Source organism: Lynx canadensis, chromosome X, assembly GCF_007474595.2.
Source record: "Lynx canadensis isolate LIC74 chromosome X, mLynCan4.pri.v2, whole genome shotgun sequence".
NCBI lineage: Eukaryota > Metazoa > Chordata > Mammalia > Carnivora > Felidae > Lynx > Lynx canadensis.
This window is the reverse complement of record NC_044321.2, coordinates 32,204,234-32,492,591: the sequence shown is the minus strand read 5'-3', so window position 1 is coordinate 32,492,591 and position 288,358 is coordinate 32,204,234. Positions and strand designations below refer to the sequence as shown.

Genomic DNA, 288,358 nt, shown 5'->3' with positions numbered 1-288,358 from the left:
TTTATTTTTATGAGGTCCCAATAGTTCATGTTTGCTTTTATTTCCCTTGCCTCTGGAGACATGTCTAGTAAGAATTTGCTGTGGTTGAGGTCAAAGAGGTTGATGCCTGCTTTCTCCTCTAGGATTTTAATGGTTTCCTGTCTTACATTTAGGCCTTTCATCCATTTTGAGTTTATTTTTGTGTATTGTGTAAGAAAGTGGTCCAGTTTCATTCTTCTGCATGTCACTGTCCAGTTTTCCCAGCGCCATTTGCTAAAGAGACTATCTTTTCTTCATTGGATATTCGTTCCTGCTGTCAAAGATTAGTTGGCTGTACATCTGTGGGTCCGTTTCTGGGCTTTCTCTTCTGTTCCACTGATGTATGTGTCTGTTTTTGTGCCAGTACCATACTGTCTTAATGATTACAGCTTTGTAATATAGCTTGAAGTCCAGGATTGTGGTGCCTCCAGATTTGATTTCCTTTTTCAACATTATTTTGGCTATTCAGAGTCTTTTCTGGTTCCATACAAATGTTAGGATTGTTTGTTCTGGCTCTATGCAGAATGCTGGTGTTCTTTTGATAGGGGTTGCTTTGAATGTGTAGATTGTTTTGGATAGACATTTAAAGAATGTTTTTTCTTCTAATCTATGAGCATGGAAAGTTTTTCCATTTCTTTGTGTCTTCTTCAATTTCTTTCATAAGCTTTCTATATTTTTCAGCATACAGATCTTCTACCTCTTTGGTTAGGTTTATCCCTAAGTATCTTACGGTTTTTTGGTGCAATTGTAAATGGGATTGCTTCCTTGATTTCTCTTTCTGCTACTTCATTATTGGTGTATACAGATACAACCAATTTCTATATGTTGATTTTATATTCTGTGTATCAGTTGTAGCAGTTTTTTGGTGAAGTCTTTTGGTTTTTCCATGTAAAGTATCATGTCATCTGCAAAGAGTGAAAGTTTGACTTCTTCCTTGCTGATTTGGTTGCCGTTTATTTCTTTTTGTTGTCTGATTGCTGAGGCTTGCACTTCCAGTACTATTTTGAACAATAGTGGTGATAGTGGACTTCCCTGTCATGTTTCTGACCTTAGAGGGAAAGCTCTAAGTTTTTCGCATGGAGGATGACATTAGTTATAGGTCTTTCATATATGGCTTTTATGATGTTGAGGTATGTTCCTTCCATCCCTACTTTCTTGAGGCCTTTTATCAAGAAAAGATGCTGTATTTTGTCAAATGCTTGTTCTGCACCTATTGAAAGGATCATATAGTTCTTATCCTTTCTTTTATTAATGTGGTGTATCACATTGATTGACTTGCAAATATTGAACCAGCCCTGCATCCCAGGAATAAATCCCACTTGATCATGGTGAATAATTCTTTTAATGTCTTTTTGGATCCGGTTGGCTAGTGTCTTGTTGAGAGTTTTTGCATCCATATTCCTTAGGGAAATTGGTCAGTAGTTCTCCTTTTTAGTGGGGTCTTTGGTTTTGGAATCAAGGTAAGGCTTGCTTTATAGAATGAGTTGGGAAACTTTCCTTCCATTTCTATTTTTTTGGAACAGTTTGAGAAGAATAGGTATTAACTCTTCTTTAAATGTCTGGTAGCATTCCCTTGGGAAGCCATGTGGCCCAGGACTATGGTTTGTTGGGAGAGTTTTGATTACTGATTCAATTTCTTTGCTTGTTATGGGCCTGTTAAAATTTTCTGTTTCTTTCCGTTTCAGTTTTGATAGTTGTGAGTTTCTAGGAATTTGTCCTTTTCTCCCAGATTGCCCAGTTTGTTGATACATAATTTTTCATACTATTCTCATAATTGTTTGCATTTCTGTGGTGTTGGTTATGATCTCTCTTCTTTCATTTGTGATTTTATCTATTTGGGTCCCCTCTCTTTTCTTTTTGAGAAGTCTGGCTAGGGGAGTTATCAGTGTTGTTTATTCTTAGCAAAAAAATGGCTTTTAGTTTCATTGGCCTGTTCTGAGGTTTTTGTTGTTGTTGTTTCTATATCATTTATTTCTTTTCTAATATTTATTATATCCCTTCTTCTGCTGGATTTGGGCTTTTTTTTCTGCTCCTTTTCTAGCTCCTTTAGAAAGTGTAAGGTTAGATTGTGTACTTGGGACCTTTCTTGCTTCTTGAGATAGGCCTGAATAATATGTACTTTCTTCTTAGGATTGCCTTTGCTGCATCCCAAAGGGTGTGGACTATCATGTTTTCATTTTCATTTGCTTCCATGTGTTTTTTATTTTTTTTTTCTTTAATTTCCTGGTTAACCCACTTATTTTCTAGTAGGATGTTCTTTAACCTCCATGTATTTGAGGGCTTTCCAAACTTTTTTTTGTGGTTGATTTCATTTCATAGCATTGTGTTCTGAAAAAATGCATAGTATGATCTCAATCTTTGTGTACCTGTTGAGGGCTGATTTTTGACCCAGTATGTGATCTATTCTGGAGAATGTTCCGTGTGTACTCAAAAAGAATGCTTATTCTGCTGATTTAGGATGAAGTGTTTTGAACATATCTTTTAAGTCCATCTGGTCCAGCGTGTCATTCAAAGCCATTGTTTCCTTGTTGATTTTCTGCTTAGATGATCCGTCCATTGCTGTAAGTGGGCTGTTAAAGTCTCTTCTTATTGTATTTTTATCAGTGAGTTTATTTATGTTTGTTATTAATTGATTTATATGTTTGGGTTCTTTCAAGTTGGGGGCATAAATATTTACAATTGTGAGATCTTCTTGATGGATAAACCCCTTAATTATGACATAATATCCTTCTTCATCTCTTGTTACAATCTTTGGCTTAAAATCTAGTTTGTCTGATATAAGTATGGCTGCTCTGGCTTTCTTTTGACCTCCATTAGCATAATAGATGGTTCTCCATCCCCTTACTTTCAATATGCAGGTGTAGTTATATCTAAAATAAGTCTCTTATAGGCAGCATATAGATGGCTCTTGGGTTTTTTTAATACATTCTGATACCCTGTATCTATTGATTGGAACATTTATTCCATTTACATTAGAGTGATTATTAAAAGCTAAGAATTTAGTTGGGCTAATTATTTTTAAGAAACTACACAGGGTACCTGGCTGGCTCAGTTGGTTAGTGTATGACTCTTGATTTCAACTCAGGTCATGACCCCAGGGTCATGGGATTGAGCCCTGTGCTGGTTTCTGCACTGAGCGTGGAGCCTGCTTAAGATTTAATCTCTCTCTCTCCCTCTCTCTTCCTCCCTCTCCCTCCCTCTCCCTCCCTCTCCCTCCCTCTCCCTCCCTCTGCCCCTGTCCCCCATTGGCGTGCTCACTCGCTCTCTCTCTCTCTCTCTCTCTAATTAAAAAATAAAATAACATAAAGAAAGAAAGAAGAAACTGCTAACACAGGAGAATCTTAGAAAACCTAGCAGATGTTGCCCTTTTGTAAGAGACATTTGTATACATATGGGAAATCTCCATTTGTAAGTGTGTCTCCCTCTCTGTACTAGTAAAAGGGGGTCTCAGTCTCTAGAAACTCTTTTCAATGGACAAGACAATGACCTAAATTTGCATAATAACTTTTACCCTTGATTATGCGTCTTTGCTTGGTAACTTCTGTAACTAACTTCCCCCTTCCCTAATATCTTCTTTTGACTTTAGCAGGAGATGGTATTTAAGGTGGTGTGGCTTAAGCCACTTTGGAGAGTTACTCAGTTTTCTTGAATCTCTCCCATGTATATAGGAGGTGTACATGTTATTAAACTCTTTTTTATTTTTCTTCTGTTAATCTGTCTTATTTCAATTTAACCATACCAGCCAAAGAAACTAGAAGGGCAGAAGAAAACTTCTTTCTCTCCTACAGTGTATGTACACACACACACACACACACACACACACACACGCTGAATTATTTCAGGTTGAAGAGGCAGATGGATGCAGCTTACTTCACCATATGTATCCTAAGGACAAGGAAATTCTCTTATAAAACCATAGCATAAATATCAAATTCAGGAAACTTAACATTAGTACTGTTAAAAAGAAAGCCACAGACCTAAAATGGTGCCATTTAGTCCAAGTCACCAAATCGGGGCTTAATACCTACTCTAATTGCAATTTCACCTTCCCTCAGAAATGTAGTTTTAACTGGCAGGTCAGGAATTTTCTGCATCAATGAGTTATTCTGTCAGATGTGGTGATGTTTTATATACTTGAGTTGTGTTCTCTTGACTCTCTGGGTCAAATAAATTAGATCTTGGTTCTAAACATTGGCCTTCTCCAACCACCCAAACTGGTAAGGTAATCTGCATGATAGGGTCACCTGTTCTTCCTCCTAAGACAAAGCTACCTTGCCTGGGATAAACCTTTTCTTTGGGTAGTAACTTCATTGCCTCACCCTCCTTCCTGTAAAAATCTTCCTTTTTGTACAATTCCTCAGAGTTTTGCTCTACTTGCTAGATGGAATTCTGCCCTATTTATTAAGCATTTAATAAAGCCAATTAGATCTTCAAATTTACTTATTGAATTTTGTTTTTTAACAATACAGTGTTATTTATCATATAATATACAGTCCTTCTCAATTTTTACCAATCATCACAATAATGACTTTCAGGCATTTCTTTTTTTTCTCCTAGATCCAGTCCAGGTTTAGGCATTGGCCATGGGTAGGATGAGAGACTTTAGGTTGTGCAGACTCTCCTCCCATGTGCTGGTTAGAACATCACACTTTTGCGTTACTCTTGATTTCAGTACGGTGCTTCTGTTTGATAGATGGCCATTTCTGTGTATGGAGGTGGTTCTCAATCCTTCATTTGGGAAGGTTGATATTTTTTGGTCAGGGTTGAGAAGAGATTTGGATTGTCTTTCCTTGTATAACTAAAACTAGTTTTCTAGAAAGTTATATAGCCCCCTGTTCCCAGCCTATTGTTCCTTGGTCAGTTCAGCTAATAACCATTGCTATTTGTGAATCTTTGTGAATGCTTCTTTTCTTTTCTTTGTTCTTTTTTTTTTTTTTTGAGAGAGAGAGAGAGCACAAGTGGGAGAGGAGCAGAAAGAGAGAAGGAGAGAGAGAATACCAAATAAGCTCCACACCCAGCACAGAACCCAACACAAGGCTCAATCCCACGAACTGTGATATCATGACCTGAGTCCAAATCAAGAGTTGGACGCTTACCCAACTGAGCCACCCAGGTGCCCTGACAGAAATATTCTTTTAAAATTTTTTAATGTTTATTTATTTTTTAGAGAGACAGGGGGAGGGAGAGAGGGAGAGAGAAACAGAGACACAGAATCTGAAGCAGGCTCCAGGCTCCAAGCTGTCAGCATAGAGCCCCACAAGGGGCTCAAACCTACAAACCGTGAGATCATGACCGGAGCCAAAGTCAGATGCTTAACCAATGGAGCCAACCAGGTACCCCAGAAATATTCTTATTTAGTGATCACCAGACTGTGTAAAAAGGTAAAATCATATGGGACCATGGGCCTTCAAATAGACATTCCATCCTCTTTAGGGCCTGTTTGGAAACTAACAAGAATCAAATAAAATGAACCAAGTACTTCTCTACAGAAATGTTTCCAGGCCTACCTTCCAAACTTCAAAATCATTTAATAATGAGTTGCTACGGGGACCAGGGCTTCTCTCACATTTTAGAATGTTATGGTTAAGAAGGACTGTCATTCGTGATGAACCTGCCAGCTGCCCCAGTTTCTCCATTACAAATGAAAATAATCTGATACGAAGAGACATATTTGGAACAAGCTTGAATTCATATGGCCTTCTGGTGAAGTGAAGTCTATTTAGCTTGCAAGGAAACAGAAGCATACATAAACTAGCAGCAGGAAAGCTCATGGGACATGGGACTGGGTCTCACAGGACTTGTAACTAGTGATGGGTTCTGTATTTAGGCCTTTTGGAAACAGACATAAGAGTTCCTACCTCTTCACCATAAAACTCCATAATTTCTTTGACTCATCTGTACTACATATGTCTGCTTCTTTCTGTTTTTTACTGACTCATTTTTTTTTATCTCCTGAAGAAAATCTGATAGGACCAGGGGTGGTGTCTTAGTTTAAGTTCTCCCAAAAGTAGATCCTGAGAAAAGGGTTTGTGTAGAAGTAGGTTATTTTCAGGGTGATACCAGGAAACAGAGAGAGGGAAAAGAGGGAAAATCAGTAATAGATTTGTTAATAAGTGGGTTATTGCTATGGAACTCAATTCTACTGGGTACTCTCTGAGAGACTCTATGGATCATACTACAGAACTGCCCCTCCAAGAGAGTGAGGAAATTGGGGATGTACCCACCAATTTCTGTCCTTTATTAATGGGGAGTCCCTCCTAGGGCATTACATTTCCTGGTACTTCTGGCCTGCTTACAAGTGGACCTAGCACATTCCTGTAGCCAGAGAACGCCCTTAGTCAGGAAAATATAGACACTCAAGTTAAGAAGTCTCTGGTGAGTATGATGAGAACAAGTAACTGTTCACTGAAGCTGCAGACAGTCTTCTGGGTGAGCTGAGGGGCAATGGTGGGACACCAAGTGAGTGATTCTACAGATAGGCACTGAGGCAAAATGGGCTAGGCATCTTACAGGGAAGATGGAGGTGCAACAGCACAACCTTGGCTGCCTAGACCAACATGTTAGCAAAGGCTATATGCAGGGTAATCCCAAAGGTAGTGATTATGAGAAGACTAGCACCCTTAAAGTCTGTCTGCTAAAGCCCCTTTCTGAACAATCTCTATAGGACCAAATAATTTCCCCATTGTTCATATATCATACACACACACACACACACAAACACACACCCACATACACATACACACACACACCAATTCTAGGAAAGCCTCATTCTCATAGTCCAGATATTCTATTTTTATATTGTCAGATCCTTAAGGGAGTAATAGGTCTGTCTACAAAAGTGACTCTTGGAATAGTTTCTTAATCAAATTTTGTCTGTCACTCTGCTAAATATTCATCACTTTTTAAGATCATGCCTTTGATGAATTTTTTAAAGTGAATTTATTACAAAAGAGCAGAAGGAATACCCTATGTGGCCTCCAGAAAATCATTCAAGTGTTCCAAATTACATGTAAGAATTTTTTTCTATTTGTACTAGAGTTGAGATAAATAAATCAGCTTTTTTTTGTTTCCTTCTTGTGTCAAAAACTAATTGAGACATAAGACACAAGAATCAAACAGATGAAGTTAAAAATGTCAGCTTTGTCACTTTAAGATTGAATTATAGAATGAAACTGAATGTGTGGCCATAATGGGTCCACTGAAACCTCTTCCTTAACAGCACATTCAAGAATTCAACTCTCCACTTGCAGGGGGAAATCATTCCCTAGGGAATCCAGCACATGGAGTTTGTAAGAGTGTATGAGTCCTTTGCTCAAATTGAATGAATGAGTGAGAGAGAGAGAGAGAGAGGGAGGAAAGGAACTGTAGAGCCACCTTGTGTTAGTTGGATCTTCTGGGAGGCCGACTCTGAGACACAGAAATGCAAAAAGCTTTTAGAACTTGGCTATAAATCCTATGAATGATAAAATGGGGAAGAAGCAGAATTGGGCGGGAGGAGCCTGGGATCTCAATGAAGATTTGACAAAATGTCAGTCAACCCGTTAGCGAGCCCCAGAGCAAACTCTACCTGTTAAAGGAGTTTCACATTGGACAGAAATGGTCAGGACTTAGCATTCCTGCTATGTTTGGTCATTGGTTGGGGCTGCCCAAAAGCATAGCCTTCAGAATCTGGGGGCTGTCAACTAACTTCATTTTTGCAACTGTTTCAGAAGTTCTTTCCTTCTTTCTTTTAGATGTTTATTTATTTTTGAGAGAGGGTGCACAAACAGGGCAGGGGCAGAAAAAGAGACAAAGAATCTGAAGCAGGCTCCAGGCTGTCAGCACAAAGCCCAATGTGGGGCTCGAACCCACAAACCATGAGATTATGACCTGAGCTGAAGTTGACCCTCAACTGACTGAGCCACCCAGGCGCCCCCTAGCAAGTTCTTTCTTGAAGGGTGATCTGAGTGGCACACTTCCATGGCTGCCACACACATCTACCATGCCCCTTTTCCTAGTGTCCCTAATCAGAAAAGTTACTCCTTCACCCTTGGAGAGGAGTGAGCAAGGGAACAAGAAGCTGGAGGTGGTGCTCCCATGTTTCTTTCTCAGTTAATGAAATGGAAACACAGAAAAAAAATACCTATGAAGGAAAAGTCTTTTATAGAAAAATGACACATAAGAAATAATGCCCCCCACACCTTGCCACTAGTAACACATAGTCCCACTTGCCTTCTAAGGAGGATGAATCCTGTTAACTGGAGAACCCTTTGGATTGCTGAGCTGGAAAGCTGGAAGGGCGCTCAACTCCATAGCAAGATGGAAGAAAAAATAAGTAGGGGTGAGAATGAGGAATGTGGAGCCAATGACAGTGGGCGTTGTATGGAGGCAGGACAGAAAGAAAATCATTGTAACAGGAGGATTAAGAAGGGACTTGAAAGAATGTAAATCTTAAATAGAATTTTTAAATTTGATTGCATTGGGTAGCATAATGTAAATTCCCTTTTGATCTCTACCATGGAATCTTAAGAAAGTCTACATTGCCCTCAAATACTTTTATAATAGTGGATTCTTCATGGTATACTCAGTGAGGCATTGCTATTTATGTCTGGATGAATATACCATGCAGTGGAGCTAAGTAACTGAGGAGTCTGCTTCAGGTCTGTATGATGCCAAAACCTGTGCTCTCAACTGATTGGCTTATACTGCTGCTGGCTGGCTTCAAGGCAGAGTTATTTTGCTCTGAATATGCCAGCATGAGGGAGCTCCTTCTTTTATAGGTTGTGTTTCAAAACAGGGGTGTGGACCCAGAGAGTACATATCCACTCTAGTTTTCCTTAGTTGCCCCCAGAGTAATTCTCCCTGGTTAACCCCTAAGGGTCCACATGACCTGACAAATACTCCTTATCCTTGCATTCAGCTGTGAGTTGTGACCATGGATTTATTTGGGTCCTCCTGAAATATGTTACATATGTAACATATATATATATATATGTATGTGTGTGTGTGTGTGTGTGTGTGTGTGTGTGTGTGTATCATCAGAAACAGCTAGTCCTTCTATGTGGAACTATAAGCTCAAGCACCCTAAACCAAAAGAAAGAAAAAGGTCTCTGGTAAAGGGCAATAGAGAGAAACCAAAAACCCAAACCATGGATACAGAAAATGAATACCCTCAAATCTCCCATCACCATCGCTATTGTTATCACTGATTGTAAATAAAATTATGTATATATTTTAAGACTCAGAAAAGGTCTGTTTTTATCTTTTTCCCATAGGCTGCAATGATTATTGCTCACCCTACTTCTGTCCAACCCCTCAGCTTCTGATACTCCTAGGTACTCATTTCCTTGCATTATTGCCCATTTTTCTTCTTCTGTTAATCCTCTTTCTCCTTTTCCACGGGCCATCCTTTGGTGTCCTCTAACAGTAAAGATAGAAGCACAGTAGACATACCGCACTGAACCACATAGACCAAGGCCAAATGAGAGTGGGGCAAGTGGTGGTCCACTTCTGGTCAGCAAGCCCTGTGTTTTTCTAATTCTCAAAAAAAAAAAACTATTAAAAGATACACCAATAAAAATAAGCCATAATCATGACGATTTTAAAATGTTACATGTTAATGGCACTTGTACCCCAATGTTCATAGCAGCACTCTCAACAATAGCCAAATTATGGAAAGAGCCTAAATGTCCATCAACTGATGAATGGATAAAGAAATTGTGGTATATATACACAATGGAGTACTATGTGGCAATGAGAAAAAATGAAATATGGCCCTTTGTAGCAACGTGGATGGAACTGGAGAGTGTAATGCTAAGTGAAATAAGCCATACAGAGAAAGACAGATACCATATGGTTTCACTCTTATGTGGATCCTGAGAAACTTAACAGGAATCCATGGGGGAGGGGAAGGAAATAAAAAAAAAAAAAGAGGTTAGAGTGGGAGAGAGCCAAAGCATAAGAGACTGTTAAAAACTGAGAACAAACTGAGGGTTGATGGGGGGTGGGAGGGAGGGGAGGGTGGGTGATGGGTATTGAGGAGGGCACCTTTTGGGATGAGCACTGGGTGTTGTATGGAAACCAATTTGTCAATAAATTTCATAAAAAAAAATAAAATAAAATAAAATGTTACATGTTAAGATTATATAAATATGGTTGCCTGATGAGGAATATTTCAGAACAGAGGTTAGCTATTTAAAATATACATTAATACCTATCCAGTACCATGGAGGGCAGGGGTGGTTGGTTTCTATAGTAGCAATTCTATTTATTCAGAAAAATTCCTATAATAGAAAATTAACTCATTAATTCATATTACCTTATTATGAATATGATTTAGAAGAAAGCAGGTGTAGCAGATGCTGTTGGTGTCCCACTCATAACACACTTGACATTTAGTGTGTCCATATATGCTACTCAACTTCCAGCTTTGCCTGAAGTCTCTCTCTAGACACTGGGGCCCTTTCTCCCCTCCTCCTTCCCAGAAGCAACCCTCACCTAATGACTGACACAGTTGCTAGATAAATATCCCAGCTTCCTTGCCTGATGATTGGGATAAAGCTGAGGCATGCTGTAGTTGTACTTAGTTATCTTGTTTGTCAGTGCAAATTTTACTGGCTTCCTTCTCTTCCCTGTTTTACTTTTTTACTTCCTTCTGATATTCCCAGGGATTATCTGCTAAATAGATACTTGCATTTAAACCATTTTCTCAGGTCACTTCTGGGAGAATATAAACCAAGAAAACAATGCCATTTATCTGATCCATTGCTTAATAAGAAACCTTCTAATTTGTAGTTTAGTTACATTAGTGGCTAATTTCTTTTTAAGTTTGTTTATTTTTGAGAGAGAGAGTGAAAAAGAGAACAAGTGTGGGTGGGGCAGAGAGAGAGAGAGAGAGAGAGAGAGAGAGAGAGAATCCCAAGCAGGCTCCACACTCTCAGTGCAGAGCCTGACATGGGGCTTGAACCCACGAACTGTGAGATGACCTGAACTGAAACCAAGAGTCGGATGCTTGAGTGACCCAGGTGCCCCAGTGGCTAATTTCTGATGTTTTATGCAGGTAATCTGTCTTAGTTATATGTGAGTCCTATCTGCAGGTGATTAATGACTTTCGGAAATATTATTGGTGTGAGTCTGTTTTATGTAGCAGGAACTGGCAGACAACAACCTGTGTGACAATTCTGACCAGGCGCTTGTTTTCATAAAAAAAGATTTTATTGGAAAATAGCCACATCCATCATTTACATATTGTCTGTGGCTGCTTTCACACTACAATAGCAGAGTTGACTAGTTGTGACAAAGACTATAAATTGTAAAATATGTACAGAAAAAGGTTCCCAACCTTACAGAAAAAGGTTCCCAATCCCTCATGTAATACCTGTTCACCTTTGGGTTTAGTGAGAAGAAGAAATTCATGAATTAATAAACATGAGGGCTAGAATGTGGACCCGTGGCATCTCAGCAAGCGGCAGCAGCTCAGTGAGACTCCCAACCTGAAATACAGACTATTCACCACACACTCAATTTGTTCCAGTGTTTGTGTATAGTACGGTCAGAATCAGGTCTTGAGATTATAGAGTAGAAGTGAGAAGGAAAGCAGGGACTACACAGGAATATTGAAAAAGTGTTTTTTTTTTTTTTAATGAGGCTCATCAGCACACTTGAAGGTAATTTCTCTCCAAAAAAAACTTCCTTTCTTGATTGACTTGGTGCTTATCATCTCATCAGTCTATTCTCTCTTGAACCCTACAGGCTCAATATTAATTATTAATTAACTTGAAACTGGTTGATAAAGTCCTCTGTAAGTGATCCTAAGCTATGTATGCCATAATTCTAATAAGCTTAAGTTTCTTCAACATAGAGACTCTTTCTGTTCTTTTTTTTATCAACCTTCTAGACCCCAACAATTGATAGAAGAGTATTCTCTGCATAATGGATGCTCAGTAAACTTTATGACTTTCCTATACCCACCACACACAGACTCCTATAAATGAGGCAACATGGTAATAAAATGGGAATCATTTGCTAAATATGAAATGATTGTGCAAAATAGTTGAGTGATAAGGAATATAGGCTTCAAAAATGCTAAAAGGGCGTGTGAAATCCTTCGTCCTGGCTACACAGTCTTATCTTCAGACATTTGAAAGGAACAAATTGCCAAGTCAAATTTTAAACCTGAACCCTTTCTGAATAGCTATTAATGAAACTAGCAAAGAAGGAAAGAAATAATATATTTAACCCATTTGGGAAATTAACTAGATTCCATGAGCTTTATGTCTTGTAAGAAATCCTTTTGGCCTGAAACTAGTTACTAAAAACTTGTTTTTGCTCTACTATCCATAATCTAGTAGGGGGATGAAATAGGTAAGCCACTAACGACATTTCAAGGCACATTTAGACATTGCGAAGAATAGCCTACCACTATGTTTATGGTCTCCACAATCTCACTTCTATCCATTCTTTAATCCACTGTGATCTGGCCTTTATTATGAATTAGTTTCACCTGACTAACCATTTTTAAAAGTACCCATTACATATATTCTAGGGCTTAAGGAGAGAAAAAAATACACGCATTTCCTGCACTCAAGGATTCCCTAATCTGTTTTTGGGGAGGAAGAAATTTCTTCTGTCCCTCTAACTGGACCAAGGATCAAATTGACATGGGCTAGATTAACAGGAGAAAATAAAATTTAGTTTTGTATATATGGAGAATCCACATAGACATGAAATTCCAAAGATGGGCAACATGAGGCTTATATGACATCCTAAGCTAAGGAAGAGGGGTAAGCATCTCAGATGCATGGGAGAGGAAGACCATTAGCAGGAAGGTGAGAGGAGGTATTTGGAAAGCAAAAGTTGCCCTAATATGTAGGTAAGTTTCTTAGGTAAAGAAGAATATCCTGGTACATTTAGGCAGTTGAGGGGGAGGTAAAAGAGCTTTTCCTAAATCTTCTGGTTTTGATTGCTTGTGACTCAAAATAATCTTCATGCCAAAGTGGCCCATCTTGGGGTAGCCTGCCCTTGGCCCCTACTGTATTGAAAGATAAACACATGTGGAAAAAGTCAGACACCATAGTAAGTGCCATTAAAAAGAAATCAAGTTGGAGTTTTGGTAACACAAAAGAGAACAGGTGATCAGCTCTGTTTAAGGGTAGATCTTGGGTTGGGGTCTCTGGAAACAGAACCTAAGACAGGGATTTATTGGAGGAGTACACTCAGGAGAAATCTGTACAGGAGTAAAGAAAGAAGAATAGGGCCAAGGAAGAACCAAGCAAGGATAATCTCAGGTAAAATCTGACCTTGGCTTGATACAAGACAGATTCTGGAGCATAAATCTCACTGTAGAGACAGGGCAAAGGGTCCAAACTTTTATGCCTCTGTCCTTGGCTTCCCCAGTTAGTCAAGGCCAATCTTTCTGAGAGGGTCACAGGTATATGCTGTTAGCTGCAGTACTCACAAACAGCTGGAGGTTTGGGTGTCCTGGCTGGTCAAGTTGATCTGGGCCAATCACCAACAGCATCTACTAAAAGAGGGTTAGAAGAACTATATGTTACATGTTATCATTTTGGGCAGTCCAATGTCTGAGCACCTTTCCTGTTGACAAAGCTCCACTTTCTGTTAAAAAGAAAACTACAGGCCAAGTCACCACACCAAGTCTTAAAACCTAATTTAACTACACTTTGAGCCTCCCTCAGAAATGTAGTCTTAATCAGTCAGAAATTTCCTGGTCAGTACCAATAAGGTAATCTGTCACGTGGACCCTCTCCATCTCCCAAAGGAAGATAAGGTCATTGACCTACTAAGACCCTTTTCTTTTGTCACCCAAAATATTCCTTTTTTTTCCTGTTTATGACTTCCTTGTCATTAAAAACCTTTCCCTTTCTGTAGCCCTTTGGAGCTCCCCTCTACTTGAAGATGGGGTGCTACCCAATTCATGAATCAATTCATAAGCCAATTAGATCTTCACATTTACTCGTTGAATTTTGCTGTTTTTTTTTTTTAATACTATGATGCTTCCAATTTTCGGGGTAAAGTTCTACATCCTTCCCAATATGTTCTAGACATCCTTCTAACAAATGTCTTTTCTGTTTTTATTAGGCAGAATCAGATTTTCCGATTTGCCACCAAGAACCCTGACAGGTTCAGAGATTAGGGAAATTATTAGGTCATAGATGATTACAGCCTAAAAAGATGGGGGCTGTTGGGTAGGAGAGGAATATATGTTCAGACTAAGAGCCAGAAATCTAGGGTGACTCTGAAATTTATTACCTGTAAGACTATGGGAAGGTCTGGCAAATCTAGGGAGAGTTTGGAGAAGGGACAGTGAGTTCATTGGGGGACTTGTTGAGTCTGAGTCTTCTGGGAACATCCATAGGGAGATGTTTCACATATAACTGTGCAAGTCTCGTAGTCAAGAAAAGAATATGGGAGGAGAGATAGACTGAGAAAGAGAGAGAGAGAGAGATAACAATATTGTCCCTGGATATGTCTGAACTCAAGGGGGAGTGTATATAAAATAAAAGTTGAAAAGGTCAATAGCAGAATCTAAAAAGGAGGGGAAGAGGAACAGAATCTTTCATCCCAAAATATGCCTCTTTGGTATATGGATTATTTTGTGCTAAAGACAGTCAAAACCCAGCAGATTCAGGAAAAGCTCTTTACCTCTTCCCCCTCCAACTCCATTGCCTGTCTGTACTAGGAAAAGAGCTATATTACTAGCTATACCTCTTAACCTAAGAAATTTATCTGCCTAACAGGGTGACCTTTGTTTTCCAAACATCTCCTTTGCCTTTCTGTGAACGGCCTTCCTCCTCTTTCTATTTCGAGACTCCTGACCTCCTTCTTTCTGATATTTTATATAAATCCCAATTATCTGGCTGCATTTTGAGCCTTGAATATTTGGAGGTCCCATTGGTATGAAATTAAATTTATTTTTCTCCTTGTTAATCTGTCTTATGTCATTTTAATTGTTTGACCAGCCACTGAAACTAGAAGAGTAGAAGAAAAATTTCCCTCCCCAACAGTGGTTAGGTCTGTATATTTTTTTTACAGATAGATCTTAAGTAAATTATGAAAAGAGAAGGCAGGGAAGGAAGGACTAGTCAACACTGCTAATTGTTACAGTGATTAAGCAAGACAAGTGCTGAAAAAAGACCAAAGGTGATATTAATTACAAAGTCAGTGATTACTTTTGAGAGAAGAGTTTTTATAGAGTTTCCTAAAAGAAAAACCTGTTCCTCCTCCTGTGTAAGGTAAATCTACCACTTCTCTTTTCCTCGTCTAGATCTTTTTTTATTAACTGTATCCCCTTACACTCCTGAATCTGTAACCTTTTCCTCTGTCTTGGCTCCTTTGCAGCAAATGAACAGAGCTGACGTACCCTTTCCTCCTTTGTCTACTTGAAAAACTCCAGTTCATCTTTCAAGACTCAGTATCACTTCCACAGTGAGTTTCCTTTCTCCCAGGTAAAATCTAGACTTCTTTCCTCTCCTGAACTCACATAGTGCTCTGTGTTTCCTCCTCTTTTAGATTTCACCCAAATAGATTGAAGGTATCTGCTTGTGTATCTGTCTTTTCCAGCATACTTCTATGTGTTGTCACCTTATATTCTTAGTGCCAAGCATAGTGCAGGACACATCACCGAATTCAATATAATTTGTTGAAAGAATGGCTGTTTGGCCAAAAAATTCACAAGTAATATGGATGCTCCTTTCCTAGAATGTTTTAATTTAGGTTTATCTTATAATTTATAGATATAAAATATATTTTATTCACTTCTCCATAAACTTTATAGAAGAATTCAACTTTTGGGAGGAAAGAAAATCATGCACAGAGAATTATCCCACAGAAAAAAAGAGTAAACCTCCTTGTTGCGTGTGGCATAGTTAATATCACATATAATAAGTTATAAACCAAACACAACATTACAAAAACTAAATGCTGAAATACAGATAAAAGGGAAGGAGTCTATTCCTCCTTAGGCAAGGCAGTAGTTTTGCATATTAATGAAATTTAAATGCCTCACAGTAAGAAAGATGATTGGAATAGATTGCACTAACTTAAAACTGAGTACACTTTAAGCAGTCTCTGTGATGAATATGTGATTGTGGAGAATCAGTCAAAAAGGCTGGTCAGGCATTGTTCCACTCTGATGCTCCCAGAAGCGGGATGACTGATGGCCCTCAATTAACAAAGGCTTATTGAGGGACTAGCAAAACTCAAGACACAGAAAGGCCACAGGCTGACTTGCTGAAATACACAAAGATGTCAGTCTGGAAGGTGACAATTGCAATACTTGTAACACTGTAAAATATTGTATCTACCCAAAGCATTCTAGAATATTTATTGAAAGTGAGAGAAAATAAAAGGAAACAGAAAACGACAAATGCATAGATGCATAGAGGCAGGTGAAAGGTTTAACATATCTGGCAGATTTAGATGAATCCAGGGCCTGTGGCAAGTTACTATCAGACATGGGCTGGTGAAGATTTTCTGTAAACGTTTTAGGCTTTGCAGGCCATATGGTCTTTGTTACAACTACTGACTGTATTGTTGTAGTGCAAATGCAGCCATTGACAATAGATAATTGAATGGGTGCAGCTCTGTTCTAATAAGACTTTGTAAAAACACATAGGGGCCAGATTTGGCTTATAGGCTGTAGTTTGCCAACCCACACTCTGAAACAAACCAGTTAATGATAGAAGAGCAGATTTGGGTAAAATTGTATGTGCATGTATGTGTGCATGCACGCGTGTGGTCAATGATTGTTGATTCAATAATTGATGTTAGCGTACATTTTTATTGTGCTTGGTCCACTACTTACTGGAGGGTGTGGCCCAGTAAGTTGTTTAAACCCATGCATCAGAATTACCTTCCAGCTCCCCAGGTGATTCCAAAATGAATGCCAAGAATGCTATTCAAAATTCAGTGTGCATATACATCATCTGGGGTCTTTAAAATGTAGATTCTTTTTTTTAGTTTTTACTTAAATTTCAGTTAGTGAACACACACTGTTGTATTAGGTTCAGGCGTACAATGTAGCGATTCAACACTTCCATATGGCACCCAGTGCTCATCACAACAAGTGCCCTCCTTAATTGCCATCACCTATTTAACCCATCCCACCAAAATTAGATTGTGATTCAGTAGGCCTGGGGTAGGGCTTAAGATTTTGAATTTCTAACAAGCTCTCAGATGACAGTGACGTGCTGGGCAGAGGACCACACTTTGGGAAGCAAGGTGTTTGCCCTGTTTTTCATGCCTGGGATGTCTAGGTCCTGCCCCAGAGACTGATACATTTGGCCTGGGATGTGGACTGGATGTTGAGAGTTCTAAACACTCCGCAGACAGTTCTAATGTGCAGCAAAGTTTGAGCACCTATGTGCTAAAGTGATTTTTCAATTTTAGTTGTTGTGCTATTAGTAGCCCTTTTGCCCATTCTCCTTTTCCAGTCCACCCATTCCACTCCATTTCAGGTTCAAATATCCAGATGATGGTGGAATCAGGATTAGCACTTCATCCTTTCTTTCCCATCTCTGAAGAGTGGAATGTTAGTTAAATTGGAAAGAGGAGGCTCAGGCAACCTGGGTTTGGGAAGAATACGCAAAAAATGTTCTAGGGGGCGATTTAAAGGGAAGGCTGATTGAAACAGCAACCCCCCTTCCAGGCTTGGGCCTGACTTTGGGGCCTGAAAACAGCAATCTACCCTCCTGACTCCTGGTGGCACCTGACAGCCAAGCAGCTACCAAGGATTTTTCCTTCTCGGTATTCAGAATGACACAGTTGGTTGAAATGCAAGAGCGACCCCCAGTGGCAAAGTACAGATGTGGAATCATCTCCCCAAAGGAACACCACCAAGAACTTAGAAGTGGATGAAGGTGGTGGTGATAAATGATGGCTTATGTGTACTCTGTGTGCCAGCCACTGTTGGAAACATTTAAACATATTCACTCATTTAATCTTCTCAGCAACCGATGGGGTTGATGCTTTTATTATCCCTCTTTTACATGGGAGGAAACGGAGGCACAGAAAAGTTAAATTACATGTCCACATTCACCCAATTTAGTAAGTGGCTAGGCCGGGATGTGAACCCAGGCAGTGTGAGGTTAAGAAACCACTATACCAACTGCTTCTCCAAAACCAGAAAGTAGAAAAGATCCCCAGTCAATTTCCAGTTTTGAAAACTCATATATTGATACTCACTCTATGCTTCCTCATATCTAGAAGAGAACAGTTATATATGTACATATAAGTATATACATATGTATTTATGTGTATATATATGTGTATGTACACACACACACACACACACACACCCCTGAGGCAATGTCAGGGGGAGCAGACAACTTCAAACCAAGCAGAGAAAGATCAAGTTTGACTAGCAAAAATAAAAGAGGTAATAACATTTTCTGGAAACAAAACTGGAAGGGCCATAATCTTCATTTTTAAGATAATGTTAAAACACAATCATGGGAAAATGTGAAAGGATATTACTGATTAGCTAAACTTGTTCATTTTTTACTAAAACTTCACAGCAATCTGTTAGCTTTAAGGAGACTCAAGCTACCCATGTATCTTTGAATATCATATACAATGCATATACATTTTTAATGTTGATCTTTGTAAACTACACTAGTATAGAAGAAACAAAATGTTTTGAGTGTTTTTTTTCAAGACATGGACAACTTTAAGGTTTACATGAGCACAGATTTCATTTGGTCAAACAGAGTATACTGCGAGAGGGAAGAGTTTATAAAAGGGGAGAGCTTAGCAGCTTTTTCACTTCATTGGAAAATCTTTTTACTAAGAGATAATTTCTTTCTACCCATAGCCATGAAGACAAGATAATAGGCTAACTTCTCACTACATCTTGAAAGCAGAAACCAAAGGCCACTCTGAGGTTAGGAACAGGCTGATTTGGGGACACTTGGAATGGGCACAGATGGTCACAGTGTGGAATGAGGTAATGGTCAGGGTGGGACCAGCAGCCCTCTGGATGTTTGAACATCTCAACCCATCCTCTAATGGTAGCTGCACTGGGCATGGGGCTGCCTGTGCCACATTCTCTATGCTCTTGTTTCTGGTGAGCTTATCTGGTCCCATGACCTCAACACCATCTGTAGCTGATGTCACCTATGTATTTCCAAACCTGACATCCCACCTGAGCTCCAGATTAATTCTTCTGACCCCCTGCATGGCAGTTCCACTTGCATATCTAATAGGCATCTCAGGTTTTACGTGACATGCCTTCCCCACCCCTCATGTTCCCCAGCAAACATCCTCAGATTAATAAATAGCATTACCATCAAGTCAGGTGTTCAAGTACAAATAGCAGAACCTAGATAATTTCTCCCATTTCTCATTTACCTCTGGTCCATAAGCAAATCTTGTTGCATCATCCAGATGCAACTAGAATTTGTCTCAGTCACCTTTTCTTCAGCTTCCTCTCCTGTTCAACCACCAGTGTCTGTCATCGGACTGGTGACAATGTCTCCTGACTGGCCTCCCAGCTTCAACTCTCCCTCACCCTCTGTATTCCTCAAAGCAGCCAGACTCACTGGCTTAACATTTAGGGGGATTTATTCTACTTCATATTCAATATCACAAATTTGACCTTAGCCTTGACCTGATATTGTTCAGCTCTTCTAATCAGGTAGCGTGGGGTTTTTTGGTACCGTATTACTCGGAGAGAAGAAAGTGTACAATTGAAGGAGAAAACTGTATTTGAATATTTTGTAAGGACACTATGTGTGTCCAGCATGGTGACCTAGGAGGTCACTCCCATGTCTATGGGAAAGTGAGCCTAAAGGCTCAATTATATTATCATTGTTGCCCAGGGTGAGCTTGTCAAAAACGATGCTCTGCCATACCTGCTTCTAAGACCCCCATGTTCCCACCCAGAAGCTCAAACATTAATGTTTGCATATTTTATTTTATTTTATTTTTTTTGTTTGCGTATTTTAGTAAATAAAAAGTCTTCGTGTAATGTTGAAGATTCCCTTTAATCCCTGCCTTATCGCATTCTTCAGTTCTTCGTTAGAGGAAACCACTATGATGAATTCTACACCATCTTTTTTTTTCTTGTAATTTCCCATGCACACCCACCCACATTCACCAGGGCCCCACCTCACACCACCCAACTCCCATCTGCCTATAGTTTAGAATGGGAAGATTAATTTTGCATTTTCCGTGGTCCCATGGAATAACTTCTTCTTTCATCTATGGAAATCCTGAGCTGTATGTGGATGAGGCATGGGTGGGTGGAGGGACTCCTGGATACCTGTTTTAAAATTTAAAAGGTTAGGGTTTTGCACACACGAATGAACCAGAGACCTTTATTTATTTAGGAACCAAATAACTTTATTGAAACCAAATAACTTCATTTATTTATGGCAAAACTGGAAGAAAAAAAACTGGAACGTTTTGCAAGTGCAATACTGCAAAATGCATGCTCGGCATGGTGACCAGGGGAAGTCAACCATGCACCCTGTGGCTATGGGAAGGCAGTCCCAACTCAGTGCTTGTCGCTGTTGCCCAGGGTGAGCTTGTCAAAGAGGTACTCTGCCAAGCCATCTTCCAGGGCCCCCATCTTGCGCAGGCTGGTGATGTAGCCCCCCAGCTCTTTGATGACCTTGACTTGGTCATGCAGGTAGTTGGTCTCCAGGAAGCTGCACAGATGGGCGTCGTTCTTGACGGTGGCCAGCTGGTGCAGGTCGAGCAGGCTCTGGTTCACGGTCTTCCCCAGATGAAAGGCGCGCTCCATGGCCTTCAGGCCGCTCTCCCAGTTGTCGCGGTTAGGCTTCATGATGTTGTGGAGGTGGATGCGGCCCCCACGCTGGTTCTGCAGCTGCATCAGCTTCTCGACACGCTTCCTCTCCTCGTGGGACTGGCGCAGGAAGAACTTGGAGAAATTCTCCAGGGCCACGTCGGCGCGGTTGAAATAGAAAGCCATGGACAGGTACACGTAGGAGGCGTAGAGCTCCAGGTTGATCTGGCTGTTGATGGCGGCCTCGCACTGCAGGTGGTAGTTCTGGCGCACTTGAGAGAACGGCGGAGTGGCCATGGCTGGCGGCACTGGCACCAAGACGAGGGCGAAGGTGACTTCGAAGTGAGGACTCCGGATTGGGCAGCGGCAAGGCCCAAGGCAGCGGCGGCGGCCTCGAAAATTGCCCAGCTTGAATGGCGAGAGGAGCCAGAGGCACTCAGTGGCAGCGGAGACCTCTAGGCAGCGTCCGTTGGGCTCGGACGCGGCAGCAGCTCTGGGACAGGACCGGAGCTGGGATCCGTTACAGGAAACGGGGGCGAGTTTCCGGTTTGGGGGAAGGGGGATAAGGGGTGGGGCGGGGCCGCGCATGCTCTGTTCCAGGTTCAGTTGGCGCCTATGTGAGGCAGGGACACCCTGCACTGAGCACCTGGCGTTTAAGTTTTTAATTTTGCGATAATATGTCTATTTCCCAAATACTTAATTTTGTTCTCCAATTCCTTCTATTGCAGCATGTTCTTATTTTATAAACCCACTGTCTTGCAAAATTCTAAGAATATGAATTTGAACTTTTTTGGTAAATTTCTATTTCTTGTAAAATATAAATACATGTGTTTGTCATCATCTCTTTTACTTTCTTGAAATACTTCAAACTTTGCACATTCATATTTAGCAATAAATGACTTATTTTATTAGCCTAGGTAATTAGCATGGGTCTGATTTACAGTCATGATGTCCATTTCACTAACAAGTTTCTCCTATGAATAGGGAGGATTGAGCATGTCAACCAGGGAGTGGTCTTCTCCTGTGGGAGTAGATGTCATGGAGCTTACAGGTAGGATAGATACTATCCCCAATGCCCAAGCATGGCATTTCTCTGACACCAAAAGGCTTGGGTAGATAGATCTTTCTTCTAGGTAGAAGTATTCTTTTGTTTTGTTTCATTTCTGCTTTGCAGGTCTTCAGTTGTCTAACGCCTATGCTAACTTGGTTTCCCTTTCTGTTCAAGTAACTCACTGTCATGGGAGTGTAGTTTAAAGAAGTCAAAGTGGTTCATTTGCCACTGTGGCTTTGTCCAATGCAAGGTTGGATGAAGGTCAGAGTGGGGGTAGGGGGGGTGGGGGGAAGATCTGTTGTTCAGAGATCAGCTCTTTAATCTCATAGTCCACCCAGGACCTCTGCTGGTCCTTGATTCTGTTCTTGAGCCTTCTTTGAGTGTGCTTGACTTTCTACTGCAGGTATTTTAGCTTCTCTGGTGTTATCAGTCTGAAAGCAACTCCTGTTTCTATCTTCCAAGCATTCTTCACGACCTCTGGTTCGCTAACTATATTCATTCTGGCTTGTGTATGTGTACATAATTGCCTTTGAGTTTAGTCCACTCCCATTATTCAATTACCACTCTTTACTTTTTAAAAATATGCTTATTTTTCAAATAATTAATGCATTCACATAGCTCAAAAAACACACAGTTCTACTCTCTGTAGGCAACTGGTGGGGTTTACTTGTTATAGTTCTGACTTGTTATAGTCAGGGAAAAAAGAAACGAAAAGAAGAAATAATGTTCATGTTTAGAAAAATCATAGAGACATAAAAGAAAGGAATCTTTAGAAACTTATTCTTTAGAAGCATATTATTTTTGAGTGCACATGGAGCATTTACCAAGACAGACCATACTCTGGGCCATACAAGTCTCAATAAACTTAAGTGGATTCAAATCATGCAAGATATGTTCTCTGACCACAATAGAATTAAACTAGAAATCACGAAGGTATCTTAAAAAAATCCCCAAATATTTGAAAACTAAGACATATACTTCTGAACAGTCCATAACTGAAAGAGACCAGGAAGTATTAAAAATTATTTGGAACTCCACGTAAGTAAAGCACAGCATATCAACATTTTTGAGATGCAGCTAAAACCAATGCTTAGATGGAAATTTATAGCACTAAATGTCTGTTTTAGGAAAGAGTAAAAGTCTCAAATAAATTATCTAACTTCCCACCTTAAAAATCCAAAAGAGGGGCGCCTGGGTGGCGCAGTCGGTTAAGCGTCCGACTTCAGCCAGGTCACGATCTCGCGGTCCGTGAGTTCGAGCCCCGCATCGGGCTGTGGGCTGATGGCTCAGAGCCTGGAGCCTGTTTCCGATTCTGTGTCTCCCTCTCTATCTGCCCCTCCCCCGTTCATGCTCTGTCTCTCTCTGTCCCAAAAATAAATAAACGTTGAAAAAAAAATCCAAAAGAATGAAGAACAAGATAAGTCCAATTAGGCAGAAGTAAGAAAGAGTTTGTCACAAGTCAGGAAATATTTTGTAGCCTGGGACAAAACCAAAATGTTGAGAACTTTGAATAAAGCAAGGGTAAAGCATGTCTACTCTTATTAGGCATTGGCCCTATGGAGAGGCCAGCAGGTCAGCTATGGGGTCTGTGGGTGGGCTGGTCATTTGGAATATAGGTCCAGATGAGAAATCTCTTTATACTGTATGGTGCCGAAGGATACTGGATCAAAGCCATGGGGCAGAGTGAGGCTTCTTGATAGGTTCCTGGCCAGGGTAAATTAAGGTGGCTACCCAAGGCTTTGTCCTTTGAATGACTTGTACCTGTATGCCTAGAACCAAGTGACTGAACAAGAAGAGCCAATTCAAAATCAAATGTTCTTTTTGTCAGTTGCCTTCCTAACTTCCTACCCCTAGGAAACAAGATAGATATCCAACAAGCAGGCTAAAATTGCACTTGAATAAGAATACTCCTTTCTAGATTTTCCTTGATATTTTTTTAAAATTTGTTTTTATCTGTGTCACAGTGTTCAGAGAGAGAGAGAGGAGAATTATCAACATGATTTCACTGGGCTCTGCGCTGGCCCTCTCACTGGAGAGTAACTACATATTTATATTTAAAAAGTGAAAAAGAATAGATAAGTGCTACTGCTCTATAGAGGTGGAATGTTGGTTTCTTCTCAGGCCAAGTTTGGCACAGAGTATGAGTTTAAAAGAGGTATGGTGGTGATGGTGGTGGTCATAGTCGTGGTTTAGCGCTGGCACGCGTGAATGCGTGTGTGTAGGACAGAGTCACTTTGTTCTCTTTTGACAAAATGGAGTCCAGAGAGCTCTAGAGAGTTCAATTCAACTGTCTTAAGACCTGTGATAAGGCCACAGAATTTAGTTAACAAGTCAAAATTACTTAGAGATTAATCATATGTGCCCATCATAGCTGAGAGTACGTTTGCCTTTCTTTACTTTCAGTCTCTCCTTCATTCTTAGTTTCACTCTCTTTCTCTTTAGTGAGTAACTAGAGATCCAGAAAATGGCGTGATTTGAGGAAAAATGGAGAACTATTTATTTAGCAAGAGAACAACCTAGGGAAAGTGGAAAATTTTAAATGTTACAGTATCAAAACGAGACAAGAAAACCACAAATAGTGCTAAGGAACAGCTGTAAAAATTATGAACAAAATATTAGCAAACTGAATTCAGCAACATATACAAATGATTATATACCACAACCAAGTGGTATTTATTTAAGGCTTGCAGTGCTGTTTCAGCATATGACGATAAATCAATGCAATATACTATTTGTTAATAGAATAAAGGACAAAAACAACATCTCAATAAATGCAGGAAAAGAATTTGAGAAGATCCATCATATTCTTATGATAAAAATAGCTAACAAACTAAGATTAGAAGGAAACTTCCTAATCCTAAAAGAGACATATACAAAAACCTACAACTAACATCATACTTGGGGTCAGAAATGAAATTTTTCCTCTAAGATTAGGAACAAGACAAAGATATCTGATCTCACCACATCTCTTCAACATTGTACTGGAGTTTCTAGCCAAGTAAATTAGGCAAGCAAAAGAAATAAAAGGCATTCAAATAGGAAAGGAAGAAGTAAAACTATTTCTATTTGCACATTACATATAGAAATCCCTAAGGATTCCACAACAAAATTTATAAAATTAATAAACAAGTTCAGCAAGGTTTTAGGATACAAAATCAATACACAAAAATCAATTGTGTTTTTTTAAGTTTATTTATTTATTGAGAGAAAGAGAGAGAAAGAATGAGCAGGGGAGGGGCAGAGGGAGAGGGAGACAGAATCCCAAGCAAGCTCCGCACTGTTGCCATGGAACCTGATGTGGGACTCAATCTCACGGACTATGAGACCACGAACTGAGCCAAAACCAAGAGCCAGATGCTTAACCAACTGAGCCACCCTCATTTGTGTTTTTAAACACCAGTAATGAACACTCTGAAAGTTAAATTGAGAAAACAATTCCATTCTCAATAGCATCAAAAAGAAGAAAATACTAAGAAATAAATTGACAAAAGAATTGCAAGATTGTACACAGAAAACTACAAAACATTGTTGCAAGAAACTGCATGAGACCTGAATAAATGTAAAGACACTCCATGTTCCTGGATCAGAAGACTTAATATTGTTAACATGACAACTCACCTGCCATCATCAATGTTATTTATTCCATAGTCAAAATGAATCCTGCTGTCTGTCATCTTTTTAATTTTACCAGTTTATTCTCAACCCTGACTATCTCATATAAATTCTTAAAAATACAGCTTCAGCATGAGTTTATACAACAAATAACTCATATATATCAAATACCGACATATCCAGTCATACCTGTATATTGTGCACATTATTTATACTCCTAGAATACCTGGGGTCGTGCATTAAGAAACATTTACTTTCTTGCACTCCTTTATTCAATATTCATGACCCAGAAGCAGATGGAAATCTTCAAAGCAATCTAAAGATTCAACACATCTCTAAAAAAACAAAAAACAAAAAACACCCAATTCGTTTGGGTTTTTATTATTATTTATTTTTCTTTGAAAAAATTAAACCACACTTAAAATTCATATGGTAATGAGAAAGGACAAAGTTGGAGGACTCACACTTCCTGATTTCAAAACTTACTACAAGGCTATGTTAATAAAGACTGTGTAGTACTAGTCTAAGAGTAGAAATGTAAATCAATGGAATAGAATTGAGGACCCAGAAATAAAACTATGCATTTATGGTCAATTGGTTTTTGACAAGGTTGCCCAAGACCATTCAGTGGGTAACAAATGATGGCTGCATTCAAAAAAATAGACTGACACCTACCTCACACCATATGCAAAAAAATAACTTATAAATGGATTATAGACTTAAATGTAAGAGGTAGCGCTATAAAACTTACAGAAAAGATAGGAGTAAATCTTTATAGCCTTGGGCTAGGCACTGGTTTCTTACATATGACTCCCAAAACATAAGAAACTGAAGTAAAAGATAGGACTACAGCAAAATTAAAGGCTTTTGTACTTTGGGACACCGAGTAAGTGTCCAACTTCAGCTCAGGTCATGATCTCACAGTTTGTTTGAGCCTTGCATTGGGCTCTGTGCTGGCAGTTCAGAGTCTGGAGCCTTTTTCAGATTCTGTGTCTCCTTCTGGCTCTCTACCCCTCCCCCGCTTGCACTCTGTCTCTGTCTCTCAAATAAATAAACATTAAAAAAAATTAAAAGAAAAAGAACTTTAAAAAAATAAAAACTTTTGTGCCTCAAAAGATAAGGAAAAGACAATGCAGAGAATGGGAAAAAACTCACAACTAAGCAATGGAAATCAAATAACCCAATAAAAATGAGCAGAGGGTTTGGATACACATGTATTCAAAGAAGACACGCAAATGGCCCATAATCACATTAAATGATGTTTAACATTAATAGCCCCCAGGAAAATTCAGTCAAAACCACAATGAGAAACCTCTTCACCCACACTAGGATGGCAATAATAAAAAAGATAGACAACAACAAGTGTTGATGAGGATGTGGAGAAATTGGAACTCTCATACCTTGCCAGTGGGATTGTAAAATTGTGTGAAACTTAGAAAACAGCCGGCAGTCCCTCAAAATGTTACATATGTTACCACATGACTCAGCAATTCCACTCCTAGGTTTATATCCCAAGAGAACTGAAAACCTATGTCCCTCCAAACTGTTGTACACAAATGTTCTGCCAGCATTATTCATAAAAACCAAAAACGGAAAACAACCCAATTGCCCATCAGCTGATGAATAGATAAACAAAATGTGGTATATCCATACTATGGAATATTACTCAACAACAAAAAAAATTGAACAAAGTACTGATGCGTGCATCAGTAAGGATAAACCTTGGAAACATGCTGAAATGAAAGAAGCCTATCACCAAAAGCTGCATACAGTATGGTTCCCCTTATATGAAATGCCAGAATAGACAAATCCATGGAAAAAGAAAGTAGACTAGTATTTTCCAGGGGCTGGAGGGAAGAGGAATGGGGAGTGACTTCTAATGGGTACACATGGGTACATGGCCTCTTTTGAAGACGTGAAAATGTTTTGAAATTATATAGTCGTCATGGTTGCACTACTCTGGGAATATACTAAAAACATTGAATTGTACACATTTAAAAATTATGTGTCATATAGTTATAATAGGGCTGTTATTTGAAAAAAGGAACAGTGTATCAGCCAAGAAGCAGGCTATATGATGGAGATCAAATTCAGAGTAGTGACTATACAGGTCATTTGTCATGAAAAGTTATTATTTTCATGTTTGGGCAATATTGAAGGAAGCAAATTTGCATGATGATGGCTTCTTATCTACCACCCAAGACTATGAAAAGATGAAAAAGGCATTCACAAAAAAGGGTTTTATGTTCCATAAGGGAAAAGGAACTTGTCTGAATGAAATCCACCAACAAATTCTCATTAATTTCTGTTTGTGAGGCTCTGTTCTAGGTATAGTGTGGAGGACAGAAACCCTTAAGAAACAATTCCTCGTCTATAAATACTGTCCTTAACATGCATTGAATTGGACTTGCACGCCACAGACGTTCTAGATATTTATTTTTTTTAAGTTTTTATTTAATCCCAGTATAGTTAACATACAGTGTAATATTAGTTTCAGATGTGTAATATAGTGATTCAGCACTTCCATACATCACCTGGTGCTTATCACAAGTGTACTCCTTCACTCCCATCACCTATTCAATCCATCTCCCCCCCCCCACTTCCCCTCTGGTAACCATCACGTTGTTCTTTATAATTAAGAGTCTGTTTTTTGGCTTATCTCTTTTTTTCTTTGTTCCTTTGGTTTGCTTCTTAAATTCCACAAGTGAAATCACTTGGTATTTGTCTTTCTCTGACTGACTTATTTCACTTAGCGTAATACTCTTTAGCTCCATCCATGTTGCTGCAAATGGCAAGATTTCATTCTTATTTATGGCTAATATTCTGTTGTATATATGTACCATTTCTTCTTTATCCATTCATCACTTGATGGACACTTGGGCTATTTCCATAATTTGGCTATTGTAGATATGCTGCTGTAAACATTGAGGTGCATGTATCCCTTTACGTTAGCATTTTTTAATGTTTTTATTTATTTTTGAGAGAGCGAGAGAGTGGAGGAGGGGCAGAGAGGGAGGCGGACAGAGGATCTGAAGCATGCTCCGCACTGACAGCAGAAAACCCAATGTGGGGCTTGAACTCAAGAACCACAAGATCATGACCTGAGACAAATTCTGACACTTAACCGACTGAGCCACCCAGGCACCCCTAAATTAGTATTTGTGTATTCTGTAAATAGTGTAATTACTGGATCAGAGGTTAGTTCTATTTTTAACTTTTTGAGGAGCCTCCATACTGTTTTCCACAGTGACTACCCAAGTTTGCATTCACACCAAAAGTGCACAAGCGTTCCCCTTTCTCTGCATCCTTGCCAAAACCTGTCGTTTCTTGTGTTGTTGATTTTCACCATTTGACAGGTGTGAGGTGGTATCTCACTGTAGTTTTCATTTGCATTTCCTTGATGATGAGTGATGTTGAACATCTTTTCATGTGTCTGTTGGTCATCTGTATGTCTTCTTGGGAAAAATGTCTATTCGTGCCTTCTGCCCATATTTTAATTGGATTATTTGTTTTTTGGGTGTTGGGTTTTATAAGTTCTTTATATATTTTGGATACCAACCCTTTATCAGATATGTCATTTGCAAATATCTCCTCCTCTTCCATAGGTTGCCCTTTAGTTTTGTTGATTGTTCCCTTCACTGTGCAGGAGCTTTTTATTTTGATGGTCACAATAGTTTATTTTTGCTTTTGTTTCCCTTGCCTCAGGAGACATAACTAGAACAAGGTGGCTACAGCCAATGTCAAATAGGTTACTTCCTGTGTTCTTCTCTAGGGTTTTATGGTTTATGGCCTCACATTTAGTTCTTTAATCCATTTGGAATTTATTTTTGTGTTTGGTATAAGAAAGTGGTATAGTTTCATTCTTTTGCATGTAGCTGTACAATTTTCCTGACACCATTTGTTGAAGAGAGCATCTTTTTCCCATTGGATATTCTTTCCTGCTTTGTTGAAGACTAATTGGCCATATAGTTGTGGGTTCATTTCTGGGTTTTCTATTCTGTTTCATTGATTTCTCTCTTTTTGTGCCAGTACCATACTGTTGTGATTGCTACTGCTTTGTAATGTAACTTGAGGTCTGCAATTATGATGCCTCCAGCTTTGCTTTGCTTTTTCAAGGTTCCTTTGGCTTTTTAGGAGCTTTTGTGGTTCCATATAAGTTTTAGGATTATTTGTTCCAGCTTTGTGAAAAATTCTATTGGTATTTTGATAGGGGTTGCATTAAATGTGTAGATTGTTTTGGGTAGTTAGTATAGACATTTTAACAATATTTGTTCTTTCAATCCATGAGCATTAAATGTCTTTCCAATTCTTTGTGTCATCTACAGTTTCTTTCATCAGTACTTTATAGTTTTCAGAGTGCAGGTCTTTTACCTCTTTGGTTAGGTTTATTCCTAGGTATCTTAATGCTTTTGGTGCAATTGTAAATGGGATTGTTTCCTTAATTTCTGTTTCTGCTGCTTCATTATTGGTGTATAGAAGTGCAACAGATTTCTGTTCATTGATTTTGTATCCTGCAACTTTATGGAATTTGCTCATTAGTTCTAGTAGTTTTTTGGTGGTCTCTTGGGTTTTCTATATAGAGTATCTTGTCATCTTTAAATAGTGAAAGTTTGACTTCTTCCTTACTGATTTGGATATATTTTATATCTCTTTGTTTTCTGATTGCTGAGGCTAGGGCTTCCAGTACTATGTTAAGTAATAGGGGGAGAGTGGACATCCTTGTCTTGTTCCTGACCTTATAGAAAAAGCTCTTAGTTTTTCCCCATTGAGGATGATATTAGCTGTGGGCTTTTCATATATAGCCCTTATTATGTTGAGGTATGTTCCCTCTAAGCCTACTTTCTTGAGGGATTTTATCATGAATGCATGTTGTACTTTGTCAAATGCTTTTTCTGCATCTATTGAGAGGATCATGTGGTTCTTATACTTTCTTCTAGGTCCCTAATTCTTTCCTCTACTTCTTCCAGCCTGATTTTTATAGCATCAAACCTGTTTCCAATCTCATTTATTGTGTTCTTCATCTCTGTAGTAAAGGTCTCTTTTTAACTCTTTTATCTCTGTAGTAAAGGTCTCATCGATGTCCTCTATTTCTCAAGCCCAGTGAGTATCCTTACGATTGTTGCTTTAAATTCTCCATCAGGTGTGTTACTTATATCTCTTTTGCTTAGATCTTTGGCCATAACCTAATCTTGTTCTTTCATTTGTGATAAATTCCTCTGTCTTGGCATTTTTTCTAAGTTTCTGCCTTCTTCTCTGTGTTAGAAAAGCCAGTTATATATCCTGCTCCTGAAAATAATGGCCTCAAGACAAAAGAAGTTCTGTAGTGTGCAGAGCATGATTCTTTAGGGAGTGTCTCCAGTGTGTGCTGCATGCACTATGCTGTGGTGTTTTGGCTGTTGTGTCCTTCAAGCCAGTCATCTGCAGGTTCTCCCTGCCTGCTGTGAGTAGTTTTTGGCCCCTGGCCTGAATGTCGTGAGTTTTAAGTAGGTGTGCTTTGGTTTGCTCGTGAAATGAGACTTAACACCAACTCCACCAGATCTGAGGCCCTGAAGAATTCTCTGGTCAGGTGACACGGTGTGGGTAGGGATCTGTGCTTGCCTTCTGGGGAAGTGGCCCACCATGCTGGGCCTGAGGCAAGCTTGACTGAGAAGGGCAATCCTGCCAGAGCACAGTGGGTGGGGCTTGGTGTAAGCAAGTTAGGCAGCCAGCGGCAGGGCTGCACTGCTTCCCCCAGGTGGCTCTGTGTTTATGGCTGGGGGGTTGGGGCAGGAAATGGCACCAGCCAGCTCCCTCTTCCTGGAGAGATGTCTCTATGAATGCTGCCCCCCAGGGTCATGCTCCAAGAAGAGCAAATAATTTCCCTTCTTTGTGTCCCAGGCATTTTTCAGATTACTGTTTCCACACTGTCTGCCTCCAGGTTGTTTGCCTGCCTTCTCTCCAGGAGCAGTGCAGTGCCCTCCAGGTTCTATTCCAGGAAGCCCACTGACCTTTAAAACTCTAGGCTTTAGGCCCTGGTTGCAAGAACTCAAAAAATGCAGCCCCTCTCATTTTCCAAGCCAGTGGCGTTGTCCTTGTGCCTTCGCTGTGTGCTCCTCTCTCTCTTGCGCTTCTCCCCAACCACAACTCCCTCCCCTCTGCAGCACCTGCAATCTGTTTCTCCCCTAAACCATGTTTCTGCACTTCCTACTTTCTTTGATGTTACTTCTTCTTTCTCTTTAGTTGTGGAGTTTGTTCTGTCAGTCTTCAGGTCGATTTCTGGGGTATTTATGATGATTTGATAGTTATCTAGTTGTGTTCATGCTGATGAGGGAGTGTGGGGCAAGCTGAGGGAAAAGTACAGGCTAACAGCAGCACCCCGCCCCCCCCCACCCCGGGTGGGATACTGAGATATGTGTGATATTCCTCGGATGCTCTTGGCTACCTAAGAACAGAGGAAAGGGGTGTAACTGCTTGCCATGGTGATGTGGGAAACTAAGGCAAATGAAAAATTAAATTCCCTTACTGCCTACAGTCCATTGACAAGTCCTTGAAACAGGCAGAGTGACCTCCCTCTAGGAGCTCAGCTGCCTTGATGATGACACTTTGCTAGGGGCAAAAGGGAATCTTGGCTTAACATTATCCCAACCTCCAGGATCCTGTAAGTCTACTTTAACATATAAAAATTCCTTTGGAAACTTCCTTTATCTCAACTCCCCCAAGATATATGCTGGCAATCATACTCCAAGCTTATGACCCCTGATATACATCTGAAGGGTCTCATGACTGATGTTTTACTAAATGGTAATAAATGATGTTTTCCTAAAAGCACCTAGCCTCTCAAGGTCCTAGAAAACTTGCTTCCAAAATTCCTTAGAGACTTACTCTATCCCTGACCCCCTCCCAACCTGAAGGGTTCAAACCCCAGTGCTGCTCTTTCTGCCCATAGGTCCTGTCCCCGTGCTTTAATAAAATCACCTTTTTGCACCAAGGACATCTTCAAGAATTCTTTCTTGGCTGTTGGCTCTGGACCACCCCACCATTACCCCCTACACCTCATCAATGTGATGATACGAGCCTTGGGTCCTTCTCCTACTCTGCTGCAATCTTCAAAATGCACCCCCCCCATTCTTGATATTTACCTATTTATTTATTCATTTATTTATCTTTGACATTCTTTACTCATCATCCATCTTGAACAATGGCTCTTGGTGGCCACTAGATGGAAGCCTAACAACACTCACATTTTCAAGTGCCTTTTTGGAAAATCACTTGATTTGTTCAAACTAGGTTTGTGGTATGAACAAAAGCTGTCACTGGCTTTTAAAATCTGAATTCTCATCTCTATTAATTGCTTAATTTCCCAGTATGAGTGATTTATTGATGTTGCTGTCAGTCACTGGAATCATCGAAGCCATAAGTCAGTTTAGGCATGGTACAGATTTGGAGACCCAAGATGGACTGAGACTAGAATCTTACCATTTACCTTTTCCATGTCACTCCTGAAACTCTGTTGTACTCTCTTTTCCCTTATGGCAGTTTATATTATTTACTCACAATTATTTCTTCCTTCCCTGCCCGCATACTTTCCTAACTCATAATTTTGAGTGTCTCATGTCATTTGTTTTGGTTAATGCTATGTAAGAAGACATAAGGTTTGCCAAATTTGACCAAAAAATGTAAATGTGTTTACATGTTTGGACTTGGCCTCTTATGTTTCTTGAATCCACCACTTGAAGAGCATATCCTGGGCATCTTGAAGAATGAGGAGACGTGTAGAGTGGACATGAACCCAACACAACCAAAGTCAATCCACAGCCAGGCCTAGCAAGTACCAGCTGAATCCTTCAAAAATAATTCTGTAGACCTGTGTGAATGACATTTCAAAGTTGTTTGTTAGATAGCTTTCCCTGCAGCAAAATTGCCTAAGACAACTCCCCAAAATGTAAGAGTTTCATACCTAGTTCTTTTACTAATGTAGTCCTCCTGCACAGAATGATAGTAGCCAAAATTTGATTACTCTCAGCTGTAAACATATAATGGCTGTTAGTCATTTTCAGGTTCCAATTCACTTCAGTAAATGCTTTAATAAAACTTTGTCAGAGAGCAAAAGTTTAACTTTATGTAGTTTCCATGACCCAATTACCATGAAAACACTAAGCTTCAAGTAGCACCATAACCTTCTATGATACTTGCAAAGAAAAAAATACCTGCTTAAGTTCAAGTTATTTGGCTTTAGTTCCTTACAGGTTGTGTCAAGTTAGTGTCTTTTATAAAGTAGCACGTGGTAGACAGAATAATAACCTCCCAAAGATGTCTACACCCCAATCCCTGGAATTTGTGAGTATGTCAGTTTATATGACAAAAAGGATTTTGCGTATATGATTAAATTAAGAGCTTTGAAATAGGGAGATTGTATTAATTATACGGGTGGGCCAAATATTATCACTTGAGTCCTTAAAAAGGGAGAAATTTTCCCAGTTATGGTCAGATGAAGATACAATTATGAAAGAAGAATAGTCACATAGATGAAGCATTGATGACTTTGAAGATTGAAGAAGAAGCCTGGAAGCCAAGGAATTTGGGCAGCCTCTAGAAGTTAGAAAAGGCAAAGAAATAGATTTTACCCAGAGGCCTCCAGAAGGTGTTAAGCCCTGCCTACACCTTGATTTTAACCAGTGAGACCTGTGTCAGACTTCTGACCTATAGAACTAAAACAGATATTTGTGCTTTTTTAAAAACAAAAATGTTTGTTTATTTATTTATTTTGAGAGAGAGAACAAGTGTGGGAGGGGCAGAGAGGGAAAGAGACTATCCCAAGTAGGCTCTGTGCTCTGAACACAGAGCCTGATGCAGGGCTCAATCCCATGACCGTAAGATCATGACCTAGGCCAAAATCAAGAGTTGGCCACTTAACCAACTGAGCCATCCAGGCACCCCTGTTTTTTGGTTTTTGGTTTTTGGTTTTCGGTTTTTTTTAATGTTTATTTATTTTTGACAGAGAGAGAGAGACAGAGCATGAGCAGGGGAGGGGCAGAGAGAGAGAGGGAGACACAGAATCCGAAGCAGGCTCCAGGCTCTGAGCTGTCAGCAGAGAGCCCGACGTGGGGCTTGAACTCACAGACCGTGAGATCATGACCTGAGCTGAAGTCAGAAGCTCAACCGACTGAGCCACCCAGGTGCCCCTGTTTTTTGTTTTTAAAAATAATTATTTTATTTTAGAGGGAGCACAAACAAGCAGGGGAGAAGGGCAGAAGGTGACAGAACCTTAAGCAGGCTCCATACTCAGTGTGACGCCCAACATGGGCTTGATTCCATGACCCTGGGATCACGACTTGAGCCAAAATCAAGAGTCAGACGCTCAACCACCTGACCCACCCACGCACCTCTGTATTACATTAGTTTCAGGTGTACAACATATTGATTCAATAATTCTATACTCAGTGCTCACCATGTAAGTGTAATTACCCATCTGTTACCATAAAACATTATTACAGTGTTAATGACTATATTCCCTATGGTGCACTTTGCATCTCTATGACTTCTTTATTTTATAACTGGATGTTTGTACCTATTAATTGCGTTTATCTGTTTCACCCATCCTCCCACTCATCTCCCCTCTGGCAACCACCAATCTGTTCTCTGTATTTCAGAGTCGGTTTGTGTTATTTTTAGATTCCACATATAAGTGAAATTACATGGTATATGTTTTTCTCTTATTTCACTTAGCATAATACCCTCTTGTCCATCCATGTTGTCACAAATGACAAGCTCTCTTTATTCTTTTTATTTTTTATGGCTGTGCAGTATTCTATTATGTATATATACCACTTCTTTTTATGCATCTTCTTTATCCATTCATCTGTCAGTGGAACTGCACTTGTTTCCATGTCTTGGCCGTTGTGAATAATGCTGCAATAGACATAGAAGTACATATATGTTTTTGAATTAGTGTTTTTGTTTTCTTTGTGGAATCACTGGGTCATGTGGTTAGAAATTTGCATTGTTTTTAAGTTACGAAGTTTGTGTTAATTTATTACAGAAGCACTAAATAACCAATACATACAGCAGTCTTTCTCTCAAAGGGATAGTTTTTAAAGTACTAAGAGCTTCTTAAAAGGCACTGATCTTCGAATCTCTTTATTATAGAAAATGCGTAGATGAAATAAAATTTTGCTGTATTGAGGATTTTTATGTGGGTTTTTTTTTCCTTTTAAGCATTTTCTAAAGGTAAAAAACACATTAGAAACATTTAGAGTTGTCTTTTATGGTATCTGTCTTGGGATATGAAGTCCAATTCTGCAAATAGCAGTGGATCCTTATTTTTCACAGATTCTATCATTTGTGAATTTAACTGTTCAGTAAAATTTATAACCTTAAATACTTTTGACACTTTTATAGGATTCACAGATGCAGAGTGGCAAAAAATTTCATGTGCTCAAGTTCACATGCCCACTCTGCCTTCTTCTTTTCTGGATTAATAAAATGAATTTATTATGAAACCAATCAATGGGAATAATAAGTCTCTTCTAACTAATACAAAGCAGTGTAAGCAGAGGTTACATTTGTCAGTTGCATTCCTGAATATCCACTACAGAATTCCATTTATCTATTTATCTATCTATCTATCTATCTATCTATCCATTTTTGAGTATAGTTGACATACAATGTTCCATTAGTTTCAGGTGTACAATTTAGTAATTTGACAAGTCTATACATTATGCTATTATGTTCACCCCAAGTATAGCTACCATCTGTCCTGTTATATCACTATTAGAGTATCATTGAGTATATTTCTCATGCTCTGCTTTTCATTCCCTTGACTTATTCATTCCATAACTAGTGGCCTGTATCTCCCTCTCCCCTGACTTATTTTGCCCAAACCACACCCCTCTCTTCTTTGGCAACCATCAGTTTGTTCTCTGTATTTATAGTTCTGATTCTGCTTTTAGTTTGCTTATTCATTTTTTTAAGATTCCATTTATGAATAGAATCATATGGCATTTTTAATTTTCTGAGGAATCTCCATACTGTTTTACAAGTGGCTGTACAAATTTACACTCCTGTCAACAGTGCACAAGTGTTCCTTTTTCTCCACATCCTCACCACTTGTTTCTTGTCTTCTTGATTTTAGCTTAACAGGCATGAGGTGATATAACTTTGTAGTTTTGACTTGTACATCCTTGGCGATTAGTAATGTTGAGCATCTTTTCATGTATCTGTTGGCAATCTGTGTCTTCTTTGGAAAAATGTCTATTCAGGTACTCTGCTCATTTATTAATGAGATTGGGGTTTTTTGTTGTTGAGTTGTATAAGTTCTTTATATACTTCAATTATTAACCCCTTATCAGAAATACCATTTGCAATTATCTTCTCCCATTCAGTATGTTGTCTTTTTGTTTTGTAGGTTGTTTCCTTTGCTGTGAAAAAGCTTTTTCTTTTGGTGTAGTCCCAATAGTTTGATTTTGTTTCTGTTTCTAGAAAAATGTTTTGTATCTAGAAAAATGTCGCTATGGCTGATGTCAAAGGAATTACTACCTATGTTCCCTTCTAGGATTTCTATGGTTTTAGGTCTTTAATCCATTTTGAATTTATTTTCATGTATGGTCTTCAAAAGTAGTCCAGTTTCATTCTTTTACATGTAGCTGTCCAGTTTTCCCAGCACCATCTATTGAAGAGACTGTCTTTTCACCATTGTATATTCTTGCCTCCTTCATCATAGATTAATTGACCATATATATGTGGGTTTATTTGGGGGTTTTCCTTTAATCTATGTGTCTATTTTTGTGACAGTACTATTCTGTTTTGATTACTACTGCTTTGTTGTATATCTTGAAATCTGGGATTGTGATACCTCTAGCTTTGTTCTTTCTCAGGATTGCTTTGGTTATTCGGGGTCTTTTGTGGCTCCATACAAATTGTAGTATGTTTCTAGTTTGGCAAAAAAAAAAAAAAATGCTGTTGTATTTTGATAGGAATTGCATTGAATCTATAGATTGCTTTGGGTAATATAGACATTTTGACAATATTGATTTTTTCAATCCATGAGTATGGAATAGCTTTCCATTTGTTTGTGTCATCTTCAATTTCTTTTATCAGTGTTTCATAGTTTCCAGAGTACAGGTCTTTAACCTCTTTGGCTAAGTTTTTTCCTAGGTATTTTATTCTTTTTGGTGCAACTGTAAATGATGTTGTTTTCTAAGTTTCTCTTTCTGAGACTTCATTTTTAGTAAATAGAATCACTACCCATTTATGGGTATTAATTTTGTATCCTACCACTTTACTGAATTCATTTATTACTTCTAGTAGTTTTTTGGTGGAATTGTTAGGATTGTCTATGTACAGTATCATGTTATCTATGACTAGTGATGGCTTAACTTCTTTACCAATACAGATGCCTCGTATTTATATTTATTTTCTGATTGCTGTGGATAGGATTTCTAGTAATAGGTTAAATAAAAATGGAATCAGTGGACATCCTTGTCTTGTTCCTGACCTTAGAGGGAAAGTTCTCAGTTTTTCACCATTGGGGATGATGTTAGCTATGGGTTTTTCATGGATGGCCTTTATTATGTTGAGGTATATTCCCTCTAACCCCATTTTTTTAGAGTTTTTATCATAAATCATTGATGAATCTTATCAGATGCTTTTTCTGCACCTATTAAGATGATCATATGATTTTTATCCTTTGTTTTATTGAAGTGGTGTATGATGTTGATTGATTTGCAAATATTGAACCACCCTTGTATCCCAGGAATAAATCCCACTTTATCATGGTGAATGATCTTTTTAATGTAATGTTATATGCAGTTTGCTAATATTTTGTTGAATAACTTTGCATCTATGTTCATCAAGGATATTGGCCTGTAGTTTTCTTATTTTGTGGTGGCTTTGTCTGGTTTTGGTATCAGGATAATGCTGGCCTTGTAGAATGTACTTGGAAGCTTCCCTCATTCTTCTATTTTTTGGAGGATAGCTTGGATAGGTATTAACTCATCTTTAATTTTTTAAGTCTTTATTTTAATTCTAATTGGTTAACATACAGTATTATATTAATTTCAGGTGTACAATATAGTGATCCCACAATCCCATATATCACCTGGTGCTCATTACCACAAGTGCACTCCTTAACCCCTATTACCTATTTAACCCATCCCCACCCACCCACTTCCCATCCGCTAACCGTTAAGTTCTCTCGTTTTTTAAATGTTTGTTTATTTTGAGAGAGAGAGGACAAGCAGGGGAGGGGCAGACAGAGAGGAAGAGAGAGGATCCCAAGCAGATGCTGTCAGCACATGGAGCCCGATGTGGGGCTTGATCCCACTACCACAAGATCATGACCTGAGCTGAAATCAAGGGTCGGATGCTTAACTGACTAAACCACCCAGGTGCTCCCATCAATTTGTTCTCTATAATTAAGAGTCTGTTTCTTGATTTGTGTCTCTTTCTTTTTTACCCTTTGTTCATTTGTTTTGTTTCTTAAATTCCACATATGAGTAAGATAATATGGTATTTGTCTTTCTCTGATTTATTTCACTTAGCATGACAATCTAGCTCCATCTATGTCATTGCAAATGGTAAGATTTCATTCTTTTTTTAAGCTAAACTGTATTCCTTCGTGTGTGTTTATGTGTGTGTGTGTGTGTGTGTGTGTGTGTGTATGTGTGTGTGTGTACACACAACACATCTGGCTAGAGGATCCTCAATTTTATTGATTTTTTTCAAAGAACCACCCTCTGGTATCACTGATCTCTTCTATTTTAGTTTTGATATCATTTGTTTTTGCTCTAATACTTACTATGTTCTTTCTTCTGGTTTGGGGCTTTGTTTTTCTTTTTCTGGCTTCTTTAGGTATAAGGTTAGGTTGTTTATTTGAAATTTTTCTTGTTTCTTAAGGTAGACCTGTATTGCTATGAACTTCCTTCTTAGAACCACTTTTGCTATATCCCAAAGATTTTGGACCATTGTATTTTCATTTTCGTTTGTTTCCATGTACTTGTTGATTTCTTCTTTGATTTCTTGAATGAATGATCCATTCATTCTTGAGTAGTATGTTATTTAATCTCCATGTATTTGTGCTCTTTTCAGATTTTTTCTTGTGGTTGATTTCTAGTTTCATACAATTATGGTCAGAAAGGATGCATGGTATGACTTTGGTCTTTTTGAACTTGTTGTGACTTGTTTTGTGACCTAACATGTGGTCTGTTCTGGAGAATGTTCCATGTGCACTTGAAAAGAATGTGTATTCTGCTGTTTTAGGTGGAATGTTCTGAATATGTATGTTAAATCCATCTGGTCCAGTGTGTCATTTAAAGCCACTATTTCCTTGTTGATTTTCTGTTTGGATGATATGTCCATCAAGGTAAGTGGAGTATAAAGTCCCCTACTGTTACTGTGTTACTACTGATTATTTCTTTTATGTTTGTTGTTAACTGATTTATATATTAGGGTACTCCCATGTTGGGTGCATAAATATTTACAATCATATCCTTTTGTTGAAATGTTCCCTTTATTATTATGTAATGTTCATCTTTGTCTTTTGTTACAATCTTTGTTTTTAAAGTGTATTTTTTCTGGTATAAGTATTACTACCTTGGCTTTCTTCTGACATCCATTTGCATGATAAATATTTCTCACTTTCAATCTCCAGGTGTCTTTGGTCTTAAATGAGTCTCCTGTAGGCAGCATATACAAGGGTCTTGGTTTTTCTCCTGTCACCCTGTGTCTTTTGATTGGAACATTTAGACCATTTACATTCTAAGTAATTATTGAGGGGCACCTGTGTGGCTCAATTGGTTGAGCATCCGACTTCAGCTTGGGTCATGATTTCACAGTTTGTGAATTCAAGCCCCACATGTGGGCTAACAGCTCAGAGCCTGGAGCCTGCTTCGGATTCTGTCTCCCTCTCTCTCTGCTCCTCCATTCATGCTCTGTTTGTCTCTCAAAAATAAATAAACATCAAAAAAATTAAAAAGCAATTACTGGTATATATGTATTTATTGCCATTTCATTCTTATTTTGTGGTTGTTTCTTTAGATTTTCTCTGATTCTTTCTTGTCTTCCTCTATTTCATGGCTTTATTTATTTTTATTTTTTTTCAATATATGAAATTTATTGTCAAATTGGTTTCCATACAACACCCAGAGCTCATCCCAAAAGGTGCCCTCCTCAATACCCATCACCCGCCCTCCCCTCCCTCTCACCCCTCATGGCTCTATTTAGTGATAACTTGGGTTCTTTTCTCTTTATTCTTTGCACATTTATGACTGGTTTTTGATTTGTGGCTGCTATTAGGTTTATATATAATATCTTCGGCATATAGCAGTCTGTATTAAGTTGATGGTTGCTTAACTTTAAACCCATTCTTGACTCCTTTCCCCCACCCTCGTCTTAGGTATATGGTGTCATATTTTCCATCCTTTTATTTTATGGATCCCTTGACTGATTTTTTCAGAAATATTTATTTTTACTGCTTTTGTGGTTTTTTACTTATCATACTCTCATTTGTGATCTTCCTTTCCACTCAAAGAGTCCCCCCTAATATCTCTTTAGGGCTGGCTTAGTGGTCATGAACTCCTTTCGTTTTCGTTTGCCTTGGAAACTTTTTATCTGTCCTCCTCTTCTGAATGGTAGCCTTGCTGGATAGAGAATTCTTGGCTGAAGATTTTACCTTTCAGCACTTTGAATATATCATGCCACTCCCTTCTGGCTTGCCAAGTTTCTGCTGAAAAATCTGCTGATAATCTTATCATTTTCCCCTTGTAGGCAACATTTTTCTTTCTTAGTGCTTTGAGATTCTCTTTTTATGTTAATCTCTGACATTTTATGTGCCATGGTGAGGTCCTCATGGTCATCTTGTTTGGAACTCTTGAGCTTCTTTTACTTGAATGTCTGTTTCCTTCCCCGGGTTAGGGAAGTTTTAAAGCTATTACTTCTTCAGATAAGTTTTGTACACCATTCTCTTTATTCTTCTTCTGGTACCCCTACAATGGGATTGTTTGTTTGCTTAATACTGTCCAAGACATCTCTTAATCCTCATTTTTAAAAATTCTTTTCTCTTTTTGCTGTTCAGCTTGTAGGCTTTCCATTACCTTATCTGCTTCTAGAGTGCTGATCCATTCTTCTGCATCCTTTAATCTACTTTTGATTCCCTGTAGTGTGTTTTTTTTCTTTCAGTTGTTATGTCATTCAACTTTTATTGGTTCTTTTTAATATTTTCTCTTTATTGAAGGTCTGAGTTCTTCCATTCTTTTTCCAGCTTGGTGAGTATCTTTACGATCATTACTTTAAATTCTTTGTCAGGGATATTGCTTATCTTTGTTTCATTTAGTTTTTTTCTGAGTTTTCTTTTTGTTCTTTTTTTTGCAGCATATTCCTCTGTCTCTCTGTTTTGCTTGATTTTCTGGGTTTTATTTCTATGGGTTATGTGGAACAGCTACTTCTCCTAAAGTTGAGGGAGTGGTCTTGTATATGGTGTCCCCCATGCAGACTGTGTGTGATTGGCGACTTTTGCTGGCTAGCTGGAGCTTTGGCTGTGTATGCTAATTACTCTTTTAAACCTTGTCTTTTTACAGAGAGAATAAGGAAAAATAATAATAAAAGAAAAAAGAAAATAATAAAAGATGAGGAAGGAGAATGAGGAAAAACAAAAGAAAAATGAAAAAAATAAAAGCAAAATAAGACAAATTTTTAAAAGTAAAAGAAATAAAAGTAAAAGCTAAAACATACACACACATGCGCACGCGCGCACACACACACACACACACACACACCCACACACACACTCACAGCTTGTTTTATATGCCCTAACATCACAGGGCAGCTGGTGTGGGCTTGTGGATCCTGGGCTCACTGAGGTCACAAGCTCACTGTGAGCCAGACCCTGCTCTGGTCTGAGCTTTTGAGGAGGAGGGGGAGCGAACATTCCTTCCCTTCTTCAGCCCTTTTAAACCATGGCTTTTTTTTCTGTGTCCCAGCATGTCTAGGGCAGGTGTGGGCTTGTAAACCCTGAGCTCACTGAAGTTGCAAGGTCATTGAGACAACTGGCTCAGCCCTTTATGGCGTCCAGACTCTGCTCCCGTCTAGGCTGGGAGGGAAGGTGGGGTGGGAATGTAAACTGTGTGGTTCTCCAATCCCTCTGACCTGGAGAGCTTTCCCATAGCTCCTCTGCCACTTGGCAGAGTTGTAGAATTGTCTATTTTATATCCTAGTTGTCCCTTATATATACTCTGGTTTCTCTTTATATCCTAGTTGTCCCTTTAAACTGAAGGGTTTTTTCTGTACCCAAGGACAAAGGGATCTGTTCCTGGTCCCTCAGTACTATTCCCATTGCTATTCACAGTGTTTTGGGGGTGGGGGTTCCCTTTGTTACCATTTCTTCATCTTTCTTATTATTCTCTTGCCATTCTCTCTGTCTTTGGTTATTCAGTATCTTTTCGGTCAGCCCTCACTTCTTCTTCAGGAGGAATTTTGTTAATAAGTGTAATTTGGTGTGTTCTACGGAGAAGGTGAGTTTCAGGGTCTTCCTACATTGCCATCTTGAACCGGAACCCCCACTCTACCTTCTTGATTCAGCTTTCATACTGAAAACAAGTGTTCTTTTCATGGTCTATTTTACACCAATTTTTTGTCTTGTTTGTGGGTTTTTTGGTGATTTAGCTGGTTAAAGTGGCCCCCAAATGTAGTGCTGAAGGACTATCTAGTGTTCCTAAGTGCAAGAAGGCTGTGATGTGCCTTACAGAGAATACATGTGTTATATAAACTTCATCAGGAATTAGTTACAGTGCTATTAACTGTGAGTACAATATTAGTGAATCAATGGCATATGTTAAAATAAGTTATGTTTAAACAGTAATACACAGAAAACAAGGTTTTGTATTGTCTCCTTGACAAAAAATATTGTGGCCAAAGAGACTTGCAGCAATTTAACCTTGTATATCCTCTAGAAGCGATGGCTTAATGTCCACTAATTTAGTGTTTACAGAGACTTTGTAGAATATAACTACTGCAAAGGACAAGAAATCAAATGTATTTAGCTGAATAACCTTCATTCGCTCAGTGTCTTCATTTCTGAGTAGTAAACTTGGGATTATAGTTTTGTTTCAGGTTTTTTTCTTCCTCTTGGGTCTAATTTTTCCTCACTTTTTACTGAAGTAAAACATACATACAGAAAGGTACACAAACATATGTGCAGGGGCGCATGGGTGGCTGAGTCGGTTAAGCATCCGACTTCGGCTCAGATCATGATCTCACGGTTCGTGAGTTCGAGCCCTGTGTTGGGCTCTGTGCTGACAGCTCAGAGCCTGAAGCCTGCTTCGGATTCTGTCTCCTTCTCTCTCTGCCCCTCTTCCTCTCATATTCATTCATTCATTCATTCATTCATCCATTCATTCATCCTCTCTCTCAAAAATAAATACACATTAAAAAAACAAAAGTGCAAAGCTCAGTACATATTTCACAAAATAGATATACTCGTGCAACCATTAAGCAGATCTCAAACTGGAACATTTCCAATACCCCAGAAGCCCATGTCTTATTTCACTTCCCACTCACCTGGGGATGGGTAAGGTGGGCGTGCCCGTGAGCTCAGCAGGCCTCTCCATCATTTCATGACATCTGTGTCCTCCCCCTGAGCCCGGGGTGGGCAGCAGGAAGGCTCAGCATAGCTGGTGGCCTAGGATGGGTGCAATGAGTAATCATATTGCAGGTCCCCTTCCCGGGAAACAGACTCTGAGATGGCGAATTCTCACCAGAACTTTATTAGGAAGTGATTTTTCAATCAAGCTTATGTGGGGAGTGAAAGAAACAGCATTGGACAGAGGGAGGAGGTGGGCCGCAGTGCAGTCACAGTACAGACCTTCGCTGCCCCCGCAGAGTACTTCGAAGCTGAGATGGCTCTGCAGAGTTGCCCCAAATTGCCCCGGTGAACTGGACCTTAGTACATTCACGTAAAACATCACTGGATGTGCACTAACATAAAGAAAGCATGACCTGAAGAAAAAGAGCTTTCTCTGGTCTAGGGAGATTAACTCCTAGAGAGGGCTGGCCGCTGAGGGTGGTCAGCCCCGCAGCCTGGCAGCTCTGAGGAGTAAGCGTTTTAGTCTCAAAGGCAAATGTGAGTGGCTCAGCAGAATGCCCACTACAAAGCTTTCTCCTAAAAGCATAGACTAGTTTATCATGTTTTCGAACATCACGTAAATGGAATTATACAATGTTTCCTTTTTTGTGTGTCTGGCTTCATTCACTCATGGCACGTTTGTGGAATTCATCCATGTTGTAGTACATAGCAATAGTTTTTTCGTTCTCATTGATTATGAAGATGCGACAAGTTAGTTTCTTGGAGGGGGATAGATTTCACATCTTTATTCCTTTAAAACCTCTGTATTTTTCTTTATAGAATTTTTTAAAACATTTGTAAAGTTTTGAAATAAAAAGGATATATATGCTTACGCTGTACAACATGATGTTTTGACATACATATACATAGTGAAATGATTATTACAGTCAAGCTAATGAACATATCCATCTCCTCACAGTTCCTGTGTGTTTGTGCATGTGTGTGCGTGCGCCTGTGCGTGTGCGTGCACGTGTATGTGTACGTGTGTCTGTGTGTGTGTGGTGGGAGCACTTAATATCTACTCTCTGTCAGAACATTTTCAGTATGTAAAAGAATATTTTTAACTATAGTCCCCCATGCTGTGCATTAGATTCTAGACTTATTCATCCTACATAAGTGCAACTTTGTAACCTTTGACCAACGTCTCCCCGTGTCCCCCACCTCCCCACCCCTGGCAACCACAGTTCTACTCTCTGCTTCTATGTATTTGACTTTTTGAGATTCCACACGTAAGTGACATCATGCATTATTTTTCTTTCTGTGTCTGAATTATTTCACTTAATATATGTCCCCCAGATTCATCCATGTTGATGCAAATAGCAGGATCTCCTTTTTTTTTTTTTTTAATTTTTTTTTAATGTTTATTTATTTTTGAGACAGAGAGAGACAGAGAGAGACAGAGCATGAATGGGGGAGGGGCAGAGAGAGAGGGAGACACAGAATCGGAAGCAGGCTCCAGGCTCTGAGCCATCAGCCCAGAGCCCGATGCGGGGCTCGAACTCACGGACCGAGAGATCGTGACCTGAGCTGAGGTCGGACGCTTAACCGACTGAGCCACCCAGGCGCCCCAGGATCTCCTTTTTAAAGCTGTGTGAATATATTTTTTCACACTCCATAATTTCTTTATCCACTCATATACCAATGAACATTTATTGATCTATCATGCTATTATTGATATTTGGATTGTTTCCAATTGGGGAATGTTAAGAATAACATTGTATTTAACTTTTGATGAAGCTATTCATACATTTTTGTTGGGTATATACTTAGGGTTAGAATTGCTAGGTCATAGGATACAGCTTCAGGACGTGTTACCAGTTCTTCAAATGGTAGTGTCAGTTTACACCCCCACAAGTAGCATAAAACTATTTTATTTGCTCCAAATCTTTTCCAGTATTTGATATTATCAATCTGTTCTTGTTAACGTGCTAGTCTTTCTTAGGAATGCTGTTGCTGCAAGTGTCCTAAATAAATCCAACATAAGCACAAAGGAGAAGTTGGTGGAAAGGCACTGAGGTATCTCCTATAAGCCTTGGGGATCACCAAATCTAGGAATCACCACCAGAATCTTCTCTTCCTATTGCAACTTTCGTCTATGTTTCTCTATGCCTAGAAGCCTAATTTTCTGTACTAGGTTCTTCCACGTGGTGGGGAGCATGGTTCCCAATATCTTGTAGGCTCAAGCTTTCACCCCCAAAGAAAAAGCTCTCTAATTTGAACAGTCCTTTCCATTCATTTTTAGGGTACTCAAAAATAACCACTGTATCTTCCAATCTGATTTTGAAACCAATTATTAGACATAGAACTCAGATGACTAAAGCATAAACTTTACATTTGTAGCTAACTACATTTCTAATACTTTACAGTATCCCAAAATAGACAAATTTATGGTGGCAGAAACTATGTTTATCAAACCCCATTTCCTTTTTCTTTTGGCCACATAACTGGACTTTATGGCCTAGCTTCCCATATAATAATGTTGAGCCTTGTTCTGAGTTTTGGCTAATGGAATATGGGGGGAAATGGCATGTGCCATCATCAGGTGTAGTTTAATAACAGCCCTCTGCACAATCCTTTGGCTTAATCGAGAAGAGGAAAAGATCTGAGATTGTGACATATACACAGTATGGAAGGAGCCTGAGTCTTTGAATGACATGTGGACAGTATTTCCCCATCACCTTGACCACCAAACTGCACTGGACTTTGATAAGAACAAAAAATGTGCTTGACAAGCCAGAGAGATTTGGATTGTTTTTTACATTTTTGTATTCTCACTAATGCTCACAGTTCTGTGAGGTAGGAATTGTTTCTTTATGATTTTCCAGCATGAGGAAACTGAAACCTAGATTATAAATTACTTGCCCAAGATGACATGGAAGCTGGATTAGAACCAGATCTGAGTTTCAACTGTACCCTTAGTGACCTGAGCCACCCCTTTCATAAATGGGGTATAAACAGGGCACTGGGCCATAGACTTCCGTGAGGCCTCTCCCAGCGTAAGTAATGTGAGAACAGACAGGTACAGACACAGGCAGGGAAAAGCTGCTGTGATTCCATAGAGTAGTGCAGGAACACCACACGCCCCCTGCCCCAGCTTTCTTGGGACTGTCCTAACCTTCAGCAAGGCAGGTCTCTCCTATTCAGCCACATAGAATAGTCTCTCTTTGCTCAGTTTCTACTAGAAAATGAGTGTAAGTTTTTAAAACTCATGAAGGGCTCTAGTTTGAGAATGAAGGATACTTTTCCTCAGAGGGGGCTGCCAAGCCTTTGGCCATGGGTGGGATGAGGGAAGTTTAGGTTATGTGGGCTCTTCTCTCATGTGCTGGCTAGAACATCACCCTTTTGTGTTACTCTTGATTTCAGTACTCTGTTCATGTTTGATAGGTGGCCATTTCTGTGTATGGAGTGGCTTTCCACCCTTCATTTGGGAAGATTGATATTTTATTGTCAGGGTAGAGAAGAGATTTGGATTGCCTTTCCTTGTAGAACTAAAACTAGTTTTCTAGAAAGTTGTTTAGCCCCCTGTTCCCAACCTGTTGTTCCTTGGTCAGTTGAGCTAATAACCATTGCTATTTGTGAATCTTTGTGAATGCTTCTTTTCTTTTCTTTTCTTTTCTTTTCTTTTCTTTTCTTTTCTTTCTTTTTTTTTTTGAGAGAGCACACGTGAGCGAGTGGGGGAGGGGCAGAGAGAAAGGGAGAGAGAAAATACCAAACAGTCTCCATGCCCAACATGGAGCCCGATGTGGGGCTCAATCCCATGAAACATGAGATCATGACCTGAGCCAAAATCAAGAGTCAGATGCTTAACTGACAGAGCCACCCACACGCCCCTGTATATGCTTATTTTCAACAAGAATGTAATTTTGTGAGGTCTCGACAATATTTTCTTCCCTCTTCCCCCTGTAAACTGTTTAGTGCGCGTAATAGGTCTCAAATAATTGCCCAGTGCATATACCTACCACTTGGATTACCTAAACCCACACTTGAAATATGGCTCACAAGTGCCCACTGTCCGTTTTTAGTCTAGGAGTGAGGCATGGGGGTGAAATGGCAAAAAAATTTTGTGGCCTGCTCTCAGCATTTACTAGCTCCCATTACACTCAAGCTCAATTTTTGCAGAAATGAGCTCAAGGAGCAGTGGAGATCATCACTGGTCCTTAATACTCTCCTGGCAGTTATTTTGTGATTGAGCACATGCAGTTCAAGTATCCCATACTGCAGTTGTACTTTCTATTCTGGAAGGACTTCAGATTATTCTTCGGTTACATTTGGCCAGAGATGGTAGCTTTCTTGTGGAGAGTTCTAGATTAGCAATGGCTCCAGTGACCTCCTACTGCTTATCAAATGATCAATTTCACCCAAAGAGGAGTGTGGAAGAAGCACTACAGGAGAATGGTGAATAGCAAAAATCTTGGTGGTAGGGGCTGCCCTGCATAAAGGTGCCACATCTTATTTTACACCCTCGAAAGCAGAGATTGGTTTCAAAAATGGCTCAAAGAATAGGATTATCTTCTAAAGAAATAAGTATGCAATATGATTTTTTCCTTTATGATTTTTTAAGAAGAAAAATATTTCTACTTTCTTATAACATGTGTTTGTCAAGCTATATAGGACAGTTGTCCTAACCTTTGGGTTGTAGTCCTTGGTAGAGCTTTGTCTGAGGACATATAATGGCTCACAAGGGACTGCTATTTTCATTAATACGTAAATACTCTTGTAATTAAGAAAATACAAATCTATTTTAAAATTTGTTGCTGGCAACTGCCCATATACCCAGGCGTACCCTGAGGTCATCTGAAGATAGTTCTTTATGCTCTCTGCCTTAGAGATTTCTCTGTCCCCAGGAATGGGCTCAGTTCATGTATGGCAGATCAGAAGGGCTGGGGAGTATTTAATGCCCATAGGAACTACCCTCATACAAGGAAGAACTGTAGTTGGTACATAAATACTCCAGGTTCTTTGTCATGGGAGGGATAATTCTTAGGTGCATAGTTCATAGTCTCTCTGAGACTCCTCATTAGGATTGAGTCCCACTTGCCTACAGCAGCAATGTGCTCATGAACTCACTGTATTAGACTTTTTCCCTTCCCTGCCTTACTTCTTTATTCTCCTATTGTTTCTTGGTGTTATCTCAAAAACAAACTACTTGGAATCAAATCTTTGTTTCAAGGGTGTACTTGAGGGAACCCTAAAACAAAACATTATTCTTTACTAGGAAATTTTCCTTATTATGGACCTTCTTATGACAACCATTACTCTTTATTCTGTGTGTGTGGGCAGGGGTAGTGGATATGAATCTTGTTTTAGTTTAAGAAGGAATCCCTAGGGGTGTCTGGGTGGCTCAGGCAGTTAAGCATCTGACTTTAGCTCAGGTCATGATCTCGCAGTTTGTGAATTGGAGCCCCGAGTCGGGCTCTGTGCTAACAGCTCAGAGCCTGGAGCCTGTTTCAGATTCTGTGTCTCCCTCTCTCTCTCTCTGCCCCTCCCCTGCTCATGCTCTGTCTCTCCTGGTCTCTCAAAAATAAATGTTAAAAAAAATTTTTTTTAAAGGAGTCCTTAAACACAGTAAAATTATGAGTATGGACTCAGAGAAAAGTGACTCTTTTGTCCTCATGAGTATTCTTACACCTAAAACTCTTTTGGACGTGAAGTTTAGCGATGTATGGATATCTCTGCTACTAATACTAAGTAAACCTTGCTCCCTCTCTTCCTCTTCCTCATTAATTGGCTATGCATTTTTTAACAGCCCTCTAACAGACAGCCCTCTAATATACATGAGTGCTAGCCAATTAAATTCTCTTTCAGAAAGAGAAATACATATAACCACCTATACCATAAATGCCATGAAGGCAAGGTCACCATTGTTTCAACAACACCCAGAGCAGGGCATGACACACAGTAGCAGCTCAATAAATATTAGATTTTTAACAAATGAATTATTTAACAAATGGACAAACCAACTGACTAATGAATGAAATCATATGCTCTGGACTTGGTGTTGGTCGGGGCAAAGCAACATCTCTCTCAAAATGTAAACTTCCACATGTCCTGGCACCCAACAGAAATCCACACTGATTTATTTTTCTTCTTCTCCCTGTGTCCCCAGATGGCTGCATCACCCTTGAACAGGTAGGTGAAGGTGGTTATAGCACGTGGGGATGTTTCTGGGGCAGAGAAAGCACTCACCTGGGGCTGCAGCCGCACGCAGAGTGAGTCTGTGCACACTGATTTTTTTTCCCGCATACATTTCCTTGTTTAGTTTTGATCACAGACCAAGTAGACTGTTAGCAGTGCTGGAAACACCTTCAGCGACAGCAGTTTGTATAATTGAATGGCTGGAGAACTTTACTGAGTAGGTTTTCTAAGTAAGAACGCTTCAAAGATAGACCCTAACATGAGTGCAGAATTGAAGCTCATGAAACCTGAATGTGTATAGAGAAAATTAACTAGGCTTCTTTGTTTTTCAAATTATGGAGTGAAGAGTCACCCTTGGAAGCTTAGAAAAGATAGTTTCGTTCAGATTAAAGAGAGCAATGCATACTTTACATAGTAGACAGGAAATGTGAAGGACGTATTTTCCCAGGAGAGTGTGCAGCTTCAAAATATTCATGACTTGAATAAACCATTAGATGAACTCATGGGTAGAAGATTACTGAGACAAGTAAAGGAGGTTTCGGGCATGATCGGGCTTTTAAAGTCAATAAAGAGAGAAAAGTACAAAATAGGGTAAAACATCAATTTGGTGCCATTAATATCATCTGGAATACTGGTTGGATAGTGTGTAGTTTTTCATATGTTATGTTGCTATGTCCTGATGAAAGTGATTAATAATACATACCTTTTTGCAAATGTGATGAAAGGCTATGAAAAGTATGTAGAGAATGAGGTCATTGAGGACATATATGAAAGTAGCCGTCAGTCTCTGGGCCCACATGCTGGAAATGAGTCACATTAACGGATCATATACCAAACCCTTGGTATTAACTGCCCGCACTCTCTTCAGTAATCACCATCAAACTGTGTCATAGAATTTAAACTTTGGGTCTGGGGTTGTGCAGGAAAATGTCACATGATAACATGTGTTAGGGGAGAGGAAGGGAGGGAGAAAAGGGTGGTGGTAGTGATTGAGGACCCTGAACTATATTGTCTCTGAGGAGAGAATAGATGGGAGAAAAGCTGCATAGAGTCTGAAGTCATGGTTCACATTTTACCAGTTGGATCCCTTAATTATGCTCACAGATTAGAAACAAAATACACTTTCTAGACTCTTCCATGTTAGGAGACAAGTTTCAAATCATATTTCATTGTTTCCAAATTCAATGCTAACTTTTTTAGTCAATGGTGCCGTATGGAATAAAATTGTTGCTTTGTAAAACTGGGAAATGGTTTAAGTAGCCATGACCTACCCGATACATTTGTTGTTTAAGGTAATAACTTGTAAAGTTACATTTTTTAATTTTTTTAAATTTTTTTAATGTTTTTTTTTATTATCTGAGAGAGAGACAGAGTCGGACAGCAAGCAGGGGAGGGGCAGAGAGGGAGGGAGACACAGAATCTGAAGCAGGCTCCAGGCTCTGAGCTGCCAGCACAGACCCCGACACAGGGTCCGAACCCACAGACCGTGAGATCATGACCTGAGCTGAAGTCGGCCGCCCAACCGACTGAGCCACCCAGGTGCCCCATAAAGTTCCATTTTTAAGTGGGACGTCAAATCATTGCCTCTCATCAGCTTTTGAAGTCTTAATTGCCAAAGGGAATTGTTTTGAGTAAAGTTAATTTTGGAAGTTAAATTTAAATAATTTTTCATATTGTCAATCAATAATTCCCCCAAAAGCATAACCATATGTTTCTTATACATAAAAATAAAAGTACACACTCTTCTATTTTCTTCAAATGTCTAAGGTAATTTTTGCATACAAGGAAAGATTTATGTATTGTTGTTTTTGTCAGGAGTAGAAAAATATTTTCTCAATGTTAAGTTATCCAACAATGGTGGTATATAAATATTTTAAAAGGCTACCAGGGAAAGTTCTGTAATCTATAAAAAATGGTACAAATACTAGAAACTCATTTCTTATGAGGTGTATAAATGTGCGGGAGAACTAAGCAGATTTTATTCTCAAGTTATATTACTTATTTTAAATAAGATTTATGACCTTAGAACAGTGCTCTATAAGGACCTTAACAATAAATATAAACATTTAAAGTTGTTTTGGCAATACTTTGTGATGACACTATACCTGCATGAAATAGTATGTTTTGTTCTATCTATATGTGCTGTGGGGGGGTAGGAGGAAACAATTATTCCTTGATTATGGTCAGTTTCAATTGTGCATAAAAGTAGAATATTACCATAAATTCCCTAGTTCCTGTCTTCCATCTTCAACAATTATTAGTTCATGGCATTATTTCTCCCCTTCCTCCCTTATTATTTTGAAGAAACTGAGATATCATATCATTTTATCCACAAATATTTCATTATGTATCTTTAAAACTGAGAACTCTTTGTTAAATCACATAATACCATGGGACCTTTAAATGTGCATTTAAAATTTTTGTATTTATAACTGGAAAGGCAAACTGATCTGTTTCAAAGATGAAAACTTTGTTGCACTTAGATGGAGCGCCTGGGTGGTTCAGTCTGTTAAGTATCGACCTCTTAGTTTCGGCTCAGGTCATAATCTCAGGGTTCATAGGTTCAAGCCCTGCATTGGGCTCTGTGGAGACAGCGCAGTACCGGTGTGGGATTCTCTCTCTCCTTGTCTCTCTTCCCCTCCCCCATTTGCTCTATCTCTCTCTCAAAATAAATAAACTAAAAAAAAAAAAATTAAAAAAAGAGTGTCTTAGTCTGGATGAGTGATTGTTGCTAAGAGATCATTTCATGTAAATCGGAAGTTCCATGAGAAACGGCTCTAAAGAACAATGCACTGCAGTCAGCAAAAGGTCATGGGCTGTGCTTTCCCTTTCTTATTGGAAAAATAAAACTGCAGACTTCATACCAGTAAACATGGAGGTGATGAAGTGCTTGCTCAAATTTCTTTTATATTTGCTATGTCAAAAGAAAAAAAAAACCCAAGAATTTCTAGGTCCCCTTTGTAAATATTAAGAAGACCAGTATCTTGCAATACTGGCCCAGTCATAAATATATTCCAGGAAGACTGGTTCTTAAGAGTTTCATATTTCCATCCCAAGTACACAAGAGCTATATAAAAGTGAGTCTTAATATTACGGGTCGGTGAAAAAAAAAATACAACTGACCTTTCAACAACGTGGGGGGTTAGGAGCACTAATCCTCTGCATAGTTAAAAATATGTGTAAAACTTGTTTTTTTAAGTTTATTTATTTATTGAGGCAGAGGGAGAATGAGCAGGGGAGGGGCAGAGAGAGAGAGAGAATCCCAAGTAGGCTCCACACTGTCAGCGCAGAGCCCGATAGGGGGCTCAATCTCATGACAGTGAGATCATGACCTGAGCCAAAATCAAGAGTCAGATGCTTAACTGACTGAGCCATTCATGCACCCCAAACTGTGCATAACTTTTGACCCCCCCAAAACTTAACTGCTAATAGCCTACTGTTGACCAGAAGCCTTACAGAAAACATAAATGGTTGCTTAACACATATATCATATCCTTACCATAAAGTAAGCTACAGAAAAGAAAATGTTATTAAGAAAATAAGAGAAAAATGTATTTTTCAATACCATAAGGTTATGCTAGATGTTATTACTAGCACTAGACATCAAAAATGAAAAGATAATGTGAAAAAGAAATTCATATTTGTTTATGGGTATATCATTCATATACTGATAATGAAGCAGCAAAACAATTGCTTTACAGTAGCCCAATGTAGTTTTATTTATTTATTTATTTATTTTTAATTTTTTTTTTCAACGTTTATTTATTTTTGGGACAGAGAGAGACAGAGCATGAACGGGGGAGGGGCAGAGAGAGAGGGAGACACAGAATCGGAAACAGGCTCCAGGCTCTGAGCCATCAGCCCAGAGCCCGACGCGGGGCTCGAACTCACGGACCGCGAGATCGTGACCTGGCTGAAGTCGGAGGCTTAACCGACTGCGCCACCCAGGCGCCCCAGTGTAGTTTTTTTTTAATCCACTTGATTTTATTTGAAATAATACAAGAAATTTCTCTAAATTTTTTTTTAAGTATTGAATTTCACACATGGTTGTAACCAGGCATTGTGAGGCAGTTATCATGTTGTGGTGATCTGGAAATGTTTTCACTTGTCAGAATGTTACAGACTTTTTTTTTTTTATTTAACTTTATTTTTTATTTTTTAAAATTTACATCCAAATTAGCATATAGTGAAGCAATGATTTCAGTAGATTCCTTACTGCCCTTTACCCATTTAGCCCATCCCCCCTCCCACCACCCCTCCAGCAACCCTCGGTTTGTTCTCTATATTTATGAGTCTCTTTTGTTTTGTTCCCCTCCCTGTTTTTATATTATTTTTGTTTCCCTTCCCTTATGTTCATCTGTTTTGTCTCTTAAAGTCCTCATATGAGTGAAGTCCTATGATATTTGTCTTTCTCTGACTAATTTCACTTAGCATAATACCCTCCAGTTCCATCCACGTAGTTGCAAATGGCAAGATTTCATTCTTTTTGATTGCCGAGTAATATTCCATTGTATACATATACCACATCTTCTTTATCCATTCATCCAGCGATGGACATTTGGGCTCTTTCCATACTTTGGCTCTTGTTGATAGTGCTGCTATAAACATGGGGGTGCATGTGTCCCTTCAAAACATCACACCTGTATCCCATGGATAAATGCCTAGTAGTGCCATTGCTGGGTCGTAGGGTAGTTCTATTTTTAGTTTTTTTGAAGAACCTGAATTCCGTTTTCCAGAGTGGCTGCACCAGCTGGCATTCCCACCAACATGCAAAAGAGAGCCTCTTTCTCTGCATCCTTGCCAACATCTGTTGTTGCCTGACTTGTTACTGTTAGCTCTTCTGACAGGTGTAAGATGGTATCTCATTGTAGTTTTGATTTGTATTTCCTGATGATGAGTGATGTTGGGCATTTTTTCATGTGTAAGTTGGCCATCTGGATGTCTTCTTTGGAAAAGTGTCTATTCATGTCTTTTGCCTATTTTTTCACTGGATGATTTGTTTTTTGGATGTTGAGTTTGAGAAGTTCTTTATAGATTTTGGATACTAACCCTTTATCTGCTATGTCATTTGCAAATATCTTCTCCCATTCTGTCAGTTGCCTTTTAGTTTTTCTGATTGTTTCCTTCGCTGTGCAGAAGCTTTTTATTTTGATGAGGTCCCAGTAGTTCATTTTTGCTTTTGTTTCCCTTGAAGCCTAGTGTAATTGATAGGATTGCCTTATGGTAGCCTAGCCTATACACTAATGAGTGAATCATTATAAAATGTTGTGGCATGCAGTACAGTATTATAGTCATATTCATGATACAGTATTGGAAACATTGTTACATTTTATTTTATTTTTTTTTAAATTTTTTTTTTAATGTTTATTTATTTTTGAGACAGAGAGAGACAGAGCATGAACGGGGGAGGGGCAGAGAGAGAGGGAGACACAGAATCGGAAGCAGGCTCCAGGCTCTGAGCCATCAGCCCAGAGCCCGACGCGGGGCTCAAACTCACGGACCGCGAGATCGTGACCTGAGCTGAAGTCGGACCTTTAACCGACTGAGCCACCCAGGCGCCCCACATTGTTACATTTTAAAAAATCCTCCTGTGATGATAGGCTGATACAGTTTCTCCAATTATGAGGGGAGGCATACTGTATGGTAATATAACTCTTTGAAAGCAAAGTTATAAAACAGTAGGAAAACTAACACACTATTCTTTTTATATTAAATACCACTCACCATATGCCTATGGAAGGATAGGTTGTCCACTTCCAACTGTCGCACACAGTGTTCTATATGATGAATGCTTAGATCATGATGATGACAAAAACATACTTTTCTTGTGGTACAGTTATTAGATTTTCACAAGAAGACACATATGCAACAGCTAAGTTTATTAACTGTACAGCATGGTGATTTTTTTTTAATTTTTTTAACGTTTATTCATCTTTGAGAGACAAAGAGAGAGAGACAGAGCATGAGTAGGGAAGGGGTACAGAGAGGGAGACACAGAATCCAAAGCAGACTGCAGGCTCCAAGCTGTCAGCACAGAGCCCGACGCGGGGCTTGAACTCACTAACTGCAAGATCATGACCTGAGCCAAAGTCAGACACTCAACCGACTGAGCCACCCAGGCGTGCCCAGCATGGTGATTATTTACTATCCGTTAAGTGGAAGTGGATCACTGTAAAGATCTTCATCCCGGTCTCCGTGTTGAGCAGGCTGAGGAGAAGGAGGGGTTGGTCTTGCTGTCTCAGGGGTGGCAGAGGCAGAAAGAGGGAGGAGGTGCAAGAGAAGGCAGGAGACACAGGCACACCCAGTGTAAGTTTACAGAAACACATCGTAATTTCTGACATTTTTTTTTTCTTTTTCGTGTCTCCAAAACTGTTTCTGTATGACACCAATCCTTCTTTCAGTGTTCCCTTTTGTAATTTTGCTTTCCAAAACAAGTACCTATATCATATGATAAGATAAAGGAAATTTTCAACATTTAATGTTTGTGGGTCCTGCTCATGGGGTCTCATGGAAGTATATTTTAACATTTACCAAGGTCAGAATGATTTGGCAAAACATCAGAGCGTGGGTGCTCTTTCTGCCTTGAGCACACATTGTAGGTCTGATTTGTTGACAAATGACCTACAAGAGAACATTCCAAACATAAAGAGAAGAGTAAAACCTCCCTGGTGCTAATGAGACTGAAGTCATACAGATCTGCTCATACTAAAAGCTTAAAGTAAGGTCTATAACTTTCTGGACTGTCTTATGTTATGGTGATTTGTAACTTTTTACATAGGAAAAGTACATAACCCTACACCAAGTGTGCCTTCCCCGAAGCACTCTTTTCTTTGTGAGGATTGTGTATCTCGGACGGCTGCCCTAACTTGGACTCGAATGAAGCTCACTTCTTTTCTTTTAGAGACTCTAAAAGGTTTGTTCTTTTTGTGTGGACACACACAAGGGTCCATGTCAGAAAAGAAGTCAAAAGCAGTCTTGAATAATTGAAACCCTTCTGCCAGACTGTCTAGCACCGATTTGTGTCCTGGCACCATTACCTCTACATTTCTTCCTCGTTGTCTGGCATTGTCTGGTTTGGAAGCACTCATGTCCTGCAAGTCGTCTTCTGTTAATTCCTCTGGGGTGATGTCTGTTAGGTCTTGAATTTCTCCAAGTTCCAAACCTTGAAACCCTTTACTCCCCACCATTTTTGTTATAGACACGATCTCTTTCATGATTTCCTTGACTGGCTCTGTATAAATCCTATAAAGTCATGCAAAACACTGAACACAGTTCTCTCGAGCAGGAATTTATTGTCTTGGGCTGGATGGTTTTCATGGCTTTTCCTGTCATAACAATGGCATCTTCAATAGTGGAATTCTTCAAGAGGTTTGGAGTTCTCTACCATAGTGTTGACGATCCTTCCCGTGGTGTATGTGTGCAATGAGCCGTAAGTGTCCTTGTGACCCCCTGATCCAGAGGCTGAATTAGAGATGTTGCGTTTGGGGGCAAGCAGACCATTTTGACACCATTGGTGTCAAACTCATGGGGTTTTGGGTGGCCGGGGCCATTGTCCAATATCAAAAGAACTTTAAATGGCAATCTCTTACAGGCTGGGTACTTCCTGACCTCAGGGGCAAGCACTGATGGAACCAGTCTACAAAAAGCGTTCTCATTGTCCAGTCCTTCTTGTTGTACAAGTAGAAGACTAGCAGCCAGTGTTCATCTTTCCCTTCAAGGTTCCGGGGTTAGAAGCTTTATAAATAAGGACACTCCTGATCATAACTGCATTTGCACAAAACAGTAGTTAGCCTATCTCTTCCTGCCTTAAATCCTGGTGCTCATTTCCTTACTAATAAAGCATTTTTTTTTCTAGCATAGGGCACTTTTGTCTGTTTAAAAACCTATTCAGGCAGATAGTCTTTCTCCTTAATAATTTTCTTCATGGTGTTTGGGAACTCATCTGCTGCCTCTTTGTCGGCAAAAGCTGCTTCTCCTCTCTTGTCTTGACATTTTTTAACCAACTGAGCCACCGGACGCCCCTTATCCTGACATTGTTTTTTAAGCCAAACCTCTTTCTAAAATTATCAAACCATCCGTTGCTGGCATGAAATTCTCCAGCTTTAGATCCTTCACCTTCCTTTTGCTTTAAGTTGTTGTATAATGACTTTGTTTTTTCCCAAATCCTATTAGAATCCATAGGTATGCCTTTCCTACAGCAACCCTGTACCTACATAAAAGCTACATTTCAATACAAGATAGAGATATTTTGCAAAAAGCGCAGGGTTTTCACACCTGCTGGCATTGCTGCAGTCATGGCTTCACAAATTTCCTTTTTTATTTTTACAATGATCCTTCTGCTGGATTCATTTATCTTGAAAGAATGGGCACCTGCTGCTGCCGACCTCAATTTACAGTATATATCAAGCAATTCAACTTGTTGGAATGTCATAGCTTTTCTCTGCTTCTTGGGAACACTTCCAGCATCACTGGTGCCACCTTGTATGGATCCCATGCTGTTATTCAAGGTTTGAGGTATTGCATTAAACATGATGAAAAATACATGAGAACCACAAGAGGCCACTTTTTGCCGTGATACACAATTTACTGGAGAGATAAACTGCTCACATGGAGACGGTTAATAGCTCATGGTGTTTTAAGTGAATACTCGCAACACTTGAGCTCATGACAATAGCGACAGGAGGTGGCTGTGACACTGTTACAGTAGTACAATTTGTACTACAGTTACTTTTATGCAGTTATGATTTAATATTGCATCTTTACATTTGTTTCCATTTCCCTCAACTGCAAATGGTGCCATGTATGTTCTGTAAGTGTGCATAAGATTCAATAAATGTTCATTTTTTATAATTTATATATTTTATGATAGTAAATGATAAAATAGGCTAATATCTATATTTAGTGCATTCCTGGTAAACCTACCTTTTTATGAATTTTTGATATGTCCCTAACACATGGTTTGTCTGAGAGATTTTACAAATTGTCGCAAATCTCCAAAAATTTTTCCAATATATTTATAGAAAAAAAAAATCCGTGCATAAGTGGATCCATGAAGTTCAAACCTATGTTGTTCAGGGGTTAACTATACTATGAAGAACCCAGTTTTTAAATTTTTCTTGAAATAGTCATACCTTATTTAACTATGATTGGCAGTTATTTTAGAATTATCCTTAGGTGTTTGGCATACTCCTTCTACATGAAGCATATGAATATATTAAGGTTGAATCATATGGAATTCTTTTGTAAGTCAGAATACTTTAAGTATTGGCAAATCCATGTAGCTCAATGTACACATCAGTGACCATTTGAGGGAAAGCCTGGCATGTGTTCTCAATGTATATCAGTGGGAAGTCTGCTGATATTCTTATAAAATACCACTTTTCATCTGTTAGTAGCATATCTTTATTTCCTAATTAGTTCATAAACTATCTCCTAAGAGCAGAATTTACAAATCCAAAGACTCTATATTTGAAAGCAAAAATCACAGCTTAGAACCTAAGAAGTGTAGCCCTAGATGAGACTTCAAAGGCTATCTTATTGTGGTAAGTAAACATTGCCAATTGTCCCCCAATATTTTTTTCTATCTCTTCTTTGCACTTCATAGAAGTTCAGTATTTAGCTGGGCACGAGGCTACCCAGTACAAACACTCGTATGCCATGTATCTCTTGCAGCTAACTGGGCCAGGTAACTAAGTTCTGACCAATGGGATGTGAACTGAAGTAATAAGTTTTCTCCCCTTTCCAATTCCCTTTATCTGCTGGGTGGAATGCAGAGATGGTAGTGGACCATGTAGGCGAGGACATTGCCTTGCAAAGGGAATAGCAAGATGGGAGGCTTCTGGGGCCCTGTTACCACACTACCCGCTGATGCTTGTACCTAGACATCTACATGAGAGAAAGAGATAACTTACGTCCTACCTAACATACCAGTCCAATGCTCTCAGTGTGCAGGTGACAAAACAGACTCAGAGAGATGAACTTGCCCACAATCACTCCGCCAAAGTGTGGCAGTGCTTAGAGTCTAATTGAGGCCTTCAAGATCAGTGCTTGTTTTTTCATCCTCTATTGTTTCTGTGAAAATGAGGCCACTTAAACATAAGAATTACATGTAAAAAAGTCACTTTGAAATGTAAACTGCATTTGTTTATTGTTGATAATGTTCTTTCACTAAGAATGGAACTTTGAACTAAATTAGAAGATGATTTTGCTCAAACACAATGAAATATTAGACATTAACTTCTTTAGCTTCACTGCCACATGTAAATTTCATTTTACAATTGCCCTTCCGAAGTTTATAGCATTGCATTTAAATTTCTTTGATCATAAAAACAGAACTAATGGATGGTAGAATACCCTTGTAGGATTTTTAAGCATTACAAATGGCTCAGCTTGCTCTAAATAGCCTGAGGGCGATAATCAGGATGAAGTTATTTCTGTCAATTTTGGGTGTGAGTTGGAGAAGTCATCCAACTTTCTCCCTGAAGTTGACATTGTCTCTGGAGTTAGTAAATTTTGGTAGTCAGGTGTTCCATTTGTTGTTTTGTTTCAGGTAAATGAACGTGTATGTATTAGTTTATAAATAATAAACCATAGTCATAATCAAGGACTTCTGAGTGTCTAAAATAGTTTAATTTTTCAAATGAGTTTGAAAGTGGTGGCAGGAACTTGAAATTATACATTAGTGGTGTGTGTGTGTGTGTGTGTGTGTGTGTGTGTGTATGAGAGAGAGAGAGAGAGAGAGCGAGCACTGGTGAGGAGGCTCACAGGATATGTTGTACCTTTATGCAAATGGTTCAGAAGGCAAAGGAAGGCAACTTCTCTCTTAATAAGATGTCTAAAATCCTGGAAGATTTATACATTAGCCCTTAATTTCACATCCCAATTTAGGAATAGGAAAGTAGACTGAAATGTTGCAGGCATTCCAAATTATACTGTATTAGAGAAATTAGTTTACTGATTGGCAGTCCTGCAAGTCTCACTCATTTACTAAATTGAACTAAAGTTTATTTGGTTTAAACAAACAAACAAACAAACAAACCAAAAACTACTGTAACACAGGTTTTCTTTGAAAGTGGTAACAGCAAAATTTGTAAATAACTTCCTTATAGGGGCACCTGGGTGGCTCAGTCAGTTAAGCGTCTGACTTCAGCTCAGCTTGTGATCTCGCGGTTGGTGAGTTCAAGCCCAGCGTTGGGCTCTGTGCTGACAGCTCAGGGCCTGGAGCCTGCTTCAGTTTCGGTGTCTGCCTCTCTCTCTCTCTGCCCCTCTCCTGCTCGTGCTCTGTCTCTCAAAAATAAATAAATACACATTTTTTAAATAAAAAAATAACTTACAAAATAAGATTCTAAGGAGACAGGGACAACCTTAGAAAAGTTTGATGGCAGAATCTAAACTAGTCTCAGCACATGTGATTCAGGACACTGAAATTATGAGAAGTAAAAACATCTCTGTGTAGAGACTGTATAGTGGGTTTACCCAACAGGAGAAAGGAAACAAGAAGGTGATGATAATGGTATCTGTCTGGTCTAAGAGAAGCATTCTGGAAACTAACCCAACTTTTCATTGTTTCCAGCTCTGAGGCTTTGACATCAATAAAGGGAAAAAATTTTTTTTTGATGAACATTGTAGCCAGACCTCAAAGGAACACCTGTAGTCTTCTGTCCATAAAATGGCAAGAAGCTGAGCATGAAGTGATTTCTTTGGTTACAGAAGATCCACAGGCTGCCTCTTGCATCCAAAGAAGTGAATCAAACCTTGGGGCAAAAAGTTGGGAACCTCAGGTGGCAGAATAAAGAGAAACAAGTTCCAGAGGCACCCCACTGGCACATGATGAACTCAATTCATTCAATAGTGAAAATACTACTCTCTGTAAAAATGGCACTTTTTGGCAGACAGTTACGTAATGCTATGTTCTAGTCCTGTTTATGTTTCTGATAAATGTTGATTTTGTTAGTTTAAACTTAAAATATAAATGGCCACACTCTAATGTTGGAACTCACTCAGAATTCTGAGAATCAGTGATTCAGGCATGCATGTGGAAGTTTAAAATTAATTATGATGATAAAAATTGAGGAGTCCCCTGCCAATTTATCTACCATTTATCTGACACAATTTTTAATTTTAGTAGCATAAGACAGTAGGGCTGTACACAAAAAATAGGTGGTTTGGAGGTTTCCATAAAAAACATATTTGATGGGGTACCTGGGTGGCTCAGTTGGTTAAGCAGCCAAATTTGGCTCCGGTCATGAACTCACGGTTGGTGAGTTCAAGCCCTGCATCAGGCTCTATGCTAACAGCTCAGAAGCCTGGAGCCTGATACAGATTCTGTGTCTCCCTCTCTCTCTGCCCCTCCCCTGCTTGCTCGCTCTTTCTCTCTCTCTCTCTCTCTCTCTCTCTCTCTCTCTCTCATAAATAAACATGTAAAAAATGCTTTAAAAAAAAGAACATATTTGATTCCAGTTACTAATTGCTTCTGCAAAATTTTGTAGGCTTCTACAAATAGCATCTAATAAACAACATCCTCATTAAATGGTGAGTGTTATTAAATGGACTAAAAACAAAAGGGGCTTAGGATAAAAAGATACTTAGTGACTGAGAAATACATGGAGAATCATAGGGTTATAAGGGATACTAATGGTCATCTGGTCTAGTCCCTTTAACTTGCAAATGAGAAAGGCAAGTCCCAGAGTGATTAGCTAGTTGATAGGGTCTGAGTTACAGCCTGTGACTCTGACTTCACCTCCAGTGTAGGAATTCCTGGTAATGGTAGCCAGTTTACAAGATGGCCCCCAATGATTCACCTCCTAGTATTCCTGGCCTTGTGCAGTCACATCCCACACTGACTCTGGGCTGGCTCTGTTTAACTAATGGAATATAGTAGAAGTGGCATTCTGGGACTTAAGGCCTGTAGGTAGGTCTCAGAAGCCTGGCAACTTCTACCTGGGCCCTTGGAATGCTCACTTTGGGGAAACCCTTCTCTCTGGACCCCATTGCCATTCTGTGAGAAACTCAAGCCATGTAGAGGATTTGTAGATGCTCTAGTCAAGAGACTTAGTTATGTTCCCTGTCAACAGCCAAAGAGGCAACTGCCAGCTTTGTGAGTGCAACATCTCTGACATCCCTCCCAATAGAGCCTTCTGAAAACTCTTGCCTTAGCCAGCATCTGATTCCAACCAAACAAGAGGCTCTAAGTGAGACACGTCCAGCTAAGCAGAATCAACACATAGAACCATGAGGGTCTGCATGAATTGTTGTCTTCAGCTAGTAAGTTTTAGGATGATTTGTTATGCAGCAATGGATAACTTGAACAGAGATAGAACTAAGAAGGTATGCAGAGTTCCATTCCTTCACTAATGCTTGCAATTAGTTAAGTTTCATATACATTACTTGATCAAGGAAATTGTCTTCTTCCCTCTTTTTAACCCAAGCCTACCTGACCTAGACATTCAAATGCAGTCTTCATTTCTTTTTTGTTGTTGTTGTTGTTGTTGTTAAACTTTTTTTTTTTACTGTTTTTATTTATTTTTGAGACAGAGAGAGAGAGTGAGCTAGCGAGCAGGGGAGGGGCAGAGAGAGAGGGAGACACAGAATCTGAAGCAGGCTGCAGGCTCTGAGCTGTCAGCACAGAGCCTGACACAGGGCTTGAACTCACGAGCCATGAGATCATGACCTGAGCAGAAGTCAGAGGTTTAACTGACTGAGCCACCCAGGCGTCCCTCTTTTTTTTTTTTTTCAAATACAGTCTTTATTCCTTTTTGTCCTCTTCTAACTTTCCCTAATCCTACGCTTCCCTAAACACGATGATAATGGCAATAACCTCAAATGACACTTATGTGTTGGTCACTAATGCTAAGTACATTTACACTCATTGAATCTTCACAAAATCATTATGAGGTCTGTTCTGTTATTATCCCCCATTTATATATGAAGAAGCTGAAATACAAAGTAGTTTTAAAAAACTTGCTTTCTGGGGCGCCTGGGTGGCGCAGTCGGTTAAGCGTCCGACTTCAGCCAGGTCACGATCTCGCGGTTCGTGAGTTCAAGCCCCGCGTCGGGCTCTGGGCTGATGGCTCAGAGCCTGGAGCCTGTTTCCGATTCTGTGTCTCCCTCTCTCTCTGCCCTTCCCCCGTTCATGCTCTGTCTCTCTCTGTCCCAAAAATAAATAAACGTTGAAAAAAAAAATTAAAAAAAAAAAAAAAAAAACTTGCTTTATACCATTAAGCTATTAAGCATGGGGTCAGACTCCAAACCCCAGCAGTCTAACTTAAGTGTACATCTTTAACCAATAATATGTGGACCTATCTTAATAGTGGTCACACTTTTAAGTAGAACTTGTATAGTTCTCTGCCAGCTAGATAGTAAGCTCCCAGAGGGAAGGGGACATATTTATATTATTCAACATGCAGTCCTCAACAACTACTCTATTCCTAGTAAATGGGCTTTCTCCAAATATGTTATACATCTGATGAATTACCAATAGCACTTGAGTACATTTTGACATGGAAAATTTGGTAAGATCAAAATTTGAAGGGCCCAATATCTAACTATAATCCTATGTTAACCTCTTCTGACCCTCGCCATGGGTCTTGGTGCTATAGCAGCTCTGTTGTAGAAAGTTCTGTGCATGTTTAATACATATTCTTTATACCCTTGAGTTTTCCCCTCTAGATGCATAACATGAAACATAAAAATGAATGCATTCAACTGGATCTAGGGTGGGAAAGGTAAAATCTTCACATCTTAAAAAGAACTGTTATTTCCTACATCTAACAGCTTTGGTGTGAGAGGGTCACACTAACCACCAGCAGATGTCATCATAGCATAGGACTTAAAACAAGGCCCAGCGAGGAGGTGAACTGCAAAGGCTGCTGCTGGGGTGCACTTTTGTATAATTAGTTTGGAAGACAACTTGGTAATGTCTACTACAGCTGAATATGCACGTGCCCTATCACCCAGCAATTCCATGCTTAGGTGTATGTCATATTTTTTTAAATTTTAACTTAAAAATATTTTATATTTTTACTTGAATGTAGTTGGCACGCAATGTTATTCAGGTGTACAACATGGTGATTTGACAAGTGTGTATATTATGCTATGCTCAGCACTATGTAGCTACAATCTGTCACCATACAATGCTATTAGAATACCATTGACTATATTCCTTATTCTGTGTCTTTTAGTCCCGTGACTTATTCATTCCATAACTGGAGGCCTGTATCTCCCACTCCTCTGCACCCATTTTGGCCATACCCGACCTCCTTCCCTCTGACAACCATCATTTTTTCTTGTTTTTTTTCCCTCCCTCCCTCTCTCCCTCCCTTCTTTCTCTCTTTCTTTCTTTCTTTCTTTCTTTCTTTCTTTCTTTCTTTCTTTCTTTCATCATGATAATTGTACTGTTTAATCCCCATCCCCTATTTCCCCCATCTTGCCACCCACCTCCTCTCTGGTAACCATCAGGTACCATAGTCTCTATAGTTAAGAGTCTGTTTCTTGGTTTGCCTGTCTCTTTTTTTCCCCCTTTGCTCATTTGTTTTGTTTCTTAAATTCCACATGAGTGAAATCATATGGTATTTGTCTTTCTCTAATTGACTTGTTTTGCTTAACATAATACTCTCTAGCTCCATCCACATCACTGCAAATGGTAATATTTCATTCTTTTTATGGCTGAGTGATATTCCTGTGTGTGTGTGTGTGTGTGTGTGTGTGTGTGTGTATCCACTCATCAGTCAATGAACACTAGGGCTCTTCCCATAATTTGACTATTGTAGATAATGCTGCTATAAACATAGGGGTACATGTATACCTTTGAAGTAGTATTTTTGTATTCTTTGGGTAAATACCTAGTAGCACAATTTCTGGGTCATAGGGTAGTTCTGTTTTTAACTTTTTGAGGAACCTCCATACTGTTTTCCGTTGTGACTGCACCAGTCACATTGCACCAGTTGCATTCCCACCAGCAGTGTAAAAGGGTTCCTTTTTCTCCACATCCTCACCAACACTTGTTGTCCCTTGTGTGTTTTATTGTAGCCATTCTGACACATGTGAGGTAATATTGCATTGTAGTTTTGAAATGTGTTTCCCCGATGGTGAGTGATGTTGAGCATCTTTCCATGTGTCTTTTGGCCATCTGGATGTCTTTTTTGGAGAAGTATCTATTTGTGTCTTCTGCCCATTTTTAATTGGCTTATTTGTTTTTTGGGTGTTGAGTTGTATCAGTTCTTTTTATATTTTGGATACTAACCTTTTATTGGATATGTCATTTGCAAATACCTTCTCCCATTCCATAATCTACCTTTTAGTTTTGTTGATTGTTTCCTTCGCTGTGCGGAAACTTTTTATCTTGATGTAGTCCCAATAGTTTATTTTTGCTTTTGTTTCCCTTGCCTCAGGAGACACATCTAGAAAAATGTTGCTACAGGTGATATCAGAGAGATTACCGCCTGTGCTGTCTTCAAGGATTTTTATGGTTTCAGGTTTCACATTTATGTCTTTAATCCATTTTGAGTTTATTTTTGTGTATTGTGAAAGAAAGTAGTCCAGTTCCATTCTTTCGCATGTGGCTGTCCAGTTTTCCCAACACCATTTGTTGAGCAACCATCATTTTCTTCTTTGTATTTAAATCTGGCTCTTCGTTTTGTTGTTTGTTTATTCATTTTTTTAGGTTCCACATATGAGTGGAATCGTATGGTATTTTTCACTCTCAGTCTGACTTATTTCACTTAGCATAATACCCTCTAGGTCCATCCATGTTGTCACAAATGGCACAGTTTCATCCTTTCTTATGGCTGCATAATATCACACATATTTTCGTTAAAAGATGTGTACATAGCAAAAATAAATTGAGAGGATAAAACTGGAAAATTTTGTGTCTGCTGTGGTTGTAGTGCACAAATATTCTCTTACAGTGTGTATCGTATCTTAAACTGTGTCCAGAGTATACCAGATATCTTACTGTTTTGAGCAAATATTTACTTCTCTAATTTAAACGTGGATACTTTTACCAAAACTGGCAGCCTAAAAGCATACATAAAGATATTTTTAAGTGCTATACCTAACATTAAATTTTCCTAGTTTAAAACCATGAACAAATAAGCAAATACATATACAAGAACAGCAGTGCTACTATAGGAAATATCCCCAGACTGGCAACTACCCAAATGCCCATCACCAGTAGAATGTAAAAATAAATTGTATATCCACACAATGCAACATGATATGGCAATGAGAATAAATGACCTACAACTACACACAATACGTGAGAACATTTGAAAAACATAATGCTTCATAAATGGAGTCAGTCACAGAAGAGCACACATTGTATTGTTTCTTTTACATAAAGTGGAAAAGCAGGATCTGAAAACAGTCCAGGGAGGGTTAGTGACTAGTAAAAGGCATGAGGATGGGGGGCTCTGGGATGCTGGTGAGCAGGACCAGCTATATAATTTGCAGGACCCAGTACAAAAGAAAAATATAGGACCCTTGCTAAAAATTACTAAGAATTTCAAGACAGCTGCAGTAGAGCATTAAATCAAGTGCAGAGACCTTGTAGGTATGGGTCCCATGCAACTGCACAAGTCAGCATTCATGAAGCCTGCCTGAAGGTAATGTTTTTAATCTTGATCTGGGTACTGGTTTCATGGATATTTATTTCATAAAATTCAGTGAGCTGTGTATGTGCCTTTTTCTGTATGTATGCTCTACTTCAATGAAAAGTCGAAATACACAAAATGACCAAACAAGGTTTTGGATGGAGGCCCCCAAATCCCACTCACAAACACACTCTTCATGGATTACTGAACAGAGGCTCTGGTCTGCTGTCCACCCTTCTTCTTTAACATTTAGATGGCTTTGCTAGCAGTAAAATTTACCTTTCTCTCAAATCAGATGAAACCCTTCCACCTAACAGATGACCACAGTTTTCTATGGAAACATTTTAAATACCCAAGAATGTGAGGAAAGCGGGAATTAGAACTAGAACAACCCTCAGCCCCTTCCTCAATGGCTGTACACTCCCAGGGACTACACTCTGGCAAGATCCAAAAGACCTTAGAACAAAACAGCCTCAACACTTCCTCTGAAGAATTTCTTTTAGCGTTTCCTTGTTTTGCTCGGTTTCATCTAAGGTAGTAAGTTGGCATTAATATATTTACATGTGGGGGTACCTGGGTGGCTCAGTTTTGTCGGACACCCAACTCTCGATTTTGTCTCCGGTCATGATTCCACCCAGGGTCATGGGATCGAGCCCTGCATTGGGTTCTTCACTGAGTGTGGAACCTGCTTAAGATTCTGTCTCCCATGGGGCACTTGGGTGGCTCAGTTGGTTAGGCATCTGACTCTTGACTTCAACTCAGGTCATGATCTCACATTTGTGAGTTCGAGACCCACATCTGGTTTTGTGCTGACAGTGCAGAGCCTGCTTGGGATTCTCTCTCTCTCCTTCTGTCTCTCTGCTTCTCCCCCCCTTACTCTTCTCTCCCTCCCCTCCCTTGCATGTGTACACTCTCTCTCAAATAAATAAACTTAAAAGGATTCTCTGCCCCTCTCCCTCACTTGTACTCTCTCTAATAATAATAATAATAATAATAATAATAATAAATAAAATATAATTATATGTATACTGCCAGTTTTATATTCCCCTCTCTTTTTAATTTTAGGGAAAATATGAATTTTGTCTCACAATAATTTCCTTCCTGACTGGCTTATAATGATTGTCAGTGGCAATTGCTCAGTAATTAAAAGCAGGTGATATAAACCAAAGAGGTGTATATTTAAATTTTTTTAGTGTTTAGTTATTTTCGAGAGAGACAGAACATGAGTAGGGGGAGGAGCAGAGAGAGAGGGAGACACAAAATCTGAAGCAGCCTCCAGGTGATGAGCTGTCAGCCCAGAGCCCGAAATGGGGCTCGAACCCATGAACTTTGAGATCATGACCTGAGCCAAAGTTGGATTGCTTAACCGACTGAGCCACCCAGATGCACCAAGAGATGTATGTTTGTTAGAGATATTTTCAGCAGAAATTTTCATTCTTTAGTAGTGCTAGTCACATCTCACCATTGAAAGTTAAAAACAAACATAAAAAAAAACCCCTCTGGAGTGGCTGTCTTTGTGGACACTTGATATTTTTTGAACACTATTTCTACATGTTGGTGATTTCCCACTGATTCAGGCCAGAAACCAGAGCTCACTTTTCTGGCTTCCATTGTGACTACAGTGTCCCAAGATTAGCTCCTATCAATGAGATGCAGTCAAGCAAGTCCAATTAGGAAGAGAGCTTTGTAAGGAAGGAAGAGGAGTACAGAATGGCCTTGCCTGACAATGGAACCTCGAGTTGGCAAAGGTCTCCGTGCAAGTGTTGCCTGTCAGCAGATGAGTTGCTAGCTGTGTAACCTCCAAGCCTGATTCTCTAGCCACCTCAAGGAATCTATAATCTGCCTTATCTCCTTTAATAAATCTCTTTTCCTAAAACAATCTGGAGAGGGTCCTGTTGTTTGTAGCCAAGAACCCTAATATTCTCTCACTCCCTGGCTCTGATATAAATATCAGACATTGTTGTCTTTTACCATCAAACCTTTGTCCATTATGTTCCCAGTGCAGGAAGCAATCCTTGAAGAACACTGAGGTGACAGAAGGTCTCTCCATTTGTTTTGTGGCTCTCTTTAGAATATGAGGTGCCTGTTGCCCGTTGGTTTCTAGCGTGGCGTCCTTACTTGCCAATTCTCAGAATGTCCTAATTGGCATCCTCATATAGTTGAATGTGCTCTTCTCATAGGTGTTACCACATTGTCCTTGGTTATTCTCTTGGTGGTGGCCCTTATTATATGGCGAGTGCTTCAGGGACAGGGATTGTACCTTGCTCAGCTTTGATCACTTGGGTCTCAGGTTAAGGCCCAGCACATAGTAGGTGCTCAGTAAGTGTTAATGCCTCTCAGGGCAGACATAAATCTATCAAAGTAATTTCACTTGGTTTGATTTACTAAACATCTGTGCAAGTTGAAGTTAAAAAGGGCAGCCGTTTACCAACCTGGGGGAAATAGGCCACGACTCTACTCTGAGGACGCTTCTCTTGTGCTACTTGTTGTGGACATCAGTCTATCAGAGCAGTCTCCCTTCCTCCCCCATCTGTAAAACTTCTGTTATATGAGACACATAAACCTTATACAACCCATATTAATCCCATTTAAAAGGGAGGAAGAGAAGTCCTGTTCTCTCTTCCCTCGATTACTTCATCATACTCTCATTTTTTCTAGTCATTATGGTTTGAAAATTAATTGGAGTTGTGTAAAATTGGCACCAATTTGACAGCCTCTGTACATTCATTCCCAGTTTATGAGCTAATAAACCCACTGACTACATTGGTGAACTATGAAAAGGTGCCCCACTGCAGTTTTCTGATTTCGGGTGGGTTATAAACTTACTTGTGCAAGTTCACTGTTACTCCCCTACCATGTCCGTGTCAGCTTGCACCAATGTAAGTGGAGCCATAACGAAGCCATGATCATATGTGTGTTCTATTAATGAACATTTCAAAAACCGACACATTTGGTAGTGGATCAAAGCCAGAGAGAGCTTTGCAGAGTGGTAATTAATGTGTGTAATCTGTGTTGCTGGATTTCCCCCAGGTTGGTAAATGGCTGCCCTTTTTAACTTCAGCTTGCACAGATATTTAGTAAATCAAACCGAATGAAATTACTTTGATAGATTTACGTCTGCCCTGAGAGGCATTAACACTTACTGAGCACATACTATGTGCTGGGCCTTAACCTGAGACCCATGCAAAGGACCTGATGGCAGAAACTGGAGAAAGAGAAGTCTAGAGTCCATAAAAAAATAATAGCTATGGAGCATCACACATTTGGAAAGCCTTATGTGGACACTGTGGCCTGAGGTTTATGCTTTCTCTGACTCTCAGAAAATTTATAATCCATACTTATTTATAATAGTATACACTATACTATCTCTTCTCTTGTTATCTTAAACTCCTTTTCAACCTTTGATTTGCTATTTAAAGTCTCATCTCCATAACTAGACTATAAATTCTTAGAAAGTAGAATACATCAATAACAAGAATAAATATTTATTTGGGTATCTCTTATATACCAGGCAATAATCTAGGTGTTTTCCTTATGGCATTTCTGTAACAAGCCAAAGATGTGCTATTACTTGCATTTTGTAATTTTTTATTGAAATATAATTAATAGACATAACATTATGTTATTTTGAGGTATACAAACATAAGGATTCAATGTTTGTATATATTACTAAATGATCACCCCAGTAAGTTAACGGTTAGTAAGATGTCTAGTTAACCGCCATCACCATACATAATTAAAAATTTGTTTTCTTGTGATGGGATCTTTTAAGATCTCCTTTGCAGCTTTCAAATACTCAATACAGTATTATTAACTATTGTCCTCATGTTGTACATTATATCCCCATGACTTATTTATTTTATAATTAGAAGTTTGTAACTTTTGGCCCTCTTCACCCATTTTGCCCATCCCCTATCCCCCACCTCTGGAAATCACCAATCTGTTCTCCGTATCTATGAGCTTATGTGTGTGTGTGTGTGTGTGTGTGTGTGTGTGTTTTAAGATTCCACATACAAGTGATATCATATGGGATTTGTCTTTCTCTGTCTGACTTATTTCACTTAGCATAATGTCCTCACAGTCCATCCATGTTGTCACAAATGACAGAACTTTTTTCTTTTTTTGGTTAAATAACATTCCACTGTGTGTGTGTGTGTGTCTGTGTGTGTGTATCATATTTTCTTTACCCATTTATCCATTGATGGACACTTAGGTTCTTTCCATATCTTGGTTATTATAAATGCTACAGTAAACATGAGTGCAGATATTTTTTTCAAGCTTCTATTTTCATTTTCTTTGAAGAAATACCCAGAAGTGGAATTGCTGGATCATTGGTAGTTCTATTTTTAATTTTTTGAGAACCTCCATACTGTTTTCCTTAGTGGCTGCACCAGTTTACCTTCCTACCAACAGGATTGGTGGCACGAGAATTCCCTTTTCTCTGTCTTCACCAAACTTATTTTTTGTCTTTATGATAACAGCCATTCTAACAAACATGAGGGAATATCTCATTATGGTTTTAATTTGCATTTCCCTGATGATTAGTTTTATAGAGCATATTTTCACATGCCTGCTGGCCATCTGTATGTTGTCTTTGGGAAAATGTCTATTCTGATCCTCTGCCCATTTTAAAATCAGATTGTTTGGTTTTTTGCTTTTTAGTTGCATTAGTTCTGTGTATATTTTGGATATTAACCCCTTATCAGATACGTGATTTACAAATATTTTCTCCCATTGGGTAGGTTGCCTTATCATTTGGTTGATTGCTTCCTTTGCTGTGTTTTGTAGTTTGATGTAGTCCTACTTGTTTGTTTCTACATTTTTCCTTTGCTTTTGGTGTCAAATCCAAAAAAATCATCACCAAGATGATGTCAAGGAGCTTACCACCTATGTTTTCTTCTATGAGTATTATGGTTTTAAATCTTACATTCAAGGTTTAATCCATTTTTAGTTGATTTTTGTATATGGTGTAAGATGCTGTTGTAGCTTCATTCTTTTGTATGTAGCTGTCCAGTTTTCCCAGCACCATTTATTGAAGAGACTGTCCTTTCCCCATTGTATATTCTTGGCTTCCTTGTTATAAGTTAATTGACCATATCTGTGTGGACTTACTTCTGTGCTCATTAAGCTATGTGTCTGTTTTTATGCCAGTATCATACAGTTTTAATTACTATAGCTTTGCAGTATAGTCTCAAATTGAAGAGGGTGATGCCTCCAGCTTTGGTCTTCTCTCTGAAGATTGCTTTGGCTATTTTAGGTCTTTTGTGGTTCAATACAAATTTTGTGATTGTTTATCTGTTTCTGTGAAAAATGCCATTGGAATATTGATAGGGGTTGTATTGAATTTATAGATTATTTCAAGTACTATGGAAATGTTACTTGCAGTACATGAGCATGGAATATTTTTCCATTTTTACCTTCTTCAATTTCTTACATCCGTGTCTTACAGTTTTCAGTGTACAGGTAGTTTATCTCCATGGTTAAATTAATTCCTAGGTTTTGTTCCTTTTGATGGAATTGTAACTGAGATTGTGTGTGTGTGTGGTTTTTTTAAAGATTTATTTATTTTTGACAGAATGAGCACAAACAGAGAAGGGGCAGAGAGAGGGGGGGACCAAAGATCTAAAGCAGGCTCTGTGCTACAGCAGCAAGCCCGATGTGGGGCTCAAACTCACAAACTGCGAGTTCACGACCTGAGCCAAAGTCTGACGCTCAACTGACTGAGCCACCCAGGTGCCCCATGAGATGGTCTTTTAATTTTTCTTTATGACTATTTGTTGTTACTGTATAGAAATGCAACAGATGTTTGTATATTGACTGGGAGTGCTGCAACTTTACTGAATTCCTTTATTAATTCCAACAATTATTTGGTGGATCTTTCTTTTGGTGGTTTTCTCTATATAATATCACATAGTCTGCAAATAGTGAGTTTTACTTCTTCCTTTTTGGTTTGAATGCCTTTAATTTTACTTTTCTTGCCTAAATGCTCTGGCTAGGCTTTCTAATACTATGCTGAAGAAAAGTGGTGAGAGTGGGCTTCCTTGTGTTGTTGCTAATCTTAGGAGAGAGCTTTCAGCTTTTTACCATTAAGCATGATGTTAGCTGGCCTAGCTTATATGGCCTTTATTATGTTGAGGCCTAGTCCCTCTATACCCACATTGTAGAGAATTTTTATTGTAAATTAAATCTGAATTTTGTCAAATGCTTTTTCTGAATCTCTTGAATTGATTATATAATTTTGATAATTCATTTTGTAACATAGTATATCATATTTACTGATTTATGGATGTTAGATCATCCTTGCATCCTGGAATAGTTCCCACTTGATTACAGCATATTATCTTTTTAAAGTATTTTTGAACTCAGGTTGCTAATATTTTGTTGAGGATTTTTGCAGCTATGTTCATCAGGGATATTGGCCTGTAATTTTCTTTTTTGTGATGCCTTTATCTGACTTTAGTGTTGGGGTAATGTTGGCCTTGTAAAATGGGTATGGAAGCATTTTTTTCCTCTTCAATTATTTGGAATAATTTGATAGATACTAACTCTTCTTTAAATGTTTGGTATAATTCACCTGTGAAGACATATGGTCCTGAGCATTTGTTTTTTAAGAAAGTTTTTAGATTGCTTATTCAGTTTCATTATGTGTAATCTATTCAGATTTTTTACTACTTCATGATTCAGTCTTGGAAGGTTGTGTGTTTCTAGGAATTTACCCATTTCTTCTAGATTTTCCCATTTGTTCACATATAATTGTTCATAGTAACCTCTTATTTTTTTTAATTTTTTAATGTTTATTCTTAAGAGGAAGAGAGAGAAAGCGAGCACGAATGGGAGAGGGGCAGAGAGAGAGGGAGACACAGAATCTGAAGCAGGCTCCAGGGTCTGAGCTGTCAGCACAGAGCCCGATGCGGGCTTGAACCCACAAACCGTGAGATCATGACCTGAGCCCAAGTGAGATGGTTAACCAACTGAGCCATCCAGGTGCCCCCATAGTAATCTCTTATGATCTTTGTATTTCTGTAGTATCAGTTATAACTCTGTCTTATTTCTGATTTCATTTGTTTCTCCCCTCTCTCTTTTTTCTTGGTGAGTCTGGATAGAGGCTTATCGATTTTGTTTTTCTTTTCAAAGAACCAGCTTTTAGTTTCATTGATCTTTTCTATTGTTTTATTAATGTCCATTTCCCTTATTTCCACTGTGATCTTCATTATTTCTTTAATACTAACTAAGGAAGTTAGCCTACTAACTTATTATTTTTCTAGTTCCTTTAGGTACAAAGCTATATATTTATTTGGGATTATTCTTTCATGAGATAGACCTGTATCACTGTGAACTTCCCTCTTAAAACTGCTTTTGCTGCATCCCATAGGTTTTGGAAAGTTGTGCTTCTGATTTCATTTGTCTCAAAGTATTTTTTGACTTCTTCATCGACCCATTGATTGTTTAGTAACATATTGTTTAGTCCCCATGCTTTTGTGTTTTTTCGGTTATCTTTTTGTACCTGATTTCTAGTTTCATATCATTGTGGTCAGGAGAAATGTTAAAATACTTTCAATCTACTTAAATTTATTGAGACTTGTTTTGTGGCCTAACATGTGATCTATTCTGGGGAATGTTACATGTGCACTTGAAAAGAATATGTGTTCCATAGTTTTTGAATGACATGTTCTGTATGTATCTATTAAATCTACCTGCTCTAATGTGTCACTTAAAGCCAGTATTTCCTTACTGATTTTCTGTGTGGATGATCTATCCATTGATGTAAGTGGGGTGTTAAAGGCCCCTTCTGTTATTGTATTGCTGTCACTGTCTTCCTTTATGTCTGTTAATATTTGTTTTATGTATTTAGGTCCTTCTGTGTTAGGTGCATAATTATTTATGAATTTTATATCCTCTTCTGGAATTTACCCTTTTATCCTCATGTAATGCCATCTTTGTCTTTTGTTACAGTTGTCCCAGAGTATGCCCTGCCTGACTGCCTTGGCGGAATGGCTGGAGCTGGAGTGGGTGTGGGCTGGGGGTGTCCCAGTGCATTTTGTGCTGGGATAGTCTTGGTGAAATGGCTTGGTCGACACTGTACAGGGGAGTCCTGGAGCATGCAGTACTGGAGTCGCCTTGGTGGGATGGCGGGAGCGGGGGAGCTGGCATGGGCAGAGGGTTGCCTTTGGGGGACAGCTGGAGCTGGTGTGAGCTAGGGACTTGGGGCTTACTAGGGTGGCCCTAGCAGGCTGGCTAGAGTGCCTGGAGCCTGCTTCCATAACACTTGTCAAGGCGAAGATGAAACATAAACATTGGAACTTGCCAGCGCCTCCAACCTCAGAGAGAATTTCAACAGCTCCTCCACCATTTGGCAAATGCTCTAGGGTTAGTAAATGGATATCATTCATTTATGGTCTAGTTACCCTTTAAACTGCTATTATTTTGCTGTGTCCCAGGGCAGGCAAGTCTGTACACAGGTGCCTCAGTAATAGCATCACTTTGGGGATGAGGTTCCCATTGTTACTATGTTGCCTTTTCTCCCACTCTTCTCTGCCTGGTTCCTCTCTTGTTTGCTGTGCAGAAGGTATTCAGTCAGCCCTCGTTCTACTTGTGGAGCACTTGCTTTATGTTTAGGTGTAGATTCAATGTGTCAATGGGAGGAGCTGAATTCAGGGTCTTCCTACACTGCCATCTTGGACTGCCTCCAATATAACTCTTTTTATAATTCACTTTTTACTAAGTCTTTAAGTATTTGATGTTGTTTCTTTGTTGTGTGCTTATGTTTGGTTTTGAAATTCCTTGTTAGACATTCTACTGTGCAAATTTAGAAAGCTTGATAGGGCCAGGGTTGGGGCAGCTAGTACTCCAGCTGGTAGTGAATTTGGAGAGAGTCCGCTCATATTTTTGGTGTAGTGCTGGTTTTCTGGGTTTGAATGCTTCTTGTTCTTCCTGGGTGTGGGCTGTGGGCACTGTCCCCAACCGCCTGGCTTGAGCTTCCACACGTACTGCATTCATCTAAAAGCTTTTGCTTCAATTGCTACTGCAAAGCATTGAGAGTAGGAAGAGGCTATGGGCAACAGTATGTGTTCCTCCTGTAGTACCCAACTAATCACTCTCTTCATTTACTCCAGGCTTCCTGTTATTCATGATATTTGCTACCTCTGAAAGCGGAGCAGCTATTCTAGCACTCCTATCCTGAGCATTTTGGGTTGTGATTTCCATCTTTTGTTTTGTTCCATCTAATTTCCACATTTCAAGGATTCCTTGCAGTTTCTGGTATACTGAGGGCAATGATGCATGGTTGTAGAAAACATACAAACAGTATAATAAATTATAAAATGCTAAAATCTCCTGAAATCCTACCACCCCAAACTAACCATAGTTATTATTTTGAAGCTCATTCTTTTTTTTTTCAAAAATTTTTTAACGTTTATTTATTTTTGAGACAGAGAGAGACAGAGCATGAACGGGGGAGGGTCAGAGAGAGAGGGAAACACAGAATCGGAAACAGGCTCCAGGCTCTGAGCGGTCAGCACAGAGCCCGACGCGGGGCTCGAACTCATGGACCGCGAGATCATGACCTGTGCCGAAGTTGGACACTTAACCGACTGAGCCACCCAGGCGCCCCTGAAGCTCATTCTTGTAGTCAGCATTCCATGCATGCACACATGTACACACAAACACACCACGTGCACAAATTTTTCAAAAATGGCACCATGCTTTTCTGTAACCTGAATTATTTTACTTACAGTGTATTTGCCTAGGGGCACCTGGGTGGCTCATTCAGTTAAGCATCAGACTCTTTTTTTTTTAATGTATTTATGTTTATATTTATTTATTTTTGTTTTTTAATGTTTATTTTTTAATCACAATATATTTTTTTCAGGGATAGAATTTAGTGACTCATCACCTACATATAACACCCAGTGCTCATCCCAACCAGTGTTCTCTTTAATGCCCCTCACCCCTTTAGCCCTTCCCTCCCACCCAACACCCTGCCAGCAACCCTCAGTTTGTTCTCTGTTTTTAGGAGTCTCTTATGGTTTGTCTCCCTCTCTGCTTTTATATTATTTTTGCTTCCCTTCCCTTATGTTTATTCTGTTTTGTATCTTAAATTCCACATATGAATGAAATCATATGATATTTGTCTTTCTCTGACTGACTTACTTCGCTTAGCATAATACACTCTAGTTCCATTCACATTGTTGCAAATGGCAAGATTTCATTATTTTTGATTGTCAAATAATATTCCATTGTATATATATATGCCACATCTTTTTTTTTTTTTTTTTTTTTTTTTTTTTTTTTTTAAATTTTTTTTTCAACGTTTATTTATTTTTGGGACAGAGAGAGACAGAGCATGAACGGGGGAGGGACAGAGAGAGAGGGAGACACAGAATCGGAAACAGGCTCCAGGCTCCGAGCCATCAGCCCAGAGCCCGACGCGGGGCTCGAACTCACGGACCGCGAGATCGTGACCTGGCTGAAGTCGGACGCTTAACCGACTGCGCCACCCAGGCGCCCCTATATGCCACATCTTCTTTATTCATCATTCGATGGGCATTTATTTGGGCTCTTTCTGTACTTAGGCTATTGTCAATAGTGCTGCTATAAACATTGGGATGCATGTGTCCCTTCAAATCAGTATCTTTATATCCTTTGGATAAATACCTAGTAGTACAATTGCTGGGTTGTAGGGTAGTTCTATTTTTAATTTTTTGAGGAACTTCCATACTGTTTTCCAGAGTAGCTCCACCAGTTTGCATTCCCACTATCAGTGCAAAAGTGTTCCCCTTTCTTTTCATCTTTGCCAATATCTGTTGTTGCCTGAGTTGTTTATTTTAGCCACTCTGACAGGTGTGAGGTGGTATCTCATTGTGGTTTTGATTTGTATTTCCCTGATGATGAGTGATGTTGAGCATCTTTTCATGTGTCGATTGGCCATGTAGATGTCTTCTTTGGATTAGTGTCTATTCATGTCTTTTGCCCATTTCTTCACTGGATTATTTGGTTTTTGGGTGTTGTGTTTGATAAGTTCTTTATAGATTTTGGATACTAACCCTTTATTTGGTATGTCATTTGCAAATATCTTCTCCCATTCCATCAGTTGACTTTTAGTTTTGCTGATTGTTTCCTTCACTGTGCAGAAGCAATTTATTTTGATGAGCCCCAATAGTTCATTTTTGCTTTTGTTTCCCTTGCCTCTGGTGACATGTCAAGTAAGACTCTGCTGCAGCTGAGGTCAAAGAGCTTGTTGCCTGTTTTCTTCTCTAGGATTTTGATGACTTCCTATCTTACATTTAGGTCTTTTATCCATTTTGAGTTAATTTTTGTGTATGGTGTAAGAAAATGGTCCAGGTTCATTCTTCATGTTGCTGTCCAGTTTTCCCAGCACCATTTGCTGAAGAGACTGTCTTTCTTCCATTGGCTATTCTTTCCTGCTTTGTCAAAGATTAGTTGGCCATATGTTTGTGGGTCCATTTCTGGGTTCTCTCTTCCATTGATCTAAGTGTCTGTTTTTGTGCCAGTACCATACTGTCTTGATGATTACAGCCTTGTAATACAGCTTGAAGTCTGGAATTGTGATGCCTCCATCTTTGGTTTTCTTTTTCAGGATTTAAGCATCTGATTCTTAATTTCAGCTCAGGTCATGATCTCACAAGTGTGTGGGATTGAGGCAAACATGGAGCTCTGTGCTGACAGCACAGATCCTGCTTGGGATTCTCTCTCTCACTCTCTGTCCCTCCCCCACTCATGCATGTGTGCTCTCTCTTCCTCTCTCTCTCTCTCTCTCAAAAATACAAACTAAAAAAAAAAAAAACCAAAAACAGTGGACTTGTCTAAATTTCAAGCCTGTATCTTTGTGTTCATATATTTTATATCATCCAGGACAATGCTACTTAAAATGCTGGTCTGCAAACTCTAATAATTATTTGCAACAAGATAACACCTTAGCCCACTATGTGAATCAAATATTTCACCAAGCACATTGTTTAATTTAACTTACATATTTTTGGAAGCAAGACTTTATCAGTGAGAGAAACAGTTAATTGCTTTATATTCTGGTACAAACTTACTGTGTTGGGGACCTTCAGATAAGCATTTAAGTAGTCATGATAGAAGCTCAGAAAATTGTTTATTTCCAAAAAAATACAGGGCAATGAAAAAAATCTCATTTTTGGATTATACATGACCTTTTCTTTCTTTTTTTAAATTTTTTAATGTTTATTTTTTTATTTTTGAGAGAGAGAGAGAGAGCAAGAGTATGAGTGGGTGAGAGGCAGAGAGAGAGAGAGCGGAAGACACAGAATCTGAAGCAGTCTCCAGGCTCTGAGCTGTCAGCACAGAGCCCGATGCAGGGCATGAACCCACGAACCGCAAGATCATGACCTGAGCTGAAGTCAGACGCTTAACTGACTGAGCCACCCAGGCGCCCCTGTACATGACCTTTTCTAACCTATACTTTGCCGTTTTCCCTATTTGGATCATATTTACTTGTCAATTTGCTTATAAAACGTTCTTCTGGATATCTTTTTTCAACTTGCTTTAAATCCCAGTTTGATTTCCCTGGAATTTCCACCACTACTCTGGGAATTTTTTTAAATAAAATTTTGCATTTTTCTTACATGAATTTCATTTGTTATGATTTCCTGTGCTTAGGTTGTAAAGAGTATGCGCCGTTTATCACTTCAACATAATATCCAGAAATTACCAAAGGCAAAAGGTCCTTTCTATCTTCTGGAGCAAAAGTAGTCTCCTACCTAATGTTACTTAGCTTGCCTTTTGAATTGCAACAGTTTTTAGAGCCATAATATGATATTATGCATTGCAAATATCTAAGAAATGAGTCATGATATAAGTGTTTTCCAGGCTTAATTGATCATAAAATTTTTTAAAAGATAAATGTATCTCAGACCAAATGTTTCCCAAATACGCAATATGAGAAATGCTGCCTTATGCCAAAAAAGTTTATGTTAGAAATCCTGTCTCTTCATTATGAACTTTCATTGGCCCCACTGTTACAGAAAAAGTACTCACACCTTTTTTTTAATCAAATATTGCTTTTAATAAAGAAAAGATGCCCAAGCACTTTACCTTCTATGTGTCAAACATGTTATTTTTAGTTGATGGGAATGTATTATGTGATCCTTTCATTTGTGAGGTAGGGGTAAGAAGCCTTCTCAGAAGCTAAAAAGCATACCACTAAGGCCATGACCCGCTTACCACCTACCCTCAGAGTCATCCTGTTCAGATCATTGGCCAAAGTCAGGAAGTCAGGGATCATTTATATTCTTCTCTTTACCTCTCTCTTTGTTTCCCTGAAGATATCTAGCCCATCAGGTTGTAGAAGATTGTCACCTTTGAACCTTGTTAAGCATCAGCTCCATGGCCTGAAGTAGTCAACATCACATAACCCTTTTTGAGGGTAGATGGAGAAGTCCAGATAGTCTAAAATGTAGCAATTCCATGTCTCAGGAATGAACATCTGATAGGTTATGCGACATTTATGGGAAAATAAAACAAAAATGTTCACATGTGCCCCCAACAGAAATTGCTGAAAGGAAAAAGATAAAATGCTTAAAAGAGTGCTAATTTATCTTCAAGGGAATTACTAAAAACAAAAACAAACAAACAAAAAAACCTGTGAGAGCAGAGGTTAGAAAGATTATAATCCTTTTAAAATGCCAAGGTTGTTAGTTGACAGAGTGTCCAGAGGTTAAATGCAATCCAGGATAAAGAGAGAGGACTTCCTTGCTTGAGTCACTGAAGAATATAAACATCTTCTCTTAATATAAAGCAACTTGTTTGGCTGGAAGAAAGGTTACCCCCTGCCTGTCTACACTGCCAAAAGTATCTTGTATATTACTGAACTGAGGCCAAAAGATAAGGCATTCACCTTACTATCACTGGATTTTTCTCTAGCAGTTTTTATCCAGACATAGAGTTTACAAGATAGTAGCAAAATAGCCTAAGGGTTGTTAATAGCAGAAGCTTTAGAGTCAGCAGCCCTGGGTGTGAATTCCGTATCTGTCCTTCACTATGAGTTGACCAAAGATGGCAGTTTGAGACAAGCAAAAGGAAAGTTTCTTCCTGAAATTTACTCCCTAGCCTCGGCCATCTTAGTATTGTTTGAAGTCCAGGTTGACTCAGATGATCAGATGTTTCTGAACCATGTGATTTGTGATTTTCCTATCTGTAAATATTTCAGTATATATTTATAAAAGATGAGAACTTTAAAAAAAAATCCCTAACCACTGTTTTGGTTATCTATTTGTGTATAATAAATTATCCCCCAAATTAGATCCTTTTTTAAAAATAAGAACTTTTATTTTTATTTTATTTATTTTTTTCATCATGATAAGTGTACTTTTTAATCCCCATCCTGTCTTTTTTTTTTTTAATTTTTTTTTCAACGTTTATTTATTTTTGGGACAGAGAGAGACAGAGCATGAACGGGGGAGGGGCAGAGAGAGAGGGAGACACAGAATCGGAAACAGGCTCCAGGCTCTGAGCCATCAGCCCAGAGCCTGACGCGGGGCTCGAACTCCCGGACCATGAGATCGTGACCTGGCTGAAGTCGGACGCTTAACCGACTGCGCCACCCAGGCGCCCCTCCCCATCCTGTCTTTGACCCACCCCCTCCATCTCCCTTTTGGTAACCATCAGCTTGTTCTCTATAGTTAAGTGTCTGTTTCTTAGTTTGCTTCTCTTTTTTCCCCTTTGCTTTTTTGTTTCATTTCTTAAATTCCTCATATGAGTGAGATCGTATGGTATATGTCTTTCTCTGACTGGCTTATTTCACTTAGCATTATACCCTCTAGATCCAATCGTATGGTTTCATGGAATGGAAAGATTTCATAAAATGGAAAGACTTTCATAAAATGGAAAGATTTTATTCTTTTTTACAGCTGAGTAATATTCCCATATATATATATATATATATATATATATATATATATATATATATACTGCATCTTTTTTTTTTTTTTAGATGCTGTTGGTCTAAAGTGATTTTATTTTATTTTTTTTTTTTATGAAATTTATTGACAAATTGGTTTCCATACAACACCCAGTGCTCATCCCAAAAGGTGCCCTCCTCAATACCCATCACCCACCCTCCCCTCCCTCCCACCCCCCATCAACCCTCAGTTTGTTCTCAGTTTCTAACAGTCTCTTATGCTTTGGCTCTCTCCCACTCTAACCTCTTTTTTTTTTTTTTTCCTTCCCCTCCCCCATGGGTTCCTGTTAAGTTTCTCAGGATCCACATAAGAGTGAAACCATATGGTATCTGTCTTTCTCTGTATGGCTTATTTCACTTAGCATTACACTCTCCAGTTCCATCCACGTTGCTACAAAGGGCCATATTTCATTTTTTCTCATTGCCACATAGTATTCCATTGTGTATATAAACCACAATTTCTTTATCCATTCATCAGTTGATGGACATTTAGGCTCTTTCCATAATTTGGCTATTGTTGAGAGTGCTGCTATGAACATTGGGGTACAAGTGCCCCTATGCATCAGTACTCCTGTATCCCTTGGATAAATTCCTAGCTATACTGCATCTTCTTTATCCATTTATCTATCAGTGGCCACTTAGGCTGTTTCCATGTTTGGCAATTGTAAATAATGCTGCTATAAACATAATGGTGCATGTATCCCTCTGAAGTAGGGGTTTTGTATTTGGGGGGTAAATACCCAGTAGTGGATTACTGGATCATATGGTAATTCTATTTTTAATTTTTTGTGGAACCTCCATACCATTTTCCACAGTGGCTATACCAGCTTGTATACCAGCGTTGCAAGAGGGTTCTTTTTTCTCCACATTGTCACCAACACATGTTGTTTCTTGTTTTTTATTTCTGCCATTCTGACAGGTGTGGTGATAGCTCATTGTGGTTTTGTTTTGCATTTCCCTGATGATGAGTGATGTTGAGCATGTTTTCATGTGTCGCTTGGCCATCTGGATGTCTTCTTTGAAGAGATGTCCGTTCACATCCTCTGTCCATTTTTAATTGGCTTATTTGTTTTTTTGGGTGTTGAGTTGTATCAGTTCTTTATATATTTTCGATACTAACCTTTTATTGGATATGTCATTTGCAAGTACCTTCTCCCATTCCATAATCTACCTTTTATTTTGTTGATTGCTCCCTTTGCTGTACAGAAGCTTTTTATTTTGATGTAGTCCCAATAGTTTATTTTTGCTTTTGTTTCCCTTGCCTCAGGATACATAGCTATAAAAATACTGCTGCAGCCAATGTCAGGAAAATCACTGCCTTTGCTTTCTACTAGGATTTTTGTGGTTTGGAGTCTCAAATTTAGGTCCTTAATGCATTTTGAGTTTATTTTTGTATATAGTATAAGAAAGCAGTCCAGTTTCATTCTTTCACATGTAGCTGTCCAGTTTTCCCAGTACCATTTGAAGAGACTGTATTTTCCTCATTGCATATTCTTGCCTCTTTTGTCATAGCTGTTAACCACATAATTGTAGGTTTATTTCTGGTCTCTCTATTCTGTTCTATTGATCTATGTGTCTATTTTTGTGCCTTTACCATACTGTTTTAATTACCACCACTTGGTAATACACCTTGAAGTCTAGAATTGTGATACCTCCAGTTTTGCTTTTCTTTTTCTTTTTCAAGATTGCTTTGGTTATTCAAGGTCTTTTATGGTTCCATACAAACTTTAGGATTATTCGTTCCAGTTCTGAGAAAAATGCTGTTGGTATTTTGATAGGAACTACATTAAATCTGCTGATTGCTTTGAGTGGTATAGACATTTTAACAATATTCGTTCTTCCAACCCATGAGCATGAGCATGGAATGTCTTTCCATTTCTTTGCATTGTCGTGAATTTCTTTGATCGCTGTTTTATAGGTCTTTCACATCTTTGGTTAAGTTTACTCCTAGATATTTTATTGTCTTTGGTGCAATTTTAAATAGGATTATTTTCTTAATTACACTTTCTGCTGCTTCATTAGTAGCATATAGGAATGCAACAGATTTCTGTACATTGATTTTGTATCTTATGACTTTACTGAATTCATTTATCAGTTAGTAGCTTTTTTGGTGGAGTCTTTAGAGTTTTTTATATATAGTATCATGTCATCTGCAAATATTGAGTTTTACTTCATCCTTACCAATTTGGATGCCTTTTGTTTCTTTATGTTCTCTGATTGCTATGGCTAGACTTCCAGTACTATGTTGAATAAAAGTGGTGAAAGTAGACATCCTTGTCTTGTGACCTTTTCCTTAGGGGAAAAGCTCTCAGTTTTTCCCCATTGAGTAGGATGTTGGCTGTGGGTTTTTCATATAAAACCTTTATTATGTTCTGGTATTTTCCTCTATACCTAGTTTGCAGAGGGTTTTTATCATGAATGGATGTTGTACTTTATCAAATGCTTTTTCTGCATCTATTGAAATGATTGGATGGGTTTTACCTTTCTCTTCTTGATGTGATGCATCACTTTGATTGTTTTGTGAATGTTGAACCACCCTTGCATCCCTGGAATAAATCCCACTTGCTCATGGTGCATGATTTTTTTTATTTTTTATTATTATTTTTTTATTTTTTAACGTTTATTTATTTTTGAGACAGAGAGAGACAGAGCATGAATGGGGGAGGGTCAGAGAGAGAGAGGGAGACACAGAATCTGAAACAGGTTCCAGGCTCTGAGCTGTCAGCACAGAGCCCGACGCGGGGCTCGAACTCACGGACCGCGAGATCACGCCCTGAGCTGAAGTCGGATGCGTAACCGACTGAGCCACCCAGGCGCCCCGGTGCATGATTTTTTTAAATGTATTGTTGAATTTGGTTTGCTGATATTTTATTGAGGATTTTTTGCATCTATATTCACGAGAGTTTTTGGCCTATAATTCTCTCTTTTCTTGCGTGTGTGGTGTCTTTATCTGGTTTTGATATCAGGGTGATACTAGACTCATAGAATAAACTTGGAAGTTTTCCTTCCTCTTCTACAAAATTTAGATCCTGAAAACAACTGCCACTTTATTATTTTTAATAATTCTACTGGTCAAAAGTTCAGACACAGCACAGCATGATGACTTATCTTTGATGTCAGCTGCAGCAGAATTCATGTGAGGATTTGAGTGGACTAGACTATCCAAAATGTCTCACTCATATGTCTGGCACAGTGGCAGATTTGTCTGGAAGGAGGAGCTCAGATGGGATGCTGGGGTGGGTGGACCTCTCTCTTTCAGTGTAATCTCAGAGCCTCTTCCTCTGTATGTGGCCTCTCTGTGTGGTCTCTCTGTGTGGCTGGTGCATGTTATCACTCTGGTGAGGCAGCTAGACTTCTTACATGAAAACTAAGGGTCGCCCAAAGTATGGAAGTGGAAGCTTCCAGGGCTTCTTGAAGCTTAGACACTGAGCGGGCATAGCATCACTTCTGCCACATTTGAATGGTTAAAGTAAATCACAGTTCATTCTGGATTCATTGTGGGAAGAACTACACAAAGGTCTGAATACCAGCAGGTGAAGATCATTGGAGCCATCTTTGGACACTATCTACCACAACCACAGTATCATTATCAGACTCAAAAATATAAACAGTAATGTCTTAATATCATCAAATATCCAATTACAGTGTATGTATTTCTCTCTGTTCATGTCTTAGCTTATGTTCTGCCCCAAACAGACAAAAAGCTCTGTGAGGTAGTTTATTTGCAAGCTGATCCCAGGGAGCAGGAATGATGTATAGAAGAGTGTTAGTGGGGGAAGAGAAGGCCAAAACAAGGATGTATAATTAAGTTGGCCATTGCTAAAGGTAACAGGTATGTGATCTTGGGAACCTTCTAAGTTGCCTCATGAAAAGCATCTTAGAACTGTCTGCTTAAGGGACATAAAAGAGAAAGAATTGTCCAATAGCAACTCCCATCTTTCATTAGTCAAGATAATGCCACATGTTTTATTTGTCTTATGCTTGCAGTTTGTACTTGCTTGAGTTGTCCCATGATTTAGCATCAGAGAAGCCCTTTGCAGGAAATGAGATACACACCGCATACTCCCAAGTAATATTCCATTGTATATATTTGCCACATCTTCTTCATCCATTCATCTGTGAATGGACACTTGGGCTGCTTCCATAGCTTGGCTATTGTAATAGTTCTGAAATAAACATTGGGTGAAGATACCTTTTCTAATTAGCGTTTTCATTTTCTTTGGGTAATTACCCAGTAGTGGGACTTTGGGTCATATGGTATTTCTATTTTTTAATTTTTTAAGGAACCTCCATGCTGTTTTTCCCTATTCTCCACATCCTTGTTTTCTTTTTCATTCTGGCAGATGTAAGGTAATATCTCATTATGGTTTCAATTTGCATTTCCCTGATTATTAGTGATGTTGAGCATCTTTTCATGTGTCTGTTGGCCATCTGGATGTCTTCTCTGGAAAAATGTCCATTTGGTCCTCTCTCCTTTTTTTAAGAATACATAATTTATTTAAGTTCAAGTTAATTAATATACAGTGTAGTATTGGTTTCAGGAGTAGAACCCAGTGATTTATAACTTCCATACAATACCCGGTGCTCATCCAAACAAATGCCCTCCTTAATGCCCATCACCCATGTAGCCCATCCCCACACCCACCTCCCCTCCAGCAACCCTCAGTTTATACTCTGTATTTAAGAGTCTCCTATGGTTTGCCTCCCTCTCTGTTTTTATCTTATTTTTCCTTCCCTTCCCCTATGTTCATCTGTTGTGTTCCTTAAATTCCACATATGAGTGAAATCATATGATATTTGTCTTTCTCTGACTTATTTCACTTAGGATAATACGTTCTAGTTCCATCCACACTGTTGCAAATGGCAAGACTTCATTCTTTTTGACTGCCAAATAATATTCCATTGTGTATATATACCACATCTTCTTTATCCCTTCATCAGTCGATGAGCATTTGGGTTCTTTCCATAACTTGGCTATTGTTGATAGAGCTGCTATAAACATTGGGGTGCATGTGGCCCTTCGAATCAGCATTTTTTATCCTTGGGATAAATACCTAGTGCAATTGCTGGTTGTAGGGTAATTCTATTTTTAACTTTTTGAGGAAACTCCATACTGTTTTTCAGAGTGGCTGCACCAGTTTGCGTGCACGTGCATGCACACACACACACACACACACACAACCTAGCCATAAAAACAAATTAAATCTTGCCATTTGCAACAACATGGATGGACCTAGAAGGTATACTGCTAAATGGAATAAATCAAAGAAAGACAAAAACCATGTAATTTCACTCATGTGCAATTTAAAAAACAAGACAAAGAAAAAATACACAAACCAGACTCTTAAATATAGAGAACAAACTGCTGGTTACCAGAGGGGAGGTTGGTTAGAGGATGGGATTTTGACTCCCTGACTTACTAGCTGTGTGGTTCCAGACTATGACACTCACTATCTTGAAACCATTTTCTCACTTGTAAAATAAGGATGATCCATATATTGTAGGGTTGTTGTGAGAATGACACAGATAATGTCTGGAAGGAAGCAGAAACAGTACCTCACATATAGCAGGCACTTGGCAAATACTGAGTATTTAAAAATAAGGGCAAAAAGTAGATTTAATTTTGAATGAAGTTGAAAAATACCATCTCCTTGTAGTCGTTTCATACTTGTTAGATGAATCATAACTAACAGAATGTCCACAAAGGAACTTAAGCAATAAAGTTAATTGTGTTTATCAAGAAGCTGGAGATGGGGGTGAGGTGTGTGGAGGAAATGTCCTAGTTTATGCCTCTGGATAAATTATAATAGAGCTCTATACTGGGTTCTATAATTCTCTTGGCTTTATCCTCATGGTTACAAGGTGGCTGCCCTTGCACTTGACATTATATCCTCACACCAGCATCACAATCAGAATGACAAGAATAGGGTAAAATGATTTCTTTTTGCAAAATTCATCACCTTTCTCAGGCAAGTAAAGTTTTTTCAGAAATCTAGGCTATTTCTATTTACATCTTAGGTCAAAACTTAGTCATGTAGTCAACCCTAGAAGCACAAGAGGCTCTGTAAAGTATCTTGAAATAGGAAGAAAACTTTCATGATCAATTTAGACTAATATGATTTATGCCAAGGAACTGGGCACATTGTTACTTCACAAAAACCAGGGAACACTCTTAATAATAAAGAAGGGTTGAAATGGCTGTTGGATTAATCAACAGCATCTGCCCGTACTCTCTCTGCTGAGATAATGGATTAAATCACTAGCATTTTAGATGTAATTAATTCAAGTAATTGCTTTCTTTTATACCAAAGGGTGGTGGTTGTAGAGAAATTGATGGCAAAACTGCAAAGAGCATATTGAAGATATAAAGGCAATTAAAATGTTAAAAATATTTGGCAGTTTTAGGGGCGCCTGGGTGGCTCAGTCAGTTAAGTGTCCGACTTCCACTCAGGTCATGATCTCACGGTTTGTGAGTTTGAGCCCCGCGCTGGACTCTGGGCTGACCGCTCAGAGTCTGGAGCCTGCTTCAGATTCTGTGTCTCCCTCTCTCTTTGTGTCTGTGTCTCCCCTCCCCAGCTTACACTCTGTCTCTCCTTCTCTCTCAAAAAATAAACATTAAAAATTTTTTTAAAAAAATATTTGGCAGTTTTAGATATATTTAGAGCCTGTTATGATGCACAAGGGTCAGCAAACATTTCCATAAAAGACAAGATAATAAAAAGAAGACAAGATAGTAAATATTTTAGGCTTTGTGGGACATATGGATTCTGTCTCACCTACTACCTTTGTGGTACAAACCCAGCCATAGCATATAAATGGTCATGGCTTAGTTCCAATAAAATTTTATTACAAAAACATATAGTGTGGGGCGCCTGGGTGGCTCAGTTGGTTAAATGTCCAACTCCAGCTCAGGTCATGATCTCACAGCTCGTGAGTTCGAGCCCTGCGTCAGCCTGTGTGCTGACAGCTCAGAGCCTGGAGCCTGCTTCGAATTCTGTCTGTCTCTCTCTCCTTGCCCCTTCCCCATTGGTGCTCTTTATCTCTCTCTCAAAAATAAATAAACATTTAAAAAAATTTTAAAGACAGATAGTGAAAACCATAGCAAATTATTTTATGTATATCAACAAAATTATTCTAAAGTTGGTATAGAGAGGCAAAAGACCCAGACTAGCCAATTCTACAGTAAAATAGAAGAATAAAGTTGGAGAACTGACACTACCCAACGTCAAGACTTACTGTAAAGCTACAGTAATCAGGACAGTGTGGTACTGGTAAAAGAATAGCCAAATCATTTAATGAAATAAAATAGCCCAGAAATAGATCCATATAAATATAATCAACTGAACTTTGGTGAAGGAGCGAAGGCAATACAATGGAGGAAAGATAGTCTTGTCAAGAAATGGTATTGGAAAAACCGGACATCCACATGCAAAAAAATGAATCTAGACACAGACCTTATACCTTCACAAAATTTAACTCTGTGATCTAAATGTAAAACACAAAATTATAAAACTCCCAGAAAATAACATAAGAGAAAACCTAGATGACCTGGAGTATGGCAATGAATTTTTAGAGACAAGTGTAAAGACACAGTCCATGAAAGAAATTATTGATAAACTGGATTTCATTAAAATTAAATTTTTCTTCCCTGGAAAAGACAATGTTAAGAAAGTGAGAAGACAAGGCACAGACTGTGAGAAAATATTTGAAAAAGACACATCTGATAAAGGACTATTACCAAAATATACAAAGAATACTTAAATCTCAACAATAACAAAACAACCAACCTGATTTAAAAACGGTCCAAAGTCTGGGAATGCAAGCTGGTGCAACCACTCTGGAAAACAGTATGAAGGTTCCTCAAAAAATTAAAAATAGAACTACCTTACAACCCAGCAATAGCACTACTAGGCATTTATCCAAGGGATACAGGTGTGCTGTTTTAAAGGGACACATGCACCCCCATGTTTATAGCAGCACTATCAACAAGAGCCAAAGTATGGAAAGAGCCCAAATGTCCATCGCTGGATGAATGGATAAAGAAGATGTGGTATATATATATACAATGGAGTATTACTTGGCAATCAAAAAGAATGAAATCTTGCCATTTGCAACTACGTGGATGGAACTGGAGGGTATTTTTCTAAATGAAATTAGTCAGAGAAAGACAAATATCATATGACTTAACTCATATGAAGACTTTAAGAGACAAAACAGATGAACTTAAGGGAAGGGAAGCAAAAATAATATAAAAACAGGGAGGGGGACAAAACAGAAGAGACTCATAAATATGGAGTACAAACAGAGGGTTACTGGAGAGGTTGTGGGAGGGGGGATGGACTAAATGGGTAAGGGGAACTAAGGAATCTCCTCCTGAAATCATTGTTGCACTATATGCTAACTAATTTGGATGTAAATTTAAAAAAATAAAAAATAAAACAAGTTTAAAAAAATGGTCCAAAGTCCTTAACAGAATCCTCACCAACAAGATATAAAGATGGCAAATAAGCATATGAAAAATGGTTCACATCATATGTCATCAACTAAATGCAAACTAAAACCGAAATGAGATATAACTACATACCTATGAGAATAGTCAAAATCTAGAGCACTGCCAACAGTAAATGCTGGCTAGGTTGTGGAACAAAAGCAACTCTCATTCATTGCTGGTAGGAATGCAAAATTGCATAGCCACTTTTGAAGACAGTCTGATGGTTTCTTGTAAAACTAAACATTTACAATATGATCCAGCATTTATGTTCATTGGTACTTACCCAAAGGTATTGAAAACTTATGTCCACACAAAAACCTGCATGCAGGTGTTTATAGCAGCCTTATTCATAATGGACAAACCTTGGAAGCAACCAAGGAATGTCCTTCAGTAGATGAATGGATAAATAAATTGTGGTACATCCAGAAAATAGAATATTAATCAGTGCTAGAAAAGCTATCAAACCATGAAAATATATGGAGGAAACTCAAATGCATACTACTAAGTGAAAAAAGCCAATTTGAAAAGACTATGATTATATAGTATAATTCCAATTATATGACATTCTGGAAAAGGCAAAAATATGGGGACAGTAATCAAAAACAGTATGGTTTTGGCACAAAAATAGGCACATAGAACAGTGGAACAAAATAACCTTGCAATAAACCCACACATATATGGTCGATTAATTTATGATAAAGGAACCAAAATATAAAATGGGGAAAGAAGTTTCTTCAGTAAATGGTGCTGGGAAAACTGGACAGCATATGCAAAAGAATGAAACTAGATCACTTTCTTAAACCGTACACAAAAATCAACTCCAAGTAAAGACTTGAACATAAGACCTGAAACCTTACAAATCCTAGAAAAGATAGGGAGTAAGAGCCTTGACATCAGTCTCGGTGATGATTTTTTGGATTTGATACCAAAAGCAAAAGCCACAAAAGAAAAAAATAAACAAGTGGGACTACATCAAACTATAAAGCTTCTGCACAGCAAAGGACACCATGAACAACATGAAAAGACAGCCTATTAAATGGGTGAAAATATTTACAAATCATATTTCATAAGGGGACAATATCCAAAATATATAAAGAATTCCTATAACTAAGAAGCAAAAGTACAAACTGTCCTATTAAAAAATGGTCAGAGGATCTGGGCTTCTGGCCACCTCAGTTGGTGGAGCATGTGACTCTTGATCTCTGGGGTGAGTTCAACCCCATGTTGGGCATGGAGCCTACTTAAAATTAAAATAAAATAAAATAAAATAAAATAAAATAAAATAAAATAAAATAAAATCTCAAATAAATACAAAATAAATCAGCTGTCTTAAAAAAAAAAAAAGGCAGATGGGGCACCTGGGTGGCTCTGTCGATTAAGCGTCCAATTCTTGGTTTCGGCTCAGGTCATGATCTCACTGCTTGTGAGTTCAAGCCCCACATTGGGCTCTGTGCTGACAGTGCAGAGCCTGCTTGGGATTCTCTTTCTACCTCTCTCTCTGCCCCTCCCCCGCTCTCTCTCTCTGTCTCTCTCAAAACTAAATAAACTTAAAAAAAAATTTTTTTTTTTAATTTTTTTTTTCAACGTTTATTTATTTTTGGGACAGAGAGAGACAGAGCATGAACGGGGGAGGGGCAGAGAGAGAGGGAGACACAGAATCAGAAACAGGCTCCAGGCTCTGAGCCATCAGCCCAGAGCCCGACGCGGGGCTCGAACTCACGGACCGCGAGATCGTGACCTGGCTGAAGTCGGACGCTTAACCGACTGCGCCACCCAGGCGCCCCCAAAAAAATTTTTTTTAATGGGAAGAGGATCTGAATAGACATTTTTCCAAAGAAAATACCCAAATGGCCAACAGACATGTGAAAAAAGATGCTCAGCGTCACTAATCATCAGGGAAATACAAATCAAAACCACAATGAGATGTCACCTCACACCTGTCATAATGGCTATTGTCAAAAAGAAGTAACAAGTGGGGCGCCTGGGTGGCTCAGCTGGTTAAGTGTCTGACTCTTGATTTCGGCTGACGTGATCTCATGGTTTGTGGTATCTAGCCCTGCAGTGGGGCCTGTGCTGACAGTGAGAATCTGCCTGGGATCCTCTCTCTGTCTCTCTCTGCCCCTCTCAGCGCAAGCACTTTCTCTCTTTATCTCTCAAAAATAAATAAATAAATAAATTAAAAAAAGAAATAACAACTGTTAGTGAAGATGTGGAGAAAAGGGAACCTCTGTGCATTTTTGGTGAGAATGTAAACATGCAAATTTCTTCAAAAAAAATAAAAATAGAACTATCTGGGGCGCCTGGGTGGCACAGTCGGTTAAGCGTCCGACTTCAGCCAGGTCACGATCTCGCGCTCCGTGAGTTCGAGCCCCGCGTCGGGCTCTGGGCTGATGGCTCAGAGCCTGGAGCCTGTTTCCGATTCTGTGTCTCCCTCTCTCTCTGCCCCTCCCCCGTTCATGCTCTGTCTCTCTCTGTCCCAAAAATAAATAAACGTTGAAAAAAAATAAAAAAAAAATAAATAAAAATAGAACTACCATATGATCCAGCAATCCCATTTCTGGGTATTTATCCAAAGAAAAGGAAAGCAATAACTGGAAAAGATATTTATGCTCCCATGCTCATTGAAGAATTATTTATAATTGCAAGGATATGGAAGAAACCTAAGTGTCCGTTGATGGATGAATAAAGAAAATGTGATTTTATATGCACACACAACAGAATATTATTCAGCCATAAAAAGAAGGAAATCTTGGTATTTGTGACAAGATAGATGGACCTTGAGGGCATTTGGCTAAGTGAAATAAGTCAGGCAAAGACAAATACCATATGATTTCACTTATATGCAGAATCTAAAAACAAAACAAGCAAAAACACATCAAACTCATAGATACAGAGAACAGAGTGGTGATTGCCAAAGCAGAGGTGGAGATTAGGGGATGGGCAACATGGGGGAAGGCGTTCAAAAGGTCCAAACTTCCAGTTATAAATTAAATCAGTCAGAGACACAGTGAACAGCATGGTGACTGTAGTTAATAATGCAGTACTGTATATTTGAATGTTGCTAAAAGTGTAAAATTTTAACGTTCTCGTCCCCCACCCAAAAATCTGTAACTGTGTGGTTTGGGATGTTAACCATACTTATCGTGGTGATTATTTCACAATGTATACAAATATTGAATCACTGTGTTGTACACCTGAAACTAATATAATGCTATGTCAATTATATCTGAATGAAAAAATATGGACACAGTAAAAATATTAGTGGCTGCCAGAGGTTTAGAGGGGAGAAGGAAAGAATAGATAGAACACAGAAGATCTTTATGGCAGTGAAAGTACTCTGTGATACTATAATACTGAATACGTGTCATTATACTTTTGTCCAGACCCACAGAATATACAACACCAAGGGTGAACCTGAATAGAAATTATGACCTTGGGTCAATATAATGTGTCAGTGTAGGTTCATCAATTGTAATAAATTCACCACTCTGGTATGGGATGGTATTAGTGGTGTAGGCTGTGTCTATGTAGGGGCAGGGCAAATCTCCGTGCCTTTCAATTTTGCTATGAACCTAAAACTGCTCCAAAATATGAAGTGTTTAAGAATATTAAAAAAAAAAAAATCCAGATGGTGGCTTGGATTTGTCTTGTAAGCCAGTTTGACAACTCATAGTCTAAGACAAACCGGTTTGTGATAAAACTAAATGGGTAAAATGGGGTGTGTGTGTGTGTGTGTGTGTGCGCGCGCGCGCGTGCGCGCGCGCGTGCACGCACGCATGTGCATGCACGCATACACGCAACAACAAAATGAGAGGTTTCCAATTCAATAATAGCTGTTGAAGATGCAGTAAGTTTTTATTATTTTTGGTTCAGTACTTAGGTGAGAGTATGATTGAGTTTAAAGCGAGGCATCAGGATTATTTTCTTGCTCCCCAGGTGATTTCAAGGCGCAGTCAGGTTTGACAACCAGGATGTTAAAAGTACCACTCAAAATTCAGTGTTCATATTGATCACCTGGGCTCTTGTTAAAGGGTAGATTCCAATTCATTTGCTCTGGGGTAGGGCTTAATACTATTGCGGTTCTAATCAGCTCTCAGGTGAGGCTGATGCTGCTGGTTTACAACACATTTTGAGTAGCAAGGTGCTCATGCTGGTTTTAATTGCCTGGGATGTCTAGATCCTGTGCAAGAAATTGATGTATTTGGTCTGGGATGGGTCTGCGGCACTCAGATTTTTTAAAGCTCTGCAGGTGATACTTATGTACAGCAAAACTTGAGAATGTCCATGGCAACGTGCATGGAGATTTTATCAATTTTAATTATTTTATCAGTAGCCCCAAGGTGGTCTCCTCTTCCCATCCTGTCTCTCCCTGACACATTCCACTCCATTTCAGGTCCAAACATCCAGATCAGGAGTAGCACTTCGTCCTATCTTTTCCATCTCTGAAGAGTGGAATGTTAGTTAAGTTGGAAAGAGGAGGCTCAGGCAACCTGGGTTTGGGAAGAATATGCAAAAAATGTTCTAGGGGGCGATTTAAAGGGAAGGCTGATTGAAACAGCAACCCCCCCCTCCAGGCTTGGGCCTGACTTTGGGGCCTGAAAACAGCAATCTACCCTCCTGACTCCTGGCAGCACCTGACAGCCAAGCAGCTACCAAGGATTTTTCCTTCTCGGTATTCAGAATGACACAGTTGGTTGAAATGCAAGAGCGACCCCCAGTGGCAAAGTACAGATGTGGAATCTTCTCCCCAAAGGAACACCACCAAGAACTTAGAGGTGGATGAAGGTGGTGGTGATAAATGATGGCTTATGTGTACTCTGTGTGCCAGCCACTGTTGGAAACATTTAAACATATTCACTCATTTAATCTCAGCAACCTATGGGGTTGATGCTTTTATTATCCCTCTTTTACATGGGAGGAAACGGAGGCACAGAAAAGTTAAATTACATGTCCACATTCACCCAATTTAGTAAGTGGCTAGGCCGGGATGTGAACCCAGGCAGTGTGAGGTTAAGAAACCACTATACCAACTGCTTCTCCAAAACCAGAAAGTAGAAAAGACCCCCAGTCAATTTCCAGTTTTGAAAACTCATATATTGATACTCTATGCTTCCTCATATCTAGAGAACAGTCCCTTGACATCTATATCTATGATCTGAGATAAAGTCAGAAGAGTGTTCATCAAATCAGGCAGAGAAACAGTGAAAGGATCGAGTTTGACCAAGAAAAGGAAAGGGGCAAGAGCATTTTCTGGGAACTTACTCAGAGGGATACAATCCTCACTTTTAAGAAAGTATTAAAGTACAGTCCTGGTGAAATGTGAAAGGATATTATGATATAACTAAGCTTGTTCTTATTTTAGTAAATGTTCAAAGCGATCTGCAAACTGTAACGAGACTCAAGCTAGCCATGTGTCCTTGATAAGGCATGACAATCTAAATTTTAACGTTTACCTTTGTAACCAACCTGGTACAGAAGAAACATGTTGTGAGTATTTTTCCTAGGCAGGGACATCCTTAGGGTTTACATGGATACAGATGTCATTTGGTCAAATTCCATGGACAGAGAGGCAGGCTGAGTTTTTAAAGGGAAGCAGAAAAAAATCCATAGAGAAGTAGCATGGGGCTGGCTGTGCCACACTCTCTATACTCTGTTTCTGGTGAGCTTATCTGGTCCCATGACCTCAACACCATCTGTAGCTAATGTCACCTATGTGTGTATTTCCAAACCTGACATCCCACCTGAGCTCCAGATTCATTCTTCTGACCCCCTGCATGGCAGTTCCACTTGCATATCTAATAGGCATCTCAGATTTTACGTGACATGCCTTCCCCACCCCTCATGTTCCCCAGCAAACATCCTCAGATTAATAAATAGCATTACCATCATCAAGTCAGGTGTTCAAGTACAAATAGCAGAACCTAGATAATTTCCCCCATTTCTCATTCGTCACTTCTGATCCATGAGCAAATCTTTTTGTGTCATCCAGATGCAGCTAGAATTTGTCTCAGTCACCTTACCTTAAGCTTCCTCTCCTGTTCAATCACCAGTGTATCTCTCATCCGACCAGCTACAAATATCTCCGGACTGACTCTCCCCCACCCCCTACACATTCTTCAAAGCAGCCAGACTCACTGGCTTAACATTTAGGGGTATTTATTCTACCTCATATTCAATATCACAAATTTGAGCTTCATCCATGATTTTGTATTTTATATGTTTCAACCCTTCTATTGAGGGGATTTTGGGATACCGTGTTGCTTTACTGCAAGATGATAAATTGCAGTAAAACTCTTATGTGGATATTTTGTACGGCCAGTGCTGCATGTGGCCTGGATACCTGGTTTAAAACTTAAAAGGTTAGGGGTTTTCACACATGAATCAACCATAAACCTTTATTTAGGAACCAAATAACTTTATTGAAACCAAATAACTTCATTTATTTATGGCAAAACTGGAAGAAAAAAACTGGAACGTTTTGCAAGTGCAATACTGCAAAATGCATGCTCGGCATGGTGACCAGGGGAAGTTACCATACCCCTGTGGCTATGGGAACGCAGTCCCAACTCAGTTCTTGTCGCTGTTGCCCAGGGTGAGCTTGTCAAAGAGGTACTCTGCCAAGCCATCTTCCAGGGTCTCTATCTTGCGCAGGCTGGTGATGTAGCCCCCCAGCTCTTTGATGACCTTGACTTGCTCATGCAGGTAGTTGGTCTCCAGGAAGCTGCACAGGTGGGCGTCGTTCTTGTCGGTGGCCAGCTGGTGCAGGTCGAGCAGGCTCTGGTTCAGGCTCTTCTCCAGGTGAAAGGCGCACTCCATGGCGTTGAGACCGTTCTCCCAGTTGTCGCGGTCAGGCTTCATGATGTCGCGGAGGCGGAGGCGGCCCCCACGCTGGTTCTGCAGCTGCATCAGCTTCTCGGCATGCTGGCTCTCCTCGTGGGACCGGCGCAGGAAGAACTTGGAGAAATTCTCCAGGGCCACGTCGGCGCGGTCGAAGTAGAAGGCCATCGACAGGTACACGTAGGAGGCGTAGAGCTCCAGGTTGATCTGGCTGTTGATGGCGGCCTCGCACTGCGGGTGGTAGTTCTGGCGCACTTGAGAGGACGGCACGGTGGCCATGGCTGGCGGCGCTGGCACCAAGGCGAAGATAGTGGTGGCAGGTCTTCCGCGAGTCTTCAGGGTTGGCACTGTCAGATTGGAAAGGTCGGCAATTCAGGGCGCTGTCAGAGTGGAAAGGAGGGTGCTCTCGAGTGGGTGCTGGGTTCAGACAGCAGCTCTGGATTGATATTGGAAATGGGGTCAGTTACGCAGGATGGGGACTAGTAGAGGGGGAGATCTGTTATGTTTCTGGCATGGGGGTGGTGGTACAAAGAGGGAAAGGCGGGCGGGGCATGAGCGCTGTGTTCCAGGTTCCATCAGAGTTTGGGTGGGGAGGGTGACTTTGCGTTGAGCACCTAACATCTATTAAGTTTTAATTTTGCAACGGTATTTCTATTTTCCAAGGACTGCCTCTTATTCTCTAGTAACTCCCTTTTATAGCACCCTGTTGTCATTTTAAAACCCCATTGTCCTCAAAATTCTGAAAACAAAAATTTGGATTTTTGGATAGAGTTCTCTCTTTCCTGTTTAAAATGTATATATATATATATATATATATATATATATATATATATATACATACATACATATAATATATATATATAGTATAGTTCATAATGATTTTCACTTTCCTGGAATACTTAAAACTTTGCGCATTTGTATTTAGTAATAAGGGGTTTGTTTGATTAGCCTAGGTAAGTACATAGATCTAACCTACAGTTGTGAAGTCCTTTTCATTAATAGGCTTCTTATCGAATGGGAGGGGAGAGTGTGTCGATTAAGGAGTGGTATTCTGTCTTTGGGATATATGCTTTGGGGCTTGCTTGTAGGTAGGCTAGGGGCTATCCCAAATGCCAAAAGCTTACCATTTTTCTTTTTTCTTTTTCTTTTTCAAGTTATTTAAATTCCAGTTAACATGCAGAGTAACATTACTTTCAGGTGTAGAATTTAGTGATTCATTGCTTACCGACAACACTCAGTGCTCATCACTAGTGCCCATCCCCCCACATCCCTTCTAGTAACCCTCAGTTTGTTCTCTATACTTTGTCCCTCTTTTTCCTTTTTTCCCCATGTTCATATGTTTCTTAAATTCCACATATGAGTGAGATCATATGGTATTTGTCTTTATCTGACTGATTTTGCTTAGCATAATGTACTCTAGCTCCATCCAAGTAGTTGCAAATGGCAAGATTTCATTCCTTTTTATGGCTGAATAATATTCCATCGTGTGTGTGTGTGTGTGTGTGTGTGTGTGTGTGTGTGTAAATATACATACATACATGCCACATCTTCTTTATCCACTCATCAGTCGATGGACATTTGGGTTGGTTCCATAATTTGGCCCTTGTTGATAATGATGCTATAACATTAGGATGCATGTACCCTTTGAATCAGTGTTTTTGTACCCTTTAGATAAATACCCAGTAGTGCACTTGATTGATTGTAGGATAGTTCTGTTTTTAACTTTTTGAGGAAACTCCATACTGTTTTCCAGAGTGGCTGCACCAGTTTGCATTCTCGCCAACAGCTGAAGAAGGTTCCTTTTCCTCACATCCTTGCCAATTCTTGTGTTTTCGATTTTAGCCATTCTGACACATGTGAAGTGATATCTCATTGTGGTTTTGATTTGCATTTCAGTAATGATTAGTGATGTTGAGCATCTTTCCATGTGTCTATTGGCCATCTGGATGTCTTTGGAGAAATGTCTATTCATGTCTTCTGCCCATTTTTTAATTGGCTTATTTTTTGGATGTTGCGTTGTATCAGTTCTTAATATATTTTGGATACTAACACTTTATTGTATCTGTCATTTGCAAATATCTTCTCCCATTGAGTAGGTTGTCTTTTCATTTTGTTGATTGTTTCCTTTGCTATGCAAAAGCTTTTTATCTTGATGAAGTCCCAATAGTTTATTTTTGCTTTTGTTTCCTTTGCCTCAGGACATGCATCTAGTAAGAAATTGCTAAGGGTAATGTCAAAGTGGTTACTGCCTGTGTTCTCCTCTAGGATTTTAATGGTTTCCTGTCTCACATTTAGGTGTTTAATCCATTTTGAATTTATTTTTGTGTATGGTGTAAGAAAGTGGTCCAGTTTCATTCTTCTACATGTTGCTGTCTAGTTTTCCCAACACCATTTGTTGACGAGAATGTCTTTTTTCCATTGGATATTCTCTACTGCTTTCTCAAATATTAGTTGACCATATAGTTGTGGGTCCATTTCTGGGTTTTCTCTTTCATTAATCTATATGTCTGTTTTTGTGTCAGTACCATACTGTCTTGATCACTACAGCTTTGTAATATAACTTGAAGTCTGGAATTATGATGCCTACAGCTTTGCTTTGCTTTTTCAAGATTGCTTTGGCTATTCCAGGTCTTTTGTGGTTCCATACAAATTTTAGGGTTGTTTGTTCAAGCTCTGCAAAAAATGCTATTGGTATTTGGATAGGAATTGCATTAAATGTGTAGGTTGCTTTGGGTGATATAGACATTTTAACAATATTTGTTCTTCCAATCCATGAGCATGGAATGTCTTTCCATTTCTTTGTGTCATCTTCGATCTCTTTCATAAATGTTTTATAGTTTTAAGAGTACAGATCTTTTACCTGTTTTTTTTTTTTAAAGTTTAGTTATTTAGAGAGAGAGAGGGAGAAAGAGACAGAATCCCAGGCAAGCTCCACACCCTCAGCATGGAGCCCAATGCGGGACTCAAACTCATGGACCATGAGATCATGACCTGAGCAGAAACCAAGAGTTAGACGCTTAACTGAGCTGAAACCAAGAGTTAGATGCTTAACTGACTGAGCCACCCAGGTGCCCCAGATCTTTTACCTCTTTGGTTAGGTTTATTCCTAGGTGTCTTAGGATTTTTGGTACAGTTGTAAATGGGATTGATTCCTTGAATTCTCTTTCTGCAGCTTCATTGTTAGTGTATAGAAATGCAACAGATTTCTGTACATTGATTTTGTATCCTGTGACTTTACAGAGTTTGCATATCTGTTCTACTAATTTTTGGTGGAGTTTTTTCATCTTTCTATGTAGAGTATCATATAATCTGCAAATAGTGAAAGTTTGACTTCTTCCTTGCTGATTAGATGCCTTTTATTTCTTTTTATTTATTGTCTGATTGCTGAGGCTAGGACTTCCAGTATTGTGTTAAATAACAATCATGAGAGTGGACATCCCTGACCATAGAGGAAAAGCTCTTTGTTTTTCCCCATTGATGGTGTTTTTAATTTTTTTTTCAACGTTTATTTATTTTGGGGACAGAGAGAGAGACAGAGCATGAACGGGGGAGGGGCAGAGAGAGAGGGAGACACAGAATCGGAAACAGGCTCCAGGCTCTGAGCCATCAGCCCAGAGCCCGACGCGGGGCTCGAACTCCCGGACCGCGAGATCGTGACCTGGCTGAAGTCGGACGCTTAACCGACTGCGCCACCCAGGCGCCCCTGATGGTGTTTTTAAATGTAGGGTTTTTTAATATAAGCTTGCCATTTTTCTGACACTGGGAGACTACAGTGGATTTCTCCTCCAGGTAAATGAGTCCTTCTGTTTGGTTTCCCTTCTGTTGTGTGGTCTGCCTTGTCTCAAAACTGCTCTAATATGCATTCCCTTCCTTAGTCTTTGAATGACAGAAGGAGAATATCCCCATATCACCTATACCACCAAGGTGCACTGATCTTGAACAAAAAATAAAAATTTCCTGTATTAAACCAGTGAGACTCAGAATGCTTGTTATACCAGTTAACCTACCCTAACTAATTACCCATTTATAGGAAGTTCTGGATAAACTATAGATTATACCTATTTGGACCCTGTAGACTTACAGCATTTCCTCTCAGTGGAAATGCAGATCCAAAAGAAGAAAAGTGTAGATAGCCAAAGCATCATGATCTATTTCTTTTGCTGAATTCACCAGATATATATATCAGCCCTGCTCCCTTTTTTCCTCATGGAGAATGGAAGGAAAAAAATCCTCCAAGGACACATGAGGAGCAAGGAATAAGCTTTTTCTTCTCCTTCAATGCTGGGAAATAGAATCAGATTGGTCCTTAGGTGCCTGACCATAAGCCAACAACAGAAGGCACAAAAGGCAAGTACCGTGACTGGCTGACCCTTGAGCCTGTCACGTGTGGTGAGGGAGATGTGTGTCATGTAAGAACAGGGGGCACCACTGGAACCACATAGCTGGAATGTGTGTTTGTGTGGAGCAGTTCTCCAAAAGAGGAGGATGCTATTCTAGAACTGGAGGTAGGACTGAGAAGATCATTCAAGGGATAGTCCCATTTAGTCTTCCCTGCTGGACTGTGAGGTCCATAGAACTAGAGTGAGTCATGTATCTGTGTCCCCTACATCATACAGCATGCCAGGCACTTAGCACATAATTCCCTGAGCAATTTGCCATCTTTGGAAAAGAGTATAGAGGGAAAGGAGCAACAAAACTGGTCTTAGAAAACCCTGGAACAACCTGTTGGAGATATCTGTGGGAAATAGAAAAGGGCTTCAACTCCCAAATACAGTCATGAAATAACTTTGGGCAGAGTTGCCTGGCAGTGGCCTCCATGAAGCCCAGGGCTCAGGAGCCTGGCCGCAGTGAGCACTGGTTAATAAAGATGACCAGAGTGTCAGTCCTGCTGCTATGACCAGATAATAAATGGAAGATGTGATGAGTCCTTACCAGACTAGTTTATTTCCTGCATTATCACTAATCCTCACAATTCTGTGAGGTGGGAATTGCTTCTTTATGATTTTCCAGCATGAGGAAACTGAAACCTAGATTATAAATTACTTGCCCAAGATGACATGGAAGCTGGATTAGAACCAGATCTGAGTTTCAACTGTACCCTTAGTGACCTGAGCCACCTCTTTCATAAATGGGGTATAAACAGGGCACTGGGCCATAGACTTCCGTGAGGCCTCTCCCAGCGTAAGTAATGTGAGAACAGACAGGTTCAGACACAGGCAGGGAAAAGCTGCTGTGATTCCATAGAGTAGCGCAGGAACACCAACACGCCCCCTGCCCCAGCTTTCTTGGGACTGTCCTAACCTTCAGCAGTGACACTACCCTTGAGATTCAGCACATCCTCCTTAGCTCCCCTTGGCCTCAAGGCATGAAGGACCCTCATGCACATTAATAGTCAATTAAGGCCTTTATAATTAATGGTCTGATTGTCTCATTAGACCATATGGCCTTGATCACGCTGCTCTGGGGAAGGTGTTGAATTATTACAGCAGCAGTAACATTTTAGGATGGATACCACAGGCAGCACATGGCAGAGGCAATATGTGAAAGCACACAGCAGTGTGATAGACATCTAGGAAGCAGTGCTCCTTTTGCAGATGGTGTTACACACCTGGATTAGTCAGTAAGCCGCTTGTAGCTAAAGTGCTTTCCCTTCAGTTAATTGCAATAGCAAGCATGCAATTCTACCAACGACCCCAATTGTTTTGTGCCAGTCTCAGCCTATCAGCAGTGACGTTATTGGCTAGAAATGTCTAGGGGCACTTACCTGGGCTGGAGATGAACCCTCAGACATTTCCCCTTTCTGAGCCAGTGTTGTAGCTGGACCAGCCCTTGTGGTTCTTCTTACGATTATAAGACATACGTAGGCAACGACCATCAGGGAACTTTGAGAAACAACACAGTTTATTACTCACAAATCCTGGAGAATACATGGTATAGCAGGGACCACACAATGGCATTGCAGTAGAGAGAGAGAGTGTGTGTATGAGTGAGAGAGCACACACATATGAAGATTTGGGGCTCTGCTTCTATTAGGGCCTAGGGTAGGGCGCCTAGAGTTTCTCAGGTTCTCTGTTTATTGGTGAATTTAAAATATAAGAGCAGCAATTAAAACGTGGGAAGGAAAAAAGCAAGTGTCAAATGGACTGTTAGGTAAGTCAACCAAAGACCTCTAAAACAAAGGAAACTTGAGGGGTGGGTGGCTTGGCTCTTCCTCAGTGTGGCTGATAATGTGTTTATTCATGATAGTTGTCTTTGAAGCAGATGCCTCAGCAATCAAAAGCGTGATGTGAGGCACGTGCATTACAATAAGCAAAACTGGCTCTTACATTTTTTTCATTACATCTATATAAAGGTACTGCATCTTATTTTAATCCTCTAAGGCAAGGATTGGTCACAAAAATGGTTTGGTGTTGAGTTGTAGAAGTTCTTTATATATTCTAGGTATTAATCCCTTATTGGATATATATATGAAAGTGTCTTCTCCCATTCAGTCAGTTGCCTTTTAGTTTTGTTGATGGTTTCCACTGCTGTCCAGATGCTTTTTATTTTTATGTAGCCCCAGTAGTTCATTCTGCTTTGGCTTCCCTTGCCTTAAGAAACATATCTGGAAAAATGTTTCAAAGGCCAATGTCAAAGAAGTTACTGCCTGTATTCTAACAGTTTTATGATTTCAGGTCTCACATTTAGATGGCTAATCCATTTTGAATTTGTGTGTATAGTTTTGGAAAGTGGTCTGGTTTCATTCTTTTGCATATAGCTGTCTAGTTTTCCCAGCACCATTTATTAAAGAGACTGTCTTTTCCCCATTGTATATTCTTGCCTCCTTTGTCACAGACTATTTGGCCATAAAGGTGTGGGATTATTTCTGGAATCTCTATCCTGTCCTATTGATCTATGTGTCTGTTTTTGTGCCAGAACCATACTGTTTTGATTAGTACAGCTTGTACTGTATCTTGCAATCTGGGATTGTGTTACCTCCTGGTTTATTCTTGCTCAAGATTGCTTTGGCTATTTGGGGTCTTTTGTGGTTTCATATAAATTTTGGTATTATTTGTTCTAGTTCTGTGAAAAGTGCTGTTGGTATTTTGATAAGGATTGCATTGAATCTATAGATTTCTCTGGGTAGTATGGACATTTTAACAATGTTAATTCTTCCAGTCCATGACCATGGAATCTTTCCATTTGTGTCATCTTTAGTTTCTTTTTTTTTTAATGTTTATTTTATTTTTGAGAGAGAGAGAGTGAGCGAGCATGAGCAGGAGAGGGGTAGAGGGAGAGGGAAACACAGCATTGGAAGTAGGATCCAGGCTCTGAGCTTTCAGCACAGAGCCCAACACGGGGCTCGAACTCACGAACCATGAGCCAAAGTCAGCACTTAACTGACTGAGCCACCCAGGCCCCCTGTGTCATCTTCAATTTCTTTCATCAATGTTTTTTTAAAAAGTTTATTTTTGAGAGAGAGAGAGCAGGGGAGAGGCAGAGAGGGAGGGAAAGAGAGAATCCCAGGCAGGCTCTGCACTGTTAGCATGGAGCCCAATGCGGGGCTCAAACCCACAAACTGTGAGATTATGACCTGAGCCAAAACCAAGAGTTGGACACTTCACCAACTGAGCCACCCAGGCACCCCTTGTCAATGTTTTATAGTCATTAGAGTACAGGTCTTTCACCTCTTTGGTTAAGTTTTTTCCTAGGTATTTTACTATTTTGGGTGCAATTGTAAAGGGAATTGTTTTCTCAGGTTCTCTTCCTGCAACTTTGTAATTAGTATATAGAAATGCACTTGATTTCTCAGTGTTAATTTTGTATTCTTTACTTTACTGAACTAATATATTCTTACAGTTTGGGGCTGGGGTCTTCAGGGTTTTCTGTGTATGGTATCATATCATCTGCAAATAGTGACACTTTAACTTCTTCCTTTCCAGTATGGATGGCTTTTATTTCTTTTTCTTGTTTGATTGCTGTGGCTAGGACTTCCAGGACTGTGTGGAATAAATAATTGACATGCTTGTCATGTTCTTGATCTTAGAGGAAAAGTCTCAGTTTTTCAGCACTGAGTATGCCGTTAGCTGTGGGTTTTTCATATACGGCCTTCATTATGTTGCATTATGTTCCCTCTAAGCTCACTTTGTTGAGTTTTTATTATAAACAGATGTCGAATTCTGTCAAGTGTTTTTTTTCTGCATCAATTGAGATGACTTTTATAATTGTTATTCTTTTATTTTTCTTAATTTTTATGTTTTTATTTTTGAGAGAGACAGAATGTGAGTGAGGGAGGGGTAGTGAGAGAGGGAGACAGGATCTGAAGTAGGCTCCAGGCTCTGAGCTGTCAGCGCAGAGCCTGACATGGGGCTTGAACTCACAGACTGTGAGATCATGACCTGAGCCAAAGGGACCCCAACCAACTGAGCCATCCAGGCACCCCTCTTTGTTTTGTTAATGTGGTATATCATGTTGGTTGATTTAGGAATATTGAACCATTTTTACATCCCTGGAATAAATCCCACTTGACTGTGGTGAATGATCCTTATCTCATGTATTGTTGCATGCAGTTTACTAATACTTTGCTGAGGATTTTTGCACTTGTTTTCATCATGAATATTGGCCTATGGTTTTCTTTTGTGTGGTGTCTTTGTCTGCTTTTGTTAACAGGATAATGCTGCTCTTGTAGAATGTAGTTGGAAGCTTTCCTTGCTCTTCTATTTTTGGAATATTTTGAGGAATATAGATAACAACTCTTCTTTAAATGTTTGGTAGAATTACCTCTGAAGTCATCTGGTTCTGGACTTTTATTTTTTGGTAGATTTTGATTACCAATTCAATTGCATTACTAGTAATTGGTCTCTTCAGATTTTCTATGTCATCCTGATTCAGTTTTTTAAAATTTATGATCCTAAAATTTTATCTATTTCTTCTAGGCTGTTCACTTTGCTGGCATATACTTCATAAGATTTTCATATAATCCTTTGTATTTCTGGGTGTCAGTTGTTACATCTCCTTTTTTGTTTCTGATTTTATTTAATGATGTCCTTTTTTGTTTTTTAATTAAGTTTTATATTTTAATTCTAGTATAGTTAACATACAGTGTTATTACTTTTAGGTGCACAGTATAGTGATTCAACTATAGTGCAATGTATAGTTCTATACATTACTCAGTGCTTATCATGAGAAGTGTAATCTTTATTCCCTATCACCTATTTCACCCATCCCCCCACTGTCCTACCCTCTGGTAACCATCAGTTTCTTGGTTTTTCTCTTTATTTTTCTTTTTTTCCTTTGCTTATTCTGTTTCTTAAATTCCACATATGAGTGAAATCATATGGTATTTCTCTTTCTCTGATGAATTTTGCTTAGCGTAGTGCACTCTAGTTCCATCCATGTTGTTGTGAATGGCAAGATTTCATTCTTTTTTATGGATGAATAATATTCTATTGTATATACATACCACTTCTTCTTTATCCATTCATCTACTGATAGACACTTGGGCTGCTTCCATAATTAGGCTATTGCAAATAATGTTGCAATAAAGATAGGGGCACATATAACCCTTTGAATTAGTGCTTTCTATTTTTTTAGTAAATACCCAGTTGTGTGATTAATGGATTGTAGGGTAATCCTATTTTTAACTTTTTGAGGAACCTCCATATTGTTTTCCACAGTGGCTGCACTTGTTTGCATACCCACCAGCAATGCAAGAAGGTTCCTTTTTCTCCACATCTTTGCCAACACTTGTTTCTTATGTTTTTTATTTTAGCCATTTTGACACATGGGAGGTGATAGCTCATGGTAGTTTTGATTTGCATTTTCCTGATGACCAGTGATGCGGAACATGTTTTCATGTGTCTTTTCGCCATCTGTATGTCTTCTTTGGAGAGATGTCTGTTCATATCTTCTGCCCATTTTTTAATTGGCTTGTTTTTTCCATGCTGAGTTGTATTAGTTTTTTATATATTTTGGATACTAACCCTTTATCAGATATTTCCTTTGCAGATATCTTCTCCCATTCTGAATGTTGCCTTTTAGTTTTGCTGATACTTTCTTTCACTGTGCAGAAGCTTTTTATTTTGATATAGTTGAATGTTTATTTTGCTTTTGTTTCCCTGTCCCAGGAGAAATATCTAGAAAAATGTTTCTTTGGCCAATGTCAGAGAAATTACTGCCTGTGTTCTCTTCTAGGATTTTGATGGTTTCCTGTCTCACATTTAGGTATTTAATCCATCTTGTATTTATTTTTGTGTATGGTGTAAGAAAGTGATCCAGTTTCATTCTTTTACATGTAGCTGTCCAGTTTTCCCAACACTATTTATTGAAGAGACTGCATTTTTCCCATTGTATATTCTTTCCTCCTTTGTCAAAGATTAATTGACCATATGATTGTGGGTTTATTTCTGGGTTTTCTACTCTGTGTTTATTTTTCTGTCAGTACCATGCTGTTTTGATTAGTATAGAATTGTAATAAAGTCTGGAATTGTGATACATCCAGTTTTAGAATTGTTTGTTCTAGTTCTGTGGAAAATTCAGGTGGTATTTTGATAGGGATTGTAGTAAATCTGTAGATTGCTTTGGGTAGCGTAGACATTTTAACAATATTTATTCTTCCATTCCATGAGCATGAAATGTCTTTTCATTTGTTTCCTCCTCAGTTTTTTTCATCATTATTTTATGGTTCAGAGTGCAGGTCTTTAACCTCTTTTGTTACATTTGTTCCTAGGTACTTTATTATTTTTGGTGCATTGCAAGTGGGATTGTTTTCTTAATTTCTCTTTCTGCTGCTTCATTACTAATATACAGATATGCAACAGATTTCTGTATATTGATTTTATATCCTGCCACATTACTGAATTCATTTATCAATTATAGTAGTTGTTTTGGTGGAGTCTTTCACCACCGAAAGTTTTCTATATATAGTATGGTGTCATCTGGAAATAGAGTTTTAATTCTTCCATGCCAATTTGGATGTCTTTTAAGTCTTTTTGTTGTCTGACTGCTGTGGCTAGGACTTCTAGTACTATGTTGAATAAAAGTGTGAGAGTGGACATCCTTGTCTTGTTCTTGACCTTAGGGGCAAGGCTCTTAGTTTTTCTCCATTGAGTATGATGTTGGCTGTGGGTTTCTCATATAAGTCCTTTATTATGTTGAGGTATATTCCCTTCAGACCTACCTTGTTGGGGGTTTTTATCATGAATGAATGTTGTACTTTGTCAAATGGTCTTACTGCATCTACTGACATAATCATATGTTATTTATCTTTTCTCTTATTGATGTGATATATCACGTTGATTGATCTGTGAGTATTAAACCACCCTTGCCTCCCAGGAATAGATCCCACTTGATCATGGTGAATGAGTTTTTCTAATGTATTGTTGGACTCAGTTTGCTAATATTTTGTTGAAGATTTTTGCATCTGTGTTCGTCAGAGATATTGGCCTGTAGTTCTCCTTTTTGTGGTATTTTATCTGCCTTTGGTATCAGGATAATACTGGTCTTATAGAGTGAATTTAGAAGTTGTCTTTCCTCTTCTATTATTTGGAATATTTTGGGAAGAATACATAATGACTTTTCTTTACATGTTTGATAGAATTCGCCTGTGAAGCCCTCTGATTCTGGACTTTTGTTTGTTGGAAGTTTTTTGATTACTGATTGAATTTCATTGCTGGTAATTAGTCTGTTAAGGTTTTCTATTTCTTTTGGATTCTGTTTTGGAAGGTTACATGTTTCTAGGAGTTTATCCATTTCTTCTAGGTTGTGTAATTTGTTGGCATATAATTTTTCATAATATTCTCTTTAAATCTTTTCTATTTCTGTGGTGTTGGTTGTTATTTCTCCTCTTTCATATCTTTTTTTTTCCACCTAAAATGTGATGCTCATCTTTTTAATTAATTTATTTATTTTGAGAGAGAGTGTGTGTGTGTGTAGCAGGGGAAGGGCGGGGGGGAAGAGAATCCCAAGCAGTCTGTATCCTGTCAGTGCAGAGCCCAATGTGGGGCTCAATCCCACAAACTGTGAAATCATGACCTGAGCCAAAATCAAGAGTCCGACATTCAACCAAGTGAGCTGCCTAGGCGCCCCTTCTCTTTCATTTCCAATTTTGTTTGAGTTCTTTCTCATTCTCTCCTCTTTCTCTCAGTGAATCTGGTTAGAGGTTTATCAATTTTGTTGATAGAACCAGCTCCTGGTTTCATTGATCAGTTCTTTTTTTTTCTGTAAAATTTATTTTTGCTCTGATACTTATTATTTCCTTCCTTCTGCTCGTTTTGAGCTTTGTGGTTTTTTTTTTTTTCCTACCTCCTTTAAGTATAAGGTTAGGTTGTTTCTTTGAGATTTTTCTTACTTCTTGAGGTAGGCCTGTATGCCTATGAACTTCCCTTTTAGACCCACCTTTGCTGCATCCCAAAGATTTTAGACCATTGTATTTTTATTTTCATTTGTTTTTATGTATTTTTTTTATTTCTTCTTTGATTTCTTGGGTGACCCATTCATTGTTTAGTAGCATGTTATTTAATCTCCATGTATTTGTGATCTTTCCAGATTTTGTCTTGTGGTTGATTTCTAGTTTCATAGCACCATGATCAGAAAGGGTGCATGGTAGGACTTTGGTCTTTTTGAATTTGTTTAGACTTGTTTTGTGATCTAATTGTGGTCTGTTCTGGAGAATTTTCTGCATGCACTTGAAAAGAATGTGTATTCTGTTCTTTTAGGATGGAATGTTCTAAACATATTTGTTAATCCATCTGGTCCAGTGTGTCATTCCAAGCCACTGTTTCCTTGTTTATTTTCTGTTTGGATGGTCTATCAGTTGATGTAAGTGGGATATTAAAGTCCCCTACTATTACTGTATTATTGTCAATTAGTTACTTCATGTTTATTATTAACTCTTTTATGTATTTGGGTGCTTCCATGTTGGGTGCATGAATATTAACAATTTGTTTATATCTTCTTGTTGGATTGTCCCCTTTATTATTATATAATGTCTTTTTTTGTCTCTTGTTACACTCTTAGTTTAAAGTCTATTTTGTAATATATAAGTATTGCTAGTCTGGCTTTCTTTTGACATCCATTTACATGATGTCTCTTTTTTTTTCTTTTTTTTAAATTTATTCTCAAGTTAGTTAACATACAGTGTAACCTTGGCTTTAGGAGTAGAATCCAGTTATTCATCCTCTTACATTTAACACCCAGTGCTCATCCCAAGTTCCCTCTGTAATGCCCATCACCCACTTTCAAAACCTCCCACTCCCATCAACCCTCAGTTTGTTCTCTGTATTTAAGAGTTTGTTATGGTTTGCTCCCTCTCTGTTTTTATCTTATTTTTCCTTCCCTTCCCCTATGATCATCTGGTAAGTTTCTCACATTCCACGTATGAGTGAAATCATGTGATATCTTTCTCTTACTTATTTTGATTAGCATAATATCCTCCAGTTCCATCCACATTGTTACAAACGGCAACATTTCATTCTTTTTCATTGCTGAGTAGTAGTCCATGGTGTGTGTATGTGTGTGTATGTGTGTGTGTATATGTGTATATATGTTGGCTGTGTACATACCACATCTTCTTTATCCATTTATCAGTTGATGGACATTTGGGCTCTTTCCATAATTTGGCTATTGTCGAAAGCACTACTATAAACATTGGGGTACATATGCCCCTACAAATCATCACTCCTGTATCCTTTGGATAAATACCTAGTTGTGCAATTGCTGGGTCATAGGGTAGTTTTATTTTTAATTTTTTGAGGAACCTCCATGTTGTTTTCCAGAGTGGGTACACCAGTTTGCATTCCCACCAGCAATGCAAAAGTGTTCCTTTTTCTCAGGACATCCCTAGGAAATATTCTTTTTTTCTAAGTTTTTATTTAAATTCCAGTTAGTTAACATACAGTGTAATATTAGCTTCAGGTGTAGAACTTAGTGATTCATCACTTACAACACCCAGTGCTCATCACAAGTGCCCTCCTTAATACCCATCACCTATTTCACCCATACCCCCCCCCACCTCCCCTCTAGCAACCCTCAGTTTATTCTGTATAGATAGGAGGCTATTCTCTGGTTTGTCTCTCTCTTTTCCCCCACTATGTCCATCTGTTTTTTTTTTCTTAAATTCCACATATGAATGAAATCATATGGTATTTGTCTTTCTCTGACTTACTTTGTTTAGCATACTCTTTACCTCCATCCATGTCATTACAAATGACAAGATTTCATTCTTTTTATGGCTGAGTAATATGGAAATTTAAACCATTTTTGTTTAATTTTTTATTGTAGGCACTTACTTTTGCCTTATTATTAATTGCTTCTCTTTGGTAGATCAATTATTCCTTGTTTCTTACTCTGCTGCCTTTTTTGTGTATGTTTGATTTCTTTAGGTATCAGTATGCTTTGACTTTTTTTTATAATGTTTTTCTGTGTACCTCTATAGATTTTTCTTAGTGGTTACCATGAGGCTTAAACAAAGTATCTTAAAATTATAGCACTCTATTTTATACTGATAACTTCAATTGAATACTTACTTACATTTTTTTTCTCCTTACCCTCACATTTTAGGTTACTGATATTATAGTATGCATAATTTTTATATGGAGTAACTAGTAGCAGATTATGGTAGTTATTTTTATTATATTTGCTTTTTTTTTAAATATAGGAAATTTATTGTCAAATTGGTTTCCATACAACACCCAGTGCTCATCCCAAAAGGTGCCCTCCTCAATACCCATCACCCACCCTCCCCTCCCTCCCACCCCCCATCAACCCTCAGTTTGTTCTCAGTTTTTAACAGTCTCTTATGCTTTGGCTCTCTCCCACTCTAACCTCTTTTTTTTTTCCTTCCCCTCCCCCATGGGTTTCTGTTAAGTTTCTCAGGATCCACATAAGAGTGAAACCATATGGTATCTGTCTTTCTCTGTATGGCTTATTTCACTTAGCATCACACTCTCCAGTTCCATCCACGTTGCTACAAAAGGCCATATTTCATTTTTTCTCATTGCCACGTAGTACTCCATTGTGTATATAAACCACAATTTCTTTATCCATTCATCAGTTGATGGACATTTAGGCTCTTTCCATAATTTGGCTATCGTTGAGAGTGCTGCTATCAACATTGGGGTACAAGTGCCCCTATGCATCAGTACTCCTGTATCCCTTGGGTAAATTCCTAGCAGTGCTATTGCTGGGTCATAGGGTAGGTCTATTTTTAATTTTCTGAGGAACCTCCACACTGCTTTCCAGAGCGGCTGCACCAATTTGCATTCCCACCAACAGTGCAAGAGGGTTCCCGTTTCTCCACATCCTCTCCAGCATCTATAGTCTCCTGATTTGTTCATTTTGGCCACTCTGACTGGCGTGAGGTGATATCTGAGTGTGGTTTTGTATTTCCCTGATAAGGAGCGACGTTGAACATCTTTTCATGTGCCTGTTGGCCATCCGGATGTCTTCTTTAGAGAAGTGTCTATTCATGTTTTCTGCCCATTTCTTCACTGGATTATTTGTTTTTCGGGTGTGGAGTTTGGTGAGCTCTTTATAGATTTTGGATACTAGCCCTTTGTCCGATATGTCATTTGCAAATATCTTTTCCCATTCCGTTGGTTGCCTTTTAGTTTTGTTGGTTGTTTCCTTTGCTGTGCAGAAGCTTTTTATCTTCATAAGGTCCCAGTAATTCACTTTTGCTTTTAATTCCCTTGCCTTTGGGGATGTATATTTGCCTTTTAACTTTCAAGCTACAGTTTGTTGTTATAGATGGTCTTACTACCTTCATAAACCTATTCAAATTGTGAAGGGGGCAGGACTATAAGCTCTTTAAGGATAGGCACTACAACATTCATTTATTCATTTCTCTATTGTATAGTTGACACACAATGTTATATTAATTTCAGGTGTATAATTTATTGATTTAACAAATACATACATAATACTATGTTCACCACGACGATCTGTCCCATTACAGCACTACTAAAATATTTATTGTATTCTTTATGCTGTGCCCTTTATTCTCATGAATTGTTCATTTCATAATTGGAAGCACATATCTCCCTCTCCCCTTCACCCATTTTGTGCAAACTTCACCCCCTTCCCTGGCAACCATCAGTTTGTTTTCTGTATTTATAGGTCTGATTCTGCTTTTTGATTATTTATTCATTTTTTTAATTCTACTCATGAGTAGAATTATATAGCATTTGTCTTTTTCAGTCTAATTTCACTTAGCGTAATACCTTCTAGGTCCACCCATGTTGTCTCAGATGATGTAATCGCATCCTTTTTATGGCTACATAATATTCCACTGTGTGTGTGTGTGTGTGTGTGTGTGTGTGTATACACACCATGTTTTATTTGATGATTCATCTATTGGCGTACACTTATGTTGCTTCCATAATTTGGCTATTGTAAATAATGCTGCAATAAACATAGGGTTGCACATATCTCTTCAAATTACTGTTTTAGTTTTTTGGGGGTAAATAACCAATAGTGGAATTACTGGATCATGTTGTATTTTTTAAATTTTTTGAGGAACCTCCATGCTGTTTTCCACAGTTGCTATACCAGTTTGCATTTCCACCAACAGTGCACAAGGATTCCCTTACTCCACATCCTAGTCAACACTTATTTCTTGTCATTTTGATTTTAGCCATTCTAACTCATGTAACATGATACTTCATTGTGATTTTGATTTGCATTTCCCTAATTAGTGATGTTGAGCATCTTTTCATGTGTCTCTTAGTTATGTGTATATCTTCTTTAGAAAAATGTCTATTCAGATCTATTCATTTTTTAATTGGATTGCTTGTTTTCTTGGTGTTGAGTTGTATAAATTCTTTTTTATTAATTTTTTTTTTAATGTTTATTTATTTTTGAGAGAGAGACAGAGCATGAGCGGGGGAGGGGCAGAGAGAGGGGGAGACACAGAATCTGAAGCAGGCTCCATGCTCTGAGCTGTCAGCACAGAGTCCAACTCGGGGCTTGAACCCACGAACCATGAGATCATGACCTGAGGCAAAGTCAGACGCTTAACCGGCTGAGCCACCCAGGTGCCCCTATAAATTATTTATATATTTGGATATTGACCCATTACCAGATATATTGCTGGCAAATATCTTCTCCCACTTAGTAGGTTACGTTGCCTTTTTGTTATGTTGATTTGGTTTCCTTTGCTTTGCAGAAGCTTTTTATTTTGCTGTAATCCTAATGCTTTATTTTTGCATTTGTTTCCCTTGCCTTAGGATACAGATGTAGAAGAATGTTGCTAAGGCTGATGTCAAATTACTGCCTGTGTTCTGTTCTAGGATTTTTATGGTTTCATGTCTCACATTTATGTCTTTAATCCATTTTGAGTTTGTTTTTGTGTATGGTGTTAGAAAGTGGTCCAGTGTCATTCTTTTACATGTACCTGTCCAGTTTCCCAGCAGTATTTGTTGAAAAGACTGTCTTTTCCCTTTGTATATTTTTGCCTTCTTTGTCATAGATCAATTGGCCATATAATTGTGGGTTTATTTCTGTGGTCTCTATTACTGTTCCATTGATCTATGTGTCTGTTTTTGTGCCAGTACCATACTGTTGTGATTAGTACAGCTTTGTAATATAACTTGAAGTATGGAATCTGGGATTGTAATACCAACAGCTTTGTTCTTCTTTTTCAGATTGCTTTGGCTATTTGGGGTCTTTTGTAGTTTCATACAAATTTTAGTATTATTCTAGTTTAGTTAAAAAATGCTGTTGTATTTTGACAGGGATTGCATTGAATTTGTAGATTGCTTTGGATAATATGGACATTTTAACAGTATTAATTTGTCGGATCCATGAGCATGGGATTTCTTTCCCTTTGTTTGAGTCATTTTCAATTTCTCTCATCAGCATTTTATAGTTTTTGGAATACAAGTCTTTCACCTTTTTGGTTGTTTGTTCCTAGGTATTCTTTTTGGTGCATCTGTAAATTGTGTTGTTTTTAAAATTTCTCTTTATGTTATTTATTACTAGTATATAGAAATGGTACTGATTTGTGTGTATTAATTTTGTATCCTACCACTTTACCAAATTCATTACTTCTACTAGTTTCTGGTGGAGTCTTTAGGATTTCTATGTATATTATTATGTCTGTGAAGAGTGACAGTTAACTTCTTCTTTACCTATATAGATGCTCTTATTTTTCTCATCTGATTGCTGTGGCTAGGACCTCCACTAATATATAGAGTAACAATGGCAAGACTGGATACTATTCATGACCTTAAAGGGAAAATTACCTGTTTTTCACTATCAAGTATTATATTAGGTGTGGGTTTTTCATATATGGCCTTTATTATGTTGAGGTATGTTTCCTCTAAACCCACTTTTTTGAGAATTTTTATCATGAATGGATGCTATACTTTGTCAAATGCTTTTCCTGCATCTGTTGAGATGATCATGTGGTTTTATCCTTTGTTTTGTTGATGTGGTATATGACATTGATTTCTGAATGTTGAACAATCCTTGCATCCCTAGAATAAACCCCAGCTGATCATGGTGAGGAGTCTTTTTAAATGTATTGTTGAATGTGGTTTGCCACTATGTTGTTGAAGATTCTTCAATTTATGTTCATCAGAGATATTGGCCTGTAGTTTTCTTTTTTCTTTTCCTTTTTCTTTGCTTTGCTTTGCTTGCTGTGTGTGTGTGTGTGTGTGTGTGTGTGTGTGTGTGTGTGTGTGGTGTCTTTGGTTTTGGTATCAGGATCATGCTGGCATCATAAAAAGAATTTGGAAGATTTCCTGATACTTCTACTTTTTGGAATAGTTTGAAGAGAATTGATTTTAACTCTTCTTTAAGTGTCTTTTAAAATTCACCTGTGAATCCATCTTGTCCTGGGCTTTTATTTTTGGTAGTTTTTGATTACCAATTCAATGTTGTTACTTGTAATCAGTTTGTGAGATTTTCTATTTCTTCCTGGTTCAGGTTTGGAATATTGTATGTTTCTAGGAACTTATCCATTTCTTTTAGATTGTCCAGTTTGTTGGCCTATAATATTTTGCAGTATTCTCTTATAAATTTCTGTGGTGTCAGTTGTTATTTTTCCTCTCATTTCTTATTTTATTTCTTTGGGTTCTTTATCTTTTTCTCTTGATGAGTCTGGTCAGGAGTGTCAATTCTGTTTTCCTTTTCCAAGAACCAGCTCTTGGTTTCATTGATTTTTTTTATATTGTTGTTTTAGTCTGTTATTTATTACTGCTCTGATCTTTATTATTTCTTTCCTTCTACCCACCTTGGGCTTTGTTTTTTTTTTTTTTTTTTCACCATATACTGCATTCTTATAACTGCTTTCACTGTGTTCCAAAGATTTTGGACTATTAATTTTCATTTGTCTCCATGTATTTTTTATTTTTCCTTTGATTGCTTTGTTGACTCACTAGTTGTTTAGTATCATGTTTGCCTCCACATATTTGATATTTTTAAAGTTTTTTTCTTCCAATTTATTTCTAGTTTCACACCATTGTGATCAGCAAAGATATATGGTGTGATTTCAGTGTTCCTACATATATTGAGGCTTGCTTTATGGCCTAATATATGATCTGTTGTGGAGAATGTTCCATGTGCATTCTGTTGTTTTTGGAAGGAAAGTTCTTTATGTATCTGTTCATGTCCATCTGGTCCAATGTGTTCTTACATCCATTGATATAAGTGGAGTGTTAAAGTCCCCTACTATTATTACCATCACTTTCTCTCTTTATATCAACTAATATTTGCTTTATGTATTTAGGTGTTCCAGTGTTGAGTGCATAGATATTTACAATTGTTATATCCTGTTATTGGATTGATTCCTTTATCATTATGTAATCCCCCCCCTTTGTCTCTTATTACCATCTGTTTTAAAGTTTATTCTGTCTTATATAAGTATTGCTACCCAGCTTTTTTTTTCTCACTTCCATTTGTATGATAAATGTTTTTCTGTCCCTTTACTTTCAGTCTGTATGTGTCTTTAGGTATGCTCTTTTAGGCAGAATACAGATAGGTCTTGTTGTTTCTTTTTTTACCCATTCTGCCACTGTGTGTCTTTTGATTGGAGCATTTAAGCCATTTACATTTAAAGTAATTATCGATAAGTATGTACTTATTGCCTTTTTAAAATTTGTTTTCTTGTTTTCGTTTTTTTTTTTAGTTCTCCCTTTCTTCTTTTCATGCTCTTTCTTTGTAATCAGTGAATTTCTATAGTGTTATGATTTGTTTTCTTTCTCTCTGTTTTTTGTTTATCTTTCATAGGTTTTGGGTTTGTGGTTATCATGAGATTCATATATATTCTAAATAAGTAGCTGTTTGTATTTATTTGGTGGTCATTTAAGTTCAAACACACTCTAAAAAAAAATCCCAAAAAACAAAACAACAAAAAAACAGAGAAAGAAGAAAACATACTTCTTTTTCTTCTTTGCCTTCTCTTCTTTTCTTTCTGCTCCATGTTTTATTAAATTCTGTCATATTTTATGTATTTGTATTCAGAATTTTCTTATATCTAATGTGCCCATTTCTTTTCCACATAAAGAGTGTCTTTGGCATTTCTTGTAAGGCTTATTTAATGATGATAAACTTATTTATCTTTTGTTTGCCTCACAACTCTATGTCTCCTTCAAATATGAATGATAACATTGCCGGGTAGAGTATTGTTGGTCATGGATTTTTTTTTTTTCCTTTCAGCACTTTGAATATATCCTGCCATTCCCTTCTGGCCTGCAAAGTTTCTCCTAAAATATCATCTGTTGGCCTTACAGGTTTTCCCTTGTAGGTAACTTTTTGTTTCTCTCCTGCTGTTTTTAAGATCCTCTCTTTTTAATCTTTGACATTTTATTATGTGCCATGGTGTGGGCCTACTTGGGTTCATCTTGTTTGGAACTCTGTGATTCTTGGACCTAGATTCTATTTCCTTACTCAGGGTAGGGAGATTTTTAGTTATTATTTCTTCAAATAAGTTTTCTACACCTTTTTCTTTTTTTCTTCTGCAACTCCTATAATGTGAGTGTTCACTTGATGTTGTCCAAGAGACCTCTTAATCTATCCTCATTAAAAAAAAAAAAAAGTTCTTTCCTCTTTTAGCTGTTCAGCTTCTGTGCTTTCTATTACCCTGTCTTCCAGATCATGGATACATTCTTCTGCATCCTCTAATCAACTGTTAATTCCTTCTAGTATGTTTTTTATTTCAGTTATTGTATTCTTCAACTCTGGTTCATTCTAATATTTACTTCCTCTTTATTAAAGGTCTCACTGAGTTCTTGAACTCCTCTCCAGCTTGGTGAGTATCTTTATTACTTTAAACTCTTTATCAGGCATATTGCTTATCTCTGTTTCATTTAGTTTTTTCCTAAGATTTTTTCCTCTTTTTTTTCCTTTTTGAATATATTCCTCTGTCTCCCCATTTTCCTTGACTTTGTTTCTATGGATGAGATGGCACAGCTACTTCTAAATTTGGAGGGGTGGTCTTGTGTATGGTTTTCCCTGTATAGACTGTATATGCTTAGTGACTTTTGCTGGCTGGCTGGAGCTGTGGCTGTATATGCTAGTTACTCTTTTAGATCATGGCTTTTTATAGAAAGAAGAAAATAATAACAAGTACAACAACATCAGAGAAAAAAACATGTTAAAAAAAAGACAAAATAATAAAGCCAAAAATATAAGGAAAAAAAAGAGGGAAAAGGAACCCAAATAGAACAAAAATAAAACAAGACACGTTTAAAATATGGCTTATTTTCTGTGCTCCAGCACCACAAGTGGTGGGTGTGGGCTTGCAGACACTGAGTGTGTGGAGGTTGCAAGCTTACTGTGATGACTGGATCCACTTGTTATGGCGTCAAGACCCTGCTTCAGTCCATGCTTTTAAGGTGGAGTAGGAATGTAAACCTATTGTTCTCCAGTCCCTTTGACCTAGTGTTCCTACAGTTCTTCTGCCTCTTTGCAGATTTCTGGTGTTGTCCCTTTTATATGCTAGTTGCTCTTCTATACTTTAGCTTTTTTTCTATGCCCAAGGACATAGGAAATTGTTCCTAGTCCTTCAGTACTATCCCCATTCCTATTTGCAGTGTTGGGGGTGGGGTTCCCTTTGTTACTGTGTCTCCATCTCTCTTGCTGTTCTCTCTTTCTTTGGTTGTTTAGAAGCTGTTCAGTCCTCAGTTTTTCTTCAGGAGGAATTATTCTGTTAATGGGTAGAATTTGGTGTTTTCTGTGGAGGAGGTGAGTTCAGGGTCTCCCTATGTTGCCATCTTGGACCTATACTAGAGTTTTAAGTGCCATTGGTTGTATATTTATCATAAGCAGTAAGTTTTACACTACCTTCTTATGTTTTTATGATGTTTATTACCATCCTTTTATTTCTACTCAAACAATTTTCTTTAGCATTTCTTGTAAGGCAGATCTAATGTTGATTAACTCTCTCAGCTTTTGTTTGAGAAAGTCTCTCTCTCTCCATTTCTGAAGGATAACCTTGCTGGGATAACTTGGTTGAAAGGTTTTTTTCTTCACATATTTTGAATATCTCATCTCATTTTCCATGGCCCAAAATGTTTCTTTTGAGAAATTCACCCATTGTCTTATACAGGATTCCCTTGTATGTGACTTCTCTCTTTGGCTGCTTTAGAAATTCTTTGACTTTTGACAATTTAATTATAATCTGTCTTGGTGTGGCCCCATTCATGTTGAACCTATTCAAGGATATTTTGGGCTTCATGGATCTGGATGTCCATTTCTGTCTCCAGGTTTGGGAAGATTGTAACCACTATTGCTTTAAATATCTTGTCTATTCCTTTCTCTTGTTTTTCTTGAATCCCCATAATACAGATACTGTTTCTTTTGATTGTGTTCCATAAGTCCCCTAGACTTTCTTCATTCTTTAATTTTCTTCTAATAAGTTGATAATTTCAAGTCTTCTAGGTCATTTGCTCTTCTTGGTTGAGCCTGCTTTTGAAGCTCTTTATTGAATAATCAGTTTCACTTATTATATTTTTTAGATGTAGGGTTTGTTTTTGATAGTTCCTATTTCTTTGAACTTCTGTTATCATGCATTGTTTTATTTCACTGAATTGTCTATGTGTACTTTTAGTTCACTAAACTTTAAAAAGATTATTCTGAATTCTTTGACAGTTCATAGATCTTCGTTTCTTTAGTCATTTGTTGGGGATTTATTAATTTCTTTTGGAGGTGTCCCATTTACCTTACTTTTATCCTTGATTCCTTAAGTTGGTGTCTGTGCATTTGAGTAAATGTTCTCCTTTTCCAGACTTGACAGGTTCAGTTTGACAGAGATCATTCTTCACTAGTCAGCTTAGTTTGGGTTTCTGGACATGTCCAGAAACCCATGTCTGCTGGTAACATCCTTGGGTAGGTGAGGCTTGCTGTTGGGTTCTGTTTTTGGGTGATGCCACTGCCCAAGCTCTGAGGTTGGCATGTAGGAATGGATGCCATGGGCTTAGAATAGTTGGACTGTCTTGGTTTCCTTCCTAAGCAAGGCTGTAGGATGGGCCCTGTGGTTTCCTAGGTTCTCTGGTCAGGCTTCCTAGATGTTCAGGGCTGGGTAGTATTCTCAGCAGTAATGGGACTAATGAATTAGTATTATAGAAGGGCAACTCTGGAAATCTGATTTTCCTCTGTCTTCAGGGTTTGTTTTGCCGTTTGTTCTAGTTGTTCGTTGGTTTAGTGATGTTTTTTAACTCATTTTGTAAAGTCTGTATTCCTTGTCACATGTGTTACTGTAGTCTTGTTTCTGTTATTATAGTGGTCAGCTAGTGATCTGAGAGTTTGTTAAACTCTCTCCCCAAAAGTATCCTGTTTTTAGCACATGGGCTCTCTTTGTGTGTTGGGGGAAACCTTCAACTTTTGGCCAGATGACATATAACTCTACCCTAACTTTCACTTTCTGCTTATGGAGAATAATCTGAGGTCAAAGTTGAGAGTTTAGAGCCTCTCAGATTTTTTTTTAGAGAATTCACTGAGCTCTTTATATGCATTTAGCCATCTAGATTCCTGTGTGGAAGTTTTTAAAAGTGCTTATTCTCTTTATTCCCCAGCCTTTCTTCCCAAGGTTTTCAGTTTTCTGTTATTTTCCCCAAGTGTTATCCCTTGTCCAGGTGGTAGCACCTAATGCATTTACCTTTAAGTGTTTTTGAAAAATATCCCCCAGGTGGTTGCTTCCAATTTGGGAGAGTTCTAGGTTAGGCAAAATAAAGGCAAGCCTTTGAGCTGGTACTTCAGGAAGCCAAGATACAGGGCTGAACAATCAACCTCAGTTCTTTGAGAATAAGGTCCATTTTACTACCTCTGGTACTAGGAACCTATACTTAGAATGTGGGCTATTGTCTTCCAAGATGCCACTGAGAAAGGAAGCAGGGGAAGGCCAAACGATTAAAGGTTTTTTCCTTTCCTGGTTGCTATAAATTATACTTAGTTTCTAGAGTTCTGATGAAGTTGATGCCCAGAATTTTTGTCAGTTTATTTGATGCATTAAAAAAATTTGTTTATTTATTTATTTTGAGAGAGAGAGAGGCAGAGAGGGCAAATCCCAAGCAAGTTTTGCACTGTTAGCGCAGAGCCTGATACAGGGCTCAGACTCACAAAATGTGAGCTCATGACCTGAGCCGAAATCAAGAGTTGCACTCTCAACCGACTAAGCCACCTAGGTGCCCCTATTTGCTGCTTTTGTGGAAGAACATGCTTTTGGAATTCCCTACTCCATGCTATTTCATTGACATCACTGTATGCTTGTTTTGACTTATTTTTTTTATAACTTGTTTTATTTTTTATTTTTTAAAATTTACATCCAAATTAGCATATAGTGCAATGTTTGTTTTTAAATAGGATTTATGAATATATTCAAATCATTAACCACAAATGCAAAGGGACTTATTATTGAAAATGTAGCAAGAAATACGGTGATGTTGGAAGTGACATAAACACAGAATCAGAGCTATTAACATTCTTTGGCTCTCTCTTCAGTTTTTGTGGACAGTGTATGTTAGTGGTCAGTGCAGTTTGCTTAGGAGTTAGGAACTGGACTAAAAAGAGCATTTTAAACCCTAATCAGTCTGTTAGTGGAGGAGATTCTGTAAATTGTGTGTGAGGAGGTATGAAATCGGACATTGATAGATGTTATATTACAGTGGTTGTCTAATTATGTTCATGAAGTTCTAGTGTTTGCTGTGACTTGGACTGGAAGTAAGGTGAGGTTCCAAGCTTCCTATTTCTGTAGTGAACCACCAGCCTTATCAATTTAAATGCTTATTTATTTTTGAGACAGTGAGTGAGCGAGAAAGAGAGCACACAGGGGAGGGGCAGAGAGAGAGGGAGATACAGAATCTGAAGCAGGCTCAAGCCTCTGAGCTGTCAGCACAGAGCCCATTGTGGGGCTCGACCCCACAAACCATGAGATCATGACCTGAGCCAAAGTGGGATGCTCAACCGACTGAGCCACCCGGGTGCCCCCCCCTTTTTTTAAATATTTATTTTTGAGAGAGTTATCAATTTAACATATTAGGGTTCTATGAATTTTTTTCAAAGTTAGCTGCCACTGCTGAAAACTTATAAAAATAACAACATAGACTAATATGCAGGACCATGATAAAAATGATTGATTATAAACACAGTGGGACTTTGTGGAAAAAGAATCTCTGTGAGCTAGAGTGGAATTAGGATTACACTAAATTAAATTATAAATTTATCCCAGACTTGGCCTGCTGCAAAATCCCAGAGATGACATCTTTAAGCACCATTATTTTCTTATGACCCTAGTTTCACACAAAGTAGGCACTTTGTAAATATCTATTACCTGAGCTGTGGAAGGAAATAAAATCAGATAGGCCTGTGGGACCAGATCACAGATTTTGAAGTAAAAAAATATAGAGATATAGATATAGATTGGATATAGATATATAGATAAAATGAAAACAAAATGTCATCGTACAAAGTTTAAGGAAATGGTAGGTGATAAGAACTACAGCAGAAACACAAGCATGAAGACAGAAAACTGATATTTTGATCAATACATAGGATTAAAAAAGCCCTCACTTTAAGGTATTTGATGTTTTGGAGGAAGAGAATTAAAGGGATTAAACATAATTCTTGCCCTCAAAGAGCTTCAGGTGTGTAGAAAAGGTTTGGAAGAGGAGTAGGTTCAAGGAGAAGGATGGAAGAGCAGCTCTGGAACTTCTACCTTGAAGTTTTCTGAAATAAGAATTTAAAAAAGGAAGAGAGCCAAGTCCATATGGCCACAGCCAAGTATGAAATTTAAAAACCTGATCTCTTATGATAGATGTGAGAATACTGTTATGTTTAAGGAGAGGTGTATGACAGAGCCTTCTAGCGTGCTAGAAATATCTTGATCTCGGTGTTGGGTTTCATGATGTATTATTAATCTGTAAGTTATATAATTTTTAGAAATTGCTATATAGTTTTTAAAAAGTACCCTGTTATGTTTTACACAACTCTTTGGGGATTTAGACTTACAAAATGGATACTCAGACTTACATTCAAGGAGAAATTGTAGGTATAGATGGTAAGTAAATCATTTTTATTTTTATACCATAAAGATCAAGTCATATTTACATTTGCTGGGTCAGTGACCTATCACATCACCTTTTTAGTCTTTGAGGTAACTATACTTAGGAAGATGCCCTGTGGTCACAAATGCTTCCATCTTGTGCTTTCCTTTCTCATATTCTCAAATGTCAAATATAAGCTGTTAAAGAGGAAAAAAAAAAACCCCAGCTCCTTGGTATCTGCAGACAACACAATACCCAAGACTTGACACACTACACTACAGCAGGGAGGGCCCTCTGGACCAAGTGTTCCCATTTTGCATCATGCCAACATCATTCAAAAGTTAGTATAGAAAGTTTTTTCTTCTGCTGAGAATACCCTGAGGTATTCTCCAATTTAGGATTACTGAACAATATTTCTTAAATATGTAAGAAAAAAGAAACAATAATCTTCCCTTGTTAAAAAGACCACAATTAATAAAAGCTTATGCAGCATGTTATCACCTTACCATAACAGAATACACGGCAGAAAACAAATCTCTTGGGTTTAAAAATAGCTTTATTTAGCATACCAAAAACACAGAAACATAAGAAAAACCTTACCTAGTATAAACATAAAAATAGTTAAATATCATAATTTAATGTAAACCAAGTGTTTAAAAACGTGAATTATAATAAAACACATGCTATTTACACAGAACCAAGTTAAAGCTACCTCCACAGTTATTGTATCACATCATCAATCTTGAAGTCATCATTAACAATGAATCAAACACAACATTTGTATTTGTACTGGTCAATAAGAAAAAAAGAAATCCTTGAATTTACTTTAAACACATATAATTCATTGTGACATTCCAAGCAGAAAGGCAGAAAGTGCCAGTTCTGGGATCCCATACACAACCACTGCATCATGGAGGCCTGGAAATCATTCCATTGGAAGACTATGAAGCCCATTCTCTCGTTTAAATGCAAACTGGTTGATTCAACTTAATTACTGCTTAAGAAAGGTACTAAATATATCTGCAAAAATAAACCTTTATTAAAAACGACCAAAGGTGAATGTAATATCAATCATGTAAGAAAGGCAAAAGCATAAAAAATATTATTCCAGACAAGCCCCTTTAATTATAACAAATGTTAAGAAACTCAGTTTATAAAACCAGAAGGGGTAGCAAAAGGGTTTTGAAAAATGTAAAACCCAAATCAAAATCAAACAAAACGAACTAAGAAATGTTTCTTGAAGAAAGTGGTATTTTGTTATCCTGTCTTTATCACACAAATGCTGCCAGAGATCTGTGGCTGGTATCAGTATCACTACAGAGTAGTGTGCTGTCTTGGACCAACAGGCCAAAAAGCTGTATCAACTGATGAAGCGTTTGGCTTTTGCTTCAAGAATCAATATCCATTCTTATACTGCAATTCAGGTATCATTAAGAGGCAGCATTAAATCCAATATCAAGACTTTAAAATGTAAGATAAAGTTGCAAGTATATACATAGTAATAGAACATCCTGTTCCTTTGTCTGACCCTGTAATTCTAAAACTTTGGGTCTCCAGACCCCTTTATACTCTTTAAAATTTATTAGAAATCGGGATGCCAAAGAGCTTTTGTTTATAGAGTTTATATCCATCAATATTTGCCATATTAGAAAATAAAACTAAAAAAAACTGTAAGCATTTATTTAAAAATGAAAGTCTATTACATGCTAACATAAATAACATTTTAAAGAAAATACCTATATTTCCTAAAACAGAAAAAAGATTTGTGGGAAATGGCATTCTTTTGCATTTTCAACTTCTTTTTGAGAGAGTGAAAAGACAACTAATGCCTGTGTATTATTATGAAAATACTTTTGATCTCACAGATGTCCTAAAATTCTCTCAAGGGCTCCCAGGGGTTCATGGGCCAGCCACACTTTAAAAACTGCTGGTTTAATGTAAGGCCTAATGTTAATAATCAAAAAAAAAAAAAAAAAGCCCATAAAAAAGGAACCTTAATTTTCCTTTAAAAAAGAGCCAAAATAGCCACACACACACACACACACACACACACACACGTCACTGGATCAAACACTCCCACTTTCAGCTACAACTAGAAGCCAAAAGTTACCATGTGCTCATGGCCAAATTCAAATTAATATTGTCATTTCTACTGAGATGAGGGTCAAGACTTATTAATTCTTAGTTCAGGAAAGATATGAAACCTATTAACTACATACATCTTAAACACATACATCTTAGTTTCCTTTCCAATATCTTCTTAATCCTGTTTGTGATAAGCTGGCTGTCGTCTCTTAAATTGGCACAGCACTGGGATAGACCAGAGTGACAGAAGTTTAATAGCAAGACACTCGGATCGGAACACGTTAGCCATTTATGGAGCAGTCTACTCTACTTCTCACTATGTGAAACCTCTGATAAATTTTAGGGCAACAGGGAGAAAATTCTCCCTTAAGCACAATAAGAGCAATGCTATGACCTTACACGCAGACAGCTCTTCACATCTAAAGAATTATTTTCATACACACCATCTCATTAGATCCTTTTAAAGCCCCTGGAGAAGGGCAGGATAAATGACATTATCCGTTTCAGAGTTCAAGAATCTGAGGTGTAGATATGAGTCTTTCCCACGGTACCAGGACAAGTACCTTTTTTAGAGAACAGGATTAGAATTCGGGTCATCTGACTCCTGGTTCAGGGTTTCCCCCCAGCATTCCTCCTTCCTTGGGTTCCAGGGAAGGACTGGAGGGGGGCGGTCTGTAGGGATGGAGATGGAGGCGGCAGGATATGACTGACACTTACAAAACCTATACTCCTTCTGCTTCATTAACCATTTTATCCAACACGAAGGAGGCTTGGGAGTGGCAGAGATATTTCCCTGACCAACAGAATGAATTTTCCATCAGTGCCTATATTAATGGAACAGCCCTCTTTTCCTTTCTGCGCCAGTTTCTGTTGGCAGTTCATTCATAGCCTGTTCCCTTTACTCCAAGAGCAAAGTAAATATCCTGTACTTTAAAAAATTTGATGAAAATACAAAATGAAATAGCAACAATGAAAATATGTGAAACTATGTGCACCTGGCACAACAGACTTTGCAATCTTCCTCCACCAATTGGAGAGCAATATAAAAATCATAGTTCTTAATTTAATGGAAAACGCCTCCTAATCATCTTGAAGCAAAGACTTCAGTCTATATAAAAACTAAGAAGATAATTTCAAGATTTTTACTAAATTCTTGGGTTCTTACAAATTCTGTGGTGGTAAGAGAAGGAGTAGACAGTAGAGTAAAAGGCACTGAAACAGCAAAAAGAAAATAATTATGGTCACAAATGAGCAAATGAGAAATCTGTATCTCTTCCCTGTCATTAATACATATAACTAGTTTAGAAACTATCCTGCTGCCAGGAGATCCTCTCTGTATTTAACCAAGATGTTAATACAAATAGCATGAGCTATTCAGACACTAAGCAAACAGTGTTTAATTTTAGGAGTTAGGGGGAAGGCAGTCAATAATAACAAAATCATTCCTCCAAACTACCCAAATGCCACTAATGACCAATGGTATTCTTGCTATATACTATAAGTAAATTATCATTTATTGTGCCTTCCCTCTCTCCTTTTGAGATGTTTCTAAAATCAAGATGGATTACATGCATTTTTTAAGGTAGCTGAAGAAAAAGGAGGTTAACAAAAGCCAGTAAGAATTAGAAAACATACTAAGTTCATCTTATTTTCAAAATTCAACAGCATGTGGCTGGCTATGGTACAAGTTGTTGCTCTTCCCCCCCCCCCCCCCTTATTTTGGTGAGTAATGTTCTCTTTATAGGTGATTTAGACAGAAGTTAATGGCTTTTTAAGACACTTGCACATATACTGGGCTGATGTGCATACACATATGTATGCATAGAAATACATACACACATATGTGTACCTCATCACATCACATAAAGACCTCCACTAATATGTTTTTCCCTCTTCACATATTTTGATTAGCAAAAATGAGCATGGATAATGATTTTATACTCAGAAACAAATCTAATGAAAATCAAATCAGAAAATGTGAAGTGGTATGCTGTCAGAGTCCAATACAATAAGTCAATGCACATTTATGTAGTGGTAAAGTGCTAGAAAGTTCTTTCATTAGTATTTTAAAAATGATTATAGTAAAAAGGTTACAGTTTCATTTGATGGTGGTGACCACAGGCACCATGGCAATGGCACTGGCTGAGTTGGAATTGATGATGTCCTCATACTCTGGGGGTGGGTCTAAATGAGGTTCTGTTTCACTCCTCCGGAGGGTCACCTGGCCAGTGGCTTCCTCATAGGTGGGTGGAGGATCGCAGTTGGATAGGCGAGTGGAGACAGAATCTGAGCGCCCAACTACATATTCCAGGAAGCCTGGTGACAATCCACTGCTATCAAACACTTCATCTGGTGGGGGAGGCGGAGTGATAATATTAAGGTGCTGAGGGAAAGGAATGTGGCCTTCAGTTACTGTCTGTCTGCGAGTTTTGTTTCTGAGGAAGCATCTCCAAATTAGGAAAATGACAAGAAGGATAATGAAGAGGCCAAAGATTAATGGAAAGGTAAGGTAAAACTGAAACCAGTCACTTCCTCGGTTACTCTCTCCTTGTTGGGCTTTTGTGTAGGTGTTCCAAAACTCCTTCTGAAAATAAAAGACATATTAAAAATCAGTATGATCAAAAGATGGGAAATATCAAAAGAACCAATGTCTGGATGCTCTTAACATAATGACCCAAAAACCAAAACCAGATTTGTTGGTTCAAAGGACCTACAGCCTATATATTTCATGACAAGAAAATGAGAAATAAGTCCAGTTACAGTGTTCATTCTGGATCCTCTGTAAAATGGTCAGTCAGAACCCAAGAATCTTTTCAAGCCTGGGGAGTTAGTTATGTTTTCAGCTATGACCTTTTCTTTTTTTTTTTCTTTTTTTTTTTTTTTTTAGCATTTATTTATTTTTGAGAGACAGAGCAGGAGCAGGAGAGGGGCAGACAGAGAGGAAGACATTGAATCCGAAGCAGGCTCCAGGCTCTGAGCTGTCAGCACAGATCCCAATGTGGGGCTCAAACTCACAAACCGTGAGATCATGACCTGGGCTGAAGTCGAACACTTAACTGACTGAGCCACCCAGGCACCCCCAGCTATGACATTTTAGAAGGAAAAACAAAGCATGAGAGATTTCCTATTTCCCACTTAAACCAAATAATCTTCCCTTAAAAATGTCACATAACATTTTCCATGTCCAATTATGAAGTTTCTCAGTGAGATGTGAAACCCCATCATCATTAATGGTATGTGCTATGTTAGGCTATTATAGGCTTTCAGTAGTTAAACACTTTACAGATGAATGCTTTGTTTTCTCATGGTTGTGTTTGAGGTCTCTTTCCACCAGACCTTCAACTCCCTCTCCACCCCCAAAGTTTAGTACACAGATATTCACTGAATGTTGTAATTACACATTGCGCCTAGTAGAAAGCTCAGGCTAGTGAAGAAATTGTGTTAGGTTATTTCCTAACATAGACTATACTCCTGAAAGACACCAGGACTAGTAGTTCAAATCTTTACTATTTGTTTGGGGGGAAATACTGAAAACACAAAAAGGCAACCTGACCCAATTACTAGCTGTGAGACCTGGACAAGTTACTCTTTGTAAGCGTTAGGTTCCTCACCTGAAAAGCAGGATAATACTAACCTGTACTTTACAGGCTATCTAAGCATCATATGAGATAACATATATAACATGTCTAACTAAGTCCCAGACATATAAACAAATAGTAGTTATTACAATTTTTGTATATCAAATCTCCGCCTCAAATTCACTGGTTAATCTATCCCGTAAGGAGACTACCCCTAATCCTAATGCTATTGACTATTTTTTCAACGTTTACACTTAACCAGTAAGTGCTTTTCTCACAATCCTATTCATTTGCAGGCACTACAAGTCACTGATAGTAAATATATGGCATCAAGGAAGGGAACCAGGCCATTATCCAAATGGGCAAATAGAGGGAGTTGGACTAGACTGGGGATTGTATTGCCAGATGTCCCATGATAGCATGGCATTAACATAAATCTATGAATCTGGTTAAAAATAAGACTCAGGGCACTAAAGCTGCTTGTTTTATAGTTATATACTTTACTTACTTACAAAGGCTTTTTAAAAAAAATTTAGCATTTACATTACCAATTCCTAGTCACTAGATCATCATCCACTCAGACTTAATTATACATACACTGCAAGATTCATTGCTCATTACTATTTTTTCTCCATCTTCCCTGATTTTGAAGTTGCTGTTCTGATTTATTTTGTAATTGAGTAGTCCTTTCTGAAAATTTTCCATACATGAGACACATGGGAAATAGTCTATAAAATTGTACAGCTCTGTGAATAGCTTTCCTTCACCCTGACTGGTAAATGTTACCATAATGATATTTCAGTCTCAGGTTGTAGCTGTTTTTTTTCCACTTCATAAATCTAGGTAGTATTCCATGGTCCTACAGCTTCCAATGTGCAGCTAAGAAATCCCACACTTGTTCAGTGGACTTTATTAGTTCTTATTTGTGAGATTTTACTTTAATCCTTCACTTCATTTTACCAGGATATTTCTGACGCTTTTGGTTTTGTTTTCTATCACTCTTATTTTTTTTAGTAGATTATAATTGACATTAGTTTCAGGTGTACAATAGCGATTTGAAACTTTTGTACATTACAAAATGATCATGGATAGGTCTAGTTACCGTCTTTCATGAAAGTCATTCTAATATTATTGACAATATTCCCTTATGCTATACACTACATCCTCATGGCTTATTTTATAACTGGAAGTTGTATCTATTAATCCCCTTCACCTGTTTCATCTGTCCTCCTGCCCTCTGGCAACTACCAGTTCTGTGTTTTTAGGAGTCTGTTTCTGTTGTCTTGTCTTGATTCCACATGTAAGTGAAATCATATGGCATTTGCCATTTGCTGTCTGACTTACTTCACTTAGCATAGTATCTTCTAGGTCCATCCATGTTGTCACAAATGGTGAAATTTCATTCTTTTCTATGATAGTCCACTGTGTATATATATACTACATCTTTATCCATTCACTTATGGATAGACACTTAGGTTGCTGTTGTAAAGCTGCAGTGAACATACGGGTCCATATATCTTTTTGAATTAGTATTCTCATTTTCTTCAGATAAATACCCAGAAGTGGACTTGTTGGATGATATGGTAGTTCTATTTGTAATTTTTTTGAGGAACCTCCATATTGTTTTCTATAGTAGCTGCAACAATTTACATTCCCACCAACAGTGTACACCCTCACCAATACTTGTTATTCTTGTCCTTCTGATACTAGCCATCCAGGCAGGTGTGAAGTGGTATTGCATTTCTGGTTTTGATTTGCATTTCCCTGATGATAAGTGATGCTGAACATTTTTTCATGTATCTGTTGGCCATGTATAGGTCTTCTTTGGAAAAATGTCTACACAGGTCATCTGCCTATTTTTTAAATGGGTTTTTCTGTGTTGTTATTGAGTTGTATGAGTTGTTTATATATTTTAGATATCAACCCTTTATCAGATATATCATTTCCAGGGGTGCCTGGGTGGTTCAGTTCCTTGAGCATCCAACTTCTGCTCAGGTCATGATTGCACGGTTTGTGAGTTGGAGCCCTGTGTAGGGCTCTGTGCTGACAGCTCAGAGCCTATAGCCTGCTTCAGATTCTGTCTCTCCCTCTCCTTCTGCCCTTAGCCACTTACACACTCTCTCTCCCTCAAAAATAAAATGTTTTAATTAAAAAAAAAAAAGATACATCATTTCCAAATATCTTCTCCCATTCAGTAGGTTGTCTTTTCGTTTTGTTGGGTTTATTTTGCTGCACGAAAGCTTTTTAGCTTGATGTAGTCCCATTTGTTTATTTTGCTTTTTTTAAAGTAAGCTTCACACCCAGTGTGGAGTCCAATGAAGGGCCTGATACGGGGCTTGAATTCATGACTCTGAGATCAAGACACGAGCTGAGATCAAGAGTCAGATGCTTAACCAACTGAGGCACCCAGGTGCCCCTGTTAATTTTGCTTTCGTTGCCCTTGCCAGAGGAGACAGATCAAAAAAAAAAAAAAAAAATTGCTAAGACTGACATCACAGAGCTTACACTACCTAAGTTTTCTTGTAGTTTTATGGTTTTAGGTCTTACATTCTTTAATCCATTTTGAGTTGATTTTTGTATATGGTATAAGAATGTGCTCCAGCTTCTTTTGCATGTAGCTGTCCAGTATCCACAACACTATTTATTGAAGAGGCTGTCTTTTTGCCACTGTATGATCTTGTCTTCTTTGTCATAATTGACCATGTAGTGTGGGTTTATTTCTAGGCTATTCTGTTCTACTGATCTATGTGTCTTTGTGCCAATACCATACTGTTTTGATTACTATAGCTTTGTAGTATAGTTTGAAATCAGAGATCACGACACTTCAGCTTTGTTCTTCTTTCTTAAGGTTGATTTGGCTATCTGGGATCTTTTGTGGTTCATACAAATTTTAGGATTATTTGCGAACATTTCTTGAAAAATGCTATTGGTATTTTCGCTGTGGGTAGTATGGACATTTTAACAGTATTCTTCCACTCCATGAGCATAGTATATCTGTTTACTTTTGTTGTCTTCAATTTCTTTCAATGTCTTAAAGTTTTCAGAGTACAGGTCTTTTACTTCCTTGGTTAAGTTCATAGGTACAGTATTCTTTTTTGATTCAATTGTAAACGGGAATGTTTTCTTAATCCCTCTTTATGCTTTCTTATTTAGTGTATAGAAATGTAATAGATTTCTGTATATTAATTTTGCATCCTGCAACTTTACTGAATTCATTTATTCTAATAGTTTTTTTGGTGGAGTCTTTATATATAGTATCACATCATCTGCAAGTAGTGAAAGCTTTACTCCATTATAATTTAGATACCTTTAATTTCTTGTCTACTTGGTGTGGTTAGGACTTCTGATACCACATTGAATAAAAGTGGTAACAGTGGGCATCCTTGTCTTCTTCTTGATCAACAGGAAAAGGTTTCAGCTTTTCACCATTGAGTATTATGTTTGCTGTGGATTTTATCATATATGGCCTTTATTATATTGAGGTACAGTCCCTCCATACCCGTTTTGCTGAGTTTTTAATCATAAATGAATGTTGAATTATGTCAAATGCTTGTCTATTTTAATCATATGATTTTTATCCTTCAATTTATTAATATGGTGTATCACATTGATTTATTTGTGAGCATTAAATCATCCCTGCATGCCTGGAATGAATCCCACTTGGTTATGATGTTTGGTCTTTTTAGTGTATTGTTGAACTTTGCTCATATGTTGAGGATTTTTACATCTATGTTCATCAGAGATACTGGCATGTAATTTTGTGGTTTTTGTCTGATTTTGATATTACGGCAATGCTGGCCTCGTAAAATTAGTAAGTGTTCCTTCCTCTTTAGCTTGGAATACTTTAAGAAGGGTAGTTATTAATTCTACTATTTAGAGCATGAGCACCAAATATGATGACTGTCAGCTCCATCATAAGCAAGTTAGGATGAGATTGCAAAAATAGTGTCTTTGTGAGGATGAAGTGCTGGCTGGCAATGTCCCTACGGGTTCCTGCTTCTCCTGTAGCCACTTTAAAATTAGTAAGTGGGTCTGCCTCAGTGTGGTCTAGGTACGTTTCAGTCTGTTGCTTGGATGCTGGCTATCAGGGCAAGTGGGTTTAAGAGCAGAATCTCCATTTCCCACAGTTCTATGATTCTCCTGGTCTTAATCTCCATTGATTTTCAAAACTGGACATTTTAGGGGTTCACCTCTCCAGTGCTGGCCCTCAGGGTTGGGATTTCTGATGTGGGATATAATCCCTTCAACTCTTCAATGGAGAGTACTGGTTGTGGGGTTACTACATCAGGGGTGGGTTCCCAGGTGAGGCCATGTCTCCACTTCCCCTTCTTGATACATCTCTTTTGTCATGGAGGTGCAGTTCATCTAGTTCTCAGGTCCTTTACAAAACAAAACCCCAAAACTCTAGATCTGTAAATTTGTGGTATTCATGGGAAGAAGTGAGTTCTAGGTCTTCCTATGCTGCCATCATGAATCCCCTCACACACAGGCTTTGAAAGTATGGTGGGCATAAAAATGACTCAAAGCCATCTGTGTTCCACCCCTGAACTAGATCGTTTTTTTAATTTTTTTAAATGTTTATTCATTTTTGAGAGGCAGAGAGAGCATGGGAGACACAGAATCCGAAGCAGGCTCTGAACTGTCAACATAGAGCCCCACGCAGGGACTTGAACCCACTAACTGTGACAGGGTGACCTGAGCCAAAGTTGGACGTTTAACCAACTGAGCCACCCAGGTGCCCCTGAACTAGGTCATTTAAAAGGTACATTACTCCAACATTCTGTGATTCTAAGATAAATTTGGGCATAATATTGTATGGTCTACTAAAGGCTATGTACAGATGAAAATATATAAGGTTCAATATTAAGCCGGAAGTAGAAATAGCACACCCCAAGAATACAGCATTTATTTTAGGACAGTACCAAAACCTTAAATTGTCAAGTGATTCATTTATTTCATGAATACAAATTAAATCACAGGTCAAAATTTAGGACATTTAGGAAAAAAAAGTAAATGTGCTTCTGTATGTGTACACTATTAACTTTTTGTATAAAATTGCCACTTTTAGGATGGCCAACTTTATTTCTGATTATAGGATAATATATAAACATCTAAAAAAATATAAATCCTATCACAAAGGTATAATCACTATGAATATTTTATATAATTAAGAAAATGTTTTACATCTATTTTGTATCAACTAAAGTTGTAATTTACTAATAATTTATTTTGGAGACCTATCAAATATCTTATTTGTGGTCAATTTTTTCTGACAATGACAATTTTCTCTGTTTCCTCCTAATCTCTCAAATCATATGTATTTTGTTTTTGTGGATAATATTAAATGGGGGAGACGGTGATTTCAAACAATTATATAATGCTAACCTTAGATAAATACAATAAAAAGTGGCTCTTTTTATACTGTCCTACACTTTGGGATAATTAAGCATCAATAATGCACATGAAAATGATTTTTTTTCATGCTTGTATAATTAAATTTCTCTGGTTTATGTGGCATCCTGGGAAATAACCTACAGCCTAAAATAATCAACTTATATTTTTAAGTGTTACAAAGCTTAGACAAAAAGTATAAAACCAGATTTTTTTTTTTATCTATAGTAACTCAATCCACACCTAGCAATAAAGGTGTAACTATCATCCCCACTCGAAGATGAGGAAATGAAGGCAGAGAGAGGATACCTAATAATAAACCCAAGATCATTTAACACATAAGAGACCAGGCATGCACAGCAAGCCAAAAAGCAATCTGCCTTGATCCATAAGATATTCTGAACCCGTTTGGCCATTTTTCTAGAAAATTCAGTCTTCTCATATTGTGTAGTCAAAAGCAAGCTGGCTCATTTTACAGATCAAAGTAACATTATCTGAATAAAAAGGTAATGACATATTTATTTTTTGGGGAACTAGACTTAGAATCACATGAAAATTCACAGGAAGTAAGGACTAATATTATAATTGTTATTCAAACAAAAAGCCCCAGTTTATATCTCTGTAAGCTATATAAGTGGTCTTTTTAATGAAAGCAGCCAAAAGATGAGCATATGATTACAAGACATTGTAAAGCAGTGCTTTTAGAGAGAAGAGGAATTTTGTTTAATGAGTAATCATTAAAGGTCACAGTAGTTTTAGAGAAGGTTAAAATTATACAAATAATGAATGGAATCTGAAGAGAGGTCTGAACCATTTCAGAGGGAGGAGCCCCAAAAGGTAAATGTTTCATTACAGTAGGTAAGTTTCAGAACAAAATTTTGTATGTACAGTATTGTCCTTTTATAAAATGTGTGCTTTTCTGTTGTGAATTTTCTCACTGCCATTTATGAATAGTCAAATTCTATTCCAGTTGCTCAGATTTCATAATTGGAAGGAGGAGGATAAACATGTCCTACAATCTGATTAACCAGCTTAGAACATAATAAAGTTTGGAACTGGGTTTGTATTGATGAAAGGGCCCAGAAGCATTTATACCCAGTGCTCACAAGGCTTCTCCCTTTCCTGAACAAGTACAGGCAATACTCCTGTATTATCACATTTCACAGCTATTGTGTTTCTTATAAATTGAAGATTTGTGGCAACACTGTGTTGAGTAAGCCTATCAGTGCTATCTTTTCAACAGCAATTGTGTCCCTGTCACATTTTGGTAACTCTCAGAATATTTCAAACTTCGTTATTGTATTTGTTACAGTAATCAGTGATCTTTGATATCATTATTGTAATTGTTCTGGGGTGCCACAAAATGCACCTATAGAAAGGGGGGGGGTAAACTTAAACGTTAAATATGTTCTCCTAAAGTGTTCAAGTGAAAAGACTGACACATCTCTCACTTTAAATCAAACACAAATCCTGTCAAAAGCCAAGACAGGCCAAAAGCTAGGTTTTCTTGAAGGAAATTGAAAGTGCTTGTCCATTGAACACACAAATAACATAACATTCCCTTATGACAAAGCCTAATCCAGAACAAGGCCCCAACTCTCTCCAATTCTATGCAGGCTGAGAGAGATGAGGCAGCTGTAAAAAAAAAAAAAAAAAAAAAAAGTTGGAGGCCAGCAGAGGTTGATCAAGGAGCCAACTTCCAATTCCATGAAAGTGCAAGGTGAAGCAGCAAGTGCTGATATGGGAGCTGCAGCAAATTACCCAGAAGCTCTAGCTAAGACAATGAAGAAGGCTACACTAAATAATAGACTTTCAATGGTGAAGAAACAGCCTTGCATTGAAAGGTGCCATCTAGGGCTTACCTAGCTAGAGTACAGAAGTCAATGCCTGACTTCATAGCTTCAAAATATACACTGGGACACTTGGGTGGCTTGGTCAGTGGAGCATCCGACTCTTGATTTCAGCTCAGGTCATGATCTAGCCATTGTGAGATTGAGCCCCATGTTGGGCTCCATGCTGGGCATGGAGCCTGCTTGGGATTCTCTCTTTCCCTCTCTCTCTCTGCCCCTCCCCAGCTTGCACTCTCTCTCTCAAAATAAATATTTAAAAATATATATAAGCTGACTCTCTTGTTAGAGGCTAATGCAGCTGGTGACCTTAATGAACTAAAAATACACTAGAGGGGTTCAATAACAGAATGGATGAAGCAGAATTGATGACTGAGCTGAAATATAATGGACTTCATCCCATCATAACAAAATTATAAAAATGTAGTCTATCTCCATAGAATGTACTATTATGAACCTCATGGTTACCACAAACCAAAAACCTGTAACAGATATGCTTGGATTCCTTTCTTTATATTTTTTGTGTAACACTAAAGAAAGTCATCAAGTCACAAGGGAAGTGAGCAAGAGAAAAAGAAAGGCATAGAGAAGAACCACCAGAAAACAACAAGACGGCAATAAGGACATACCTACCAATAATTACCTTAAATGTAAATGGACTAAAAGCTCCAATCAAAAGACATAGGGTGAATGACTGGATTATAAAAAAGACCTATGTATATACTGTCTACCAGAGACTTCAGATGTAAGCACAAACACAGATCAAAGTGACGGGATGGGTAAAGATATTCCTTGACACATTAGACCAGATGGACTTAACAGATAAATACAGAACATTCCATCCCAAACAACAAAATGCACATTCTTCTCAAGCACACATGGAACATTCTCCAAGATCACATATTAGACCACAAAACAAGTCTTCTATTTTTTTTGTTGTTTATTAATTCTTGAGAGAGAGAGAAAGCGCAAGCAGGGGAGGGAGAGAGAGAGAGGGGAGACACAGAATCTGAAGCAGGCTCCAGGCTCCGAGTTGTCAGCACAGAACCCAACGCAGGGCTTGAACTCACAAACAGCAAGATCATGACCTGAGCCAAAGTCGGACACTCAACCGACTGAGCCACCCAGGCGCCCCCACAAAACAAGTGTTAAGACAAATCACATCAAGCATCTTTTCCAACCACAATGGTAAGAAACTAGAAATAAAGTGAGTAAATCACAAATATGTAGAGATTAAACAACATGCTCCTGAACAACCAATGGGTCAAAGAAGAAATCAAAAGAAATTTAAAAATACATCTAGACAAATGAAAATGGAAGCACAACATACCAAAAGTTATGGGATGTAGCAAAAACGGTTCTAAGAGGGAAGTTCCTGATAAATGTGTATAATAAGAAACAAGAAATCTACAGAACCTACCTTATACCTCAAGGAATGAAGAAGAAAAAGCCCAAAGTTAGTAGACAGAAGGAAGTAACAAAGATCAAATGAACCAAAAAATAAATAAAAGAGGCACTAAAGACAACTGAAAAGATCAATGAAACCTGGAGGTGGTTTTCTGAAAGGATAAAGAAAAGTTACAACTGATACCACAAAAATGCTAAAGATCATAAGAGAATACTAGGAACAATTATACATCAACAGATTGGACAACCTAGAAGAAATGGATAATTTCCTAGAAATATACAACCTACTAATACTGAATCATGAAAGAAAGAGAAAGTCTGAACAGACCAGTTACTAGTTAGGAGACTGGATCAGTAATCAAAAACCTCTCAACAAACAAAAGTCCAGGACTAGATGGTTTCACTGGTGAATTATACCAAACACTTATAGAAAAATTAATACAAATCCTTCTCAAAACATTTCCAAACTCATATAAGACCAGCATTATCCTGCTATTAAAACCAGATGAGGACATCACATGAAAAGAAAATTACAGGCCAATATCCCTGATAAGCATAGATGTAAGACCCCCCCCCCCACACACACACAATATTAGCAAATCGTATTAAACAGTAAATTAAATGGACCATACACTATTAATGAGTGGGAATTATTCCAGAGATGCAAGGATAGTTCAACATCTGCAAATCAATCAATATGATATACCACTTTAACAAAACGGATAAAAATCTTATGTCATCTCAAGAGCATTCAACAAAATTCAACATCCATTTAGGATAAAAACTCTTAATAAGTGACTATAGCAGAAACCTACCTCAACTTAATAAAGACTATATATAACAAGCACACAGCAAACATTATACTCAATAGTGAAAAGCTGAAAACTTTTCCTGTGAGATCAGGATAAGGATGCCCATTATCACCATTTTTACTCAAGATAATTTTGGAAGTCCTACACAATTAGACCAGAAAAAGAAATAAAAAGCACTCAAAATGGAAAGGAAAAAGCAAAACTGTATTTGTAGATGCCATATTATGTATAGAAAACTCTAAAGACTATCAAAAAAACAGAACTAATGAACAAATTCACTATAGTTGCAGGATACAAAATCAATGTATAAAAATGTTGCATTTCTATATACTAATAACTATCAGAAATTCAGGAAACAATCCCATTTACAATTTCCTCAAAAATAATAAAATTCCTAGGAGTAAGTTTAACCAAGGAGATAAACAACCTGTACTCTGAAGCCTATAAGATACTGTAGTGCAAGCTCTGACAGCTTTTCCTTTTTGTGATTCAAGCACCTGACTTAAGGTCTGATCGCAGAGGCATCCACCTTAAAGATGGCTATCTTGAATATATTGTCTGCTATCCAACTAGATAAAGAGCCAGCCCACTCCCATAACCCTACTCCTGCTCCTTTGATTTAGAGAGAGAACTGAACATTGGGACTACTTGTTTTTCTCTTCCTGTGCTTTAAGTTCATGCTCTTATGTTTTAAATTCACAAAGAGTGAACACACAAAATCCTAATCCCGTACTCTCACTCTCTCTCACCATTGCTGTGTGCTTTCCACAACCTATAAGCACTAAATCTGGTCCGTTTCAAAGTTTCTTGATGATATTGCTGAGGGCATCTTGCAATCATAATAAAAACCATAAGGGCTGGTCCAGCCTCATCATTGGTTACTGATAGGCTGAGACCTGCACACAACTGAGGTAGTCAGCAGGACTGCATGTGTGCCCTTGCAGTTAACTGAATGCCATCTAGGTGCAACTTGCTTAAAACCACCTAACTCAGGTGGGTAACCCTCATCTGAGAAAGGAGCACTGCTTACTGGAGGTCTGCTGCACTGCTCTGTGCTTTCATATATTGCCTCTCTCGTGTGTTGCCTGTGGTATGAACCCCAAATATCACAGCTGCTATATAATTCAATGTTCTTCCCAGAGCAGCCTGATGGAGGCCACAGGGTCTAATGAGATGATTAGACCATTAATTATAAGGACCTATTAATGTGTACAAGGGTCTTCTATGCCTCAAGTCCAAGGAGAGGTAAGTAGAGTGGAGTGAACTGCAAAGCTACTGCCACTGCCCAAGGAGAGGCTCTGGGCAGAAGAAAAGGATTCCTGCCTGTAGTTGAGGAGGATGGGAAACCTCTGCCTGAAACAGTTGAGTCAGTGGGTTGTGCCTTGAGTGTAAGTCCTAACCCAGAGAGTGAAATAGCCTCGCAATAGGAAACCAAAGGCCCTGTGAAAAGGCAAACACAACAGAGGCCTATGGTCTCTGTGCCACCAGTTCACATAGTACTGTTGCTCTTTGTCCTCTGACTTGATGAGCTATCATGGGTCAATCTCTAGTTCAGAATTGCTAAAAAAAAAAAAAATAATAATAATAGGCAAATATACACTTCCTGAACATCTATTGCCAGCACCCCCTAAGGACTCTGAGGAGGTGCACTAGCTCCTTGATAAATGTAGAACCCCATGGAAGGTTCCCGGGCGTCACTCACTGCTGCAGCATACCAACATACCAAGGCTCTGGTATTACACTCCAGAGGCCCAGGGGCTTTTCCCAAACACCTTGTACATATTGGGCTAGTGGACGCAGACCCAAATCCTGGAAAGGTCTATTGGGACATCCTAGAAAGCAAATGCCTATGAAGAGGGTGCACACTGACATCATCCAAAGCTTTAAGGTAATGGGAGAAAATGAAGTGGAAACAGATCAGAAACTATTTTAACTGAAATTCAAACCTTTTTGAAAGATTTTATGCAGCAGGAAAGAGAGAGGGAGGCTAACTGGCAATTGCAGGGTTTTGTTCTGTTTTTAGAAGGGGCGATGAAATGTTACTCATGGTGGCTGAAATGGACTAAATGGTCAGCATCTCTAAAGACCTCAAAACCCATAATCTTCTTAATTAAGATCCATCTGAGCTATATGCTTGATTAGTCTGAGGTACCACGTATCCTGAGCCCCTCACCTTTCCCATGAACTGGGAAAAAACAAGAAATGTGCTTCATAAGGCATCCCTGCCACCAAGGAAAAGGTGACAGGGTTATCAAAGCCTCTAGTGAGGAGGAAAAGAGAAAAGGGAAGGCAAAGGCCCTTGGAGCCAGATATTTGTACAGGGGCCTTCCCCTCCGCACACAGATAATTTACTGCCTGGTACTGTGCCCATCCTTCCAACAGTGATCACTGCTAAGGATCACAGTGAAGGGAAAACATTAAGATGAGGCCTGTTTCCTGTTATACAAAATTGGCATCCAATTGGGCTTATATTTCCATGACTTTATTAACCCAAATGGCCCCCTCCCTCATTTCCAACCCTAAAGATGTCCCATTTGACCCTGAGTCCAGAGACTTCCTTTTACAAGACACCCCGCCCCCAAATATGAGTCTTCACTATTACATTACGACTGCTGAAGTCATCCAAAAGACACTATACTACAACTTCTAGTAGAAAACTTACATTCTTTCTCTGCCCCTTGAAGAAGTAAGTTTTACACGTCTTTGAAGTGTAAATACCCAAGGAGGTAAGTAAGATACTGCCCTCAATTACCTAAGACTAAAGGAAAAACAGTAGGGGAGAGCAGCTTTTAAAAATACAAACTGCTAGGGGCGCCTGAGTGGATCAGTCTTCAGCTCAGGTCTGATCTCGCCATTTGTGAGTTCAAGCCCTGCATCAGGCTCTGTGCAGCCTGGAGCCCGCTTCTGATTCTGTGTCTGTCTCTGACACTCACGCTCTCTCTCTCTCTCTCTCAAAAGATAAATAAACATTAAAAAAAATACAAACTGGTAGTCATGATCTCACTGTTTGTGAGTTCGAGCCCCGCATCCAGCTCTGTGGTGACAGCTCAGAGCCTGCTTCAGATTCTGTGTCTCCCTCTCTCTCTGCTCCTCCCTCACTTGCACTCTTTGTCTCTCTCTCTCTCAAAAGTAAATAAACATAAAACAAATTTAAATACAAACTGCTATAAAAGCTCCCTTGCCCAAATCTGGTCTATAGCCTCCATAAAGTTGCTTTTCAAGGACAAATACAAATCTTAATTTCCTCCACATATAATAGTAAAAAGGCTTAGCCACTGGAGCAGGTAACTTGAACTTATTCTGTCTGCCTGGAACACAATTTGGATTCAAGTGTTAATATTAACTAGTGGGGTTTATATTGTACCTGATTCGCAGCTAAAATTCTGGAATGGAAGCTACAGAGTTTCTATGTGTCTGTCTATGTCTGTGGATGTATATGGCACATTTTTCTGGCCCTGGATGGTATTGCCAAAATTAATTTGTAAAATCTGATTTAAGTGACTCAGAAAAATAAGCACTTATCAAATTTAATATTTCTAAACTCTCTAGAATACAGAAACTAACCGAAATGCTTTACAAATTCATGTGATCTGAGATAATATCTGGTAAATGAAAGCTAGTTTAGCTATATTGGTTTAATTAAAAGAGAGATGTATTCAGAGCTGTCAGCACTGAATATAATGTAGTCCTATATCTTTTATTCTACCTGAGTTAATTAGTCAAACTCACGCTGTAGGTTTTGCAAACTTTGTCGTGATGGCTAGCTGTTTTAATCTCTCGTGAAATTTTCCTAAGTGTTAATCTGAATATGACTGTTAAAAAATAAATGAAACAGATATAATTGGAATAAATGTTTATAAGCAAACTTTAAAAAAATTTTTTTAAATTTTTATTTTTGAGAGAAAGAGAGAGACAGAGCACAAGTGGGAGAGGGGCAGAGAGAAAGGGAGACACAGAATCCAAAGCAGACTTCAGGATCCGAACTGTCAACATAGAGCCAGATGCAGGGCTTGAACCTACCAACGGTGAGATCATGACCTGAGCCAAAGTTGGAAGCTCAAGTGACTGAGCCACCCAGGTGCCCCCTGCCTCCACCTTTTCAGACTTTTCAATAATAATATTTATGGTAGGTCTACTTAAAAGTAGTTACCCAAATATTTTTGATAATCTAAAACTTTGGAGTTTTTCTAGGTTAAATGATGGAAATTCACTGAATATCTAGATCATTTCCAAGTAAGATAAAATACTGAAACATTACGAACACAGATGTATCTACTTTTGGCTCTTGTTACCTAAAGATACTTGGATGTTTCAGCAAACATATCTTGTGCCACATTTTGTACTATGAGGAAGCATATGCTACCAGAAATTATGAAATCTATGCATAAATTTGCCAACCTACTAAATGTAGTATAACAATTCACAATTTCTTCTCAGTTTTTATTAGAAGTTAAGATTTCTAATGACTAAGGATTCCAGTATATATAAGTAAATCTACTAAAAATAATAAAAGAAACATCTCTATATGATGAGGGAACATAAGGCAAGCTGAAGGCCAAACACTAGCTAGTACAACTCCTCCCCCCCGACCCCCACCAAGGAAGGATATATGTGATATTCCTCAGGCACTCCTGGATTCCCAAGAACAAAGGAAAAGAAAGAAAACAAATGGTTAACAGAGATCACAGTCACACAGGACACCTGTCCATTTACAAATGTCTTAGTCAATTACAAGAAAAAGGCAATCTTATCAATAGCCTAATCTCCAGAAACCTATGGACTCAGTTTCCTGGAGCTCTAAAGCACCTTAACCTCCATAGTGATGTGGGGAAACAAAGGCAAGAAAGAAATGGCAGGTAAAATTAAATTTATAACCTGTAACCCATTGACAAATACTTGAGGCAAATACAGAGTATAACATTTCTCCAGGAACCCCCTACTGTCCTAATGTTAATGCCTTACTACAGGGAAAACAACCTTAGCTTGACAATAGCAAAGCCCCTGGACATCTTATGAGTCCTCTTTAGTATATCAAAGTCCTTCTGGAGGCCTCCCATCTGCCTTTACCTCCCCCAAGTCCATAGTATATAACGTCAGTCTTCACAACCCCAGTTCAACTCTTTCTACCCGTAGGTCCCATCCCCGTGCTTTAATAAAATCACCTTTTTGCACCAAAGACGTCTCAAGAATTCTTTCTGGGCCGTCGGTTCTGGACCCCCACCATTCCAAAACCCGATCACATACAAAGAAAGTAGGATGTGTATTAGGTAAGAAAAGCTATAAAGTATGGGATTATGGGGGGAAAATGGTGAAGTAGGAGGACCCTAAGCTCACCTCATCCAATGGATACAAATAGACAAGACTCACATCAGTGTAAATAACCCAGAAAATGACCCAAAAACTGGCAGAACAAATTCCACAAAATATATAGAGAAGGGAACACATCAAAAAGGGTAGGAAGGGTAGAAATGTGTACAAGCTTGCAAGACTGCAAGTTGATCATGGGAGGGAAGGCCCCCGAGGTGCAGCAAAGGGAGAGAAATAAGACTACCACACCAGGAAGACCACACAGCAAAGATGATTCTCTGTAATATTTGACTTTGAAAAACAGAGGGGCTGAATTTTGTGAGTTCTTAACAATGAGCTGGACTTAAGGCCTAGAATTCTAAAAATCAGGGGGCTTGGCTCCATGAGAGCCTGGAGGGTGAGAGAAAGTGGAGTCCCTAACCCACAAAGAGCTAAAACAACAAACAGCCCTCTGAAATACAGCATAGAAAGAGTAGTTTGAAAAATACTTGGATCATACAGGAGGGAGAATTGTTTACTCTTCTCAATTGGAGGGGCAGGGATCCCTGAGGGTCTTCCCCAAGAACAAAGGAGCTGGAAGATACCATTTCCTTCTCCCCACCCAGTGAAGGAACCAGCAGGCAGCTGATATTTACTACCTTACTTACATCACAGCCCCAACTCTTGCAGATCTGCCCCTTTCTAGACAGGCCCAATTCAGTTGTCAGCTGGGGGTCTGCAAGGCCCCTCCTGCAGAGGGCCTCGGGCATGCAAATCTTGGTAAAAGGACTGGCCAACCACCCCACAGCTCGCATTGCAGATCTACCTCTTCCAATTGCTCATGGCCAGAGACCAATCAAACCAGGCCAGAAGTCTGGCAGTGTGTAAGAAGCCCCAACAGGGGCCAATACCACTCCAAATTGATGCCTGCCCTAGGGAGAGGGAAAGGTAACCACACATTCCAGTCAGACTACAGACCCAGCAGTAGGCTAGGAGCAGAGAGCTGGTCTGATAAAAGCTTACAATGAAAGCTTCTCAGAGGACATGGCAGGGAAAGCACCCTGCAGTTTGGTGCTACTGCATCTCTGGCAAATGCTTGGTCTGACTCAACTCAAGCCCAAGGCAGCGCCAGACTGGTCCACTAACACCACAGGGCCAAAACATTGCCACAACAGTCAAAGAAAGCTCCTGCTGATCACTGGACTGAAGGAAAAAGCAGCTGACAACAGCAAGGTGCATGCTACACACATAAGAGGTACCCCTGAAGCATCAGACTTTAGTAAGCAGGGGACAGTACACTACAGGGTATTATAGGACCTTTTCTTTTTAAGACCACTACTTTCAAGAGGAGGAGGCATAGCTCACATTCCTAACACAGGAACAGACACAGATAGACAAAATGAGGAAACAGAGGAATATGTCTCAAATGAAAGAACAGGACAAAACCACAGCAAGAAACCTAAGTGAAATGGAGATAAGTAATATGTCTGATAGATTAAAGTAATGCTCACGGGCACCTGCGTGGCTTAGTCTGTTAAGTGTCCAGCTCTTGACTTAACTTGGGTCATGATCTGATGGTTCATGAGTTTGAGCCCCACATCGGGCTCTGCACTGACAGTGCGGAGCCCACCTGGCATTCCTTCTCCCTGCCTCTCTCTCTGCCCCTCCCCAACTCTCTCACTCTCAAAATAATAATTAAAAAAATAATGATCATAAAGATAATACTTGATTTGAGAAAAGAGTGGAGAACATTTGTGAGACCCTTAACAAAGAGATGCATAAGAATCTATCAGAAATAACACAATAAATACAATGTAAAATACATTCGATGGAATAAACAGTAGAACAAGCAGAAGAACAAATCAGCAACCTGGAGAACAGGGTAATGGAAAGTAATCAAGCTGAGCAGGTGAGGGGGAAAAAAACTAGGCAAAATGAGAACAGACTTAGGGAACTGAGTGATTCCATCAAGGATAGTAACATTCACATTATAGGGATGAGAGAAAAAGAGGCAAAAAATTTATTTGAAGAAATAATATCTGAAAACTTCACAAATTGGGAAGGAAACAGAAATTCAGATGCAGGAGGAACAGAGAAACTCCAAAAAAATCAACCCAAGGAAGTCCACACCAAGACACAGAAATTGAAATGGCAACAAGTTGTGATAAAGAGAGAATTCTGAAAGCAGCAAGAGAAAATAAAATAGTTAATTAAATAGAGGGGAAAGCCTATAAGGCTATTAGCTGATTTTTCAGCAAAAACCTTGCAGGCCAGAATCAAGTGGCATGATATATTCATAATACTGAAAGGGAAAAATCTGCAGCTAAGAATATCCAGCAAGGCTATCATTCAGAATATAAGAAGAGACAAGAGTTTCCCAAACAAACTAAAGTTAAAGGAATTCATGACCAGTAAACCAGCCATATAAGAAATGATAAAGGGGATGCTCTGACTGAAAAGGAAAGACTATGAGAATAAGTAGGACACACAAAAGCAGTAAAAATAAGTACATCTATAAAAATTAGCCAAGTGACTCACAAAAAAAAAGGATATAAACTAGGATACCGTATACCTAAAATGTGGCGGGGATGGGGGTAAAGCAGTAAAAAATGGGCTCAAACTTAAAAAACCACAAACTTAATATAGACTGCTATATGTAGCAGATGTTATATACGAATGGTAGCCACAAATCAAAAAATCAGTAACAGAAATGCAAAAAATAAAGACAAAGGAATCCAAATATATCACTAAAGAAAGCCAACTAATCATGAAAGAAGTGAGCAAGGGAAGAATCAGAGAGAGAACTACAAAACAACCATAAAACGAGTAACAAAATGGCAAAAAATACATACCTATCGGTAATTACTTTGAATATAAATGTACTGAATGCTTAAAGTAAAAGACATAGCGAGATGAAATGGATAAAAAAAAAGATGCATCTATATGCAGCCTACAAAAGACTCATTTCAGACCTAAAGACACATGCAAATTAGAAGCGAAAGGATGAAGAAACATTATCATGCAAATGGATATGAAAAGAAAGCTTGGGTAGCAACAGCAATACTTATACTGGACAAAACTGACTTTAAAATAAGAGCTGTGATGAGATAAAGAGGGGTGCCTGGGTGGTTCAGTCAGCTGAGCATCTGACTCCTGATTTTGGCTCAGGTCATGATCCCAGGATTGTGGGATCAAGCCTAGATTCTCTCCATGTCTCCCTCTCTGCCCCTCTCCCCCTACTCAGTCTCTCTAAAATTAAAAAGAGAGAGAGAGAGAAAGAACACTACATACTCATTAAGGGGACGATCCAGCAAGAAGATACAACATTTTAAGATATTTATGCACCCAACACAGTGGCACGCAAATACATAAAACAGTTAAACATAAAGGAACTAATTGATAATAATACAATAGTAGGGGACTACAGCACCTAACTTACATCAATGGACAGATGATCCAAACAGAAAATCAACAAGGAAACAGTGCCTGTGAATGACACATTGGACTAGATGGATTTAATGGATATATTCAGAACATTTTTCATCCTTAAACAGAATACATATTCTTTTTAAGTATACACAGAACATTCTCCAGAACAGATCATGTAATAGCCCATAAAACAAGTCTCAACAAACTCAAAAAGATCCAAGTCATACCATGTAACTTTTATGACCACAATGCTATGAAACTAGAAATCAACCACAAGAAAAAATCTGGTAAGAGCACAAATACATGGAGGTTAAATAACATGCTACTTGACAATCAATGGGTCAGATGTGAAATCAAAGAGTACATGGAAACAAATGAAAATGAAAACACAATGGTCCAAACTCTTTCAGATGCAGCAAAAACAGTAATAAGAGGGAAGCTTGTAATAATACAGGCCTACTTCAAAAACCTAGAAACAGCTAAAAAAAAAAAAAAAAACCCAAAACCCTAAATTTACGCCTATAGGAACAGAAAAACAAGAAAAAACAAAACCCAAAACCAGTACAAAGAAGGAAATAATAACGATGAGAGCAGAAATAAATGATATAGGAACTAGGGGAGAAGTTAAAATGGCGGAATAGTAGGGGGATCCTATGCTTGCCCTCTGCCTCAAACACAACAAAGTAAATACCAAATAATTCTGAACACCCAAGAAATTGATCTGAGGGCTCAAAGAACAAACTGCACATCTACAGGGAGAAAAAAATGGCTACAACAGGGAAGGTAGGAGCTGTGGAGAGTTGATTTAGGGGAGAAAAGAACTGTGGGTGCTGCAGAGGGAAGGGAGCCCTGATCACGGAGAGAAGAGTGAGAAACAAAGAGTGAAAGCACATAGGGGGTTGCACAACAAAAACTCTTCCCAAAACCATTGACTGAGAAAGAGAGAGGGGCTGTCCTTATAAGCAGCAGAGTTCAAAGTCTGCAGTTTTACAAATGTGTGCCATCACCAGGGTCATGCCTGACAGGCTTAGTGGTGATCCTGTGGGGAGGGAGGACAGAGGCCCATTAAGCAGACAGCGTGGTCTGAGGATCCTGTGGGTTGCACGAAGAGTAATAGTTCCTCTTCTTGAAGTGCATTTGGGAGAGGCAGCACTGTCTCTCAAGGGACAGGAGAGAAGGCGGATGCCATTGAGCTGACCCATTAATTAGCATAGCATCAGAGGCACCTGCTGACCTGGAAGCCAGCTATTGGATGCACTCTACTGTAAACTCCTAGCCTCACATGGCTGTGCGACTGCTTTTCTGGAAGAAACCAGCATGACCCAGTGTGGCAAGATCCTCCCCCAGAGGATCAATGAGTATTTGTGCCATGCCAGGTCCCTAAGATTTGGAACTTTGAAACCCAGCAACACAGTACACACAGGAGTGTGTGTACACGCACGTGGACAACTCAGACATAGAATGAAGACAGGGTTCTGATGGAAGGCTGGGACAAAAGAGAGGAGATTGTTTGTACTTCTGTGAGGGCTTCCTGAACAGCAGCAGGGGCAATCACCTCTCTCCAGCGTTGAGAGAAGAGGGTGATGCCATTTTCCTATTGCCCATCAGCACAGACTTCAGTGAAGAACACAGCACCCCCAGTGAAGGCTGGAGCAGTTTACATCAAGCCCTGTTCCACTGACTGCATCATGCAGGGCAAGTCTCCCTAAGAAGCAACACACAGGCCCCTCCCACAGAACACCAGCAAAAACTCCCCACATGCACTAAGTCTACTGATCATAGAGTGCTGCAAAGCTTCAACTCTAGGGGAAATAGGATCTAGACTTTTCTAATTAGCAGACCAAAACACACCTAGTTAAAACTTGCCACAAACCAGACTAGGTCCAAATACTCCACACTGCAAGCAAGGAGAGGACTGCAGAGGACTGATAGGGAAAGAGCAACCTAAACACAACAGAGTGCACACAGCACAAACTTCTTGAAGTGCCAAGTCCTGGACAGTATATGACCTCTTCTTCATAAAGCCAGTACTCTCAAGAGCAGGAAACCTAAGAGGTTTTCCTAACACAGAGAAGACAGAGATCTGGGCAAAATGCCAATATGGAGGAATTCATTCCAAAAGAGCTGGAAGAGGTCATGGCCAGATATAAGTAACATGTAAGTAATATATCTGAACCAGGATTTAAAACAAAAATCATAAGGATACTAGCTGGGCTTGAGAAAAGCATAGAAGACACTACAAAATCCCTTTCTGCAGAGATAAAAGAAATAAAAACCAGCCTGGCAAAAATAAAAAATGGTATAACCAAGATGCAAAACCAACTAAATGCAATGACAATGAGGATGGTGCAGCAGAGGAACAAATCAGAGGTACAGATCGTAAAATTATGGAAAATAATGAAGCTGAAAAGAAGAGGGAAAGAAAAGTACTGGATCATGAATGTAGACGTAGGGAACTCAGCAACTCCATAAAGCATAATAACATTCATATCATAGGAGTCCCTGAAGAAGAGAGAGAGAAAAGGGGGGAGAAGGTTTATTTGAACAAATTAAAGCTGAAAACTTCCCTAATCTGGAGAAGGTAACAGTCACCCAAATCCAGGAAACAGAGAACTCCCATCAAATTCAACAAAAGCCGGCCAAAACCAATATACTATAGTATACTCTGCAAAATATAGAGGTAAGGAAAGAATCCTGAAAGCAGAAAGGGAGAAGAAATCCCTAACCTACAAGGTAAGACAACTCAGGTTAGCAGTAGATCTCTCCACAGAAACATGGCAGGCCAGAAGGGACTGGCATGATATATTCAATGTGCTAAACGGGAAAAATATGCAGCCAAGAATACTTTATCCAGCAAGGCTATCATTTAGAACAGGAGAGATAAATAACATCCCAGACAAACAAAACCTAAAGGAGTTTGTGACCACTAAACCAGCCATGCAAACATATTAAAGGGGACCCTTTAAGTGGCAAAGACAAAAAGCAACAAAGACTAGAAAGGAAAAGAAAAAACCTCCAGAAACAGCAACTTTGCAAGTAACACAATGGCACTAATTTGTTATCTGTCAATAATTACTCTGAATGTAAATGAACTTAATGCTCCAGTCAAAATATACAAGGGTATCAGAATGGGTGAGAAAACAAGACCCATCTACATGCTACCTACAAGAGATACATAGGAGACCTCAAGACACCTCTAGATTGAAAGTGAGGGGATGGAGAACCATCTATCATGCTAATGGACTCCTAAAAAAGGATAGAGAAGCCACACTTATATCAGACAAACTAGACAAAACTACAATGAGATATCACCTCACACCTGTTGGAATGGCTAAAATTAAAAACACAAGAAACACTGTTGGCAAGATGTGGAGAAACAGGAACCCTTGTGCACTGTTGGGAATGCAAACTACTGCAGTTACTGCAGAAAACAGTATGGAGGCTCTTCAAAAATTAAAAAGACAATTACCATGTGATCCAGTAATTCCATAATTGAGTATTTACCCCCCCCAAAAAACCCACTAATTCAAAGAGATAAATGCACCCCTATGTTTATTGCAGCATTATTTACAATAATCAAGATATGGTAAAAACCGAAGTGTCCATGGATAAAGAAGATATAGTACATCTATAAAAGAATATTACTCAGCCATAAAAAAGAATGAAATCTTGCCATTTGCAACATCAGTGGAACTAAAGGGTGTAATGCTAAGTGAAAGAAGTTAGAGAAAGACAAATACCACATGACTTCACTCATATGTGGAATTTAAGAAACAAATTAACAAAGAAAAAGGAGACAAACAAAAAACCAGACTCTTAACTATAGAGAACGCATGGTTACCAGTGGTAGGGAGGAGGGTGGGAGTATGGGTAAAATAGATGAAGGGGATTAAAAGTACACTTATCATAAAAATAAATTATAATCTTATCATGAGCACTTAGTAATGTATAAACATGTTAAATCACTATATTAAACACGTGAAAATAACATAACATTGTATGTTAAGTATAGTGGAATTAAAAAAAAATTTTTGAGGGGCGCCTGGGTGGCGCAGTCGGTTAAGCGTCCGACTTCAGCCAGGTCACGATCTCGCGGTCCGGGAGTTCGAGCCCCGCATCGGGCTCCGAGCTGATGGCTCAGAGCCTGGAGCCTGTTTCCGATTCTGTGTCTCCCTCTCTCTCTGCCCCTCCCCCGTTCATGCTCTGTCTCTCTCTGTCCCAAAAATAAATAAACGTTGAAAAAAATTTAAAAAAAAAAAAAAAATTTTGAGCGTGTATGCACATATCCAACAGCAGTGGAAATTAGATAGGGTTTTCAAATCTTTTTAAATATTTGCCAATTGAATAATTGTTGAAGTTACACTAAGTTTTTAGTGTGTTTGTTCCAGTATATTCATAAAGATATAATGGGATAAATTGTTTAAGTCTGAGTATGAGTATTATTTTCCAGCATTCCAGTTTATCCCAATGTATATAGCCATGGTTGAAATCTAGGATGATAAATCAGTGCTTCACAAATGTCAGGGTACACATATTCATCACCTGGGATCTTATTAAAATGTAGATTCTGATACTGTAGGTCTGGGATGGGGCTTGGGATTTTGAATTTTAGCAGGCTCTCAGGTGAGGTTGCTGCTGCTTGCCATAGAGTACACTTTGAGGAGCAAGGTGCTCACATTGGTTTGAGTGCCTGGAATGCCTAGCTCCTGCCCCCTGAGACTGATATAATTGGCCTAGGATGTAGTCTGGTGCTAATTCTAATGTGTAAGAAAGCTTGAGAGTCTCAATGGCAAAGTGCATGATGATTTATCAATTTTAGCTATAATTTTATCAGTAGCTCTAATGTGATTCCCTTTGCCTGCTGCCTACCCTTCCTCTTATGTCAAAGTCTTTAATCCATTTTGAGTTGATTTTTGTGTCTGGTGTAATATAGGTTTCAATTTTCATTCTTATGCATGTGCATATCCAATTTTCCCAACAGTACTTATTGAGTATACTATACCTTCCCCATTATGGATTTTTGGCATCCTTGTTGAAGAGTATTTGACCATATATATGTGGGTTTATTTCTGGGCTTTCTGTTTAGTTCTATTGGTCTATATGTCTGTCTTTATGCCAGTACCATATAGTTTTTATTACTGTAAGTCTGTAATATGTTTTGAATTCAGGAAGTGTGAGGCCTCCAGCTTTGTTTTTTCTCAAGACTGTTTGGTTATTTGGGTCTTTTGTGGTTCTAAATGAATTTAAGAGGAATTAATACCAATCTTTCTCAAACTCTTCCAAGAAAATGAAGAAGCAGGGACACTTCCAGACCCATTTTATGAGGCCAGTATTACTCTGATTCCAAAGCCAGAAAAAGACACTACAATAAAACTATATGCCAATATTTCTAATGAATATAAATGCAACATATCTCAACAAACTGAATTCAACAGCACATTAAAATGATCATACATCATGACCAAGTGGGATTTATCCTTGGGGCATGAGGATAGTTGAACATATGATAATCAATGAATGTGACACAAAACTTTGCTGAAAGAAATTAAAGAAACAAGTAAATGTAAAGATATATCTTGTTTGTGGAATAGAAGACTTAATACTGTCAAAACACCTGTGGTACCCAAAACAACCTACGGATTCAATGTTATCCCTAAAAATCCCAATGCCATTTTTTACAGAAATAAAATCATCTATCTTTAAAAAGAGAAGAGACTCAGATAATTTTTTCAATGTTTATTTTTGTGAGAGAAAGAGATGGGGGGAGGGTCAGAGAGAGGGAGACAGAGGATTTGAAGTGGGTTCTGCACTGACAGCAGAAAACTCATGAACCAAGAGATCATGAGCTGAGCTGAAGTCAGACACTTAACAGACTGAGCCACCCAGGCGCCCCAAGACTCAAATAATTTTAATGTGAATTCTACTAAATATTCTTAGAACAAAAAAACCCACACCTATAATATGAAAACTATTCCAGAGCATATAAAAATGAAAATTATTTCTCAATTTATTTTACAAGGCCAGAGTAATCAATCCTAATACCAAAACAGGACAAAGATGGTACTTACACACCTGAAAGAAAACTACATGTTAAGGTAGAGAGATACAAAATCCTAAATAGAAGTATTAGCAAGAGTGATGTCAGCAGCATGGTGTAATAAGACATCTGTTGTTTTTGCACCCCCTACCCCAAGAATCATTTAGCATCCATCCCACAGACAAAAGTGGCTTTGTGGGAGCTGTAGGATGATCCAGCTCCATATGCCAAGTGACTTAGGAAGAGTCTAAACCACTCGTGCATTGGGTAAAGGGCATATAGACTTTGTTCCCAGGTATGAACCCTATAGTGGCCTGTCAACTGGCTCCCGTTCATCTTGGCCACAGTTCAGGAGTCCTTGGAAAACAATGATTTAGACAAGATCATGACCCGAGCCAAAGTACAATGCTTAACTGATTGAGCCACTCAAGTGCCCGAGCATCTGGCAAAATTTAACATTTATGATTAAAAATTCTCAACAGATTGAGTATAGAAAAGATACATCAACATAATAAAGGTCACAAAGGGCAAGCTATGACAACATCCACAATGGTGAAAGGTTGAAAGCTTTTCTACTAAGATCAGGAATGAGACAAAGGTGCTGACTCTCACCACTCATATTCATCATAATACTGGAAGTCCTAGCCAGAGCATTTAGACAAGAAAAAGAAATAAAAGGCATCCACATTGGAAAGGAAAAAAGTCAAATTATCTTTGCAGGTGATATGCTTTTATATCTAGAAAGTCTTAAATACTCCACCAAAACCTATTAGAGATAATCAACGAATCCAGAAAAGTTGCAGGATATAAAAACAAAACAGGGGTGCCTGGGTGGCCTAGTTGGTTAAACGTCCGGCTTTGGCTCAGGTCATGATTTCGTGGTTCATGAGTTTGAGCCCTATGTCGTGCTCTGTGCTGACAGCTCGGAGCCTGGAGCCTGCTCTGGATTATGTCTCCCTCTTCTCTCTGTCCCTTCCTTGCTCATGCTCTCTTTCTCAAAAATAAATAAACATTAAAAAAATAAAATAAAATAAAATAAAATAAACACAAACAGTTGCATTTCTATATACTAACAACAAGAAAAAGAAATAAAGAAAACTATCCCATTTACATTAGCATCAAAAACAATAAAATACATAGGAATAAATTTACCAAGCAGGTGAAAGATCTGTACACTGAAAATTTTAAGAATTGCATGGAAAAAAACTGAAGACACAGATAAATGGAAAGATATCCTGTGTTCACTGATCAGAAGAACTGATATGGTTAAAATGTCCATACTACTCAAAGCCATCTATAGATTCACTGCAACACCTATCAAAATTCCAATGACATGTTTTACAGAAATAGAAAAACAATCCTAAAATTCCTATGGAGTCACAAAATACCCCGACTAGTCAAAGCAATCTCAAGAAAGAACTTAGCTGGAGGCATCATACTTCCTGAATTCAAACAATAATATAAAAGTATATAATTAAAAACAGCATGATGCCAGCATTAAAAAACAGACATGCAGTCCAATGGAACATAATCAAAAGGTCAGAAATAAGCCCATGCATAAAGGGTCAACTAATATTTGACAAGGGTGCCAAGAATACTCAATGGGGAAATGACAGTGTCTTTGATAAACTGTGGTGGGAAAACTGGATAACCACATGCACAAGAATAAAATTGGACCCCTGTCTTACACCATGCACAAAAATTAACTTGAAAAGGATTAAAGACTTAAACTAAGACGGAAGCCAAAAAACTCCAAGGAGAGAACATAGGAAAAAAGTTCTTTCATATTGGTCCTGGAGATGATTTTCTGGATATTATACCAAAAGCACAAGCATATAAAAATGAAAAAATTTTTTCTCAATTTATTTTACAAGGCCAGAGTAATCTTAATACCTAAACAGGACAAAGATGGTACTTACACACCCGAAAGAAAACTACTTATTAAGGTAGAGAGATACAAAATCCTAAATAAAAATATTAGCAAGAGTGATGTCAGCAAAAATAAGTGGGACTATACTACTTTTAAAAACTACTGGGGCACCTGGGTGGCTCAGTCAGTTAAGTGGTGACTTTGGCTCAGGTCATGATCTCATGTTTTGTGAGTCTGAGCCCTGCATTGGGCTCTGTGCTGACAGCACGGAGCCTGGAGCCTGCTTCAGATTCTGTGTCTCCTCTCTCTGCACCTCCCTGCTTGACTCTCTGTCTCTCTCAAACATAAAACATTAAAAAATTAAAAAAAAAAAAACCTTCTGCACAGCAAAAGACACAAGCAGTAAAACAAACAAAAAGAAACTATGGAATAGAAGACAATATCTGCAAATCATATATCTGATAAGGGGCTAATTTCCATAATATATAAAGAACTCATACAACCCAACAGTAAAAAACCAAACAACCCAATTAAAAAATGGGCAGAGAAAAGGTGCTCAACATCACATGTCATCAGGGAAATAAAAATCAAAGCCACAATGCAATATACCTCACATGTGTTAGAATGGCTATCATTAAAAAGACAAGAAATACCAAGTGTTGGCAAGGATGTGGAGAAAAGGAAGCCCTTGTGCGCCGTTGGTGGGAGTGCAAATTGATATAGCCAGTAAAGAAAACAGTATCGACATTCCTCAATAGATTAAAAATAGAACTACCATATGATCCAGCCATTTCTTTTCTGGGTATTCATGCCTTTCTCTATGAGAAAGAAGGAAAAGCTGCCATTTACAACAACTTAGATGAAACTTGAGGACACTATGTTATGTGAAATAAGAAAAACACAAATACTGTATTCTATCAATTATATATGGAACCAAAAAAGCCAAACTCAGAAACACAGATTAGAATGTTGATTACCACAAGCTGAAGGATTGGAGAAAATGGAGAGATGTTGATCAAATAGTACAAACTTTGGAGATCTAACGTACAGAAGGGTCATTATAGTTAACAATATAATATCCTTAAGTATTGCTAAGGGAATAAATCTTAAGAAATCTCACCACCGAGGGGCGCCTGGGTGGCGCAGTCGGTTAAGCGTCCGACTTCAGCCAGGTCACGATCTCGCGGTCCGTGAGTTCGAGCCCCGCGTCAGGCTCTGGGCTGATGGCTCAGAGCCTGGAGCCTGTTTCCGATTCTGTGTCTCCCTCTCTCTCTGCCCCTCCCCCGTTCATGCTCTGTCTCTGTCCCAAAAATAAATAAACGTTGAAAAAAAAAATTAAAAAAAAAAAAAAAAAGAAATCTCACCACCAAAAAGAAATGGTAATTACATGAATTGATAGAGGTTTTTGCTAAGGCTTTGGTGGCAATCATTTCCCAATATATCAGTGTATCACGGTACACCTTAAAATTACACAATGCTACATACATCTCAATCATATCTCAAAAAATTATAGTAAAACAAATCAACAGTGATCAAATAAGTTTCATTCCAGGAATAAAAAATAATTCCACACAGGAAAATCTGTTAATGTAATTCAGAACACTAGTAGATTAAAGGAGGAAATATACATGGTAATAGTATTTGGATTATAGTATTTTTTTTTGACATTTATTCTGAGAGACAGAGTACACGCATGTACTTGAGCAGAAGGGCAGAGAAAGAGAGGGAGAGAGAGAATCCTAAGCAGGCCCCATGCTGTCAGTACAGAGCCTGATGTGGGGCTAGATCTCACAAGCCATGAAATCATGACCTGAGTCAAAATCAAGAGTTGGACACTTAACTGACCAAGCCACCCAGGCGCCCCGAGATTATAGTATTTTGAAAAATTATTTCCTGATTATTGTCTACCACTCTACACAACTGTTGTTTTCTCCTTCTGGAATTTCTACTGAGTGCTTGTTATTATAGAAGGTTCTTCTATGACTATGAATTATTATTATTATGAATTATTTCTTTCTAGAAGATTCAATTTACCTCAGTCATTCTCAAATATTTTGATGTTCAGCATCTTTGTTAAATTTTCAACCCTTATACTGAACAGGGTTTATTACAAAGTGTACATAAACCCCCAAAACTAGAGGTTTTCTGATGGCAGCATGCATGCCTGGTACTGGTGGCCATTTGAAGTTGCACCTGTGTCTCCAGAGAAGCAAACCTAAAACACAGTTCCCATAGTCACTGACAACAAGGGTGAACCTGCCAATCAGTTACTCCACTCTGCCAGTTTCCAGGGTCCCCAGATTGTTACTGACAAACAATAAACATTAACATTTGTATGACTTAATCAGCTAAAAACTTCAGATGAAGTCGAAGGCTCCATTTATTTTAATCCCTGTCCAATCCCATTTTTCAATTCTTTCCCAGAAGCAACCACTATTATAAATTCTAGACCATGTTTTTTGTATACCTTTACCATATACATCCATCTACAGCAACCAGTGCTCCAAACCACCCATCTTACCCCAAACCACATAACCACACTATTCATAAGGGGAAGTGAAAGTTTTCTAATGACAATATGCATGTCCTGCACAGGGGACCAAAGGCAAATCACTCTCATATCCAGTAGGAAGCCAGCCTAAGATTAAGTTTCTCTTACCACTATTGCCCACAGTGAGCTTGTTAAAGAGGTACTCTGCCATAATGGCTTCTGGGGTCCCTTTCTTGCTATCTAGAATCAAAAAATATTAGTATTTACTTATTTTGATAAAGTAAAAGTTTTCAGGGTAAAGTAGAAGACCTCCTTTATTTTAATCCCTGCCCAATCCCATTTCCTTCACTCTTTCCCCAGATCAACCTCAGTCATAACTTTCAGGCAATGTTTTTATACTTTTACTATGCATAGGTTACCACATTCTTCAGGGCTCTAAACCACCACCACCCACACTGCTTATGAGGGGAAGATTAATTTTGTGTTTTCCAGGGTCCCATGGAATACCTTCTCCCTCCATTTCTGGAGATCCTCAGCTGCATATGGATAGGGTTGGGTGGGTGGAGAGACTCCTGGATACCTACTATAAAACTTAAAAGGTGAAAGATGTGCATACAAATCAACCAGAGACCTTTATTTATTTTCGAACAAAATAACTTTATTGCAACCAAGTAACTTTATGGCAAAACTGGAAGGAAAAAAACTGGAACGTTTTGCAAGTGCAATACTGCAAAATGCATGCTCGGCATGGTGACCAGGGGAAGTTACCATGCACCCTGTGGCTATGGGAAGGCAGTCCCAACTCAGTTCTTGTCGCTGTTGCCCAGGGTGAGCTTGTCAAAGAGGTACTCTGCCAAGCCATCTTCCGGGGCCCCCATCTTGCGCAGGCTGGTGATGTAGCCCCCCAGCTCTTTGATGACCTTGACTTGCTCGTGCAGGTAGTTGGTCTCCAGGAAGCTGCACAGATGGGCGTCGTTCTTGTCGGTGGCCAGCTGGTGCAGGTCGAGCAGGCTCTGGTTTACGCTCTTCTCCAGGTGAAAGGCACACTCCATGGCCTTCAGGCCGCTCTCCCAGTTGTCGCGGTCAGGCTTCATGATGTCGTGGAGGCGGAGGCGGCCCCCACGCTGGTTCTGCAGCTGCATCAGCTTCTCGGCACGCTCCTTCTCCTCATGGGACTGGTGCAGGAAGAACTTGGAGACATTCTCCAGGGCCACATCGTCATGGTCGAAATAGAAAGCCATCGACAGGTACACGTAGGAGGCGTAGAGCTCCAGGTTGATCTGGCTGTTGATGGCGGCCTCGCATTCAGGGTGGTAGTTCTGGCGCACTTGAGAGAACGGAGCGGTGGCCATGGCTGGCGGCGCTGGCACCAAGGTCAAGGCAACTCTGAAGCGAGGGCCCCGGAACAGGCAGTGGCGAGGCCGAAGGCGGCGGCGACCCCGAAGATTGCCCAGCTTGAATGGCGAGAGGAGCCAGAGGCACTCAGTGGCAATGGAGACCTCTAGGCAGCGTCCGTTGGGCTCGGACGCGGCAACAGCTCTGGGATAGAACTGGAACTGGGGTCCGTTACAGGAAACGGGGGCGAGTTTCCGGTTTGGGGGAAGGGGGATAAGGGGTGGGGCGGGGCCGCGCATGCTCTGTTCCAGGTTCGGGTGGAGCCTAAGTGAGGCAGGGAGACCCTGCGCTGAGCACCGTTTAAGAATTTTTTTTTTTAATGTTTATTTATTTTTGAGAAACGGAGTGAGTGAGCAAGCAAGGGAAAGATGGAGGGGCAGAGAGGGAGACACAGATTCCGAAGCAGACCCCAGGCTCTGGGCTGTCAGCACACAGCCTAATGCAGGGCTTGAACCCAAGAACTCTGAGATCATGATGCTTAACCGACTGAGACACCCAGGCGCCCCCTGGGGTTTAAGATTTTAATTTTGCAATAATGTGTCCATTTTACAATTACTTAATTTTATTGGTATAAAAAAGGGATCTTGAATGGATCCCTTTTATTACAGCCTGCTCCTATTCAAATATTCTCAGCCTTCTTATTCAAATTCATATTCCTATTCAAACTCATAGTTTTTTTTGTTTTTTTTTTTAATTTTTTTTTTCAATGTTTATTTATTTTTGGGACAGAGAGAGACAGAGCATGAACGGGGGAGGGGCAGAGTGAGAGGGAGACACAGAATCGGAAACAGGCTCCAGGCTCCAGGCTCCGAGCCGTCAGCCCGGAGCCTGACGCGGGGCTCGAACTCACGGACCGCGAGATCGTGACCTGGCTGAAGTCGGACGCTTAACCGACTGCGCCACCCAGGCGCCCCTCAAACTCATAGTTTTATTCAATTCACATTCTTATTCAAATTCTCAAAATTCTGAGTATGAATTTGGCTTTTTTGGTAACTCTGTTTCCTGTATTTTTTTTTAACCTCAGAAATTGCTCTGTTTATGATCTTCTCTTTCACCTTCCTCAAATATTTCCCAAACTTTGTCCTTTCATATTTAGGAATAAAGGGCACATTTGATTAGCCTACATAATCAGCATGTATCTGATGTACAGTTGTGATGTCCATTTCACTAACAGGCTTTTCCTTGGAACGGGATTGCACAGTATGTCAATATAAAGAAGTAGTCTCCTCTTTGGGGGTACACGGCAGGGTGCTTGTAGGTAGGGTAGGGACGCTTCCTCTTGCCAAAACAAAAATGGCATTTCTGATGATGGAAAAGTAGTTATTTGTCCCTTCTAGGTAGATGTGTGCTTCTGTTTTATCCCTTCTTTTGTGCGGGTCTGCATTTGTCTCAACCTCATTCACTGTCTTTGGAGTGTAGTTTGGGGAGCCTAAAGGTCCAATACTACAAGTGCTTACTTCTAATTTAAGTAGGGTTTGGGGACATTTCAGAGCAGGGCAGATAAAACATCTGCTGTTCATAGTAGCTCTTTAATCACATCGTTGACCTGGGGACCTTCTGCAGTGTAACTGTTCAAGTTTCTATGCACATGCTTGGTTTTCTACTGCAGGTGTTTTGAGTTATCTGAATTAACTAATCTGATAGCACCTGCTTTTCCTGTCTTTCAAGAATTCCTCATAATTTCTGGTCTGCTACTCATAATCCTTTTGTTTGTGTGTGTAGATTTTGTGCGTGTTTTTAGCCACCACTATGATTCAATTATCATTCTTTACTAAAAATTAAGTAATTGTCTGAAAAGGTAATACATTCCCATGGGTCAAAACCACACAGCTGTCCTCTCTGCAGGCAACCAGTGTGGTATTACTTGTCACAATTAGGAGGAGGAAGAGGAAGAAAAGAAAGAAAGAATGCTGGAAACAGAAGAGAAGAAACTTTAAAATATATTCTTTAGAAGCGCCTTCTTCTCAAGTGCACATGGATCATTTACCAAGAAAAATCATATTCTGGGCCATAACCAAGTCTCAATAAATTTCAAATGATTCAAACCCTATAACATTAAAAAAGGAAAACAAATATCTGAAATTGAAAATCTAAAGTTCTACCTTAAGGAACTAGAGAAAGAAGAGCAATATACACACAAACCAATCAGAAGGCAGGAAATGATAAAGGAACAAAAAATTCAGTGAAACACAAAACAAAAATATGTAAAACTAAATAAAGCCAAACAGAGATTCTTTGAGATTAAAAAAAAAAAAAAGATAAATCTCTAGATAGACTGATCAGTAAAGAGAGAAGACAGAAATTACCAATATCAAGAATGAGAGAGAAGACATTACTACCAGTTACGAAAAGGGAACAATATTGCTATGACTGACTTAGGCTAATTATGATTTATCTCTAGCAACTAGATATGTTATTACTCCCCTAAACTGGGGTTCTCTTAGCAAGAAAGAAGGAGGTGAAATAGTTTTTATATCAGTAATCAACAGTTTCTGCCTCATTTCTATTCATTAGTAACTTAGAATACATTAATTCAAGCAATTACTTTCTTTTCTCTCCAATTATGTTGGTGGTAGGGCAAATCATAATCAAACTGCCATTGAGCACAGGATTTCTAAGATAATGGAAGTGAGTAATACAAGAGCTGGCAGAGAAGGCAAAAAGAATGGTGTATATTGGAATAAATTATCTTTTTATGCTAAGTTGAAGAGATACTAAAATCCTTAGTAGATAATTATTTATCTCTGCTTTTGTCTAGAGTTTGCCCTGAGTTTTAACATTTTAAAATAGAAAATAAAGTGGGAGAGAACGGTTTTAATGAAAAACTAATATAAATTCTAGGTTAATGGGTAATTATTATTTTTGCTAGTTTATCTCATTTTAGTTATTAGTATGCACCTGAATCTTTACAATGTAATGTCTTTCAAAGTAATAAAAATGAATACCTGTAGAACTGAAAAGTTTCATTAACTTTAAATAGAACTAATTCTTTATCATCTCCTCTACCTCTTCAGACATCACTCTAGAATCATAATTAAACCTCATCAGTTTATTTAGCTTCAAGACAGCTCCCTTGAAAATGATCTTACCGTCAAACCAAACAAGTTCAGAATTGTCTAGAAGTTCAAGATGCCACTTCTCAGATAATAACTGGAAACCTCAGACTATGTCTATATTCATTCTTAACTGGCCCTATTATATTGCAAGTTTTATTAGGTTTTCTTCTCTTCAAGACATCCTGCCTTATGCTCCGGGTATATCGGCTACATGGTATGGTGCTTATAAGTACTAGATTAGTAATCAAAAGCTACAAGTTCCAATTCCAATCAGAAGTTGCATGCATCATTCGTCTTTTTGGCATTCACAATATTGGTCCAAAGATGAAAAGAATATTACCTTTGCCTGTCCCAAATGGTATTGTTTCCAAGCATTTTAAAACAATAAAATTAAAAATCTAGCTAAAAGTAGGTGCCAGCCACCAATTTTTCCATTTCAATCATATCTGAACTTGAAAAAACTGAGTTGTTTCATTGGAAAACCCCTGGCATAACCATCAATTAAATTAGGAGAGAATTATGTTCAATGCAGAAGGAGGGGATGGGAAGGGAGGGAAGACACTGAATTCGGAGACCTGGGTCCTATTTTCAGCTGCACCAATCAGTATCTCGCTATGGAAAAAGGAGTAAAATGACTTCTGTGGGGCTATTTTAAAAATGAAGAGCTTAACCTATTTGGTTTTCATGGACCCTATCGATTATAAATATAATTGGTCTATTCCATGAATCTTTCTTCAACAGTGGAATGGAAAGAAAAATCAGCTTTTAGTCTATTCATGATAAGCAGTGACTGGTAGCAAATATTAGCTTTGGGAATGGGATGATACCTTAATGTTCAAATAATCATGCTGTTCTAAGTTATGGCATTAGTGCCACTCTCTAAAATATACAATTCAAGAAAAGACAGAGCCCTCTTTTCTCAGTTGGTTGTTGTATGTACAGTGGAGGAGCAGATCCTCTGTTTCAGCTTGATGGTACCCAGGCTCCCAATGCAAAGGTATATGAGGTAAACAAAATTAGGCATGCAGGGCAAAAATGCCCCCCAATTTAGTACTGTACCAGAAAACCTACTTTCACAGGAAGAAAGGGCCAAGTTAGGTAAACAGATAAATTGAGCTATAGACCACTGCGTTGCAGGTGAAGCAGCCCAGAGCGGAGATGGTTAACAAAAGAAAAGGTGCCTTGTTAACCCTGAGGTTATTCCGCCTGACTGTCTCATCCCCTAGGCTAGCTAAGTTAGACACGGCACCTCCTGTCTGCCATTAACAACCATCTGCCCATCTGCCCAGCGCCAGGATTTTGTTTTATATTGACCCAAACCCCAAACACTGTATATCTTCCAAATACCCCTCTTCCCTCACATCCCCAAGTTAATGTTCACAGTTTGTCTCTTTGTGCCGCCAATCACGTTTGTAAGCCTTCTGATCTTAATAAATACAGGGCAAAGACCCTTATTCGGGGCTCCTGTCTTTTCCCAGACATGCGCCATCTCTCACCTTAATCCTGTGTCCTGCTCTTTTGTTGGCCAAAAGGGAACTTTAGACTTAGAGTCTATGACACCAATTTCCTTTGCCACTGATTTGATTGTATCTTGGAAGTGGCTAAATGGAATTTTATTTCTACAGTTACTGATATTCAAACTATGAGGGCCACTGTCAGCCTTGTCCTGGGGAGACTATACCCTAACACCCATGTGGGAAGAAACCAAGGACAACCCCAAATATTAAAGGAATCAGCAGCTACCTACTATAACAGAAACTGATTTACAGTAGTGACCACACCCAGATGGGAATTTCTGAGGAGTGGGCACGAGAGGTGATTAGCTGCTGTATTTTATTAAACATACCATGAATCGAAAAGCACATTATTTTTTTATGTATTAAAAAAGGAAAAAAGGAAGGAGCGCCTGGGTGCCTCAGTCGGTTAAGCGTCCGACTTTGGCTCAGGTCATGATCTCATGGTTCATGGGTTTGAGTCCCACATCAGGCTCCGTGCTGACAGCTCAGAGCCTGGAGCCTGTTCTGTGTCTCCCTCTCTCTATGCCCCTCCCCTGCTCATGCTTTGTCTCTCAAAAATGAATGACCATTAAAAAAAAAAAAAAAAAAAGGAAAAACGGGGCACCTGGGTGGCTCAGTCAGTTAAGCATCCCATTCTTGATCTCAGCTCAGGTCATGATCTGGCTGTTGGTGAGTTCGAGCAGTGTGGAGCCTGCTTGAGATTCTGTTTCTCCTTCTCTCTGCCCATCCCCTGCTTGTGCTCTCTCTCTCTCAAAATAAACAAACAAACAAAAAACCTTTAAAAAAGGGGAAAAAACATGCTTTAAACTAATCCATGATGTCACTGATAAGCTGAACTTCAATTTCAGAGAAAATGTGAATAAATGATCAGAGAATCAATGAAATATGGTAATATTTTTTTACTCACTTGTCTGAATACATCTATCAAAGTAGACACTTTTAAAATACTCCTAACTGTTTAAACTTTTTGGTAATTTATTTGTGGCCTTAATAGTCTACAGTATTACGTAGACACAAAACATTAATAAAGAAAAAAATTGTCATTTTCTGTTGGATATTGTGTCATTTTACATTTCGGTCTCATCCTAAAATGGGTGGTTTCCAACTTTTTTTCTTTCCCTTTTTGGAGTGGGAAGTTTAGTGTATTAGACTAAGGAATATAGGGGCGCCTGGGTGGCGCAGTCGGTTAAGCGTCCGACTTCAGCCAGGTCACGATCTCGCGGTCCATGAGTTCGAGCCCCGTGTCAGGCTCTGGGCTGATGGCTCGGAGCCTGGAGCCTGTTTCCGATTCTGTGTCTCCCTCTCTCCCTGCCCCTCCCCCGTTCATGCTCTGTCTCTCTCTGTCCCAAAAATAAATAAACGTTGAAAAAAAAAATTTAGACTAAGGAATATAATTGCTTGAGAAACAGGTAAACCCCACTTCTGAATTCATAGCTAACCTCCTCCTAGCATGCTATGGGAGGCATGTGACATCATCTTTCAAATGAAGAGATGCATAACCATTTATACCAAGCAAAGTTGCTGATCTAGGTTTCTACTCACATCCCAATTTGAATGTGAAAGTTTTATTCTCATCAATTACACTGACTGATTGCAGCTCACTGTTAGATAATGTGAGTCATTTCTAACAAGGACAGTACTGTCTACCAAGTAGTTAAGCATCCCAAAGCAGCAGCACAGTGGCTGACAGGGCCACTAGAATCACTACTACACATGCTAGGCTAGTGTGTCACATTTCATGGATTCACAGTTCTTGTTTAGACCGTAAGACTTTGAACAACTGAGGGGAGCTCAGTTATTCCAAGAAAGTCAGTTACAGGATACATGTATGAAGAGAACACTAATATTTCATTCCCTGAGTGGACATCTGCTTAAGCTGTGGAATAGCTGATGTACCCCCAATACTGCACTCTATGCCCATATGAAGGGCAGGGTATATTTGAGGAAAAGCAACAGAGTCAGCGATGGTATAGATCTTTCCCGAGGTGGAAAACAAGGGTGTTCAAGGGGCACCTGGTGGCTCAATCAGTTAAGCATCCGACTTTGGCTCAGGTCATGATCTCACGATCCGTGACTTAGAGCTCTGTGCTGACAACTCAGAGCCTGGAGCCTGCTTCAGATTCTGTGTCTCCCTCTTTCTTCATGCCCTTCCCCCACTCACACTCTGTATCTCTCTCTCAAAAAATAAATAAACATTAAAAAAAAAAACACAGAAAAAAACAAGGGTGTAGGAATTTTCCACCGGTTCAGTGGATACTGTGGAAAACCTGAGCCATGTTGCAGCTACTCTGCACCAGAGGGCTGTTTGCCAGGCAAAAGGCCCCAACAAGGATATGAAGCATGCATACTAGGATAGAAGCCATCTGGGGAAGGGGTTGGTAGAAGCCAACACAGGACCATAACTCCTATTTCTGGAACTGTGTTGTACAGAGGTTTCTTTTAGGACCCCCTGAAGAACACCATGCACCTCCCACCCAACTTATAATTAGGCCCACCAAAGATTTAGTGACAGACAAAAAGAGGATACAGCAATACCAGCTAACTTAGAGACCTCTGTCCCCTTCCACCTCATTCCCCCCAAAATACTAAAGGAAAGAAAATGGGAAGGGTAACGTTAAAGGGCAAATCATGCTCCTCTCTTTGCTTCATGATCTTAAGGTCAAGGTCTAGCAGGAGCTGAAGGAGCAAAGGAGAAAAAGGTGGGCATAAAGCAAACCTAACAGGAAGTTTAAATGGGAGAGAATGGGGCACATGGGTGGCCTAGTTGGTTAAGTGTCCAACTTTGGCTCAGGTCACGATCTCACAGTCTGTGGGTTCAAGCCCCGCATCAGGCTCTGTGCTGACAGCTCAGAGCCTGGAGCCTACTTCAGATTCTGTGTCTCCCTCTCTCTCTGCCCCTCCCCTGCTTGCACTCTTCTCTTCTCTTCTCTTCTCTTCTCTTCTCTCTCAAAAGTAAACATTAAAAAATTTTAAAAAAACAAATGGGAGAAAAGGTATGAGTTTTTATGCCCAAAAGTGCCCAGAAAGGTAGATCATATCTCCCTATCTCTAAGGAATAGGAGTTTAGACTGTCAAACTAGGGTGGCTACACAAAGCAGGGTCTCTTTAGACACCTGAATCATCATTTATGTGACCTCAAATTCTGGTGCAATATTGCCATGGAACTCTTGGATGTCCACCAGATCCATTAGAAGAATATCTTCTGCCAAATTAATTCTGATGAGGTATACTGATGAGTTCTGAAATTCTATGTGTCTTTAGTGTAACCATGGGTAAACAGCATATATGGAAGTTAAACAGGGCATCATTAACTAGATATTGTTGCTTGTAATATGCAGAGTTACATTAACTATATGGTGGAGATGACTGTACAAGGGACAAAAATGGGCCCAGTATTCCTGCCAGTACTCAGTCTATGAGAACAGGTTTGAAAAAGATTAACTGGCAGTAGGAGAGGAAATGAGGTAACTTCAGGTCAAGGTTAACAAACTGCTTGCATGTCCACTGCTTTGGTAATATACAGTCTGAAACCCTCCAAATTAAGTTCGGACCATAACCTGAAAGGAATAACTGAGACTAGATAAGATTCATAATCTATAAAAGGGCCTGAATGCCAGAGAATAAAACACCACTAATTTTAAAAGAGCAACTAGAATATAAAGGAACCAGTCCTAGAACCCTTTGGGTTGAAGGGACTAGTGAGCCCCACTATTTACATTTCCTCTCCACCTTGACTGTACAGATGGGAGTAGAGTCTGGGCGCCCCAGCCCACACCAGCCCCAGCGTTCCCAATAAGGTGACCCCAGCAATGCACACACCAGGACAGCCCTGGACAGTGTCCACTATAGCTCTAGTCATCTCACCAAGGCAACACGGGTACAAAACATCCCAGGACACCCCAGCATTACACCCACTTGATCTCCAGGGGACTCACTGTGGCACCCCCTATGCAGAGTGCCCCATGATATCCTAGACCATACTGGTTTCAAGTCTACTGTGTTTCCAGGGTACCCTCTGCCCAGAAAGCCCCAGGACACCCCAGCTTGTGCCCACTTCAGTTCCAGCTGTCCAACCTGGGTGGTCACAGCTTGGAGTGCCTTGGGACTGCCAGCCCATGCCCATTAAAACTCCAGCCAACCAGCCAAAGCTGCCAGGGACACACAGCCTAAAAAGGGGATGTCCCTACACAAGGCCATTCTTCAAGTTTAGGAGACGTAGATTTTCTGCCTAATTCATAGACACAAACACAGAAAGTCAAACAAAGTGAGGAGACAGAGAAATATGCTCCAAATGAAAGAATGAGACAAAACCCCAGAAAAAGAATGAAATGAAACAGAGGTAAGCAATCTACCTCATAAAAAGTTCAAAGTAATAGTCATAAAGATGCTCACCAGACTAGAGAAGAGTAGGTGAACTCAATGACAATTTCAACAAAGAGATAGAAAATATTAAAAAAAAAAAAAGAATCAGAGTTGAAGAATACAGTAAATAAAATGTAAAATACACTAAAAGGAATCAACAGATTAGAGGATGCAGAAAACAGAACAGCAATCTGGAAGATAGTGTAATGTTAAGCACACTGCTGAACAACAAAATGAAAACAGAATTCTAAAAAGTAAGAATAGAGTAAAGGGCTCTTTAGGACAATATCCAGCATATTAACATTTACATGAGAGAGATCCCAGAAGAAGAAAGAGAGAAAGCAGCAGAAAATAACGTGAAGAAATAAAAGCTGAAAATTTTCCCAACCTAGGGAAGAAAATGGACATCCAAGTCCAGGAATAAAAGAGACCCCCAAATAAGATGAACTCAAGGAGGTCTACACCAAGACATATAATAATTAGAATGTCAAAGATTAAAGATGAGCAGGGAATCTTAAAAGCACCAAGAAAAAAGCAACCAGTTATATACAAGGGAAACCCCATATGGCTTTTCAGCTGATTTTTCAGCAGATACTTTACAGGCTAGGAGTGGCATGATATGTTCAAAGTGCTAAAAGGAAAAAACCCACAACCAAGAATACTCTACCCAGCAAGGTTACCATGTAGAACCGTGGAGAGGAAGAGTTTCCCAGACAAACAAGTTAAAGGAGTTCAACACCACTAAAATGGCCTTACAAGAAACGTTAAAGGGACTTTTTTCAGCAGAAAAGGACATAATTAGAAGATAATTATGAAAGGAAAAAAATTTCACAAGTAAAAGCAAACATACAGTAAAGGCAGTAGATCACTTATAATGCTAGTATGAAGGTTAAAGACAAAAATAGTAAAATCAGTTATATCTAAAAAATAGTTAAGGTGATTCACAAAATAAAAATATATAAAATGTGACAACATATGCATAAAATGGGAGTAAAAATAAAGTTATTTTTTAGAATGTGTTCAAATTTAAACAATTATCAAATTAATACGGACTCCTATATACTTAGGATATATGAACGTCATGGTAACATCAAACCCAAAACCTATAATAGATACACTAAAAATAAAGAGAAAGGAATCCAAGCATAACACTAAATTAAGTCATCAATTACAAAGAAAGAGAGCAAGAAAAGAAGGAATAGAGAAGTAGTACAAAAACAACTAAAAAAATTAACAAATGGCAATAAGTTTATATCTACCAATAATTACTTTAAATATAAAAGTCTAAATGCTCCAATCAAAAGACACAGGGTAGGGGAGCCTGGGTGGCTCAGTAGGTTAAGTGTCCAACTCTTGATTTCGACTCAAGTCATGATCTCATGGTCCATGGGATCAAGCCCCGCACTGACAGCATGGAGCCTACTGGGATTGTCTCTCTCTCCCTCTGCCCCTCCCCCAGACACACTCTCTCTCTCAAAAATAAACATTAAAAAAAAGCCATAGGGTAAATGAGTGGATAAAAAAAGTAAAAAGACCCATCTATATACTGCCTATAAGTGACTCACTTCAGACCTAAAGACACATACAGACTGAAAGTGAAGGGATGGAAAAAAATTTTCCACAGAAGTGGAAGCAAAAAAAAAAAAAAAAGCCATACTTATATCAGACAAAACATATGGCATTACTAATTACAAAAAAGGCATTACTAATGATAAAGGGATCAATCCAACAAGAGGATATAACAATTGTAAATATGTATGCACCCAACATTAAAGCACCTGAATACATGAAAGCACCTAAATATTAAGACAGAAAGGGAGAAATTGACAGTAAAACAGTAATATTAGGGGACTTTAACACCCCACTTACATCAATGGATAGATCATCCAGTCAGAAAATTAACAAGGAAATAGTGACTCTGAATGACACATTAGAGACCAGATGGTCCTAACGGATATATACAGAACATGCCATCCAAAACCAGCAGAATATACACTCTTTTCAAGTTCAAATGGAGAATTCTCCAGGACAGGTCATAGCTTAGGCCATAAAACAAGTTTCAATAAATTTAACAAAACTGAAATAATATCAATAATATCAAGCATCTGTTTTGATCATAACAGTATGAAACCAGAAATCAAGTACAAGAAGAAAAGTGGAAAAACACAAATATGTGGAGGCTAAGCCAAATGCTACTAAACAACCAATGGGCCAATGAAGAAATCAAAAAGCAAATAAAAAAACACATGGAGACTAATGAAAATAAAAACATAACAGTCCAAAATATTTGGGACACAGTGAAAGTAGTTCTAAGAGTAAAGTTAATAGTGATATAGGCCTACCTGAAGAAACAAGAAAAATCTTAAGTAAATAATCTAACTTTATGCCTAAAGGAACTAGAATAACAACGAAGCCCAAAGTTAGTAGAATAAAGGAAATAATAAAGATCAGAGTGGAAGTAAATGCCATAGAGACTAAAAAAAAACAAAAAACAAAACAAAAAAAAACAACAAAAAACACAAAACAACAACAACATAAGAAAAGATCAATGAAACCAAGAGCTGGCTCTTTGAAAAAATAAAATTGATAAACTTTCAGCCAGACTCATCAAGAAAAAAAAGAGGACACAAATAAACAAAATCAGAAATGAAAGAGAAGTTGACACCACAGAAGTGCAAAGGATTATAAGAGACTGCTGTGAAAAATTATATGCCAACAAATTGAACACCATGAAAGAAATGGATAAATATCTAGAAGTACACAATCTTCCAAAACTTAATCAGGAAGAAAGAGAAAATGTGAACAGACTGATTACTAGTGACGAAACTGAATTTTATAATAAAAAAAAAAAAACTACCAACAAACAAAAGTCCAGGACCAGATGGCTTCATAGGTGAATTTTACCAAACATTTAAAGAGTTCATCCTTATTCTCCTCAAACTATTCCAAAAATTGAAGAGTACCTAACACTTCCAAATTCATTCCATGAGGCCATCAAAGACACTAAACGAAGATACACAAACCACTAAACAAAAAGAAAACTACAGGCTAATATCCCTGGTGAAACATAGATACAAAAATCTTCAATAAAATATTAGTAAACTGAATTCAATAATCCATTAAAAGAATCATTCACCATGATCAAGGGGTATTCTTACTGCAGGGATGCAAGGATGTTGAATATTCGCAAATCAACCAATGTGATACACCACATTCACAAAATAAAGGATAAAAATTATATGATCATCTCAATAGATACAGAAAAGCCATCTGGCAATATGTGATATCCATTCATGATAAAAACTCTCAACAAAGTGGGTATAGAGGGAATATACCTCAACATATTAAAGGCCACAAACGATAAACCCACAGCTAAAATCATACTCAATGGTGAAAAACTGACACTTTTCCTCTATGATCAGGAACAAGACAGGGAATTTCAAAATACACACAAAATAACATACTTTGGCCCTGCCTAATTTACTCTCTCAGAAAATCCCAAAAGAAGTAGTGAGGAAGCCCCACTAGGAAGCCCCAGGATGGGCCTAAGGAAGATGTGGATGAAAATGCAGAATATGGCTAGGAGATGGTGGCAGCAATGCCCCACATTTGCCTATGTGTCTATGCCCAAACTTGATTCCTACCTCCTTTCTTTACTGAAGTCCATCATCCCTCAAAGGGCAAAGTTCTGAATCAGTGGCTCGAGTGCCATCAGAGGCTAAGTGAAATAGGAATTTCCCTGATGATGCCAAAGTATCTGAGTTTGGGCCTGAAAGTGTGATGAGAAATCTCTGGGCAACTAGCGACTAACTCTAAAATACCTCAGACACTGAACACTTCTTGTAATTGCTATTCCCACCCAAAAGTGTTTACGTGCTATCTCCTGCCATAGGCTCTAAATTGAGATCTCCGGTGTAACTTTTGTAACAAAACCTAGTATTAAGGGGCGCTGCATAGTTTTTTCTTCAACTTCTCTTTCAACAATTTTCACACAAAACAAATTTAAATAGCAACACTTTGGAATGACAGGTATTATCGAAAAAGCAATAGTTGGACTTAAGGTCTAAAACGCCTGGATACGGGGCGCCTGGGTGGCTCGGTTAAGCGGCCGACTTCGGCTCAGGTCATGATCTCACAGTCCGTGAGTTCGAGCCCCGTGTCGGGCTCTGTGCTGACAGCTCAGAGCCTGGAGCCTGTTTCAGATTCTGTGTCTCCCTCTCTCTGACCCTCCCCTGTTCATGCTCTGTCTCTCCCTGTCTCAAAAATAAATAAAAATGTTAAAAAAAATTTAAAAAAAATAAATAAAACGCCTGGATATTACTGACTCAGTTTCTAAAATGCAACCACAGCTTGGGGTGGAGTAGAGCATGGAGCACCCATGGAATAGGAATAAACACTCGCAATGATGCACTCAGGCAGGACAATCATCCACACCCCTGGGTATATCACACACTGCAAAGCTTTTTGAGTATTCCAACTAAGAGGTTTTAGTTGAACCACTTGCTTCACCATGTTATAAAATGTTATCTGCTGATCACCCACCTTAGAATCCCTAAGACTGCTCATGAAAGGAAGTTCCCTGGCCCCCTGGAGACCTACGGACCCTAAAATGTGCTTTTTTAAAATAAATTTTATTTTGTAGTAATTCTAGATTTATAGCAAAGTTGCAATGACAGTACAAAGTACTTTCCTATACTCCTCAGCCAGTATCCACTAACATTAGCATCTTACATTGGAATGGTATATTTGTTAGAAATAGTGAACTAGGGGCGCCTGGGTGGCTCAGCTGGTTAGGCATCCAACTTCGTTCAGGTCATGATATCACAGTTTTTGAGTTTGAGCCCTGCATCGGGCTCTGTGCTAACAGCTCAGAACATGGAGCCTGCTTTGGATTTTGTGTCTCCCTCTCTCTCTGCACCTCCCCCACTTGCACTCTGTTTCTCTCTCAAAAATAAATAAACACTGGGGTGCCTGCCTGGGTGGCTCAGTCAGTTGAGCATCCAACTTCAGCTCAGGTCATGATTTCACAGCTCACAAGTTCGAGCCCCGCGTCGGGCTCTGTGTTGACAGCTCAGAGCCTGGAGCCTGCTTCGGATTCTGTGTCTCCCTCTCTCTCTGCCCCTAACCCACTTGCATTCTGTCTCTGTCTCTCTCAAAAATAAATAAACATTAAAAAAATAAAATAATAAAATAAAATAAATAAATATTTTTTAAAAATTTTTAAAAAGGGGGCGCCTGGGTGGCGCAGTCGGTTAAGCGTCCGACTTCAGCCAGGTCACGATCTCGCGGTCCGGGAGTTCGAGCCCCGCGTCGGGCTCTGGGCTGATGGCTCAGAGCCTGGAGCCTGTTTCCGATTCTGTGTCTCCCTCTCTCTCTGCCCCTCCCCCGTTCATGCGCTGTCTCTCTCTGTCCCAAAAATAAATAAACGTTAAAAAAAAAAAAAAAATTTTTAAAAAGAAATAGTGATCCAAAACTGGTCCATTATTATTAACAGCTGATTTGGATTTCAGTAGTTTTCCCACTAATGACTGTGATCCACAATCCAATGCATACTGTGTTTATTTTTTTTTAATTTTGTTTAATGTTTATTTATTTTTGAAAGAGACAGCATGAGTTGGGGAAGGGCAGAGAGAGAGGGAGACACAGAATCCAAAGCAGGCTCGAGGTTCTGAGTCAGCACAGAGCCCTATGCGGGGCTCAAACCCACAGACTGTGAGATCATGGACTGAGACACCCAGGTACCCCAAATCCACACTGCATTTAATCATCATGTCTACTTAGTCTCCTCTGGTCTGAGACAGCCTTTTCCTCTTTTTCATGATCTTGCCAGTTTTGAGGAGTCAAGTATTTTAGAGAATGTCTCTCAATTTGGATGTCTTTGGTAATTTTCTCATGATCCCATTGAGGTTATGGGTTTGTGGGGAAAATACCACAGAAGTGAATTCCCTTCTCATCACATGATATACATCATGACTTATCACTGATGATACTAACCTTGATCACCTGGTCAAGGGAGTATCTGCCAGGTTTGTCCACTGTAAGTTCTTTCCCAGCACTTTCCATACTCTATTTCTTGGGAACGGATCCTTAAACCCAAGCTACACACAAGAAAGGCAGAGAATTAAGTTCTGCCTCCTAGAGATGGGAGTATTTGTATACATAATTTGGAATTATTGTGTACTATGTATTTTTCTCACCTATTTATTTTTTCACTCATTTATATCATTGGGGACTCTGATGCATTTACTATATGCTTTGGTTTATAACCCAATACTACATTACTTGTTACTCAAATTGTTCCAGCTTTGGCCACTGGGAGCTCCTTCAAGTTGGCTCCTGTGTCCCCCTGACATCCTCCCACTCTTTTTTTTTCTTTTTTAGCACTTTCTTACTTTCTAGTAATACAATATACTCCAATTCATCGTGTATTCTCATTGCCTCAGCCCTAGAATCAGCCATTCCCCTCAAAGAGTCGTGGTTTTTTCTTTTACTGGTGGAATAGTATTAGAAACCCGGATCAAGATGCTAGGTAGAACTATGCAGTTTTGACAAGCAGCCAACCTGATTCTTGTGCACTCTAGTCAACTCTAAGGACAACTATTTTGAAAAGTCAAGCACAAATAAACTAGAAATAATTTGTGAAGAAAAGTTCTGAAATAGATGTTTTAAAGAATCACTAATACTTTATTCATGTTAGCTCAAAATTTAAAGTTCTAACATGCAAAGCACCCTAATGGGCTAAGAGAAAGGAAAAAACAAAATAATGGAAGAGATCAAATAATGATTCCTAAATAAAGTGACTGCAATTGAGCACCTAAAAACTAGAATAGAATTTATTTACTGGGAGCATTCTCTGTGCCAAGCACTAAGCTAAGTGCACAGCCACAAACCTAAAGCTGTAGGTATAATTTCTCCTTTTTAAAAGATACGGAAAATGATGCCTAGAAAGGTATAATGTTTGCACAAAGCAATACCAGTCAGTAGGTGGCAGAGTTGAGACACCAAATCAGGTCCGTGTCATTCTGAAGGCCAAGGATTTTGGCACAGAATTCTGATAACTACTGCTTATGTGAGATTCTGTGTGTACACAGGCTGTCTCTATCACATCTCAAATGCCATGATGGAAGGTCAGCTTAATCATTGTTTTCTGTCCTGTTATACAGCAGGTACTCAGCAGATAAATCTGATTAAATCTGGCCAAATCTCTACATGGTGAAAATGAGAACCACAAAGTACATTTGCTTCCATTGTATGTTATAATTAGACTTGTTTTCCAAATTAGATAAAATATGACGAAAAAAACCCCACCCCATCCTACTGAAAGAATACTTCTAAATTAACACACTTCAGATTTGGGGATGATGAAAATAGGTATGAATAAACCTGTTCTGAGTAATAAATTTTAGTAAACAAAAAGATAGTTATTTAATAAGTAGTCTAACAGTAAGCAAATCACAAAAGTCAATCATTTTCTTCACTGTCGTAATTAATCAATCATGAACTTCAAAGATGAAACTGTGTTGTTCAGTATTTCTTAATACAGAGCAGATCCTTCTTAACATATAACAAACACTGAAACAGATTAAGGATTAGAAACCATTTCTATTACACTATTATATAAAGAAGGAAAGGAACCTAACACCAATAAAAAAAAAACTTTTAAAATTAAGTCCACATGTATTAGCTAATTTGTGAATAAGTTTTAGATCACTACTTCCTATGAAATAAATGTATCTCATAATATGCCAATCCAGTTGTTCCTTCTTTCATTCATCAAATATTTAATTAATTCCTATTACGTGCCAGCACTGTTTTATATTGTAAGGACCATATCTATGACCAAAACAGACAAGAAATGCTGCTGTTATAAAGCTAACAGTTCTCAAGGGAGGGTAACAATAAATAAAAACAACAAATGTCAGATGGTGATAGGTGCTAGAAAGGAAAATTCACAGAAGGGGCAAGAGGTTGCAATTTAAGGTAAGATATGTCCTCATTGAGAATGTGAACTTGACCTGAGAGTGGTGAGCGAGCTAAGACATATCTATCAGGAAGAGGAAAATACAAGTGCCAAAGTCATGAGGCAGGACATGTTCTGTGTATATGTAAGGAGCCACAAGAAAGCCAGAGCAAAGTGAGTGAAGAGTGGAGTGTCACAGGAGATGTGGTAAAGAAGAAACTGCAGCCACAGTGAATGAGTGGAGTGGAGCAAGATGGGGACTGCTAGCATAGTGCCTTCTGGGTGATTCTGAGCACTTCGACTTTTACTAACATGGAACACCATTACAGACAAGGTACTTTAAAAGATCACTCTGCCTTGCTGTTTTGAGAATCAACAACAAAAGGGGGGGCAAGAAATCATACAGATGAGAGAGTGATAGCTGGGATGTAAAGTGGTAACAAGTAAAAAGAGCTAAAATGTGGTTAGGTTCTGAATATATTTTCATGTTAGAACCAACACTATCAGCAGATGAGATGTGAATATGAAATAGAAGAGTCAGGAATAACAACAAGGTTTGGGGGCTTAGTAAAGAGATGGCTGGAAAGACAGTTACCACTTACTGAGATCAGAAAGGCTGTGGTAGAAGCAGATTGTTTTGGAAGGGACATGAATTTGTTTATGTAGAGTTTAAGGATTCCAAGAGGAGATGCTTAGTAAGCAGTCACATAGTTTTGAAGTGCAGGGTGGCCCTCCAGGATATAAATTTTGGAATCATTACCCTTTCAAGCCATGAGACTAGGAAACCCCATCAGGGGAGTGAATACAGACAGAACAGAGTTTCAAGACAGAAGGTAGTTGCTGGAGGGGGATGTGGGGTGAAGAGAGGTTTTTTTTTAAAGGCGTGTAGACTAATGAGAATGAATCTATCAGAGGGGAAAAGATGATGCTGGAAAGTGCAGAGAATTGCTTGAGCAATTGCTGAAAGAGTTTCGTCTATTTGCTTCAAAGAGTGCTGAAATGCAGCATCCTACCTCTATGCAGAGGAAAGGACACATAGAAGCACTGAGATGCATAATGGCCAGAAAGCTAAGCATTAAAAATACTGTTCACCTTGAAAGCAATACAAGGGGTCAGAGGGGTAAGTAAGATATACAATTAACACATAAAAATCAATAGCCTACTAAACATGTATCTGACAATGGATTTGTATCTAGAATATATAAAGAATTCTCAAATCCAATAATAAAGGAAAACAATCCAACTAGAAAATAAGCAAAAGACATGAAGGGAGATTTCACAAAAGAGAATATATCAATAGAAAATAAATATATGAAAAAATGTTTGACATCATTAGCCATTAAGGAAATGGAAATTAAAACCACAATGTGACATCACTATACACCTATCAGAATGACTAAAATAACCACCACCAAGTGCTGGTGAGTATGCAGAGAAACTGGATCACTCAAATATTGCTGGGGGAAATGTAAAATGGTAATCTGTATAATGACAAATTAGTTTGTCCGTGCCCTTAAGAGTTATATATATATACTTACCACACAACCCAACAACTATATTCCTGGGGATTTACCAAAGAGAAATAAAAACTTAGTTATACAAAAAAACCTACAAACAAATATTTACAGCAGCTTTCTAAGTAATAGCCAATATTGCAAACAACCCAGATGTCCTTCAATGAATGAATGCTTCAACAAACTATGGTACATCCATACCAATGGACTACTACTCAGAAATAAAAAGGAATGCACTACTGATACATACAACTTGGATGAATCTCAGAAGCATTATACTGAGTGTAAAAAGCCAATATCAAAAGATTCCATATCATATTATATAATTCCATTTATATAACATTCTTGCAATGACAGAATTATAGAGGTGGGGAACAGATCAGTGATTACCAAAGGTTAGGGATGGTGGTGGGAGAGGAGGTATGTGACTATCAAGGGAAGATTTTGTGATGATGACAGAATTCTGAATCTTAACTGAGGTGGTGATGACAAGAATCTACCCAAGTGACAAGATGGCACAGAACTATATACACAGAGTGTACCAATGTCAGTTTCCTAGTTTTGATACTGTACTACACTTATAGATATAACCACTGGAGAAAACTGGGTTAAAGTCTACAATGGGACCACTCTGTATTATCTTTGTAATTTTCTGTGACTCTATAATTATCTCAAAATAAAAAGTTTAAAAAACAGAATGCGGGGCGCCTGGGTGGCGCAGTCGGTTAAGCGTCCGACTTCAGCCAGGTCACGATCTCGCGGTCCGTGAGTTCGAGCCCCGCGTCAGGCTCTGGGCTGATGGCTCAGAGCCTGGAGCCTGTTTCCGATTCTGTGTCTCCCTCTCTCTCTGCCCCTCCCCTGTTCATGCTCTGTCTCTCTCTGTCCCAAAAATAAATAATCGTTGAAAAAAAAAAAAAAACAAAAACAAAAAAAACAGAATGCATCTGTGGAAGTATAACTTTGACCATGAGATTTCTTAGGTCTCATATCAAAGTAAATATATGGTTTGTTAATTTAAAAAAGTCAATACCTATTCGGGGTCTTTTGTGGTTCCATACAAATTTTAGGATGGTTTGTTCTAGCTCTGTGAAGAATGCTGGTGTTATTTTGATACAGATTGCATTGAATGTGTAGATTGCTTTGGGCAGTAGAGACATTCTAACAATATTTGTCCTGCCAATCCATGAGCATTAAATGTTTTTCCATTTCTTTGTGTCTTCTTCTATTTCTTTCATAAGCCTTCTATAGTTTTCAGAGTACAAATCTTTTACCTCTTTGGTTAGGTTTATTCCTAGCTATCTTACAGGTTTTGGTGCGATTGTAAATATGGAAGTTCCTCGAAAAAATTAAAAATAAAGCTACCTACGACCCAGCAATTGCATACTACCAGGTATTTACCCAAAGAATATAAATGCTGATTTGAAGGGGCACATGCACCCCAAAGTTTATAGCAGCGCCATCAACAACAGCCAAATTATGGCAAGAACCCAAATGTCCACTGACTGACGAATGGATAAAGAAGATGTGGTATGTGTGTGTACACACACACACACACACACACACACTACATGGCGATCAAAAAGAATGAAATCTTGCCATTTGCAACAATGTGGATAGAACTAGAGTGTTATTATGCTAAGTGAAATAAGTCTGTCAGAGAAAGCCAAATATCATATGATTTCACTCATATGTGGAATTTAAGAAACACAACAGATGAACATAGGGGAAGGGAAGGAAAAATAAGATAAAAACAAAAAGGGAGGCAAATCATAAGAGACTCTTAAAGACAGACAACAAAATGAGGGTTGCTGGAGGGGATGTGGGGGAAGGATGGGCTAGATGGGTGATGGGAATTAAGAAAGGCACTGGCTGGGATGGGCACTTGGTGTTATATGTAAGCGTTGAATCACTGGGCTCCACTCTGGAAACCAATACTACACTGTATGTTAACAAACTTGAATTTAAATAAATATATTTTTGAAAAAAGTCAATAGCCTAGCACATGAGTCTTCACAGCAGTTTTATTTGTAACAGCCCCAAATGGAAACAACCCAAATGTCCATATACATACAATAATGTACTACTCAGCAATAAAAATGAATGAACTATTGATATGTGCAATATGGATGCATCTGAACATAATCAATGCCAACTAAAAGAAGTCAATGCATGATTTCACTCAGAAAACTCTAGAAAATTTAAACTACAGTAACAGAAATCAGATCAATCGCTGCCTGGGGTGGTGGTGATCGTGGGGAGAGGAAGGAGGAATTATAATGAGGCAAGAAGGAACTTTTGAGAATGATGCATTTGTTTACTATGTTAGTTGCAGTGATTCACAGTGTGGTTTCACAGGTGTGTGCATATGTTAAAACTTACCAAATTGTACACTTTAAATATTTGTGGCTAATCATAAGCGAATTTAACTCAGCAAGGTTTAAAACAATTGGTAGCTTACACATACACAAATAATAACCAGTTAGAATATACCATGGAAAAGAACACCCCATGTATAATAGCAACAGAGTAATAATACTTAGGGGCCCACCCAAAAAATGTGCACAATTTGTATGATGCAAACTACAAAACATTCCTGCAAGACAGAAATGTTGATTTCAACCAAAAGAAAGAAATTTCCTCTTGGAGAAGGTGATTTAATATCTTCAAGATGTTAGTTCCCCTTAAGTTAATTTACAGACTAAAAGAAATCCCAATAAAAATACTGACAAATTATTTTTTCTGGAGCTAGACAAATTAATGCTAAAATTTATATGAAAAAGCAGGCATGCAAGAATAGCTCACAAAACACTGGAAAAGAGGAGCATATAAGGGGAACTGGTTCTAATTTATACTAAAATACACTGAAAATCCTCTCTAATTAAAGCAGTGTGGTAATGGCATTTTAGCAGAATGATGGACCAATGAACTAGAATATAAAATCTAGAAATCAATTAAGTATATATTGAAATTAGGAATAGGATAAAGGGTAACTAAAATCACTGAAGCAAAGAAGGACTGTATAAAAAATGGTCTTTGGACAACTGAATAGCATGTGAAAAAGATTATATTCATAATTCATGCCATACTCAAGAATAAACAGTGAGTGAAACAGAGATTTCAATGTCAAAACTCAAGTATATTTGTAAGAAGCAACTGTGAATTCCTCTATCCCTAGGGTATAAAGATTGTTGACTATGATCAAAAATCTATATTCAATAAAATATGTGTTTAACTTATGGCTATAATGAAAATGAAAAAAAATGCATTAAAAACCCATAAGCAAAGTCAAAATATAAATGACAATTGCAAGCAAATATATGAAATACACATCACCAATAAAAACAAATATCTCTAAAATACTTTTTAGAAACTGAGGGGAAAAAAAGATCAGAAGCCGGATAGAAAAGTGGGCAAAAGACAAAGACAATTCACAAGATAGATATAAAAATGGCCCGTAAAACACATGGCAAAATATGCCACTTCACTCATAAGCAGAAACAACATCAAAATATCACATCTCACCCAATGACTTGACAAACATGTCAAAATTTTCTAGATACTCTCTGCTGTTAAGACTGTCATAAAATATATATATTTCATTCTCAAATATCTGGTGGGAATACAAAATAGTACAACCCTTATTGAGGGCATTCTGGCAATATCTAACAAAACTACATATGCATTAACCCTATGACCACCAATCCACTTGTAATTCACCCTGAAGATCCACTTCCAATAATGCAAAAATACAGAAGCACAAAATTATATATTACAGCATTATCTGTAAAGTACAAAAATACTCAAAACTAGTTAATACCCAAATACAGTTGACTGGTTGAATACACTGGCACATCCTTATAAGAAAGTAGTTAGTATACAGCTTCTAAAAAACAGAATAATCTCTGAATACATATGGAATGATATGGATGAATGAATGAATATAAAAGTTGTCCCTCTCCCCACTATGGTATTAGTATTATAATTCTGAAACCACTCTGTGTGTGCTGTAGGACTGAGTAAATGAGATAATATATTGATGTTATTGGGAGCCACGGTTCTCACTGTCAAAAAAACAGAGAATATCTCCATCTCATCTACAAATACAGAAAGGGGAAACAAGTAAGAACCCTGAGGGGTACTGGAATTGGAGAGCAGCAGGATGAATCTGTAAGTTCACATTTTTGTACATATACATGTGTTTGTGATTTTTTCCCCCAAGTTCTGGTGCTGGAAGGCCCAGAAGCAATGGTACATTCATAGCAATGAGAATATACTAGCTACTGCATCTTGATTTCTAAATACTATTTCTAATAAAAGTAACCAAGGCTCCTCACAGAAAAAGCCAATTCCAAGGCGGGGGCAGGGAAGTACATGATGATCCTGGAACATTTTGCTCACCCAAAAAGTAAAAAAGTGCTTTAAAAAAATGATAATGTCAAAGAAGCAGAGAACCAGTCTGAAGAAACTTCCATTAGCCAAATATGGGACAATGTGACCAAAACATTGACAATAATGGATTATAGCTCTTGAATAAAGTAATCTTTAGGTCTGTAGAGCTAGCTAGCTAGATTGTTCCTGCCCATAGTGGAATGTCAACTAACAAATGTACACAGGATGGAGTTAGAAATCACCACTGGAAACTATAATTGATTCAGTCAAAAATTATCAATAGCAGATATTAAAACTAGTGGGCAGAAATCTGATGAAGAACAGAAGACTTACATAGTTTCAAAGTATCTTCCCACTAAAGTTCTTACCTTTCCTTTAAAGGAGAATGACAGAGCAGGATGAAAACTCTGGCTTTATGAAAATGATAGAATAGCTAAAATTTGTATTTTTTGATAAAAGATAATATCAAAAACTAAGTTTTGCTTGTTTTAAAAACATGAGCCAGTTTTTATTAAAAACTGCATGCTACAAAGCACTATTTATACTACAATACTACTGTTCTTTAAAAATTACCTGTGTATGGGGAACCTGGGTGGTTCAGCTGGTTAAGCGTCTGACTTCAGCTCAGGTCATGACCTCGCGGTTCGTGGGTTCAAGCCCCACGCTGGGCTCTGTGCTGACAGCTCAGTTTTCGATTCTCTGTCTCCCTCTCTCTCTGCCCCACCCCTGTCTGCACTCTGTCTCTGTCTCTCAAAAATGAATAAACATTAAAAAAATGTTTAATTATCTATTTATTAAAAATAGGCCAGAATATATACCAAAATTACAAAACTGATGATGCTAAATATTGAAATGATTTATTCATTTCATGTTTTACTATATTTTCAATTTCCCTACAATGAACATATATTAATTTTATAAGAAGAAAAAAATAAATATGTAAAATAAAACAAATAAGGACTAAGCAGATGCAGGGGGAAAAAAGGCAAAAAGAAATTAAAAGCCCAATAACAGTGCTTTTGTGAGTGCATGATGGGATTATGGATGATGATTTTTTTGTTTGTTTTTGATTGTGGGATTTAAGTAAGATTTAAAAACTACTTTAAACAAATAGACAATCAAATTTAAAAATGGGCAGAGAATGTGAAAAGGCATTTTGCCAAAGATGACATATGGATGGCCAACAGACACATAAAAAGATGCTCAACATAACTCATCATCAGGAAAATGCAAATTAAACCACAACGAGATAACACTTCACACCTTTCAGATTGGCTACTGTCAAAAAGACAAGAAATAATGTGTTGACAAGGATGTGGAGAGAAGGAAGCCTTGTGCACTGTTGGTGGAAATGTAAATTAGTACACCAACTGTGGAAAACAGTATGGAGGTTTCTCAAAAAAAACCAAAAAAATAGAAATATAACCCAGTAACTTCCACTACTGGGTATTTACCCAAAGAACATAAAAACACTAATTTGAAAAGATATATGCATCCCGATGTTTGCTACAGCATTATTTACAATAGCCAAGATATAAAAGCAACCTAAGTGTCCAATGATAGGCAAACAGATAAAGAAGATGTGGTACATACACACACACACAATGGAACACTACTCAGCCATAAAAAAAGAATGAGGTCTTGTCATTTACAATAACATGGACGGAGAGGGTATTAAGCCAAGTGAAATAAGCCAGACTGAGAAAGACAAATACTCTATGATTTCACTTACATGTGGAATCTAAAAAACAAAACAAATGAATGTACCCTTAAATACAGAGAACAGGCTGGTGGTTGCCAGATAGGAGGTGGGTGAAGGGATGGGCAAAATAGATAACTGTATTAACAGATAAAAACTTCCAATGATAAAATAAGTTAAGTCACAGTCATGAAAAGTACACCATAGGGAACATAGCCAATAATATTGTAATAACAATAACTTTGTATGGTGGCAAAAGATGACCACACTCATGGTGGTAAGCATTAAATAATGCATATAATTGCCCAATCAATATGTTGCATACCTGAAACCAATTAGTACTGTATGCTAATTATACTTCAGTAAAAAAATAAAAACATAAAAACTGATGCTCACAGTTTATCAATTTATACACTCTGTTTTTGCTATGCACACTGGAATACAACAATGATGCTTCCCTGATCCTCTCTCCTGGAGCTCCTTCCTCTTACCTCCTGGGTCCTTTTCTACATAACAAAAGATCAAAACCCCTTTCATTAAAACTTCTGTATCTGCTGCTTCTAAGACATAAATGCTGTCCCTCTAAGCACATCTGACATCACTTGTTTAGCGCCCAGTGTTATTTTCAAGGTCGGTGCACGGGAATGGATCTTTATATGCTGGCTACCTCTGGTAATGTAATTTCCAAGTGCAGAGCAGTTCCACAGAATTTACACCACTGCCGTTTGCATTTCCAGCCCTGCTCTCCTGGAAGAGCATGCCCTCTAGAGTAAAGAGTGGTAAAGAGGGGTTTTTCTTAAAGTGGGGAAGGGAGTTGAGTTCAAAAATAGGTATGTCTTTTCTTTTGTACTACAAGTAAAAGATTTTTATTATTTGTAAAAAATGTTTTTTAATGTTTATTTACTTTTGAGAGGGACAGAGAGAGAGAGAGACAGAGCGAGAGCAGGGGAGGGGCAGAGAGAGAGGGAGACACAGAATCTGAAGCAGGCTCCAGGTTCTGAGCTGTCAGCACAGAGCCCGACGTGGGGCTCAAACCCACGAACCATAAGATCATGACCTGAGCCGAAGTCAGACGCTCAACCGACTGAGCCACCCAGGCGCCCCAGGAGTAAAAGATTTTTAAAACCGTGTCAGCCTCTACTAGGTTCCTCCACTCTTTCTCACTGATTAAGCAGAGTCAGGTGATGATATCTATATTCTTCCCCAACAGAGCCTTGTGTGAAACAAGTGCTTCCCCCCTGCCAGGATGATCCATCTGAGCTCAGCAGAGTCCTGTGGAAACAGGGCCCTGGAAGACAGACCAACACACGGGGAAGTGAACCTGGCTCTGCTATCCACAGAGTATTCTTAGTTAGATGCCACTTGCAGAGTTCTTCACAAAGTCAGTGTGGGATCGATTTGTAATTGGTAGCAATGCATGCCATTTGGGAATGCAGACTGCAGACATCCATCCAAAAGGTAGGCAAAGCTTGTGAACGGCTCTTAAAAATTGCCAGTGTACTTACAGTTTTCTCATTATTTTCAAAAGCTTCTCTTGCTTCTTCAAATGTGCAGATTTCTTCTTTGCATTCACGCTCAATGTTGCCCTGTCTTATTTCTTCAAAAAGTCCATTAGCTCTTGGGTAGCGTTTCAATACTGAATTGGCTTTTTCTCCTGTGAGGAAAACTAAGGAGAGAGAAAATAATAAGCATAAAATTATAATTTAAAAAAACACGTGGAAACTTCATACACAAGGTGAAAACGGCTGGGTGCTCTTTAGAAACCACAGCCAACATCCTAAACCTCTTCCCCTGAGTCAGCAACAAAGTAACATTTAGCTCCAAACCACCACCTCTGCTGTCTTCCTCATCACATGAGCATGTCCTTTCAGTAGCAGTTGCCCTGGGCAGGGACAGTGACATAATTAGCTGTTAGATTCAGACTTTAGCACATTCCTGCCAACCATCGGCGTTTAAATATAGTAATAGCGATTCCACTGCTTATACTCACTGTTGTAAGTAGATTACCTCCTGGGCATTCTGCTGTTGCACAGCAGCAACCAAATCAAAATCCAGTCTCCAGACTACCAGTCTTTGTCCCTCTAAATAAACCTAAATAAAGCTGCAACTGACCTAGCAACATAAACCCAGAGAACCCCTGCTTGTATGAAGGGAAGGGATGACAAAATAGCATCAAGAAATTAAGATAAATTTGGCCATAATTCATTCCAAGGAACACTATTTTGTTCTAAGTACACTTAAAGTAAACATATTGTGATATTTTAACATATTTAACCCAATTTCACTGTCCTACAGAAAAAAAAAGAAAATTCTTCTGCATAAACACTAGAGAGATTTCATATAAACACTCAAAATGCACATTTATGATACCCAGTAAAATAAATAAGGCACTAGTTATATGTATACTTATGGGGAATTATTTCTATTTTAACATACAGATTCATTTTATTTTTTTAATTTTTACATTTATTCATTTTTGACAGACAGAGAGAGACAGAGTGTGAGTGGGGAGGGACAGAGAGAGAGGGAGACAGAGAATCGGAAGCAAGCTCCAGTCTCTGAGCTGTCAGCACAGAGCCCGACGCGGGGCCAGAACTCACAAACCGCGAGATCAAGACTTGAGCCAAAGTCAGATGCCTAACCAACTGAGCCACCCAGGTGCCCCATACAGATTCATTTTAAACTATACTTCAATTTCACTTTTCTAAAAGTGTCATACTTGTTCATATAAATAAAATGCTATAAGAATTTAATCTCTGCTAATGCAAAGAAATCAGAAAACTCTCTAATCTTACTGACTTCTAACATAAGAGAAGGCATATTACAGATAATTTTAAGATATTAAAGAAAAGTCTATATTTTACAAAGAACATTTTGAAGTAAATGAAAAATGAAAAACAGTTAAGTGCTCCTTTAAAGATGGCAACAATAGGGGTTCCCAGGGTGGCTCAGTCGGTTGAGCATCCAACTCTTGATTTCAGTTCAGGTCATGATCTTGCAGTGTGAGTTCGAGCTCTGCATCAGGCTCTGTACTGACAGTGAGGAGCCTGCGTGGATTCTCTCTCTCTACCCCCACCCCGCTCACTCTGTCTCTCTCAAAATAAATACATAAACTTAAAAAAATTGTTTTTAAATGGCAACAATAGCAATGAATTTAAGGTTTACCTCATTATAGAAATGTGTATTTCACTTTACAGAAGATATGGATTCATTACTTAGGATTCTTCAAAGTATCCAAATTGATACCAGATCGAAAACTATGAGCGGGCTTTCATAAGACTTTCCTTCCTTCTACACCCCAGAAAGATAACTATCTATAACAATGAATTATAGAGTCCTAGAATATCATTAAGAAGAAACTGTAAAAAATAAAAGTTGTGGCAAGTGCTAGAAATGAAACTAAAAGGGTGCTCTGAGTTGGAAAATAGCAGTGAAATTTTTTAGCACTACTTCTCACAGTGGCAGCATGACAATTCCCTGCACGAATTAAGTCATACAGATTGCTGGGCCCACCTCCCAAAGTTTCTGATTCCGCAGGTCTGGGGTGGGGCTAAGAAGCTGTATTTCTCCTAAGTTGCCAGGTAATGCTGATGCTGCTGGTCTCACTACCAGAGTCTGAGAACCACTACCGAAATGTGAGCTTCTTAGAAAACTAGTTCTGAGGAAGGTGTTTATGGAATGTTGGGATTAACAAATTTAACAAATCTGTTACTGTGTGACTTTTGAGGGTCCTTAATATATATTTAATCTGTATCTGCAAATCTCCAAAAAGGAATACATTTGTCATATTTATTTGAATATGGGCTCCTCTGAGCCCTTTATCAAAGGACATTTCACTGAATTAACAACTTCCTAGCCATTGGTTATGCCCTCTGAAATGACATACAATTCTCTTCCATGTAACAGGTCACCTAATACATGAAGATGGTAAATGATTTCCCCTGAAGTTTCTCTTTTCCAGGATAAACAGGTCTAGTTTCTTCATGTGTTGGGCACATAAAATGGACAGGAGTCTCTGCACTATCTTTATCTCATAAAATACAGTGTCCTACACTCAGTGCAATACTCCATAACATTCCTTGTTTTTAAACACAATGTATTAATACAGTCTAAGATATCCCTGGCTTTTGGGACAGTTTTCTTTAAAATAAGCCAATCAATCAACAACAATGTATTTTAAGATTTTTAAGAGAAAAAACTAAATTCTGCTCAGAGAAAACTTTCTTTTATGCTATCTACATGGAAAAGGGGGTCAAGGAAAGCAGGTAACTCTTGTAGCCAGAAAGCAGGCTAATTCAGAAGGTTAAACAACTAACTGTAAGTAAACCTATAGTAGGACACAGCTCTTCTAACCCCAGTCTAATCAAATTACCAAGAACATTCCACAAACACATTCTGTGTATTTCTTGTACTGAGAGGCAAAGTAATATAATACTGAGAACTCTAGAATAAGCTGGCGAGTAAATTTTATGTTACTTGCCAAATCTGGTCAATTAGAAGATACTACCTGGAATAAGAATCTGACCCATAGGAAAGACACTTATAGATTAGTTACGTCTGCCATATGCTAGGGAACAGAAAATTGTGGTAGGGCCTCATCAAAGCAATTTGGAAATCTAATGAACGATACCAGAATTAAGATTTTTTCAATGTGGAAACAAAATAAAGTAGGGGCGCCTGGGTGGCGCATGGGGCGCCTGGGTGGCGCAGTCAGTTAAGCGTCCGACTTCAGCCAGGTCACGATCTCGCGGTCCGTGAGTTCGAGCCCCGCGTCGGGCTCTGGGCTGATGGCTCGGAGCCTGGAGCCTGTTTCCGATTCTGTGTCTCCCTCTCTCTATGCCCCTCCCCCGTTCATGCTCTGTCTCTCTCTGTCCCAAAAATAAATAAACGTTGAAAAAAAAAATTTTTCAAAATAAAGGAGAAGGTGGCAGCTTGGACCTATAGGAGAAGATCAGACTATCTTTTCCGAAAATACTGGGCATTTCCTGTGATGCAAGGGATTGTATTTGGACTTCAAAAACTAAGGCAGTGATGTTTAAAACTAAAGTTGATCACTTCCCTCTGCCTCCTTCTCATCAAAGGGTGTGAGTCAGCCCACAGCTGTCCAGAATCATGTGTATGCCTGTATCAGAGATTAAATAATGTGACAAGTATACAGAATGAGAACACAACACTGAGGTGTTATTCAAACATGTAATTTTCTCATTAAAGGAAATAAAGAAAAACCTAAAATGTATTCTTTAGGTTCAGCTGGGAAAAAGCCTTACTAAAGAAAACATTTAAATGTAAGACTGACACATTCACACCCACCAAATAAGTATATTTATCTTAAAAATGTAACTACTTTTTCATGATTTCAAAACTAATAGCTCTCATCTGTGCTTTCTCTTCAAAAGAAAAGAATAAAAATAAATGAGAATGGCTCATGTAACTACCTATATTACTGCCTTAAATAAAAGAGGTAGTTGTAGAATATATTTCTTAATGCATTGTAGGATACTAAAACTGATATTTTAATGCCAAAAATCTTTAGCCAAGTGCAGTCACGTACAAAGATTTCCTGAAAAACAGCAGATGATAAGGCCTGAAAGTTAAGAACCACCTTTGAAAAATCTCTACTCCAATTATCTAATCAGTTCTTTCACCTTGGGTCTGATTTTGCTAAAGGAACCACTATTTAACATTACAAATGTTGACATTTTTCTCTTAGGTGAACAAAATTCTTTTTCTTAGGAAATATTTACTGAATACAGACTATGTACAAGGAGATCATAGCAAGTTACAAAAATGACTAGCAGAGGCCTCTGCCCACAAGGTTCTTCAGTGTAAACGATAATGAAGATAAAAGAGATATACCAAGAACTCTAATACAAGACTAACCATGGTGGATGCTCCTCAAGGTGAGAAAGCAGGCATAGTTCTATTGGGTAGGTATGTTTAGATGACCTAAAGGACCCCTGCAAAGCTTTTTTGGTCTGGCCTTTTAAGGACTGGTAAGATTGGGATGTGCAAAGATGGTGAGGAAAGACATCCTAGGAAAACAAAACAGTGCGAGGGCTTGGAACTGAATAAAACAAGGGACATAAATAAGGAACAGTGAGTGGTCAATAGGTGCAGTGTGTAAGAATCATAATGGGAAGTGAAAAATAAAATTGGAAATGGGGGCCAATAGCCATATCATGGAGGCACTTAATATTAAGCTAAAATATTCAAACTATTTGATGGCATTCAAGATTTTAGACCAATACTTCATTACTTAGTAAAATGTATAAATACAACAGATTTATGGGTAGGTTGAAGAGAAAATTCAAGGGAGAGAGGCTAGGTAAGAGGCTGCTGACAAGAGACCAGACTGAGAAATAATGAGGCCATGTGTTAGAACGGTGGCAACAGGAATGGAAAGAAGGGGAAAGATAGGAAAGATATGGCTATTGGGCAATTTCTTCAGCCACTACACCTACCATGCACCTTATCCCTCCATTCAAACCAAATCTTACCATTCTCCATTTGTTTCATGCCTAATTGTGTACTAATATTTCATCTGCTTAATGAACTCCTATTCTATTCAGATGTAACAGCCTCTAAAAACTTTCTCCAGGTTCTACTATCTGCGTCATTAGACAGAGGTGCTACAGACTCTAGGTATCTGCATATAACTCAATTACAGCAAGTAATTAAACTATATTATTATTTTTGATATGCCTATCAAAACTCAAGACTGTAAGCCTCCTGAGGGCAGAGTCTGTGTATTATTAGTATTTTGATCCAACCAGTCTTTCATAATACCTGGTAAAGAACTTGGTAAGAAGAGAATTTGATAAGCGTCGAATAAATGAAAACGCACAATGGGAGGAGCTTTAAGACTAAGTCACTAGAAGCTGAGAAACCATGGACTGTGTCTCTAATTATGAAGCAGCACTGCAAACGTAATATATGATTGTGAAATAAATACATTTAGGGCAAAGTTTCTAATGAGACAGCACTTGAACATCCTTTTTTAGCAAGAGAAACTATCATTTGAAATGTATAGGATACTTCTATTTATGCTCCCCTTGGAGCAACATTTTTTGTTCTGAAATAATCATATGATTTCCCCTAATAGTTATGTAGAAGTGGAGTAGCTAGACACATACTGTTTGGGGAAGAGGGCAAAGCCAGATGCTTCTTGGTTTGGCAAGGAACTAGCATACTGGTACCCAAACTATGCACCAAGGGCCCCGAGGGTGCTGCAGCAAATTCATGGAGAATGAGCAGATATTTTGTATTTCTGAAGGAAATGCATTGATATTCGAGATCTGTTGCACACCACACAAACTACCAGCTTAAGGTAGTTAACATTTTCATCATTAGATAGTTCCAATATTCATTTCCTTTGTGAAGATGGATTTTCAGCTGTGGTTAAAAAAACATACTGTATGAAAAATCAATATGGAATAGGAAATGGAGGTGACTGTATCCAATACGATTCCAATGGTTAGGGAAATTGGACAGTGCCCAAGAGGCACACACATCCTATAAGTAACTGCATGCCTATTTAAAGTTGAAATAAAAATATTCCTTTCTTTCAATTTAGGTTTATTACTTTTCCAAATGGCTACTAAGCTGACAGGATATAAATACTTATTAAGTTGTGTGGACCTAATTACTTAATAAATGGAATTATTAGGCATTTATTTCAACCTATGGCTGCTATGAAAAAAATCACTCTGACAATTAAAGGCACCATAAATTCAGAAAGTTTGGGAAATTCTAGCCTGGAGACACATGGAATCTTGCCATTGGTCTCCCAAATCTATTAGGCACTCCAAGCTTAAATGGGTGGGGAAGTTCCTTCTCTGAAGAAGGAAACAAAGATCCTTTGGAAGATTCAATGTTACAGAACCTCTCATATAAATTACTCATAAGATTAACATCACTAGCCACATCACTCAGTCATAGATTATACTAAGTTAGCTCTTCCTCAGTTAGCCACCCTGGTTCTAGGAGTCTGCCTATAGAAGAGACCAGAGATATAAAAACTGAAACAACAAGGTCACTAAATGGCTGAAACACTGGGAAATCAGGCCTACTGTATTATGGAGTGGGCACAGGTAAGTGAAATGCTACATAAAAAGGTTCGCTTTTCATTTTCTAGCACTGCTAGAAATTACTGCCAGCCCAGCTAAGGCAACTTATGTCTCAATTACTGTGGTGATTCCTTTAGTGTCCCTGGAACTGTTCTGGGTACCAGAAAGCCTGGTTTAGGTGCCGGGGTTTTGATGTAAGACTACATACTAGCAACAGTAGCAAGAAGATCAAGAGTAACAGAAAATGGGGACTTTGCACAAACTAATCTAGCATTCCATTATCTTTTCTTCAATGCAAGAGTCAAGACCTACTCTTCTAGACCTAATGTGTAATCCTAGAGTTCTTAAATTTCCCGTGGGAATGGGGTTTGACAGGGAAAGAAGAAAGACATTCTTGTATTACCAGGGGCTGTGGTTGTTTGAGTAACAAATGTGATCTCACTGGTATCCCAAGCTTGTTCAGTGGTGGACATCAGTTCCACATTTATAAAGTTAAGAAAAAGTTGTTAGAGTAGACAGCTATGTGAGAAAAGCAAAAACCCTAAGCTTGCTTTCTTCATCTGTGAGATTGAAATAATAGCACCAATCTCATAGTTATAAATGAAGTCATGTACATAAGATACTTTGCTCATGGCTTGGCAAAGAATGAATGCTCAATAAACAGTAGTATGACTTGTCACTGTCACAGTGGCAGTTAATCCATAAAAGGAAAAACAAGAGATCTGCCAAACTGATAATAAAAATACAGTCAGAAAATACACAATAAATGAATAAGGATAGGGTTAACTTGCAGGGAATCCGAATGCTTAACACTAGGGATGCCTGGGAGTTTGGTCTCCTAGGTCAAGTTTGAAATGAAATGTACTAGCTTTATAAAGTGCTGTTTTAAGTCTGAAACTCTCTTGGAGGCACTCAGCACTAGTCTGGACTGTTTATTAAAAATGTACAGATTGATGGTTTGCATCTGACTTAACTAATTATGCAGCCTACTCTCAGCTCTATGATCAGTAGAGTAGCAAAGATTTTCAGTAAACGTGTGCCTTGGCTCCCCAGAAACCAAGGTTATCTTAGACATATCTTGGTGGTTCACAATTGAAGACAAAGCATGTCCTCTGTGACTAAAGATGGCCTTAGGAGCCATTTTTCTCCTTCTGCACCATACCTTTAGCCACTATTAAAGCCTTATGAGAATTTCATAGGTTCTTCCAATTACCTAATGTTGCCTAGTGGCTACAATATACTTTGATGATTAATAAATATTTGGGAAATATCATGAGATTTTAAAATTTCAGAAATTCAGGGCACCTGGGTAGCTAAGTCGGTTAAACATCCAACTCTTGGTTTCAGTTCAGGTCATGATCTCATGGTTTAAGAGTTCGAGTCCCGTGTTGGGCTCTGTGCTGACAGCGTGGGGCCTGCTTGGGATTCTCTCTCCCTCTCTCTTTGCCTTTCCCCTGTGAGCACACACACACATGCACATACTCTCTCTCAAAATAAATAAACTTTAAACAATTTTTTCAGAAATTCTTCAGAACATAAATTAAGGTCTATTTCTAGTCCTTATTTATAAGGATCTAACACTTGTAACAAAATCATAAGGAAGCACCCTTTACAATAAGTTATATGCTTACTTTTATTAACTTCAAGTTTGATCAAGTGTACGCGGATAGCCTATCATTATTAGAATTTTAACAACAGAGGTGTGTGGGGGGCTCAGTCGGTTAAACTTCTGACATTGGCTCAGGTCATGATCTCATGGTTCATGGGTTCAAGCCCCACGTCACACTTTGTGCTGATAGCTCAGAGCCTGGAGCCTGCTTCGGATTCTGTGTCTCCCTCTCTCTCTCTTTGCCACCCCTCTCCTGCTCGTGCTTTGTCTGTCTGTCTCTCTCAAAATTGGATAAACATTTAAAAAAATTTTTTTTTGAGAATTTTAACAGTAGACCACAATGAAGCTCTTAAGGCTAGAATAAGAAATGAAAATTAAACACAAGGGGCACCTGGGTGGCTCAGTCAGTTAAGCGTCTGACTCTAGGTTTCGACTCAGGTCATGATCTCAGTTTGGTGAGTTTGAGCCCTGTGTCAGGCTCTGTGCCGACAGCGTAGAGCCTGCTTGAGAGTTTCTCTCTCCCTCTCTCTCTGTCCCTCCCCTGGCTCACGCTATCTCTGTCTCTCTCAAAAATAAATAAATAAACTTAAAAAAAAAAAAGAAAATTACACACATGACATATATATATGACATATATATGTCATATATATATATAAGGAGTATAAAGAGTACATAAAGAGTATATATATAAAGAGTATATATATATATTATATGTATATATTTATATATATATATATAGAGTATCAGGAATAGCTATAACAAAATATACTGAATAATTATTTTCTATTCATTTTGAGGTTTTCTGACAGTTCAGGTAGCTATTCAATATTTTACATAATCCTTGTGATAGTAATATATCATTTATGCAGAAAACACTCAAATAAACTTAGTCTCATGAACTCAGAAACAAGAGATGACCCCTTAAGGTCTTACATTATACTTTATCTTATGCTTTACCTACAGGAAGCCCCAGCTCCCTTAGACTCATCAAGGATCAAATTATTCAACCTTCATCCATAAGCCTGACTATGAGACTTGAAAGCCTCACTGCACATTACAGCTAAAAGGTAGAAGGGGCAGAGGTGAGCTGAACTAGATCAACACACAGACAGCAACAAGAAGTGAAAGCTGATTAATCTGAAGGCAGAGGAAAAGAGAGAAGACCCTTTGAGGGTTAGAGTAGGTTCTAACCACCTCCCATATTAACAACTCCCAAAGCTGTGAGCATCAGTGATTATGTTTATAATGAATCTGAGTTACTAAGAAAGGGCCATATGATGTTCATATTGTTTAGGAAGGAAGTAGATTATAGGGTCTGTTTTAGAACTAGTTCCATAAAAAATGTTTAGAAAGTTTTTTTTAACACTTATTAAAAAGGTAAGCAACAGAGATCTGCAAAGTCTATTTATTCTAATGGAAAGTTTGTTCCTAGACCATGTCTGTAAATGTTGGCACACCAACGACTGAGTCTATAATAGATCCACACACTAACCAGGAAGCTGTTTTTCTTTTCTGAATGAATCTCTAATATCCTGTTTAGTTGTGAATTTCTCATAAAAGACAGAATATGCTAAACCACTTATTTGAGCTTTTCTGTTTGTCACATAAAAATTGTCTTTTGAGACAAACTTTTTGAAGCCAATATCCATTTACCACTTTCAGCAACCGTGTACTGAGACCAATGAAACTGCAGCAAATGATAGGAGTGTGATATGGTGAAAAGGTCCTTAATTTGTACTCAGAATATGCAGATTCCTGTTTCAGGTCCAGCACTAAACTGGCTACATGATTCTGAATTTTCTTGCTTAATTTATCTGGGCCTTTCTCCTAATTAGTGAAGCTAAGGTGTTGTATATGATTTCTTAGGCTCTTTCAGTTGTAACTCTGAAGAATTTTATAACTGGAAAGGTTTTTGTTGAGTAGGAATAGTGTATCTTATCCAAATCCTTTTGAGATATTAATACGCTATTTACAGCCAAGCAAACACCATCCCCCCCAAACCATAAGTATGTAGGTAAGTAAATAAATAAATAATAAGAGAAAATCAACAAGGCATGCTCCCCAGCTAACCCCGTGCTCAGGTTTATATAAAAAAATAATCAAGTGTCATACTCATAATTCCTTGTTTTCTTGTTTGTAAGCCATTTTGTACTATTATTTACTCAGTTGGGCATGCATACAATGCCTTCAAGGTTTTTTCTGGCTGAAAAAGGTATTAAATGGTATTTCTTATCACAGACTGATGGAAATAACTTTCCCTAGGAAAACAAATTCCCACATTCCAAAGTGACATTTCACTTACTAAAAAACAAAATTATGCAAACTAAAAAGATGCCAGACCATCTTCCTATTTCTTGATAAGGTGAAAAAAATAAAGTGTTTCCCAATTGTACTTCACCTCTGTAACCTATCTGTAGAATTTAAAGGTTAATTTCTTTCATAGCAGGTAGGTTTATAATTCAAAATTTGTCGTATGGTGGTGTTCATGTACCCAATAAAGATATCACAAATGTACAGCTTAGTTAGAATGGTATGTAGAATATACATGTTTTCATGGAAATTAGGGAGCTGAAACCCATATAAGAAATCAGATATTTAAAAAATAATTTGAAGTGACAGGACTGAGCTAGTCAAAGTGGGAAGTCTCAGGGTTTGAGAGAAGAAATAATTGTTGCTAGTATCTTTAATATCCCGAAGCTGCTTCTTAAGGACAATGTGGTGGTTATAATCTGTACCTAAGACTTGAAAAAATATGTATTTTTGTGCTTCCGGAGGTATGCAACAAAATGCCAGATGATAACAGGCAGGTTTCCGGGAATAAGTGTGGAGCAAATGCCAGAAATGGATTTCTATAAAAGAGAAAACAACAGAGGTAATGTATGTCTATAAAGTCAATATTCTTTAAAAACAAAATAAACATGGTTCTCCCCAGAGTGAGTCTTACTAACTCAATATGGTTTTCTTAAAAGCCAAATTTTACATCATATATTCAGATGTCTCTAGTCCAATGATTTTATGTATTTTCCTTAGTGTTTTATTTATTTTTTAAGAGAGAGAAATAGAGTGGGAGTAGGGAAGGGGCAGAGAGAGGGAGACACAGAATCTAAAGCGGGCTCCAGACTCCAGGCTGTCAGCACAGAGCCCAACGCAGGGCTCAAACCCACGAACCATGAGATCATGACCTGAGCTGAAGTCGGACACTTAACCGACTGAGCCATCCAAGCACCCCAATGATTTTATGCTTAATAAGGAATAATGAGATACAGAGAAATGGTAAAACAGATTCTCTCACAAAGAAATGTAGAAGGCCAAGTTTTCTTTGAAGGAATTTTATAATTTATAGCTCCTTCTTATTAAAAAATTCTTCATGAAATGGTAGATGGCAGCACTCAAGTCAAAATTAAGCACACAATCAGGTGAAATCATCAAAACAGAAGAATTCCAAAGATAGGTATTTCTCCTATCACTAACGTCTTGATTGTATCAGCAAGAAGATCATTGGTTTTAGTGTTTACACTTCTTACAACCATAAAAATTTCTTTTTAGTTTATGGATTCTATCTACATTGATTACAGTTCTGTCCCATATGGAAGAATATGGAAATAACTATAACTTATAATCACCATTTAATGGGAAAAAGAGATGTAGACAGAACTCACCAAATATGAAATATGGTATTAAATACCTGTGTTATAGTGAATGCTTTACAACTTGTCAACAGACAGTGTAATACCACCCATGTGATAGTCGGCTGTAATCTAGACTGTAGGAGTGGATAAGTGTCCTAATAGAATACATTCTACAGTTAATCAAAAAGTCACATTTCAGACGGCAAAGATTGCATTCAGCTACCTTTTTCTTCTGCCAACAACAGCAGAGCATGATGGATTTAAGAAACAGACTCTCAATGACAAATTAGTGCCTTTGTTAATTAGCACATAGATTTCAGAAATGAGTTTTTACTGGTGAAATTAATACTGTTTGTATGTGAATTTTCTCTAGAAATGAAAGCAGAATGCAAACTTTTGCTTTCTCTATCTGAAGGGGAGGTGCTACATACCAGGAGCACTTTGTTTTCTTCCTTTCCTGTAAGGTGGCTCCTCAGGGACCCTTTAGAAAAGTCGGTGCTTCACTGAGCATACTGGAAACCACGGACCCATTTCAAACCCTTCATTTTACTGACAAGAAAACTGAAGTCCAGAGGTTAAGTAACTTACCCAAGGATACAGCTGCTTCATTATAGAACCAGGGCTATACCTTGGTTTCTAGAACCATACAATGCTCTCCTTTAGACTCAAGTTACTTCTATGAAAAACATCATAATATGTGAGTTATGGCTTATCTCTAAAGATTTACTTTCCTTTATTCTAAACCAGTGGTTCTCAGCCCAGGGCAATTTTGCACCCCCAGGGAACATTTAGCAACGTTTGGATACATTTTTGGTTGTCACAACTTGGAGAGGAAGGAACCACTGGCATCTAGTATGGAGATGCCAGTGATGCTGCTAAACATCACTAAACCGCTGCTAAGTGTCACTGAGTTGTACACTTTAAAAAGGTCACTTCTGTGTTACGTGAATTTTGCCTCAAATGAAAAAAATGTCAATAGTGAAGCCTAACTTATGTACCAAAGGTTATTTTCTTGTTAAATAGGTAAAAGGCATCAAAGACAAAAAGCATCAAGCATTACAATGAGATGTTCTGTTTTGTTTTGTTTTTTAAGTAGCTTGACCCTTCGATAGTTAACTCATTTTCCTAGTGGGAAAGACTTGCCAGGAAAAAATAATGGCTGTTGTCAACCCCAAGCAGATCTGTATTACTGTTATAAAATTATGAAGATAAGGGTTTACGATAAATTGGTGACATCATCTAAACTGCAGAGGCATGAATATGCTACCATAATAAAAGAGACTCTGAAATTTAATATAGGCCAGAAAATGAAATAATTAATTGTCTTTAAATGTGTGCCTTTACTTGAACTATAAACCAGGGAGCTGTGAAATAAAATTAGACACTACATTAAGAGACAGTCACTTTACAAGGCTTGTCAGTTTGAATGTTCATTCTCTGTTTGACAATATAGAGCTGTATGCTCAGAGTTAAAGTTTAGGATTGGCCTCAACTGAACAGTAGTTCAGCACTGAATCCAAGAGCTTAGAGACAGATATACTGTGGTAGCTGTAAACCATCTTTCCGTCCACTAAGTCTTGATAAGTGGGGGAACATCTCTGGGTTTCTTGGGGTAAAAGGAGCCAAGCACATCCAGGGACCCAATGAAATTATGCTGCTACATTTTAATAAAAAAACAGAGACTGTAACTGGCACATTTGCCACTTTTTTTTTATAGCACAATGATATGTTCATGTATACTAGAACATCAAGGACATTAAGCTACCATTAGGTATAGAATATGATGACACAAACTGACTTTTTCAGATTAAGATTTTACAGACCCTGAGCAGGATAAGAGCTATTTTCACAGACTAAATAATGAAAGAGGAGAAACAAAAAGTGCTAAGCTATCTTCATATTCTTATTTTAATTATTCTCCACAAATAAGACCTGTTTGCCATCATTCAGCTCTTCCAGACATTGTTCTCTATACAACAAAGCAAAATTAACCCTTTTGAAAATTTATGGCTAAATATTATTCCTATTTTGTAAAACAGGTTTGCTATTATTGAGACAGCATAATGAATTTCTACCATAAGCACTGTTCCTAACGTAAAGACAGTAAATTTAACAATCAATAACTATATATTAGACTAATAAATACCATGAACTGCTGCTAGAGCACTTAGAACATACAGTAAGAGAACTGCGTTCTAACAAAAAAAGTTCAGATGCAAAACAGGTATGACTTAAAAAACCACATTTGGGGCACCTGGGTGGCTCAGCTGGTTGAACGTCCAACTTCGGCCTAGGTCATGAACTCGCCCTTCCCAAGAGTTCGAACCCTGCGTTGGGCTCTGTGCTGACAGCTCAGAATCTGGAGCCTGTTTCAAATTGTGTCTCTCTCTCTCCCTCTCTCTCTCTCTCTCTCTCTCTCTGCCCCTCTCCCACTCATGCTCTGTCTCTCTCTCTCTCTCAAAAATAAACATTTAAAAAAATCAAATTCTACTCAAACATTGTACAAAACAATAACCTCCAAAATTTTTAGCAAGAAAAATCCCAAGAAATTGCTTTGTGGAGTACTGAGACTTGTCATTTTGTCATGAATATACCAGTTGCTCAGGGGGTGGGAGGTAGAAAAGGTAGAATAAAGTTTTAATTTCCATCTGAAAATAATAAGTACTCGATCATTATGTACATAGTATTTTGTGAGCCTATTATACACATTTGTAAAATATTCACATTCTCTTCTTTGTGCAAATAGTAATTCTCCACTAAAATCTTATGATTTTATTCATACATGCTGTTCCTTTTTGTAACAGCATCTCCCCTTGTTGTCTCATACTATTCTGGTGTTCCATAATGTATTATATTCTTCCTGTTAAAAACCACAACGACAAAAACCTATCAATCAAGAAGGATGGCTTTTACCAGGTAAGTGGTGTCTTAAGCCTCTAACTTTAGGCACCTCACACTGTAGGCTGTATGCCCCGCTGCTCAGAAGACTTTGATATTTGAGGCACTCCACCATCTGATACACATGTTTTAACTGTTATCATAAATGGTGAGCCAAATTCTCTTTGCCCATCTGTCCAGTCCCCCATGCTTCAAGAAATATATGAACGTCACTGTAGATCTTTGAAAATATTTTCTTCCAAACTTTTCAAATCAACAGATAGCTCCTAAGTTTTTAATTGACTTTATACACTACTAATGACTAGGGCATTCAGAACATGGTTTATTGAAAGAAAAGAAAAACTGCATAGGACATAGGGACACCTAGGTTTGCATTATGGCTCTTCATTTTATAGAATGTGGACTTCAGATGCGACTTTCTCTCATGACCCTCAGTTTTATAATATATAAACTAAAGATAATATCCCTATTTACATCACAGAGTTCTCTTACAACTCAAGTAAGATAACATATGAGAAATATCTAAGAGTTATGAAGTGTTCCACAGATACTTGTTAATATCAAAATAATTATATATTCTTAAAAGTCCTAAATACAGGGGTGCCTGGATTGCTCAGTCGGTTAAGCACCTGACTCTTGATTTCGGCTCAAGTCATGATCTCACAGTTCGTGGGATTGAGCCCCATGTCGGGCTCTGCGCTGACAGTGCAGAGCCTGCTTGAGATTCTCTCTCTCCTTCTCTCTCTGCCCCACCCCGCTTGCACTCTCACTCTCTCAAAATAAATAAACATTAAAAAAAGTCCTAAGTACAAAGCCCTAGCTCAGAACTCATATATATATATTTAAATATATATATATTTATATATATATTTAAATATATATATATTTACTATATATATACTATAAATATTATACTATATACTATATATAGGATAATGTAATATACATACCATACATTAAATATAGTATATAATAGATAATTTACTGTGCTATACTATATGAAATTACTATCAATATATATTTAAATATAGCATATTTAAATACCATGTACTATTATATAGAATATAAATATATAGTATATTATTATATATAGTATATATATCCCATATACATATTTACTACATATATATATATATAGTAAATCCCATTTTACTATATGTGTGTGTGTGTGTGTGTGTATAGATCCCATAAATACATATATATAACATATATGGGATATATGTAAATGGGATTTCAAGGATATAAAATGGACAGTGATGGTGGTCTCATAAGAAATTAAATACAAAAGTGTGTTCTTAGCCTTCCATCACCATTTGTAAGACATGGCTTACAGTTTTTTTCATGTCACATAAAAGAATGATTCATTAACATATTTATAAATAATTTCTTCATCCAGTATCAAAGGATACTAAAAGAAATTCACCTCAATATTAATTTTAATTTTTTACCTACACTGTTTGGTTTTCCAGCTGTGTTGTTTCCAAGCCTCCTCATTAATGAGGCTAGTGCCATGTCTTTGTGATATTTTCCTCTGCTGCCCCTTTGTATGACACACTGAGCTATGTTTGTCAGAATCTTTGCCAAATCCAGTAAAAAATTCATTGTATGATGCCAGAAAAGAAAAAAAAAATTACCACACAGTACCATCTTTTTTCTCCCACTAACAGTGACAGCAATTAGCAAGTGAAATCAGGCAAGCTAAGTAAAGCTTAGAGAGTAAAGGATGGAGAGGCTTCAAGAATCAGGATGTTAAGAATGCTTTTACAGTGGACAACACAAACAGTCAAAATGCTGCTATTATAAGTTTCCAGGTGTTTGTAAAGTAGCATTTTTGGAAGCACTTCTCTTACTTCATCTCCAGGTTGGAAATATGCCCATCTTTGCAAATAACAGTACCATGCCCTATCCTTTATCAAGAACTCTTATTAGTTGCCTGACCATTTAAATAAACACCTGCTGAAGCACCTTTAACGTAAGCTCCTAAAGATCTCCTTGCTAATGACCCGAGGATCATTCTGAAAAGGAAGAGATGAGACAAGGAATGTGTTGCTCTCAGTGCAGCTTTCTTCTTCATGTGGTCATGATGAAATCCAACAATCCAAACATTATCAAAATCCACCTGAAGCCTAAGATTAGGTAAGGACCAAGCCACAATGAGTTACTCCAGAAACTTGTGCTGACAGCTGACTTAGGGTTAGAACATGGCATGGATTAGTCCCAGAATTTTCAACAGTTCTTTTTAAATGTATTCATTTTCTTATATTTCTAAACTAAATTTATTCAATTTTTTTACACTTCTAAACTATCAGGAGATTGACATATTTTGTGGAGGTTGGGAAAAAACCAAAATCCCTGGGGCTAATCAATCCCTAAAGAAATCACTGGAGAAAAGAGGGAAAATGTGACTCAACAAGGTTCAGGAAGAAACTTTCCATCACTGATCCATAGTCCCTGGGGCTACCTTCCAGGGCCCATACTAAGGTGGGGCAGGCAAAGTGCTTAGAGCACAAAATATTAAGGAGGTACTCTCTATCACTTGCATAACCCTAGTCCCATTCCTGCTGCCTACAAAAACATCTGATCAAAAAACTTCATTTTAACTGTTAAGAGACAAAACCAATGAAAATACACTTATTCAATAAAGACAAGAATGAGCAGATACCACTGCTCTCTTCTATTATACTTCAGAGTTCCCAACACACTTTTGTATGTATCATTACATTATGCCAACCACAACTTCCTGAAGCTGGAAGTACAGAATATACGAACCCCACTTGAGGTGGACAAGCAAATATAGGGAAACTCTAGGAATAGATCAAAGTACTAGAAGTAGAATTTTTTTCAGGCTTCTGACTCTATGCCCAGTATTCTTCTCACTATACTACACAACACCAAGTCTCCCTCTGAGGTCTTTTATGCATCTGCTTTTATGGTCTATGTTGATTAGGATTATTTATGAAGTCACTGGTGGTTGGTTACTATTAACAATAAAATGACTTTGAATTTGTCTATTGTCTACTGCCCATAAATAGTCTCATGAGAAAGGAAAAATCAGAGGAATTCACCTAATGGTTCTTAATGCCAGGCTTTAACATTTTAGGGGAAATCAAAACCATTTATAAATCAACCTAACAATGAATTTTTTAATACTGTCATTGGTTGCATAGCAGAATCATTTTTTTATTTAATTATCAACAAGGTTTAGGAACCAATGGAAGCAAATGAGTAACTTTCCCAAGAGTTGCAAAGAAGCTCGGATTAAGGCAGGTCTATAGATATCAAGCTTGAGCCATCTCTCCCTGTACTGAGAGATGTTCAGAAAAGAGGAAAAACAAAAAAAAAAACCTTGCCAATGAGCAGCATGTGGTCTGTTGGTGTTTCTCTGCATAGCCCTGCTTCAGACAAAAACTTTCTAACACTAACCAGAAATACAATTTAGATGTTCACAAAAAAAACACATTAAGTTGCAAATTTGATTTCCTGTATATATAGATTAATATGGAGAAAGTCTAAATTATTTAAAAGCAAGAGAAACTTACTCCTCCCCATGTTTTCTTGTGGTCTCTGGCAGGTCCCTGGATGATGATTCCCTGTATAAAACACAGCGCATACACATAGTCAGATTCACAGAGACTGAGTCACTATATCAAATAAGTTCCATTAAAGCTAATGTGGTCAACATGAGCATTTCATTTTAGTGCATTCCAATCTTGCCCCCTTACACAAATGTTTTCTTCATCACAAATAGATATCTAACTTTAGAGAAACACAGCATTCTGGAGGCATGGACTCTATCTGTTATCAACTTACTATGTCCTTATTTGTCTACCATTAGTTTCTGCCCTTGCCATATGAAAGTCATCAAATTGGTCACATGCTTATTTCTTAGGAAGGCAGTGATATAAACAAAAAATATTGGATAAAAAAGCCAAAAAACCCAATTATAATAGCCAAGCTAGGATGTTATTAGTTTGCCTATCCCTGGCTTCTCTTCAGTGTCATTCTGTGACAAATCCAATACCCTTTAGGGTATAACACTATCTTGAATAGTGTCAAACAGCAATACCCTAATTAAATAATCCCTGAGGAAAAGCAGCCCACAGAGTTATTACCAATAAAGACTATGAATCAATAACCATGAATTACTGACAACAGAGATTTTGAAGGAAAAAACACACAATCCAAATGCAGGTATGCATGGAGGAACAGCAATTCTGTATTTAAAAGTTGAAAATGTACACACAGAAGCCAATTCATACCTTAATGCTTCATTTTCTTACAGGGCTCAATAATAGAATTACCACACATTTATTGTTCACCTGCCACATTCCCAACATGGAGCTAAGCACCAGAGAGGCAAAATTATAAGACGTAATCTATCTGTCCCATTAAGGAATGTATAGCCTACTTGAAGTTAAGCATATAGGAGAATGGTATCATCAAGATGGCCATATAGGTCATTCCCAACTATAGTCTCCCTCACAAGAAGACCAACAGTCAACTATCCATAGAAAAAACATCATTGTCAAAATCCCACATTAGAAGGGTAAGAGGACTGGACACACTCTGACACCACTGCCCTTCCCCTACAGTGGCACAGTGACACAATGAGAGCCCCCCACCAGGGCCTACAGTTTCTATACTGGGAAAAGAGAGCCCGGGGCAGACATTTAGCTCCCCCAGCACATGGGACACTTCCCAGGAAGCCCATTCATGTCTTGCCTCACAGGGGTCACTGGAATAATGTGCAGGGCTTGACTACTGGGGACAGAGATGGAGAAGGGGGTGGGGCTTACAGCAAATTGTGTTCAGGTCTTGGCTGATGGCTTTCCTGCTTGCAGCAGCACTCCTAAAAAGAGATCCCAATCAGCAGCTCTGGCCATCCACAGAGCTGAGCCAGGGGCCCCCTCTGGCTTACAGAACTTGGTTGGGAGTTTTGCCTGATTTGGATCCCCAGTCAGTGGGCCATACTGACAGGGGGGCCTGTTCTACCACCTTGCCCAAGAAGGGAGGCAAATTCCCAGTCCTGCCCTAGCACTGAGTGTAACCTCCAGCTCCACCCATCCAGGAAGCCCAGCCAGGTAACTAGAGCGGCCACAGAGCTCATCCTATAGCTCTGCTCCCCCAGGGAGTCAAACCAGCAGCCATGCCCAACTGTTCACCAAAGCCTCTGACCCCACATAACCAAGGAGCCTGAAGAATGGCCTGGGAAACATGGGGGCACAGCCTATTGTACTGTGAGACACAGCCTAGCCTACAATCCCATCCAGTTGAGAAGCTTGGCCTACAACCCCGATAAGCAGAGGAGCCTAGACTACTCACCTTGTCTAATTGTTGAACACAACCTGTGGCGTTACCCAGACAGGAAACCAAGCTGTTAACCCTACCCAATCAAGGAGCATAGACTGTGGTCCCAAGGGACAAGGAAGCCTAGCCAATGACCTTGCCCACCACCTGAGCATAGCCAATGGCTTACATGATAATGAAGACAAACATGCAGCCTCACTCAACTTTAGGGCACGAACTTGCAAGTCCCATATAAACACAAGAGTTTAGACAGTGGCACCATATGGTTCTAGAGCCCAGTCTGAGACCCCATACAACCAGGGATGATTGCAGAGACCAGCCTACAGTCCTGCCCAATCAAGGAGTTCAACCAGTGGCACCATACTGCCAGGGAACACAGCCTGGGACTTCACAGAACCCAGCTAGTGGCCCCACCTGACTGCAGAGCACAATTAATAGCCCCATGCAGATGCATGATATTATACATGGAAAACCCGACAGACTCCACCAAAAGTCTGCTAGAACTGATACATGAATTCAGCAAAGTTGCAGGATACAAAATTAATGTACAGAAATCAGTTGCATTCTTATACACTAATAACGAAGCAACAGAAAGACAAAGAAACTGATCCCGTTCACAACTGCACCAGGAATCATAAAATACCTAAGAATAAATCTAACCAAAGATGTAAAATATCTGTGTGCTGAAAACTATAGATAGCTTATGAAGGAAATTGAAGAAGATACAAAGAAATGGAAAAACATTCCATGCTCATGGATTGGAAGAATAAATATTGTTAAAACGTCAATACTACCCAAGCTATCTACACATTCAATGCAATCCCAATCAAAATTGCACCAGCATTCTTCTCAAAGCTAAAATAAGCAATTGTAAAATTTGTATGGAACCACAAAAGACCCCGGATAGCCAAAGTAATATTGAAGAAGAAAACGAAAGCAGGAGGCATCACAATCCCAGACTTTAGCCTCTACTACAAAGCTGTCTGTAATCATCAAGACAGCATGGTATTGGCACAAAAACAGACACATAGACCAATGGAATAGAATAGAGACTCCAGAATTAGACCCACAAACGTATGGCCAACTAATCTTTGACAAAGCAGGAAAGAATATCCAATGGAAAAAAGACAGTCTCTTTAACAAATGGTGCTGAGAGAACTGGACAGCAACATGCAGAAGAATTAAACTGGACCACTTCTGTACACCATTCACAAAAATAAACTCAAAATGGATGAAGTACCTGGATGTGAGACAGGAAACATCAAAACCCTAGAGGAGAAAGCAGGAAAAAAACCTCTCTGACCTCAGCCGCAGCAATTTCTTACTTGACACATCCCCAAAGGCAAGGGAATTCAAAGCAAAAATGAACTATTGGGACCTCATGAAGATAAAAAGCTTCTGCACTGCAAAGGAAACAATCAACAAAACTAAAAGGCATCCAACGGAATGGGAAAAGATATTTGCAAATGACGTATCAGACAAAGGGCTAGTATCCAAAATCTATAAAGAGCTCACCAAACTCCACACCCAAAAAACAAATAATCCAGTGAAGAAATGGGCAGAAAACATGAATAGACACTTCTCTAAAGAAAACATCCAGATGGCCAACAGGCACATGAAAAGATGCTCCACGTCGCTTCTCATCAGGGAAATACAAATCAAAACCACACTCAGATACCACCTCATGCCAGTCAGAGTGGCCAAAATGAACAAATCAGGAGACTATAGATGCTGGCGAGGATGTGGAGAAATGGGAACCCTCTTGCACTGTTAGTGGGAAGGCAAACTGGTGCAGCTACTCTGGAAAACAGTGTGGAAATTCCTCAAAAAATTAAAAATAAATCTACCCTGTGACCCAGCAATAACACTGCTAAGAATTTACCCAAGGGATACAGGAGTGCTGATGCATAGGGGCACTTGCACCCCGATATTTATAGCAGCACTTTCAACAATAGCCAAATTATGGAAAGAGCCTAAATGTCCATCAAGTGACAAATGGATAAAGAAATTGTGGTTTATATACACAATGGAATACTACTTGGCAATGAGAAAGAATCAAATCTGGCCTTTTGTAGCAACGTGGATAGAACTGGAGAGTGTTATGCTAAGTGAAATAAGTCACACAGAGAAAGACAGATACCATATGTTTTCACTCTTATGTGGATCCTGAGGAACTTAACAGAAGACCATGGGGGAGGGGAAGGAAAAAAAAAGTTAGAGAGGGAGAAAGCCAAACCATAAGAGACTCTTATAAACTGAGAATAAACTGAGGGTTGATGGGAGGTGGGAGGGAGAGGAGGGTAGGTGATAGGCATTGAGGAGGGCACCTGTTGGGATGAGCACTGGGTGCTGTATGGAAACCAATTTAACAATAAATTTAATATTAAATAAATAAACAAATAAATAAATAAGTAAAAGCCCCATCCAAACAAGAAGATAATTGCCCAGTCATCCTGCTTGAACATGGAGCCCCAACCTCAGAGCACGGGCAATGGCCGCACCAAACAAGAGACCCCAACAGCAAACCCTGCCTTCCCACAGAGGCTACCAGAAGACCTGTCCAGTACCCCCCAAGCTGTAGTGACAGGTCTTTCCCTGCTAAAGTGAACCTGTAAAGTCTGAAAAAGGAGACTGCTTAAACAAATGCAGAGATACCAATGCAAAGAACCAAGAATCATGAAGAAACAGGTAAACATGACACCACAAAAAGAAACTAATAAAGCTTCAATAACTGACCCTAATAAAATGGTGATCTCTGGATTGTCTGAAAAAGAATTCAGAATGATCTTCTTAAAGAATGTCAGTAAACTACAAGAAAACAGAGAGCTAAATTAAATTAGGAAAACAGTGGCATGAACAAAATGAGAAATGTAAGAAAGAGAAACCATCAAATCTTAGAGCAAAAAAAATATGACTGCAGAATTCAATAGAACAAAACGGCATTAGTAAGTGCTTACCCATCAATAATTACTTTAAATGGATTAAATTTCCCAATAAAAAAAAATCCACACAGAATGACTGAATGGATTAAAAACAGGATCCAAATGACACACTGTCTACAAAAGACTCACTTGAACTTTAAGGACACATATAAAATGAAGTAAAGGGATAGAAACAGACATTCCAAGTAAATGATAACCAAAAGAAAGTAGGGACAGCTATACTTTTATCAGACAAGATAAGCTTTAAGCTGTAGTCACAAGAATGAAGGTCATTATATAATGAAAAAAGAGTCAATTCATTAAAAAGATATAACAATTATAAATATTTATTCACCCAACATGGGAGCATGTAAATACATTAAAAAAATGCTACCACAACTAGAAGGAGAAATAAACAGCAATACAATAATAGTTGAAGACTTTAATACCCACTCTCAGTGATGGATAGACCATACAGACAGAGAATCAATCAGGAAAGAACAGATTTATACACTATAGACCAAATGGACCAGACAGACATAAACAGAACATTCCATCCAACAGCAGAACACACATTCTTCTCAAGTACACATGGAATGCTTTCTATGATAGATCATATGGTAGGCCACAAGTCTCAACAAATTCAAGATGACAGAAACTATATCGGGGCGCCTGGGTGGCTCAGTCGGTTGAGCATCCGACTTCAGCTCAGGTCACGATCTTGCGGTCCGTGAGTTCGAGCCCCGCGTCAGGCTCTGGGCTGATGGCCCAGAGCCTGGAGCCTGCTTCCGATTCTGTGTCGCCCTCTCTCTCTGCCCCTCCCCCGTTCATGCTCTGTCTCTCTCTGTCTCAAAAATAAATAAATGTTAAAAAAAAAAATTAAAAAAAAAAAAAAACTATATCAACTATCTTATATAACCACAGTGGTATGAAACTACAAATCAATAAAGTTAGAAACTTCTCAAATACATGGGAATTAAACAACACACTCTTGTCCAATCAATGGACAAAAAAAGAAAGCAAAGGGGAAATTAAAACAAAACCTTAAGACATAAAAATATAGAAACACAACATAAGAAAACCAATGGGATGTAGCAAAAGCAGTTCTAGGAGGGAAGTTTACAGCGATGAAGTTTCAAGAAAAAAAAAAATCTCAAAAAGGCAACCTAACTTTACACCTCAAGGAATAGTAAAACAAGAATAAACGAAGCCCACAGTTAGAAGAAATAAATACTAAATATTAGAGCAGAAATAAATAAAATATAAGATAGGAAAACAATAGAAAAAATTAACAAAATAAAAGTTGGTTCATTAGAAAGATGAACAAAATAGACAAATCTTTAGCTAGACCAATAAAAAATAAAATCAGAAATAGGACACATTACAAGTAACACCAGAAATATGAAGGGTAAGACTACTATGAACAATTATACACCAACAAATTAGACAACCCAGAAAAAACTGACACGTTCCTAGAAACATATAACCCACCAAGGCTAAATCATAAGGAAATAGAAAATCTGGACATACTAATAATGAGTAGATAGAATCAGTAATCAAAAACTTCCCAACAAAGAAGTCCTGGACTAGGTGGTTTCCCTGATGAATTCTACCAAACATTTAAAGAAAAATTAATGCTAATCCTGCTCGAACTCTTCAAAAATAAAACAGAAGGATAAAAATCATATAATCATCTCAACAGATGCAGAAAAAGCATTTGATAAAAATTCAACATCCATTCATGGTAATTTAAAAAAGAAAACTCTCATTGAATTGGGTATGAAAGAAACATGCCTCAACATAATAAAGGCCATATAAGAGAAGCCCAAAGCTAACATTATACTCAATGATCAAAGACTGAATGCTATTCTTCTAAGATCAGGAACAAGACAAGAATGCACATTCACCACTCCTACCCAACATAATACTAAAGACCCAGCCAGAGCAATCAGGCAAGAAAAAGAAATAAAAGGCATTTAACTTAGAAAGGAGTAAGTAAAATTATCTCTGTTTGCAGAGGATATGATCCTGTATACAGAAAATCCTAATGATTCTTCAAAAAAAAAAACCCTGTTAGAATAAAATAATTCAGTAAAATTACAGGACACAAAATCAACATACAAAAATAAGTTGTTTCCATAGCCTAACAATGAACTGTCTGAAATATAAAGAATAACTCCACTTATAATAGCATCAAAAAAAAAAAAAATACTCCCAGCAATTGCACTACTAGGAAGTTATTCAAAGGATACAAAAATGCTGATTCAAAGGGGCACATGCACCCCAATGTTTATAGCAGCCTTATCAACAATAGCCAAATTATGGAAAGAGCCCAAGTGTCCATTGATATTGAATGGATAAAGTAGATGTGGTGTATATATATACAATGGAATACTACTCAGTGATGAAAAAGAACAAAATCTTGCCATTTGCAACAACATGGGATGGAACTAGAGGGTATTATGCTAAGTGAAATAAGTCAGCCAGAAAAAGACAGATACCATATGATTTCACTCATATCAGGAATTTGAGAAACTCGCCAGATAAACATAAGGGAAGGGAAGGAAAGATAAGATAAAAACAGAGAAGGAGGCAAACCATAAAAGACTCTAAAACACAGAGAACAAATAAGGTTGCTGGAAAACGGGGTGGGGGGGTATACGGGTGATGGGCATTAAGGAGGGCACTTTTTGGGGTGAGCACTGGGTGTCATATGTAAGACACGAATCACTGGGTTCTACCCCTGAAGCCAAGACTACACTGTATGTTAATTAACTTCGAATTTAAATTTAAAAAAATGCTAATTAGCAATGTGATCAAAGTATAGTCTCTCAGTATATTTGGCTACATAATCCTTTTTATAAGTAGTCAATATTTCTCAGGAGTCCTTTTCTTTGGAGCTGAATTTGGGAAACTGGACAAGGTAACTATGAAAGCCTCTTGCAGCTCTGAAATTTCATTATTTTCTAACAAGGTATTAATTGTATAGAGCAAACTAACATAAAGTGAATCAAGAAAAAAGTCAGGGGGGCTGTTCTCAGAGAATTTTGGAACCAAAAGGAACTTTAGAAAACATCTAATGGTTTCTCTCATTACTCTCCCACCTTTAAAGCTGCAGACCAGTCTCAAAAAATCTTATGCAGAACACCAACTTATAAAATGGGTTAGGGTCAAACTCTTCAGGTTGACTTGAGGTAGACAGCTGTAGTCTCACCCACTGGGATTTCCCCCTGAGACAAACTAGATATACCTCATCAGAAAGCCAGCACCACAGGAAGCAGGGTCTGAAATATAGTGACCCCTGACCCTTCAGATGAAGCTATTCAGGGAAGGATCTAGCAAAGAGCTGGAACTCTCATACATATTCACAGGAAGGTCCTTTACCCTTCCCAAGTATCATCTTAATTTTAACTGTAATTCCTCCAAGTCAGATAAATAAGTACTGTGTAAAGAATCCCTGTATAAATGAGAAATCATGAAAGAGTTAAGCAGACAAGTCATATGGCAAAATTTGGAATTTGAGAAGGTATCTCTGATGGCAACAGGGAAAGGAGATTTGACTGATGAGAGTACAGTGCTATCAGAGATGCTAGGTAAATCTGATAAGACTTTTTATATTTTATTTCTTCTTTCTTCCTTAATATTTAATAAAGCCTTTTTGAAAAGAATCAAGCCTATTTGCATTTGTGTCAGAGGACCTACAAAGGAAAGGGTTGCCAGGCATGGGCCAGGACTTTCAAAGAGGACTTGCCTCTCCAGAGGTCAACATAATGGAGGGAACAGGTATTGGAAGCAGCTCTCTTCCAGGGGAAGATGAAACTAAGGAAGCAAAAATCAGTATTACCTGTCAGCTGCCTCACCAAGTATTCTAGTGGTAAACTTCCAAAGATCAGAACTTGTTTTAAAGAAAACTTCCTCGGGGCGCCTGGGTGGCGCAGTCGGTTAAGCGTCCGACTTCAGCCAGGTCACGATCTCGCGGTCCGTGAGTTCGAACCCTGCGTCGGGCTCTGGGCTGATGGCTCAGAGCCTGGAGCCTGTTTCCGATTCTGTGTCTCCCTCTCTCTCTGCCCCTCCCCCGTTCATGCTCTGTCTCTCTCTGTCCCAAAAATAAATAGACGTTGAAAAAAAAAATTTTTTAAAGAAAACTTCCTCACAGAGATATGAGGTTCAAGGCCTATAGTCCACATTACTCCCAAACCCTGAACTCCCCCAGTTGCAGGTTACCAACATGCTTTTTCTGATGGCCAGGATTTAGCTTGCTCTTACTGCTCTGATCCCCTGTTGCACTGTTCTCTTTTGTCAGGTGTGTGTGTTGTGTGTGTGTGTGTGTGTGTGTGTGTGTGTTCTAGTTTTTATACCTCTCTGACTTTCTGAGTAGGAGCATTTGTTAATCTTGATTCTCAGGTCTCCATCCAAGCTAAATATTTACTTCTATAGGAATGGTAACACACTTAAAAAACACACACACAGGGGCACCTGGGTGGCTCAGTCAGTTAAGCATCTGACTTCAGCTCAGGTCATGATCTCACAGTGAGTTCAAGCCCCACATCTGGCTCTGTGTTGACAGCTCAGAGCCTGGAGCCTGCTTCATATTGTGTCTCCCTCTCTCTCTCTGCCCCTCTCCCGCTCATGCCCTGTCTCTCTCTCTCTCAAAAATAAACATTAAAAAAATTAAACACACACACACACACACACACACACGAACAACAGAGCAACTGTTGGCCAGACTTTAGGAAATAAAAATCACTGTTCCATGGATTTAACCAGCCTGGCATTAAACACTCTTTATAACCAGGTTCCACCTTTCTTAACAGTTAAACCACACTCCAGCCAAAATGGTCTCCACTCATCCCTTAAATATGCTTTAAACTCTATGCCTCTGCTCTTTTCCTCTGCATTATCTACACCTGCTAAAATTCCATTCATCCTTCAAATTCAGTGAAGCCCTTCCTCATTACTTGAACAGGAAGTAATCTCTTTTTCCTCTGAACTCTCATACAATATGAAATTTAGGTGCTATCTCATACAGATGTGCATACCTTACAGTATCTCTCAGACTGTCCAATTCTCAGAGGGTAAGCAATTTGTCTTCTACATCTTGTTTAGTATGTGCAGGGCACTAGATCATTCCCAATGAGGGTTCTAATGGCCTATACAAACCAGACTTAGGAGAAGTTGTCATACCAGGTATATTTAGGACACACTATGTTTGTGTAAATTTCCCTTAGTACAGATCACTGCTTCAAATTACAGTCATTTACATACCACCTTAAGCAATCTCATGATTTTTGCTAAATGTATTTATCATCTGTGCTTATTTAACTTCGTGTTTTTACTTCAGTATCCACTTTAGCCCTGTCCTGTAAAATAGTACATGAAAGCATGGGTTTGATATGTTTTTTTTTCTGATGCATATAAAATGTGTAACTATTAAAACTCTCAAACTTTTTCAGGGTTTCCTCCAGTTATTTCGAACATCACAAGCAGTACACTTTGTAGAACAATGTTTATTCCTGTCGTCAATTACAAAATATTTACGGAGTGTCTTTTACTTGCCAGGCACTGCTCTATTCTTTAGGACAGCTATTCTCAACTAGGGGCAATCTTCTCACCAAAGGACATTTGGCAATATCTAGAGATATTTTTGTTTGTCACAACCAGGGAGGAGTGCTACTAGCATCTAGTGGGCTGAGGCCAAGGATACTGCTAAATATCCTACAATGCACAGAACAGCCCTCCCAGAACAAAGACTTATTCAGTCCAAAATGTTAAAAACATCAAGGATGAGAAACTTTGCTTTAGAGAAACCACAGCAAACAAAAGAGACAAATTCTCTTTTTTGGAACCTACAATCTAGTAAGAGAATGTTATATATACTCTTCCAGTATAATCAGATTCCACAGTCTACAGTTTAGAGGATTTCTTCTCTGTGTGGATTTCTTATATATATGGAAGGCATGCTGGAACAAAGCTGATTTCTAGTACCACCGCCTTTCAAATAGTGGTAGGTTATACGCATCCTGACACAAGTTCCACCAACAGGTCAGAGTATAGGCTTTGCCACCACACACACCGGGGGTTTGAGGTGTGCCCTGCCAATTGCTAACTATCTGACCTTGGGCAACTTATTTAACCTCTTTAAGCCTCAGTTTCTTCATCTAGAATGGGGCTATTAATGGTAACTCTAATTCCATAGGCTTGGTAGGAGCATTAAATGATAACACAACAGTTCTTAATAATAAATGCACATTAAGCAGGACTTATGACAATGATAACAATTTTCTTTTCCCAAAATGTCTTGGTTCAATCTAGTTCTGGTGGTTCATTTTCTAGTTTATCAATCTGGTTCAATACATTAAGCATTAGTATTGCTACTTAAGACAGAGGACAAAATAATATATATTTTATGAGCTAAATTTTTAAGAATAAAATCTTATTTTAAGGTTCTAGCTTCGGCTGCATGTACTATTTAAATTTGGAACGTGTACCATCAGTTCTTTAAGAGCTTCCCCTCTCACTTTTCACGCCCCTTACATGTACTTGCCCCTCTTTTCCCAGCCTTCCAGTGACCATCATAGTCTGGAAACTCCTAATCCTGGTAATGATTCCTCTTCCAGCAATCCTGAGATTCAATTATATCCAGCTCTTTATTGGTTTTGAAACACTACAAGCTACATTTTAATTTGTAGAGAAGCAGCACGTCAAAGCTGGCTTTATTTTTCAGCTACATGTCTCTCTCATAACTGGTTAGGTAGGTCAATCACTTCACTGTCCTCCACTGTACTCAGACACACCATTACATTAAGTTCTGGCCATCTTAGTAAGGGCTCTGCCAGTCCTAGTCTCCTGCTCTCCCCTAAGCCCCAAAGCTCCGTCTTACTTTCAAGGCTAAGAGGGCCTAAGGGTCCTCCTGCATATGCTAGAGATGAGATGGAGTCCATTCTTTCCTCATAGTGTCTCTTAAAGCCCCAGGTCTGGTCAGCTGCGTAAAGGGCTCTTCTGTAAGAGATGGGTTTATTCTAACTAGGTTTCTCAGGGCTTCCCCTCTGCATCTTCTCCGCTTCAAATAATAATGACTCAACGAGTACATGTTTTATATCTATAACAATAAGGCAGTTTCACATGTCATCTTATCAGTGCTTACAACAACCTTATGAGGCAGGTACAATAAGATGTATTAATAAATGATAAAACTAAACTTCAATGAAATTGATTCACTCATGTTCACATAATTAGTAAGTAGGGGCACCCCAGGATCATTGTCTCTGACTTATCAACATATTCACATCTGAAGTGCTCAGGCTGGGGCACCTGAGTGGCTGAGTCAGTTAGTGTTCAATTCTTGATTTGGGCTCAGGTCATAATCTCACAGTTCATGAGATGGAGCCCCACCATCATGTTCTGCGCTGACAGTGAGGAGGAGCCTGTTTGGGATTCTCTCTCCCTCTCTCTCTCTGCCCCTCCCCCACTTGTGCACCTGTGCTCGCTCTCTCTCAAAACAAATTTTTTAAAAAGTGCTCACATTATAACTGAATATCTCAATGACTTCACAAATACACCTGCATTAAGTGGCATCTAGATCAAGACTGAGAACACATGCCAGGATTTTAATCCAGAGTTTCTGACACCAAGTCCAGTGCTCTGTCAACCATGTATGTAGTCATTCCACACATATTTACTTACCACTTACTACATTTCAGCAATTTTGCTAAGCACTGGGGATTTGAGGGTGAGTAAAACAGATGTGATTCCTGTCCTAATAAAGCTTAGAGGCTCTGGGGAAGTCATAATTTTTTTTTAACTATACATAAAGGAACATAAGGTATTAGAGGAATGAAATAAGTTTAGTCTGGCTTCACCATCACCAGCAAGAGAGAAGAGGTTGGAGTCAGAGACAAATGGTCAAATTGTGCAAAGCTTTACTGGGGGAAAAGTTTGGATTTTATTCTAAATGTAGTGGGAAACCACTAAATAATACCTCTACATTTATAAAGAAACCTATTCCCAAAAAGGCTGTTTAATTAATGCTTCAATTACCCTAACTTTTAGGTACTTATTATGTGCCATTCACTTTGCTAGCCCATTATCCTCAATGTATAATAACTGACATAAAGGCTTGAGAAACAAATACTTACAACAAATAAGTAGTATGTATTGAATGTATTATAAAATAAATTATAAAATCATAATATATAAAATAAATTTTTAAATTAACATATGCAATGCATTAATATTTTTAAGTTTATTTTTTAAGAAATAGAGCATGAGTGGGGGAGGGGCAGAGAGAGAGGGAGAGAGGATCCCAAGCAGGCACCACACTGTCAGTGCAGAACCCAATGTGGGGCTTTAACTCACAGTGAGATCATGACCTGATCCAAAATCATGAGTCCAAGGCTAACCAAATGAGCCACCGAGGTGCCCCTGCAATGTATTAATATTTATAGATGCTGTTCCTTCCAGTGATATACACAAGGCAGCAACATCAAAAGTGCAGTCAGGTATTACCGAATTCCTTGGATACTTAACCTTTTAAAATCTAGAAAGCAAAATTAGGCAAATTATGCAAATGAAGAAAATAACACTTTGTTTCCATCTGCTTGTCAGTTATCCTCAGATTTGGGTAAAGTAGTATGTAGCAGATTCAGCAAAGTCATCTTTTCAATTCAACATATACTGTGTGACTACTCTAATACATTGTGTTTCTACTACTTGCCTAGGTGCTGGGGAGACAGCAGAAAACAAAAGAGGAAAAAAAATCCCTGCTCTCATGAAAGTTACAATATACATGTGAAGAAAGACTGTGCTTGTTTATTTCAACAAGCAAAATGTCTACATGTTAAATCATGACAAGTAATGGTACATACCAAAGGGAAAAAGCAGAGGAGGGCAGAAATTATTTAAAGATGATTTAAGAAACAAAAGAGATGAATACAGGGGAAGGAAAAAAAAGGGGGAGGTAAAACACAACAGACTCTTATCTATAGAGAACTGAGGGTTGCTGGAGGGGACTTGGGGGGGGGTGGTGCTAAATGTGTGATGGGGATTAAGGAGGGCACTTGTAATGAGCACTGGGTTTTAAAGGTAAGTGATGAATCAATAAATTCTACTCCTAAAACCAATCACACTATATGTTAACTAGAATTTAAGTAAAAATTTGAAAAAAATAAAGATGATTGTGTAAAATAATCACTTTTTAAAATACTATTCTTTTAGTAGCTGTAGTAACTAGTAGCTTTCAGTAACTAGTCAACACAGCTGCTGATGTATACCAGAGGTCAGCAAACTTGTTCTATAAAGGGCCAGTGAGTAAATATTTCAAGCTTTCTGGGCCATACAGTCTCTGTCGCAACTACTCAACTCTGCTATTGTAGCACAAAAGCAGCCACAGAAATGAATTTGTGTGTGGCTATTTCTAATAAAACTTTATTTATGGATACTGAAATTGGATTTTTATATAATTTTCATGTGTCATGAAATTTTCTTTTAAAAATTTTCAACCATTTAAAAATGTGAAATCCAGGGGCGCCTGGGTGGTGCAGTCGGTTAAGCGTCCGACTTCAGCCAGGTCACGATCTCGCGGTCCGTGAGTTCGAGCCCCGCGTCGGGCTCTGGGCTGATGGCTCAGAGCCTGGAGCCTGTTTCCAATTCTGTGTCTCCATCTCTCTCTGCCCCTCCCCCATTCATGCTCTGTCTCTCTCTGTCCCAAAAATAAACACTGAAAAAAAAATTAAAAAAAAAAAGTGAAATCCATTCTCAGTTCATAGGCCACACAAAAACATGCAGCAACCATTATGTGCCAACTCCTGGAGTGTACAATGAAACAGCTTATGAGATTTTCATAAATCAATAAGTCAAAAGAAATTCAAGAAAGACCAGGATAAATATTATTGAAACATAAAGATCCAGTGCTATCAGTAACAGCAGTTAGAAAATTCCCTATATAACTTTTAAGTTAGAGATATTAATTTTATATGACAGTGGGGCTTACATTTCAAGTACACAATAAAATATTAATGATAATGGTGTAACTATCTAAATAGATCATGCTAAAACTATAGAAATACCTCAGAGAATAAAAAGTCATCACAGACTACATCAAATAATCTAGATGCCCCATAAATCATTTGATGAAGTCATTTAGATTTCCTAACAAAAATTATTTCATCCACAGTGATGTTTCAATTATCACTTCCACCTCAATAAAATACAAAGCTATATATCCAGCCTTGACCTTTCTCCTAACTTCCACAGTTCCAAATGCCAGAGAAATCTACACCTGGGTATCATGCCACCACCTGACACATCATAGATCTAAAACCAAATATTACTTTCTCCACCACATATATAAAGTAGCTTCCCCTCTGAATTCTATAATTATAGTAATTATATCTTCATTACCTCATTCAACCCATGTGTTGTAGAATCAAATTTTAAGATATTTAAAGTTTTATTTATCTCAAGAGTTCACTTTTTTTTTAACTCCTTACCTGCCACCTCCCCCACAAATAGCTAACCCATTCTGTTCTCATTGTTTCAAATGAAAAACTTTGGTCAGAAAAAAGGCAAAAAGCAAATTTTCCTAACTTTGTAATCCAAGGTACCTGGGGGAAATGAGAGGTCTTCTAGCAAAATCAATAAGATTGAAGAAAATAATGAGAGCAAGGGTTCTCCCTTCAACCCCATTTACTCATTTCCCTCTCCCAGTCCAGAAAGGCTCCCTTGGACTAAAGGGAGGAGAGAAGTCAGTGGGGCCCAGTATAGGCCATACCTGAAGGTACCAAACAGATTTAAAACAACGGGCCATTTTTAGTGAAGGGCACTGCTTGAATGCCAAGGAGTCCCTTGGGAGTAGATTTAGCATCAAAAGACCATAAGAGCAAACACATGGACAGAATCTTTCCTGATGATATATGGTGAAGGCTTCTCTCAGACAGTAGTCATTGCCTTGCTGATGTCTCCCTGCTAGAAGGATGTCTATTCACGCTTGAAGCTTTATTCAGTACTCATCCAATTTGCCCCATGCAGGTAGCCCTCTCTGTAACTTCCCTGGACCATATGCCCTGAAGAACAGAGCCCTGGATACTCCATGGTGGTGATGGTGGTAATGGCAGTTATAGTGATAAAGGCAAGTCTCATACTTGGAATACACAAGGTGAAGAAAAAGGTAGGTAGGCTTGAGGTGGGTGTGTGGGTGTGTGTGTGTGTAGGCACTAGCAACCACTGGCCTGATTTCTTACACTATAGATGGGTTTCGCACGGTTTTTTGATCTTTGTATAAATGGAATCATAGTGTATACTCCTTTGGAGCTGGCTTCTTTCACTAAACTTCATGTTTGTAAATTTCATTTATATTGTTACATGTGGTTATGGTGTATTTATTCTGACTACTGACTCCTTGTTACATATATTTGCTTTGTATTCATTCATTCTACCACTGGTAGACATTTGGGTTGTAGTCCAGTTTAGAAAAAGTAGTAAAATGCACCCCTATAACATGGGTTTACAAGAGTGGCGCTAACATAATCAATCCGTAAGACCTACTCAGTCTTCCATTGCCGTATCTCTAATACCTGATGCCCGTCTTTCCACACTCACTACTACAAAATCTAATCATATTTCTTCAAGTTGACAGTAAACTTCCCAAGGACAAGAAATATCTTAATTCTTTGAATCATTCATACAATATATACTTAGTATATGTAAAAGGAATAGCTATTATACATGCATAATCACTAGTATCTAAGAGACCACTAATGACTTTCAATGATGAAATGTAAGTGGCATTTTGACATAAAGTCTTGGGATTTTTTTTAAAGTATCCTATTTTAGGTATCTCTCAGCATACGAAATGTCCCAAAGATATTACCTAAACACTAAAAGATCCTAACATTAAGTACATACCTCTCCTCACTTTTAGTAAAGACCTCGCAGGGATGTGATACAGAAGTGGTAGCGAAAGGAAGAGGTAAGTGCTGGTAGGATATTAGAATGTAGGGCCCTATCAACTCATAGCTTTGATATTATCAGGAGAAGCTTGACAACCTAGGCTCTTAGCATAACAACCCATCAGAATAATAACAGCAGACAATAATGTAGTGCTTGGTTATCAGATCAGCAGATACATTAATTACTTTAATCTTTGCAATCTTGTAAGTTAGGTATAGTACCATCATTAGTACTGGTGTATAGATAAAAAAAATATATCATGCAGAGTATTTAAGCAATTTGCTCAAAGTCATATGTGGTTTGTAAAGTGGCAGAGCTAAGATTCTAACTCAGGCAATATGGCTTGCATGTTCTTAACTGGGGAGGGGGAGATTTCTTCCTCAAAATGGAGTGGAAGTTCTACAATTCAAACAAAAAATTAGACCTACTTGTGAGAAATATTTAAGTATGGATTTTAAAGACACTTTACATATGTAAATAAAGCTTTCCAGCCATTAAAAAGGATGAGAGGGGGGATTATAATAAAGAGACATGAGGAAACTTTTTAGAGTGATAGATTACTCATTACTTCAACTGTGATAACAATTTCATGGGTGTATACATACTCAAAAATTCATCCAATTGTACACTTTAAATATGTGCATGTATGTCAATTTTGTATGTCAATTATACTTCAATAAAGCTATATGCAAAAAAGATGAAACAGAACTATAGATGACCCAATCATTTAAAAAAGATGCCCTCAATGTATTGAGCAGAGAAAAAATTATGAGAATGTGCGCAATTTGCTAAATACATACAAACACATGTAAAAACATATTTTATACACTCACATACTCACAATGTTACCTGTGGGTTTTGTTTTCTTTTTTTAGTCTGTGGTAAAAAGAGCTTTCACTGAGGCCTCTGTCAACAGATAGGTGACAGGGCCACCTTGAAATAGATCCTCCAGCCCCATTCAAGCCTTCACATGACTGCAGGCCTGTAGGCCGTCTAATAGCAACTTCATGAGAGACCCTGACTCAAAACGACCCAACTTATCTGCTCCTGGATTGCTGACTCCCAAAAACTATGTGAGACAGTATAGGTTCATAATTTTAAGCTGCCAGGTTTGAGTGTAATTTGTTATGTAGCCGTAGATAATACAGTATTTATTAATCTTTTATATAAAATACTATTAAAATACAGTATGCATACAAAAAAGTGCACAAATCATAGGTACACTCCTTGTTGAATTTTCATAAAGTAAGCACACCTATGTAACTAGTACCCAGATCAGGACACCAAGCAGAACATTACCAGCACCCCAAAGTAGCCCCCCTTATGCCCCCTGCCTGGTTACTATCTCCCAACTAGCCTAATTTCTTGTATCACAAATGAGGTTTGCATGTCTGTGAACTTCGTGTGAATGCAATCATAATATATACTCTTGGATCTAACTCCCTTTGTTCAACATGATGTTTGTAAGATTCAACCATGTTGCTGCCTATAGTTTTAGTTCATTCATTCTCACTACTGATCCCATATTAAGTACCTATCCCCATTAATGTACTCATTTTATCATTTGATGGACATTTATATTATTCTCAGGTTTAGGTTTATTAGAAACAATGCTGTGAACATTCTTGTACATGTCTTTTTATGAACCTATATCCCCATTTCTGTCAGGTATATTCCTAGAAGAGGAATTACTGGGCCATAGGGATGCCTGTATTCAGCTCTACTCATTACCTGATAAACACTTTTCCAAGGTGGTTGTACCAATATTCATTCTCAACAACAGTACAGTGTACTTCCAGTTGCTCCACATTCTTACAGACTCTTAGTATATTCTTTTTCATCTTCGCTATTCTGGTGGGTGGTAATGGTATTACACTGTGAATTTTCCTAATGAGTGATGAAGTTGAACACCTTTTTGTACGTTAACCAGCCACTGGATATCTTTTGTGAAATGCCTCTTTCAAGTCTTTTGCTCGTTTAGAGAAATACTACCTTTAAGATCAACAAAATGCCATAATATTCTAAAATAATGAGTTCTTTGTATTGTTGTGAAAATAAGTGCCTTTGAGCCAGCAGAACAAAGTCATCAAAAAGAAAAAGAAAAACAAACCTAATATAACAGGAATATGGTTAGGTATCTCTTCTAAATCTAGAAATGTTTTGAGAAGAGCAATAAGAAAAGCAGTAAGACAGAAGGAACCCTTTAAGAATGAAACAAAAAGGGAGAGGCCATTATGAAGATGATGCATGTGGGTAGGGTTTGCTTCACTTTGGTGAATGGGAAGGAAGTGCAGAACAGAGCTCAAGAATCATGTGAGCCATAGTCATTACCTACAAAAGCTTTTCTGTGAAAAAAAAAGGGGGCGAGATAGGCTTTAAGCCTATTGTGTAATGCCATATAATTCAGGACAGTTCAGTGTTAGTATAGGGAAAACAGTAGGTATTCAGCAAATGAAAAAGTGTATTACCTGTAAGTGTGTTCCCATTACATACTTCTCAAGAGAGGAAAATTGGTAACTTATATATACCCTTCAATAGCCAATAAAATATATACTCACCTTCCTTTAACCTCACACAATCTACATTAGGCTTTACTTTTTTTTTTCTTGTCTTGTGAGTTACCAGAATGCACTATGGCATTAGCTGCTTATTTTTAGTTTACTGATTAAATTTTAATAAGAGTCTTCATATAGCAGAACAATCAGTTAAAGAAAGTTAATATTACTGGACAAGATCAATGCATAATGGACACCATGTGTGAGTGAAAAAGTAAAATAAACAATGTGGCTTAGGTTGTATTATCTTAGGCATACCAAAGCACCAAATCTCAGCCCTAAATGTAACAAACTGGTGCTTTAAATGGGATCACAGAAGAAGTTTCACTATTACAGTTTTTTTAAATAAATGGGATCAGATATACTAAATCACTTCAAGAGCTCAACATTCACAATTCAACCAGAAAAAAAAGGTTCTCACACCTTCAATAATCCCATTGTTCTACTTTATATGCACATCACAAAAAAATGGCACTGAAAACTAATCATAAATACTATATGGAATAAATTTGATATCGCTCTAGGCTTTAGAAGAAGAGGTCTTTCTGTAACATGTAATACTGTTGCATCACTAACAAAATACATCACTGTGGTGAATATGTTCAAGGATATTATATTAAAGCTGCCGGGAGAAACAAAATTAATGGTTTAACACAACTAGAATATTAACCTCAATTCTGAAGAAGGTATTATTTTGTAGGATGAAGTTCTTAAACAAGATTTATAGCTTTCTTCTACAAAAACTATTCCTGAATAAAGGTCCAGTCCCAGTAAGTATCATTCAAAGTTTTTAAAGGAAAATTGTCTCAAGAACAAAATTAAGTTGATAATGCCTCACAATAAGAATTACATTCTATAAAAGCATAAGTATGGGTTTGTTGTAAGGTAAAATAAGAAGGCCCATGCAGAAATGCTTTTTTTTTTTCCCCTGTATTAATTAGTACTTTCTCCTGCAGGAGCAGCCCAGATAAAATCTCAAGAATGGATTCCTAGGAAAAACTATTACACTGATGTTGTCGGGCAACAGTGACCACATAGGTTTAAAAAAAAAAAAAAAACTGGGGCGCCTGGGTGGCGCAGTCGGTTAAGCGTCCGACTTCAGCCAGGTCACGATCTCGCGGTCCGTGAGTTCGAGCCCCGCGTCGGGCTCTGGGCTGATGGCTCAGAGCCTGGAGCCTGTTTCCGATTCTGTGTCTCCCTCTCTCTCTGCCCCTCCCCCGTTCATGCTCTGTCTCTCTCTGTCCCAAAAATAAATAAACGTTGAAAAAAAAAAAAATTAAAAAAAAAAAAAAACTAGAGATGATGGGGAATGCTAGGCTTGAATTGTCTGTTGCTACTGTTTTTAAACTCCACTGCTCAATCTAATTGAACTGGAGAGCTCTGAATTCTCAGACAAAAAGCAGAAGAGAAATGAAAACAAGGTCCTGGAGAGTCCACAAACCAGAAAATGAGCTTAATCACATTTGACTAGAAATCATCAAGCCCCAAAGGGAGATTTAATTTTATAATGATGTCCTATTTTGTTTAATGCTGGGCAGGGATCATGTATATCTTGTTTGATGCTATATTCCCATACTCCTCACTACACCTGACATACTAGACATGCAAAATTTATTGAATAAAATATTGTATTTTAACAAGGTGAGCTCCTATGATACTCCGTTTCATGTCAACTTGTTTTATTCATACATTGTAATAATCTTTCTATAAAAGTAAATACTTCATGAACAGGATTCTTAATAACTGAATTATATTCATGCACCATAATTTAACTATTTCCTAAATATTCTATCATTCAGAAATAAACTGTTACATCCAATAAAAATTATGCATACATTAAGAATTTATTCTATTTTTGCTGCCATAAAGTAGCCATGTATTTTTTAAATATAAACTGTTATTTTCATTTTTTATATTTCCTTGGGACAGATAGTGAGAGAACCTGGACATAGACATCTAGAGATAGAGCTATCTTATCCTTTGGGGGCAACCAAGTATATGTTACTGGGAAAATTAGGGAGTGGTTATTAGCTCTTCACACATATGTAAATTAATTTAATCAGCTTCCTTCTTAATACCTAGCTGAAATAGACTACAAAAACTGGAGTTTTCCTATTGTAGCAACAGTCTGGCAGTGAAAGAGTTGGATTATATAGGGTACATATGGAAGAATTTATCCTGACCAGGGAATAGGCACGGGGCTTATCTTTTGTTCTGTTACTTAATCAGTTGTGAGACATTTCTGGGACTTTGTTTAGTTTCCTGTAAAAGGCTTCCTGGTGAAATGAAATAAGACTTGGAGAAGCTTGAGAGGAAAGGGCCAAGATACAACTTGTACAAACCTTGAGGTGTTCTCAGTGGTTACTGGAGGCATATGATCACTTCTTGCTTTACCCCTCACACTAAATTGTCTAAATGTTCAACTGTTATATACTTTTGGACATCACCTAATTAGGCACCCTAGGTCATCACCAAAGCACGATAAACAAAAAAAGCAAAAACAGATACCAATTCAACACATTAAACTTAACATTTCAGTATCAAATTCATTTTATTTACTTATATCCTATTATGTCATAAAAGATAAAAATTAAAAAAGCATGAGAAAAATGTGACAAAGAGAAAAATCAAGAAGATTCAGAATAATAAAACCTGAATAGACAGGACTCAAGTTTGTATATAAAAGTCTTGCTGAAAGGTGGAATTTTTGCTAAAGAGATAAACCTCTTAGGAGCCAATGCCAAAAGAAAAACACAATTAGTTACATGAGCCACAGTATCCCTAAGATAAAAAGAAAGTAGTTACCCAGAAGCCTCATTACTTATGATTTTAAGATTAGAGAGAAAACTTATTCCTAGTGTCTTTAAAAGAAGAAATGTAATGAGTAACTTCAACATCCATATTATAAATACAATATGGTATTTTATAGCACAATTTCTTATAGCTTCTTTGTCATAAGTAGACCAATGACAAGATAGCAGAGAGGCAAGGTACCCTATGTATGTGTAATATATTTAGAAACTGACCCATCCACAGGCACCTGGGTGGCTTACTCAGTTAAGTGTCCGACTTCGGCTCAGGTCGTGATCTCATGGTTCATGAACTTGAGCCCCGCATCAGGCTCTGTGCTGACAGCTCAGAGCCTGGAGCTTGCTTCAGATTCTGTGTCTCCCTCTCTCTCTCTGCCTCCCCTGCTCATGTGCATTCACGCGTGCGCACTCTCTCTCTCTCTGCCCCTGCTCGTGCTGTGTCTCTCAAAAATAAACAAACATTAAAAAATTAAAAAAAAAAAAAAGAAAGAAAGAAATTGACCCCATTCAAATGGCTTCCTGAAACTGCGTAGATACAACTGAAAACACACCAGGCCCAGTGGAATGCCTATGCCAAAGGAAACTCATTGCACCTTGCTGATCCAGACAAATATCCTGACGGCCACTCTACAAACAAAACCTAAATGATCTGACTCACTGTGCTGGCCCTTCTCCAAAACACAGCAGCAGTCCTGAAAGAAATGCTGATAAGGAACCCCAGTGGCCAAGAGAATTCAGAATACCATTCTATTCTAAATAATTAGAATAGAGGGACTGTAGTTCATCTGTGGGTAGCCTTAGATCCCTAAGAATTACTACTCCCTGCAGGTACATTGTGGAAAGCTTGCCAAGTTGGTTTACCAAATAATCAGTCAGCCCAAACAAAAGATGTTATGATACAGTAATGGCTGAAAAGTAACCCCAAAAACTTATACTGGAGTCCAATTGTCTGGGGACAATGCACTAGAGCTTCTGGTACTGGGTGAGGGGAATACTGTTCTGGACTATCGCCACTTCAGTACTCAATTTTAAATCAAGCCTTGGTTTGGTTACAGAATCACTACTTGGTAGATCCTGTAGCACATCCCAGGTCTGATTCTCACTCTAATACTGTCCCCACTGTAGTAATGAACCAAGAATGTAAATTTTACAGTTATCAGCTTTATTTCATATGTCCTACAATGGATTTTCTAATACTAAAATGGCTGTTTTTGTGACTTAAAATTAAAGCAACAAATACAAATGCATGAAAACCTGAATCAGAGGTCCTAAGACAAACAAGGTTGACATCTTAGGTTGAGTTGTAGTCACTTTTATTTGCTTTTCCACTCCAACAGGAATCCTACAAATCAAGTCAAGCTAGCTCTCTACAAACACTATACACTTTCTCACTTCCAATCCTTTGTTCACATCATTCCCTTTAATTGAAATGTGATGGCCCCATGGGGTGCCTGGCTGGCTCAAAGGAGGATGCAATTCTTGATCTTGTGAGTTCCAGCCCCACGTTGGGTAGGGAGATGGAAGGAAGGAAGGAAGGAAGGAAGGAAGGAAGGAAGGAAGGAAGGAAGGAAAGGAAAGGAAAGGAAAGAAAGATGTCCCTTCCTTTTGGCTTATTTTTATTCTAAAGCCATTATTAATGACAGTATAATTCCCCCACCTGCTTAGAAAAATATCTCTATCAGTTTAGGAGGATAGAATCTGTCTGTCCTCTGAATTTTTATAGCATTCAAATCTGTAGTACTCATTTACCAACCATTACTCTTGCTTGTTTACTCACCAGTTTTTTGCATGTGTATTATTTCCTCCCCAGACTGTAAGCCGCTTGAGGGATGAGGCCATCACTTGGCCTTTCTGCAGTGATGAGAGTATCTAGCACTCAGCTGACACAGAGAAACTCAGTAACTGATGGCTAAGACATCAAGTCTCCTGAAGAGCCCAAACAACCAGCTGCCTACTTAACTATCTTTCATTATCAACTCAACCAGTCTTTTAATTTCCCATTTTCACTTTTACCTTTTTCTAATTTTAACTGTCTGAAACACAAAACCAAATTACAGGTTTTAACATAGGATTGACTACAGATTCTTGCATGACATGTATGGGGAATATTTTCTATTCACCAAACTGAAGTATACTTAAAGCAAACAACTTGGAACATGCATAAATTGTCATTGCTGTTTTGTAATCCACCATGTTTTTTCATTGACTTAACTAATCCTCGACTGATGTTCATTTAGGATGGGTTCATTTTTTTTATTATAAATAACACTGATAAATGTACCTACCTATACTTGTATGGGTATCTCTTATCATTTTCTGAAATTAAATTCCTAGGGCGATATGTATTGCTAACTTGCTCTCCAGAAAACTGGAAGCAATTTCATTTTTACCACTGATGTTTGAGCATGCTTGTTTGCAGAGAGTGGTTGCCTGATGTTGCTATCAGGGGGACAGTGAAGGAATGAGGAAGAATCAGATTAGGGAGGGTCAGGTCTTTTTTAAAAAGATCCAAAAAAAATGGTGGACACAAAAGTTATTATTATATTGGCCTATTTATGTATGTTCAATCTTTCATAATTACAAAAAAACTTAAAAACTGCCTATTCCCCATACTTGTCAACAATGGGGAGTATGAGCATTTTGTTTTTTTCAAATCTGTGAATTCAATGAATGAAAAATGGTATGTCATTGCTTTAGTTTACAATTCCTTGATTGATAACCTGTCAGGTTGAATAAGTATGTATGTGTATGTGTATGTATGTATCTATCTGTTCTTCTATAAACCTGTAACTTTTAGTTAAAATTCTGTGTTGTCTCTTCTTTATGGGTGTATGCACTCTCTGTTTTTAATTTCAGAAGAATGCATGAGGAACATTTTCTCTCAAAAATTAAACTTCTACTTAAAAGAACTATCCTCTAAGTTAAGATCTTTCTTTACATGTGAGGCCCTCGTTTGAGCTCTTCCTCTTTTATATATGTGGCTCTCAAAGGAAAAGAAAAACTTCTCCACTACCAAATTGGACATACATTTCCTAGACATAATTCAAAAATAGAGAAACCTGCAGAAAAGTTCCTGCCTTTCCCAGAACAATTAAATGGAAGGACTGTGGAGGAAAGCTTGGTCTCTGAGGAAAAAGATCTAATATATATGACTGTAGGGTTTTCCTATGTTGTGGTAAGTAGGAAGAGAATTTATGGCTGCAAATGTTTTGTATTTAGATCAAGAGACATTAAAATTCACAACTACCTAGAGAACACAGTAAGGAACACATGTAAACTCATGAATCACAGGGAGGGAGGGCCCTAAGGTGGCAACAGAGAATAAGAGCAAGGGGAAGCAGCAGGTATTAGAGGGTCCTAAGAGTTCCCAGTTGCCCTCAACTTCATTCTTAAAGCTTAAAGAAGAGGACACCCAGAGACTCTTTGTTGATACAGAAATTACATAAGCTCACACTACAAGTAAGGGGGCACAACAAGTGCTGCAGCCTCTCCCTCTATCAAATGCAATTCACAGGAGGAGGAAGAAATTGAGAGCTAAAGGACATCTAAAAATGACAGAATCCTAGGAAGCAGACAGATTATTTCTAGAGTCCATCACTTACAGGATTAAATGGTTTCCATGCTGCTGGAGCCAAGTTCCTGGAACCACATTCTCTTGTACTGCTGCTTATTTCCATCCCTGACCATATCCTCCATTTTGGAAATGACCAAAGTAAGTTTAACTTGAAACCACAAGCCAGGCCATACTTCTAAAACAGATAACAAAGAGTCTGAAGCAATAGCAAAGGAACAGATTTTCTTCTTGATATTTAATATGGTAAGCTTACTGTTCAATGTGTGACATAACTGCCTGGACATGTACCAGAACATTTTTGAGGGAGATCCCAATCATGAACACGGCATTGTAGACTACCTACACAAATGCCATCAACAATGCCTTTGCCCCCTGCCTTTCTCTAGTATAAGTACCAGAAAAGCTCTCAGACTCCCTTGAAGTAAGGGTGGCCATGTAACTCAGTTCTAGCCAATATGATACAAGGGGAAAGTCTTCATTTCAAGAGGACATACTGCTGGCAAACCCTTCTGCCATTTGCCCTATTTCTTCTGCATGGGATAGTGATATGAGATGTGGAGCATAGCTGTTATACGATCATGAGAATGAGAACCATATGTTAAACTTGGTGGGCTAAAAAAAAAAACAAAAAACAAAAAACAAAAAAAAAAAAAAACAGAAATATTTGTGCCCTTGAAGACACCTACCCTTGAATTTCCTACCTCCAAAACTTATTCTGTAAGATAAATATACCCTTCTCTAAACTTCTATTAATTGCATTTCCTGCTAATTGCAGCCAAACTCATTCCCACTAATATACTAGGAATAGACAAATAGTAATTGAGTTCTCCACTATGACAGAGACAGATACACATCAAAAATACAATAAAAGGGGGCACCTTGGTGGTTCAGTCAGTTAAGCATCTGACTCAGTTTTGGCTCAGGTCATGATCTCACAGCTTCATGGGTTCGAACCCCACATCAGGCTCTGCACTGGCAGCACAGAGCCTGCTTGTGATTTATTCTCATTCTCTCTCTCTCTCTCTCTCTCTCTCTCTCTGGCCCTCCCCTACTCACATGGTCTCTGTCTCTCTCAAAATAAATAAATAAATAAACTTTTTTTTTTTAATGCAATAAAAATGTCATCAATGCTGTAAAAAAGGTAAAGGATACATTAAGGGAAAAGTGGTCAGGTCAATTAGACCCAGGAATGATATGAAGGCTTCACAGACAAGGCAACATTTGAGTCTTGAAATATGAGACTACGAACAGAAGAGACAGAATACCTTGTCTTCTGTCCAACATGGTTACCTCTATTCCTATGCTAAAACAAGTAAAGAAATCTAGGACACTGTATACTTCTCATTCTTCCCTACCACAGCCAAGCATTGTGCCAGGACTCAATGATGACCAAAATGACATAAAACCTACCCTCACATTGCTTACAGTCTAATGGACATTTTCAAGGTTATCTCAATAAAACAAGAAGTAACAACTCTGTGGCTGCATGACTACAGCTTAGATATACCACTGTGTTTGGCCAATAAGAAGTCTGATATTCCAAGTGTTCCAAACTAAAACTTACTCTTGTTTCCTTATCATCTAGGAATCATCTGTCTCCTGGAGTAAAAGGAAGAATACTGTGTTGCCATCTGCGAGTATTAACAATCTCAGTGTAACTACTAACCTGGCAAAAATCCTAAGAGATCAAATCAGCCTATTTTGTAACTCACAGCTTCAAAGCCTCTGGAGACAACCAGGATCCAAGAGTTTAAGAAAATTACCTTACCATCTATTCACCACCTTGGAACCTGTTTCTGAAATGTCTAGCTGCAGTTTTAGTTACCAAGGAAAGTCAATGTTAGGGAAGGTCCCTTCCATAAACCAATTTGAAGAGAAAATTCTCTTTGGAAAAGCATTTCACCAAATTTCATATAAGCATTATAGGATGCTATTACCTCATGTAGCTTATTCTAAAACAGACTTTCTCCCTGTCCTTATCACACAGACACCAAGAAACATGAGAAATAATTTCTTGAAAATATACCTCCTCGGTGAGCCTGAGTGGTTCAGTTGGTTGAGCGTTCGTCCAACTCTTGATTTTGGCTCAGGTCATGATCTCATGGTTCATGGGTTTGGGTCCCATGTCAGGCTATACACTGGCAGTGCGGAGCCTGGCTTGGGATTTTCTCTCCCTCTCTCTCCCTGCCCCTCCCCTGCTTGCACACATGCACTCTCTGTCTCTCTCTCAAAATAAATAAACTTAGAAAAAAAAAGAAAAGAAAAAAAAAATACACCTCCTTACATCTCATTCAACTGAAGCATTCATCTACCTCAGATACGTGAGAGTAAGATGAAGGGTAGTAATGAAGGTGGTCTGGTACAGAACTAACAGAAATGGAACAGGATGCTCAGAAGAATCAAACGTAAATTTGTTAAATTATAAATGATCTCTGAGAATCGTTTGAAGAAAAATTAAATTCTGCTGGCAACATGCATGAGTATCCATAAAAATATTCTTTGATCTCACTTACCTTGTTATTCTGGTCTATGATTATTTTCACATTTTTAGTGCTCACTCATGCAATTAGGGCCTCAAAGAAGCTTGGGGGCACTGGATTTCAACCCAGGTTATCTGAGAAAGAAAGAGGCTGCATACAGGGGGATCTGTAGTTATGGGTCACTAAAACCAAAAGTAAAACAGCTACCACAGCCCCTTAGAAGTCCTAAGCCTTCTCAGGATTCACTAGTCTGCCTACAGCACTGAGTAAACAGAAACCAAGGACAGAGAACTGAAGGGAGTTTCTGAGTTATGATGCTGAATACTTGGATTAATTTCCCTGAAATAGCTCCATACTATATCTCTTTTACAATAATCACACTAACAGGTCAATGCTAACACCAGCCTCTAACTTTAATAACAGACCAACGTGGCTGCTTTGGTTTCATTCCCATTATATAGAGAGTAGCACGTATGAAACAGACTGTGATTTACTATAATGATATCAAGACCCTACATAATCTCTTACATATAAATTAACAAGAAGGTATTGAGCTGTAAGTGTTGCAAGTTGCATTTTGATGAATTCTATACTTTGTATGTGTGTAGACATATGCTCCAGAACACTTTAGCCCCAAGATTAGAGAAACTTTAATCCTTAGCTATTCTATAACCTAAATTCTTTCATTATTTCTATAAGCCTACTTGCTGTATGCATTCTTAAGGTGTTCAATAATCTCATTTCCTGTGGTGTCATATTAGGTGGAAACTAGAAAACGAACTTTAATTACTTAGCTCACTTTTCCCTACAGTCCTTCTACAAATGAGTTAGAAGAAATAACCATTACAGGATTTTCCTCCAAACAATTCATATACATAGCACTAGATAACAAACTATATCATAGACAAATTAATCTTTTATTTTAAATGACTTTATATATACTAGCCATGTATCTACATTAGAAGAAACATACACAAATATTTTCTTTCATCATCATATTTCTGAGATAATCAAAATACTCTTAAGCTAATTTATTAATGGTGAGTGATTTATTATGGTGAATCCATACATAATTAATGGATTCAAATAACATTTACGGAATACCTACAGCAGGCACTGTACTAAGCAAAGGAGAATCTAGCATTTAGCTCAAAACAGCAATAGGTTTTTAAAACTTACCAAATTTTATGAAAATTTATTCTATTTTCAAAACAACTTAGTGAGGTGGAATCACATAGGTTGCTCACAGTCCCCAAAGAATTCTGCTTAACTCTAAAATGTCTTCCTCTCCTATTCCCTTTTTTTTGTCATTACAGTGTTCAATTTTTTTTCTTTTCATATTATTTTTTTAAGTTTTTATTTAAATTCCAGCTAGTTAACATATAGTGTAATATTAGTTTCAGGTGATTCAGCACTTCCACACAACACCAGGGCTCATCACAACAAGTGTACTCCTTATTTCACCCATCCACCATTCACCCACTCACTCCCCACCTACCTCCCTTCTGGTAACCATCAATTTGTTCTCTACAGTTAAGTTCTTGGTTTGCCTATCTCTTTTTTTTCCCTTTGCTCGTTTGTTTTCTTTCTTAAATTCCACATATATGAATGAAATCATATGGTATTTATCTTTCTCTGATTGGCTTAATTCACTTAGCATAATAGTCTCTAGCTCCATCCATGTCATTGCAAATTACAAGATTTCATTCCTTTTTATGGTTGAGTAATATTCCATTGTATGTCTGTGTGTGTATGTGTATAAATTCATTTTTATCTATTCATTAGTCAATGGACACTTGGGCTGTTTCCACAATTTGGCTACTGTAGATAATGCTGCTATAAACATCAGGATGCACATATCCCTGTGAACTAGTATTTTAGTATTCTTTAGAAAATATCTAGTAGTGCAATTGCTAGATTGGAAAGTAGTTCTATTTTTAACTTTCTGAGGAACTTCCATACTGTTTTCCACAGTGGGTGCACAAGTTTTCATTCCCACCAACAGTGCAAAGGGGTTCCCCTTTCTCCACATCCTCACCAACACCTATTGTTTCTTGTGTTCACTTCGGCCATTCTGACAGGTGTGAGATGATATCTCATTATAGTTATGATTTGCATTCCCCTGATGATCAGTAATGTTGAGCATCTTTTCATTTATCTGTTGGTCATCTGGATGTCTTCTCTGGAAAAATGTCTATTCATGTCTTCTGCCCATTTTTCAATTGCATTATTCATTTTGGGGGGTGCTGAGTTTCATAAGTTCTTTATATATTTTGGATACTAAGCCTTCACTGGATAGGTCATTTGCAAATATCTTCTCCCATTCCACAAGTGGACTTTTAGTTTTGCTGATTGTTTCCTTTGCTCTGCAGAAGCTTTCTATTTTGACATAGTCCTAATAGTCTATTTTGCTTTTGTTTCCCCTTCCTCAGGAGACAAATCTAGAAAGAAGTTGCTACAGCCAATGTCAAAGAAGTTATTGCCTGTGTTGTCTTCTAGGATTTTTATGGTTTCAGGTCTCACATTTAGGTCTTCCATCCATTTTGAATTTATGTTTCCCAATGGTACAAAAAAGTGGCCCAGTTTCATTCTTCTGCATGTTGTTGTCCAGTTTTCCCAACACCATTTGTTCAAGAGACAGTCTTTCTTGCATTGGATATTTTTTCTTTCCTGCTCTGTTGGAAGATTAATTGGCCATATAGTTGTGGGTTCAGTTCTGAGTTTTCTATTCTGTTCCATTGATCTATGTGCCTATTTTTGTGCCAGGACCATACTGTTTAGATTACTACAGCTTTGAAATGTAACTTGAAGCCCAGAATTGTGATGCCTCCAGCTTTGCTTTTCTTTTTCAAGGTTGCTTTGGCTATTCAAGGGTCTTCTGTGGTTCCATACAAATTTTAGGATTGTTTGTTCTAGCTCTGTGAACAATGCTGTTGGTATTTGGATAGAGATTGCATTAAATGTGTAGATTGCTTTGGGAAGTATAGACATTTTAACAATATTTGTTCTTCCAATCCATGAGCATGGAATACCTTCCCATTTGTTTGTGCCATCATCAATTTCTCTCATCAGTGTTTTATAGTTTTCAGAGTACAGGTCTTTTACCTCTTTGATTAGGTTTATTCCTAGATATCTTGTTTTTGGTGCAATTGTAAATGGGAGTGATTCTTTAATTTCCCTTTCTGCTGCTTTATTATTGGTGTATAGAAATGCAACAGATTTCTGTATGTTGATTTTGTATCCTGGGACTTTACTGAACTCATTTATTAGTTCTAGCAGTTCTTTGGTAGAATCTTTTGGGTTTTCTATATATATCCTACTCCCTTTTGTGTGGAAAACAAGAGGCTAGGACATCACAAGATTCAGTCTTACCAACACTCATTAAAGGAACACATGGTCTTGGTTTCTAAGAGATGATTTGGTAAAAATTTTTTTTTGCCCTGAAGAAAATATGATAGGTATGATAAACACAGAATCTATAGGATTCTCTCCATCCCCTGCACATATACACACAGAAAACAACTACAAAACCTGGTTATAGTAGAAAGAAAAACAATCTTAAGGTACTGGGAAGTGAACAAAAGCATACAGGCTCTCACAGGGAACTCATACTTGCTAGGAGGAATAGAGACAGGGAGCTAAACAAATAAATTTTCATCACCATGACTTTTAGCCTAGGGCTTAGTGCAGCACTTGGGGTGAGCAGCAGTTAGAGGGGGCACACATGGGGGGTAAAAGTCATTATTCAGGCCTAGGGAACCAGAAAAGTTGAGCTGGGAAAATGCTCAAGAAGTGGAGGAATCCCAGAATGAAGAGAGCTAGAGAGGGAACCCCCCAATTTTGTCTATCCACATCTTTAAACCGAACCTTGGACCATACTGGTGTAAAACAAATGCAAAGCAAAAGAACAAATTCTGAACCAAGACTACAGTTGCCACCCAGAAGGTGCAAGTGAATGAAAAGAAGCAGACAGACACTGGCTGACTGTGCACTCACTTAGAGGGGAGATGGTATGCCTGTTAGTCTGGGACCAGGTGCAGCCCACAGCAGAAGTGAGTGAACACGTATTAAAACAAAACAAAACAAAACAAACAAACAAAAAGTCATTCAGGCATTGATAACCAAATAAAAGGAATCCAAAAAATCATGAGCGTTGAAGAGAAACAGCCAAAGAGTAGATCCCTAAGTACTGATTACCCACATCTCTGACTAAACCCTGAACAATGCTTGCACAGACTAGACTCTTAGCAGCCCATCCCAAAACAACAGATCTGAACAAAGACAAGAGGTACTGCACAAGAAAAAGTTAGCTGTTCAAACCTAGCCAGAAAAAAAAAAAAAAGACTAGCTGCTAAAACAAAGGAAATAATACTTATTTCGGGGAAAAAAAACACGGTCCAGAATCTCATCACTTTAACATTCAATAATGAAGATATAATCCCAAAGTTCTCAGTATACAAAGAATCAAGAAAATATGCTATCAGGAGGAAAGAAAATCATTCTTGGCCAACTCAAAGATGAACTAGATGCTGGAATTAAAAGAGGAGAATGTTAAAGTGGCTATCATCAATGAAATACGAGGCGTATTTTTAATTCATAAAAACTTTACTTCCAGTTTCTGCTCTAGTAAAAACCTTAGAAGTCATAATTCCCATTCTTACAGCAAGAAAAAAGGTGAAAAAATGAAAATCAACAATTCCTCCTAGATCCATCAGGAGATTGAGGTCACGGGGCAAACCACTGCCCCCCAAATTATAGAAACAGACAGGCAGACACAGAAAATCCAACTCACCAAAGCAGAAGCCCAGAAACAGAAAAGTCCAGAACCAGTACCAGCATCATTGATTGCTGGAAGCTCAGTGTCCCAGTGTGAGAGTTAAAAACTCTAGGGATGCCCCATCTTGGGGGACCTTCACAGTGTTGTGAATTTTACCTCCAGGGGCCCTACCAGGTTCCCACAATGAAGATCAGAGAAAAATTTCTTCAGGTTTCCAAGCAGGGGTGGGTAGGAGGAAAGTAGCCATTTTTTAACATGCCCAGAACATTTCTTCTTAACAAGACCTGCCCTCAAGAGACCCTAACCAATTCAATTTACCAGACACTAACCAATCCTGGGAAAGTAAAATACTCAAATTGGCTCAAAATAACCAAATACCCAGCTGGCTCTAACCCCCTCTAGCCTTCCACATGGATAAAGGGAAATACCCATTTCTAGCTCCCATTTAGCCTTCCTGTCTCACTCAATGAGAAGCACTTGTGAAGGTCACAGCCCAGGGGCAGAGGCTCACTGCAGGCCAGAGACCCAACTGTGGGATTACAGACACTTCCTCTCTTCCCACATCTTACCACATCAATATGACTCCTATATAATAACAGGGGAATACTGAAAAGAAATGGAAATAAATTCACATCTCAGACTTTATTTAAGAACAAGTCCCTAGGGGAACCCAAAGACAACAGAAGAGTCAAAAACAAAGACAAGGGAAATTTTATCCTCTGATACCTACCACTACAACAAACACTAAACACAGCCTAACCTAACCTCTAGCCAGATAAAAATCAAACCTCATACTAAAAGCCTATTTACCTCAGTTCCTTTTACCCAGTACATCATGTCCATCTTTCAACAAAAAATTACAAATCATAATAAAATCAAACAAAAACAAAATGAAACAAAACCAGTCTGATGAGACAGAGAAAGCATCAGAACCATACTTAATTATGACAGAGATGTTGAAATGATCAATTCATGAAAACCCCAGCACAGAGAAACAATTGAGAAATTTTAGAACAAAAAAATATATAATTCCTGAAAAAAAAATCTGTAGATTGAATTTACAGCCAAATGGACATGACAGAGGAGGTAAGTGAACTTAAAGACAGATCAAAAAAAAAAATCACAAAACTGAATAGGGAGGAAAAATGAAACAAAATGAACAGAAGCTCAGAAACCTGTTAGATGATATTAAACAGTCATAAATAAGTATAATTAAAATACCAGATGAAGAGGAGAAAAAACACATTTGAAGAAATAATGGACAAAAATTTCCCCAAAATGATGAAAGACAGAAATTCACAGATACAAGATACTAATTGAACACAAAACAGAAAAACACAGAGAAGCCCAAAGTATGTAATAAACCACTATTAGCCAAAGATAAAGAGCAAGCCTTGAAAGCAGCAAGAGAAAAATGACATATCAAAGTCAAGAGAACAATGATCCAACTAATGGTTGATTTATGAGAAACCATGAAGGAAAGACTGGAACATCATATTTAAAGCATTGGGTGGGAAAATGTTACCCCAGAATTCTGTATTTAGCAAAAATATCATTAAGGAATAAAAATGAAATAAAGATATTTCAGATAAAACTAAAAAGCATTTGTCACTGACAGATTGGTTCTATAAGAAGTGCATTTGGGGCGCCTGGGTGGCACAGTCGGTTAAGCGTCCGACTTCAGCCAGGTCACGATCTCGCGGTCCGTGAGTTCGAGCCCCGCGTCGGGCTCTGGGCTGATGGCTGAGCCTGGAGCCTGTTTCTGATACTGTGTCTCCCTCTCTCTCTCTGCCCCTCCCCCGTTCATGCTCTGTCTCTCTCTGTCCCAAAAATAAATACACGTTGAAAAAAAAAGAAGTGCATTTGTTGGCAGAATTGCACTGTAAGAAATACTAGAAATTATTTATATGGAAAGGAAATAATACCAGATGGAACCGAGATACTCAAAAATGAATAAAGAGCATCCAAAATGGTAAATGGCTGAGTAAATGAGTAAATGCAAAAGACTATTATTTTCCTCTACATTTCTTTATAAACCAAATAACTATTTAAAACTAAAACAGTGTCTTGTGTGGGTGTATGTAACAACTATAACAAAAAGGACAGGGATGTGGGCCTGTAACTTTTAAGATTTCTATGTTTTATTTCTGGTACATTAACTAATGTATTAAGTATTACATTAATTAAGTGGACTGTGAAAAGTTATGTCTGTACATTGTAATCCCTAGAGCAGCCACTACAAAAAAAAAAAAGTACAAACAGTACAAAAAAAGAATAGCTCAAATATTAATAGAAAAAATAAAATAGAATTCTGAAAACATATTCAAATACTCTAAAGACAAAGAAGAGGAAGAGGGGAGGAAAAACAGAGATGTGTAGAAAATACAAAATAAAGGAGTAGGCCTAGGCCCGATCATGTCAGTAATTAAAGATTACCAAACCAAATGCTCCAGTGATTGTCAAAAGGCAAAAGTAAAACAAACCACACAAATATACACTGCTTACAAGACAATGATTCTAAATATAAATACACAGATTAAAAACATACCTCACAAAGAGTAAGCAAAAGGCTGGAATGACCATTAATATCACAAGACAAATTTCAAAACCAAATGTATTACCAGAGATAAAGAAGGACTCTTCATAATGATAAAAGGGTCAGTTCAACAGGAAGGCATCATCTCAAATGAGTATGCATCCCATAACAAAATTTCAAATACATGTATTAAGAATCAAGAGAATTAAGGAGAGAAAGAGACAATTCCCCAGTCATAGTTGGGGACTTTAACCCCTATCTCAGGAACAGATTGAACTTGGGAGGGGGGGAAATCAACAAAGGCATAGAACTAAAGAACATTACTGGCCACTTTGACCTAGTGGATATTTATAGACCAATATACCCAATGGTGGCAGAGTACACATTCTTTTCGGGTTCGCATGGTATACTTACCAGGAAAGACAATATTGTAGGTTATAAAACAAGTCTCAAATTAAAACAATGAAATCATACATAGTATGTTCTCTGACTGCAATAAAATTATAAATTAGATTACAGTTTAGGGCACAGGACCACCCTTAGATTTGTGACTCACCAGAACTCAACAAGTTATACGCATAGCTAAGATTTATCACACCAAAGGGTACAAAATAAAAGCATCAGGAAAAAGACATGCAATAGGAAGAACCCAGAGAGGCCAGACATAAGCTGCTTACACATGCTTTTTCTCTAGTAGCAAAATACATAGACATGCGCAAAATATCTCTGTCCAAGGAAGGGTGGAAAGAGCATTTGAGTCAGCATTCATGGCTTCTACAGAGGGCTAGTCATGTAGGCATATCCTGCTATGCAACAGTCATGGTAACTGAAACCTCGGGCCCCAGTAATGAAACCAGGTACACATGATCAATCTGCATGTTTGTACAAAACAATTCAGACAAACAGGTACAGCACAGTCTATTGCTCCTGATGTACTAAACAAAATCAACCATTAAAATAAAAACATTTAAAGAACCACATTCCCAGGGGTTGACCAAGAATCAACCATGCTTCCAGGTTCCCTCAGAGACATGGAGTCAGCAACCAGACCCACTGTGTTAACATTTTTGTCACGTATGTCAATATGAAAACCAAGGAAACCCAACATATTTGAAAATGAAACAATAAAACTCAAAATAATCTTTGGATAAAGAAATAAATTACAAGAGAAATTGGGCAATATTTTGAACTAAGTGGTAATGAAAATACAGCATCAAAATCTGTGAAATGCAGTTAAAAGTGCTTAGAGGGAAATTCATACCTTTAAATGTCTCCATTAAAAAAAACACTGCAAATACAGAAAAGTATTAGAGAAAAATTTCTAACAATATATAGGTAGAAATTATCCTCCATAGTATCTTCTATTTTTTTTCAGAGCTAATGCCAGAATAGGAATGTTTTACAGATGCTTGCAGGGTAAAACATTTAGTTTCTTTGGAAAGCAAAATACTATAGACTGAAGAGGCCACAGGATCTATGAGCAGGAGGCAATTCCTGAGCAGGAACACGCCATTTAAAGTACACCACTATGAATACGCCCAAACACTGTGATTATGCTTTGTTTCCTAGCACACTGAGGGGTGTGTGGTGGCAGGGGGAGGCAGGCAGCTTCAGAATTTGTGTGGTCCTTCCAGTTGTATACATAAGACTTTCTGACGAGCAGATCTTGCTATTTTCCTTGGCCTGGCAATGTGAGGAAAGGGTAATTCCGTTAGAAAGCCCTGGCTTCTATCCACCTGCAAACTGGGGACCCCATTCTGCCCAGACACAAGTATGAGGCCCAAAGAGCACACCATGGTGCATAAAGCAGCTGAGTATTTATTTGCCAGTGAGAGTCCCAGTATGTCGCTTAGTCAAACATTCCCAAAGGAGCAATACGATGGCTGACAGGGCCACAAGTATTACTACTACAGCTAGTAGGCTGGCTTGGCACACTTCAATAGATTCAGCAGGGAAACAGAAAATAAGCTCAAATGGATTCAGACAATTTATTACTTACATAGACAGCAAAAGCAAAACCAGTATGCTGTCAATTTCTCTAGTTCCCACAGGATGACATCAAACAGGAAGGGCCAGATGACACAGTCCAAGCGAATGTGTCATGCTGCTGTCAAGGAGGGACCTCGAAACTGAATCCAAGCAGTTTTATAAACTTACAAAGATACTTGAAGTTATACCGCACAGCATACAAGGTGGAAAGTCCTGCAACTCAGCTGAACCCAGAAGATGGGTGAGAAATGTCCTGATGGCAGTTTCCCACAAGATATGTTATGAGAAGCTGCCTATCACCCCTCACTCTAAGAAGCATCACGGCATTTTGACAAGACTTAAGTCAGATTATGGTCAAGCACTGCCCCCGTGGCCTGATGAAGACATGCAAAGCTGCCAAGGTGCAACACAGAGAAGCTTTTCTACAATATGCTGAACTTAACCTGCTTCTCTGTAAACCAAAAGTACTATAATGATGTTCAATGCCAAGATTTCTGAAGCTCTTACTAACAGGAGACAGAGTATCTCACCTGGGGCTAAGTTAGTTAAAAGAAAGTCATGGTAAAGTAGGATGAGTGTGAATTTTTTAACAGAATATCCTCTGTCATCTACCTGTACAGACTAATGGAGTTAACCACTCCCTACACAAGCACCCTTGAAGCAGGGGGCCTATTTGTGGGAGGTATGTGCAGCCCACAATGAAGGAAGCACTATACCAGCTATACATGACTTCCCTAACTACTCACTCTTAGTCCTACAGATACTCTTAGGGTCTGGTAATACTCCCTGGAATTAATACTGCTGCTTCTAGTTAAGCAAGGTCATTCAAAGGTTAGGGTTCTGAAACAACCAGAAACATCTATTCCAGAGAGGGCTAGAACCTTAGGTTGTAAACAAACTTGTATCAGAGCTCTCTGAGATAGTGTGCCTTAGTCCTGGCTAACTGGAGAACCTACACCAAAATGAATTTGGGGGCTCCTCGGTCCACCTCTTGATTTCGGCTCAGGTATGGAGCCCCGTGTAAGGCTCAGCGCAGAGCCTGCTTGGCAGAGACTGCTTCGGATTCTCTCTCTCCCTCTCTCTCTGCCCCTCCCCCTCCCCCTCTCATGCTTTTGTGTGTGTGTGTGTGTGTGTGTGTGTGTGTGTGTGTGTGTGTATGCGCATGTGCACTCTCTCTCAAAATAAATAAACTTTAAAAAAACGAATTTGAATTAATTTCTTTAAATACAGACATGAACAGATTATGAACGATCATACAGCAAGTAAGATTTACCTATGCCAAATGGAGGCTAGAAGTGCATTAACTTTTGATCATCTTAAAAGAATCCAGGGGCATCTGGGTGGCTCAATCAGTTAAGCTTCCAACTTCAGCTCAGGTCATGATCTCACGGTTCATGAGTTCGAGCCCCACATTGGGCTCTTTGCTGGCACTGTGGAGCCTGTTTGGGATTCCTTCTCCCTCTCTCTCTCTCTCTCTCTGCCCCTCCCCTACATGCTCTCTTTCTCTCAAAATGAATAATAAAAAAGTAAACTTAAAAAGAAAAAGAATCCATAGCTTCCATCAATATTACATAAGGAGTTAAACCTCTTTGGAGTAAAAAGGATGAAATATTCCTTATAAATTTCTAATATGACTATAGGAAGAGAATGCTGAAGTTTTCTTTGCCAACATTACACAAAGACTTTAACTTAATTCAAGCTGTTTGAAGATAATTCATATACTGTTTTAGGCAAATAGGTCCCACCCAGTGTGTGATGAAGGAGAAAAAAGAAGCAAAACCACATGCCATTGTAATAATGTAACAGGAAAAAAATAACACTATCAGTTGAAGTCCAGTAACTGTAGCACAAGAAGGAGAAACCATGGATAGGACTAGAGAAGCAGGTAAGAGTTAATGGCACAATGTCACCAGGCAGGCCCTTTGTAAGGACTGGAAAGAAAAATAACTCACAAAACAACCAATGGTCTATTATCCAGCTAAGAAAGAAACGGACAATGGGAGAAAAATCCACACAAACCCTGGGAGAGTTCTGTGCAAGTGAAAGCACAATGAAGATTCAAGATAACATAACTGTCCTCATTAAGGGCTATAAAGAATGGGAGAAACTAACTCAAAGTAATTTACCAAGTCATGTGACTCCTGTAGTCAATTAAATATTTGATGAAAAATTATGAACAGTTTAATCCCAAGACTTGTATTTTAGGTAAAATTTGGAAAGAGTTTTGTTATAAATGGTAATCAGACTACATTCTCTCATACATTATGCTTGATAAAAGGAGGTAATGAAAAAGAGGCCCTTCTCCTGCCATCCCTGCTTGCATTAGCAAGGAGGAGAAGGTCAAAAAAGCACAGAAAAGCACCAAAAGACAAAAACTTCTTTGAAGGGCGTGATGCAGACTCCGGTTAGCCCCTTAATTTGGAGGCCCTAAGGCTAGAACCAGGACTGCTATTTCTCCTAAAGAAAGGCTAAGGGAACGCCTTCTGTCACATTCATGCTTTTATATTCAGGCTGCTTCTTACCCAGAGGTGTTTATTCTGAATACAGAGCTTCCTTCCCCTTTAACAATATGAGACACAAAGAAGAAGCAGATATATTTGTGGGGTAGTGGATGAAATGGAGAACAAAGGCAAAAGAAATTAGATAAAATTAAATTTCCTTACAACTTGCATCCCATTGACAAATACTTCAGACAGGCAGAATAGGACATTCCTCACGGAACTCACAACTGCCTTAATGTTAATGCTTTGCTAGAGGCAAAAAAGCAACCTAGGTTTGACAGGAGCCAGACCTCCAGGATCCTGTCTTCTTTAACATATGAAAATCCTTTTGGAAACTTCCTTTATCTCTGCCTCTCCCAACTTAAAAGTATATAATCAATTGCTCCTCACATCCCAGTGCAGCTCTTTCTGCCCACGGGTCCTGTCCCTGTCTCCATGCTTTAATAAAACCACCTTTTTGCACCAAAAATGTCTCAAGAATAATTTCCTGACCATTCACTCCCAGAACCCCACCTTCACATCAGCGGGCTGGGGAAGAAGTTTTATTTAAGAATTTCAGGGGTGCCTGGATGACTCTGTCGGTTAAGCATCCGACTTCACTCAGGTCACACAGTTTGTGGCTTCAAGCCCCATGTCGGGCTCAGTGCTGACAGCTCAGAGCCTTGATCCTGCTTCAGATTCTCTCTCTCTGCCCCTGCCATGCTCGCTTATCCATTCATTCTCTCTCTCTCAAGATAAATAAGCGCTGAAAAAAATTTTTTGAAAAAAAAAAAAAAAAAGAATTTCAGTTTAAGGTACACTGTCATTTATATGAGCCTGGATGATCAAGGAAAAATTCTGACTAGATACAGCTGTGGGAACTGTCAGTATGCAGAATGAAGGTGAAGTCATGGGAATGGATGGCATTATCCAGGGAAAAGGGCAGAGGTTAAGGAAGGAGTTTTAGGGACTGTATAAGAGATGCAGTAAGATGAAGTCAGTAAATGAAGCCTTCTGGAAGTAGAGTTCATCATATGATATCAATTACTTTTTGAGGGATCCAAAGGAAAAAAACACATCTTTACATCACCAGAAGGCTACTGACTTAAATACTTATACTTATCATCATCTGTTTTAACAGAAGACTACAGTGGATAATCTAATTAAATCAAAGACCATTTGAATGGATAATCTCATCAATACAACCAATATTTTTTTGGGGTGCCTACAGCATGCCTGCCACTGTGTTAAACACAGGGAAATTAGCCTTTCTAACTAATTTACATAGTACCCTTTCATTCATCTATTCAACATTCATTAACTACTTAATGCTTGCTAGACCATGGCTGATGCTTAAAAGGCACACATAGTAAGCATTCAATATATATTTTCTCTTCCTAAATACAATTTCACTGTGTACTCACTATGTAAAACTGAGAATGGGAAGAGGCAGCCCAAAAGCATGCTTCATGCAATTGGGGCCTCCTGGAAAAAGCTCCAACACTTAGTGCAAGGGAGACTTGGATTCGAATTCCAGCTCTACCACATATCCCAAAGTGACCGGGGGCACTTAACCTCTCTGAACTGCAGTGTCCTCACTGTAAAATGGAGATAAATATCATATACCATACAGAGTAATAAAAATAATGAAAGTAACATATCTGGTACAGCACAGAAGGGTTACTGTCATTGCTGTTACTATTCTTGTTGTTATTAAGAAAGATAATCCATGTGGCCAGGAGTGGCTTATCATTATTATTATATTATTATTGTTATTATTATTATTAAAGAACATAACCCACATAGCCAAGAGTTGAGAGATGAGAAGAAAAAATAGTTCAGGAAATCTTCTGAATAATAAACTCAGTATACTCCTGTGAAAAACATAACTGCCATAAACAGGTTTGGGTTTCAGAGAAAAAATAAAATCTCACTCTACACAGGATTTGCCCCAGTCCATTCCTGGTCTTCTGAGGATCCTGATACTAGATGTTAAAGGAGACTGGAGAATACCCACTACAGACGCAAGGAGTCCAGGAATATTCAGCATCCTGACTCCTGGTATTAGGAACCAGACAGAGACCAAGTAGATAAAGACAAAATAGATGCTCTGACCTCTAGCTCTAAGGATGAGATTGTAGCAGAGAAGTGGCCCCAGCTAAATAGTTAAGAATTGAAATGCAAAAGAGGAACTCAAATAGAAAAAGCTGAAGCCAACTCAGAAAGGTTAGGCATACACAGCCTTTGAGAAAGTGAATAGTTGGATCTACAAGGGTGGATGGGGCATTCTGAAAGCACTGTGAAGGGCGGTGTCTATAAGCTGGAGGCTTTGAGTACCTGTGGATGGGCAGATTCAAGTTAAAGACTGGTAGACCAGTAAAAGGGATATGACTATAGTGTTAGGAAAGAAGTAATAAAATCTGAACTAGGACAAGAGCAGTGGGAATGGACTGGTCAACTTTGCAAAGGTCAGTTCTATAAACTGGGTAAACATTCATAGTTTAGAGAATAAAATATACAGAAAATGGTAATAATAAATACTAACATCTACCATTAGCACTTTAAAGAAACTTTAAAATTCAAAGAACACATTGATTTTGCAATATAATTCATATCAATGCAACAAAAACATTTGGACACTGACATCTGAAGACTGTTTATGGGTCTAAAGAAACGTTTTCTTTAATGTTTATTTATTTAATTTGAGAGAGACTGTGAGCAGGGGAGGGGCAGAGACAGAGGGAGAGAGAGAATCCCAAGCAGGACCTGCGCTGTCAGCACAGAGCCTGACAGAAGGGCACAATCTCACGAACCACAAGATCCTGAGCCAAAATCAAGAGCTGGACACTCAATCAACCAAGCCACCCAGTGACCCAAGAAAATATTTTTTACTTCCATATGTAATACTATTTTCTTGATAAATCCTAAGAAAAATGAGTGAGATACTGAAGCATGATAAAATTACATGGGAAAGTAAATGTATCCTTGCCAAAATCATTACTCTGGTCCCATGAGTAAGACTAACACAGAGAGAGAAACTAGAATATATTCCATTAACTTTTTTTTTTTTTTTTGCAGTGACAGCAAATTTTAAAGCTAGGCATATGTTTCTAACTTTGTCAGCTTTCTCCCTGAAGCAAACATGTCAGAGAGGATTACTGTGGTGAGTTAGTCATATGGATTTTTTTCTCTACAAAATTGGAATGCATAACATTAGAAACCAAACCACAAAGAACAAGCATACTAGAGACAGATTGTGGCAGACATGCAGAACACATAGTGCTCTGAATAACCAGGCTTTGCCACTCAAAAAGGAAGGGTTTAATTACCTAGGACTCCAGAAAATAACAAACACCTTCTAAGACACAATTTTGAAAGAAGAAAGAAAATAAAATATAAGAAATCTTACTCCAAGTCAGGGACATAAAAGATAACACATTTTCCTAAAGAAACCCTAGGTTCTAAATTCTGAGGCACTAAACCTAAGAAGTTCACATTGTCATTTAAATTATGACCCATTTAAATGCCAAGCCTTTCAAGAAAATAATGAGGGCTATCAAAAATTCATCATTAGTATCTGAATGAGCTTGAAAATAAGTATACCAATTATTACCACCCAATAATGGAGAAAGCAAAGCAACCATTGAGCATTTTTAAAAGCTTTGATTATCCCTGTCTTCTGGTACCTTATTTGATTCTCACTTCATTATGCTTAATAACATTCTTTTTTTCCTCAATAACATTCTTGAGTATTTAAACTTCTCTTTTATAAAAGGTAAAACTAGTATACATGTTCCTTACACAGCAAAGGTGTTCAGTAAAGGCTGAATTACAGTTTGACATATATTGCATAAAGCCATTTCTTTAGGACTCTAATAAAAGTCCACTTCTACTGACAATACTATTTCTATGGTTCCCAGGGTTTTCAGGATAACCAAATTACTATGTCATTGTGGAAAAGGTGTTACAACAGCAAGAAGCTGTCTTCTAAGCCCTGTGAACAGGGGGAATAAATTCAAAACAAAACACCTGAGTTATTACTTCCTGTCAAAAGCTCTGAAAAAAAGTTACCTTATTACTCCCCTACATACCTAAGTGAGCACACATACATATACACATGTGCACCAATTTGTCCTTTCAATTTTACCTTACCAAAAAATTACCTATATATAATAACCTACAACTAAAAATGCAATGTGAGAAATTTTACAAGACTATCTTGCTAATATTTTATTCAAATACCATCTTCAATTTACTATATTGACGACAATATCCATTTTAAATATAAAGTAACTTGTTTCCTCCAAGCCCCAGTTCTGGAAAATGATACTTGGCAAAGGATAGTTTCCCATATCCTTCCTATTCCAGCAGAAAATCTATACAGATTACTTGAGGTATACAAAGCATACTGAGCAGTTGAAAATGGGCTGAACTAGAATCTTATTATTACTCCAAGTACAGTCTATGGGGAAAAAAAACATCAGCATCACATGAAACCTGGTTAAAAAAGCAGAATCTAGGATACATCCCAGACTTGCCAAATCAGAATCTACATTTTAACAAGATCCGTAAGGGATACACATTCGCATCAATGTTTGAGAAGTATCAAACTAATGAATTTATCCCACAAACGTAATGATGAGCAAAAGGATATATATACACGGGCACCTGGGTGGCTCAGTCAGTTAAGTGTCCGATCCTCAGTTTCGGCTCAGGTCATGATCTCACTCTTTGTGAGACTGAGCCCCTACATCAGGCTCTGCCTTGACAGCGCAGAGCCTGCTTGGGATTCTTCTCTCTCTCCCCCATCTCTCTGCCCCTCCCACTCCTTCTCTCTCTTGCTCTCTCTCTCTCTCTCTCAAAATAAATAAATAAACTCAAAAAAAGATGTATATACAGATGATCCCATTTATATAAAGGTCGAAACAGGCAAAAAACAAACAAACCCACTAATATTACAGACAATTAAATGATAAAAGTCTCAAGAAAAGCAACAGGGAGCTTCTAGTTTCCAGGCTGGCACATAAGGAGCTCAGAAGTCACAACTCTCTCTTAGTTAACAGGTAAAAAGTTGATCAAACTGAAAATCCAACACTTCTTAAGTCCATCAGAGAAGTGAGATCACAGGGCAAACTGCTGCCCCCAAACTGGAAAGACAAGCAAATACAGAGTAAGAGAACCTAAACAAGCAGAAATCCAAAAGCAGAAATCTCAGAGGTAACCGTGACAAGGTAGGACAACCTGAACTGTAAGTGATGAATTGTTGGAGGTGGCAGTATAGACAAGTAGGAGAGGTAAACTCTTCAGGTGGACCCAGTCATGGGGGCGGGGAGGCCACACTTTTGTGAGATTTACCTTCAGAAGCTAGACCTGGTTCCCACATTAAATAGTGAAGAAAAATTCCCTTGTGCTTCCAGGGCAGGGAGGGAAAAGGGAGTCTTTTTGAAATATGCCAGAGCACCCTGTTCTTCATAACAAGGACTTCCCTCAGAAGACCCTATTTTACCAGAACCTAACAAGACTCATACCTACTAGAGAGAGGAGAAATACACAACTCCAGCCCCCCCCTGCCCCGCCCCCAGACATACCACCACCTAAGGGGGAAAAAATACTGAGAAGCACTGGTGAAGTTCACGGTACAAGCATTACAAGCTCACCAAACACTGAGACCAAGTCACAGAACTATACACTTCCCCTACCCCCACACCTTACTACAACATTACTAAAGGCCTATTTACTATAGTTGCTTTTACCCAGTACATCATGTCTACCCTTCAACAAAAAATTGCAAGGCATATGAAAAGGCAAAACACAGTTTGAAGAGACTGAACAAACATCAGAACTAGAGTCAGATATGGCAGGAATGCTGGAAATTTCAGACCAGGAATTTTAAAATATTAGGATTAATATGCTATTTGTTTTAATAGAAAAAATAAGCAACATGTGGGGCGCCTGGGGGGCTCAGTCAGTTAAGCGTCCAACTTCCGCTCAGGCCATGGTCTCGCAGTTTGTGAGTTCCAGCCCCGCGTCAGGTTCTGTGCTGACAGTGCAGAGCCCGGAGCCTGCTTTGGATTCTGTGTCCTCCCCTCCTCTCCCTGCCCCTCTCATGCTCATGCTGTCTCTTGATAATAAACATTAAAAAAAAATTTTAAGCAACATGTAAGAATAGATGTAATATAACCAGAGAGATGGAACTGCTAAGAAAGAATTTTTAAAAATACTACCAATCAAAAATGCTGTAAAAAAAATAAAGAATGCCTTTGATGGATCATTAGTAGATTGGACATGGCTTGGAAACAATCTCTAAACTTGAAAATAGGAGAACAGAAATTTCCAAAACAGAAAAGGAAAGAGAAAAAAGACTGAAAAAAAAAATCCAAGAACTGTGGGACAAGTACACAGGGTAACATATGCATAATGAGAATATCAGAAAGTGGAAGTAAAGACAGGAATAGAAGCAATATCTGAAGCAATAATGACTGAGACTTTCTCCAGTAAATGTCAGATACCAAATCACAGATTCAGGAAGCTCAGAGAACACCAAGCAGGATAAATGTTAAAACCACAAACAAATAACATGTAGGCAATCATTGTCAAACTGCAAATATCAAAGATAAAAAATATTGAAAGAAGCGGGGGGGGGGGGGACACCTTGCCTCTAGAGGAGCACAGGTAAAAATCGCAACCAACTTTCTCTCAAGCACCACACAAGCAAGAGAGTAAAGTGAAACATTCATTAGTGTTGAGAGAAAAAACACACGCCAACACAATTTTGTACCCTGAAAAATTATTTTTCGAAAAGGAAGGAGAAATAAAGACTTTCTCAAACAAAAATTGAGGAAATTTTTTTGCCAAGTACATCTGTCTGGCAAGATATGTTAAAAGAAGTTTTGAGAGAAGGAAAATAATATAGGTCTGATATACATAAAGAAAAAAGAACATAAAAAAATTAATAAAGTAAAACTAAAAAACTTTAATTTTTCTTATTCTGAATTGATCTAAAAGATGATTTGTTCAAAATAGCGACAATGCATTCAATTATGAGTGGTTATATATATAATATGCTTATGGAGAACTGATATGAATGACAACAATGATACAGGCATGGGAAAGATAAATTTGGAATATTGTTATTATAAGGTACTTGAATTACCCATGAAGTAGCACAGTATTATTCAAAAGTTGAATTGGAGTAGTTGGAAATATGCATTTTGCAAATGCTAGGGCAGCCACTAAAAAAATCTTTTAAAGAGCATAATTAATATGCAAGGAAATGAGAGAAAATGGAATCATAAAATGCTCAATTAAAACCACAACAAAAGATACTGGGGTGCCTGGGTGGCTCAGTTGGTTAAGCATCCAACTACTGATTTTGGTTCAGGTCATGATCTCACCGTTCGGGGGTTGGAACCCCACATTGGGCTCCACGCTGACAATGTGGAACCTGCTTGGGATTTTTCTCTCTCTCCCCCTCCCGCCCTCTCAAAAACAAACTTTAAAAAAAAAACACAAAAGGCAAAAAAAATGTGGAAGATAAAAACAAAGAACAAGGGCAACAAATACAAACCAGTAACAATACAGTAGATATGAATCCAACAATGATCTAAATATACCAATTAAAAGACAGAGAATGTCAGAGTGGATAAAAAACAAAACCCAATTAAATGCTGTCTGTAAGAAAACCATTTTAACTACAAAGAGACATATTGATTAGAAGTAAAGGGATGGTTATATTAACTAGAATTTAAATAAAAATTTGAAAATAAATAAATAAATAAAAGCAAAGGGACAGAGAAAGATATACCATGCTATCAACCAATCAAAAGAAAGCAGGAGTAGCTTATGTGAATTTCAGATACAGTAGACTCAGGGCAAAGAAAGTTATCAGAGATCAAGAGGATCATTACATAATGATAAAGGGGTCAATTCTCCAAGAAGACAAAACAATCCTTAATGTGTATGCACATAACAATGGGATGTCAAACTATATGAGGCAAAAACTGACACAACTGTAAGGAGAAATAGAATAATCTCCTATTATAGTTGCAGACTTCAATACCCTTCTAACAGAAATGGACAGACTAGGCAGGCAAAAATTCAGTAAGTACACAGTTGAACTCAATAGCACTATCAATCAATTGGATATAATTAATATCTACAGACCACTTCATCCAACAGCAGAATTCATGTTTTTCTCCAGTTCAATGGAATATGCACCAAGACAGACCACATCCTATGACATTAAAAATACCTTAACAAATTTAAAATAATAGAAATCATTCAATGTCTATTCTCAGACTACAATGGAATTAAACTAGAAATCAATAACGGTAAGGTAACTGAAAAAATCTCAAAATACAAAGCAATTAAGCAACTTCTAAATAACACACGGATCAAAGAACTCTCAAGAGAAATTAACAATATTTTTAACTAAATGAAAATGAAAATACCACTTATCAAATACTGTGAGATGCAGTGAAAGGAGTGCTTAGAGGGAAATTTACAGCATTGAATATATATATTAGAAAAAAAGTTCTAAAATCAACCATCTAAGCTTCCACCTGAGAAAACTAGAAAAAGGGCAAATTAAAAGCAAAAAGATAATAATAAAAATTAGATAGCAATTAAATGGAAAACAAGAAATCAATAGAGAAAAAAAACAAAACCAAAACCTGATTCTCTGAAAAGATAAAATCAATAAACCACTAGCCAGGCTAAGAGAAGACACAAATTACAGTATCAGAAATGAAAGAAGAGACATCACTACAGATCACACGGACATTAAAAGGTTAATAAAGGATTATTATGAACAAATCTATGTCTACGAATGTGCTAACCTATACGAATTGAATGGATTCCTTACAAGATACAATCTGCCAAAACTCACACAAGGAAAAAATAGACAATAAGAACAGGCCTATATCTATTTAAAAAAATGAATCCATAATTAATAACCTTCCAAAACAGAAAGCAGTAAGACCAGATGGACTCATCTGTGAATTCTATCAAACACTCAAGGAAACGTTATACCAATTCTCTACAACCTCTTCCAGAAGACAGAAACCAAGAGAATATTCCTTTCTCATGAGGCCAGAATTACCCTAATACCAAAACCAGGCAAAGACATTACAAGAAAACTATAGACCAATATCACTCATGAATATATCATGCAAAAATAACAAAATATTAGCAAATAAAATCCAACGGTGTATAAAAAGAATTACAGAGGCATCTAGGTGGCTCAGTTGGTTAAGTGTCCAACTTGATTTCAGCTCAGGTCATGATCTCACTATCATGAGATCAAGCCTTGTGTTGGGCTCTGCACTGACAGCCCAGAACCTACTTGGGATTCTTTCTCCCCCTCTCTCTGGTCCTCCCTCACTCTCACTGTCTCAAAATAAATAAATAAACTTAAAAAAATTTTTAATTAAAATAAAACAAAAAATCTTTTGACTTACTTTAAAAAAAAAATTATACACCATGACCAAGTGAGATTTATCTCAGGTATGCATGGTTGTTTCAACAAAGACTAATTAATGTAATCCATTACATCAACATGCTAAAACAGAAAAATCATACGATTATACCAATAGATGCCAAAAAAGTATTTGACAAAATTTAGATCCCATTCATGGTTAAAACAAAGAAACAAAAATAACCTCTCAGTAAATAGAGGTTCTCAACTTGTTAAGAACACCTTAACAAAAAACATACACCTAACATCATACCTAATAGTGAAAAACTCAAAATTTTCCCACTATCAGGAACAAGACAATAATGTCCCTCTCACCACTCCTTTTCAACACCATACTGGAAATCCTAACTAATGCAATAAGAAAAGTAAATAAAAGTTACACAGATAGGGAAATAAATCAAACGGTCTTTGTTCGCAGATGACATTCTCATCAATATAGAAAATCCGGAAGAATCAACAAAAAATTTCTGGAACTAATAAGAAATTATAGCAATGTTGTATAAGATTAATATATAAAAATTAATCAGTTTCCTATATACATCAATAAGTCAGGGGAATTTGAAATTAAAAATACATTACCATTTACATCAGCACCCTTAAAATGAGTTATGTATAAACCTAAAAAAGTATGTACAGAATCTTTAAGGAAAACTTCAAAACTGTGATGAAAGATATCAAAGAAGAACTACATAAATGGAGAAATATTTCATGTTCATGGATAGAAGGACTCAGCATTGTTGAGATGTCAGCTCTTTCCAAATTGACCAATAGTTTCAACATAATCTTAATCAAAATCTAACAAGTTATTTTGTGGATAATTACAATCCTACTCCAATATTTATATGGATAGGCAAAAGACCCAGAACAGCCAACTCAATATTAAAGGAGAATAAAGTCACAAGACTGACACTACCTTATATTTACAGATTTATTAAAAGGTACAGTAATCAAGACTGTGGTATTGGTAAAGAATACTAAGACATGAATGGAATAGAAAAGAGAGCCCAGAAATAGACCCAGACAAATACAGTCAACTGTTGACAAAGGAGTAAAGGCAATACAATGGAACAGACAGTCCTTTCACCAAATGACCTGGAACAACTGGACATCCACTTACGCACACACAAAAAAGAATCTAAACACAGACTTTCCACCCTTCCCAAAATTTAACTCAAAATGGATCATAGACTAAATGTAAAATGCAAAACTATAAAACTCCTAGAAGATAACACAGAAGAAAACCTAATTGACCTTGGGTATGGTGATGACTTTTAAATACAACACTAAAGGCATGATCTGTGGGAAGAAGTCATTGATAAGTTGGATTTCATTAAAATTAGAAATTTCTGCTCTGTGAGAGGCAATGTCAAGAGGACAAGGCACAGACTGAGAGAAAAGATTTCCAAAATAGACATGTGATGGAGCATTACCCAAAGAACTCCTAAAACAATAAGAAAATGAACAACCTGATTAAAAAATGGGCAAGGGACCTAAAAAGAAACCTCATCAAAGAAGATAAACAGCAAGTAAACATATGAAAAGATGTCCAATAGGGCGCCTGGGTGGCTCTGTCGGTTAAGCATCCGACTTTGGCTCAGGTCATGATCTCACAGTTTATGAGTTTGAGCCCCACGTCCAGCTCTGGGCTGATGGCTTGGAGTCTGGAGCCTGCTTTGGATTCTGTTTCTCCCCTACTCAAGCTCTGTCTCTCTCTCTCTCTCTCACAAAAATATATAAACATTAAAAAAATTTTTTTAAAAGAAAAGATATTCAATACCATATGTCATTAGTGAATTTCAAATGAAAACAATGAGATACCCCTACACACTTATCTGAATGGCTAAAATCCAAAACACTGACAAAACTAAATGCTGGTAGAAATGTGGAGCAACAGGAATTCTCATTGAGAGGGAGAATGCAAAATGGTACAGCCATTTTGAAATACAGTCCGGCTGTTTCTTACAAAAGCAAACATACTGTTAAAATAGGATCCAGCAATTGTCCTCCATAGTATTTACCCAAAGGAGTTAAAAACTCATGTCCACACAAAAACCTGCACAGAGATGTTTAGAGCATCTTTATTCACAATTGCCAAAGCCTGGGAGGAACCAAGATGTCTTTCAGTAGATTGATGGATAAATAAATTGTGGTGCATCCTGACACTGGAATGTGAATCAGCACTAAAAAGAAATGAGCTATCGAGCCATGCAAAGACATGGAGAAACCTTAATTACATACTACTAAGTGAAAGAAGCCAATAGGAAAAGGCTACATACTATGATTCCAACTATATGACATTATGGAAAAGGCAAAACTATGGAGACAGTAAAAAGATCAGCGGTTGCCTGGGGACAGGAGAGGTTGGGGCGGGTGGTGGGGGGGGAGGAGGTGAGGTAGTGAGATAGATAAATAGAATACAGAATTTTTTTAGGGCAGTGAAACTATTCTGTATGATACCACAGTAGATACAGTCATTAAACATTTGTTCAAACCCACAGAGTGTAAAACACTGCGAGTAAATCTTAATTTAAACTATGGACTTCAGATGATAAAAATGTGTCAAAGCAAGAATGGGGTGCCTGGGTGGTTCAGTCAGTTAAGCACCCAAATCTTGATTTCTGCTCAGGTCAGGATCCCAGGGTCATGGGATCCAGCCCTGCATGGGGGGCTCCATGATGAGCTTAAAATTCATTCTTTCTTTCTTTCTTTCTTTCTTTCTTTCTTTCTTTCTCTCTCTCTCCCCCCACCTCTGTCCCTCCTCCCCACCCCCCTCCACCCTGCTTGTGCTCCTGAGTGCGTGCTCTGGCGCGTGCTCTCTCTCTCTCTCTCTCTCTCCCTAAAATAAAAAACAAAATGTGTCAATGTAAGTTCATCAATTGTAACAAATGTACCTCTGTGTTGCAGGATGTTGATGTGGAGGAGGTTGTTTGTGTCTAGGGACAGGGGGTATATGGGAACTCTCTGTATGTTATGCTTAATTTTGCTGTGAACCTAAAGTCCTCTAAAAGTAGTTCACTAATATTTTTTTAAAGCAAAGGAGTGTCCTCTTCTCTTTCCTTGTAATGATTTGATCCATTCCCAGAGCTTCCTGTCTACATATACCTCTCTCCTGAATTCCACCCACATATCAAAGTCATCTTGAACTCAGCATGCACACTACTGAACTTTTTATTCATTTATTTATTTTAGATAAAGCACACTCAGGAGCAAGGGAAAGGGGCAGAGGGAGGGAAAGGGGCAGAGGGAGGGAAAGGGGCAGAGGGATGGAGAGGGGGAAAGGGAGGGAGGGAGGGAGGGAGGGAGGGGAGGGGATGGGGAGGGCAAGGGCGAGAGCGAATCTCAAGCAGGCTCCATATTCAGCACAGAGCCAACAAGGGACTCAATCCCACAACCCTGGGATTATGACCTGAGCCAAAATCAAGAGGCACTCAACCCAGTGAGTCACCCAGGTGCCTCCATACTGAATTCCTGATCCTCCTTCTCTCAAAGTTTCTCCTCCTACAATCTTCCACATCTCACTAAATGGCTACTCCATCCTTCCAATTGCTCAGATCAAAATCTTGGACCCATCTTTTGTCACATTCCCCTTCCAATTTTACTTACAATTAAGTGAGCATTATTGTGATTATTGTGACACTGATGTTTGAGAACCACTGTGTTAAGCCACCTGTTTTAGATAATAGGAGGGATCTACAAATACAGAACTAGAGTTTGAACAGTGTAGGAGATGTCAATACAACCACATTTAAAAAAAATTTTTAATGTTTTATTTGTAAGAGAGAGAAAGAGACAAAGTGTGAGTGGGGGAGGGACAGAGAGAGAGGGAGACACAGAATCCAAAGGAGGATCCAGGCTCTGAGCTGTCAGCACAGAGCCCAACGCAGGGCTTGAATTCCACAAACTGCAAAATCATGACCTGAGGTGAGGTCGGACTCCTAACCAACTGAGTCACCCAAGTGCCCCAATACAATCACATTTTGGAATTAACTGCTACTGAAATTATACTCCTCATAAGAAATGGCAATTACAAATAACAATAGTACGTGGGGCACCTGGGTGGCTCAGTCAGTTAAGCATCGACTTCAGCTCAGGCTCAGGTCATGATCTCACTGTTAGTGTGTTCGAGCCCTGCATAGGGCTCTGTCCTGACAGTTCAGAGCCTGGAGCCTGCTTCAGATTCTGTGTCTCCCTCTGTCTCTCTGACCCTCCCCCACTCACACTCCATTTCAATCTCTCAAAAATAAATAAACATTGAAAAAAATTTAAAAAAAACATAACAATAGTACCATTTTTAGGGCAATTAGTATGTGTTAAACATTATAAACTGTAATATTCCTGACCTCACTTACCATGTAAATATTATAACCATTATTTTTATAAATGAAGAAACTGACAAAGAAGTTTAACAAATGCCTCCATATTCCATGCCCTTGATGATCATATTGTATCCTGCACAGAGTGGGAAAGAGAGTCTTGGACAGACCCTAAGAAGATGGCTCAGTGGAAGTGGCTGGGGTTGTCTCGACAAAGAATGAGAGGAAAAAAATAGAAATATGAAGAGGAACTCTAGGTGAAGAAAGTTTAAGAAGGAAGACTTGGGGCTCCTGGGTAGCTCAGTCAGTTAAGTGACTGACTTAATTTGGGCTTAGGTCATGACCTCACAGTTTGTGGGATGGAGCCCCAAGTAGGGCACGGAGCCCACTTGCAATTCTCTCTCTCCCTCTCTCTCTGCCCCTCCCCCTGCTCACAAACTCTCTCTCTCAAAATAAATAAATAAACTTAAAAAAAAAAAAAAGGAAGCCTTAACCACATTGGTTTGGAGTATCTTTTTCAGTAAGCGAGTCTAAAGGCCACAAAGGATGTATGTAGAACTTTATTTGTTTATTTTTGAGAAAGAGAGCTCATGCGCACATACATGAGTGTGAGCAGGAGATGGGCAGAGGGGAGGGAGAGAGAGAATCCCCAGCAGGCTCCACACCTGCCTAACCAGCTGAGCTACCCAGGAGCACCCCCCAACCTTTTTTGGCAGAGCTTTTTTTTAATGTTTATTTATTTTTGAGAGAGAGAAGGAGGGGCAAAGAGAGAAGGAAAGAGAGAATCCCAAGCACTGATAGCGCACAGCCCGATGTGGGGCTCCAACTCAAGAAACATGAGATCATGACCTGATCCAAAATCAAGAGCCGGTAGCTTAACCAACTGAGCCACCCAGGTGCCCCTGTAGAACTTCTTTTAAAAAGTTTCATGGACTCTACTCATCCTCTCTGAGACCCAAGGTTTTCTCAGAAAAACCAGGTACTAACTTGAAGTGTTTGGGGGTGAACAATGGTTAACATTATTATTTTTTTTTAAGTGACAGAAAAACTTCACATTTACATCAAGAGGGAACAAAATGAAAGGAGTAAAATAGAAGTCAGTTATCCGCTTTGCTGGGATGAGACAGACTAACCAAGTAGCCCATCTTGACTCATTTTCAGACTCATGTCAATTCTACTCACTTCTAAACTGAGTGATCATTTTGTTCATGATATTGTCTCCAGTCAGTAAATCCACTGAGGAGATGAAAGCTAGGTAGGGGGTGATGAGCTTGAGTGGTAGGGAGCAAAGGGAAGATAATTCCTTTCAAGAGCCAAAGGTGACTGTAAAGACAATGATGATGGTAGACTTAAGACAGATGTCAAAAACAGGCTGCAGAAATAGTGGGGCCAAGCCTATTGAGGGTACTACAACATGAAGAGGCCCATTAGCCAAATGTTCAAACCACCTTAAGATTTATAAGTATTCCTTCTAAACACAACTGATTAGACTCTCTAATTGGTATAATAGGTTAGTTTCTTTAGTTACATTATTAGCCTTCAGAGGATACCATCTGGCCAGCTTGATTCCCTTGCAAATTCCTAAATTACAGCAGTACCCAGTTAGTGTCTTTCTACAAAAGATTAATCTTCAGTTTTATGGTGGACTTTTCACTAGTTTCAGTATCAGAAGCTGACCTGTTTTAAATTTTGCCCTTTTCTGATGCCTATTTTGCCTATATTTGCAAAGCTTTTCCACCTCTTTTAGAAGGATAAACCAGACTAATAAATGGGGACTTATTGCCACACTTTTTCTTATCTACATTCCAAATAATGTCATTCAATTACATATAATTTCAGTATTCTGCATTTCTTTTATTATCTCATTAACTTTACACAATATGAATTATCTCCTAACAGCATTTATTAACATCTACATGTAAGTGCATTTATTAGGCACTTAATACATACCCAGAAGCCCTAGGTTTTGGGGTAGCACAGAAGACTGAGGTTCTAGTTCCAAGAGAGAAATAAGACCAGTGGTATTAGTTTAACAGAAAAGAGGGCAATTAATTCATTCTGGGAGAGTTTGCAAATTTTTCCAAGAAAAATTTGGGCTGAGTCTGAAAGGATGAACAAGGGTTCATTAAGCACTGGAAAAGGAAAAGGTATCCGTAACACCTCCCTCCCCAAAATTGGTAATGTTCATGGAATTTAACTTAAAATAACAGGAAAAGAAAGAGTAAAATGACAACACATGAAGAAATCCTGTTCACTTTGGGGGTGGGGGTGCCTTTAAACACTTTAGATCTGAAAGTTAAATGTTTATAAAACAGGATTCACAATCAAGGGAAAGGGGTGGAGGAGGAAGAAGTTGTTTGTTTTGTTGTATTAAGTTAAACAGATGAGTAAAAAAAATCAACATTTATGCTTGAAAACACACATACTACTTTTCATAAAGACTCTAATTTTGCAAATGAAAGCCCTGGAACCTTATCCAATATTACAGTATTTGCCCTAGTGTTTTATATTCTCAATATCATTTGTAAGGGTTCTAAAGTGAGTCTATCCAAGAACTTGGCAACACCTCCACACACACACACATCCAATAATTCCCTCTTGATTGAAACAATCAACAGCACCCTAATCTCCTCACTTCCCCTGACTTGCACACCTTCACATCCTTCAAAGTCTGGCTTTATTTATACTATGACTACCAGAAGGCATTAATTTAGCTCTAAGTTTTGACACTCCACCTCTTCACCCTTTCGTTCAATTATTTCCTCTTCGATTTCATTAGTTTCGTTTTTCTCCTTCTGAAGGGACACTTAGAAAATACATCAACAGCACAGTTACAAAACCAACGGCTGCAGCCAGAGTCCGAACACACACTGATTTCCAATCATATCCCTCTTGAGGCTGTTCTTACCACTGATCAAAATCAGCGGACCAGGAAGAAGGAAAAAGCTGAGGCAGGAAGGTTGTTCCCTTCCTTCCACTCCCTCCACGCCGGCCCCCGCCCCCGTCCCCCAGGACCACACCGCGACCTCGTACGCGCCCCCCTCCCACCGACCCGCCCCCGCTGTCACCCGCCACTGCCTAGAAAACAGTCATAGCCTTTGTTAAAAAGTCCATGAGCACAATGTACCAGAAGACGGACACATTCCCGGAGGCGGGGTGAAGGAAAGTCACACGAACGCCACGCCCTCCTTGGCACTAGCCAGGGGCGAGAGCCTACCTTCCCCAAATCCTCTCCCCCCAAACCAGGAACGTTCCTGGCAACTCCGCACTCTGAGAGGCGGGGCGGGGGAAGGGATGGGCCCGGGACGCCGCTCAGGGGCACCCAGAAGGGGATACTGAACTTGAAGCTGGGACACCCTCCAGCGCCCTTGGCGAGCCTCCCGGTCCTGCCAAGCCTGAGTAAGGACTTCAGTCTCTAGAGCCCTTCCCTCCTATTTTTCTCCTCACACAAACCCTCACCCACTCCCGCCACCACGTACTCCGCTCCCCACGCGGCCGGAGCTGGACACTCTTAGGCAGCGCGGCCAACTACCCCTGCCTCACGTCCGGCCAATTTCTCTTCCCGGGACCGAAGATTCCCCGGGCACTCACCCGCACACTCCCCGAACCTTGCCGGGATGTTCGGCGCGAACCTGGTTCCCCAGCCACAATCCCGGCGCCAACACCTCACTTACCGCGCGCTCCGCGCCGCTACTCTGCGCTCTGCGAGCCTCCAGCCGCGCCTGCGCGCTCCCACTGTTGCCGAACCTAGCAGGAACCAGGAGCCGAAGGGAATGGTGGTGGGAGGTGGCGGGGGCGGGGCCCGGGCCGGGTTAGGAGAGGAGAGGCGTGGCCAGGCGGGGTGGGAAACCGAGGGGCGGAGCCGCGGCTGCCTGGGTCCGGAAAACCGAGTGCTCCGGGCACTGGGCTGGAGTTTTCCACTCTTGCGGTCTGTTTATAACACAGGCAGAGAAGTTGTCGAGTCCTCTCGGTGCACCCCCACATTCATCCTCAAGAAAGCCCGTTTGGCGCGAAGCCAAGCTAGTCAGTCCCCGGGGGCCACCACGCCTCTCCCTGGAGCCACCTTGGATCCTTCCTAGCTAGCCTTTTACCCTTTTGCACGCCTATCTCCCCACATATTATCCGCTCTCCAGAGGTGAGGAATTTAGGGCTATCTCATGCACAGACCTCCTGTGCAGTGTATCCTCGTTAACGTGACTCTGCTGTGTGCCAGCCCAGAATGTAGTGGGTGATTATCCAACTAGAGACAGCTGTTAAAGCTCAGCCCTTTCCCTGAGAACTGTTGCTGCTGTTTCTGCACTTTCGGTGACAATAATCCGCTTTTTCTTAAAAAGAGAGTTGAATAAGCCTACCCAAATATCTTGGGAAGAAGAACACGGGTTCTCAAATAAGACGCATCTTTGACCCTACTTTTTAGGTAGCACCTTAGAATTTGAGCCTTCTAAAAGCCTGTCTGAGAAACAGAATTTTCGGCCTGTGTTGTTGTGTGGACTTTGCCCTAATGGTTTCAGGTTTTATGGCATTTAGCATTTTAAGAAGCCTAACTTGATTATTATTCCATGCTGCATGCGTGCTTAGTTTTAAGTTCTATGCTTTTCTATTTAGAGTCTGGTCAGCTGGGGTATCTCACGTGCCTTCAGATCAGCTATTAAAACAAACACACCTGAGTGAATCCAACATGCCTTGTCCTGTGGGCCTAAAGTGATATATTTCAAATTACTTTTCCTTTCTTCTTTTTACTTTAGTTATGATAGAATTGAGAAACATTTGGCTTATTAAGAATAAAAGAATTGTCACAAGGCCACACCCCTAGTCCTGCCTAGCAACTGTTTTGACTGTGATGGCAGCATTTTTGGGGAGAGTCTGGTAATTGCCCTTAGAGATCTGAATATCCTGAAATTCTCCGCATTAACCTTTGTGGTCCTTCCATTTGTGTATTTTACAAACCAGACCTTCTTGAACTCATTTCTATTTTGCATTTGTCAAATAAGTACAGGGGGATTGTAGTGAGGACATATTACAGGAGGGTATGTACATTGGTAAACATAAACACAGACTGTAGGATGAATAAATCTGTGAATGCCTGGAAATGGACTTTGTCCTATTCATTTCACTAATAAAATGTTTCACATACAGAAGGTGCCCCCAAAAAACCACTGGGTTAATAAAGGTAATTTTTGCATTCTTAATAGATGTGTATATATGTTCACAAACTTTCATTCAATTATGGGTTTATTTTCTTATTTTGTGTCTGAGTTTGTCAGGATATTTTGATTAAAGTGACCAAAAGTAAAATGAAGTATCTTAGGCAAAAAAGAGAAAGTTATTGTGTAACCCAAGCTGTGAAGGGGTAAGTCTATGATTGGCTTTAAGAATAAATAGAACAGGGGCACCTGGGTGGCTCAGTCGGTTAAGCGTCCGACTTCAGCTCAGGTCACGATCTCGCGGTCCGTGGGTTCGAGCCCCGCGTCGGGCTCTGGGCTGATGGCTCAGAGCCTGGAGCCTGCTTCTGATTCTGTGTCTCCCTCTCTCTCTGCCCCTTCCCTGTTCATGCTCTGTCTCTCTCTGTCTCAAAAATAAATAAACGTTAAAAAAAAAAAGAATAAATAGAACAAGTAACGGGAATGCTTCAAATTCCAGGTTAGGCTCTCAACCCAGCCTCTCTGGACAGGGTCATTCCTTTGGAACCTCTGAAAGTCATGTTCTGCAGGCTTACAACCGTGGTCTCTGATAAACTGTGGGCTCACACCTGTCACGTTGTTACCAGACAGAATGGGCCTCTCTTCCCTCAGTTCCAATTTTTAGAACACCAGATAAGGAGCATGATTGGGTAAGATGAAGTAAAATAACCATTCTCAGAGAAAAAGTATATCTATGACATAATAATGACACCCCCAGGGGTGCCTGGGTGGCTCAGTCGGATGAGCATCCCACTCTTGATTTCAGTTCAGGTCATGATCTCACAGTTCATGAGCATCAGGTTCTGCACTGATCATGTGGCCTGCTTGAGATTCTCTCTCTGTCTCTCTCTGCCCCTCCTCACTTGCTCTTGCTCTAAATAAATAAATAAATAAACAAATCAATCTTAAAAAAAGAAAAAAGAATGGCACCCCCAGTAGAACCACAGTTGGAGGACAAAATAAAAACAAAGTGTGGGGGGAAGATGCTATTTCTGGAACAAGAGAAAAGTTGCTGGACAGATTTTTTTTTTTAAAGTTCACCATGGAACAACTGCATAAGAAATACAGCCTTGGAGTTATCTTTTACCTCTCTCTCTTATTCAAGTATTAACCATTCTTAATAATAGTTTTCTGTGGCTGCTGTAAAAAAATAACCACAAACTTTAGTGGCTTAGCACAACACAAATTTATTATAGCTCCAGAGGTCAGAAGTCTGAAAAGGGTCACACTGAGCTAAAATCAAGGTGTCAGCAGAGTTGAATTCCTTTATGGAATTTGTGGTTCTAGGGAGAATCCTTCTTGACTTCTCCACATTTTAGAGGCAACTTCCTTGGTTTATGGCCCCCTTCCATCTTCAAAGACAGCACTGACATTACTCTGATACACTGACAATTCTGCCTACCTCTTCCACATTTAAGGTCCCTTATGATTATATTGGGCCTGTCAGATAATCTCAAATAATCTTACTTTAAGTTGATTAGCAACCTTAATTCCATCTGTACCTTTAATTCCCCTTTGCCATGTAACATAAGACCGCCTAGATCCTCAATGGTGGTCTGCCTCCTAGTTATAATCGCATTCTTACCCGTGGCTTCTGTGAGGTACCACTGCATTCTCATAAGAATGTCTTATTTAACTGAAGCTAGTTCAAATTATTTTCTCTTGCATAAACCCCAGAATGTTCTAAGTAATACATGATGTGAGCTTAATTTTCATCCAGTTATTGTTTTATGATACGCCTCTTGTGTAAGAAATAAGGCAAGTTTAGGAACCAAATGGTCAGAGTTGGTATTCCAGCTCTACTTCACTAGCACTGCATCTCCTGGTTATCCCATATTCTTCAACCACTCCTTCCTCTTAATATTTACTCAAAGGCCCAGAGGGGCCTCACAAGTTACCACAGCCTAATCCTCATTCAATACTTCAGTCTCCCTAAGACACACCAGTTGGGTATGGAGCTAGTTCTTGGCTTAACTGATATCAAATAAATCTTAATGACTTGCCAATCAAATTTCTAGCCCTCAGCCTTCTCCTCATCTTCAGATCTATAGTTACAGCTGATGAATGGATAATTCCTCCTCAATTTATAAGACACAAAACTCAATTTTTCTTCTGCCTTTCCTTCTGCATTTTCTTTCCTTCTTAATGAAACCACCATGCATCCCATCACATACATTAGAAATAGTAAAGTCACCCATGATCCCTTATTTTTTAAATATTTATTGATTTTGTGAGAGAGAGAGAGAAAGAGAGAGAATCCCAATGCAGGGCTCCATCTCACAAACTGTGAGACCATGACCTGAGCCGAAATACAGAGCCAGTCGCTCAGCTGACTGAGACATCCAAGCACCCCACCCATGATCCCTTCTTTTCTATCCTCAGTTGTTGATTCACTCTACCTTGTATATGTCTCACATCTTAATCCCTCTGTCCTGCCTGATTCATCATTAATCGCCTGATCTACAACATGGTCTCCCAACTATTTCCCTGTCTTTAGTTTCTTCCAAATCCAATCCACCCTTCTGAATTCCACAAGATAGCTTTACAAAAACAAATATGATTAAGCCACTGTATTTCTTAAAAACATTTCATGACTCCTACCCACTTTAACATAAAAGGTAAGCTCCCCAAGCACAATCAAATTTTCTAATTGTTTGGCTCTAGCGCATTTTTGCAAACTCACACCCCAACCCATCATATACATGATAAGCTACTCTCTATATTTACCTTATACTCTCATGCTGGTAGGACTTTTCTATTCTCTCTGTATGGCAGACACATTTTTAAAGATCCAGCTCAAAATACAGCCAATATGTAAAGTCTTCCTAGCGCCACAGCATGCAAAGTAAATTAGTTATTTCCACTCACCTTGCTATCACAGTACTTGCATCCCCCTTATTCTTAACGCTTATGTCTTAACTCATTTATGCCTGAATCTCCCTCTTTACTGAGAACTCTTTGAGAGGAGGGGCAGTACAGCTCTGACATTAATCACAAAGCCTGACACATACAAGATTAGAAAAACATTCTTGTAGAAAAAAGGAGAAGAAATATAGGGAAGGAAGGAGATTCCATGCTGTTTTCTGTTTATGACTTGCCCAACTTTTTTAAAATCCCATATGTTAAGTCACTTCATTTATTAGTGCTCCAATTTCCAATTCAATAGTTTATCTCCAACACCTGTTTCAAGAATTGGCTCAAGAAGCAACTGGGTGGCTCAGTAGGTTGAGTGTCCAACTTTGGCTCAGGTCATGATCTCGTGGTTTGTGAGTTCGAGCCCCATATTGGGCTCTGGGCTTGGAGTCCGGAGCCTGCTTCAGATTCTGTGTCTCCCTCCCTCTCTGTCCCTCCCCTGCTGGCTCACTCACTCTCTCTCTCTCTCTCAAAAATAAACATTAAGAAAAAAGAATTGGCTCAAACACTGATGTCTACAGAGTGGAGGGATGCTCACTCTGAATGAATCCCTACTCTGACAAATCCTTTTCTTTTGTTATTATTATTATTAATTTATATCCAAGTTAGTTAACATATAGTGTAATAATGATTTCAGGAATAGAATTTAGTGATTCATCACTTACATATAATAGCCAGTGCTTATCCCAACAAGTGCCCTCCTTTATGCCCATAACCCATTTAGCCCATCTCCCCCCACCCAAAACCACTCCAGCAACCCCCAGTTTGTTCTCTGTATTTCAAGAGGCTTTTATGGTTTGTCTCCCTCCCTGTCTTTATATTATTTTTGCTTCCCTTCCTTTATATTCATGTTTTGTATCTTAAATACCACATATGAGTGAAATCATATGATATTTGTCTTTCTCTGACTTATTTCTCTTAGTATAATACACTCTAGTTCCATCCACATTGATGCAAATGGCAAGATTTCATTCTTTTTGATCACCAAGTAATATTCCATTGTATATATGTACCAAACTTCTTTATCCATTCATCTGTTGATGGACATTTGGGCTCTTATCAAACATTGGCTATTGTCAATAGCACTGCTATAAATATTGGGGAATATGTGCCCCTTCGAAATAGCACCCCTGTATCCTTTGGATAAATACCTAGTAGGGCAATTGCTGGGTCATAGGGTAGTTCTATTTTTAATTTTTTGAGAAACCTCCATACTGTTTTCCAGAGTGGCTACACCAGTTTGCATTCCCCCCAGCAGTGCAAAAGGGTTCCTCTTTCTCCGCATCCTCGCCCACATTTGTTGTTGACTGAGTTGTTAATTTTAGCCATTCTGACAGGTGTGAGGTGGTATCTCATAGTGGTTTTGATTTGTATTTCCCTCATGAGTGATGCTGAACATTTTTTTCATGTGTCTTTTAGCCATCTGTATGTCTTCTTTTGAAAAGTGTCTACTCATGTCTTTTGCCCATTTCTTCACTGGGTTGTTGTTTTTTGGGTGTTGAGTTTGATAAGTTCTTTATAGATTTTGGATACTAATGCTTTATCTGATATGTCATTTGCAAATATCTTCTCCCATTCCATGGGTTGCCTTTTAGTTTTGCTGATTGTTTCCTTCGCTGTGCAGAAGCTTTTTATTTTGATGAGGTCCCAATAGTTCATTTTTGTTTTTGTTTCCCTTGTCTCTGGACACATGTCAAGTAAGAAGTTGCTGTGACCGAGGTCAAAGAGGTTTTGCCTGTTTTCTCCTCTAGGATTTTGATGGCTTCTTGTCTTACGTTTAGGTCATTCATCCATTTTGAGTTTATTTTGGGGTATGGTGTAAGATAGTGGTCCAGGTTCATTCTTGTGCATGTCTCTGTCCAATTTTCCCAGCACCATTTGCTGAAGACACTATCTTTTTTCCATTGGATATCCTTTCCTGCTTTGTCAAACATTAGTTGGCCATATGTTTGTGGGTCCATTTCTGGGTTCTCTATTCTATTCCATTGCGTATGTGTCTGTTTTTATGCCAGTACCACCCTGGATGATTACAGTTTTGTAATACAGCTTGAAGTCTGGAATTGTGATGCCTCCAGCTTTGGTTTCTTTTTCAGAATAGCTTTGGCTATTCAGGGTCTTTTCTGATTCAATACAAATTTTAGGATTTTTTGTACTAGCTCTGTGAAGAATGCTGGTGTTATTTTGATAGGGATTGCATTGAATACATAGATTGCTTTGGGTAGTATCAACATTTTAACAATATTTGTTCTTCCAATCCATGAGCATGGAATGTTTTTCCGTTTTTTTGTGTGTCTTCTTCGATTTCTTTCATAAGCTTTCTATAGTTTTCAGTGTATGGATTTTTCACCTCTTTGGTTAGGTTTATTACTAGGTATTTTATGGTTTTTGGTGCAATTGCAAATGGGATTGATTCCTTGATTTCTCTTTCTGCTGCTTCATTACTGGTATATAGAAATGCAACTGATTTCTATACATTTATTTTATGTCTTGCGACTTTGCTGAATTCATGGATCAGTTCTAGCAGTTTTTTTGGTGTAATCGGTTGGGTCTTCCACATAGGGTATCACGTCATCTGCAAAGAGTGAAAGTTTGACTTTCTCCTTGGTGATTTGAATGCCTTTTATTTCTTTGTGTTGTCTAATTGCTAAGGCTAGCACTTCCAACACTATGTTGAATAACAGTGGTGAGAGTGGACATCCTTGTTGTGTTCCTGACCTTAGGGAGAAAGCTCTCAGTATTTCCCCACTAAGGATGATATTAGCATTGGGTCTTTCATATATGGCTTTTAAGATCTTGAGGTATGATCCTTCTTACTTTCTTGAAGGTTTTTTTAATCAAGAAATGATGTTGTATTTTGTCAAATGCTTTCTCTGCATCTATTCAGAGGATCATGTGGTTCTTATCCTTTCTTTTATTAGCGTGACATATCACATTGATTGATTTGCAGATATTGAACCAGCCCTGCATCCCAGTAATAAATCCCACTTGACCATGGTGAATAATTCTTGTAATGTATTGTTGGGTCTGGTTGGCTAGTATCTTCTTGAGAATTTTTGCATCCATATTCATCAGGGAAATTGGTCTGTAGTTCTCCTTTTTAGTGGGGTCTTTGTCTGGTTTTGGAATCAAGGCAATGCTAGCTTCATGGAATGAGTTTGGAAGTTTTCCTTCCATTTCTATTTTTTGGAAGAGCTTCAGAAAAATAGATGTTAACTCTTCCTTAAATGTTTGGTAGAATTCCCCTGGAAAGCCATCCGGCCCTGGACTCTTGTTTGTTGGGAGATTTTTGATTACTGAATCAATTTCTTTAGTGGTTATGGGTCTGTTAAATTTTTCTATTTCTTCTTGTTACAGTTGGTAGTTTCTATGTTTCTAGGAACTTGTCTATTTCTTCCGGATTGCCCAATTTATTGGCATATAATTGCTCATAAAATTCTCTTATTGTTTCTATTTCTGCAGTTTTGGTTGTGATCTCTATCTACTCTTTCATTAGTGATTTTATTTGGGTCCTTTCTTTTTTCTTTTTGATCAGTCTGGCTAGGGGTATCAATTTTGTTAATTCTTTTAAAGAACTAGCTTCTGGTTTTATTGATCTGTTCTACTGTTTTTTTTGTTTTGTTTTGTTTTGTTTTTTTGTTTTTTTTTTTGTAAGCACTGATTTCTGCTCTAATCTTTATTATTTCCTGTCTTCTGCTGGTTTTGGGCTTTCTTTGCTGTTCTTTTTCCAGCTCTTTAAGGTATAAGGTTACGTTTTGTATTTGAGACCTTTCTTCCTTCTTTAGGAATGCCTGGATTGCTATACACTTCCCTCTTAGGACCACCTTTGCTGAATCCCAGAGGTTTTGGGATGCAGTATTTTCATTTTCATTGGCTTCCATGTACTTTTAAATTTCCTCTTCAGTTTCTTGTTTAACCCATTCATTATTTCGTAGGATGTTCTTTAATCTCCAAGTATTCATGGTCTTTCCAAATTTTTTCTTGTGGGTGATTTCGAGTTTCAGAGAGCTGTGGTCTGAAAATATGCAAGGTATGATCTTGATCTTTCTGTACTTGTTTAGGGCTGATTTGTGTCCCATTATGTGATCTATTCTGGAGAATGTTTCATGTGCACTCAAGAAGAATGTGTATTCTGCTGCTTTAGGATGAAATTTTCTGAATATATCTGTTAAGTCCATCCAGTCCAGTGTGTCATTCAAAGCCATTGTTTCAGTTGACTGGGCATCCAACTTCGGCTCAGGTCATGATCTCAAAGTTTGTGAGTTTGAGCCTCACGTTGGGCTCTGTGCTGACAGCTCAGAGCCTGGAGCCTGCTTCGGATTCTGTGTCTCCCTCTCTCTCTGCCCCTCCCCCACTCATGCTCTGTCTCACAAAAATAAGCATTAAATTTTTTTTTAAAAGCCATTGTTTCCTTGTTGATTTTTTGCTTAGATGATCTATCCACTGCTGCAAGTAGAGTGTTGAGGTCCCCTACTATTATGGTATTGTTGTTAATGGGTTTCTGTATGTTTGTGATTAATTGATTTATCTATTTGGGTTCTTCCACATAAGGGCATAAATATTTACAATTGCTAGATCTTCTTGATGGATAGACCCCTTAATTATGATATAATACCCTTATTCATCTCTTGTTACAGTCTTTATTTTAAAATCTAGTTTTTCTAATATAACTATGGCTATACCAGCTTTCTTTTGGTGACCATTAGCGTGATAGATGGTTCTCCATCCCCTTACTTTCAATCTGTAAGTTGTCTTTAGGTCTAAAATGGGTCTTTTGTAAGCAGCATATAGGTGGGTCTTGTTTTCTTAGCCATTCTGATACCCTATGTCTTTTGATTGGAGCATTTAGTCCATTGACATTTAGACTAATGAAAGATATGAATTTAGTGCCATTGTGTTGCCTGTAGAGTTGGAGTTTCTGGGGGTGTTATCTGGTCCTTTCTAGTCTTGGTTGCTTTTGGTCTATTTTGCTTTGTTTCATCTTTTTTCCAAAGAGTCTCCGTGAAATTTCTTCTAGGGCTGGTTTAGTGGTCATGAACTCCTTTAGTTTTTGTTTGTCTGGGAAACTCTTTATCTCCCCTATTTTGAATGACAGCCTTGCTGGATAAAGAATTCTTGGCTGCATATTTTTCCAATGTAGCACATTGAATATATCCTGCTACTCCTTTCTGGCCTGCCAAGATTCTGTGGATAGGTCTGCTGCGAACCTGATCTGTCTTCCCTTATAGGTTAGGGACTTTTTGTTCCCCTTGCTGCTTTCATAATTCTTTCCTTGTCTGTATCTTGTGAAGTTGACTATGATATGCCTTGTTTATGGTCGGTTTTTGTTAAATCTAACAGGAGTTCTCTGTGTTTCTTGGATTTTGATGTCTGTGTTCTTCCCCAGATTAGGAAAGTTTTGCACTGTAATTTGATAAAATAGTGAAAAATGGGAAATAAAAGAAAGAAAAGAAACAAAGTACAAAAAAATTTAAAAATTAAAAAGTGCATACAATAAAATAGAATAAAATGAAATAAAGAATGTGAAATAGAATAAAAATTTTACAAAAAATAAGTAACATAGTAAAATTTTTTTTCAATTAAAAAAAACAAAAGAAAAATAAATGTTTCTCTTTCTGTACCCAAGAAAAAGAAAGTAGGGGGGAAAAAAGAAAAAAAAACATTTAAACAAAGACAGAAGCAAAAATAAAGCATAACAAAAAAAATCTAATAGATGAACCAGTGAAAAGAGTGAAACCCGAATGAAGTTACACAGTTTCTCCTAGAACTCAAACTATGAAGCCCTCTATAGTCTGTACACTAAGCTGGCAGAGAGGCTTGTGCTAGTTGGCTAGGGGATATGCTTGGAGGGCACAGTTGGGCGGGGCTTGGTTTACTAGCTCCGTTTTCCACTAGGTGGCCCTGGTTAGCTTACCGGGGTGGATCAGTGTGGTGCACATGCGTGGGCACATGTATGCTTGTGTGAGGGAGAGGTGGAAATGGCTCACCCAGCTTTCTAGTCCCTGGCACAGGAACTTTGCGCTCTCACCGACCTGCAGTCAAGCACCCCTTCTTTGTCTCAGGCCTCTGTTCACTCCACTTCACCTCTGTCCATGTCCAAGCAGTCAACCTGCCAGGTGGCACCTCCCTCCTGGGTTTTATCTCAGATGGGGCTGTGTTTCAAAATCCCTCACTTCAGAGACCCCTGCAGCTTGGACCCACCCCGACTCTCTTGGGGAGGGTCTTGCTGACCAATGGCTGGGTGCTGACCTGCACCAGAAAATGTTTGTGCAATCACACAGTGGCAGAGATTATGGCAGATCACAACACACAGCCAGCACTAGGTTTCAGCATACTCTGATGTCTTTGTCCCAATACCAGCAAACATGGTTGCTCTCTGGGGTCCGCTAGGACCTTTGCCTATGGGGGGTTGCTGTATGGCTTCTACCAAATGCTCTCCAATCAGAGGAACTGCTCCCTGTTTGGCACACAGACCCCTCAGACCTCGCTGCCTGCTCTTGGGGATTCACCCTGTTTCTTCACCAGAGCACTACCAGGCACTGAGCTCTGTAACTTCAGACTCTGTGCTCCACCATTATAGAGTCCTGTAGTATTGAGACCCTCTCCTTTCTCTGTGTCAATGGTTTTGGGGAACTGATTTCTTGTTCAGTTCCTTGTATTTTCACTCTCTTTCTCCCCAGCTACTTTCAGGAGAATGTTTTTCCTGTATTCTCCAGGTGCACAGCACTCTGTCCCTCTTTATTTATCCTCTCTCTGCAAAAACAGCTCCCTACCCTCTGTGTCTTTTCTCTCCCACAATTCACCTCTCCATACCACGCACCTGCCAAGTTCTGTGGCTCAAGTTATATGGATTGTTGTGTTAATCCTCAGATCAGTCTCCTAGGTGTGCAAAATGGTTTGGTGCTGATCTAGCTGCACTTCAGGGAAGAGACAAGCTGAGAACTTCTAAGCTGCTCCACCTTCTTGCTTAACCAATCCTTTTCTTTAGAACTTTTCATTGCTGGTGTGCTGAGGTATCTCAGTCGGTTAAGCATCTGACTTCAGCTTGGGTCATGATCTTGCAGTTCATGAGTTTGAGCCCTGCATTGGGCTCTCTGCTGTCAGCACAGAGCTTGCTTCAGGTTCTCTGTTCAGCTTTCTTTTTGTCCGTCCCCAGCTTGTGCTCTATCTCTCTCTCTCAAAAATTAAATAAACATTAAAAAAATTAAACATTAAATAAACATTAAAAAAATAACATTAAAAATTAAATAAACATTAAAAAAATAAACATTAAAAATTAAATAAACATTAAAAAAATTTTTAATGTTTATTTAATTTTTGAGAGAGAGAGAAATAAAGTGTGAGCAGGTGAGGGCAAAGGGAGAGAGAGAGGGAGATACAGACTCTGAAGCAGGCTCCAGGCTCTGAGCTGTCATCAGAGAGCCTGATGCTGGGCTCGAACTCACGAACCGTGAGATCATGACCTGAGTCGAAGTCAGAGGCTTGACTGTGCCACCCAGGCACCCCACTAAACATTTTTTAAAAAAGAATTTTGGGCACCTGGATGGCTCAGTCGGTTAAGCGGCCGACTTCAGCTCAGGTCATGATCTCACGGTCCATGAGTTCGAGCCCCGCGTCAGGCTCTGGGCTGATGGCTCAGAGCCTGGAGCCTGTTTCCGATTCTGTGTCTCCCTCTCTCTCTGCCCCTCCCCCGTTCATGCTCTGTCTCTCTCTGTCTCAAAAAAAATAAACATTAAAAAAAAAATTTAAAAAAAAATAAAAAAGAATTTTTCATCACTTATGTGCTTAATTCACACAAGTGATATAATTTTAGTTTTACCTGTATTTGACATATTGTTCCATGTGTTTATATTTTTAACTCCTAAGTGGTTTGATAAATTACAAGAAAGGGTTTATTTTCTTTTGTATCTTCTTGAAAATTTTTGATAAACATACAGGTAGCATGATTGATCATATGATAGGCCATACAACCGGTGTCAATAAACTTAAAAGAATTGAAATCATGCAGAGTATGTCCTCTGACTACAATGAAATTAAATTAGCAATGAATACAATATGATAGCTAGACAAAATTCACATACAGTTGACCCTTGAACAACACAGAGGATTGGGGCACCAACCTCCACCCCTTGCTATACAGTTGAAAATCCACACATAACTTTTAACTCCCCCCAAATTTAAACCACTAATAGCCTACTGTTGACTGGTGACCTCACCAATAACATAAATGGTCGATGAACACATATTTGCATGTTATATGTATTGTATATGGTATTCTTACAATAAAGCAAGCTGAAGGAAATAAAATGCCATTAAGATGATCATAAGAAAGGGAAAGTACACTTAAAGTACTGTCCTTTATCAAAACAAATTTGCAGAGCACCTGGCTAGTTCAGTTGTTAGAGCATATGACTCTTGATCTTGGGGCTGTGAATTCAAGCCCCGCATTGGGTGTAGAGATTACTCAAAAAAATAAAATCTGGGGCACCAGGATGGCTCAGTTGGTTGAGCAACCAACTTCAGCTCAGATCATGATCTCATGGTTCATGAGTTCAAGCCCTGTATCAGGCTCACTGCTGCAGAGCCCTCTTCAGATCCTCTGCCCCCCTTTCTCTCTGCCTCTCCCCCCTCCAAAAATAAATAAAACATTTTTAAAAATCTAAGAAAAAAAAGTATGTGCCTTAAAAAAATTGCATCTAAGTGGACCCATGCACTTCAAACCCATGTTGTTCAAGGATCAACTATATTTGGAAATTAAATAATGTAAAAATCAGTTGTTTTATATGTTAGCACACAATTAGAAAATACAATTTAAAACCCATTGGATTTACAATAACATCAGAAACTATTAAATAGGAAAAAAATTAACAAAAGATAGGTAAGACCTCTTTATTATAAAGTACCAAATACTGCTGAGAGAAATTCAGCAAGACCTAACTAAATTGAAAGATATACCATGTTCATGGATTGGAAAACTCAATAATGTTAAGATATATTTCTTCCAATTTTGATTTTAGAGTCAACACACTCCCAGTCATAATCCCAGCAGACTTAACAAAAAATAGCCAAACTGATTATGTATATAGGAAATTATGTATGTAAGAAATTAAAGGATATGAAACTGTAAAGGAATAATCTAAATTATCCAAAGCAATTTTGAAAATGAAGAACAAACTTAGGGGACTCACAATAACTGACTTTTAAGACCTACTATAATGTCATACTAATCAAAATAGTGTGGCATGATGATCAATAAAAATATCAACAGAATTGAACAGAGAGCCCAGAAATGTCCTCCCACTTGTATGGTCATTTGCTTTTTGACAACATAGCCAAGGTAACCCATTGAGAACAAGATGTACATTTCTATGAATAATGCTGGAACTGGGTATTAATATATAAAGAAATAAAATGCAATTCCTACCTCGCACCATAAACAGAACTAATTTGAGATGGAACATAGACCTAAATATAAACAGTAAAACTATAAATCTCTTATTTGAAAACATAGACTATTTTTGTGACTTGGAGTAGACAAAGGTTCTAACATAGAAGAAAGCAATAACCATAAATGAAAATAATGATAAATTAGTCCACATAAAAATTTAAAACTTTTGTTCATTGAAAGGCATCATTCAGAAAATTAATGAAAAATCTTCAGGCTGGGAGAAAAACTTGCAAAACATATAACTCACAAAGTACTGGTATCAATATGCATACAGAATTCTGGAAACAATAAAAGTAAATAATTTGAAAATGAACAAAAAAGTTGAGTAGAACCCTCACAAAGGAAGAGACACAAATGTCCAAAGAGCACATGACACTGTGTCCAAGACCATTAGTCATGAGCAAAAATGCACAATAAAACCACAATTGGCTAACAAAACACACCCATCAGTTTGGTCAAAATTGTAAAGACTACCACCACTGAATGTTAGTAAAAATATGGAGCCATTGGAACACTCATACATGGTTGGTGGGAATGTAATACCATACAACTACTTTAGAGAAAGATTTGGCAATTTCTTCTAAAACTATACATAAGCCTACCCTATAATCTTGATGAGTCCTCTCATCAAGAGAAATGAAAAAAATATATACACAAAGACTATTAGAAGAAGGTTCACAGCAGCCTGAAATTGGAAACACAGGCCTCCATCAGTAAGACAATGGCTAAATAAAATGAGGCATCTTCACACAATGAGATATTACTCAGCCATAAAAAGGAAAGAACTACTGAAAAAAGTAACAATGTGGATGAATCAGAAAAAAAATATGCTGAGTGAAGAAAGCCTTACGTGAAAGAGTATGTATTTATATTAATTTCTAGAGCAGTTAAAATTCATCTGTGGTAGGAAAAAAAGAGAATGATATTTTCCTGTGGAGTATTAGAAGACTGAGAAGTGGTAAGGGGGCACAAGATAACTTTACGAGATGGTATTAGCATTCTACATTCTGATTGCACAGATTTGTTCATTTATGGAAACTCCTTGAATGGTACGCTCAAGACATTTGCATGACATCATATAGAAATTTTACCTCAAGGGACACCTGGGTGGCTCAGTAGGTTAAGTGTCTAACTCTTGGTTTTGGCTCAGGTCATGATCTCACTATTTGTGGGTTTGAGCCCTGCCTGGGGCTCTGTGCTGGTGTGCTGGCAGCGTGGAGCCTGCTTGGGATTCTCTCTCTTTCTTTCTCTCTCTGCTGCTCCCTTGCTTGTTCGTGCATGCTCTCTCTCTCAAAATAATAAATAAGCTTTTAAAAAAAGGAAATTTTACCTCAAAAAAATTAAACTCTAATTAAATCTAGTGTATTTTGCAGAAATATACTGATGTATAGAATTTACCTTCAAATACATTAAAAATAATTTGGGGGGCACCTGGGTGGCTCAGTACGTTAAACATCTTACTCTTGGTTTCAGCTCAGGTCATGGTCTCACGGTTCATGAGATCAAACCCCGAGTTGAGCTCTACACTGACATCATGGAGCCTGCTTAGGATTTTCTCTCTCCCTCTCTCTCTGCCCCTCCTTGGCTCATGTGTGCTTGCACTCTCTCTCTGTCAAAATAAATAAATAAATAAATATTAAACAAATAAATAAGTAATTTGGACTGATTCAAGGATAGCAAAATGGATAGACTGATAAATGTGATAAAGCAACTAAAGTTAAATGTTATTTGTAGAATCTAGGTGGTGAGTGTTCACTATACAATTCTTCCCACTTTCCTGTATGTTTGAAAAACGTATAGTAAAATGTTGGAAAAATACTGAATAAAGTGTGGCATACTTAGGATATGTTAAATAATGAACTCTTTTTTTTTTCTATGCACATTTACTGGGTCTCATCAGAATACAGGGAATGTCTTTTGGCTATAGACTACCAAAGTTACATAATGCCTATGACTGACATTTGTCTGAAAATTAGCTTACTTAAATCTTTAGATTATCTAGAGAACCAATATTCATATTTCTTAAAATGTCTTAGGGAGCCAAGGGGGCTCAGTTGATTCAGCATCTGACTCTTGATTTTGGCTCAGGTCATGATCCTCCAGGGTGGTGGGATTGAGCCCCACATTGGGCTCTTCGCTGAGCATGGAGCCTGCTTAGGACTCTCTCTCTCTCTCTCTCTCTCTCTCTCTCTCTCTCTCAAATTAAAAAAAGAAAAGAAAAAAATGCCTTAAAGTGAATTTGAAATTTCAGTATATATCTACAAGATTCAATCTGCCTGTCCATATATCCCCGTAAAAATATTTGTGGAAGAATATCCTCCAGTTTGCTGTCATGATGAATTGAGTATGGCTTTACATTTCTAATGTCTGTGGTTTATTTTTGCTTACAGAGTAATTCAAAAGCCTAGCCTATCATCCTCCTGAATTCAGTAAAAAGGATATGTAAAAAACACATTTCATTTTCAATGAATGTTTCATATACCCCACTGACATGAAAGGTTTTTATTTTATTTTATTTTATATTAATTTATTTTATTCCAGTATAGTTAACACAGTGTTATATTAGTTTCAGGTGTACAATATAGTGATTCAACACTTCCATACAACAACCAGTGCTCATCACAACAAGTGCACTCCTTAGTCCCCAGCACCTATTTCACCCATCCTCCACCCATATTCCCTCTGGTAACCATCAGTCTGTTCTCTATAGTTAAGAGTCTGTTTTTTGGTTTTCCTATTTTCCCCCCATGTTTGTTTGTTGTGTTATTTAAATTCCACATATGAATGAAATTGTACAGTATTTGTCTTTGGCTGATTTATTTCACCTAGCATTATACTCTCTAGCTTCATCCTTGTCACTGCAAATGGTGAGATTTCATTCTTTTTTATAGTTGAATAATATTCCATTACATTATTTTATATATATATTCAAATATATATATACATCATACATATATTCAAATATATATATCATATACATATATATATATACATCATATGTGTGTGTATATATACATATATATATATATATTTATATATATCTTCTTTCTTCATCTATTGATGGACACTTGGGCTGCTCCCATAATATGGCTATTGTAAATAATGCTGTAATAAACATAGAGGTGCATGTATCCCTCTGAATAGTGTTTTTATATTTTTTGGGTAAATAGTAGTGTGATTACTGGATGGTAGGGTAGTTGAAAGGTATATTTAAAAAATTTTTTTACGTTTATTTATTTTTGAGAGACAGAGAGAGACAAGAGTGTGAGCAAGGGAGGGGCAGAGAGAGAGGAAGACAGAATTTGAAGCAGGCTCCAGGCTCTGAGCTGTCAGCACAGAGCCCTACATGGGGCTCAAACTCATGAACTGCAAGATCATGACCTGAGCCGAAGTCGATGCTTAACAGACTAAGCCACCCAGGTGCACCCAAGGGTATAGTGTGAATAATCCCTCACCACATGATAATTGGGCAGTATAGACCATCTTGGAATATACTTGGCAGTACAGATACAATGCTTATCCTCAGAGAACCTGAAAACTAATAGAGAATGCTGTTTTTGTATCTAACATATGTTTATAATAATACAAATATGACTTTAAAATTATGAATTTTAATTCAATGCAAATTCTGAGTAAAATTTTATGGCAAGGTACATCAGCATTTCTATTTTTTATTTTTTAAAGACTTTATATTTAAGTAATCTCTACACCCAATATGGGGCTCAAACTCACAACCCAGAGATCAAGAGCCACATGCTCTTCTGACTGAGCCAACCAGATGCCCCAGTACATCAGCATTTTTAAATGCCAACTTCATTGTTATATTTGGGAACACAGGAATGAATATTTACTTTCCTCTAAAAATAAAATAAATCAAATTTTAAATATATTTTTTAAAACCTTTATAAGTTATAATTGACTTAAAATTAACAAGTCAAGAATTTGGTAAAACACATTCAAGAAAAGACGTAAAAGCTTTAAATTACAAAATTTTAAATTATATAGGGCATGAAAAATAGGAGAAATTCTTATTCTAATAAACTATATCGAGGATTTGTATATTATGGGCTTTAGCAGCCATTCAGGTGTACCATTCAAATTTTCCTGCAAAACAGAAAATTGTTCTAATACTAGAAGTAGAGTTAGCTGACAGCCTCATGCTATATCACCTACAGGATGGACCTCAACTTTTCATGGAGGGTGAGGGTGATACATGCTTCATGGGTAACCCCTACCAAGTGATTGGGCATGGTGGGCCACTGGCACCTGGTCATTCCTACCCAATGCACGACTCCTTTAAGAAGCAATCCTTGTTCTGGAGCTCCCTCTTGGGTTGGCTGAGACTTTATCGATCTGCATTTTGGTCCGAGGTTGCCTTTCCAAAGTGTCAAATCAGCATTTCAGGCTCAAGGTTTTCTCTGCCCAGTCCTTTCACCTTTGCATTTACCCACCTACCTTTCACAGATGTTACTTTTCCATCCTTCCCCCAAACCTCTTGTAATCCTGATTATCTCAGAGTCAGCTCCCTGGAGGACCCAAACAGGTACTCTCACTAAGCCCTAACCTCATTTAATTTGGAAATTTTTTTGGTGGCTAAACAGGTCTCAATTGTTGGGCAGGTATAATCAATATTAACCACTATTGCTAATATTAGAATAACAGCTAAAACTGGAGCACCTGAGTGGCTCAGTTGGCTGGGCATCCAACTCCTGATTTCGACTCAGGTCATGGTCTCATGGTTTGTGGGATCAGGCTCCAAGTGGGGCTCTGCACTGACAGTGGGGAGCCTGCTTGGGTTTCTCTCTCTCCCTTTCTTTCTGCCCACCCCCCTGCTCTTGCTCGTGTGGGTGCATGCTCGTTCTCTCTCTCTCTAAATAAATACATAAATGTAAAAAAAGAATAAAAGCTAAAATAACTACTGTAAATATAAGTTGCATTTCTGCATATTCATTTATTTCCATGGCTAATTGTTTAACTTATGATTTGACAGAATGGTTACTACACAAAAAAATATTCACAGACCCTGGACATTCACATGAAAGAGCAAGATCTGTGATGAAAGATTTGATTGGCTAGGGTATGGTCATCCTGAGTTTACCTTAGAGTACCAATATTTCTTTAGAGGCTGAAAAACTATAAATAATAATTCTTAAAAATAGCTCCTTTTCAATGAGCTAATGGCACCAATTCTGACACTCATTCTTTCCTACCAGTCTCTCTAACCCCCTCCTTAACACATGAATAAGTAAATCACAGTTAATATTTGTTGAGCACTTGGATGTCAGACACAGTGCTATGCTCTTTACATGTTATTCCATGTAATTATTACTTCTACCCATGGGAGTTTACTTCTGTTTTACAAAGAGCAACTCCAAGACTAGAGAAGCATTGTGCCCAAAGTCATAGCTGGTAAAGGTCAGGGTCAGTAGTGTCTAATTCCAGTTCACTCATCTCTGAAATGTTATGTATCTTTAACTTAATACTTAGTGGAGCTGGGGTTAGAATCCAGGTCTTTAGACACTTCACTTTGTGCTCTTTCCTCTAAGTATCCCTTATTAATGCCAGAAGTTATGACTCTTTTTTTTTAAACATTTATTTTCAAGAGACACAGAGCGTGAGTGGGGGAGGGGCAGAGAGAGAGGGAGATACAGAATCCAAAGCAGGCTCCAGGCTCTGAGCTGTCAGCACAGAGCCTGACGTGGGACTTGAACTCACAAACTGTGAGATCATGACCTGAGTCGAAGTCAGCCACTTAACCGACTGAGCCACCCAGGTGCTCTTATAACTCTTAATCTAAAATGTATGATTGATCCTGAATTCCTTTAGTCAACCAAACATTCAGCTTTCAGGCAGACAGAGAGAGGCAACATTTAATAATTTTCTATTTGCTCTCTATTTAGTCTCAATGTTTGTTGGCCATTTTGTTTTTAGCTCAAATATACCTTTAGTTTCATCACCATCTGAGTTGATTTTCCTAAATCCATTATCTCTGGGAGAAGAGGGACCAAGTTCCCTTGAATTTCTGGGAAGAAGCACAACAGAGCCCACCCTTAATAAATGTTACCAGACAACACTTGCTTCCTTCGTATTTAGTCTTCCTTTTTGAGCAACAGCTGTAGACTTTGGAGTGTTTTTCCCCAATCTGATCCAAAAAGTGGGAACATTTTGTCCCCAAATAATTAGAAATTTCCAATATAAGACATTTGAGAAAAGCCCAATTCCTAATTACTAAAACATTGACATGATTCTATCAGAAGAAACCTGGGATTCCACTACCTTCTTCACTTCAGCCCTTTATTGTCTAACCAGAAGTAGTTATTAAGTTATTATGATCCCAAATAAGAAAAAGGATATTCTGTTTATTTTGTCAGAAGGCAGTGGTTCATGGGGCCCCTGGGTGGCTCAGTCGGTTGGGTGTCCAACTTCGGCTCAGGTCATGATCTTATGGTCCGTGGGTTTGAGCCCCGCGTTGGGCTCTGTGCTGACAGCTTGGAGCCTGGAGCCTGTTTCAGATTCTGTGTTTCCCTCTCTCTGCCTCTCCCCCACTCACGCTCTGTCTCTATCAAAAAATGAATAAACGTTAAAATTTTTTTTTTTTTAAAAAGAAGGCAGTGATTCACTTCTCTCATTTCTGGTGGATAGGTACCTCTGGGTGACCCAGGGCACTACTAAACGCTAGGTCTTAGGAGAGTTCTAATACTGTCGACTTCAATATGATTCTGTAAGGTAACAACAAAGATGCAACAACATTGAAATGTTTGAAAGCAGATGCTAATGGATCTTTCTGTACCAGCTACAGAAGGCATTTTCAGCTTGAAAGGACCCTGGCCCTTATTATCATAAGATGAATGGTGCATGGAGACACAAGAGCTAGGCCAGAGTGGTACAGGATGCCATGGGCCACAGGCAGATTGTCTTATTGTTTTAGACTTAATCTTAAAAAAAGTATATGAAGAAAGGATTGGGTCAAGTGATACTTACAGGTCACAGGAGCTTTTAATTTTCATGTGATTTTGGGTCTTATGCATGTGTTTTTAAGGTAATAATTTACAGAAAAACAAACCAATTTATAGGAGAATCCCTCATCAGAAGCGATTAGGATTGGAAATGGTTTATTAATTGGCAAAGTTGGCTAAAGTGGAGAATTGAAGAATCTTTTTTAATATAAAACTATATGAGTATTTAGTTATCAGTCTTTTGACATAAAGCCCAGGACTCTTCTTTGAGTATGATTCCACTAATAGATGGTCCAGATAGATGTTCTCAAATAAACCACATATATAATAGCGGTAATAGTATTAATAATAATAGTTGAGGAGCGCCCGGGTGGCTCAGTGGGCTGAGCTTCCAACTCTTGATTTTGGCTCAGGTCATGATCCCAGGGTTGTGGATCGAGCCCCATGTCAGGCTCCACACTGAGCATGGATCCTGCTTGGGATTCTCTTTCCCTCTGTCCCTCCCCCGCTGGTGCTCACTTTCTCTGTCTCTCAAATTAAAACAATAATAATAATAGTTGAGCACTTACTATGTGTCAGGCACTTTTAATCCTTCCTGTATCTCTTTGAGGTAGCAAATATTATTCTCACTTTACATATGAGGTTAAGAAACTTGCCTAAGGATACACAGACAGTAAACGGTAGAGATAAGGTTAAAACACAGGCTGTCTGGCTTCCAAGTTTACATTCTTAACCAGCACATCATCTCTAATTTCCACTTCTGAGTGTCCGAGAAGGGCTTTAAGAAACTGAAGACATTTATGAAGCAATCTAAGAATCCTTCCATATTTTGATGATGTTTTTCAAAACCTTTAAGTTGTCTCCCCATACATACTCTAACAGCAATTCTTATGAACTATTCATTTACATTAAATCTTTCCAAAGCATCTTCATGAAAATAACAGGGTTTTTTCAATATATATTTTATTAATTTGTGAAACACTTAGTCTAAGTGTAGAATTAAACTGTACATATAGAATCACAATATTTGCGGGGTGCCTGGCTAGGTCAGTCATAGACCATGTGACTCTTGATCTTAGGGTTGTGAGTTTGAGCCCCATATTGGGTGTAGAGATTGCTTAAAAATAAAAAAAAATATTAAAGGGGCACCTGGGTGGCTCAGTTGGGTAAGCCTCTAACTCTTGGTTTCCACTCAGGTCATGATCTCACTGTGGTTTATCAGATTGACCCCCCCCCCACCTTGGGCTCTGCGCTATCAGTTTGGGATTCTCTCTCTTCCTCTCTCTCTGCCCCACCCCTGTTCACACATGCACGCCCGTGCATATGTGTGTATGTGTGTGTGTGTTTGTGTGTGTGTGTGAGCACGTGCACTCTCTTGCTCTCTCAAAATAAACATTTAAAAAAATAAAATAAAACTTGAAAATATTAAAAATAAGAATTCTAATCTTTGTGATCAAATTATGGATGTATATTATTTACTGAAATAAATTGGTTTGGGAAAGAGCACAACTATTTTTAGAGCAGACAGCTTAACTGGTGGGATCAAAAGTAGGCATGAGTATTATTGCCCAGGAATATTCAATATGCTGTGGACATCAGTTAGTATGTTTTACAGTTGAAATGGAGATCATCAATTAATCCACATCTCCTTCAGGAGGAGGTTGGTTAAGAGAGTTTTCATCATATTTAAATTTCATCTGTGCTTTAGTACAATCACAAGTGATAGAGTAATGGATTCTTAGCTTTCTGGCTGAGACTGAGAGTAGTACAAGTAGTATATAATGTTATGTATCTTAACAGTACCTTCATATGATTCCAGAGCAATGTGTTGTATTTTCTGTTTTTATTAAAAGTCTAACATGTCAGATATTTGACTTCATAATTATGTATATATATGAATAGCCTTTTTATATAAATACGATAGCTTCTTTATATACATAGCCTTTATGTATGTATATTTATGAATATATGTAGAGAGAGTCTTTTCTTGAGCTTTCAGATCTTTTTAAACTGGCTTGCTGTATCAGTTTCCTGTTGTTTTATTATTTTTAATGTTTAAAATATTATTTCATTATTTTTTTACTTATTTCATTATTTCATTATTATTTATTTCATTATTTTCATTTTGAGAGAAAGAGAGAGAGTGAGCTGGGGAGGGGCAGAGAGAGAGTGAGACAGAGGATCCCAAGTGAGATAGAGAATCTGCACGCTGACAGTGCAGAGCCTGATACGGGGCTCGAATCCACGAACCATGAGACCGTGACCCGAGCCGAAATCAAGAATCAGAAGCTTAACCAACTGAGCCACCCAGGCGCCCCTCCTGTTATCATTTTAACAGATTACCACAGATTTACTGACTTGACTTGAAACAATAGATATTTATTTTCCTACAGTTCTGGATGTCAGAACTGTCTAAAATCTTTAAAAAGTCTAAAATCAAAGTGGTGTCAGGACTGTGTTTTTAGAGGCTTGAGGGGAGAACTTGTTTTCTTGCCTTTCCATTTTTTGGAGGTCACTTGGATTGTTTGGCTAGTGTCTCCTTTCATCTTCCTTACATTGCTCAGATCTCTTGCTTCTCTCCAGCCTCTGCTTCCTGCTTCCATTGTCAGATTTCCTCTTATGTTGCCAAGTCTCCCTGTTCCTCTCTCTTACATGAGACGCTGTGGTTACATTTAAGGCCCGCTTACATAATGCAGGCTCAGCTCTCCATCCCAGATCCTTAACTTAATCACATCTGCAAAGACCCTCTTACCCTGTTAGACAATATATTCACAGGTTCCTGAGATTCGGATATGGATATCTTTGGGGGTCATGGTTCAACCTATCACACTTGGCTTAGTTAGAGACTAAAAACTAATTTCCAAAAGTAAACCGAAAAACTAATCAGGTCAATGTTTTAAATAGGAATGCCTAGAATGCCTGCACCATGAAAAATGAAACAGTAATTTAACTTTTAAAAGCAATTTAAGAACTTCGGTAATGGAGATTTTTAGATTGAATTTGGGAATTTGTTGCATACATGGCTCATTTCTCTCAAAAACAAATTCTACTTCAGGGCATCTGAGTGGCCCCATCGGTTAAGTGCTCAACTCTTGATTTCGGCTCAGGTCATCATCCCAGAGTCCTGGGATCACACCACGCATTGGGCTCCCTGCTGAGTGCAGAGCCCGCTTGGGATTCTCTCTCTCTCCCCTGCCCCTCTCCCCTGTGTGCACGTGTGCTCTCTCTCTCTAAAATAAAAAAAGAAAAAGAAAAAAAACCCAAAAACAAAATCTATTTCAAACTTAAAGAAAAACCCTCCCTCTCATCTTCCTTCCCTCTTTCTGTCCTTTGCTCTTATTCTCTTCCCAGTCTTCTTTCCTTTTCTCAGTTAGGCTCCTCTATAAATTATTTAATGGTTCTATATAAGTTCTTGAGCTTTTACAGTCATTTCTTAGTCAATTTTGAACTCAATAATAAATAAACCTCCAGCTTGAATGTGCATTTTTCTGTTATCAATCCTAAATGGAAGGGCAGTGCTTATTTGAAAAAAGATGCTAGACTTACATATAAAATATATAACCAAAATTAATATAAACAGAATTATTTATTTATTTATTTATGCACCTAGTGAGGAAATTGCCCGATTGCTCTTTCCCAAGTGGGGCCATAAAATTAGATTAATTACTTTTACCTCATGCTGTTTATTTCCGTCAGGAAGAACACTCTGAAGCACTTTGGCTTTTAGGGCTAATGTTATTGGTCTTTGGGGTGACATCAGTTTTCTATATTGGGGGCTTAGGAGCCATGTCCAGCTTTTTCCTATCAAGAAATTAGCATTAGGGATTTTTCTTGATCTAAGAGATTTTGCTTGTGGCTTATCACTTCCTTTCTTATCCCTTAAAAATGTTAAAACTATACCTTTAGAATATTTTTATTCCTTCTCATTCATTTGCTTGCTTTATGCTCTTCTAATGTCAAAGTCTCAAATCTCCATTTCTACAGACTACCTCCTCAGCTAACCAGATGTTCATGATTTTGTAGTGGATTGCTATCTACTTAGCATCATTTTCAGTGTAAAAGTTTTTAAAATTGTAAACAATGATTGAAGGATGGGACTATGAGTGATTTTTTTCTTCTTGTGACTCTTTGGGGTATTTTTGATGTACTTTATATTGTATATATTCTAGAACATACTGTATGTAATATAATTTATATTAATATAATAATACATATTAATATAGTATAAATTATTTAATAAATCAATTTCTATTATATTTTAATACATAATGTATATAATTCTAGAAAATACTATATATTATATTAAAATAATAAAATTCTTGGGGCGCCTGGGTGGCGCAGTCGGTTAAGCGTCCGACTTCAGCCAGGTCACGATCTCGCGGTCCGTGAGTTCGAGCCCCGCGTCGGGCTCTGGGCTGATGGCTCAGAGCCTGGAGCCTGTTTCCGATTCTGTGTCTCCCTCTCTCTCTGCCCCTCCCCCGTTCATGCTCTGTCTCTCTCTGTCCCAAAAATAAATAAACGTTGAAAAAAAAAAATAAAATAATAAAATTCTTTTTGCTAAAATTATCTATGGGGACAGAGACATTGGCTCTTTCAGAAAAGAGTTTTCGATGATTTCTGCACAAAAATACTGCATTGTGTATAGAAATCCAGTCTGTTCCTGTGTCTTTTAGTCTCTCTCTTCTCCCTTTCTGTAGATAGGTATGAAAGGAGTTAAAATATATAAAACTAAGTATGCTAAACATTTAGTAAAATTGAAGAAAGAGTTTAAAGTTAGATAGTTACAAAAATATAAAGAAACACACCAGATAAACTATGAAAGATTAGCTAAGATATTCTAAGTTAAAAAAAAAAAAAATTAAAACCCAATTATAACAATGAAACAGTCTGTTCACAGTAAGTCCAAAATCCAAGATAGGGAATACTTTTCAAGGGAGAATCAGTAATGACTGGAGAACCTTTCAGTCTTTGGGAGTCCTGAATGGGTTATGCGCAGGCCTCTCCCACTTGTTAGGGCAGATAGCCCCAAGAGAGAAAGATGAAAGCCCAGCCCGCTGGCCTCCCTGGGGATAAAGGGCAATCAGCAGAAAGGCAGTCCCTGCTGCACCAACCCTCAGTGGCAGGTTCCTGGTGCTCCTACCCTCCTCAGTCTGTGCTGTGGATTATCCTCTTGTGTATAACAACTATATATATATATATATACATATATATACACACTATATCTCTTATTGTACACCAACCACACACTCTATGTTGCCCTTGTAATATAGAGCAAGTTGCTAAGAATGCTGAGAAATGGAAGCAGAAGTAACATCTTCTAAAATACCAGAAACCCCCAAACATCATTCTGTCTGTAAATAAAGATATTCTTTATTGTCAGTCAGCCCCTTTGCTCGCTTTGGATCGACTGCATAAATACTTTTCTGAGGTAATCCTTGTCCTATCGATATTCTTGTAACATGCAAGAAGTAGCCATGTGGAAAGTAGTCCCTCTCTTATTAAGAAGAGAAATGTGGGGGCGCCTGGGTGGCTCAGTCGGTTAAGCATCCGACTTCGGCTCAGGTCAAAATCTCGAAGTTTGTGAGTTTGAGCCTGGCATCGGGCTCTCTGCTGTCACTGTGGAGCCCGCTTCGGATCCTGTCTCCCTCTGTCTGCCCCTCCTGCACTTGCGTTCGCTCTCTCTCAAAAATAAATAAAAAACATTAAAAAAAATACCCTCACGATGAATATAAAGACAGGGAATCTCAGCAAAAAAATAGGAACTATAAAAAAAACAGTGGAAATTCTAGAACTGAATTCATATAGAGTTGTAGTCTCTCAATTATGAATTACAAAGTAAAATTAATTTTTCATCAAATGGCAATAAAGGAGCAAGATACTCCCCATCATTCCCTACCCTTTTCTCCA

General features: G+C 38.4%; 4 protein-coding genes and 1 non-coding gene across 5 annotated transcripts; all 5 read right to left on the bottom strand.

Annotated features, from left to right (window-relative positions):
• Nucleotides 1–20,509: 20,509 nt before the first annotated feature.
• On the bottom strand, nucleotides 20,510–21,058 carry LOC115507296 (ferritin heavy chain-like). Its single transcript, XM_032592162.1, has one exon. It carries the CDS (start codon nucleotides 21,056–21,058, stop codon nucleotides 20,510–20,512), a length of 549 nt encoding a protein of 182 aa, XP_032448053.1.
• Nucleotides 21,059–50,108: 29,050 nt separating this feature from the next.
• LOC115507976 lies at nucleotides 50,109–50,235 on the bottom strand. Its single transcript, XR_003966886.1, has one exon. It is a non-coding gene; the product is annotated as a small nucleolar RNA SNORA77 (small nucleolar RNA).
• Nucleotides 50,236–97,738: 47,503 nt separating this feature from the next.
• On the bottom strand, nucleotides 97,739–98,287 carry LOC115507227 (ferritin heavy chain-like). Its single transcript, XM_032592140.1, has one exon. The coding sequence runs from the start codon at nucleotides 98,285–98,287 to the stop codon at nucleotides 97,739–97,741; it is 549 nt and encodes a 182-aa protein (XP_032448031.1).
• A 29,968-nt stretch (nucleotides 98,288–128,255) lies between these two features.
• Nucleotides 128,256–261,697, bottom strand: PRRG1 (proline rich and Gla domain 1). Its single transcript, XM_030306034.2, has 4 exons — nucleotides 261,632–261,697; nucleotides 204,334–204,384; nucleotides 186,098–186,258; nucleotides 128,256–129,136 (listed from the first exon to the last, which is right to left on the bottom strand). Exons 2-4 carry the CDS (start codon nucleotides 204,341–204,343, stop codon nucleotides 128,651–128,653), a joined length of 657 nt encoding a protein of 218 aa, XP_030161894.1. The 5' UTR covers nucleotides 204,344–204,384; nucleotides 261,632–261,697; the 3' UTR covers nucleotides 128,256–128,650.
• On the bottom strand, nucleotides 159,419–160,052 carry LOC115507605 (ferritin heavy chain-like). Its single transcript, XM_032592186.1, has one exon. It carries the CDS (start codon nucleotides 160,050–160,052, stop codon nucleotides 159,504–159,506), a length of 549 nt encoding a protein of 182 aa, XP_032448077.1. The 3' UTR covers nucleotides 159,419–159,503.
• Nucleotides 261,698–288,358: the final 26,661 nt, after the last annotated feature.

What these genes read in the sequence shown, in the direction of transcription:
- PRRG1 (XM_030306034.2), bottom strand. An exon ending in TTGAAAATAATGAGAAAACT is followed by an intron (nt 129,137 to 186,097) that starts GTAAGTACACTG and finishes TTTTATTTTCAG; the next exon opens with AAGGAGTTTTGGAACACCTA.
- LOC115507227 (XM_032592140.1), bottom strand. Translation starts at nt 98,287, where the DNA reads ATGGCCACCGTGCCGTCCTCTCAAGTGCGCCAGAACTACCACCCGCAG.
- LOC115507605 (XM_032592186.1), bottom strand. Translation starts at nt 160,052, where the DNA reads ATGGCCACCGCTCCGTTCTCTCAAGTGCGCCAGAACTACCACCCTGAA.
- LOC115507296 (XM_032592162.1), bottom strand. Translation starts at nt 21,058, where the DNA reads ATGGCCACTCCGCCGTTCTCTCAAGTGCGCCAGAACTACCACCTGCAG.